The following is a 248,164-nucleotide window of genomic DNA, read 5'->3' as shown; positions in this document are numbered from 1 at the left end:
TAAGTAGCTAGGCATGGTGTCACACGCCCATAATCCAAGCTACTCGGGATTCTGAGGTGGAAGGATCACTTGAGCCCACAGAGGTTCTGGTGAGCTAAGATCACATCACTGTATTCCAGCTTGGGTGACAGAGCAAGACTCTGTCTCAAAAAAAAAAAAAAAAAAAAAAGTGAAACCTGATTCCTCAACTTATTTTAACATTTCATATATTAAAAAAAAAGTTTTACGTGAACAAAAGCAAACAATAAAAAGAGTAGCAATTCAACTTTTTGCAAGAAGCTGCATAATACATGCTATGAGGGGTCTGACTGCCTATTTAGCACCTCTGTGCATAGTTTTTTATTTTTTTAAGCTTTTTATTTTTTCAGAGAATCTTCGTTCACTCTGATGTGTGTAGTTCTTAATTTAGTTGCTTCATCCATTGATCTTAAGAAAGTAACTCTGTACCAGTTGGCTATCCAAGTTATTCTTTTAATCACTTTAATTCACCCCTACAAATAAAATGATTTTGTTTTTTGAAAATTAAAATCTAAAAGTGTCTTAAAATTTACTTTTTGGGCCAAGTGTAGTGGCTCACACCTATAATCCCAGCACTTTTGGAGGCTAAGGCCGGAGGATGGCCAGGAGCTCAAGACCAGCCTGGGAGCAAAGAGACCCCCCAACTCTATAAAAAAAAAACTTCTTTGTTTTATTTTTATATATAATAAATACTTATGATTCAATTTGTTTAAAAAGTCTGAAAATATTATGATCCCTCTTCTACAGTTTTCATCAAAAATGGTACTCAGATGTTCCATGTGAAACTGACATGACTGTAGAAAATTAGCAAAATAATAATTAAAGCTTTTTTTAAAGCATAGTGGCTCACACCTATAATTCCAGTACTCTGGGAGGCTGAGGCAGGAGAATGTCTTGGGTTCAGGAGTTTAAGACCAGCCTGGGCAACATAGCAAGACCCCATCTCTACCAAAAATTTTAAAAATTAGCATGGCGTGATCGTGCACACCTGTGGTCCCTGCTACTTGGGAGGCTGAAGTGGGTGAATCACTTGAGCCCAAAAGATTGTGCCACTGCACTCCAGCCTGGGTGATAGAGCAAGACCCTATCTCAAAGAAAAAAAAAACTTTTTAAAAAAGTTTAAAAAAAACTCTTTTGCCAAAATTACAAATAAAGCTATCAACAGAAAATTGCTTGTCATTTTCAAATTTGAGACAAACTATGAGGTATGTACTAAGAGATTATATTAAGATCAAGGCTGAATTAACACTGAGGCTGAGTTTCCCACCTTATTGTACCAGAGTAATGTGTATTTCAAATGCGCTTTTGGTATAAACTGTGTAATAAATATGCTTTTTATGCACCAATAGAGTCTGGCATTAATATTTTTCTGTAAAGACTTATAAGGTTATTTCAGTGCATGTACCACTAGAAGTCTGCTATTCTTTTTTTTTTTCTTTTTTCTTTTTTTTTGAGACAGAGTCTCACTCTGTTGCCCAGGCTGGAGTGCAGTGGCGCAATCTTGGCTCACTGCAACCTTCACCTCCCAGGTTCAAGCAGTTCTCCTGCCTCAGCCTCCCAAGTAGCTGGGACTACAGGCACAAGCTGCCACACCCAGCTAATTTTTTTGTATTTTGTTAGAGACGGGGTTTCACCTTGTTGCCCAGGCTGGTCGCGAACTCCGGAGCTCCGGCAGTCTGCCCGCCACGGCCTCCCCAAGTGCTGGGATTACAGGTATGAGCCATCGCACCTGGCCTGTTCTTACTAATAATTTTTCTTTTTCTTTTTTTTTTTTTTTTTGAGACAAGAGTTTGGCTCTTGTTGCCCAGGCTGGAGTGCAACAGTGCAATCTCAGCTCACTGCAACCTCTGCCTCCTGGGTTCAAGTGATTCTCCTGCCTCAGCCTCCCAAGTAGCTGGGATTACAGACACCTGCCACCACACCTGGCTAATTTTTTTTTTTTTTTTAGTAGAGATGGGGTTTCTGCATGTTGGTCAGGTGGGCCTCAAACTCCTGACCTCAGGTGATCCACCCACCTTGGCCTCCCAAAGTGCTGGAATTACAGGCATGAGCCACCATGCCTGGCCTATTTTTCTCTTTAAGAATTAAATTTACCTTGTATATTTAGCTGTCATAAAAGTTGTTTTTCTATTAAAAATGTAAAATTTAAAAAACAATGTCTCTAAGGTGTTGTTCTTGACAATATGTATACCAACAGTCCCCTCTATATTATATATATATGTATTTTTATATCTCTCTATTTAGTTAATAGAAAAATATCAGAAACCCAGAAACTTCATTTTTCATTAGTCAAGCATAAATCTATTGAATAAAAATTTGAGCCCATCCACGTCAACATAGTGAGACTGCATCTCTATGAAAAATAAAAAAATTGGGGCCTGGCACGGTGGCTCATGCCTGTAATCCCAGCACTTTGGGAGGCCAAGGCGGGCAGATCACCTGAGGACGGGAGTTTGAGACCAGCCTGACCAACATAGAGAAACCCTGTCTCTACTAAAAATACAATATTAGCTGGGTGTGGTGGTGCATGCCTGTAATCCCAGCTACTCGGGAGGCTGAGACAGGAGAATCGCTTGAACCTGGGAGGTGGAGGTTGCAGTGAGCTGAGATCACACCACTGCACTCCAGTCTGGGAAACAGTATGAAATTCTGTCTCAAAAAAAAAAAAAAAAAAAAAAAAAAAAGGTGGGGGGTGGTGGCTCAAGCCTGTAATTGGGAGGCTGAGGTGGGCAGATCAGCCAGGATCAGGAGTTCAAGACCAGCCTGGCCAACATGGTGAAACCCCGTATCTACTAAAAATACAAAAATTAGCTTGGCGTGGTGGTACACGCCTATAATCCCAGCTACTTGGGAGGCTAAGGCAGGGGAATTGCTTAAACCCGGGAGGCAGAGGCTACAGTGAGCCAAGATTGCTCTCCACTGCACTCCAGCTTGGGTGCAGAGCGAGACTCTGTCTCAAAAAAAAAAAAAAAAAAGAATAAAGCGTATCTTGCTCGGTAGACAACATATAGTTGAATTTTCCTTTTTTAACCCAGTCTGACAGTTTCAGCTTTTTGATTGGATTAACCATTCTTTTTTTTTTTTTTTTTTTTTTTTTGAGATGGAGTCTTACTCTGTCACCCAGGCTGGAGTGCAGTGGTGCAATCTTGGCTCCTGGCATCCTCCGCCTCCTGGGTTCAAGTGATTCTCCTGCCTTAGCCTTCATAGCTGGGACCACAGGTGTGCACCACTATGCCCAGCTAATTTTTGTATTTTTTGTATTTTTGGGTAGGGACGGGGTTTTGTCTTGTTGGCAGGCTGGTCTCAAACTCCTGATCTCAAGTGATCCGCCCACTTCGGGTTCCCAAAGTGCTGAGATTATTGGCATCTGCGAAGACACCTAGCCTCCATTCACTTTTTTTGGCCAGTGGCGGTGGGGGGAATTGGGGGAGGGTTGCAGTTTCACTCTGTTGCCCGGTCTGGAGTGCAGTGGTACAATCTCAGATTAACGCAACCTCCACCTCCCAGATTCAAGTGATTCTCCTGCCTCTGCCTCCCAAGTAGCTAGGATTACAAGTCTGCAGCAACATGTCTGGCTAATTTTTGTATTTTTAGTAGGGACAGGGTCTCACCATGTTGGCCAGGCTGGTCTCAAACTCCTGACCTCAGGTGATACGCCTGCCTCGGCCTCCCAAAGTGCTGCGATTACAGGCGTGAGCCACTGCGCCCAGCCCCATTCACATTTAATGTTATTATTGATATGGCTGGATTTGTGTTTGCCAGCTTACTTTTCTTTTGCCTCGTGTTTTTTTTTTCCCTTTATTTCTCCCTTACTGCTTTCTTGTTCTATTTTTTTTTTTTTTTTAAGATCAGAACGCACCTGTAGGTCTATTGCTTTCTTCTGTGTTAAGTGAATATTATACTTTCTTTTCTTTTTTGTTTTTGAGACAGAGTCTTGCTCTGTCACCCAGGGTGGAGTGCAGTGGCACGATCTTGGCTCACTGCAACCTCTGCCTCCCAGATTCAAGCAATCCTCCAGCCTCAGCCTCCCGAGTAGCTGGGACTACAGGTGCCTGCCACCACACATGGCTAATTTTTATATTTTTACTAGAGATGGGGGTTTCACCATGTTTTCCAGGCTGGTCTTGAATTCCTGACCTTGCGATCCACCTGCCTTGGCCTCCCAAAGTGCTGGGATTGCAGGCGTGAGCCTCCACACCCGGCCAGATATTATATTGTCTTAATTTCAAGAGACAGTGTCTCACTCTGTCTTTGGGGCTAGGCTGCAGTGGTGTGATCATAGCTCACTGCAGCCTTGAACTCCTGGGCTCAACAGATCCTCTGGCCTTAGCCTCAGAGTAGCTGGGACTATAGGCATGTACCACCACACTCAGCTAACTTCTAAAATTTTTTTGTAGAAACAAGGTCTCACTCAAATACAGGTCTTAAACTCATGGCCTCAAGCGATCCTCCTGACTCAGCCTCCCAAAGTGTTGGGACTACTGGTGTGAGCCACCACGCCCAGCCCAAAAGAATATTTTCTAATTTAATGTTTTAATTTCTTTAATGATTTTTATCACTATTTTTAATCTTTTTTTAAATCATTAATTTTTGAGGGGTTTTTTAGTGTTTGCTTTAGGGTTTCCATATACACCTTATTTGTGTTTGGTGGTTTTCCATATACATCTTAATTTATCAGAATCAGATTGAGATTTATATTAGCTTAATTTCAGTAATATATGGAATTTTTAATTTTAAACTCAAGTTATGAATAAAATTTAGTTTTTTGTCAATATATTAATAAAACATGTTTGGATTAAAGATGTTAAATTGGAATCTTCAGTTTTGATAAACCTGATTGGAAGAATAAAATAGCTTGTCTATGATAAGCAGCGGTTGCTCTAAATGTGGTAGAATAAATCAATTCAAAAGTTTCTTGTTTTTTTTTTTTTTCAGGCTGGGTATGGTGGCTCACACCTGTAATTCCACCCTTTTGGGAGGCCAAGGCAGGTGGATCAATTGAGCGAGGAGTTCAAGACCAGTTTGGGCAATGTGGCGAAACCCTATCTCTACCAAAAATACAAAAACAAAACAAAACAAAAACCAGGCATGGTGTGTGCACCTGTAGTCCCATCTATTTGGGAGGCTGAGGTGGGAGGATCAATTGAGGCGGGATGTCACGAGGCTTCAAGCCATGATTGCACACTGCACTCCAGCCTGGGCAATAGAGGGAGACCCTACCTCACAAAAAAAAAAAAAAAAAAAAAGAATACCACAACATTTTGTTAACCCTGAAAACATCCATGGCATTATGACAATATCACAGTTGAAGAATGAACATTACTTAGCAAATTTTGCAAGATAATACTTTTTTAATTTTTTGAGCCGGGGGTCTCACTCTGTCACCCAGGCTGGAGTGCAGTGGCATGATCACAGCTCACTTTAACCAAGAACTCCTGGGCTCAAGTGATCCTCTTGCCTCAGCCTCCTAAGTAGCTAGGACTATAGTTGTATGCCACTGTGACTGGCTAATTTTAAACTTTTTTTTTTTTTTTTTTGTAGTGACGAGGTCTTGCTATGTTGCTCAGTCTGGTCTTGAACTTCTGGCATCAAGCATTCCTCCTGTCTTAGTCTCCCAAGATGCTGGGATTACAAGTATGAGCCACTGTGCCCAGCCACAAAGGAATAATTTTGATACCATTAAAATAGTGTTGGGCTAGGCACGGTGGCTCATGCCTGTAATCCCAGCACTTTGAGAGGCCAGGGTAGGCAGATCACGAGGTCAGGCGTTCAAGACTAGCCTGGCCAACATGGTGAAACCCCGTCTCTACTAAAACTACAAAAATTAGCTGGGCGTGTGGCGTGCATCTGTAATCACAGCTAGTCGGGAGGCTGAGGCAGGAGAACTGCCTGAAGCCAGGAGGTGGAGGTTGTAGTGAGTAGAGATTGTGCCACCGCACTCCAGTCTGGGTGACAGAGCAAGACTCCGTCTCAAAAAAAAAAAAAAAATTAAGTTTCTTTAAAACACTCTCTTACAACTTTAGGTTAAGCTCTGGGATGTCATGTTTTTATGAATTGCAATGTCAATAATTTTTCTTCCAACATCTCTTAAGGAGGATTAGATTGCTAGGTCGAGAGTGGGAGCAAGGGTTACACTTCTGTTCCTGAGAGGTATGAACAGGTACGGCACGTAAGGGAAATACAGTGTTCCATCAGTGGCTCTTTATACAAAAGATCAGGAGGACAGGAATTGAGGTTAACGGAACAGTTGAGAGGAAATCCTAAGGGAAAAGCACAAGTAACATATAAGCCATGAACTTGGCTCACTGCAACTTCTACCTCCCGGGCTCAAGCCATCCTCCCACCTCAGCCTCCGAGTAGCTGGGACCACAGGCACATACTACCATGCCTACACCTTTACCTATACCCTTCTACAAAAATTACTAAGACAAAGCTTAAAGACTAGCTTTTTAGCACATCTGGAATGTGCAGAATTCATTAAATATCGAGTTGAATTAAAGGGAAGTCATATTTTATGCTGGTTACATGCTCACCTTGGAAGAGAAATGAGGCTCTCATTGGGTCAAAGTAGAATACAAGAGCCAAGAGCAGCTCTAGACCTCTGCCTGTACGTTAGGGAAAAAACACCTTTTTTGAGCAACAGGAAAAGGCCATCTTTTCTCAATAAAGATTAGGATAAGTCGGGTGCAGTGGCTCACATCAGCACTTCAGGAGGCTGAGGTGGGTGGATCACTTGAGGTCAGGAGTTGGAGAGCAGCCTGGCTAAAATGGTGAAACCCTGCTTTACCTAAAATACAAAAGTTAGCTGGGCATGGTGGCGGGCACCTGTAATCCCAGCTACTCAGGAGGCTGAGGCAGGAGAATCACTTGAACCTGGGAGGCAGACGGTTGCAGTGAGCAGAGATTGCACCACTGCACTCCAGTCTGAGCGACAGAGCAAGACCCTGTATTAAAAAAAAAAAAAAAAAAAAAAAAAAAAAAAAATCAGGACAAATTAGCCAAGCACAACGGTTCAAACGTGTAATCCCAGCACTTTGGGAGGCCAAGGTGGGAGGATACCTTGAGCCCAAGAATTTGAGACCAGCTTGGGCAGCAGACTGACACCCTTTCTCTAGAAAAAAAAATTTTTTGAGACAGAGTCTGACTCTGTCACCCAGGCTGGAGAGCAATGGCATGATCTTGGCTCACTGCGATCTCCGCCTCCCAGGTTCAAGCGATCTCTTGCCTCAGCCTCCTGAGTAGCTGGGACTACAGGCACATGCCGCCATGCCTGGCTAATTTTTGTATTTTTAGTAGAGATGGGGTTTCACCGTGTTAACCAGGATGGTCTCCATCTCCTGGCCTCGTGATCCACTCTTCTCAGCCTCCCAAAGTGCTGGGATTATAGGCGTGAGCCACCACGCCCAGCCTACAAAAAGTTTTTAAAAATTATTGGGGTGTGGTGGCACATCCCTGTAGTCCCAGCCTACTCAGGAGGCTGAAGCGGGAGGATTCTTTTTTTCTTTTGAGATGGAATTTCGCTCTGGTTGCCCAGGCTGGAGTGCAATGGCAAGATCTCAGCTCACTGCAACCTCTGACCCTCTGGGTTCAAGAAATTCTCCTGCCTAAGCCTCCCGGGTAGCTGGGATTACAGGCATGCGCCACCACGCCTAGCTAATTTTGTATTTTTAGTAGAGATGGGGTTTCTCCATGTTGGTCAGGCTGGTCTTGAACTCCCGACCTCAGGTGATCTGCCTGCCTCAGCCTCCCAAAATGCTGTGATTACAGGCGTGAGCCACTGTGCCCGGCTGGGAGGATTCTTTTGAGCACAGGAGTCAGAGGTTACAGCGAGCTATGATTACACCACTGCACTCCATCAAGCCTGGGCAACAGAGTGAGACTCTGTCTCTTCACACACACACACACACTCAGGAAAAATTAAATAGAGGCTTGAAAAAATATTTTCGCATTGTCTCATCAGCAAAGTGTGATTCAGTCTGAAAATTTTTAATTTACACAACACAAATCTCTGGTTAAGATTTTATCGAGAATTCTCCATTTTTAAGCAATTATTGTCAAACATCAAACTTTGCTACAAAACAAAGATAATTTTGTGTCCGGTTGTGGTGCTTACACCTGCAATCCCAGCACTTTGGGAGGATGAGGTGGGTGGATTACCTGAGCTCAGGAGTTCCAGACCAGCCTGGGCATCTTGGTGAAACCCTGTCTCTTTTTTGTCTCTGCAAAAAGGTACAACAGTTAGCCAGGTATGGTGGTGTGCACCTGTGGTCCCAGCTACTTGGAAGGTTGAGGTGGGAGGATTGCTTGAACCTAGGAGGTGGAGGTTGCAGTGAACTGAGATCATTCCACTGCACTCAAGCCTTGGCCTCAAGCGACTGTCTCAAAGAATAGATATTTTTGGGCCTTATTTTGTTTTTAATTTCCCACTGGAATTAAGGAGTAAGCTACTGCTTGTCCTAACATTTGAAATCTGATCAGAATTATGTAATATGGCTATAAAAGAGTATTTGGAAAGTTCGTGTTACAGGAAATATATTTGAATTATCAAAGGCCAACTAGCAGTAATTTGGGTAAGTCACTTAACCTTTGCAGGCTCCAATTTCCATAAGCATAAAATAGTGGCTTGGCCTAAAATTCATATTTATGAAGTCTTTTTGAAGACAAATCTTAACTAGTTGAAGCTAATAATTACACTTATATTCAGATCAGAACGTCATACATCTATGATGGTTTAAAAATAATTATCTTGGGCCAGGCGCGGTGGCTCAAGCCTGTAATCCCAGCACTTTGGGAGTCCGAGACGGGTGGATCACGAGGTCAGGAGATCGAGACCATCCTGGCTAACACGGTGAAACCCCGTCTCTACTAAAAACTACAAAAAGCTAGCCGGGCGAGGTGGCGGGCGCCTGTAGTCCCAGCTACTCGGGAGGCTGAGGCAGGAGAATGGCGTGAACCCGGGAGGCGGAGCTTGCAGTGAGCTGAGATCGGGCCACTGCACTCCAGCCCGGGTGACAGAGCAAGACTCCGTCTCAAAAAAAATAAAATAAAATAAAATAAATAAATAAATAATACAAATAAAAAAAATTATCTTAAAGGAGAATCACATTAAGTAGGTGAAACATGATTATTGCTTAGCCTAGTATTTTCCAAGGTCTCTCATGAACCCACTGATACACTATTGTTAATACATTTTATCTCAATCCTCTACTTTCCCTCAAAACATTTTTCTTCTTTTTTTTTTTTTTTTTGAGATAAGGTCTCACTGTATCGCCCAGGCTGGAGTGCAGTGGCATGATCTCAGGTCACTGCAGCCTCTGCCTCCTGGGTTCAAGTGATTCTTGTGCCTCAGCCTTCTGAGCAGCTGAGATTATAGGTGTGCACCACCACACCTGACTAATTTTTTGTATTTTTGGTAGAGATGGATTTTCGTCACATTGCCCAGGCTGGTCTCAAACTTGTGAGTTCAAATGATGCTCCCGCCTCAGCCTACCACAGTGCTGGGATTACAGGTGTGAGTCCCCACGGCCAGGCTCAGGACTTTATTCTCGCTGTGTGAGTGTACACGGACATTGTAATGTAGGAGAAAGAGCTGAGCTGGTCAGGAGGCTTGAGTTCCAGTCCCACCGGTTTCATTTACTGCTTCTGCATTTTGTCCTATGACTGTATTTTCTCCTCTGTAAGACAGAAATAATATCTGACCCTTCAAGTTGTGTAACTGAAGAGCACACTTTGAAAGTATGAAATATCACTATAGATGTATAAGGTGCTATAATTGTAGGCAATGAAAATTTAGGTTACAACATTGAAAAATATGCTGTGTTTTTTTTTTTTCCCTTTCTGGTGCACTTTTCTAGGTGAATGTGCCCCTTAGGAGCACCTGTCCAGAAGTGTCTGGGAAAAGCTTGGGCTGCACAGTGATGGTGCTCCCTGGAAGACTCAGAGCAGCGCGGCCAGTACTTCCAGAGTATGAAGCATGAAGTACATTTATTCTACAAGAATAAGTAAATATAAAAAAAGTCAAGGATTCCATTTTTAATAAATAACAAAATCAACAAAAACAAAATCATATTCAGAGTAACATGTCGGACTTCACAGCACTTTGAAAAAGACATTTAAATGTTGATTTGAGTTGTTCAGACATTTTAAATGTGAAGTCACAGAGTAAAAATACAATCAATGACTGAAATTGGCAACAAAATATCCTGAACATAAATGCATTTGGATCTTTGGATTTTTTTTTTTCTCTTTGAGATGGAGTCTCACTCTGTCACCCAGGCTGGAGTGCAGTGGTACAATCTTGGCTCACCTCAATCTCCACTTCCTGGGTTCAAGCGATTCTCCTGCCTCAGCCTCCTGAGTAGCTGGGATTACAGGCATGCAACACCATGCCTGGCTAATTTTCTTTGCATTTTTAGTAGAGATGAGGTTTCACCATGTTGGCCAGGCTGGTCTCGAACTCCTGGCCTCAAGTGATCTGCCTGCGTTGGCTTCCCAAAGTCCTGGGATTGCAGGCATGAGCCACTGCGCCTGGCCCCAAATCTGAATTTGAATTGAAAATGAGAAAATGGGACGGTGCTGTTATTCCACAGGGCTGCTTGAACTCCACTGAGAAGGTATTAACTGCTGGTAGCCTTTGAGTGGTCAGCAGTCACTTTCAGAGTGTTGTGATGATGGATAACACTAAGGCTTATCAATTTTTTTTCTTCTTTTTTGAGACAAGGTTTTGCTCTTGTCGCCCAGGTTGGGGGTGCAGTGGTGTAATCTCGGCTCACTGCACTCTATGCCTCCCAGGTTCAAGTGATTCTCCTGCCTCAGCCTCCCAAGTAGCTGTGATTACAGGTGCCTGCCACCATGCCCAGCTAATTTTTGTATTTTTAGTAGAGATGGGTTTTTGCCATGTTGGCCAGGCTGGTCTTGAACTCCTGACCTCGGGTGATCTGCCTGCCTCGGCCTCCCACAGTGCTGGGATTACAGGCATGAGCCACCACGCCTGGCCAGCTTATCAAAACTTTAAGGAGTACTGAAAATCATTTAGAAGTTAGTAAGTTATGGTCTTTATACAAAAAAGAGTCAAGCGTTCATGTTGTATAACTAAACTTAGAAGACTGCTAGGATTTTAAAGATTTTCCTTTATTTTGTGTAGAGAAAGAACATCACACAATATTCTACTTGTCATCTTTCCTCAACTTAATTACATATATGCTCACACAGGCAAAATATTTAAGTATATCATAGCCATGAATTGTTGTTACTTGACCAAAAAAAAAAAAAAAAAAAAAAGCCCTTCTGTTGAATATAACTGTCCTGTGATACAGTGCAGTAATGACTCCCTCTCAAAATGTGTATATATGTAAAAAATCATCACTCAAGGAAAATCTCAGTGTTGCAAATTTGTTTTTAAGAATGCATCTTTTGGCCGGGCACAGTGGCTCACATCTGTAATCCCAGCACTTTTGGAGGCTGAGGCAGGTGGACTACTGAGGTCAGGAGTTTGAGACCAGCCTGGCCAACATGGTGAAACCCTGTCTTTACTAAAAACACAAAAATTAGCCAGGCATGGTAGCGTGTGCCTGTAATCCTAGCTACTCCAGAGGCCGAGGCATGAGAATCATCTCAACCCAAGAGGCGGAGGTTGCAGTGAGCTGAAATCACAGCACAGACCCTAGCCTGGGTGACCAAGTGAGACTCTGTCTCAATCAAAAAAAAAAAGAGAAACTGCATCTTTTTCCATTGATTAGAGGGATGACTAAAAAAATAAGAATGCATCTTCTAAAAGATAAAGTTCAGATTCCTTTACTCACTTCCTCCTTCCCTGTATTGTTGTCTTCAAGATTTATTTATTGCCCTATGCCAGGATTAGCAGGTTAATGGCTCATAGATTCCCTAGCTTATTAACCCATTTATCTTGTTTACTGGTGGGAAAGGCAAAGATAATGTTTTTGGCTGTAGTTGTCGAAGTGCAATGGGCAGCAGTATCCCATAAGGCCAGAAGGTGGTAGTGTTGTCCATAAAAGTAGACCATTTTTTTCCCTGGATTGTTCAAAATATTTTAAACCAGTCTGTATTTTCAAAATTCACACGGGATACACTTCTGAAATAGCAAAATAGGGGAATGTTCGTCTGTTTTTAATCAAGAGGACAGAGATATATTTATATATATATAGTGTCACACATAAGGAATTATATGTTTACCTCTCCGGGCTTTGGCAGGCATAGATACTGCATTGTTACAAATGAGATTATGAACCTATAATTAAGTGATACTACTTTAAGGGGTTGTTTTGTATTTCTCGTACTGAAATATAATAAATTGCCTGGGGAACTTTCTTCCCTCTTTCAATTTATTTTTTATTTATTTATTTACTTTTGAGACTGACTCTCGCTCTGTCCCCTAGGCTGGAGTGCAGTGGTGTGATCTCGGCTCACTGTAACCTCCATCTCCCAGGTTCCAGCGATTCTCCTGCCTCACCCTCCCGCGTAGCTGGGATTACAAGCGTGTGTCACCACACCCGGCTAATTTTCTTTGTAATTTTAGTAGAGACAGGGTTTCACCATGTTGTCCAGGCTGGTCTCGAACTCCTGACCTCAGTGATCGGCCCGCCTCAGCCTCCCAAAGTGTTAGGATTACAGGCCAAAACCACCGCGCACGGCCCTCTTTCAATTTCTTAATCTTTTTCGTCCTGTTGCTTTTCTCCCTCCTCCCCATCCCAGCTGTATGTAAGATGGTATCTTATTTTCACAGACGGTTGTAATTTAAATAGACTGTTGTAGTTTCTACTGCAAGACACAACTGTTGAAAGCGTGATTTCTAACATTTTACATAAAACTGCTGTAAAAGGTTTACAGGAACTTAATACACATTGCCTATTTGGTTGATGCTTTCAGCACTCTGCAGGGCTTTCACACAGGGCTAGCCTCGGTGGAATTTTATCGATTAAATTCATCTACCAATGGGTGATTAATAATTATCCGTTTTATTGCATATTTAATAGGTGGAGGGGGCGGAATTCTTTATTTCTATGGCTAATTGCCCTCAGTTCAATTTTACCACTGTGATACTCATTCCACACGCTCTGATGAGTGTGGTACTTGAGACATTACCTTAGTGAGGGAAGGGACGAATGTTACAAATGAATCCGGAAGGACGCTGAAACTAACACCTGCAAATTATGTACGACATGTTTATATTCCAGGCCCTGGTTTAGCTTTTGGGAGACGTCAGTGAGGAAAACCCGTGAAGATCCCCATCCTTATGGTGCTTACCCTGAAGTTGGGAGTGGAGAGGGAGGTATTCAACCAGCAAGAAATCGGAATACGCGCAGAGCGGCCGCGGGGTCGGGGAAACTGCGGGAGGCTTTCAGGGCTCAGGGCCGGCGGGCAGGCTTCAGCGGGCCTGCATTTTCTTAGGCATCCGCTTCAGGCGGGTTCAAGTTCTCAACCAGACCTTCGGCCATCCAGCGCCTAGGGAACGTCAATGCGGGTGACTTCTCCCGCTGTGCAGGGCGGTGACCCGCGTTGGCGCGCTCAGTTCCCTGCCAGAGTTGGCTGGGGGCTTCCGTGATAACTGCGACCCCCTCTTGCCCCTGCGCCCTCCGACCGCGCGTGCGACCCCGGCCCCGCGTGTCCCCCACGCCCCACCACCCTGCACGCCCTACCCGCCCGCGCGTCCCCGCCGGACCGTGCGTCGCCGCCCTCACCATCGCGCCCCCAGCCGTGTGTCCCTTGCGACCGGGCCCCCGACCGCGCGTCACCACCTGCGACTCTACGAGCCCTGCGGGTCGCGGCCCACGAGAGACCGTGCGGCCATCTCGCCTCGAGGCCAGGCCGTCCTGCCTGGTCCTCACCTCCAGAGCGTGCATCCCCCGGCCCGTGCGGCCCCCTGAGGGGCGGGCGCTGGGCGGCGCCGGACTGCGCGAGGCGAGGCGGGGCGGGGCGCCGGACGCCATCGCGTCGCTACCGGCCGGCGGCGGTCTGCTCCGGACTGCAGCCGTGTCCTCGCCGCCCTCCTCTCGCCCACGCCTCCCGGGCACTCGCCTGGTACCGGCGGCGGCGGCGCGCGCGGCCGCGTTGGGCGGTGGCGGTTCCGGGGATGGTGAGGCGGCGGCGCGCGGAGACGATGCTCCGGGGCTGAGGAGACGCCGGCACACGGCGCGACTGCCGAGCGCAGCGCCCACCCGCGGGATGGCTCAGGCGGCCGGCCCGGCGGGCGGCGGGGAGCCGCGGGCTGAGGCGGTGGGCGGCGAGGGGCCGCGAGAGCCCGAGGCAGCCGACGGCGCGGCCGGGGGCTCGCAGGACGCGCTGAGCCTGGAGGAGATCCTGCGGCTCTACAACCAGCCCATCAACGAGGAGCAGGCGTGGGCCGTGTGCTACCAGTGCTGCGGCTCCCTGCGCGCCGCCGCCCGCCGCCGCCAGCCCCGCCGCCGTGTGCGCTCGGCCGCGCAGATCCGCGTCTGGAGGGACGGCGCCGTCACCCTGGCGCCCGCGGCCGACGACGCGGGAGAGCCGCCCCCCGTTGCGGGTGAGGCCGCCGGGCCCCTTTCCCTCGTAGTCCTTGGAACGCCCCCAGCTGGGCCGCCTTACCCTCAGCGTCCCCGGCCCTTCTGCCCCCTCCGCCCCGTTTGCCACGGGATACCCCCGGGAGGATCCGGCCGGGACCCGCAGGGGAGGGCGGCGTCAGGCCGTGGCGGGCCGGGGCCCCTCGGAGGTCAGAGCCTCGTGGCGGGCGGCGGCGCAGATCCGCTGTGCGGAGGGCGTTGGGGCGGCCCTGGGTGGGCCTGGGCCTGCGGGCCGCGGGGCGCTCGTCATTGTGCAGTCCGCGCGACAGCTGCCCGCGGCGCGTTTGGGAGCGGTGGGCTGGGCCCTGCTCCTGGCCAGCGGCCTGTGCGCCTCACGCCGTGTTTGCTGACGCACGGCCGGGTTCGCGGGGTGGGGAGGGCATCGCAGGCTCTACGTGGGGGCTCCGCGCGGATGCCGCTGTCGGGAACTCCGCACTCCTCACGGGAAGCTGGCAGTAGTCCACGTTAGACAGCCTTTCCTCGGTTCAGAAATGTACAGATGACTCTGAACCCTGAGGAGAATTCTGCTATTTGGGGAGAAATGGAAAAATAGATAAGTAATGATTTTTGGCTCTTGGACGTTAGAAAATACGATTACGTTCCTGTATGTGAAAATTGGTTGTGATGAAAAACAGGTTTGTAAAGCAAAAACTTGACAGGATGTCCGGATACAAAGAGAAAATGGGCCTTAGTTACGTCATTGTCTAATGCAAATTTTTCAGGATTATGACCTAAACAGTAATTTATAGCCAGGGTTTACTCAGATGCTCATTGAAGAGGAGGAGGAGGTTGAGGAAAGGTTTCTCTCAGCAGTTTTTTTCTAATTCATTCTTTTGAGAGGCAAGTCTATTAAAAACATAGAAAAACAATCTACCCTCACTTTTAGAAAGTTGATGGAAATGTCAAAATGTTGAAGGTGAAAGATGTAATTTCGAATTAATAAAATGACATTTAATGAAAACCCTTGTCTAACTTGATTAAAACAATGTTCCAGGTTATACTTATTCTTTCAGTTCCGCCAGAACATGTTTTTAATCTTTTGTTTTTTAGTGTCAGGTAAACACATTTTTATTTACATGCTTTTATCTTTTATTTTTTAGCATCAGGTAAACAAGTTTTTATTTAAAGCCATCTTTTTTTTTTTCTTTTGAGACGGAGTCTGGCTCTGTCGCCCAGGCTGGAGTGCAGTGGCCGGATCTCAGCTCACTGCAAGCTCCGCCTCCCGGGTTCACACCATTCTCCTGCCTCAGCCTCCCGAGTAGCTGGGACTACAGGCGCCGCCACCTCGCCCGGCTAGTTTTTTGTATTTTTAGTAGAGACGGGGTTTCACCGTGTTAGCCAGGATGGTCTCGATCTCCTGACCTCGTGATCCGCCCGTCTCGGCCTCCCAAGGTGCTGGGATTACAGGCTTGAGCCACCGCGCCCGGCCTAAAGCCATCTTTTTAATTATTCTTTTGAAACTATTTCAAATAGTTTTTTGTTTATTTGATTGGCTTATTGCTTTTAAACCTGGACTTAATCTTAGTGGGAAATACTTGCAATTATAATTTATAGTGTATTAATTGGTACAAAAAGATACATTTATAAAATACAGCAATGTCTGCCAGGTGCAGTGGCTCATGCCTGTAATCCCAGCACTTTGGGACGCTGAGGCAGGTGGATCACCTGAGGGTCAGGAGTTCGAGACCAGCCTGGCCAACATGGTGAAACCATGTTTCTACAAAAAATACAAAAATTAGCCAGGCGTGGTGGTGTGCCTGCCCCTGAAATACCAGCTATTCGGGAGGCTGAGGCGCGAGAATTGCTTGAACCTGGGAGGTGGAGGGTGCAGTGAGCGGAGATTGCACTACTGCACTCCCGCCTGGGTGACAGAGTGAGACCCCGTCAAAAAAGTAAAAATAAATAAATAAATAAATAAATAAATAAATAAATAAATAAAATACAGCAGTATCGTGCCTTGGGATTTAGCTGTTTCCAGAGGAAAAATGGTTGTGTGCAGCCTGCTTTGGAAGCAGCATTGGTAGTGGTGATTTCCAGAGAGAACAAGCCCCCAGTTTACATTGTCTTGTCACTGAAACTTAATCCCAAAATAGTGTAGTTTTGTTGTCAAAGATAGATTCTCGTGGGTGGGTTTTTTGTTTTTTTGTTTTTTGGTCTGAACCATATGTTGAAATGGATTATTTTTTACATCACTAGTGTGAGTGATAACATGTTGATCTCAGTGTAATAAACTGCGTTTATGGAGAAAATAGTGAGTGGAGTTGTTCTCCACAATTCGTAATAGGTTTATAATTCTCTTTCTCAGTTCTGCTCCTGACCTGCGCGACCAGTTATGGAGAAGCCTCATCAAAGTTGCTGATAGAGACTTGAGCGTTTTCTGTTGACTAAAATTATGTAGAAGTTCATACTAAAATATTAGTTTATTTCCTCATGGGATTTAAGAATAGTTGCATGGCTCAGGAGGATACACAGTCTTCTGAAGATGTTATCTTGATTCTTAAACTTGATGAATAATTTGGTGGTGTGCACACTTAAAAATTCTCTCCTTCCTTCCTTCCTTCCTTCCTTCCTTCCTTCCTTCCTTCCTTCCTTCCTTCCTTCCTTCCTTTCTTTCTTTCTTTCTATCTTTCTTTCTTTTTCTCTCTTTCTTTTCTTTTTCTTTTCTTTCTTTTTTTTTTTTGACAGGGTCTTGCTGTATTGCCCAGGCTGCTGAAGGCTGGAGTGCGGTGGTGTAGTCATAGCTCATTGCAGCCTGGAACTCCTGGGCTTACGTGATCCAACTGCCTTGGCCTCCCAAAGTGCTGGCGTTACAGATGTAATCCACCTTGCCCAATCTCTCTTTTTCTTTTTTTTTTTTTTTTTTTTTTTTTTGAGATGGAGTCTCCCTCTGTCGCTCAGGCTGAAGTGCAGTGGCGCAATCTCGGCTCACTGCAATCTCTGCCTCCCAGGTTCAAGCGATTCTCCTGCCTCAGCCTCCCAAGTACCTGGGACTACAGGCATGCACTACCATGCCCAGCTAATTTTTGTATTTTTAGTAGAGACGGGGTTTCACCATGTTGGCCAGGATGGTGTTGATCTCTTGACGTCATGATCTTCCTGCCTCGGCCTCCCAAAGTGCTGGGATTGTAGGCATGAGCCACCACGCCTGACTTCTTTTTTCTCTTTTTAAGGAACGTTTGTATTCATGAGACTTCCATTGTAGGAACGAGTTGGGGAAAATAAGTTAAAAACTTTTTTTTCTTTTTTTTTTGAGATGGAGTCTCGCTCAGTCGCCCAGGCTGGAGTGCGGTGGTGCGATCTTGGCTCACTGCAAGCTTGCAAGCTCTGCCTCCTGGGTTCACGCCATTCTCCTGCCTCAGTCTCCAGAGTAGCTGGGACTAAAGACGCCTGCCACCACACCTGGCTGATTTTTTTGTATTTTTAGTGGAGACGGGATTTCACCGTGTTAGCCAGGATGATCTCGATCTCCTGACCTCGTGGTCCGCCCATCTCGGCCTCCCAAAGTGCTGGGATTACAGGCATGAACCACCGTGCCCGGCCAAAATTTTTTTTTTTTTGAGCACTTCTTTTTTTTTCTTTTGAGATGGAGTCTCACTCTGTTTTCCAGGCTGGAGTGCAGTGGTATGGTCTCGGCTCACTGCAACCTCTGCCTCCAGGGTTCAAGCAATTCTCTTGCCTCAGCCTCCCAAGTAGCTGGGATTATAGTTGTGTACCACCATGCCCGGCTAATTTTTGTATTTTTAGTAGAGATGGGTTTTCACCGTGTTGGCTGGGCTGGTCTCGAACTCCTGACCTCAGGTGATCCACCCGCCTCAGCTTCCCACAGTGCTGGGATTACAGAATTGAGCCACTGTGCTGACCACACTTTATTTTTCGTTGTATTTATCATGATTATATGTAGTTAGCAATCTGCAACATTTATGTTTTCACATCCATTGATTTCTTTTTTTTTTTTTTCTCTTTTTGTTTTGAGACGGAGTTTTGCTCTTGTTGCCCAGGCTGGAGTGCAATGGTGCAATCTCGGCTCACCGCCACTTCTGCCTCCCAGGTTCAAGCAGTTCTCCTGCCTCAGCCTCCCGAGTAGCTGGGATTACAGACATGCGCTATGACGCCTGGCTAATTTTGTATTTTTAGTAGAAACGGGGTTTCCCCATGTTGCCCAGGCTGGTCACAAACTTCCTACCTCAGTGATCCACCAGCCTCGGCCTCCCAAAGTTCTGTGATTACAGGCGCAAGGCCCTGCGCCCAGCCTGATATATTTTCTAAATGGACGTTTAGGGAAGTTAAGTGATTAGTAACTCTTTGAATCAAATCTCCGTCTTTTAGTCTCTAGGCTTTGTAGTGTTGTGGAATGAAGCCTTTGGTTTGAGTTTGTATTGTGATTCTTCCCCTTAGATAAGTGACAGTGAGTAAGTTCCCCAATCCCCCTGAGTCTAGCCTTCTGTGTAAAATCAGAATGTATGGTTGTTTTCACCGGGTTGGGGCATAAGTGAGGATAATACATGTCAAGTGGCAAGACTTGCTGTATAGCAGGTACTCAGTAGGTTTGAGTTTCCTTCCTCCCCTAACCCTGTGGACCTTTCTCACCACCATACTGTCTCTAGTCCATCTGTTTTATGTTTTTACCAAGAGTTGGGGTAAATGTCAAGGTCAGAGTTTCTTAACTTTGGCACTGTTGGCATTTTTGGCTGAATAATTCTTTGTTGTGGTGGCTGTCCTGTGCAGCATCCGTGATTTGATCTCTTAACACTGGATGCCAGTAAGCCCCTCCCCTGCAAATTGTGACTTTAAAAAAGTCTCTATCCATTGCCAAATGTTCCGTAGGGTGCAAAATCGTCCCCGTTGAGAACCACTGCTCTAGCAGATGGCGCCCAGGATTGCGTTCAGGGTGGAGAAATGGATTCTTGCTGTAATCCTCCAGTGAGTGAATCCTTCTGCAGGCCATTGTCACTCTGTTGTTGAGCTGAATGAGTCCTGCTGGTTCTTGCCAGTACCAGCAGTATCACTCCATTTAGTCCTTTTAGAATAAATAGTACTTCATAGGCTTTACTGACTTTTTGGGGGACTGAATGTAGTAGTAATTGATTTTAAATCTTTTTTACTTTTAACAGTATTGATACATCTGAGAAGGGTTAGATTCAGTTTGAATGAAATAAATAGAAATACGCTGTAAGAAAAATAGAAAAATGTTGAAAGGTGTCAGAGGCATGGAAATGAGACCAATGAAGAAAAAAAAATGAAGAATTAGTAAGTTTATTTAGCATTCAGGTAAAACTTTGAGCCGTATTGCTAGCATGGTCATAAAAGCAGTGGGATATGGGACACAGGGAGATAAATTCAAGAAAAAGGAAAGGCTAGCTTTTTAGAGGATCTCTTGAAAGTAAAAATGATTAAATTATGTATAACGTCTTGAAATGAGCAGTATGGTTAAGATGTATTTCTGTGATGACAGGAGGATAGATTGCTTAGAATCAAGAGAGTTTATGATTCTTGTTAGGTGGCTTAACATTTTATTTTCTGCAGTGTTTATGTAGTCGTAATAAGACTTTGTTGTTTGGGAAAATTTATTAGGTACAAGTTGATGAAGTTTTAACTTTCACACCCTTAATTAAGGGGTTAAAGACACGCAGGCTCTTCGTGTACTCATAAGTATACCTGACTGGCAATTAGAGTACATTTTGGTATACAGGGTCTTTAGAAAGTAGTGACTGATGCAATTTAGGTTATAGTCTACATCTTCACATGGTTAAAAAGCATTTGCTTTTCTGGAATGCCACAAAGAATTATTTAATAGCAGTGGTATTAGAGATTAGAATCGTGTGTGGTCTCATAGTCTTTGAGGACTTAAATACCCATCTGACAACAATCATTTATTTTAAATTTTGCTTTCAAAATTTTTGATGTACCTTTAGTTTAGATGTATAAAGCATAATTTAAAAATTATGGCCATATGTTGATTTAAAATAATCTTAAGGTTGGTGGAAGGTTTTCCTGAAAGGAACAATGAATGCTTGTGTGCATACTAATAAAGGGATCCCTTGAGAATGGTTTCTTGGTATAGGGAACATTCAGGCTTTGTTTGGGTTTTGAAAAGAGGATATGATCAGTCAAGCTTCTCAGCAAGGTTCATGCTAATTTGGAGGGGAAGACGGTCTTGGAATAAAATCCTGTTTGATTTTAAAGAGAGAATATTTGTGGGAAAAGATTGAAATAGTGAAAAAATGTTTTTCTTTTTTTTTTTTTTGAGACAGAGTCTCATTCTGTCGCCCAGGCTGGAGTGCAGTGGCGCAATCTCGGCTCACTGCAGCCTCCACTTCCTGGGTTCAAGCGATTCTCCTGCCTCAGCCTCCAGAGTAGCTGGGACTACAGGCACGTGCCACCACACCTGGCTAATTTTTGTATTTTTAGTAGACACAGGGTTTCACCACGTTGGCCAGGATGGTTTCCATCTCCTGACCTTGTGATCCGCCCACCTCAGCCTCCCAAAGTGCTGGGATTACAGGCGTGAGCCACCGCACCCAGCAAAAAAATGTTTAAAAACATTTTTTTTTGGTCCGCTTTTTCTGTATTTCTTGTGTTCCCATCCTGATCATTAAAGGAAAGGAATATATGAAGTATATGCGTAGGTTTCCAGAGTAGGTAGTGGGGGTGAATGGTAGAATTAGAGATTGATGAAATGCCTTATCAGTTACAGTAAGATAAAAATTATTCTCTTTGAATAATAAGTTCAAATATGTCAAGTTAATTCAATCTAACAAATATACTTTGAGTTCCTACTATGTACAAGTGATGTTCTAGTTTTACCTGGGTGATGTAAGGGTAAATAGTTCTAGGATTATAGAAGAGAAAATAAAACAAACACAGTGGTAAATATACCATGAATAGTATATTTACACAGGCCCCTTGTAAGTGTGTGGGAGGAGCCTTAACAGTATGTTTAGATGTTCATTTGCAAAATTAAGATTTTAGCTGTAATTGGATAAGACTGCTATCCCCCCCCCTTTTTTTTTTTGAGGCAAGGTCTCGCTCTGTCACCCAGGCTGGAGGGCAGTGGCTTGATCGGCTCACTGCAACTTTGACCTCCCAGATTCAAGCAATCCTCCCACCTCAGCTTCCCGAGTAGCTGGGACTACAGGCGTGTGTTACCATGCCTGGGTAAGTTTTTTTTTTGTTGTTTTTTTGAGACGGAGGCTGGCTCTGTCACCAGGCTGGAGTGCAGTGGCGCAATCTCAGCTCACTACAACCTCTGCCTCCCAGGTTCAAGCGATTCTCCTGCCTCAGCCTCCCGAGTAGCTGGTACTACAGGCACGTGCCACCACACCAAGCTAATTTTTTGTATTTTTGGTAGGGACGCAGTTTCACCATATTAGCCAGGATGGTCTCAAACTCCTGACTTTGTGATCTGCCCGCCTCAGCCTCCCAAAGTGCTGGGATTCCAGGCGTAAGCCACCGCACCTGGCCCATGCCTGGGTAATTTTTATATAGTTCTTTAGAGACAGGGATTTTGCGGCCGGGCGCGGTGGCTCACGCCTGTAATCCCAGCACTTTGGGAGGCCGAGACGGGCGGATCACGAGGTCAGGAGATCGAGACCATCCTGGCTAACACCGTGAAACCCGGTCTCTACTAAAAATACAAAAACTAGCTGGGTGAGGTGGCGGCGCCTGTAGTCCCAGCTACTCGGGAGGCTGAGGCAGGAGAATGGCGTAAACCCGGGAGAGGGAGCTTGCAGTGAGCTGAGATCCGGCCACTGCACTCCAGCCTGGGCGACAGAGCGAGACTCCGTCTCAAAAAAAAAAAAAAAAGAGAGACAGGGATTTTGCCATGTTGCCCAGGTTTGTCTGGAACTTCTGGGCTCAAGTGATTTGCCCACCTTGGCCTACCAAAGTGCTAGAATTGCAGGTGTGAGCCACCGTGCCTGGCCTGCTGTCACTTTTGTTTGTTTGTTTATTTTGAGACAGAGTCTCACTTTGTCGCCCAGGCTGGAGTGCAGTGGCACGATGTTGGGTCACTGCAACCTACACCTCCCAGGTTCAAGCAATTCTTATACCTCAGCCTCCTGAATAGCTGGGATTGCATGCACATGCCACTGAGCCTGGCTAATTTTTGTATTTTTAGTAGAGACGAGGTTTTACCATATTGGCCACGCTGGTCTCAAAGTCTTGGGCTCGTATCTGCCTGCCTTGGTCTCCCAAAGTGTTGGGATTACAGGCGTGAGCCACCAAGCCTGGCCTGCTGTCACTTTTGGTTCCAATTTACCATGTAATATATTTCCATTTCTGTTGGGTCGTAAGAGAGGGGTCACAGGAGTTTTGGAGAGAAATTTTGGAATAAATGCATTTGTGGTTTTATATCTGTGTTTCTACTTTTGCAGGGGGAAACAGTAGAAAGAATTTAGTCATCTACAGATATTAGTCCTCAAGTAAGTTAGGACTCTTAGGAAACCATTGGCCTCACTAAGAGTTTTGACTAAACTTTAGAAGAAAGAAATCATTGAGCTATCAAGGACTATATGTTGATAAGAGATGATGAGTTGCATTCTGCTTGTTATTTATGGAAGGTCAGATTCACTCTCCTGCGTCATTGGTCCTATAAAATAACAGCAGTTCTCATCCTCCTTTGGTAACAGTGTCATTAGAGCTGTATATATTTCCCTTTTAGTTCTTGTTGGCTAAGTAGAAAAAAGGAAAATATCTTCTTTCAGATATTTGTTTAAAACTATGAAGGAAATATTGTGTTACCAAATGTGGTGGGAATGTTTAGTGAATTTATTTATTTTTTTTTTATTTTTAAGAGCCAGGGTCTTTCTCTGTCAGAGCTCAGGCTGGAGTGCAGTGGTATGATGATAGCTCACTGCAGTACCCAGCTCCTGGGTTCAAGCAGTCTTCTTCCTACCTTATCCTCCCAAGTAACTGGGACCACAGGTGTGTGCTGCCACTTCTGGCTAATTTTTTTTTTTTTGGTAGAGAAAAATGTTGCCCAGACTGCTCTTGAACTCCTGACCTCAAATGATCCACCTGCTTCAGTCTCACGAAGTGCTGAAACTGCAGGTGCGAGCCACTGTGCCTGACCAAACTTTTTATTTTAGGATAATTTTAGAGTTACAGAAAAGTTGAAAAGATAATACAGCTAATTCTTATTTGCCCGTCACCCAGTTCCCCTAATGTTAACATCTTATATTATTGTGGTATATTTGTCAAAACTGAAAAAGCAACATTGATGCATTGCCATTAACTAAACTCCAGACTTCATTTGGGTTTCCCCAGTTTTTCTATTAATGCCCTTTCTGTTTCTTTCTTTTTTTCTTTTCTTCTTTTTTTTTTTTTTTGAGACGGAGTTTTGGTCTTGTTGTCTAGGCTGGAGTGCAATGGCGCCATCTTGGGTTGCCACAACCTCTACCTCCTGGGTTCAAGGGATTCTCCTACCTCAGCCTCCTGAGTAGCTCAGATTACAGGCGCCAGCCACCACACCTGGCTAATTTTGTATTTTTAGTAGTTTCTCCATGTTGGTCAGGCTGGTCTCAAACTCCTGACCTCAGGTGATCCGCCCGCCTCGGCCTCCCAAAGTGCTGGCGTGAGCCACCGCACCGGGCCTTAGTGTCCTTTTTCTATTGCAGAAATCCCATCCGAGATACCGTATTGCATTTAGTCATCATGTCTCCTTAGTTTCTTCTGGTTTGTGACAGTTTGTCATGACCTTGACAGTCTTGGCGAGTACTGGTCAGCGGTTTTGTCAAATGTCCCTCCATTTGGACTTGCCTGATACTTTTATGGCTAGACTGGGTTGTAGTTTTGGGGGAAGAATACCAGCGAGGTGAAGGGCTCCCCTGATCACATCGTGTTGGGGCACATGATAAACTGTGACATCAGTGGTTACGATAACCTGGACACTTGATTAAGACAGTGTTAGGTTTCTCCACTAAAAAGTTACTATTTTTACTTTTTTTTAATATGTTGTTTTTTAGAAAGGAGTCATTAATTCCAGCCTGCATTCAAGGATGGGGCCAGGTAATTAAACCACTTCCTGGAGACATGAAGATCTTCTTAAAGTTATTTTGAATTCTGAGAAGAAGATTTGTGACTTCTCCTCCATTTTCTTATGTATTCAGTCATTTGTTTATATCAGTCTGGATTGACATACATTTTGTACTTTGGTTGTTTTGTTACTCAGATTGTTCCCGCCGTGGCCACCATTGGGTGCTCCTTAGGCTTGGCTCCCATGTTCCTTTGATATGCAGCCCTCCCTCTGTCTGGTGGAGCACGCCCTTGCTTTCTGGCACTACAAGATGTTTCAGGGCTCGTCTTATATATTTTCTGCCCCATCCCTAGAGTCATCCATATTTCCAGGGAGCTCTTGTTTCTTTTATTGGAGAATGTTGTTTAGAAACCATGATCTTAGCACTGGGTATGCTTGTTGCTTACTGTTTTGTTTTTATTTATTTTTTAAAGTTGTAGTCTTGCTCTGTTGCCCAGGTGGGAGTGCAGTGATGTGATCACAGCTCTTTGTAAGTTTGAACTTCTGGGTACAAGTGATCCTTCCACCTCAGCCTCCTGAGTAGCTGGGACTATAAATGCACAACACCACTCCTGGCTAATTGTTTTGTTTGTTTTTTCTAGAGACAGGGTCTCTCACTATATTGCCCAGGCTGGTCTTGAACCCCGTTCAAGTGGTCTTCCTGCCTCAGCTTCCCAAAGTGCTGGGATTACAGGTGTGATCCACTGCGCCTGCCCTGTTTTTAATATAGAAGAAGAAATGTTAAAGAATTTAGTTTTGATTTTCAAACTCCAGATGGATATTTGGGTTTCAGATATCAACTTACTGGATAGTAGGAATAATACCACTATGAACATTGCTGCTTGTGTCTTTTGGTGAACAAATATAGTGTTTTTGTTGAGTATGTGTCTAAAAGTGCAATTGCTAATTCGTGACATGTGGTCAACAGAAGTAGGTATTGCCAGAAATTTTCCAAAGTGATTGTATCTCACAGACTTTTAAAATTAAAACCAATATGAAACATTAGTATAAATTTATTTATTTATTTATTTATTTATTTATTTATTTTTTTTGAGGCAGAGTCTCGCTCTGTCGCCCGGACTGGAGTGCAATGGCCGGATCTCAGCTCACTGCAAGCTCCGCCTCCCGGGTTTACGCCATTCTGCCTCAGCCTCCCGAGTAGCTGGGACTACAGGCGCCCGCCACTTCGCCCGGCTAGTTTTTGTATTTTTAGTAGAGATGGGGTTTCACCGTGTTAGCCAGGATGGTCTCGATCTCCTGACCTCGTGATCCGCCCATCTCGGCCTCCCAAAGTGCTGGGATTACAGGCTTGAGCCACCGCGCCCGGCCACATTAGTATAAATTTAAAGAGGATTTGATTAGGGTTAGGTATATGGAGGAGTTATATTCCTAATAATACCAAACTGCTGGCTTCTGAAAACCGTGACTCTTAGGTGTTTTTATACTAATTGTGCTAATGCTTTTTTTTTTTTTTTTTTTTTTTTTTTTTATGAGTCAGAGTTTTGCTCTTGTTGCCCAGGCTGGAGGGCAATCCTGCGATCTTGGCTCACTGCAGCCTCCACCTCCCGGGTTCAAGTGATTCTCCTGCCTCAGCCTCCGTGGTAGCTGAGATTACAGGCATGCACTACCACGCCTGGCTGATTTTGTATTTTTAGTAGAGACGGAGTTTCACCATGTTGATCAGGCTGGTCTCAAACTCCAGACTTCGAGTGATACACCCCCCTCTGCCTCCCAAAGTGCTGGGATTACAGGTGTCAACCACTGTGCCGGGCCTAATGCATTTTTAAAAATTGAGTCTATGGTCTTTTTCTGTCATATTTCCCATTTTCTCTCCCATCCCTTAATTTAGTTAGAAGTTAAGTTCCTATCTAATATACTCCTTTAATATCTTGTATTTTGGAGAGAGAAAAATATAAATACAGATAATTGATGGGTAGTGCTAGAATGTCACTAACAATCCCCATAGGTTGCCTGGTCCCAGGGTTTGTTCATGTCTTCCTGGATTTTTAGTGGAAATACCATATTAGAGCTATTTCCATTACATGATTTCATGTATTCATTTCACCAATATTTGAGCGCCTTCTGAGTGCACTGGGCCAGATGTTGACGATACCAAGAGGCATAAAGTGCACTCAGACCTTCAAGAAGCTCGTAGATGCAGAAACTAACACAGTACCTACCGTGCAGTAATTCTAAAATAGTGAAGATGTGCAGAAAAACCATGAGAGCCCAGAGAACAGAGTGGCTGACCCTGCCTGGTGACGGTAGGTGAGTGTTACAGAGGAGATCTGGTTTCTGGAGGTCTCCAGGATGGGGCTGTAGCATAAAAGGAAGGCTATGTGAGGCAGAAGCAGCAGCAATTGGAAAGGCTTGGATATGCAGAGGACGTTATATGGTGCTCAGAGAGCAGCAGTACATGGATGGCAAGTGCGACATTTGTGCTGCCACCCACTTTCGCATGCCGAAAGCAGATAACTGCTAATCAGTTACCGCATTTTTTGCTGCCGAATGTATAAGCAGCCTTAAGAGTTCTCAACAGGATGCTTCAGGTGGCCACTACCAATTACTTGGAGTTGGCACGTGAGGTTAAACCTGTTTGTCTTCTTTGTAGTGGGTGTTCACTGTGCCTGGAGCAGAGGATGTGTGTGGGAGTGGGGGGAGTGAGAAGGGCTGGAAAGGCACGTTGGCTGGGATCAGATGATGAAGGACTTTTTACCAGCCACATGGTCGAGTGTGTATTTATAGTCTGTACAGGCAGTGTAGAGCCATGGAAGGGTTTTAAGCAGGAAAATGATGTAAGCAGATTACTCTTTTTAGAAAGATAAATGTAGGGGCTTTGTAGATGTATTGAATTGGGTAAAATGGAGGGCAAAGACACCAGTAGGCATTTTATACTTATCTTTAGATCTTTGTAGCCTTTAAGTTGCTAAACCAGTTAGGAGTGTTATGGCTGTTCAAGCAGGAGATGATGGGGGTCTGAATTAGGGCAGTAGAAATGGAGAGAAAGAATCAGATTGAGAGTGATTTAGGAAATAGGACAGGGTATAGCTCTTCCACTTTTTATGTGTGGGTGAGAAAGAGGAAGGATTGTTCAAAGGCTCTGACTTCTTGCCTGGGTGCTTGGGTGACAGGGTAGGCAGGAGGGGCAAGTTAGGATGGGAAGATAGATGATGATTTATACTTGTTGGAAATTAAATTGGCCTGGAAAATATTTTATCCTGTGGAGTCATGTTGATTCCCACCACGTTCCTTTGCTGCCTTGCAGATAATTGCAAATCAGCTAATTGAATATCACACCATAACATGGAGAGAACTAAGAGCTGGCTACAGAAGATGCGGTTTTGATTCTTTTGGCTCTGATGCTTACTGTTGAATAGTTATAACCTCAGGGAAGCCATTTAACTGTTTCTGATGCTGATACTCTCTTATTTTTTTTTTCTCTTGTATTCTTTTTTTTGTGTTTGTGGAGACCAGGTTTTGTCATGTTCCCCAGGCTGGTCTTGAACTCCTGGGCTCAAGCCATCTACCTGCCTTGGCCTCCCAAAGTACTGGGATTACAGGCGTGAGCCACGATGCCCGGCTGCTCTCTTTCTTTATTTGTAAAATGGAAGTAATATTTGTCCAGTCCTTCTCATGAAATTGTTATGAGACTCAAATGAGGAAATATATGTGGGGGCATTTTGTTATCTTGTGTGTGCTGCACAAATACATTTTTACTGAGCCATTGCTATCCTTTGTAAAAAGATGAATACTTCCAAATTATTTGAGTCAAGATTGATAAAGAACTTCTAAAACAATATTAAATACATGTTTGGAAGTCTATAAAATGATTCTTGAGGTTGAAAAAATTTGAAATGTGGGTGTCCATAATGTGATTAGACCTTTGTTGTCTCAGGTGCTCCACCAGATTTTTAGAATGGACTATGGAGGGTTACTTGCAGAATATCAGGGAAAGGTAATTAGTGCTTGACCACAGTTTACATTTTTTAATGATTTCCATATATTTTATATTATCTTGAATTTGGTTTTTTCCTCCTTTTACCACTTTCTGACTTGTTTGATACTCATTTATTGATCATTTAATTTAGCTCCTTTCAATCCTTTGGGGAGTGTAGGAGGGCTTATTTATGTAAATAATAAAACAATGTAACTATAACTTTCCCTATAAACTCTTGGAACAAATTTCATCTGAGACCTGTAAGGTAAGCCATAGTTTAGATGAAATTTTTGAACCGTTCTATTGCCTGACGTGTATAAACTTAAATGTTTTTGATGGGAAATTGTTAAGTTCCTTAAATTCGTGATAGTTGCCCCCTAACCCTGACCTTTTTTTTTTTTTTTGAGATGGAATTTCCCTCTGTCACCTAGGCTGGAGTGCAGTGGCTCACTCTCAGCTCACTGCAACCTCCGCCTCCTGTGTTCAAGTGATACTCCCTCCTCAGCTGAGGCTGTGGAGGCCTCTCACTACAGGCATGTGCCACCATGCCCAGCTAATTTTTGTTTTCTTTTTTGGTAGAGACAGGGTTTCTACATGTTGACCAGGCTGGTCTCAAACTCCTGACCTCAAATGATTCGCCCCCACTCAGCCGTCCAAAGTGCTGGGATTATAGGCCTGAGTTACAGTGCTCAGCTTGACCTTCTTTAATTAATGATCTTTTCATTATATTTTTATTTAAAGAATAGTACTTTATTCATAAGTATAATAAAAATGTGTAACTTACAAAACTCATTACAAAAAGATATTTCTTGACTATATATATATAGTATATGTAGTAAAGGTTAAATAGCTGAAAATGTTTATAGTGAAGGTTAAATAGCTAAAAATGGCAAAGTGCAGTCTATGTCAAGGCTACGTTGTTTTTATAGTTTTTACATCAGATCTCCCAAATCTTGACAGAGGGAAGGTAGCACATTTGAGTAAATGGATATGAATGGTAGAGCTGTGATATATCTAAAGGGAGTTAGGGCGTGGAAGACAGAGGTTCTTGGGATGCCTCTCTGCAGGGCTCTTGTTGGCTAGTTGTCTTGTACTCGATCGGATGCCACAGGAGGACAGGAGATTCTAAAGAGAATGGATACAGATGTGTGTATGAGATGCGTGAAAACCAGAACTGTTCGATTGATAGAGAATACTAGAACATTTGGGATTGTCACCTGCTACAACTCTGTTTATGATTACGCCTGTAATCCCAGCACTTTGGGAGGCTGAGGCGGGTGGATCACGAGGTCAAGAGATCGAGACCATCCTGGCTAACACGGTGAAACCCCATCTCTGCTAAAAATACAAAACTTAGCTGGGCTGTGGTGGCGGGTGCCTGTAGTCCCAGCTGCTTGCGGGGCTGAGGCAGGAGAATCTCTTGAACCCTGGAGGCGGAGGTTGCAGTGAGTCGAGATGGAGCCACTGCACTCGAGCCTGGTGACAGAGCAAGACTCTATCTCAAAAAAAAAAAAGAAATTCAGGTATGATTAGGCTGTGGAAATTTTTTTATTGCTAAATTTCAGCCTGTTAACTTCAAAACTATGAGGTTTTTTTCCCTAGTAATAACACAAAAATTGTCCCAGAAGCTTATTTAATATACTCCTTTCTTATAAAGGTATTACAGTTCTTGAACGGTTGTTGTTGATCAGTTTTGGTCAAATGTTTGAGAATATTAGTTTTGAAAACATGCAGCATGTTCAGGATGTTGTTTGTCCATCCATGAGCAGATCCTGTTCCACTTCCAAATTATTTCATGAACCCTCTCCCTTTCACCCTCCTTACTGCCATCGCTCTGCCTGGCTGCCCCCGTGGAGTGCTGCAGGACAGTGATAGTAGCCTCCTTGCTGGCCTTGAGCTTTCCATCTGGTTCTCTCCACTACATTCTTCACGTTACAGCAAGACTGACCTGGAACTACCTGGACTCAGCTGACCCTCTTGCCTAGTATCCTTCAGTAGCTTCCCATTTTCTTTAAAATCAAATCTGAACTCCTCATACTATCCTTACAAGCCTGTGTGATCTGCCCCCTGCCTGTCTAAACACAGTTTATGTTAGTCATCCACCAAACACTTCCAGGGCCTGTCACACGCCACCTCCTGCTTCCGGAACAGGTTCTTCCTCCCACCCCTGCAGTTGGTTCTACCCAGCTTCAAGTTCTCTGTTTCAATACCATTTTTTGGAGGAATCTTACCTGGCCACCCCAAATGGGGTCATTTCTGTTACTCTCTCCCCCTTTTGGATCCATTTATCACTAGTTGTATTTTGTTTGATTGCTTTTTTTGGGCTGTGTTCAATAGAATGTAAGCCTATGAGGCAAGAACTGTGTTTACTATGTTTACTATGTTTTACTATGTTTACTATGACAGTATGTCATCAGTGCTTATGAGTAGTACTTAGTAGGTGCTGAATAAATATTTACTGAACAATCGAAGGTAGGCGAGGTATGCTGGCAGGAGGGCAGGGTGTGTTCATTGGTCTCTCTCAGTTTTAGCATGAAAAAGAACATAATTTCACGTGGTTAGAGGGACTGAAACATTGTCTAGAATTTGGTCACATAGTAAAAAGCTGGAGAATAATTCTGAGAACCATTGATCTTAAAAGTTCCAGAGATTCTATTTTTTTTTGGTAGGTAGTTTGCCTTTTGCTTATTCAGCTAATTTGAATCATATTGATAATATGACTGCATGATAATTCAGCCATATGCTGAGGTTTCTACTTTAAAGATAAGTAGCTACCTTAATTTGAAAGTATTATTTTCATTCTCGCTGAGCAGACCCGTGGTGAAATGATCTGATTATCAATATTTAAGATGTATAATGTCTGCTGAAGATGACAGTGTTGTCTTAGTTATGAATTCTTTATAACAGACATTTTATATCAGGGCTAGTTTGTTTCTTAAAGCCATTCTGTATCAGTTTATAGGAAGGCATAGGCTTTTCTGTTTCCTGGGACATAAGGGGACTCGTCTAATAATTTTTTTTTTTTTTTTTTTAAACACAGTGTCTGGCTCTGTTGCCCAGGCTGGAGGACAGTGGTGCCATCTCGGCTCATTGCCCACCTCTTGGGCTTAAGCCATTCTCCCACCTCAGCCCTTCTTGCTTTTTTCCTTTCTTTTTCTTTTTCTTTTGAGACGGAGTCTTGTTCTGTCGCCCAGGCTGGAAGTGCAGTGGTGCGATCTCTGCTCATTGCAACCTCTGCTTCCTGGGTTCAAGCAATTCTCTGCCTCAGTCTCCCAAGTAGCTGGGCTTATAGGTGCCCGCCGCCATGCACGGCTAATTTTTGTAGTTTTAGTAGAGACAGGGTTTCACCATGTTGGCCAGGCTGGTCTTGAAGTCCTGACCTCTGTAATCCGCCTGCCTCGTCCTCCCCAAAGTGCTGGGATTACAGGCATGAGTCACCACGCCTGGCCGAATTTCAGTAACCTAAGATAATGGTAGCCTTAAAAAGGCTTCAGATGATTAAATATGGTAAATTAGATCCTTCAAACAACGAATTTATTAGGATGTGTTTAATTAGAAGGCTAGAGTAACTGTGATGATGTAAAAGAAAATATCTGAAGTAGTATTTAAACATTAAGTTTTGAAAATACTTCAACATTATCAAAAAAGTACTTAGAGGAAGAGAAATTATTCTGCTTCATCTCAAAAAAAAAAAAAAAAAAAAAAGAGAAATTCTGGGTGAAGTCATAGGATTTGTAAATTTTAGAGGGATTCATTCCTTAGGTCTGGTGCAGTAGAACAGAAGTGGCCAACCTTTGAAGAAAGACTCAAAACTTGTCAAGTGTAAATACCTTGATGCTATACTGGTAGTTTCTAATTGAAGAAGGTGTTGTGAAATTGAGGAATGCGGCCGGGCGCGGTGGCTCAGGCCTGTAATCCCAGCACTTTGGAAGGCCGAGGTGGGTGAATCAGGAGGTCAGGAGATCAAGACCATTCTGGTTAACACAGTGAAACCCCGTCTCTACTAAAAATACAAAAAAATTAGCTGGGTGTGGTGGCAGGCACCTGTAGTCCCAGCTACTTGGGAGGCTGAGCCTCCGCCAGGAGGCAGAGCTTGCAGTGAGCCGAGATCATGCTACTGCACTCCAGAGCGAGACTCTGTCTCAAATAAAAAAAAAAAAAAAAAAAAAATGGAGGAATGCTTTTCCTCATTCCTCAGAAACAGTAGAAACAGTAGTTAGCCTGGACAGTACCCTGCAGTCCCTGTCAATCCCAACAGCCACTGGAAGTGGGAATGGAGATATATTAGTCCCTTCTTGCATTGCTATAAAGAACTACCTGCGACTAGGTAATTTATAAAGAAAAGAGGTTTAATTGGCTCACTGTTCTGCACGCTGTACAGGAAGCATGGCTGAGGAGGCCTCAGAAAACTTACAATCATGGCAAAAGGCGAAGGGGAAGCCAGCACGTCCTGGATGGCTGGAGCAGGAGGAAGAGAGAGGGAAAGAGGGGGTGCTACAGACTTTGAAACAACCAGATCTCATGATAACTCACTATCACAGGACAGCACTAGGGGGATGGTGCTACATCATTAGAAACCATCCTCATGATCTAATCACTTCCCACCAGGCCCCACCTCCAACATTGAGAATTACAATGGAACATGAGATTTGGGTGGGGACATAGAACCAAACCATATCAAGAGGATTAGAGTAAGAAAACCACACCAACGTACATGAGGAGGAATCAGGAGCCTTAGATTCTGCTCTTCACTCTGTCACCAACTCCGTGTCATTATGTGCAAGTCATTTGACTCCTTGAGCTCTCAGATTACTCATCTGTTTTTAATTAATTAATTAATGGTTTCTGAGGCAAGGCCTTGTTCTGTCACTCATTCTCGAGTGCCGTGGCACTATCACAGCTCACTGCAGCCTGGACCTCCTGGGCTCAAGTGATCCTCCTTCCTCAGCTTCCTGAGTAGCTATGACTACAGGCTTGTGCCAACATGCCTGGCTAATTTTTTATTTTTGATAGAAACTGGGTCTCACTGTGTTACCCAGGCTGGTCTCAAACTCCTGAGCTCAAATAGTCCTCCCACCTCAGCCTCCCAAAGTGCTGGGATTACAGGCACAAGACACCACACCCGGCCAGATGACTCACCTATAAAATGAATGGATTGTGCAAGTTCATTTCCAAGATTCCTTTAAGCTCCGATGTCATGTGATTGGGAGTTTTGGATTCCTAGGTTAGCTTTTGAGCAGGAATTTGGATGGCATAGCTGTGTAGATGGTCAAATACTTTGTTCTTACAGCCTTTTCATATTACCGTGAGTTACTCACCAGTTCAAATTGAATGACCAGGAGCTGTTGCATTCTCACAAAAAGTTTTAGCACTTTTACAGCATTTTCAGTTTTATAATGCAGGTCATTGAAAACAATCTTATTTTATAGACTCTTGTGCCCCTTTGACACCCCTCTGTCATTCTTTTTAAGCACTTTATTATTTTCTGATATAAAAAGATGTTCCAGGCTTGTCTTGTAATTTCCCTGTCCCAGCCCTGAAGTCAGCCGATTGATTTCCCAAGGAATGCTGATTCTGTTGAGGGGGAATGGGCTTGGTGTGCCCCATGGGCTTCTCCCACTTTTGGTGGGCAGAGTTAGGAAATGTTTTGAAGTTGTGTAATACCTCTAGTTACAGTTTGCCACCACAGAGCTCCTTTTCTTCTCCTCACCTTAGGTTTGTATGTTCCTTCTCCCATAGTGTAAGTCATGACTCCCAGCAATATCAGTGTATTTACTCATGTGCTCATTGCTGCAATACATTAAAATAGTTTCAGAATTTTATACTACCAACAAGAAACGAACTATGAAAAATTTTAGATTTCTTTGTAATTCTCTTTATCTTCAGAATATATCCTAATGAAGATGTAAACTCATCTTCTCCGTTTTTTTTTTTTTGAGACGGAGTCTCACTCTTGTCGCCCAGGCTGGAGTGCAGTGGCGCGATCTCGGCTCACTGCAAGCTCTGCCTCCCAGGTTCACGCCATTCTCCTGCCTCAGCCTCCCAAGTAGCTGAGACTATAGGCACCCGCTACCACGCCCGGCTAATTTTTTGTATTTTTAATAGAGATGGGGGGTTTCACTGTGTTAGCCAGGCTGGTCTTGATCTCCTGACCTCATGATCTGCCCGCCTCGGCCTCCCGAAGTGCTGGGATTGCAGGCAGGAGCCACCGCACTCGGCCAACTCGTATTCTTGAAGAGGCCACTCTGTTCCCGTTTGCCTGAGTGCTCCTCTCTTCCTCCCTCCCTCTCTTCCCCGCTGTGCAGAGTAGGCTCTCAGAAAATGTTTACTGAAAGACAGTCTTTACCCTTCCTTGAGCTGTTTCTGTCCCGTAGTACTTTGTTGAGTAAAGTTAATTTCCAATTTTATGGGAGTTAGGTCTACTTAACTACCAAAAGCATTCATGGTCTGAACAAACAATCATATGTGTAAATAAATAAAATACATGTTATAAATCACTATTGAATATGGAGTTTTACATGACGATAAATAAATATATAAGTACAATAACAGTCTTACACTTATCAAACCCTATTATATAAACCCTTAGATAGTAAGCTCATTTTATATATATGTTCATGTAGTCTTTATTGCTTATATATAATTTTTAATTTAATTCATAGAACCTTAGGCCCCTTATTTTCTGGTCTCCATTTCAGCCAGGGTTTCTCATTAGGATCATTAAGAGATAAGGAGTCGTGGTTTGTCTTCTTTTATTTTTTCATTTTTGGTTTTTTCAACCAACTCATTTCAAATAAATTGTAGTTTCAATTTTATTTTTTATTTTAAGAATTGGGAGGCATACAAAAGCTGTTGTTTGTGATTTTTCTTTTGTGATGTCATAATAGATTCTAAGGGGTTCAAATTCTAGTTAAGCACTAAAAAAATAACAAGGCTGATAGCATAACCACTGTGGGCTAGGTGTGAGGGTAAACACTGGGGAGAGGAAGAAGTGGGAGGGTAGTATTGGGTGGAGGGAAAGGTATAGAGCTAAATGCATATTTGAATTTAGGTCAGTGAAATCTAAGTGTATTCTGAGGAAATTAAATTTTCTAGTACTGACCGGGCATGGTGACTCACACCTGTAATCCCAGCACTTTGGGAGGCCAAGGCAAGCAGATCACTTGAGGTCAGGAGTTCGAGACCAGCCTGGCCAACATGGCGAAACCCCATCTCTACTAAAAATACAAAAATTAGCGGGGCATGGTGGCGGTTGCCTGTAGTCCCAGCTACTCAGGAGGCCGAGGTGGGAGAATTGCTTGAACCCGGGAGTGGGAGGTTGCAGTGAGTCAAAATCACGCCACTACACTCTAGCCTGGGTGACAAGAGTGAGACTCCATCTCAAAAAAAAAAAAAAAAAAGCAGTTTTCTAGTACCCAGTATAATTGTGTTATTTGTTCTTTTTGTTAAAACTATTTAATAAGTGATTCCTTAAAATAGCTGTTTTTGTTTAAAAAGTATGTTTTAGTCAGCGACATTGACAGAAATATATTATTTGTTCATGTTCTTTGGTATTATGTATCAGTGATGGAGAAAAATACTAATGTTGGTGCAGCCAAATATTGTTCAGTTCTCATTATTCTTTAGGTGAACCTCTGTTGGAAAAAGTACTAAATTAATTGTATGGTTTTGCCTAATCATGTATTAAAGAAAAACAGTCATATATTAAAGAAAATATAAGTTTAAACATTATTCCTTTGATGGAAATGATCACTGTATCTTTAAACTGGAAATGTATTTGGAGAAAAGCCTAGGAGTCTTGTAAGATTTCCCAAGGCATACTTAAAATACCTTTAAAGTGTTTTAAGGTGTTTCTTAAAAGAAAGCAAGACTTTCAAATGTTTTTATTTGATTGATTTATATATCTGTATGAAATATGTATATATGTCTTAGATTTTATTACAGTTAACCATTTTTTTCTCACTTTTTTCTTTGTTATTTTTTAATGGGCCTATTTAAACTTAAATCTCTAACTAGGACCTTCAGGGATATTTGGTCATTCTAGCCTCTTTCATTTGCATAGATATTCTCATAGACATAATAAAACCATAGCCAGAGAATCTCAAATGTTTTTATCAATGATTTGAAAAAAGCTGAAATCCTTTGAAAGTAATCCTTTTCATTTTTATTACAGGTAAATTGGGATATTCACAATGTATGGAAACAGAGGTAAGTGAAATACTCAAATATTTCTTAGTAAAGCAACTTTGCAATCCTGTTTAGACTAACTTGAGTAGTGAACTATCTCACTATAGGTTCTTGGTCTTCTGATAAGATTTCTTTTTTTTTTTTTTTTTTTTTTTTGAGATGGAGCTTTGCTCTTGTTGCCCAAGATCGTGCAATGGTGCGACCGTGGCTCACTATAACCTTCACCTCCTGGATTCAAGCGATTCTCCCACCTCAACCTTCTGAGTAGCTGGGATTATAGGTGCCCACCACCACGCCCAGCTAATTTTTGTATTTTTAGTAGAGATGGGGTTTTACCATGTTGGCCAGGCTGGTCTCGAACTCCTGACCTCCGGTGATCCACCTGCCTCAGCCTCCCAAAGTGGTGGGATTACAGGCGTGAGTCACCGCACCCGGCCCTGATAAGATATTTTGAGAGCAGGTGTGTATTTCCTGGGTTTAGGAAGAGTAAAATGTGAAGAAAAATTAGTTGCCTTGTCCATATTTTTATAACGTCAGGTTGTGTTATAAAGAATAGCTTAGTTATCATTTTAAAATTTAACCGTATGATTATTTGCAGAATTGAGTTAGCTAAGATCCAGAGCCCTTAGTAATTTCAGTTTTTTTTTCATAATTCAGTGCAGTGTGTCATATAATAAATACAGCATTTAAATGTGTTAGACTCCATTGGAGCTGCTTTAATTTAAGAAAAAATAGGGACTTGGAAACAATGTTTTAGTATGATGAATAATAAATTTGGTGTTTTGTTATTTATACAAGTAGGTTATTATTTTTTAATAATTTAATTTCATTCAAATTTCTGATTGTGAAATTTAAGGGGTTTCTATGTGTTTGTTGTAGGGATTTCAAGCATGATACTGAAATACCAGGTCAGCATATATGTGTGGTGTTCTTTTCAGTAGCAGTTTCATCATCCTTAGATGAATGTTTTGTTAGTGGCAGTGCCCAAATAAAGGATTTAAGAAGTTGTATTTCAAATTTTATAATGCATCTACATATTGATCTAGGTTTTAGTAAGTTTTAATTGTTGTTTTAAATGAAATGTAGGCTTCCCAAGGGATTATATGGTATAATAGAGAAACAAAAGTAATTTATCCCTTTTTTTTGCATTAATTTTTGTATTTTCTTTTTTTCTTTGAGACAGAGCCTTGCTCTGTCTCCCAGGCTGGAGTGCAGTGGCACAATCTTGGCTCACTGCAACCTCCACCTCCCCGGTTCAAGTGATTCTTCTGCTTTAGCCTCCCGAGTAGCTGGGACTACAGGTGCATGCCACCATCCCGGCTAGTTTTTGTATTTTCAGTAGAGACGGGGTTTCACCATGTTGTCCAGGCTAGTCTCAGACTCCTGGTCTCAGGTGATCTACCATTACAGGCGTGAGCCACTGCACTCAGCCCATTTTTGTATTTTCTATTCAACTTTGAAAGGAGGGACAATTTTTTCCAAATTAGATCTAAAAAGGCAAGAACTTAATATTTTTATATTGGTAGAATTTTTGATATACTATTCAACATGACACAAAGGGGTGGGATTTGATTTGAGTCAGAAGAGATAAGTTTTGTGGTTTTGGGGTATGTATTTTTCTAGCTATGCAATTTTGAGTAAGTAATTTTTTCTTCCAGAACTTTGTCTTTCTTATCTATAAAATGTTAATGGTGGCCAGGCGCGGTGGCTCACGCCTGTAATCCCAGCACTTTGGGAGGCCAAGATGGGCGGATCACAAGGTCGGGAGATCGAGACCATCCTGGCTAGCATGGTGAAACTCCGTCTCTACTAAAAATACAAAAAAAAAAAAAAAAAAAAAAAATTAGCCAACGGTGGTGGCAGGCACCTGTAGTCCCAGCTACTCGGTAGGCTAAGGCAGGAGAATGTCATGAATCCGGGAGGTGGAGCTTGCGCCATTGCACTCCAGCCTGGGTGACAGAGCGAGATTCTGTCTCAGAAAAAAAAAAAAAAGTTAACGGTAATTTGTATTAACCTCATAGCTTATGAAATTTTTAAAGAGATACTGTATATTAAAATGTTTCATAAACCTGAAAGACACTACTGTGAATTAAGATGATACAAATATAGTCAGCATTCATCTGTGTTTAAGTAATGAAATATGAAAATTTTACATGCAAGGCACAGTTATCTCATTATTATTTTATTATATTGTCATAAAATCCACATGATCTTAACATTAGTTTAGTACTCACTTTGTAAAGACCCATTCATTCATTTTATCTCCTAATTGACAGCCCTTACAATTTGTTCCATAACATAGGTCACCAAAAGAATTGGAATCTAACTAAATAGAACTCTTTCAGAATTAAAAAAAATAATAATTATTATTTGAAGAGGACAAAACACAAGGAAACAAAAATTTCAATCTGATATTGATTTAATTCAGAAAAATAGGTTCAGGGTATTTTCTAGGGATAACAGTGGTTACCAGTGGGGAGGAAATTGGGATTGTGGATGGTCATTTATCCATATTGTTTGATTAAAAAAAAATAAGAGTATCTGTGTATTACTTTGGTAATTAAGATAGCAAAAAACAGAGTGGTGAGGCGGTAGAGGCAGTGGGAACTACTTTTTTTTTTAGAAGTTTGGTGACATGAGAGAAGGAAGAAAACAGCATAAGGAGGAAGTTTTCTGTTGTGTTTTAGGTTAGAGACAATGGTCCATTTGGCGGTGGTGGTGTGAGGGAGCCTGGAGAGCATGAGCCAGGTTCAAGCGTGGTTATCTAATGAAGCAGACCCAGGAACACGTGGGAGACGATGGTTGTCTGGAGTAGCAGGAACTTGTGGGAGACGATGGTTGTCTGGAGTAGTGCTGCTCAGAACCAAGACTGGTCTAGGGCTCTGTGGTCTCTGAGACCCTGTCAGGGGATCTGCAAGGTCAAAACTGTTTTCATAGTACTACTAGGATATCATTTGCCTTTATGCTTTCATTCTCTTAAGAGCGTATCATGGAGTTTTTGGAGGCCATATGACTGCATGAGGAAGACTGTCTGAATGACTGCAGAAGCAGATGAGATCCAGCTTTTTTTTTTTTTTTTTTTTTTTTTTTGGAGACAGGGTCTTGCTCTGTCACCCAGGCTGGAGTGCAGTGCCATGATACCGGCTCACTGTAGCCTCAACTTCTTAGGTTCAAGTCATCCTCCCACCTCAGCCCTCTGAGTAGGTGGGACTGCAGCTGCATGTCACCATGCCTGACTGGTTTTTTATTTTTTACTTTATTTTTTGAGACAGAGTCTCGCTCTGTCGCCCAGACTGGAGTGCAGTGGCGCGATCTCCGCTCACTACAACCTCCGCCTCCTGGGTTCAAGCGATTCTCCTACCTCAGCCTCCCGAGTAGCTGAGACTACAGACATGTGCCATGATGCCTGGCTAATTTTTGTATTTTTAGTAGAGACAGGGTTTCGCCATGCTGGCCAGGCTGGTTTCGAACCCCTGACCTTGTCATCTGCCTGCCTCGGCCTCCTAAAGTGTTGGGATTATAAGCGTAAGCCACTGTGCCCAGCCTGTTTTTTTTATTTTTAGTTTTGTTTTTTGTAGAGATAGGGTTTTGCTATGTTGCCCGGGCTGGTCTCCAACTCCTGAGCTCAAGCAATCCTCATGCCTTGGCCTCTCATAATGTTGGGATTGTATATGTGAGACACTTTTTCCAGCCTCTCTGGCTGTCTTTCATTGAGCCTGACATTAAAAGGTTTTGTAAGATGTAAAAAATTCCACCCTTCTAATTTTTTTTTTTTTTTTTTTTTTTTTGAGATGGAATCTCGTTCTGTCGCCCAGGCTGGAGTGCAGTGGCATGATCCTGGCTCACTGCAAGCTCCGCCGCCTCCCGGGTTCCTGCCATTCTCCTGCCTCAGCCTCCCGAGAAGCTGGGACTACAGGCGCCCGCCACCACGCCCGGCTAATTTTTTTGTATTTTTAGTAGAGACGGGGTTTCACCATGTTCGCCAGGATGGTCTCGATCTCCTGACCTCATGATCTGCCCGCCTCGGCCTCCCAAAGTGTTGGGATTACAGGCGTGAGCCACCGTGCCTGGCCTCTAATTTTTTAATGTAGTTTTTTTTTTCCTCCATGAAATGTTATTAACATTTAATGGGCTTAAATTAATTAATACATATTTTAAACATTTTTTGGTTTTAATTTCTAATACAGTAAATATTGATAGATTATAGCCCACATTAAAAAAAAAAGCTCTTTGGGCTCCTCTAATATCTTAGTGTGTAGAGAGATTCTAAAACCAAAATTTAAAGGTTTGAGAGCTGTGGTATAAGAGCACAGATGGCAGAGGTACTTCTTCCTGAGAAACAGAATCAGGAGGTGGGAGGAAAGTAGAGTCCTGGGGTAGGCAGCAAGAAGCTCAGGCATCCTTGCCATATGGGTTTAAGCCTCTTTTTGTCAGCAAGAAGGCAGGCTCATTGCTGAGACTGAGGTTACACTGGGTCACAAAGGGGACTGACTGCTAGAGCCTCTGTTGGCTCTTAAATTGTTTTTCTATTGAGCAAAGCAAATTGTTTTTTTACTTCTGCCACGCCCTCTGTAAACCCCTCACCGAACTCTTGCATAAGCTGCCTGAAGGATGGGGCTGGCTGCCATTCTGGGGCAGCCGGTTCAGCCTTTCTGAATTCAGAGAGGCCTTGTTTGGTGGCCCTTGTGCCCAGGCTCAGCTCATGGGGCCTCCCTTTCCTTCTCTGCCTCCAATTCTCTATTGAGGGTGGATAGTTGAAAAAATTATTATTATTTTTTGAGACAGAGTCTCGCTCTTGCTCAGGCTGGAGTGCAGTGCAGTGGCACAATCTCAGCTCACTGCAACCTCTGCCTCCCAGGTTCAAGCGATTCTCCTGCCTCAGCCTCCTGAGTAGCTGGGATTACAGGCATGCGCCACCACACCCGGCTAATTTTTGTATTTTTAGCAGAGATGGAGTTTTGCCATGTTGGCCAGTCTGGTCTCGAACTCGGGACTTCAGGTGATCTGCCCACCTCAGCCTCCAAAGTGCTGGGATTGCAGGCATGAGCCACTGTGCCCGCCACAAAAAGTATTTACAGTTTGTTTAGCATCAAGCCTAGCTTTATATGTGCAGCATATTGTGTGTGATTCCTGGTTGAGAAGTGTAAGGTTTCCTGGGAGTAAGAAGGAAGTTCTTAAGCAAGGCTTACAGACGCCCAGGGAAAACAAAATCCCTTTATCTCTCTGGGGTTTTAGGACTCTCATCAATTCACATAATTGAAATAGAGAGCATCAATTGTTCAACTGTTTTTTATTTTAATAGTTTTTGTAGTACATAAAAATCATATTATGAATTATTTTGTAGTTTTACTTATAACTTTTTTAGCACTTTTACTGTATTCATAAAAATTAAAAATTATGAGTTCTGAGAAAGCAGTGAAATAATATATAGGTATTTGATTAACTTTTATGTGATCTTTTACCTCAAGCTAATGTTTCTCAAAGTCTAGTGTTTTACCTTATTTCTTACTGTTTGGAAAATGTTTTAATATACTTGATTATACTAAATATTTTCCAGTATTTGAACTCATTAAGGGAAATCTTTCATATGATTTGTTTTAAATGACATGCAATTTTTTTTTACTTTAATAGGCAATTTAATTTTTCCCTATAACTTTTCTATTTTTTGAAGGTATAATTTACATACAGTAAAATTTATCTTTTTATTTAATTCTTTGAGTTTTGACAAGCATATTTTGTTGTTAACTATCCCTTACAATCAAGTTTTGTCACCCCCTTAATGTCCCCCATGCCACTTTGTAGTTAGCCCTGCCCCTCCTTCCAGCCCCTGGCAGCCACTGATCTGTATGTTGTCCTTACAGTTTTGGGAAGGACGTGTAATTTAAACAGCGTGTGACCCGTATTTCTCCCTTCCTAGTAGTGGCTCACAGCTCAGACTACTAATTTATAAACTCTTGAGTGACTAACCTTTACTCGTGAGCACTTGCCTATAAAGGAAAGCAGTTCAGACCCAGATTTAAGGGTAGCTTTTATTCCAGTTTTACAAATTTTTCCTACTGCCATTGTTTAAGTAGTTTTGTAGATGATACTCTTACTTTTGAAGAAAATTGCTAAATATTTGAAAATACTAAAACAGAACTGATTTGAATTTCCATGTATTTTAATTGAGGCTTTTACATTAGTTTTTTTTTCAGCTTTCCAAATTTCATCACATTCTTGTCTCCTATTAATCACCACTAATTATTTAGCACTCAGAGGCCCTTTTCCTTTAACAGGAAAGAAGGTTAAATGAATAACTGGAACAATCCTGTTCCCTTGGGGGATTAACTGTATTTTAAGTGGAATAGGTTAAAGTATTATATAAAGTTAAATGAACTTTTATCGTTACTTTAATCTTGATAGAACTGGTTTGTAAAAATTGTACCATAGAATCATTTAAACTTTAGTGAGGGAAATGATTAAAAAGACTCATGTTCACATCTTAGAAACAAAGTTCTTATATACTGGGCGTAAGTACCTATTCTGTGTTTCATTCCCACATGCATCTTTAAGAAATATTTTACAGCTTACTCATTCCTATACACCAATAACAGACAAACACAGAGCCAAATCATGAGTGAACTTGCATTCATAATTGCTACAAAGAGAATAAAATACCTAGGAATCCAACTTACAAGGGATGTAAAGGACCTCTTCAAGGAGAACTACAAACCATTGCTCAACGAAATAAAAGAGGACACAAACAAATGGAAGAACATTCCATGCTTATGGATAGGAAGAATCAGTATCATGAAAATGCCCATACTGCCCAAGGTAATTTATAGATTCAGTACCATCTCAAGCTACCTGATTTGAATTCAATGACTGTCTTCACCAATGACTGTCTTCACAGAATTGGAAAAAACTACTTTAAAGTTCATATGGAACCAAAAAAGAGCCCGCATCGCGAAGACAATCCTAAGCAAAAAGAACAAAACTGGAGGCATCACACTACCTGACTTCAGACTATACTACAAGGCTACAGTAACCAAAACAGCATGGTACTGCTACCAAAACAGAGATATAGACCAATGGAACAGAATAGAGGCTTCAGAAATAACACCACACATCTACAACCATCTGATCTTTGACAAACCTGACAAAAACAAGAAATGGGGAAAGGATTCCCTATTTAATAAATGGTGCTGGGAAAACTGGCTAGCCATGTGTAGAAAGCTGAAACTAGATCTCTTGCTTATACTTTATACAAAAATTAATTCAAAAGGGATTAAAGACTAAAATGTTAGACCTAAAGCTATAAAAACCCTCAAAGAAAACCTAGGCAATACTATTCAGGACATAGGCATGGGGATGGACTTCATGACTCAGACACCAAAGGCCATGGCAACAAAAGCCAAAATAGACAAATGGAATCTAATTAAACCAAAGAGCTTCTGCACGGCAAAAGAAACTACCGTCAGAGTGAGCAGGCAACCTACAGAATGAGAAAAGATTTTTGCTATCTACCCATCTGACAGAGGGCTAATATCCAGAACCTACAAAGAACTCAAATTTACAAGAAAAAAAAACCCCATCAAAAAGTAGGCAAAGGATATGAACAGACACTTCTCAAAAGAAGACATTTATGTAGGCAACAGACACATTAGAAAATGCTCGTCATCACTGATCATCAGAGAAATGCAAATCAAAACCACTATGAGACACCATCTCATGCCAGTTAGAATGGCGATCGTTAAAAATTCAGGAAACAGCAGATGCTGGAGAGGATGTGGAGAAATAGGAACGCTTTTACACTGTTGGTGGGAGTGTAAATTAGTTCAAACATTGTGGAAGACAGTGTGGCGATTCCTCAAGCATCTAGAACTAGAAATACCCTTTGACACAGTGATCCCATTACTGGGTATATACCCAAAGGATTATAAATCATGCTACTATAAAGACACATGCATACATGTTTACGGCGGCACTCTTCACAATAGCAGACTTGGAACCAACCCAAATGTCCATCAATGATAGACTGGATTAAGAAAATGTGGCACATACACACCATGCAATACTATGCAGCCATAAAAAAGGATGAGTTCATGTCCTTTGCAGGGACATGGATGAAGCTGGAAACCATCATTCTGAGCAAACGATCACAAGAACAGAAAACCAAACACTGCATGTTCTCACTCATAGGTGGGAATTGAACAATGAGATCACTTGGACACAGGGCGGGGATCATCACACACTGGAGCCTGTCGGGGGGGTGGGGGCCTGGGGGAGGGATAGCATTAGGAGAAATACCTAATGTAAATGATGAATTAATGGGTGCAGCAAACCAACATGGCGCATGTATACATATGTAACAAACCTGCACATTGTGCACATGTACCCTAGAACTTAAAGTACAATAAAAAAAAAAAATTTTACAATTAGAAGAGTGTTCCTCTGTCCGCTTCTGAAGCAAAAGAATGTTTAGTTTGAATTAAGAGGCATTAATTACTCTCAGTTGTAATATTTTGTTTTATTTATGTAAATAACAAAAGAGTTCAGGCCTGTTACAATCTTTCTAAATTAAAAATGATTATTCTCTGGACAAAAAAAAAAAAAAGTTTACAGCTTACTATATGCTAAGTACTGTTACAGACATTAATTAATCATCACAACAAATGTATGAAGTAGATCCTATTATTTGCATTTTAGGGATGAGAGCTAAGTATAGAGAGGTTAAGTAATTTGCCCAAGCCGACATAGCCAGAAAGTTGCAGAACCACTTATCTCTTTACTTTTCGTATATTTGTCTTTCCTTTATTCAGCCTATATCTGCAATGTAAAGTATCTACATAATGCTGATGGTTAATTTAGTGCCTCATTTGGAATCATGAGATGCCTTTGTATCTCCTTATGTGCCCCTTAACTGCAGCTACTTCAGTTGTTGGCATTTTGTAGCCAACGAATATAGTCCTGTTAGATGTAACCTGCGCAGAAGTGTAAATGCAGTCCACGAACCTTCAACCTCTTAGGTGAGGACAGGGTCTGTACTGTAGGAACTTGTGAAGTAGTCTGATTCCAAATTACTCAAAATGATTCAAGAATTGTTCTATATAGTTGAACCTCCTGGGAAGTCAAATCTGCTTTAGGAGACCCAGAGATCTTGAGATGAGCCAAAATATGTATCATAGTTAGTATCTTGGACTTCATTCTGGTTATGTTACAGGTTTTGACCCAAACAAGGCTGTACCAATTTTTAGTGTTTTCTGAGCATCCTAAAATAAACTACTAAAGGCTGTACATGGGGTTTGCCGCTTTTTACTGAGTATAACATTTTAAAATGTCTTTTTTGTCTTTAGCTAAATCAGCACACTACCCGTAATTGATTCCACCCTCTGGCTCATTTAGGTGACAATTAGATGTGTATTGCCTCTTTTTTGGGGGGCGGTGAGGGGGGTGCGGGGAAGGGAATCTTGCTCTGTTGTCCAGGCTGGAGTGCAGTGGTGTGATCTCAGCTCACTATAACTTCTGCCTCCTGGGTTCAAGTGATGCTCCTGAGTAGCTGGGATTACAGGCAACTGCCACCATGCCCAGCTAATTTTTGTATTTTTAGTAGAGACGGGGTTTCACTGTGTTGGCCAGGCTGGTCTCAAACTCCTGACTTCAGGTGATCTGCCTGCCTTGGTCTCCCAAAGTGCTGGGCTTATAGGCGTGAGCCACCGTGCCCCACCCTGTATTTTCTTCCATTCTGTGGATTTTCTTTTCTTTTTTTTTTTTTTTTTTTTGAGACAGAGTCTCGCTCTGTCGCCCGGGCTGGACTGCAGTGGCTGGATCTCAGCTCACTGCAAGCTCCGCCTCCCGGGTTTACGCCATTCTCCTGCCTCAGCCTCCCGAGTAGCTGGGACTACAGGCGCCTGCCACCTCGCCCGGCTAGTTTTTTGTATTTTTTAGTGGAGACTGGGTTTCACCGTGTTAGCCAGGATGGTCTCGATCTCCTGACCTCGTGATCCACCCGTCTCGGCCTCCCAAAGTGTTGGGATTGCAGGCTTGAGCCACAGTGCCCGGCCCATTCTGTGGATTTTCATTCCAGTTTCTTGATGGTGTCCTTTAAAGCATGAAGTTTATTTCAATCAAGTCCAGTGTATTTGTTTTTTATTTTATTGCTTGTGGGTTTTGGTGCCATATCTAAAAATCCATTGCCAAATCCAAGATCATGAAGATTTATACCTGTTTTCATTTGAGAGTTTTATAGTTTTGGCTCTTACATTTAGGTCTTTGATGCATTTCAGTTAATTTTTGTATATGGTGTGAGGAAAGGGTCTAACTTCATACTTTTATGTGTGAATATCTAATAGACACATCACCATTTCTTGAAGATATATTTTACCTGTTGGTAAAATATAATTTTACCATTTAGATCCATTTTATAGGTTGTAACAACACTTAATAAAATTATCAAAATTCCCTTTTAAACATTCTTCAACTTCCTCATCTCTTATGGCTGCTCTGGAACCTTCTACCCCTACCTGCAAGTAAAACCTCACCCTGGTGGTATCACTCTGGTTGAAAATCAATTGATCATAGATGTATGGGTTTATTTCTGGACTGTCGGTTCTATCCTATTGCGTCAGTGCCATGCTGTCTTGATTACTCTTGCTTTTTAATAAGTTTTGAAATTGGTGTGAGTCCCCCAGCTTTGTTGTTCTTTTTGAAGATTGTTTGTTTTGGCTCTTCTAGGTCCTTTGCATTGTCATATGAATTTTAGAATTAGCTCAAGTTCTGACAAAGAAACCAACTGGGATTCTCATAGTGATTGCCTTGAATCTATAAATAGATTTGGTTTTTATTGCATTTAATAGTGCTAAGCCTTAGATCCATGAACATGGGATGTCTTCCCATTTATTTAGGTCTTCGTTAACTCCAAAAAAAGGGAAATTCCCCCCTTTTTTTGAGAACAGGCTTTCTTATGTTGCCTAGGCAGGTCTTGAACTCCCGGGCTCAAGGTGTCCTCCTTTCTCTGCCTCCCTAAGTGCTGGAGTTACAGGTATGAGCCACTGCACTCAGCTGATTTTTGTTTATTCATCGTGTATCCTGCTGCCTTGCTGAATTCATTTATTAATTTTAATGTCTTTTTAGTAGATTCCTTAGGATTTTCTTTTTACAAGATTAGGTCATCTGTGAATAGAGATACCATTACTTGTTCCAATTTGGGTGCCTTTTCATTTTCTTGCTTTTTCGTTTTTCGGAGACGGAGTCTTGCTCTGTTGCCCAGGCTGGAGCGCAGTGCCGCAGTCTCGGCTTACCACAGCCTCCGCATCCTGGGTTCAAGAGATTCTCCTGCCTCAGCCTCTTGAGTAGCTGGGACTACAGGCGCACACCACTGCACCTGGCTAATTTTTGTGTTCTTAGTAGAGACAGGGTTTCGCTGTGTTGGCCAGGCTGGTCTTGAGCTCCTGACCCCGTGATCTACCCACCTCAGCCCCCAAAGTGCTGGGATTACAGGCGTGAGCCACTGTGCCCGGCTCTCTTTCTGTTTATTGTTATTTTTTATTTGTTTATTTTTAATTCTTATTTATTTTTTGAGACGGAGTCTCGCTCTGTCGTCCAGGCTGGAGTGCAGTGGTGCGATCTCGGCTCACTGCAAGCTCCACCTCCCGGGTTCACACCATTCTCCTGCCTCAGCCTCCCGAGTAGCTGGGACTACAGGCGCCTGCCACCACGCCCAGCTAATTTTTTGTATTTTCAGTAGAGATGGGGTTTCACTGTGTTAGCCCGGATGGTCTCAATCTCCTGACTTCATGATCTGCCTGTCTCGGCCTCCCAAAGTGCTAGGATTACAGGCATGAGCCACCGTGCCCGGCTCTCTTGCTATTTGTTTTTAAAAATTGTTTTTGTGGACCTGGTGTGGTGGCTCACGTCTATAATCCCAGTACTTTGGGAGGCTGAGGCGCGTGGATCACCTGAGGTCAGGAGTTCAAGTGGAAGTTGGAGAACAGCCTGACTGACATGGAGAAACCCCCTCTCTACTAAGAATACAAAATTAGCTGGCGTAGTGGCAGGCGCCTGTAATCCCAGCTACTTAGGAGGCTGAGGCAGGAGAATGGCTTGAACCTGGGAGGCGGAGGTCGTGGTGAGCCGAGATCGCACCATTGCACTCCAGCCTGGGCAACAAGAGCAAAACTCCATCTCGGGGGGAAAAAGAAATGGTTTTTGTGGGGCTCAGAGCTGGAGGGTGGAATAGATTCTCCCGAAGCGTTTAAATAATTTATTTCAAATGTATTATATGAGAGAATGTTTAAATATTTGAATGTTAAATACCAGTCTTACAAGAGAATGTTTATATAATTTATATTTCAAGTGGAAATATTTTTGCGTGGGTGTTGAAAAACAGTTTTTTTTTTGTGTTGAAACCAACTTTTCGGTTTGGCCCATGGTAACTGAATTTGGAGCTGTTTTTGTTTCCCCTTAGGATAATTTTCTCTTTAGAAGAGCAGCATTCTAGAATATAAGGTTAAAAAGTATAGATAGCTTTCAAACTAGTTGACTGATTTTAGCTGTTGAACTTCCCTGTTTTTATTTCTAGAGGTTTCATTTGACATAACTGTTTATTTTTCTTCAGCAACAGAAAGTTCATGAGATAGTTTATAGGTAGTAGCCTTGGCATCTGTGGGTAATTAATAAGTACCTTATAGTGGCTGGGCACAGTGGCTCATGCCTGTAATCCCAGAACTTTGGGAGGCTGAGGGGGGCACATCACAAGATCAGGAGATCGAGACCTGGCTAACACGGTGAAACCCTGTCTCTACTAAAAATACAAAAGTTAGCCAGGTGCGGTGGCGGATGCCTGTAGTCCCAGCTACTCGGGAGGCTGGGCTTGAACCCGGGAGGCAGAGGTTGCAGTGAGCCGAGATTGCTCCACTGCACTCCAGTCTGGGCGACAGAGCGAGACTCCCGTCTCAAAAAAAAAAAAAAAAGTACCTTATAGTTTGAACTTGTTATCTAGGGGGAAATTCTCATGGATAAATAGGAACTCTTAGGAAAATAAAGAGTTGTAAAAGGAAGATGGAACTACAGGTAAAAATATAAATTTTTTTTCATCATTTGTTGAGGACTTGCTATTTATAGACCCTCTACTAAGCGTAGGCAACACAGTTCTGTCTTCTAAATTTTCAGTTTTGCTAGAGTATTACCATGCTAAAATGAATAAAAAGAAGCCAGACGCGGTGTTTCATGTCTGTAACTCCAGAACTTTGGGAGGCTGAGGCTGGTGGATCACTTGAGGTCAGGAGTTTGAGACCAGCCTGGCCACCATGGTGAAACCCCGTCTCTACTAAAAGTATAAAAAATTAGCCGGGAGACTGGGTGTGGTGGCTCACGCCTGTAATCCTAGCACTTTGGGAGGCCGAGGTAGCAGATCACCTGAGGTCAGGAGTTCAAGACCAGCCTTGCCAAAATGGCGAAACCCTGTCTCTACTAAAAATACAAAAATTAGCCAGGCTTGGTGGCAGGTGCCTATAATCCCAGCCACTGGGGAGACTGAGGCAGGAGAATAACTTGAACCCGGGGGGCAGAGGTTGCAGTGAGCTGAGATTGCACCCTTGCACTCCAGCCTGGACGAAAAAGTGAAACTCTGTCTCCAAAAAAAAAAAAAAGTGCTGGGCGTGGTGGTTGGTGTGTATCATCCTAGCTACTTGGGAGGCTGAGACAGGAGAATTGCTTGAACCCAGGAGGTGGAGGTTGCAGTGATCTGAGATCATACCACTGCACTCCAGCCTGGGTGACAGAGCGGTGGTTGCAGTGATCTGAGATTGCACCACTGCACTCCAGCCTGGGCGACAGAGCAAGACCCCGTTTCAGAAAAAAAAAGGTTGAGCAAGGTAGCTCATGCCTGTAATCCCAGCACTTTGGGAGGCCGAGGCCGGAGGATCACTTGTGGTCAGGAGTCCGAGACCAGCCTGGCCAACATAGTGAAACCCCGTCTCTACTAAAAATACAAAAGTTAGCTGGGCGTGGTGGTGGGCGCCTGTAATCCCAGCTACTCGGGAGGCTGAGGCAGGAGAATCGCTTGAACCCAGGAGGTGGAGACTGCAGTGAGCTGAGATTGCACCACTGCACTCCAGCCTGGGCGACAGAGTGAGACTCTATCTAAAAAATAATAATAATAAAATAAATAAAATGAATACAAAAAATTTTTGGTTTACCGGTAATCTTAATGAAACATAACACATGAATGTTAACACATTGTTGAATAAGATGACAGAACCTGAGCTTGTTTGATTAAACTGCTCTCTTGCCTGGCTTTTCTCTCTTCTTGTAATTTATGAATTCAAACATTGGGTCAATTATGAGGCAAGGCTCCACCTTCGCACTACACTGCCTATAAGTAAGCACAGTATAGCAATAAAAAATATCAAAGGATCTTAGTAGATCCATTTTATAGGTTGTAACAACACTTAATAAAATTATCAAAATTCCCTTTTAAACATTCTTCAACTTCCTCATCTCTTATGGCTGCTCTGGAACCTTCTGCCTTCTACCTACCTACAAGTAAAACCTCAACACCCTGCACTGGGTCACACCACCCACTTCCCTGGATCCTGGCCTGTCTTTTATCCTGCCTTCTCTCTGCCCTTTGCTTTTCCATTTCAGCTGATATCTGGATTCTCCACTCCAGATGGAGTCCAGGATTGGGTGGCTTATGGCCTTCTTTTTCCTTTTCCTTTCCTCTCTTCACCTGATCCCAGGGCTTTCTTTTCATTTTCTCCATTCTACACCACAAGCAAACTTCAGTAATGACTACCAGATATCTCTGGAAGAGGCCACTGTTATTTTTACAGAGGATGTGACTTTACCTTGGGAAGGGAAGAGGGAAGAATGCTTAGTGGGTAGGAGTTGGCAAAGGAATTGAAGGAGATTGTGAGACTGCCTTAAAATTTCTGTTCAAAGAGCTTGTTAATACCTCTATTCCTGGAAAAAAACAAAGAGCTTGTTAAGTTTTCTGTTTTAAAATACTTTGTTCTGGAGGGGACACAGGCCATTTGAAGAATGGAAGATTGAGAGAATTCTGCAACTCATGACAAGCTGTAAAAGGTTGCTAAGGAGATTCTTATGAGAAGGAGTAGTATTTAAATGATCTGTAACTAAACTCTGACTTCTAAAGGCAGGAAATGAAAGGAGGGTACTCTTTTTCTTCCTTTAACATTTTAGAAAGCAAGCAAGAGCAAGAATTTTCTTTTTCTTAAAACACAGAAAGAATTTGGTTTGTGTACAATTAATTTGGCATTAGCATATTTTTTAACATTTTATTGAAGTATAGAACACTGAGAAAGTATCCAGATCATTAAGTTATAGCTTGATGAATTTTTACAAGTGATACTGTTACATTTTAATGTCATTTAAACATACCAAATTTCTTGTCTTTGAAAAATGTAATCTTAAAATTTGGGATTTTTTTTTTTTCTTTTTTGTGGAGATGGAGTCTTGCTCTATCACCCAGAGTAGAGTTTGGTGGTGAGATCTTGGCTCACTGCAACCTCCACCTCCCTGGTTCAATCGATTCTATATATATATATATACACACACATACATACATATATATATATATTTTTTTTTCTCTTTTTTTGAGACAGTGTTTCACTCTTGTTGCCCAAGCTGTGCAATGGCACAATCTCGGCTCACTGCAACCTCTGCCTCCTGAGTTCAAGCAATTCTCTTGCCTCAGCCTCCTGAGTAGCTGGGATTACAGGTATACGCCACCACACCCAGCTAATTTTTTGTATTTTTGGTAGAAACGGGGTTTCACCATGTTAGCCAGGCTGGTCTTGAACTCCTGACCTCAGGTGGTCTGCCCGCCTCGGCTTCCCAAAATGCTGGGATTGCAGGTATCACCCACTGTGCCCGACCAATTTTTTGTATTTTTTTTTTTTTTTTTTTTGAGACGGAGTCTCACTGTGTCGCCCAGGCTGGAGTGCAGTGGCGCGATCTCGGCTCACTGCAAGCTCCGCCTCCCGGGTTTATGCCATTCTGCTGCCTCAGCCTCCGAGTAGCTGGGACTACAGGCGCCGCCACCACGCCCGGCTAATTTTTTGTATTTTTAGTAGAGACGGAGTTTCACCCTGTTAGCCAGGATGGTCTCGATCTCCTGACCTCGTGATCCGCCCGTCTCGGCCTCCCAAAGTGCTGGGATTACAGGCGTGAGCCACCGCGCCCGGCCAATTTTTTGTATTTTTAATAGAGTTGGGGTTTCACCATGTTACCCAGCCTGGTCTCGCACTCCTGAGCTCAGGCAATCCGTCCGCCTCGGCCTCCCAAAGTGGGAGGATTACAGGCCTGAACCACTGGGCCTGGCCATAAAATTTTGGATTTTATGTGAAGATCAAAGTGAAAATTTCAAAGCAATACAGCTATTTTATTTAGTTTCTGTCTTTTTTTTCTTTTTTCTTTTTTTTTTCCCAAGATGGAGTCTTGCTCTTGTTGCCCAGACTGAAGTGTAATGGCGCGATCTCAGCTCACTGCAACCTCTGCCTCATGGGTTCAGTTGATTCTCCTGCCTCAGCCTCCTAAATAGCTGGGATTACAGGCGCCCACTACCATGCCCAGCTAATTTTCTTGTATTTTTAGTAGAGATGGGGTTTCACCATGTTGGCCAGGCTGGTCTTGAACTCCTCACCTCAGATGATCTGCCCGCCTTGGCCTCCCAAAGTTCTGGGATTACAGGCGTGAGCCACTGCGTCTGGCCTAGTTTCTGGTTTTAATTGCATATTGCATTCCCTTCCCTTTCCCAGTCTCCTGCTTATTAAAATAAAAACCAGGGAAAGAGTTTCGTGCAGGGAGGAAGGAGCCATTTTGTTTGGAACTGATCTAGAACTGCACTGTCTGGTAAAAATACAGGGGGAGCCATAGACATAATTTGAAATTTTCTAGTAGATAGATTAAATAAGTAAAAAGAAAAAGGTAAAATCAACTTTCATTTTATATATATATATCTTTTTTTTTCCAGTTTTTATTTATTTATTTTTAGAGATGGGGTTTCACTGTTGCCTAGGCTAGAGTGCAATAATACAATCATAGCTCACTGCAGTCTCCACCTTCTGGGCTCAAGCAGTCCTCCTGCCTCAGCCTCCTAGCTGGCTGGGACTACAGGCGTGTACTACCACATCCAGCTAATTGTTTTTTTGTTTTTTGTAGAGTTAGAGTCTTGCTTTGTTGTTCTGGCCGGTCTTGAACTCTTGGCCTCAAGCAGTCCTCCCACCTTGGCCTCCCAAAGTGTTGGGATTGCAGTGTGTGAGCCACTGTGCTTGCCCTCATAATATATTTTATCTAACCCAGTGTATCTAAACCACTATCACATCGAATGTAACAGATACGAAAATTATTATTATTGTTGTTTTTGAGACAAGAGTCTCACTCTGTCGTCCAGGCTGGAGTGTAGTGGCACAATCTTGGTTCACTGTAACCTCTGCCTCCTAGGTTTAAGCGGTTCTCATGCTTGTGTAGCTGGGATTGCAGGCGCATGCCACCTCGCCCAGCTAATTTTTGTATTTTTAGTAGAGATGGGCTTTCACCGTGTTGGCCATCCTGGTCTCGAACTCCTGACCTGAAGTGATCCTCCCACCTTGGCCTTACAAAGTGCTGGGATTACAGGTGTGAGCCACCGTGCCCGGCCAGATACGGAAATTATTAATGAGCTTTTTTATTTTCTCTTTTTCTTATGAAGTCTTTCAAACCTGGTGTGTATTTTGTGCTTCTGCACTTCTCAGTTCAGGCTAGCCACATGTCAAGTGTTCTGTAGCTACATTTGGCTAAAGGAGTAGAGAGAAGGAATAGAACTATTTAAGAAATGAGATGTTTGAAGGGACAAGAGAAGTTTTGGTCTTGAATTGTCTTAAAAAATTATGAGGCTTAGTGGGGAGTCAGGAGCAGCATGTCGAGGGATCTGGTTAAAAGCTAGTCAGAGTAGATGAATATTCTCACAAACATGCAGTAGATTCCAGGCAGACACAGGGAGAAAGATTTATGAGAATAACGCTGCTTACGAAGAAAATAGATTTCAGTGGCTGTTAGTCAGAGACTTGGTTACTAAGTCCTTGAAGAAGCAGTTGAAGACAAGACTTTAAAAAACAAAAGTTTATTGCACACATGCTGTGTCCAGGCTCTCATCTAGGATGTAGGATACATCAGTGAACACAACAGATAAAAATCTCAGCCCTCAAGTGTTTGTAATATAGTGGGTGGAGACACAATAGATAGGATAAATAAGTGAACTGTAGTACATTAAAAGGTTCTGAGTGCTATGGAAAGTAAAGTAGGACCCTGTGATGGAGAGCGTAATGGTGGTAGTGATGGTGGTGGGTTTGCAGTTTTTAACAAGGTGGTTGAAGTACACTTCCCAAAGTGGTTATAGATTAACAAGGTCTTGAAGGAGATAAGGAAAAAAGTATTGAGATATCTGGGGGAAGAGCATTTCAGACAGAGGGATCAGTATTGGCAGGCCCGGAGGTGGGCATGCACCTGCAGTGGCGAAGAGGTCAGCTCAGTTAGAGGCAGGTGAGTTAGGGGATGTAGTCAGGGGAGGAATGGGGTAGCAGATCACAAAAGAAGTGCTTCTCAAACTTTAATATGCATACAAATTTCCTAGAGATCTTGTTAAATTTAGATTCTGATTTGGTAAATCTTGAGTTGGGTCAGAGATAACAAACCCTCAGGTGACGGTGAAGTTTCTGGTCCTGGGACCACAGTTTGATTAGTAAGGATATGGGGCCTTAAGGGAATGTAAGACTATGTAAATATGAAACTAGTTGAAATCACTAAGGGAATGAGGGTAGATAGAGAAGTGGAAAGAGCTAAGGGCTGAGCCCTGGTGCACTCCAGCATTAAGAGGATGGCGAGACAGGAGGAGCCAGCAAAGAAGCCTAAGAAGGAGTGGCCACAAAGTCAGAAGGAAACCCATAGGGCACGTGAATGGAAATGAATTTCAGTCAACATCAGTCAGTATAGTTTTCTGTGTTTTCTCCAGGTAGCCAAGTAAAGTGTTTCATGGAGGAAGAAGTGATCAACTGTGTGAAATTTTGCTTGATGGGTCAAGTAAGAGGAAAACTAAGAATTGATGATTGAGTTTGACAACTTAGCGGTTATTGACAAGCAGGTTGCTGGGTAGTATGAGGGCGAAACCCCTGTTGGAGTGGGTTTCAAAGAGAAGAGAGGAGAGAAATCAGAGACAGTGAATAAATAAAAGTTACTGAGACATTTTCCTGTAAAGGGTGGGTATGTTAGATATCTATTGCTACATAACAAATTAAGCTGGGTACCGTGGCTCATGCTTGTAATCTCAGCACTTCGTGAGGCTGAGGCAGGAGGATCACTTGAGCCTGGGAAGTTGCTGCAGTGAGCCATAATCGTGCCGTTGCACTCCAGCCTCTGCAACAGAGCAAGACCCTGTCTCAAAAAACAAAAAATAAACCTTAGAGTCACTTAAAATAACAAAGATTTACTATTTCAGTTTCTGTGTGTCAGGAATTCAGGAGTGGCTTAGCTGGGTGATTCTGGCTCAGTGTTTTGTGAAGTTTTAGTCAATTTATTGACCAGGGCTGCAGTCATCTGAACGCTTGACCTGGGCTGGAGGACTCATTTCTGAGATGACTCACTTCGTCTGACTGTTGGCAGGAGGCCTCAGTTTCTCACTCACTATACAGGCTTCTTCTCCATAGGAGCGCTTAAGTATCCTCCTAACAAGACAGCCAGCTTCTTTCAGAGAGGAAGATCCAAGATTATATATAGAGAAGCTAGCATGTATGGAAGTTACATTCCGTTACTTCTGTATTCTGTTGATCACATGGACACAATGTGGGAGGGGACTTCCTAAGAACCTGAATACCAAGAGGGTGCGGGCCATTAGGAGCTTTCATGGAGGCTGGCTAACCCAGAGAGCAGGAGATTTGAGGGTACCTGGAGAGGAAAATGGGACCCTGGCGAGTATTTTTGTTTTTAATTGATGGAAATAATAACATATTTGTTTGTTGCACCAATAACCATCCAGTATAGAAGGGGAGATTATTGATGCAGAATGGAGAGTATTGTTGGAGAGTTGTCATTGCTTTGGTGAGAGGGGATATGATGTGGAGCATAAGTGAAGGAATGGGTACTTGGCTTTGCACAGGATGAGGGCAGTTCACTTAGAGTGGCAGGAGGGAAGACAGTACGTGTGTCAAAAGATGCTGCGAGGGGCTGAGATGGGGTGGTGGGAGGTTTGGGGATGTTCTCTTTCGGTTACTTCAGTTTTCTCAGTGAAATGGAAAGCAAGGTCATTGAGAATGAGGATGGGAGAAGAGGTGTCAGGTTTCAGGAGGGAAGAAGAGAAGTTATAGTCACCAGGGACAGTGGGAGAGTGAGTGGGCCAAGGAAATGCAGGGTTTTGGGGGGAACATTAATGACCCACCCAAGATTCAGGGCCATACATTTAAGGCAAGACCAGTCAGTGTAGTTTTCTGTGTTTTACTCTAGCCACATTCAGCTGTACAAATGCAGGTGGGGAGTCAGTGAAGAGGTGAATTTAACCAGTGTGTGGTTTATCCAAATGAGTACAAAGAGAGAAAAGGCAAGGGATTGAAGGGCAAATTCTTACAATGTTTAAATAACATTGAATCTGTGAGGAGCAAGAAGTACCTCCTCCCAGCTCGAGGTTCAGCAGCCTGAGAACTGTGACAGAAAGAACGGCGAGGAGCAGCATTGACCCTGGGGAGATTCAGGTTTAGGCTGGAGCGAAAAGGTAGAGGAGTGGCCTTCAGAGAAGTTAAAGATCTAGGGAACCGTTACTTCTGGAGGGTACACCGGAAGCCTCTCGAGAAGTGGGGAAGGGTGGGCAGTAGGCATAGAAGAGTAGGGGGCAGAAGAGGCATAGCCTTCTGGGAGATGGGCAGTGAGAGCCTCTGGCTTCTGTACTGATTTATGTCAGTGAGGACACAAGATAAAATGATATTAGCCCTGGTTCTGATAGGTGCTCAGATAGGGTGGTGAGGCTTTGGATGCTGGAGAGCAGGGAGAGTGGAGCTTCCTTTTGACTCTTGCAGACAGAAGTACCCAGAAATAGGTCTCAGATCGTTGAGACGGGAACAGATTCTACCTAGCTTATAGAAAGAGAAGACTGAAGCCAGCCTTTCTTACCAGAGTAACGAAAGGGAGAAACGGCTAGGAAAACGAAGACAAATGTTACTACTTGAATTTGGTTGCTGGTAAACTGGCTCTCAAAAACCCCACAAACACAAATTTCTCTGATACAAGTACTCCCACCTTGCCAGTTTCAGGCTGTCAGAGGTTTCATCAACCAGCTTGTAAGATTCCTGAATATTGGACAACTTGACTCTCAATAGTCCTTGATATGAGCTCTCTAGCACACCACACACTTTATTGCAGACTCTATTTTCGTTAAAATATTTGTGTACCATTTGGGTGCTTTAGAGCAGGGGTCTGCAATCCCCGGGCCACAGACCAGTACAGACACAGCCTGTTAGGAAGGTGAGTGGCGGTTGAGTGAGCATTACCACCTGAGCTCTGCCTTCTGTCAGATCAGCAGTGGCATTAGATTCTCACAGAAGCTCGAATGCTATTGTGAACTGTGCATGTGAGATATCCAGGTTGCATGCTCGTTATGAGAATATGATGCCTGATGGTCTGAGGTGGGACAGTTTCATCCTGAAAACCATCCCTACACCCCACCCCTATTTGTGGAAAAATTGTCTTCCCTGTAACCGTCCCTAGTGCCAGAAAGATTGGGGACTGCTGCTTTGGAGTTCTACTTGTAATCCTCAATTTTGCTTCTTTGTAACTCTTTACCTTGTGGAACCTCAGTTTCTTTGTAAACGGAGGGTATTAGCACCTGTTCCTTGGGCTGTTGTAAGGATTAGAGAATAAGTAGAACAAGAGTTCCTGGAATGGCAGATACTATTGATATTATCATTGCTGTCACCTTAATGTAAAGCTTTATTACAAAGGAACTCAGTTACCAGAGGATAATACCTGTATTTTCATATGCAAAGGCTGGAGTGGAGATTGGAGTTTAACTTTTTAGAGAGCAGTCGGGTAACACGTGTCACACGTCTAAGAGCATGGGTTTAATTTAGTAATTTTACTTCTGGGACCTTTTCCAAAGAAAATAACCAAGAATACGTGGGAAAATGAAGCAAGAAGATACTTGTTTACAGCTTTGTTTATAAGAGAGGAAAGGTGGAATCTACCTAAATGTCTAAGTATTGTGCAACAAAAGACTTTACCTTACTAGAAACAAATGGATAGAATGGAATTTATTATGTGGAATAATGGTTCATTGTAGTATAAAATAGGTTACAAAAAAGTAGGTACTGAATGATCCAATTGTATTAAGAATGCAAAGAATATGATCTGAAGAACAAAAATAAGTGATTGTATTAACAATTACTAGTGATTGCCTCATAAAATTGAAAAAAATTTTTTTGGGTACATAGTAGGTGGATATATTTATGGAGTATGTGAGATATTTTGATACAGGCATGCCATGTGTGATAATCACATTCGGGTGTGGGGGTAGCCATCACCTCAACACATTTCTCTGTGTTACAAACATTCCCAGGTAAGTTTTTAAGTTTTCTTTTAGATTGCTTGTATTTTCTGAGATTATAATGAATGTGACTTGCTTTTGTAATAAGAAAACAAGAGACTGTGTGTGTGTGTGTGTGTAGACTGTGTGTGTAGACTCTCTGTGTGTGTGTGTGTGTGTGTGTGTGTAGTGCTGTGAAGTAGAAAACCCGAAAGGTGGAGACATACATTTAGCTTTCTCATTAGTCATGAATGACTGTGTAACTGTCTGTTCCATTCTGTTGTCAAAACCCACGCCCAGTCCCATGACTGTAAGGGTACATGAAGGCCAAGGGAGGCATAGAACCAAGCTCATTGCCTTAGGAACCTGGCAGCAACTCAAGAACTATGGTTTTGTTGATTCCCATAACTTTGAGTCTGTTTAGGGATCTCAATAATTTTTAGCTAGGAGAGAAAATCAAACTAGAATTGAGATAGAAACTGTCTATTGAAGGTCGCTCAAAAGAAAAACATGTAAGATATAAGGGAAATTTAGCAGTTACAGGTCCTTCTAAAAAAATGAACTGCTATTTCTTTTAAAGCCTTTCTATGAATATTGGTGACTTAGCACGATGCATTTTCAAAAAAACAGGACCTTGTGATTGTCACAAGTTCCTCAAGAAATTAGAAACCAGGAAATTTACTCTTGTGTAAAACAGTCTGTGAGTCACAGTTAAACAAGCATAGTAATGAAGCTGTCAGATTCAGTGCTATTCTTACATCAGATGACTTCTCAGATAATTGAAATATTTTCTGAAATTTGTTTACCTTAGCTAAGTAGAAAGCAAGTTGTATGTCCTTAACAAAATTATATTTTAGTCCATTGTTCAGCAGGTATGAGAGTAAGTCAGCTGTTTAATTATGTATATAATACAAATAAAAGGGAGCATTAACATTGTTAATTTAAAAATCTGACTGGGTGCGATGGTTCAGGCCTGTAATCCCAGCACATTGGGAGGTTGAGGTGGACGGATCACTTGAGGCCAGGAGTTTGAGACCAGTGTGGCCAACATGGCGAAACCTGGTCTCTACCAAAAATATAAACATTAGCCGGGCATGGTGGTGCATGCCCGTAATCCCAACTACTCAGGAGGCTGAGGCAGAAGGATCGCTTGAACCTGGGAGGTGGAGGTTGCAGTGAGCTGCACTCCAGTCTGAGTGACAGAGTGAGACCCTGTCTCAAAAAAAAAAAAAAAAAAAAAAAAAGTCAGATAATTAAAGAGAGAAAATAATTTACTGGTTTTAGGAAAGTGAGCAGCCTTAGAAACAAAGACCAGGAGAGTAAACCTGAGTTATTAGACACCTTCCCCTTTTCCTTTTTCTGTGTTTCTTTTCCATTCTTCTTCTGTATCCTCTTTACCTCTCTTTTTTCTTCTTTCTTTATTCTTTTCCTTCTTTGTACAAAGAGAGAACCTAACGTGCCAGACAGTTGTTTTAGGCAGTGGGGGTATGTCAGTAAACAAAAGTGACAAAACCTCTGCTTGCATAAATTTTACATTCTAGTACTAACAGATAATATATAAGTAAATGTATATAAAATACTCTATGGTGTTAAGTGCTGTGAAGAAAAATAAAGGAGGGTAAGGGATAGAGTATAATCGGGCAGGGGGTGGGGTGGACAGAGAGAAGGTGGTTCATTTCAATTCCATTTTTCAATTTTGTTTCAAACTGAAGGCCTCTCATTAGAGGTGACATTTGAGCAGATATCTGAGTGATATGAGGGAGTAAGCCAGGCAGAAGAAGCAGCAAGCACAAAGGCCCCGCTATGGGAAGATGCCTAGGTGGACCAAGAACGTGAAGGAGGCCAGTATGGCTAGGGGAGGTGTGGTGGTGAGCGAAGGAGGCCGAGCAGCAGGGAGCTAGGTCATCTAGGGCCCTGTTGGCTACAGTAAGCTCTCTGAGTGAATTCGGAAACCTTTGGAGAAGTTTATTACAGCAGCTAGTAGTACTCTAATACAGATATTCATGTTTATTTGTGATCATTATGTATTTAATTCCCTTGTATCTAGGAGTAATTCAAGTAGCAGGTAATATGACTATGTTATTACATATAGGTTGCATTTCAATAATCAGTAGTGCATGTGGTAATTTTTTAAAAACCACATTTCTGAGATTTTCTCTTATTGCTGGCCTGCTTGGATAATTAATTTTGTCTTCTAGAATTTGCTAGCAAATAAGTAAGGTGAAAAGGATTTGTTTTATTTTTATTATTATTATTTTTTTGAGACAGAGTCTTGCTCTGTTGCCAGGCTGGAGTGCAGTGACAGGATCTCAGCTCACTGCAACCTCCGCCTCCCGGGTTCAAGCGATTCCTCCTGAGTAGCTCGGACTACAGGTGCACGCCACCATGCCTGGCTAATTTTTTTTTATTTTAGTAGAGACAGGGTTTCACCATGTTGGCCGGGATGGTCTCAATCTCCTGACCTCATGATCCACCCACCTTGGCCTCCCAAAGTGCTGGGGATTACAGGGCGTGAGCCACTGCGCCCGGCCCTTTATTTTAAAATGATGATAAAAAATTGATCATCTTACTCATTTAAGTTTATAGTTCAGTAGTGTTAAATATATCGTTGTGAAACATATCTCCAGAACCTTTTCATTTTGCAAAACTGAAACTCTACCTACTATATGACAACTCCCCTTTTCCTTTTCCCCAACAGCCACCATTCTCCTTTCAGCCTCTGTGCATTTGACCAGTTACTCATAGAAGTGGAATCACCAGTATCTGTCCTCTTGTGACTGCTTATTTCGTTTAGCATAATGTCCTCGAGGTTAAACCATCCAGTAGCGTGTTAGAGCTTCTTTCTTTTTACAGACTGGGTCATATTTTGTTGTGTATAAACATCACATTTTGTTTATCCATTCATCTGTTTGGTGGACAACTGGTTGCTTCTGCCTGTTGGCCATTGTGAATACTGATGCTGTGAACTTAAGTGTGCACCCACTAGAGAGTTTTGAACAGATTGACAGGATGTGATCTGATTTATGTCCAAAAATGTTCACTCTGCCCCTTCCCTTCCCTCACTAAGTGAAACTTGGTATTTTTTTCTGCTGTGTTTCTAGTGCTCACAAACAGTGTCTTGCACCTAGTGGTCACGCAGATATTTGAAGAAATGAATGACAGAACTAAACACAGTGAGGCAAACTCCGGAGGCCATTGTGTCAACTCAGATATATATTAGGGCAGTGGGCCTTTACTATTTGCGGATCATAGACCTCACTGAAAATTTGATGAAAAATATAGAACTTTCCTCTGGAAAAAAACAGTTTTTTTCTCCTTGACGCTCTCAATACAGAATACTTCTGTGATTTCTGCTCACCAAGAAGTGTGTGGGGATTCCTCCCCACCAGCAGCCACTTCTCTGGTGGATTCTTTAGCGGGCACCAGCTGCGTGTCCTCGAGTTCAGTTCCACTCTGATGCGCTCTTGCTGGAGAGAGCATCAGACCCCACAGGGTGAGGGCTCAGCCTCACATGACTGACCCCCACTTAGAGCACCAGTCGCAAGTAATAGGTTCTCACCTATGCCTCTGAGCCATCTGCTCTAAATTGGGGTTCTGCCTACTCCATACTCTGATTTGACTGATTTGCTAGAGTGGCTCTCAGAACTCAGGGAAACACTTAGGTTTATTGCTTTATTATAAAGAATACTACAAAGGGTACAGGTGAGGAGATGAAGAGATGCATGGGAAAAACACATGGGAAGGAGTGTGGAGCTCCGGTGTCTCCTGTATCTGGGTCCTATATCTGGATTCCTACCTCCTGGCTGCTTCTGGATACAGAAACAGGGAGACCAGGCTCACCACCTGCCGGGAGCCCCCACGTGTTCAGCTCTCTGGAAGCTCCCCAAACCCAGTCCCTTTGGGTTTTTAGGGAAGCTTCATTATGTTGGAATGACTGCATAAATCATTGACTACTGGTGTTTGGCCAGGCGCTGTGGCTCACACCTGTAATCCCAGCACTTTGGGAGGCTGAGGCAGGCAGATCACAAGGTCAGGAGTTCGAGAACAGCCTGGCCAATATGGTGAAACCCTTTCTCTACTAAAAATACAAAAATTAGCCAGGCGTGGTGTCGAGCACCTGAAGTCCCAGCTACTTGGGAGGCTGAAGCAGGAGAATTGCTTGAACCCAGGAGGCGGAGGTTGCAGTGAGCCGAGATTGCACCACTGCACTGCAGCCTGGGCAGTAGAGCAAGACTCTGTCTCAAAAAAAGAAAAAAATGGCTGCTGGTGATCAACTCAGACGTCAGCCTATCTCCCCTCTTTGGAGGTTGGGGTCGGGGCTGAAAGTCCCAGTCCTCTAATCATGCCTTCATCTTTCTAGTGACCAGCCCTATCCTGAAGCTACCTAGGGGTGGTCCAGCCTTCAATCGTTAGTATACAAAAAGACACCCATCACTTTGGACATTCCAAGGATTCTCGGAGTTTTATGCCAGGAAATAGGGATGAAGATCAAATATATATTTCAAAATATCACAGTTCCCCAGAAAAGGAAACACACAGTTACAGACGGGTCAAGTTAAGATTTTTTGACTTGATGGAGCAGAAGTGATCCATACTTAGTGGGAACTAAACTTTGAGTACCCATACAACCCTGTTGTATTCAATAAATTATGTAAAATGTTCAACACTTTTATCATAAAATAGGCTTTGTGTTAGATGATTTTGCTCAACCATGGGCTAACTTCAGTGTTCTGAACCGGTTTAAAGTAGGCCAGGCTAAGCTATGATGTTTTGTAGGTTATGTGTATTAGATGCATTTTCACTATATGGTAATTTCAATGAGCTTATTAGGATGTAACTCTGTCATAAGTCAAGCAGCATCTGTATAATAAAATGTTTACCTACTAATCAATGGGTCCTTTACCTGATATCCATAGAAGGACTTCATACATAACTAGGCCATTGACTGTTCTTATGGGTGGATTGGAGTATTCATCCTACAGCGATATTAGAGATATAGATCCAGTCCCTGAGCAGGCAGTGTTGCTTCCTACAAATTGTAATCTGCACAGCCTCACAATTTTCATCAGCCTTGTTTCACAGTTGGAAAGGTTTGCCCCAGCCTTCCAGCCTTACACAGTAGACCTGATTCCATGTCTCCTATATCTGGGTTCCTACCTCCTGGCTGCTTCTGGATACAGAAACAGGGAGACCATGGCTTCAGCCCTTTTATTATACTGCAGCATTTTTCTGTTCTGTTCCTGAGCCACAGAGTTATTGATCTCTAAAGTGGCTATATGTCAAAAACACTTAAAAATTCATATCTGACATGTTTCTGGATTGTGTTTAGTGTCGGGTGACAATCTCAATGGGTGAACTCTCGGCACCCTGGGACTGCGCAGCCTCTCCTTGCTGGCTACTCACTAAGCCAGTATATGAATTGATAGAATAAAAATTAAAAATGAACATCAAGCATTTGGGATCATTGCTTGGAAAAGATTTCTTGTGCCAAAAGGCTCAAGTGAAACCTTTTGAGTATACATTTCAGAGTTCTGAAGCAGAATGAAACTACAACTGATCTGTTTTTTACTACCATTTCCTTCCTAGAGAAAGGAAGGAATTTTTATCTGATCTCTGATGTTGCTGTCTGTTAGGATGCTTTCAACTATAAGCAAAAAAAAAGTAACTCAGCCCTTTATGTGTATATGTGTGTGTGTGTGTCTGTATATTTATATAAACATATGTGCACACGTGCAGACATGCACACACACTGTGAAAGGGCCTGGAAGCAGTGGCACCCCAGTCACCCAAGTGAGCACATCTAGTCACCCACGTCTTTGTTTCTAAATAGCCTTCCCAGCTACCAGTAACCAGGGCTCCCCAGGGAAGTAGCTGATTCCAGGGTTGGGGCAGGGGAAGGACTAGATGAGGCCAAATCATCTTGTTGTGCCAGGTATAAGGAAGCAGGCAAAGCATGAGGAGGTGGTGCAGCCATGCCATGGACTACCATCTGCAATAAAAAGGAACAAAATACTGATACAGCCACATGGATGAACCTCGAAAACAGGCATTGTGAAAAAATCCAGAGACAAAGGCCACATTATGTGATTTCATTTATATGAAATGTCCAGAAAAGGCAAAACTGTAGAGACAGAAAGTACATGAGTGATTTCATGGAGCTGGGGGTCAGAAGGGGAGTGACTGCAAATGGGCATGAATTTTCTTTCTGGAGTGATAAATTCAAATTCTAAAATTATGTGGTGGTGATGGTTGCATACTTTTATAAATTCACTGAAAATCATTAAATAATTGTACATTTTGAATCAGCAAATTTTAGGGTAAGTAAATTATACCTCAATAAAGCAGTTTTTTTTTGTTTGTTTGTTTGTTTTAAATGGAGTCTTGCTTTATCGCCCAGGCTGGAGTGTCGTGGTGCCATCTCAGCTCACTGCAACCTCCACCTCCTAGGTTCAAGTGAATCTCCTGCCTCAGCCTACCAAGTAGCTTGGATTACAGGTGCCCACCACCATGCCTGACTATTTTTTTAATTTTTTTTTTAGTAGAGACGGGGTTTTGCCCTGTTGGCTGGACTGGTCTCGAACCTTAAGTGATCTGCCTGCCTCGGCCTCCCAAAGTGCTGGGATTACAGGCATGAGCCACCGCGCCCAGCCAATAAAGCAGTTTTTAAAAGTTATGGGAGAGGTCACAAGGACTCAGGAGTCAGCTTGCAGGACCGCCCACTGATTAAATCTAGAAATACTTGAGCATCAGGATAACTAATGGTAATGGGCAAGGCACAGTAGCTCTCGCCGGTAACCTCAGTTCTTTGGGAGTCCGAGGCAGGTGGATTGCTTGAGCCCAGGAGTTTGAGACCAGCCTGGGCAATGTAGTGAGACCTCGTCTTTACAAAAACACAAAAATTAGTTGGGTGTGGTTGCATACACCTGTGGTCCTTGTACTCTGGAGGCTGAGTTAGGAGGAATACTTTTGAGTCCAGGAGGTCAAGGCTGCAGTTCATTGAAATGGCACCACTGCACTCCAGCCTGAGTGACAGAGCAAGACCCTACCTCAGAGAAAAAAAAGAATAATGATAATGGATTAAATTAGTTACTGAATAAAATAAAACTGATAAAATAATACAACCCACAAGCCCCTTTAAATACATGAATAAATAGGGAGAAAGGAAAGTTCTTCCTTACAGTGCCAACTCACAAATATAGAATGAGTGACGATGGATGGAATGTTTTTCTTTTTCAATCATCATAGTAATAGCTGACTTAGGTAAAAATCATCAATGATTATTAAAACTAGTCAATGAAGGTTTCATGAGGACCGTGATCTTAACAGTTTCAAAAGAGTTCACCATTAAATGCCTGTTGATTTCAAAGGCAAAAATAGTATACCAGAGTAATCTAGCAGGACCACCTTAAGTGACTGAACTAGTTTTGTATTGCTGTGTAACATTACCACACATTTAGAAGCTTAAAAAAGCCATACATTTATTATCTCACAGTTTCTGTTAGTCAAGAGTCTGACCTGCCTTGGCTGGGTCCTCTATTCAGGGTCTCCTAAGATGCTAATTCAGGTGTCAGCTGGGACTGCGTCATCTGGAGGCTTAGTCTGGGAAGGATTCACTTCCTGCTCATATGCTTGTGGCCACATTCAGCTCCTTGTGATGGTGCGACTGATGGCTTCATTTTTTTGCTGGCCATTGGCTGGAGAATGCCCTCAGCACATGAGACTATCTATCTGATGGCTTCATTTTTTTTGCTGGCCATTGGCTGGAGAATGCCCTCAGCACATAAGACTATCTGCAGTTCCTTTGCCATGTGGGTTCCCAACATGGCCATTTGCTCCCTCACAGCCAGCAAAGGAGAGGAGATGCCAGCAAGATGGAAGCTGTCTTATGTAATATAATCATATATTTGTAATAGTGAACATCCCGTCACCTTTGCTGTATTCTATGGGTTAGAAGCACTTCACAGGTCCCACCTAGACTCAAAGGGAGGAGTCACACAGGGCATGAACACCAGGAGGTGGCAATGACACGGGAATCAGAGTCTGTCTGCCACAGTGATAAAAGTTGACATCACCAGTATTAGGACAGACCATACCATGTGCCTCCTGACTCACCGAAAGGGGCATGTATCTCTGCCAGGTATCTCTGCCAAGTGTGCATAACCTGCAGAAACGTGAGACAAACCAAATAGCTGAGGGGCCATGTACCTGGCCTGTGTTCTTCCAGTGTCGTCGTAATGAAAGACAAAGGCTGAACTGTTCTGGATTAAAGGAGACTAAAGAGGGACGTGGTGGCTCACACCTGTAATCCCAGCACTTTGGGAGGTCGAGGTGGGAGGGTCACTTGAGGATAGGAGTTTGAGACCAGCCTAGGCAACATAGCGAGATGCCATCTCTATAAAATTTTTTTAAAAAATTAGCCGGCTGTAGTGGGGCGTACCTGTAGTCCTAGCTATTCAGGAGGTGGGAGAATCACTTGAGCCTGGGAATTCAAGGTTACAGTGAGCTATGGTTGTGCCACTGCCCTCCAGCCTAGCTGACAGAATGAGACTCTGTCTCAAAAAAAAAGAAAAGACTAAAGAGATAAGACAACAAATGCAGTGGATGAGCCTGGGTTAGGAAGGATAGTACAAAGAGCATGTTTGGGGGACAGTTGAAATTTGAATATAGACTGTGGATTAGATGTTAAATTTCCTGATATTTAAAATTATATCATGGTCATCTAAGACATGCCCTTATTTTTAGGTATTTGGAGAAGAGATGGGCATAACGTTTGTAACTTACTTTCCAGCGGTTTGTGAGAGAAAATGTGAATAAAGAAAATGGGGTAAAATGTTACTACCGATAAATCTGGTCAAAGGATATACAGGAATTCCTGACAATTTCTGTATATTTTTGAGGATTTTCTATAAGTTTAAAATTATATCAAAATAAAAAAATACTAAAAAACTTAAAGTGACATGAAAATTGGCTCAGAAGCTAGAACTCCAGAGGGGTGGGCTTCAGAGTTGGCTTTATTTAGCAGCTCCACAGTCTGATCAAATGCTCAGGTTCTTGTTGTCTTTCCGTCTTCTAGCCCTCAGTGTGTGCTTCATCCAGCAGCCACTTCCTCTTGAGGTTTTAGGTGATTGCCGGTGACAATCAGGGCTGCACGCATTCCCACTGAGCCAGTCGATATCCTTATGTTTTCAGTCATTTTAATTCCTGACACTTTTCTGTAAGTTTTAAATGATATCGAAGGTAAGGACCTGTTAGAAAAGTCTCGACAACAGTCCAAGGAAGTCATTAAAATGGGTTTTATTGATAATATTTAAACTTTTCTTAAATTGGTAGTTAATTTTGTCTGATGAAGTTTCATTGTTATTAGGAAAAAAAAAAACACAGTGTAAGCAGTTGCATATGCTAAAAATATGTTAGGACAGATACTGCCATAGAGCCAGTTGTTATAGAAGCATAGTTTCTACTGTATAGTCATTAAAATGTAGTTTGGCCTTTTATGTGACCCCTAAAGGTAATCTTAGAATTCAAAATATTGTTTTTAATAAAGAACGAGGAATTTAGGGAGTGTTCTTGAAAGAATCATTTCTTCTGACAGAATTAAAAAAGAAGTTTAGATTTGAGATATCTTATAATAATTGTACATTTCTAATTTAGTTTAAAAATAAATGTGTATAGGAAGAAGTAATTATATCTAAGTATAAGAAAAATATTAGGAGTAAATGATTCTCTTACATCATACATCTCGAAATTTTGAAATGTCAAAGATTATGTGCCCTCTAGTTGGTGATTCAAGCTAGTCTCTTGTATAAAAATCCAAAGCATGTGAACTCTGCCGCCTCTGCACATGCATCCCTGGCCAATGCAGTCCCAGCTGTTTGCTCACCCACACCTTCGCTGTAGTTTTCCTCAGTTTTGTATCTAGACATGAGTGGATGGTGGTGAGCTGGGGCAGTCCAGGGGCCTACACACCCAGCTATGCAGTCATGTGGGCATCTGTGCCATTTGATTCCACTCCTCTTCCTCCAGCCTGCATATTTCATTATGCCCCAGGAAAGTGGAGCAAAGAAGTTAAGCAGCTATTTTAGGTAGTTGGGCAGCTCTAAAAAACAGTGGAGACCATATCTACTTCTACTTGTTTTTTTGAATACTCTTAGTACAAGAGAAACCAGCAGTTGAGGCTGTTAGTATTTAATTCTCAGGAAATTATTACTATGCAGCAAATTATTTCTTCTTCCAAAAATTTCTTTGAAGCAGTTGAACTATTCTGGGGCGCTGAGATGAAACCATTCATTGGCAAATTTTAAAAAAAGTGGCAGGCCCAGAGATACAGTTAAAATACAGTCTCCCTGATAGTTGCTGGTATGAGTTAGGCACAGGAAAGCTGTTCTGGTTCAGACCTATTTGGTGGCCTCTTCAATACTTGCCCATACGGAATAAAGAAACGCCCCTCTCCCACCAGGCTTTCCTTCCGTGTGTGTGCCCTGGAGACCCTCTAGCTTTCCTTCAGGCCTGCTGCCCTCCACAGGCCCAGAAAAGTCTGGCCAGAATGGCAGAATAGGGGATCACTTTCAACTTTGGGGTTATAAACAAGCTATTAATGGATTATTGAGAGTGATTCTCTCTCTCTCTCTTTCTGTGTGTGTGTGTATGTGTGTGTGTGTGTGTGTGTGTGTGTATGTGTGTGTGTGTATGTGTGTGTGTGTGTGTGTCTGTGTGTGTGTGTATGTGTGTGTCTGTGTGTGTGTGTGTGTGTGTATGTGTGTGTCTGTGTGTGTCTGTGTGTGTGTGTGTGTCTGTGTGTGTGTGTCTGTGTGTGTGTGTGTCTGTGTGTCTGTGTGTGTGTGTGTGTGTATGTGTGTGTCTGTGTGTTTGTGTGTGTGTGTCTGTGTGTGTGTGTCTGTGTGTGTGTGTGTGTGTGTGTGTAGAGAGAGCGAGAGAGAGACACTAGAGGGAAGTTGGAAATAGAAAACCGTGAATAGAGGTTTTCAGGTAAGATAATGAAAGGGTGCTTAGGTTATAAAAGAGCACAGGAAGAGGAGAAGGCATTTGTCGAGAGATGTGATGATTGGCTGAATAAAAGTAACAGGGCAGTGGTGATTGGAGCAGGCTTTTGAACGGGTTACTCATTCTTAAGGTGCAGGAGGAAACAGGAAGGGGGTTAGCAGGACAGTGCAGGGCTACAGCTGAGGCATTAAGTTCTATCTACAGTGACTTCTTGAGGAACATGTAATGAATTAAGGTAAATTACAAATGTTGAATTTCCCAGCTGTATTTTGTCAGTTGATAGTCATTTCTTAAAAATTAATTTTATTTATAATTGATATGTAATATACACATTCATTTTAAATATTAGGATTAACCATAAAACAATATTTAAAAAATTAGGTCCAATGCCGTAATCACTGTAATATATGGAATTTTATATGAGCCACAGATTTCTCCTTCTAAGGAAATTTCACAGTGAGGATCTTGTGTGGGTAATTACAATTACTTATGTGGCCTACACCATCAAAATGTTTCTCATCCCCCTTTCAACTTTGTGGGAAAAAATAATTTTTTCCTGATTTTCTCTATAATAGAGGTTTAAATACTCAAAGTGACCAGATTGATATTTTATATTTGATTGTTCCTACTCTATTTAAAAGAAAATTGGAACTAGAATGGTGAAAAAGAAAATTAAATGTCTATGAAATGACAGGCAAAATAAGGGTAGGAAATTAAAGCAAATGTTTCAAGAGTTGGTGAAGAGTTGTTAAGAAGAAAGTAGAGGGGGAAGTTAATTGTTTTGATTCATTTGACACATGAAACGAGCAGACTCTAGTCTTCATTCTTGGCTTTTATTTTGCCCTTCATTTTGGTTTCCTTTCACTAGAAGATGGATACTATATATGGCTTCCTCTTTACTAGCTATTTCACTTGACTTAAAAACTGCATTCGTATACAGTCAGACTTGGTTGCAGATCTGCCCTTGACAACCTAGAGTGCTAAAGAACAGGAGTAGACCATCTGATAATGTGTCTCTTGGTCTGGCCATTGTGTAATTCCTATAATAGGCTCCTTGTAGAGCAGGTTTAGTACATCAATACTGCATTGTAAATCTAGTTTGTATAATTAGTGTAGTGTCTCTTCCAATCCCCCCTCCTCCCTTTTTTTCTTGTGGCAAATAGGTCAAGGTGATGTGGGATAAACTGTGACGTTCTAAATACACCTAGATACCTGTGTGTTAAATAGCAGCTTCTGAAATGCTGGAGGTCTCTGTCCTCAGTGCTTCCGTAGTACTTTGTGATATCTCCGTTAACAGTTACCTCACCACATCACACACTGTACGTATATGTATTTGTCTATTCCACTTGGCTGTGAGCCCTTTGAGGGCAAGGACTATGCCTCATTTATTTTTGTATCTGTATTTTGGTGCCTGATAAAAAATAGGTACTCAATAAAGTTTAGTTGGATAATTGTCTAAAAAACACAGATACAACTTTAGATGTCTGCTATTTGCCAGAACTTCTGGTAGATGAGCCACACGTATAGTTTTCTTTTAATAGCACTTGGTCCTATGAGAAGTTCTGTAAACTCCTTTGGATTGTTTATACAGGTGACCCTGAACACGTGGGGGTTAGGGTCGCAGACCCTCCTGTGCAGTCAAAAATCTGAGTATAACACATTTGACTCTCTCAAACAAGTTTTGATTGGAAGCCTTACGGGTAACATAAACAGTTAACACATGTTTTATATGTATTATATCCTGTATTATTATTATTATTATTATTATTATTGACAGGGTCTGGCTCTGTTCCCCTGGCTGGAGTACAGTGGCACAATCATAGCTCACTGCAGGCTCGACTTCCTGGGCTCAGGTGATCCTCCCACCTCAGCCTCCCAAGTAGCTGGGACTATAGGCACCCACCACCATGCCCAGCACATTTTTGTTTTGTTTTGTGTTGGTAGAGACGGGGTCTCACTCTTTTGCCCAGGCTGGTCTTGAACTCCTGGGTTCAAGCAGGTATCCCACATCGGCCTCCCAAAGTGCTGGGATTGCAGGCATGAGCCACCACACCCAGACCTGTATTTTTAAAGTAAGCTAGAGCAAAGAAAATGTTATTAAGAACCTCATAAGGAAAATATATTTACTATTCATTAAGTGGAGATTGATCATCATCTCCAGATGAAGACCAGATCAAGATGAGGTCTTCATCCTCATCTTCACATTGAATAGTCTGAGGAAGAGGAGGGATTGATCTTGCTCAGGGGTGTCAGTGGCTGAAGAGGTGGAGTAGGTGGAAGAGGAGGCAGGAGAGACAGGCAAAACACTCAGAGTAATTTTTATTGAAAACAAAATACGTGTATAAGTGGCCCATGCAGTTTGAACCTGTGCTGTTCCAGGGTCAACCATACTAGTTTTTATCATAGGAGGGAAACATTAGAAAATAAAGATAAACAAAAGAAAAAGAAAAATCACTTGCAACCCCATTCCCCAACAATAATAGCTGTCGTTAGCATTTTATATTCTTCTAATCTTTTTTTCTTATGGACATGTATGTGGTTTTCCTAAGAATTATATCACATGTGGACATAGTGGTTTGTAACCTAATTTTTCACCTACCTAGCTTAGTGCAGGAACAGATTATCAGTAAAGACTTGTTTTAATGAACATTTTCTGTGTTATCAAATATATTTCAACATCATTTTTAACGATTGCTTAATATTCCATTGTACGGACATTATTATTTAACTGAGCCCCCATTGCTTAATAGGCTGTTTATTTATTCATTTAACATAGTTGGTTTGATCACACATATCTCTGGTTCATCCCTTTCCCCTCCCGGTCTTGGATATATTTAAGGCTTTGAAAGCTTCATCTGCTCTTTAGCTTCTAGGTGTTTGCAGTACTGTTCCTTTTGCCCATAGCACGTTTCCTACTTTGCGTAGCTAATGCATATTTGTTAAAGCCTGGGCTTATTTTTTCTTCTTGGATCGTTTCCCGGACTATATTAGTTGTCCTTCCAATGTGCCTCATAGGTAGCCTTTTGTACTAATTCCTAGGGAAAAACTCAGTCAGCTTTATTTTAATTGCATGCCTTCTTCTTTGTTTTGTTTTGTTTTGTTTTGTGATGGAGTTTCGCTCTTGTTGCCCAGGCTGGAGTGCAATGGCGCGCAATCTCGGCTCACCGCAAGCTCCGCCTCCCGGGTTCAAGCGATTCTTCTGCCGCAGCCTCCCAAGTAGCTGGGATTGATTACAGACATGCGCCACCACACCCGGCTAATTTTTTTTTGTATTTTTGGTAGAGACGGGGTTTCTCCATGTTGGTCAGGCTGGTCTTGAACTCCTGACTTTGGGTGATCCGCCTGCCTTGGCCTCCCAAAGAGCTGGGATTACAGGCGTGAGCCACCGTGCCTGGCCAGCTGCATACGCTTAAGAAAGTGTATCTCCCACTGAACCATAAAATTCTTCAGGAGAGAACCTACGCCTTGTTTCCCTTGTATTTCCCAGCCCTGTGCAATGCTGGGTATATAGCGGGAATTTAGTAAATTTAGATTTAGATTTATATATATCAAAGAAATCGAATGCATGAAACATTTCCTGGTCTTCAGCGTGGATCATTAAATGGTGACCTTTAACAGTCTCATCTTTTTTATCAGATAAGCATAGTAACAACAACATTTATTTGTAAAGTGCTTTATAGAACATAAAATGTTTAAAAATTATTGTTTCATATTGGCAAGGAAACGAATTCTTAGTGAATTTATGCTGCATTATCAAGTGAATTGGTCTGCTATTTAAATTCCTTAATTTATGGATAGTTAAGTGATAATGTTAGTAATTCTTATATCTGTGTGGTCTTAAATTTTTAAGTAGAGACAGTTAATAGGTTATATTTTTAATTTATATTTCAAGCCTCTCTTAAGCAATAATTAGGCATCAACTCTGGTGAGGGTTTTGTAACCATAGTTTAAACCAATTTAAAACCATAGCATGAAGCTAAAAGCTTTTATTTTTATTTTGTAACAAGAAGAGTAATCTACAACAAAGACTTAGGGACCAGAGAACCTAACAGTAACACTAGACAGTAAAACCACTTAGCTAGGTGTGGTGGCGTGGGCCTGTAGTCCCAGCCACTGGGGAGGCTGAGGTGGAAGAATTGTTTGAAGCCAGGAGTTGGAGGCCATCCTGGGCAAGATAGACTCTGTCTCTAAAAAATAAAGGAAAAAAACAACTGGATTAGTCTTAGGAGGTAGAAGTTAATTATCCACAGCTCTCTATATTGTCAGTAAGTGACAAGTATCCTTTCTTTTCCTTGGACGTGGCACACATGGGGGTGAGGGTGGGGTGGTTGTCACAGTCACCTAAGGAGCTTTTTCAGATGCTTTGTCCTCTCCCTAACTCTGCAGTTGTTGCCATTGTGGTGATATTGAATGATAATCAGTTATATTAAGATAGAGACAGGGTTTGCAAGATTATTATTAACTGGAACTCCTTAACCTGAAAAGCCAGTAGTGACACAGAGGACAGAGAGTCTGCAGACCAGGGCTGTAGTTTACCATGGGTGAGCTACGTGAATTCAAACAGGTCACTTAGCCTCTCTTCACCTTCACCTTCCTTCACTTCTTTTTTATAACACAAAGGGATTGGATTAGATGATCTATAAACCCACATTTATAAATCTTCTTGTTTTTGATGCACAAACATAGAAAAAGAATTTTGCTCTTTGAAGAAGAAATGAAAAATGTGAATGAAAAATGTGATTATAACTTTGTCTAAAATGTGATATTACATTAGTTTAACAGATATTAACTATTATAATACACTTTAAAAGCCCTTCAAATGAGTCTTCAGCTAAGTAAAATACCAACAATTTCTTTATTATCTCAGAAAAAAGAAAATCCTGGTGAACTCTTTTTTTCTTCTTGAGACTCAAACTCAAATCCAGGACAGTGATCTCATCTGGTTTCATTGTTTTAAATCTTATCTCTGTGCTGATGACTTACAACTCGGTATCTCCCCTGAATTATTTACTTCTCTGAAGTTGACTGCCAACATACTGGTCCACTTAGATATCAATGGAATATCTCGAAGTTAAAGTTAATTCCTGATTTTTTCCCCCCAAACCTATTCTTGATTTTTTTTTTTTTCCTTTTTGAGATGGAGTCTCACTCTTGTCACCCAGGCTGGAGTGCAGTGGCTCAATCTCGACTCACTGCAAGCTCCGCCTGCCGGGTTCACGCCATTCTCCTGCCTCAGCCTCCCGAGTAGCTGGGACTACAGGCGCCGCCACCACACCCAGCTAATTTTTTGTATTTTTTAGTAGAGGCGGGGTTTCACCGTGTTAGCCAGGATGGTCCCGACCTCATGATCTGCTGGCCTCGGCCTCTCGAAATGCTGGGATTACAGGCGTGAGCCACCGCGCCCAGCCTATTCTTGATGTTTTCTATATCTGACCAAGCCAGAAACCTTGGGGTTGCCTTTGATTCTTAATACCTAACAGTCAATCTATTAGCAAAAGTGTTTGGTTGTACTTTGAAACTGTAGCCGGAAACTGCCTGTTTCTCATCAGCACTCCTTCCTACTGCTCTTACTGCACTAGAGCTATTCTCAGTCAGGAGCCAGAGGCAACCAGTTTTTGTCATGTCATGCCATGTGTCACTCCTCTACTCACCTGCAGTGGCTCCCCCTCCTCTTCAGTGTAAAAGTCACAGCCCTTCCAGTGGTCAGCAAGGCCCTGTGTGACCCCGGTGCTCCGTTACTTCTTATTTCATGCTCTCTCTTGTTCGCTTCCTTCAGACACACTATTTGCCTTGCTATTTTCATAGCATTCCAGGCACACTCCCTTCTCAGGGCCTTTGCACTGGCAGTTCCTTCTGCCTGAAACTCTCTTTCCCCAAATGGTTGCATACTTAGCCTCTCACCTCCTTCGGTTCTGCTCCTGTGTAACCATCTGATGTGAAGGCTACACTGAACTAATGTGCTATTTAAAACTGCAGACTACTGCCACAGCCACCTCTGCATGTGATGTTATTTTCTTCCATCGCATTTAGTGCCTTCTAATGTACTGTAATTTATTAATCTTATTTATTGCCTCTCTCCCTCTTCTAGAATGTATGCTTTGGAGGTCAGAGACTTTCTCATATGTAAAAATAGTGAGGAAGAAATGATAATAAATGACTATATATTATTTATAGATACTATTTTGGCTAAGTACTACCTCAGTGAATTTGATTACGGCCAAAGAAATCATGACAGTTGCATAACCCATTTTGCAAACTATACACAATAACATATGCACGTGGGAAGTCCTGGACTCAAGAAAAGGTGCCTCTCCCGCCAGCCTTCCTGCCCAGGAGCCTGTAGTGCTCCTGCTCCACTTGAGAGTGGCTTCCTGGGGGTCTTCATGCCTGTGTCTTCTCACTGCTGCTCTTCACGTCTGGCCCTCAAGGCCTCCACAGTGCTGATGCTGCCGTGCTGCTGCTCAGGGCTCAGGGGTTATAAGGTGGACATGAGGTTCAGGACACTTTAATACTCTATTTTCAATTTAAATAGTCCATTGTGGCCCAATATTGGAACATCTTATAACTTTCTCTCTTTTTGTTTTTTTCCTTTGGCTTTCTTCTTTAGGCCAGAAATCTTTTTCTGTGGGAAAAATTAAAGTTTTCATATTGCATTGAAAGGGAACTTCGGGACACAACTCATTCAGAAATTAGGAGATGTGGCCGGGCGCAGTGGCTCATGCCTGTAATCCCAACACTTTGGGAGGCCAAGGCAGGTGGATCACCTGAGGGCAGGAGTTTGAGACCAGCCTGGCCAACATGGTGAAACCCTTTCTCTACTAAAAATACAAAAAAAGAGAACCAGGCCTGGTGGCACATGCCTATAATCTCAGATACTCAGGAGGCTAAGGCAGGCGCATCACTTGAACTTAGGAGGCAGAGGTTGCAATGAGCCGAGACTGCGCTATCGCACTCCAGCCGGGCGACAAGAGTGAAACTCCGTCTCAAAAAAAAAAAAAAAAACAAAATTAGGAGATGGCATTTTAGGATGACTTTTCAGTTACTGCATAGGGAAAATGTTACTAGAAGAGGCAAGGTTAAAATATTCTTGTATCCCAGCTAGTCCTGAAAATATATTTATTATATATCTAAGCCTTTAAAAATTGCAAACCTCTGTTCTTATCAATATAAATTTGTTTTATAAAAATACAGTTTGTATGAACAGACAGTGGATATCATTGTTGAATTAAACTATGCTGTAGCAAAGAATAAGTTAATTCTTAAAAACATTTGGACCCTGCTTCCCTGTTTTGACATAGATAAAATGAGTAATGAGGCAGTGGCTGTCATTGAATTAAAGGCAGTGGATGTCATTGAATTAGAACCAGAAGGAACTGGCAGTTGGGCGTTAGCTAGCGTCCTTGCCCCGGTTCTTCTCAGGTTGGGCTTTTTTGTTTTTTCAGCTTGGCACAGAAGATTTTTTTAGAAGTGATGAAATGTAAACCACTCAGAACAGGCTTGTTCTACCTAAGAGCACCTTTTATCTAAGGGCACCTGGTACTGAGGGAAAGCATTTTATGTATCCTGGCAATTTTTGTGCCTTCTCTTTCCTGTTGATGATACTTGCGTGTTTGAGGAAAGATCATAGAGTATGCCTGCTTTCTCCACTGGACACCCTGGAAGAGTGGGCAGCCTTCAGACCTCCTCCCTTGGTACCTGGGTGGTGGTCCAGGGTCAGGGTCTCCTCCTTCACTTGCTCTGTCTTTAGCTCTGTTGCCTTTTACTTTATATGAATGGAGCTCTATAGTGGCCAACTTCATGGGCGATGGAGAAAGACCTGGGTTTGAGTTCTGGCTCTGTTGCTTACTTACTTTCTACTTACTTTACCTAATCTTAGTTTCTTCATCTCTGAAATTGGGTACAGAGGTGTTAATATGCATAATACCTATTTAATACTATTGTATGAGAAATAATTCACGTTAATAATACGTGCACAGGACCTTGCACATAGAAGCTCAGTAGATGTCAGCTAGTAGGAAAATTACCTTTAAGCTGCCTTGAAAAATTCTTTCTATCTCTGTATGTATCTGTATGAATAACTACCCATGACCTCTCCTAGGTTCTGAGAATACAAGAGTGACCAAAACAGACATGTCTCTGACCACACGGAATCCAAGTGGGAAAGATGTTTGTGCCTTGAGAGTTGTCAATTATTGGAAGAAAACTTCTGACTATATCTAAAGTAGGAAAAGAAATTTAAATTGAAGCAGGGGTAAAGTATTAAAGGCTTAATAAAAGAACCCTGAAGTTAAAAGAAAAAGATTTAGGAAAATCTATGTAGTTTTCCAGAGTTTTTAATAGAAGCTGACATATTTGTCCGTAAGGACAATTAATAGGTCAGCACTAGCAATGTAAGAAAGGGAGTAGTAAGAAATAAGGTCTGTGAAGTAGACTGGAGCAAGTCCACGGAGGTTTTTTTTAAAGTGAGACAAGGAGAGCATTTGTGAACTGGAAAGTGAAGTCAGTAGTTTTCCAGTACAGAAGAGATAACCTTTGGTGGCAGAACCAGAATTTAACAACTGGTTTTGAAAGAAACAATATTTGGTTTAAAAAATATAAACCTCTACTATTTAAACATGTAATGATAACCATATTTATATTTTGGCAGCCTATTTAATATCAGTAAATAACATGTGAAAGCTACTGTTAACTGTAGTACATTTTTATACTGCAGTAAGACTTATTATAGTGAATAGATGACATTGATATATTTACCTGGAAAAATTGTAATGCAGTTTTTTTAACCTAATGTACTTTTTAAAAAACTTAAAATTAGGCAATTTAGAAACAACTAAATATCTATCAACTGATGAATGGATGAATAAAATGTGATATAGCCATACAACAGAATATTATTGGACAATAAAAAGATATGAAGTACTGATACATCAACATGCTAAGTTGTAGAAGCCAGTCACAAAAGACCACATATTATATTATTGCATTATATGACATGCCCAGAATAGGCAAATCTGTAGAGCTAGAAAGTAGATTAATGGTTGCCTAGGGCTGAGGGGAGGGAGTACGGTTGGAGAAAAATGGGGAGTGACTGCTAAGGGGTATGGGTTTCTTCTGGGATGATGAAAATGATCTAAAATTACTTGTGATCATGAATGTACAACTCTGCGTGTATTAAAAAGTATTAAAATGGGTACTTAGGGTGCATTGTATGGTGATTGTATCTTAAGGAAGCTCTGCAGAGTTTTTTGATTAAGCAATTTGAAAGAATTCTTAATTTCAAGAAACAGAAGGGGTGGAATATATCCTTTATATTGAGCTCTGTTCTCTCTAATGCCTAAATCAGTGGGTAGGAAGAATCAGTGTAGTTGTTAGACCAGTAGTTCTCAGTATGTGTCACTTGCGGAGCTGCTAAAAATGTGGAGTACCAGATCCTCCCTCTATGGTTTCTAACTAACGCGCACCTGGATGAATCTATGGTGTCTAATTCCGCAGGCCTGTGAAGGGGGTTGGGGGCGGATTTCTAACGCGCACCTGGATGAATCTATGGTGTCTAATTCCGCAGGCCTGTGACGGGGGTTGGGGCGGTTTCTAACGCGCACCTGGATGAATCTATGGTGTCTAATTCCGCAGGCCTGTGAAGGGGGTTGGGACGGTTTCTAACGCGCACCTGGATGAATCAGCTGTTTTGTTTCAAAAACTGAGAACCTCTCTGGATTCTCTTAGAATACGCTCCTGCGGCAACTGATCCAGCCTTTATTTTCATTCTCTTGCTTTGGCTACCTTGTCAGTGCTAAAATACATATTTAGCAGTATATTTAGAGCTTGAAATTACATGAGAATCACTCTGGCATTGTCTTATTCAGAGCAGGTAGCTGATGCTGGAGAGGTTAAGTTTTTTTCTTGAGTCTCAAATTTATGAAATTAGGGAAGTGGAATCCAGGTTTAAGTCAGCTTGTGCCCAGTCCAGTACGCTTTCCACTTCATCACACCGTCTGTCAGAATTTTATTCTGTGTGTAATAATCCCTTACCACTCCTTGACCTCCACAGGAGTAGGTGCCACCTACTTTTTGGTATCTCTGCCTGTTCATTGGCTGTGTGACTTTGAGCAAATTATGTAGCCTCTTCATGCTTCAGTTTCTTTATCAGAAGGAGATAGGGTAAGAATCATACCTGCTTGATAGAATTACTGCAAGGATTTACAATAAAATACAATAACATACAAGTGAAGTGCTTGACACAGGTAAGTGCTGGCACATAGTACATGCTCAGTGAATGTCAACTTATTTCTAGTAATAGACTGTTTCAGATACTTGCTTTCTTTCAGTGTCTAGAGTCATGAAATATTTTTAAAAGGACAGTTAAAGTAAGTGTTTTCTCAAAAAACCTACATTATAATTTTCCTGCAGGGGCTCAAAGGCGAATTTAGAGCAGTGAGTTTCAAATTTGTTCAGAGCTTAAAGTTACCATGCTTGAGTTTCCAGACACATGATTATCTGTCTTATAAATGAAAAACAGTTTTACTAGTAGAGAATGACTTTATTGGGCTTATATAATATAAATTCACTATAAGCGTACACATCCATAAAAAAGCTATATAGAAGTAACCCTAATAAACTTGTAAATGGATGTTATTTTTAATTTGCATATTGTTTGTTTCATCATTTGCCAGTAAAAGTATAGCAGCTGCCATGACTGAGAGAATATTTAGAGAGAATTGTCTCATTAGTTTAAGTATTTAGGTGACTTGAGAAAAGCTATTACTCTTAGACCTTAGTGGTCTGATGCTTCATTCCAGCCTATGGAATACCATGGTAATCTGACAGCTTGGTTTGAGAGCCATTGTTTTATGGGCAAAGGAACCAATGTAGAGATGGGACAAACCAAACTATTTATGGCAGTAACAGTTTTAGGCTTATTGTTTTAGGATTATGGTGGCAAAATAACTCAGTTGTGAAATGTGATTTTTACATTTTTTTGTAATTTAAAATGTATGAAAGAGGCCAGATATGGTAGCTCATGCCTGCAATCCCAGCACTTTGGGAGGCGGAGGTGGGAGGATTGCTTGAGGCTAGGAGTTTGAGACCAGCCTGGGTAACATAATGAGACCCTGTCTTTATTTTTAAAATTTTAAAAATTAGCAGGACGTAATGGCACACACCTGCAGCCACAGCTACTTGGGAGGCTGAAGGGGGAGGATCACTTGAGCCCAGGAGTTTGAGGTTAAAGTGAGCTATGATTATGCCATTACACTACAGCCTGGGTGACAGAGCAAGACCTTGTCTCTAAATACATACATATATACATATATATATAAAACAAATGTATGAAAGTAATATAGAAACAAATTCACACAATATAGAAACAAAATGTTTGCCCAGCTCTTCTGGTCCCACTTGCCAGAGGTAACTGTTAACAATTTATGTATTCTCCTAGACAAATATATATGTATATGGGTTTATTATTTATGTATTTTATTTTTATATAAACGTTTTCATGCATGGTTTGCTTAGCATTTTGCAACGTACCTTTTTTAATCCGAATACATATTGAGCATCTTTTTACATGTTAGTACACATAGAGCTACCCCATTGTGTTTAGTAGCATACTAACATTTTTTAAAGCTAACAGTTTGCTAGACACTGTTGTAAGCTCTTTTCGTGTATCATTTAATGTTGACAAGAACCTTATGAAGCAGGTACAGTTGTTATCCTCATTATACAGACACACTAACAGCTATAGAGAGAGAAACTTTCTCAAAATCATGCAGCATGTGAGTACTAGAGCCTAGATGTGACCACAGGCAGCTGATTTCAGAGACTGCCTTGACATGACATTGTGACATCTCTTAAATTATTGCCACTGTTGAAAGCCTTTTGTCTGCTGGGATCCTACCTATATGTTTCTCGGCCTTTCCTGTCATGAAGTTTTTTGGTTTCTCAATTCCTTAACTTTTGGTCTTCTAATTAAAAATAATGCTTAACCTTTGAAAGATGAAATGTCGTAATATTCTGTATGTCATAGAAAAGTATATGTGTATGTGTAAATGTTCCATTTGGCTTATTCATATTATTCAGACAGTCTTCATCCAGTTTTTTTGGTCTGATTTATAAGTTTTATTGGGAGGAGGTATTGTTTTAAAAAAATTATTTATTGTCCCGGCATGGTGGCTCACGCCTGTAATTCCAGCACTTTGGGAAGCCGAGGCAGGTGGATCACGAGGTCAAGAGTTCGAGACCAGCCTGACCAACATGGTGAAACCTCATCTCTACTAAAAATACAAAATGTAGCCGGGCATGGTGGTGCATGCCTGTAATCCCAGCTACTCAGGAGGCTGAGGCAGGAGAATCACTTGAACCCAGGAGGTGGAGGTTGCAGTGAGCTGAGATTGCGCCTCTGCACTCCAGCCTAGGTGACAGGGTAAGACTCCGTCTCAAAAAAAAAAAAAAAAAATTATTTATTTTTAATTTAGAGACAGGGCCTTGCTATGTTGCCCAGACTGGACTCAAACGCTTAGGCTTAGGTGATCTTCCCATCTCAGCCACCAAGTAGCTAGGAGTACAAGTGCATGACACTATACCTGGCTAATTTGAGGGGAGATGTTCATAATTTTCCTATTGTGACTATGGATTTATTATTTTCACCTTGTAATTCTGACTGCCAGTTTTAGGTAAAATTTTCAAGTTTACATTTTGAGACTATATTATTTGGTATAGGCAAGTTCATAATCATTATTTTTTGAAATACTTCTTTTGGTTCTTTTAATACTATTTTTCTTAAATTCATTTTTCTTCTTTTTTTTTTTTTCTTGAGATGGAGTTTTGCTCTGTTACCCAGGCTGGAGTGCAGTGGCACCATCTCTCCTCACTGCAACCTCTGCTTCCCAGGTTCAAGAGATTCTCCTGCCTCAGCCTCCCAAGTTGCTGGGACTACAGATGTGCACCACCATGCCCGGCTAATTTTTGTATTTTTAGTAGAGATGGGGTTTCACCATGTTGGCCAGGCTGGTCTCAAACTCCTGACCTCAAATGATCCGTCTGCCTCGACCTCCCAAAGTGCTTGGAATATAGGCGTGAGCCACTGTGCCTGGCCCATTTTTCTTTTTGATATTTCTTCTGATTTGTGTTTTCCTGGCATGTATTATATGTTTCCACCCTTTTATATTAACCTTTCTGTGTCTTGTTTTAAGTCTATTTTTAATGAACAGTATGTTACTAGATTATCTCTTCTGTATCTCATTTAAGAGTCTGTCTTTTAATAAGCATGTTTTACCAGTTTTTTTTAATTTTATTTTTTGTTTTATTTTATTTTATTTTTTTTGAGACAGGGTCTCTCGCTGTCACCTAAGCTGAAGTGATCCTCCCATCTCAGCCTTTCAAGTAGTGAGGACTACAGGTGTGCACCACCACACCCAGCTAATTTTTTTTTTTTTTTTATTTTGTAGAGATGGGGTTTTGCCATTTTGCTCAGGCTGATCTTGAACTCCTGGGCTCAAGCAATCCGTTCACCTCAGCCTCCCAAAAGTGCTAGGATTACAAGCATGAGCTACCTCGCCTGGCCTCCTTCTTCTTCTTCCTCTTCCTCTTCCTCTTCCTCTTCTTCTTCTTTCTTCTTTCTTCTTCTTTCTTCTTTCTTCTTCTTTCTTCTTCATTTTTTTTTTTTTTTTGAGATGGAGTCTCGCTGTGTCGCCCAGGCTGGAGTGCAGTAGCACGATCTCAGCCCTCTGCAAGCTCCGCCTCCCGGGTTCACGCCATTCTCCTGCCTCAGCCTCCCGAGTAGCTGGGACTACAGGTGCCCACCACCACGCCCGGCTGATTTTTTGTATATTAGTAGAAACGGGGTTTCACCATGTTGGCCAGGATGGTCTCGATCTCCTGACCTCGTGATTGTGAGCCACCTGCCTCGGCCTCCCAAAGTGCTGGGATTACAGGCGTGAGCCACTGCGCCCAGCCTTTGTTTGTTTTTGGAGACAGAGTCTCGCTCTGTCACCAGGCTGGAGTGTAGTGGTGCAATATCGGCTCACTGCAGCCTCCACCTCCCGAGTTCAAGTGATTCTCCTGCATCAACCTCCTGAGTAGCTGGGACTACGGGCACTTGCCACCACACCCAGCTAATTTTTGTATTTTTAGTAGAGACGGGGTTTCACCAGATTGGCCAGGATGGTCTCGATCTCTTGACCTCATGATCCGCCTGCCTTGGCCTCCCAAAGTGCTGGGATTACAGGTTTGCGCCACCATACCCAGCCTTTTTCTTCTTTAAATATAAGAGATCATCGTCTGTTGCCCATGTGTGGTCTCGAACTCCTGGGCTTAAGCAATCCTCCTGTGTCTGCCTCTCAGAGTGGTGGGATTACAGGTGTGAGTCACCACACCTGGCCCCTATGTACATTTATTATGATTTCTGATATATTTGGACTGTATAATTATATAGTAATCTAGATACAGTAATCTATTTATCTACTTGATATAGGGCCATGGTTCCCCTAAAGCAGGGAAACATACCACAGTTTAGCTTTATTTTTATGTATTTTTTTAAGTTGGAGATAGCTGGTCATTATCATTTGGGTGACATCAGAGCAGCAATATTAAATTTTTCCTTTTCTCAAATACTAATTTCTACTTTTTTTCATCTGCTCTACAAGAGACAGTTTTCTGAACATGCCTCTCTGCCTTTTCATTAACCATGTAAATAACTGGAAATAACCAAAGGGGATTGAAGCATAGAATGACTGGTTGAACTACAGACCTTGGGCTTTTCCTGTTTTCTAAGACACTGATTCTCTTAGTTGAAATTTACCATGGTTTATAGTTTATGAAACTGACTGGCATACAAAGGACTCAATTTGGATTTTGGTCTACTGTGTTGTACCCATGATGTTTTGTTTGAGTTAAGTCATCTGTGGAGTTAGGAAATTCATTTGCCTTTAAGGAGCAAACTTTATGGGAATGTGAACCTTTTAGGGTTGCAGACAGTTGTTAATGAAACCTATGATTGAAAAAGTAGTTCATCGGCCGGGCGCGGTGGCTCAAGCCTGTAATCCCAGCACTTTGGGAGGCCGAGACGGGCGGATCACGAGGTCAGGAGATCGAGACCATCCTGGCTAACACGGTGAAACCCCATCTCTACTAAAAAAAAAAAAATACAAAAAACTAGCCGCCGGGCGAGGTGGCGGGCGCCTGTAGTCCCAGCTACTCGGGTGGCTGAGGCAGGAGAATGGCGTAAACCCGGGAGGCAGAGCTTGCAGTGAGCTGAGATCCGGCCACTGCACTCCAGGCCGGGCGACAGAGCGAGACTCCGTCTCAAAAAAAAAAAAAAGAAAAAGTAGTTCTTCAAGTTCCTTGTCTGTGTTCCTGAAACTAAGCATTTTAGAACAACAGTCTCTCCTAATGATTTTTTTTTTTTAAACAGTCTCATTCTGTTGCCCAGGCTGGAGTGCAGTGGTGTGATCCTGGCTCACTGCAACCTCCGCCTCCTGGATTCAAGCGATTCTCATGCCTCAGCCAGCCACTGGGATTACAGGTGTGTGCCACCATGCCCGGCTAATTTTTGTATTTTTAGTAGAGATAGGGTTTTGCCATGTTGGCCAGGCTGGTCTCAAACTCCTGACCTCAGGTGATCCACCCTCCTTGACCTCCCAAAGTGCTGGGATTACAGGCATGAGCCACTACGCCTGGACTGTCATAATTAATTTTGATTCGGTAGGTATAGTTAAGGAAAAATGTTAGCAGGAATGATATTCTTCAGATTTAATCAGGATAGAGTATAAATAGTGTGGCTTTTTTACTTCTAAAAGTTTCATCTTTTAATCTTGGTTTTTTTAACCTTTTAGTGCCTTGTTTTTACTGTTTTCAAAATCGAAATTATACATTGTATAGAGTGAAACCTTAATTAATGGTTACTAATCAAGTGCTGTAAGCAACTTAGATGAAAGTCACTTTAGTTCAAAGTACTATAGTAATATTTTAAATAAGCAGTTTGAGAACTTTCTGTGGAAATGACTAACACAGGATTATTGACTTAAATGCCGTGATTGCTTTGCGCTCTTTTGATGAGGTGGGGTGTGTTTGTTCCCCTTTCTTGGGGCTTGCCGGTCTCACCTGTGAGATTCTCAAGTCCTTTTCTATCATTACTTGGCCTGGAAACTCAATAAAGTGTTTGCTTACTTTAGTAGTTCAGTGGGTATTAAATAGAGCACCTGTCGTGTAAGGCAGTGTGCTGGGAAAAGGCAGGCCTAGTGATGCATACTCTCCACCCATGAGGATAAGTGGAATCATGTGGCAATAAGAAAAGGGAAGTTTTTTCCCTTAGAAAACATCTCCAGTATTGAGGGACAGGCTGGGGTCGTCCGCACCACACCAGGAGTAACTATACTGCTTTCTCTCCCACTGGAGAAAGCATTTGTCGAACTCCTAAACCCAAGCAATCCACCTGCCTCCCAAGTGTTGGGATTACAGGAGTGAGCCACCACCATGCCTGGCCCTGAAGACAGTGCTTCTGCGCGTGACTGAGAGTTATGAGGAAATTCTTTGCTGTGGTGTAGTTCATTTTTAAAAAAGCAGTGAAGTGTTTTAGCAAGAGAGGGACGTGATAAAATTGACATTTAAAAGAGAATACATTACTAGGCCAGGTGTGGTGGCTCACACCTGTAATCCCAGCACTCTGGGAGGCCGAGGCAGGTGGATCACCTGAGGTCAGGAGTTTAAGACCAGTCTGGCCAACATGGCAAAACCCCATCTCTACTAAAAATGCAAAAATTAGCTAGGCATGGTGGCACACACCTGTAACCCCAGCTACTTGGGAGGCTGAGGCAGGAGAATCGCTTGAACCTGGGAGGTAGAGATTGCAGTGAGCACCACTGCACTCCAGCCTACGTGACAGAGTGAGACTCCATCTCCAAAAGAAAAAAAAAAAAAGAGCCCAGGCGCGGTGGCTCAAGCCTGTAATCCCAGCACTTTGGGAGGCCGAGACGGGCGGATCACGAGGTCAGGAGATTGAGACCATCCTGGCTAACACGGTGAAACCCCGTCTCTACTAAAAAACAACAACAACAACTAGCTGGGCAAGGTGGCGGGTGCCTGTCGTCCCAGCTACTCGGGAGGCTGAGGCAGGAGAATGGCGTGAACCCGGGAGGCGGAGCTTGCAGTGAGCTGAGATCCGGCCACTGCACTCCAGCCTGGGCGACAGAGCAAGACTCCGTCTCAAAAAAAAAAATACAAAATAAAAAGAGAGAATACATTATTAGATGGCTAGGATACTATTCAAACCTTTTCTCTCCAACCTTCCAATGCCCTCTTCTTCTTTCTCAATCTCATTGATGTTTTTTCACTCAAGAAAATAGAAGCAACCTGAAGAGAACCTTCACGCGGTCCCGCGGCCAAGCCCGCCTGCCTCTGAGCCAGATACCTTCTCAAGGACGTTGCTTCTGAAATGACCGGAAGGAACTGTTTCTATCCCGTTTCCGCTTCCTCTTAGCGTGTTTTCACCAAGACCCACTCTGTGAAAACATCTCTTGTCAAGACCATCAAGCTAGACAGCAAGAAAATGAGAAGAATGTAGAATCAAGAGGAGAAAGTATTCAAAAATAAGATGAAGTCACCTGTGTCCAATTCTGGTGACAGGTGGTTTCAAGACTTGATGATTCAAGCAAACTGGCCTATGCTCAGGGCTCGAAACAGAGTGAAGTGGTAGAGTGAAGGACAGTGATAGAGTGAAGGACAGTGATTGATAGAGTGAAGGACAGTGATAGAGTGAAGGACAGTGATAGAGTGAAGGTCAGTGATAGAGTGAAGGACAGTGATTGATAGAGTGAAGGACAGTGGTAGAGTGAAGGACAGTGGTAGAGTGAAGGACAGTGATAGACTGAAGGTCAGTGATAGACTGAAGGTCAGTGATAGACTGAAGGTCAGTGATAGAGTGAAGGACAGTGGTAGAGTGAAGGACAGTGATTGATAGAGTGAAGGACAGTGATTGATAGAGTGAAGGACAGTGGTAGAGTGAAGGACAGTGGTAGAGTGAAGGACAGTGGTAGAGTGAAGGACAGTGATTGATAGAGTGAAGGACAGTGATTGATAGAGTGAAGGACAGTGGTAGAGTGAAGGACAGTGATAGACTGAAGGTCAGTGATAGAGTGAAGGACAGTGGTAGAGTGAAGGACAGTGATTGATAGAGTGAAGGACAGTGATTGATAGAGTGAAGGACAGTGATAGAGTGAAGGACAGTGATAGACTGAAGGTCAGTGATAGAGTGAAGGACAGTGGTAGAGTGAAGGACAGTGATTGATAGAGTGAAGGACAGTGATTGATAGAGTGAAGGACAGTGGTAGAGTGAAGGACAGTGGTAGAGTGAAGGACAGTGGTAGAGTGAAGGACAGTGGTAGAGTGAAGGACAGTGATAGAGTGAAGGACAGTGGTAGAGTGAAGGACAGTGGTAGAGTGAAGGACAGTGGTAGAGTGAAGGACAGTGGTAGAGTGAAGGACAGTGGTAGAGTGAAGGACAGTGGTAGAGTGAAGGACAGTGGTAGAGTGAAGGACAGTGGTAGAGTGAAGGACAGTGATAGAGTGAAGGACAGTGATAGACTGAAGGTCAGTGATAGACTGAAGGTCAGTGATAGAGTGAAGGACAGTGGTAGAGTGAAGGACAGTGATTGATAGAGTGAAGGACAGTGATTGATAGAGTGAAGGACAGTGATAGAGTGAAGGACAGTGATTGATAGAGTGAAGGACAGTGGTAGAGTGAAGGACAGTGATTGATAGAGTGAAGGACAGTGATTGATAGAGTGAAGGACAGTGATAGAGTGAAGGACAGTGATTGATAGAGTGAAGGACAGTGATTGATAGAGTGAAGGACAGTGATAGAGTGAAGGACAGTGGTAGAGTGAAGGACAGTGGTAGAGTGAAGGACAGTGGTAGAGTGAAGGACAGTGGTAGAGTGAAGGACAGTGATAGAGTGAAGGACAGTGGTAGAGTGAAGGACAGTGATTGATAGAGTGAAGGACAGTGATTGATAGAGTGAAGGACAGTGGTAGAGTGAAGGACAGTGATTGATAGAGTGAAGGACAGTGATTGATAGAGTGAAGGACAGTGATAGAGTGAAGGACAGTGATTGATAGAGTGAAGGACAGTGGTAGAGTGAAGGACAGTGGTAGAGTGAAGGACAGTGGTAGAGTGAAGGACAGTGGTAGAGTGAAGGACAGTGGTAGAGTGAAGGACAGTGATAGAGTGAAGGACAGTGGTAGAGTGAAGGACAGTGGTAGAGTGAAGGACAGTGATTGATAGAGTGAAGGACAGTGATTGATAGAGTGAAGGACAGTGATAGAGTGAAGGACAGTGATAGAGTGAAGGACAGTGGTAGAGTGAAGGACAGTGATTGATAGAGTGAAGGACAGTGATTGATAGAGTGAAGGACAGTGGTAGAGTGAAGGACAGTGATTGATAGAGTGAAGGACAGTGATTGATAGAGTGAAGGACAGTGATAGAGTGAAGGACAGTGATTGATAGAGTGAAGGACAGTGGTAGAGTGAAGGACAGTGGTAGAGTGAAGGACAGTGGTAGAGTGAAGGACAGTGGTAGAGTGAAGGACAGTGATAGAGTGAAGGACAGTGATTGATAGAGTGAAGGACAGTGGTAGAGTGAAGGACAGTGGTAGAGTGAAGGACAGTGGTAGAGTGAAGGACAGTGGTAGAGTGAAGGACAGTGGTAGAGTGAAGGACAGTGATAGAGTGAAGGACAGTGGTAGAGTGAAGGACAGTGATAGAGTGAAGGACAGTGGTAGAGTGAAGGACAGTGGTAGAGTGAAGGACAGTGATTGATAGAGTGAAGGACAGTGATTGATAGAGTGAAGGACAGTGATAGAGTGAAGGACAGTGATTGATAGAGTGAAGGACAGTGATAGAGTGAAGGACAGTGGTAGAGTGAAGGACAGTGGTAGAGTGAAGGACAGTGGTAATTCCAAAGCAGTTCTAGTTCTGATGCAAGAGTAGAGAGAGAACTTGATTCCTGGGACCTTTATTTTGTTTTGGAAATTTTCATAACCCCGGCAAGTAAGGGGAATCATAACCTTTGTCAATGTTGCTGCATGGTAATGCTCCCCAAGAAATTGTAGCAGCCTCTATATGTTTGTGATAAAATACATATAACAGTCACCATTTTTACAATCTTGATTGTACAGTTCAGTGGCATTTGCTATGTAACCATTGCCACTGTTTCCCAAACTTTCTCATCATTCCAAATTGAAACTCTGTATTCATTCAGTAGTAACTTCCAGTCCCCTTTCCTCCTCTCCCGCTGCTAACCTTAAATCAGTCTACTTTCTGCTTCTCTGAATTTCCCTGTTCTGGATAGTTCATGTAAGTGGAATCATATAATAATTGCCTTTTAGTGTCTAGCTTCTTTCACTTAGCACATTTTTAAGGTTCATCCATGTTGTAGCATGTAACAAATTTCATTCCTTTTAAAGGCTGAGTAATATTGCATTGTGCGCACAGCCCCACAGGTTTTAAAGTAGGCTTTATTACTAGTCAGTAGTGTGTGTGTGTGTGTGTGTGTGTGTGTGTGTGTGTGTGTAAACTTTTTCCTCTCAGTGGAAAACTCCTGTCTTGTTCATAGCTTGGTTCAGATTTGATTGTCTTTGATGGTTTGGGGTTTTTTTTTTTTTCCTCCCCTTCTCTTAAAAGCCTTTAAGGCCTAACTTTAAAAAAAAAAATTCAAAAGGACCCGTTTCCAAAATTGTATGTTTCTGCAAAGCAAGCCAGTCAAGTTCCTGTGATGATTGCTGAGGTTTTGCAGAGGCAGTTGATTATCGCCGCAAATTTTCTTTACTTTTGTTGAAGTACAGTTTACTCTGAGGCTTACTTATAGGAAAAAAGTCAAAACCTCTGTGGTTCTTCAACTGTAACATTTGCATAAGCAGAACTCCACATATTTATAGCCTGTGTATTTCTTTTAGTATTTGAATTCTGTATTTTCTTACTGTCTTAGTCTGTTTGGGCTGCTATGACGGAATACCATAGACTGGGTGACCGAAGAGTAAGAGATTGATCCAGGGCTGCACATTGGATAGTGGGTAGAGTCTCCGCTCATGATTACTAGTCTGGTAAGCTGTTCACAGTGGAAGTACTTGTTCAGTTTTTTAAAAAATCCACCTTGAAGTATAATTTAAATATAATAAAATGCTGATAATGTAAATGTACAGTTTGATGAGTATGTAATCACTGCTCCAATCTTTTCATCACCCCAGAAAGTTTCCTGTGCAGTCAGTCCCCCAGCTCCAACTTCATATAAACTGAACTGTACAGAACGTGTTTTTTGTGCTGACTTTTCTTGCTAGCAGTGTTTTTGAGATTCATCTGTGTTGAGTGTACAGTAATAGTGTCCCTTTGTATTACTGGCTATTATTCCATTGTGTCAATATATTGCGATTTGTTTATCCATTCCTCTGTTGATGAACAGTTGGGTTAGTTACAGTTTTGGGTGATTGCTGCTATAAGCATTTAGGTATGAGTCTTTTTATGGATATATGCTTCTTATTTTTCTAGGGTAAACAGGAATGTAATTGGTGGGTCATATGGTAAATGTATGTTTGAGTTTTGTAAGAAACTCCTAAACAACTTTACAGAATGGTTGCATGGTTTTGTATTCACAGCAGCAGTGTACATGTTCTAGTTTTCCACATCTTCACCAATACTTATTATTGTCAGTCTTTTTAATTTTAGTCATTCTAGAGGATGTAAAATGGCATCTCATTCTAATGTGCTTTTCCCTGATGACTAGTGAGGTATAGCATTTATTCACATGCTTATCAGTCATTTGTATATCTTCTTTTTGTAAGGTATATGTTGATATCTTTTGCCTACTTTTTATTGGATTGTTTATCTTATTGAGTTCTGTTTTTTAAAAAGTACATTCTAGACTCAAGTTCTTGATAAGATAAATATACATATATGTAAAATAGATATTTTGCCCAGCATGTGACTTGTCTTTTTATTGCTATTACTGTCTTTTGAAGAACCAAGTTTTAATTTTGATCAATTCTAATTTGTCAACTTTTTATGTTTAGTGTTTTTATGTATCTTGTGTAAGAAGTATTTGTCTACCTCATTGACAGTGACTATGTAGAAATAGAAAACATATAAAAATCTGCATGACACTACTAGTGTCATGCAGATTTTCTCCTTTTTTTCTAGAATATTCCTAGATTTAGCTTTTATATTTTGATATATGATCCATTTAAAAATAATTTTTGTATATGGTATGAGGCAGGGGTCTGGGTTATTCATTTTTCAGATATATATCCAGTTGTTTCAGCACCATTTGTTGAATGATATCCTTTCCCCATTGAACTACCTTGGTACTTTCATTAAAAATCCATTTATCATGTAAATGTGGGACTATGGATTCCCAGTTTTTCTGTTGACCCTTAGGCCAGGCCAGTATTAAACAGTGTTGATTACTGTAACTTTACTGTAAGTCTTTTTTTTTTTTTTTTTTTTTTGAGACGTAGTCTCACTCTGTTGCCTAGGCTGCAGTACAGTGGCACGATCTCGGCCCACTGCAACTTCCACCTCCCAGGTTTGAGTGATTCTTCTGCCTCAGCCTCCTGAGTAGGTGGAACTACAGGCACATGCCACCACACCCGGGTAATTTTTTGTATTTTTAGTAGAGACGGGGTTTCACCATGTTAGCCAGGATGATCTCAATCTCCTGACCTTGTGATCTGCTCGCCTTGGCCTCCCAAAATACTGGAATTACAGGCGTGAGCCACCGTGCCCGGTCTTTTTTTTTCTTTTTTGAGATGGAGTCTCCCTCTGTTGCCCAGGCTGGAGTGCAGTGGCACAATCTCGGCTCACTGCAGTCTCCGCCTTCTGGGTTCAAGTGATTCTCCTGCCTCGGCCTCCCAAAGTGCTGGGATTACAGGCACCTGCCACCACACCTTGCTAATTTTCGTATTTTAGGTAGAGACGGGATTTTGCTGTGTCTACCAGGCTGGTCTCGAGCAACCCCCACCTCAGCCTCACAAAGTGCTAGGATTACAGAGGTGAGCCACCATGCCTGGTGATTGTAAGTCTTAAAATTAGGTAGTGTAAGTCATCCAGCTTTGTTATTCCTTTCCAAAATTGTTCTGGCTATTCTAGATAATTTGCATTTCCATACACTTTTTTTTTTTTTTTTTTTTTTTTTTTTTTTTGAGGCGAGTCTCACTCTATCTCCCAGGCTGGAGTGCAGTGGCACGATCTCGGCTCACTGCAACCTCAGCCTCCTGGGTTCAAGTGATTCTCTTGCCTCAGTCTCCTGAGTAGCTGGGATTACAGGCATGCGCCACCATGCCTGGCTAATTTTGTGTTTTTAGTAGAGACGAGGTTTCTCGATGTTGGTCAGGCTGTTCTCGAACTCCTGACCTCAGGTGATCCGCCCACCTCGGCCTCCCAAAGTGCTGGGATTACAGGCATGAGCCACCGTGTCTGGCCTCCATATACATTTTAAAATCAGTTTTTCAGTTTCTCTAAAAATCTTAACTAGGACTTTAAGATTGCATTGACTTTAAGTCAGGTTGGAAAGAGCTAACGTTGTTAACAGTATTAGTCTTTCAATCCGTAAATTTGGTATATTTCTCCATTTACTTAGACCTCTACTTTCTTTCAGCAATGTGTAGTTTTCAGTGTTAGGATATTGCAAGTTGTTGTAGGCAGGAGTAACTCTTATGCAGATGCGAGTACATATGCCTATTTACCACTTAAAAAAGGCAGCAAAAGCATATCTAAACTTTAGGGAAAGGCCAGGCTCAGTAGTTCATGCCTGTAATACCAGCACTTTGGGAAATCCCTTGAGACCAGCCTGGGTAACATAGCAAGACCCCATCACTATAAAAAAAATACAAAAATTAGCTGGGCCTGGTTGTGTGCATCTGTAGTCCCAGCTATTCAGGAGGTTGAGGCAGGAGGATTGCTTAAACTCAGGGATTTGAGGTTATAGTGAGCTATGATCATGCTACTGCACTCTACCCTGGGCAACAGAGTGAGACCCTATGTCTAAATAAATAAATAATTACTAGGGGAAGATTTTTCTTTTTGAGAAGTGACTAGCTTTTTATTTTAATTTTTTTATTCTTTTTTACTCTTTTTGTTCACTGAGTCATAACTAGCCATTTTTGAGGATCTAGTTTGTCAGACTGAAGTCATGAATAATTGCTGTATCACTGTCAATAACTTCGATCCCTGTCTTTCTATCATTTTCAAATTTTTCCTCTCTACCTTCTTTTCATCACCATTCAAAACATGCTTAAAACTCTGGTCTTAAAAGACAGACTAGAAAACACCTACCTCTGCCCTGTCTTATCTCCAGCTACTGCCATGTATTTTCTGCTTTTCTTCATAGAATTTTCTGAGACTGGTGTGTACAAGTTTCTGTTTACTCACCCAGATTGCCCTTGCCAAAGTCTCCAATGACCTCCACCTCACTGAATCCAGTGGACGTGTGCTACAGTTCCTCTTCTTACTCACATTCAGTACACATGACGATGCCTTTCTTCTTGAAATATTTTCTTTCTTTGGTTTTTGTGATACCACAGTTTTTGGATTTCATCCTTTTCTCCCTTTCCCAACCCTGTTGCTCCTTTACACTCCGATCTCTTGGTTTGTCATCCTCTGGCCAGCCACTGAATGTTTAGTTCTTCTGTCTGCATTCTCTCCTTAGGCTGTCTCATACACTCTGCGACTTCACTAACCAGTGATACGCCAGGGAATCGCACCGTATGTTCCTAGCCCGTGGCTTACCTTTGCCACCCACACAGCTGCCTGTCTAGTGTCTGTGATTATATTTCCCACGGTTATTTAACTTGCCATCTTTCTCATCCAAACTGTTTTTCCTCCAGTTTTCCATATCAGTAAATTCTACCACTATCCCTACTAGCCCAAGCTAGAAACCCGGGAATCATTTTTTTTTTCTGCCTACATTTAATGCATTGTGAAGTCCTGTCTATTCTACCTCCTAAAGACTCTTTCTCTATCTACCTCCTATTGTTAGCCATCCCAGGAAACCATCAGCCCTATGTTTGACTCTACTGCAATAGCCTCCTGTTTGATCTTCCTGCATGTGCTCTAGCCCATTTCTAATCCATTCTCCAACACTGTATTTTTTAAGCCACATTACCTGTATATATTTTTTTAAATTAATACTTTATTTTTTTAGAGCAGTTTTAGGTTTACAGAAAAATTGCTCAGAAAGTACAGAGAATTCTCACATAATCTTAAGTCACTTTCTCCTGTTATTAATATCTTGCATTAATGCAGTACAATTGATGAACCAATACTGATATATTAAAAATTAAAAGTCGGCTGGACGTGTTGGCTCACACCTGTAATCCTAGCACTTTGGGAGGCTGAGGTGGGCAGATCATGAGGTCAGGAGATGAAGACTATCCTGGCTAACACAGTGACACCCTGTCTCTACTAAAAATACAAAAAATTAGTCGGGCGTGGTGGCGGGCGCCTGTAGTCCCGGCTACTCGGGAGACTGAGGCAGGAGAATTGCGTGAACCCGGGAGGTGGAGCTTGCAGTGAGCCGAGATTGCGCCACTGCACTCTAGCCTGGGCGACAGAGCAAGAATCCGTGTCAAAGGAAAAAAAAAAGAAAAATTAAAAGTCGATAGTACATAAGGGTTCACTTTTTATGTTTTACATTCTATGGGTTTTGACAGATATATGATTACACATGTCCATCATTACTGTTATATAGATAGCTCATTTCTTTTTTATCTTTGAATATTACTCCATTATCTGGATTTACCACAGTTTGTTTACCCATTCACCTATTGAGGAAGATCTTGGTTGCTTCTAAGTGTGACTATAAACATTCATCTGCAGGTTTTTGTATGGACATAGTTTAAACTTATTTGGGTAAATACCAAGAAGCACATTTGCCAGATCATTTGGTAATGATGTGTTTAGTTTTGTAAGAAACTGCTAAATTGTCCCCCAATTTTGCATTCCCGAGAGTTTCTGTTGCTCCACATCCTTGCTAGCATTTGGTATTATCAGTATTTTATATTTTAGTCACTCTCAGAGGGGTGTAGTAGTATCTCGTGATTTGCAGTTCCTCATTGGCATATGATGTAGAGCATGTTTTCATATGCTTATTTGCCATCTGTATATCTTCTTTGGTGTGGTGTACATTCACATTCTTTGCCTATTATATAATTGGGTTGTTTTCTCACTGGATTTTAATAATTCTTTGTATATTTTGGATACCAGTTCTTCATTAGATATGTGTTCTGCAGATATTTTCTTCCAGTCTGTGACTTGGTCATTTTATTCTCTGAAAAATGTCTTTAATAAAGTCCAGCTTGGTCAGTTCTTTCTTTCATGGGTTGTGTTTTGATGTTGTATCTAAAACATCATTGTCAAACCCAATGCTGCCTGTCTTCTAGGAGTTTTATATTTTCGGATTTTATATTTAGTTCTATCATCCCTTTTGAGTTAATTTTTGTGAAAGGTTTAAGGTCCATGTCTAGATTCATATTTTTGCTTGTGCACGTACAGTTGTTCCAGAACCATTTGATGAAAAGACAATCTTGGCTTCATTTTGTATTGCTTTTGCTCCTTTGTGAAAGATCAGTTGACTCTATTTGTGTGAGTGCATTTCTCGGCTCTGTACTCTGTCCCATTGATCTATTTTATCATTTCTTTTGCCAGTACCACAGTGTATCTTCTATGTAAAAAAATTTTTTTAACAATTTTTTTTTTGTTTGTTTTCGAGACAGGGTCTCATTCTGTTACCCTGGCTGGAGTGCAGTGGTGCCAACATGGCTCACTGCAGTTTTTTCTGGGCTCAAGCTATCCTCTTGCCTCAACCTCCCAAATAGCTGGGACGCAGGTGCATGCCCCCACGCCTGAGTAATTTTTTAATTCTGTGTAGAGACAGGCTGGGTGTGGTGGCTCATGTCTGTAATCCTAGCACTGTGTGAGGCTGAGGCAAGAGGATCAGTTAAGGCCAGGTGTTTGGGACAGTTTGGGCAACATAGTGAGACCCTGTCTCTTAAAAAAAAAAATGAGGTGAGATCATCTTGGTCCACAAAACACATCAGTATCCTGTATTACTTTTATTTGAAAAAGACCCATATCCTTGAGATAGCCTGTTTGAGACCCTATATGATTGTGTAATTGACCCCCCAACTCCCAACTACTGGTCTAGCTTCATCCTCGCTCTTCCTGTAGTCATTAGGATTTTTCGCAGTCATTCCATGTTCTTCTTGACCTCTGGTCCTTCATACTCAGTATTTCCTGTTTCTGGAACTCTGCTGTAACCCCTTCTGCTCCTGTGTAACTCCTACTTGTCTTTCAGGTGTCTGTTTAAACTTTACTCTCTTAGTGAGGGCTTCCGTGACCCCAGACTAGGTTGTAATTCCCTGTTATATGCTCCCATGGCACCTTCTCATTATTGTAATGTTTAAATTGGTTATATGAGTCAGTTTATTATCTGTTCTCCCCAAGTCAAAAGCTCTGTGAAGGCCATAGACCTCCTCTGTTTTCTTCATTGCTGTATCTCCATTGCCACATACACTTTGCTCTTAGGAAATGTCTGTTGACTGAATTAGTGAAGGGAATTATGCACAGTGGACATTAGCTAGGTTAATAGAAAATTATGCTTTTGAGGGATAGCGTTATTAGATGTGGGATTACAATAGTATTTAGAGATTGTGACAAAGTATTTTATTAAAGCTTTATAGTATTTTTGTGAACACAGTGGAAAAATGTGAGATCATTTTATGAAGTTAGGTTGCAATCAGTGTCAGCATGGGGAAAAATGTCTCTGGTGTTCTGGGCTTCTTAGTTGGGACTTATCTTTAAATCAATTTTCTAAAGGCGCAGAATGCATACCCAGACTGGCCAGTTTTGGTCTGGGAGTAATGGAGAATGTGTTAGGTGGCAGACTCTAGATTTTACATGATTCTACCAAGCTAAAATGATTGTTCAAAATAAATAGGGGTCGGGCGTGGTGGCTCACACCTGTAATCCTAGCACTTTGGGAGGCTGAGGCAGGCGGATCACTTCAGGTCAAGAGTTTGAGACCAGCCTGGCCAATATAGTGAAACCCCACCTCTACTAAACATACAGAAATTAGCTGAGCACAGTGGATGGCACCTGTAATGCTACCTACTCAGGAGGCTGAGGCAGGAGAATTGCTTGAACCCGGGAGGCGGAGGTTGCGGTGAGCCGAGAACGTGCAACTGCATTTCGGTCTGGGCGACAAAGTGAGGCTCCATCTCAAAAAAAAAAAATTAATAAATAAATAGGATAAGATAGGTTTGAGATACATTTATGTAACCTTTTACCAGGTCTGAAAAACATCTTTCACAGGCTAAAAAAAAAGAAACACACACTAAAGGAGAAATATGCTTAACTATTATGATGTGTGTGACTTGGCCATTATGGTTGACTGTAAACCCAAAGGGTTGGTAATTTAATGAGCTTGCCAGAAATCTGAATACTGAACTGGGTGTATTTATGTGGTGTGGAACAAGGAAAGTCCTCATTTGGTGTGTTCCCTGATGATTATACAACACATGGAATAGGATTTAATTCTTGAAGCCACCTTTTAGACCAAGAATGGCAGAGTAGGAGATGTCCAGGTGTGCAGCTCTGTGGGAGAGAATTCTGGATATGGAATTCCATAAGTAAGGAGGACTCCAGCCTGGCTTTGTTACATATTAACTGCCTCAGTTTTCTCATGTTTAAAATGAGAAAAATTAATGTCTGCTTCCTAGGATGATTGTAATGTATAGAGGAAAACATACTCCTAAAGTGCTCTACAGATATAAGGAAATCACAGTATTTGATTGACAAGGAGACTTGAAGAAACTTTTCTGGTTTTCGTTGTAAAATTTTTAAGCTGGAAAAGAGGGGATTTTGGTAATGAAGCTTGACGACAAAGGCAGTAGCAGCTGCTTTTTGTTAGATGAGGACTGAAAGGCCTGGGCGCCGTGCTCAGCAACCTTGATATTTGATATAGGTCATCTCCATTTCAGCAGATTTGACATTTAAGACTCACGCTATCTATTGCTATTTACACATGTTAAAGAAAAATCTTAAAGCACATACTCCATGTAGAGCAAAGTGTTGCATTCTAGCAAATACCAAGAAGAATCATACTTGATCATGCCAGCAAAGGAGACAAATATGGACTCCAATACTTTTAGGAAGTCAAAATCAGCACAAAGAGGGGCTGGATGAAGGGGAATAACACGGTGACGGGAAGACTTGGTTATGGGATGGGTGGTGGGTGCTCTGCACGAAGCATTGGTGTTAGTGTGTGTGCTACTATTCAACAGTGAGGCTGCCCTCAGTGGTCGGACCTGGCAGCTAGAGAACAAGCAGTTCTACCTGTGTGTCTGTTGACCCCACACAGGATAAACAAGTAGATATGACATTGTAGTAGCCTTACATTTTAGAATATGTGGTTTTATTGAGTACCCTCTTTTCTTCTACCCCATATCAATTGGTTGGGCTTTAAAACCACTTGTTCCATTTAGCTCTAAAACTTTACACTGTAATTCATGTTCATTTTAACGAATGTCAGAGGCTCCGGAAATGTCCAAGGGGGTGGGGGGGCTGGTGCTACTCTGACAGGACATGAGCAACGGTTTTCCATCAGCCTCGAGACTAGTATAGTATGTAATAAGTATGTATCTATGCAAAGTCACCTGTCCAGGTACTCTTATGTTTCAGTCATTTTTCTGGTAGTCCCCCCTTGTCTCCAGTTCAAGACAGTGTCTGAAGAACTAGGTATATGCTTCTCTGGCAAAATATTAGACATTCCCTCAATGAAAGTGACGAGTCAGCTGGTGCACATGCCAGTGTAATAATGCCAAGTCTTTTTTTGCCTGTGTTTCTTTTTTTTTTTTTTTTTTTTTTTTTTGAGACAGAGTCTCGCTCTGTTGCCCAGGCAGGAGTGCAGTGGCCAATCTCAGCTTACTGCAAGCTCCGCCTCCCAGATTCACGCCATTCTCCTGCCTCAGCCTCCCAAGTAGCTGGGACTACAGGTGCCCGCCACCATACCCAGCTAATTTTTTTGTATTTTTTTAGTAGAGACAGGGTTTCACCATGTTAGCCAGGATGGTCTCGATCTCCTGACTTCGTAATCCACCCACCTTGGCCTCCCAAAGTGCTGGGATTACAGACGTGAGCCACCACACCTGGCCATGTTATGCCTGTATTTCTAAGAGTATGGGTTAATTTTAGAACTACTTTCTGGCTCAGGTTTAAGTTAGGAAAGGTGAGTAGATTTGGGACATTTAACCAGACCAGATATCCTTGGGCTAGCAGTTCCTCCAGGATGTTTCAGAGCTGTTCAGGCTGGATCACCACTACAGTGATCTGCTGGAATGACAAAGATGGAAGTAACAGGTATTTCTCCTATGTTCATAAGTTTCATATCTAACTTTAAACCATATATATCTGAGAGGAAAGAATTTATATCTTGGCTCATGCATTCATTAACTTTTGAGTCCTTACTGTTTATAAAATAATATGGAGATATAAAGAGGAATTACAGAAGGATTTTGCCTTCAAGGAGCTTAGTCTTGTTGGAGAATTAAGATAGGTATATAATTAGCCATAATCCAAAGTAACAAGTGAAATGTACCACATAAACATGCAAATTAACATCATGAAGATTCTGAAGAAAAAAATAGTTGTTTTGATTAATTCATAGAGATTGTGATGTGATGGTAGAATCAGGGATACTAAGGCATCATAGAGGAGATTCTTTAGAGAAAGGGGATGGAAAGATGAGTAGAGTTGGACATAGAAAATGCAGGAGAAAGGCTATGCAGAAAATAGGAATGATACTGAACAGTGGCCTAGAGACGAGAAAGTGTAGAGCATATAAAGGAAAGAGTAAGAAATCAGTGTAGCTGGACAGCAGCATACATGAGTGATGATGAAATTAGGTTGCAAAGGTAACTTTGTAGTAAGATGAGAAAAATGATTGGCACGTACGAGTGGATTTGTCGTTTAAAACCTACGTTCCCCCCGTGGGAAGGTCCAGAAACCACTTTCACCATAACTGTGAAAAATAAATTAGTAAGGGGAACCCCAGCATCCTTGAAGTACTCCGATCACTCTTCTACGTATGCCAGACCTTATAGTGGGAACTCTGGTCACTGAATTGGGAAACCTAAATGCAATGGAAATAATTGGATCCCAGGGCGGCCGGAGCCAAATGGTGGCCCTCAGTCACCAAAGGCAAGGCAGACATGATTACCATAATGAACAGCAGAGTTAAAGCAGCAGTCATAATAGTCCAACTCACAAAGACCAGTGGCTTTGGTTATTTGATCATGGCATTCCTAGAAGTAAAATGGGAAACGTACTAAATTGTTACTTGATTTGTATAAGCAGGAAAGTTACAGGTTAAGTAAACAAAACTCAAACTTGATTAATAAAAACAGAGAGTCATGACCCTCAGTCAGTTCCCATACTTGAGCCATTTCCAGACCCAGAACCCATTGAATGTAGGGAGGTTGAATTCCCTTAAGGAAGGATCCTGGTACGATACCAAAAATTTATATTTTGTTAATCCTTCCCCAAAGGACGTAGGGCTTTTTACCAGTGTAACTGCATATTGGGGAAAAAGAAGTAATCAGACCTTTTAGGGATGGCTGGACACTGAGTCTGAACTGATACTGATTCCAGGATACCCAAAATATCACTGTGATCCACCAGTTAAGAGTAATATTATGTGGGCTATTCTGGGTCCTTTGCCTTTTTATATAAACTTTAGAATTAGTTTAATATCTGCAAAATAATTTGCTGAAATTTGGATTGCATTGAATCTGTAGATCAAGCTGGAAAGAACTGACATCTTGACAATGAGTCTTCCTGTCCATGAATATGGAATGTCTCTCCGTCTTTAGTTCTTTCATTTTGTTGATCAGTATTTTGTATTTTTCCTTATACAGATCTTGTGTGTATTTTGTTAGATTTACACCTCAGTATTTTATTTTGGGGGGTGCTCATGTAAGTGGTATTATATTTTTAATTTCAAATTCTACTTGTTCATTGCTGGTATGTATTAAAATGACTGACTTTTGTATATTAACCTTGAATCCTGCAACCTTGGTATAATTGCTTATTAGTTCCAGGGGGATTTTGTTCATTCTTTTGCCCAATGCCCACTGTAACCACTACCTGGCTACTGTCTATGTTTCCCCAAGGCACTGTGGCTCTACAATCAGCCGGTAGCAAAGCCAGCCAGGCTTTTGTCCTTCCCCCAGACCCCAGGTAGGTCTAGAGATGCTGTCTGGTCACTAGAGACTGGAGTCAGAAACTTTAGAAATCTACCTACTGTTCTGCCTGGTATTCTGCTCTACTGTGGCTGAGCTAGCACTCAAACCATGGGACACAGTCCTTCCTACTCCTCCCTCGCCTCTTCCACGGGAAGAGGAGCCTCACCCCATGGCCACCACCAAGGCCCATGGGGAGTACTGCCAGGCTACTGCTTATATTCATTGAGGGCCCAAGGCCTTGTCAGCCAATTTTTAGTGAATGCTGCCAGGCCCTGGGACTCACCCTTCAGGGCAGTGGGCTCTCCTCTGGCCCAGGGCACATCCGGAAATGCTGTCCTAGAGCCAGTCCTCTTACTGGGAGCCGCAAGAGCCCACTTGGTGCTCTGCCCCACGGTGGCCAAGCTGGTACCTAAGTTGCAAGACAAAGCCCCTTTGACTTTTCCCTCTGCTTTAGTCCAGCACAGGAAGTCTTTCACCGTAGCCACCACAGCTGGGAAGGGGCTGGGTCTCACCTGAAGCCACCTCATCCTGTAGTCTCACCCACGGCCCGTGGCATACCACCCGGGTATTGCTGCTGATTATTCAGGGCCCAAGGACTGGTTAGTCAGCAAGTGATGAATCCTGCCAAGACTGGGTCCTCCTGTTCAAGGCAGCAGGTTCCCTTCTGCCCCAGGGTATACCTAGAAATCCATTAGCTAGGGCCTGGAATGGGGGTCTCATGACTCTGCCTGGTGTTCTTGTAGCAGGAAGAGCCGCAGACAAAACCGAATTAAAGAAGGAAGGGGTTTATTCCACCAGGAGCATCGGTAAGACTTCCTGTCTCAAGAGCCGAGCTCCCCGAGTAAGCAATTCCTGTCCTTTTTAAGGGCTCACAACTCTAAGGGGGTCTGTGTGAGAGGGTCATGATCGATTGAGCAAGCAGGGGGTATGTGACTGGGGGTTGCATACACTGGTAGTTAGAAGGCAACAGAATAGGACAGGGATCTTCACAGTGCTTTTTTAATGCAAATAGCCTATTAGGTCAGGGGTTGATCTTTAACTACCAGGCCCAGGGTGTGGCGCCGGGCCATCTGCTTGTGGATTTCATTTCTGCCTTTTAGTTTTCACTTTTTCTTTCTTTGGAGGCAGAAATTGGGCATAAGACAATATGAGGGGTGGTTTCTGTCTTACTGTGGCTGAAGCTGGTATCCTGTATGCAAGACATAGTCCTCTTTATTCTTCCCTCTCCTCTCTTCGAGTGGAAAAAAGGGGCCTCTTTCGGAGCTGCGGACTGTGCTGCCTGGCGTTGGGAGAGGGGTAGTGCAAGCACTCTTTTAGCCGTCCTGGCTGGTGTCTCAGTAGGTCACGTACCACACAAGTCCACTGGCTCTGAGCCCAGCTCAGCACCAGGACTTGCCAGGAGTTGCAGTCCTTGTGGCTTAGAGTGCCTTTCAAGTTCGTTTAGAGCCAGCCCCAGGGCACTTAAGCTCGCATTGGTAAGGCTTGCCAGAATTCAAGTTCCCACTACTGGGATAGGCGTTTGAGCGATTCCTCTCTGGCTAGGGCTGGTCTAAATGTTCGCTTTGTAAGTGGGCATTGGCCTCAGCCCGATTTACTTTCCCCTGTGACAGGACAACACTGAATTCGGTGCAAAGTCTCATAATTGCTGTGCTTTTCTTCTCCCAAGCACATAGATTCTCTCTCTGCAGCCCATGGCCGAGGCCAGGAGGTGGGGGAGGGGTGGCGTCAGCAATTCAAGACTGTCTTTCCTACCCTCTTTGGTGCATCTTTCAGTGATCTGAAGTTAAAACCTGGTACTGATTTCTGGTTCTTATGAAGGTGCCTTTTTTGTGATAGTTGTTAAATTTGGTGTTCCTGCAGAGCTGATGATCAATAAAGCCATCTATTCTCTCCCAACCCAGATTTTTTTTTTTTTTTTTCTGAGATGGAGTCTCAAATGGAGTCTGAGATGTCGTCCAGGCTGGAGTGCAGTGGCGTGATCTTTGCTCACTGCAAGCTGCGCCTCCTGGGTTCACGCCATTCTCCCGCCTCAGCCTCCCAAGTAGCTGGGACTATAGGCGCCCCTCACAACGCCTGGCTAATTTTGTGTTTGTATTTTTAGTAGAGACGGGGTTTCACCGTGTTAGCCAGGATGGTCTCAATCTCCTGACCGCGTGATCCGCCCGCCTCGGCCTCCCGAAGTGCTGGGATTACAGGCGTGAGCCACCACGCCTGGCCACAACCCAGACTTTTAAGAATAAAATTCTATAACTTTTTGAAAAGATTGCTACTAAATATTTTATTTTATATGTACAAAAAGGAACTCAGAAGTAGATGTATTACTGTTATAAAGCAACTTATCAATTTAATTATGAGATATTTGTTTAGTATCTGCTATGAACCAAACTACTGTGTAACACACTGTGAACAAAACAGACAAGATCCAGGGCCTCCTGGAACTGACATTTTAGTGGAGAACGTAGACCATAAACAAACATTATGGTTTGAGGTGCTTATTACTTATTCACATGGAAGTATTCAGTAGACCATATGATATATTGCCTGCATCCCAGAGATGAACTGTAGATTAGTAATGTAAGTTAAGGAAAGATCAGAATACATATTGCATTTATAGCATTGGCTATGTATAAGATCACTTTGCAAGAGATTGTGGAAGCAAGTAGAGTGCATGAGCTCTGAAGAACTCCATCAATTAAAGAGTTGCAGGAGGAAGGATCTATAGACAGATTGAGAAGTAGTTGCTGAGAGAAAATCTAGAATCCAGAGTGTTTAGAATGGAAGAAGTGAGTCAGTTGTGTTGGATGCTATTAAGCAGTCATTTAGGATGAGGATGGATTAAACTTGGTACATAGAGATTGTGACTTTAGTATTAGTGTTTCAGTGGTTTCAGAAGGAAAGACGTTAGATGGAAATGAATTAAACAGTGAATGGAAGGAGAGAAAGGAGAGATGGGCTCATTACAGATAGTGGCTCATGTCTGTAATCCTAGCACTTTGGGAGACCAAGGCAGGAGGATTGCTTGAGCCCAGGGGTTCAAAACTAGTCCGAGTAACATAGTAAGACCCCATCTCTGCAAAAAATTTAAAAATTAGCCAGATGTGGTGGCATACACCAGTAGTCCCAGCTACTCAGGAGGCAGAGACTGCAGTGAGCCATGATCGTACCATTGCACTCTAGCCTGGGTGACAGAGTGAGATCCTGTCTCTCTAGAAAAAAAAAAGAAGAAATAACAACTCTTGAGAAAAACAAGCACTACATAAACTGCTGCCTTACCTTCATGATTCTATACAAACGAATAGCTGAGATTTTTCTCTTTTCATCTTCATCTTCCAGGCCTTCTTCTGCAGCCTCATGAGATCATCATTGCTACCATGAGCATTGCTGCCGCCCTTTCGGGAGGTTTGCTTGTAAAGGGAGCACAGAAGTGAGATTGCACTGGAGGGTATGAGGGGTTAGGACAGTGGGGTTGACCTTTACACTGGAATGGAAAACCTACTCCTCCACTGTGAAAGGAAGGAAGGGCAAATAAGTATAGATTCCTGTAAGTCTGTACATTTGAAAGTGGGAAAATGATTGTTTTATTTGGAGCTGAGCCCTAGAGAGGCAGAAGAGTGTTGGATTAAAGAGAAAGATGATATAAAATGAATTCTTGAAGAATGGATCCACTCCTGTAGGCAAAGTAACTGAGTAGAGAAAAGAGCATGCTTGCTGGGTGATTCTTGGGTCTTTGCTATGGTTGGAAGCCATTGCTGGTTTTGATATTTGCAATGGTTTTGTGATTTTTCTCCCCCCACCTCTAGAGGGAGGGATAGGGTTATATAAGAGGGTTTTCCCCCCTCCCTAGGAAGAAGGGTAGGGTTGGCTGGGCACAGTAGCTCACGCATGTAATGCCAGCACTCTGGGAGGCCAAGGCCGGGTGGATCATGAGGTCAGGAGATCCAGACCATTCTGGCCAATGTGGTGAAACCCCGTCTCTACAAAAATACAAAAAAGTGCCCCGGCATGGTGGTGCACACCTGTACTGCCAGCTACTCAAGAGGCTGAGTCAAGGGAATCGCTTGAACCCAGGAGGTGGAGATTGCAGTGAGCTGAGATCGCGCCACTGCACTCCAGCCTGGCGACAGAGCGAGACTCTGTCTCAAAAAACAACAACAACAACAACAACAACAAAAACATACAAAAAAAAGCAAAACAGAAAAAGAAGGATAGGGTTATATAGATGGTTAGAGTCATCCAATCATGTAAAACTCAGTTAATTGTGATTTCTCACTGGGAATAATTGCAACAAGACCTTCTCAGCCTTAAAAAATTATATACGGAATGTAATCTAACTTTTTTGTTTCTGAGACTATCATTAGTGGGACGCTCTGATTGTTAAAGTGACTGCTCTAGGTTCAGTTTAACAAGTTTTTTCCTAATGCACACCACAGTGTTAGGCTCTGCCATCTTTGAAAGTTAAAATCCTTGCCCTAAGCAGCACCTGCCTGTGGTGAGAAGGGTACATGCTGTGAGAGCAGTGTGTACCCTGTGCCAGGGAAGCACTGAAATGGTGCCTTCTCCTGAACAGGCTGGTGGACAAATTTGGGGTTGTCCTGGGACCCTGCCAGGAGGGATGACTAAAGAGTCAATTGCCTTGGAACTTAGAACATCCATTGTTTAAATTCATTTTTGTAGTAGAAAATAGTGCATGGTGGCTCATTCCTATAATCCTAGTACTTTGAGAGGCCAAGGGAGGCCGATTGCTTAAGTCCAGGAGTTCGAGACCAGCTTGGACAACATGGTGAAACCCTGTCTCTAAAAAAATTAACAAAAAAAATTAGCCAGGCCTTGTGGTGTGTACCTGTTTTCTCAGCTACTAGGGAGTCTGAGGTGGGAGGATCACCTCAGCCCAAGGAGGTTGAAGCTGCAGTGAGCCGTAATTGTACCACTGCACTCCAGCCCAGGTGACAGTGAGACCTTGTCTCAAAAGAAGGAAAAATAATAATGATAAAGAAAATAAAAGAATGGCTACAGTGCCAGGTCAGACCGTAAAAACCAGTGAAAATATTACATATTTTCAGTAAGAAATATTTTTAAACAGTATTGTTTAAACATTTAGAAGTTAAGAATTTTTAAGCATGATACTCATTTTGAATGCTAGTATTGAGAAAATATTATTTCATTGGTAAAGTAGATTTCAGATTTTGTAGAGAATTTTTGAATTTTTGTAGAGAATTTTGAATGAGTGAGTGCTTTTAAGGGCTACAGTCATTGATTCTCTTATGTTTAACTTGTTAGAAACTTCTGACTTTAGTTTTTATTTGTGATGCACTTTTTAAAAAATGTAGTAAGTATTACCAGCTATAAATGAAATAATGAAAATCAACGATTTTATGTATTTATTTTGGGAGTAACTGATGAACATTGGAAAAGAGTGGGCTGAAGGAAGGAGAGGGCAGTGAGAACATTATTGAGTCCCTGTAATAAGCCAGATATTGTACCAGGTACTTCCATGCATAGCCTTAACAGAATCTTAGTAAATGTAGGTATCATTGACATCCCCATTTAACAGATGAGAAAAGTCATCACTAAAATGATTTGCCCTGAGGCAGCTGGCTAGTGGTAAAAGTCAGGATTTAATTTTAATTCTTTGGCTTCATTGCCTGTTGTTGTTGTTGTTGTTGTTGTTGTTGTTGTTGTTGTTGTTATAGAGTTTTGCTCGGTCACCCAGGCTGAAGTGCAGTGGTGCAGTGTTGGCTCACTGCAACCTCCGCTTCCCAAGGTTCAAGCGATTCTCCTGCCTCAGCCTTCCAAGAAACTGGGATTACCGGCACACGCCATCACGCTAATTTTTGTATTTTTAGTAGGGATGGGCCATGTTGGCCAGGCTGATCTCAAGCTTCTGACCTCAAGTGATCCACCCGCCTCAGCCTCCCAAAGTGCTGGGATTACAGGCGTGAGCCACCGTGCTGGCTGCCAGTGTTCTTTAGAGAGAGAGCAAGAGTGAGAGAGAGAGAGAGAGAAAATTAAAAGGTTTTATATGTGATTTTTTTGTTTAATAGCAGAAAGGCAGTATTGAGAAATAAAGTGGGATTGCCTGCATTGGCCAAAGTCTGGAGCAGTTGTCAAGGTGGTATGCAACAGTGGTGTATCTACTGTTGATACATGAGATCCATTTGCCCGGTAGTAATATTGATGGAGGTGGGTGGTAGGGAGGAATATCTGTGAGCTACCTTGAAAATTCAGGATTTGCAAAAGGTCTCTCATTTGTTTGCATCGTCTGAGAGAGATGTGTTTTCAGTGATTGAATGGAACTGGGGAAGTGTGTGTATATGGATATAATAGATTTTTGTTGTTGTTCAGGCTTAAGTTAATTGCTACCCATAACTGAGTTGTCAGTCTTTCAGATACTTGGGATGTCTGTGAATCTCTAAATAGATAAACATTGGCATAAGAGTTCTGAGAGGATATATTTTTTGATAACTATATCTGTTCTCAAATACCTTTTGGACATGTGGAAAATCAACTCGGTTAATATTTTATATATGAATGGCAAATACAGATTTTTAACACAAAGTATAAATCTAAGAGAATATGAAAAGGGTTTGTGTATGTGTTGTATGTTGGTTTGAGGGAAAAAAAATCATACTAAACATTTTATGCCTCACAGTTAGTCCTAGAAAGCTCTTCAGTCATCTCCACTAACCACTTTTTTAAATGTTCCCAGGTCATTGAATCTTTGGGAATTATCATTTATAAAGCACTGGACTATGGTTTGAAGGAAAATGAAGAAAGGGAACTAAGCCCTCCGCTAGAGCAGCTCATCGACCGCATGGCCAACACGGTGGAAGCTGACGGCAGCAATGACGAGGGCTATGAGGCTGCAGAAGAAGGCCCGGAAGATGAAGAGGATGAAAAGAGGAAAATCTCAGCTATTCGGTCGTATAGAGATGTCATGAAGGTAAGGCAGCATTTTATGCAGTGCTTGTTTTTTTTCAGGAGTTACTATTTCTTCTTTTTTTGTCCCCCTGGAGAGATGGTCTCACTCTGTCGCCCAGGCTAGAGTGCAGTGATGTGATGATGGCTCACTGCAGCCTCTGCCTCGTGAGTAGCTGGGACTACAGGTGTATGCCACTACACTTGGCTCATTTTTAAATTTTTTGCAGAGATGGGGTCTTGCTGTGTTGCTCAGGTTGGTTTTGAAACCCTGGGCTCAAGTGATCCTCCTGCTGTGGCCTCCCAGAGTATTGGGATTACAGAAATGAGCCACTGTGTCCAGACCGTTATTTTTTAAAACTTGAATGGTTGACACATATCTGTATTTATTTAAAAATAATAAAGAAAGAAGAGTGATTCAGCATTTAATAATAGTTCCCAGACTTGTCAGCAGCCTGAACATGGACATTTGTGATTGAATCATAACTCAAGAAACCGCCTTTAGATATTATATGCCCCTTATCATTACATATCACGTGTCCGCATGACTGGGCATTATGTCTTCAGTTGACCTCTGTATTGCCTTTTTTCTAGAGTAAATAACAACTGTGATCCACTTACTTCCATGAAGATTTTGCATCTCAAGTATAACAACTGATTGTTTTAGGTTTTCTTGACTTACCTAGTGGTATTTATATGTAATGAAGCAAGTTTGGTTGGTTGTACTTAATTTCTCTCTTTTAAATTTTGCTGTGTACTTGAAGGTCATCATTTCTACCATGCCAAATGTGCAGAGATTAACATCAAACATATTTGTCAAATTAGCCATAAAAGCGTTCTGTTTTCAGTTACTTATATATGATATTTGCTAGGTTTTACACTTATATATGATATATAAACTTATATATGATATTTACTAGGTTTTATAAGCAGTGTCAATCTCTTATTTTCCAGCTTTTCATAAAGTGTTTCAGAGACAGGACTATAGAGGCACTGTGACAATGGTAGTTTTCAAGTGTGCTGAGTGCCCCTGTTCCTTAGGCCTCCTTCGATGGTACAACTCTCAAAGACTCTGGAAAGAACCATACAAGTTATTATTCTTATGAAATTCAGATATATTATTTTGTTCTTTTAAGATGTGTAGTGCTTCTCATTTTAAATCAACAGGCTAACACATAAATTACATACATATAATACACAAACAAATAGAAATTTGATGTGTTTTATTTATTTTATGTTTTCTAGACGTTAAGGTTTATTTTTTAAAAACATGTAAACACACTTAAAGGCCAGTTAAACTTTCTGCAGACCACAAATGACCTGCTTGTTCTGTGGAAGACCATTGATAAATAGTGATTGAAAACATGAAGAGTAAAATGTTTTACATTAAGAAACAAAACCGGCCGGGCACGGTGGCTCAAGCCTGTAATCCCAGCACTTTGGGAGGCCGAGACGGGCGGATCACGAGGTCAGGAGATCGAGACCATCCTGGCTAACCCGGTGAAACCCCGTCTCTACTAAAAAATACAAAAAACTAGCTGGGCGAGGTGGCGGGCGCCTGTAGTCCCAGCTACTCGGGAGGCTGAGGCAGGAGAATGGCGTGAACCCGAAAGGCGGAGCTTGCAGTGAGCTGAGATCCGGCCACTGCACTCCAGTTTGGGCTACAGAGCGAAAGTCCGTCTCAAAAAAAAAAAGAAGCAAAACCACTCATACATCTGAAAGTGAGCTAACAGTATTTTGGTGGTGTGTGTGTTGGCGGAAGTATGCATAAGAAGTGGTGAAAGAGGAAAGGAACACCCACCTAACCAACTAGATCCGTAAAATCAGCCTTGGCACCAGTAATGTAATATGTCATAGCCAGATTGCTGTCTTAAACTACAGGTTTGGAAGATGAGGTTCAGAGAGTAATTGCAATTTTAAAATTCTTATTCAATGACATTAAATATCTTAACTTATAAAAAATTATTGGACATTTAGAAGTTTGAATGGACACCTTTTATTTTTTAATTTGAGCTACTGTGGTTCCCTAACTTATTGCTATCGTTATATGAAAAATGAATAGTTAAAAGGGTACTTACAAAGACAGGTTATTGGCTTGGCATGGTAGTTCACACCTGTAATCCCAGCATTTTGGGAGGCCGAGGCAGGTAGATCACTTGAGGCCAGGAGTTCAAGACCAGCTGGCCAACATGGGGAAACCCATGTTGTCTCTACTAAAAAAAAAGTACAAAATTAATCAGGTGTGGTGGCATGTACCTGTAGTCCCAGCTAGTCAGGAGGCTGAGGCATGAGAATCTGTTGAAGCTGGGAGGTGGAGGTTGCATTAAGCCGAGAGCGCACCACTGCACTCCAGCCTGGGTGACAGAGCGAGGCTCTGTCTCAAAAAAAAAAAAAAAAAAAAAAAAAAAAAATTTTAAAGGTTTTATAGATTGAAAGAAAACTGAAGATTACCGATTCTATTAGAAATTTTATTGGAGAATATCACAACCTTACCTGTTGTTTCTTGGTTTCCATGCTAATCAAAACTGACCCATAAAATTCTCCACATCTGTAACTGTTCTGAATGTTCCATGTAGCTGAATGAGAAGAAAAATAATTACTAAAACATTTTACAAGTAAATGGACATTTTAAAATACTATAAAACCCATGATTCCTCATCATATAGTGCAGATATGAGTTTGTGGTTTGGTTAGCAGGTTGAAAACCTCAATTCATAAATTGACTCGTTGTTTACTTTATTGGAAGAGAAGACAAGAATTGTCTGAAGAATTGTAACTCTCCTTGTTTGAAGTAGAAATGTGAAACTAAGTTTGATTGATACAAATAATGCGATGTTTAAGAACTTGAAACAATTTGTTTTCAATTCTTAGCAAGCAAGATCCTCTTTAATGTGTAACTTTTGTCCAGGATAGTCTTTTATTCCAACTAATCTATTAATTTGTTATGTTTTAGTATGGTACATTGTAGTTGAAAAGTGCCTTTATATCCCCCTTCTATTACTGGAGCGTTATGATAACACTGTGAGGTAGATTGGGCAGGCATTCCAATGCCCATTTCACAGAGTCAGTCAGGGGAAGAGTAATGTTAGAGTGGAATGCTAGCTTCAGAGTTCTAACATTAAATCTAGAATTATTTATCCAGTATAATGTCTCAACAATAAAGGTAAAATATCAGCCAGGATGGATCACTTGAGCCCAGGAGGTTGAGGCTGCAGTGGGCAGTAATGGTGCTGTGGCACTCAAGCCTGGGTGTTACAGTGAGATCTTTTTTTGTTTTGTTTTGTTCTGTTTTGTTTCTAAAAAAAAAAAAAAAAAAAGGCAAAATATCTTCTCTGACAAACACAGAAAATTTGTCACCAGCAGACCTTGACTAAAGGCAATGCTAAAGAGTATACATCAGGCAGAAGGCAGTCCATGTCTGGTAGAAATTAGGAGATGCAGAAGATTTGAAGAGCAAAGAAAATTAAACATGGGCCGGACATGGTGGCTCACACCTGTAATCCCAGAACTTTGGGAGGCCGAGGCAGGTGGATCACTTGAAGTCAGGAGTTCACGACCAGCCTGGCCAACATAGTGAAACCCCATCTCTACTAAAAATACAAAAAATTAGCTGGGCGTGGTGGCGCATGCCTGAAAGCCCAGCTACTTGGGAGGCTGAGGCAGGAGAATGGCTTGAACCTGGGAGGCAGAGGTTGCAGTGAGCCAAGATTGTGCCCCTGCGCTCCAGCCTGGGCGATAGAGCAAGACTCCATCTCAAAAAAAAAAAAAAAAAAGAAACATGAAAACAAATCTAAATGAATATTAACAGCAAAAAATAATAATAATGTCTTACATGATGTAGAATATATTTAGAATTAAAATATGTAACAGTAGCACAAAATTGTGTGGGAGTAAGTGGAGTTAGTGTTCTAAGACCTCGGCATTGACTGGGAAGAGGTTAAAGCACTAATTTATTAGTGCTAACCTTTATTAGGAAAGCCACTAAAAATAAATAAAAGAATTTGTAAATGTCAGGCCAATAGGGAAGTGGGCAGGTGAAGCTAATAAAATTACTGGTAATCCAAAAGAAGAGATGGAAAGAATTGAAAAGGAATATAGAACAGGGAAAACAAGTAGAAGATGGTAATTGGACACCGAAATATATTGGTAATTACATTAAATGTGAATATTCTAAATGTATACTGTTCAATACAGTAGTTACTAGCCACATGTGACTGTTAGTCACTTGAAATGTGTTTCGTCTGAATTGACACGGACTGAGAGTACAAAATTTATGCTGGATTCCAAACGCTTGGTACCGAAAAAAGGATGTAAAATGCCTCGTTGACCGGGTGCGGTGGCTCATGCCTATAATCCCAGCACTTTGGGAGGCTGAGGTGGGCAGATCATTTGAGATCAGGAGTTAGAGACCTGACCACCATGGTGAAACCCCGTCTATACTAAAAAGACAAAAACCTTAGCCAGGCATGGTGGTGCACGCCTGTAATTGCAGCTACTTGGGAGGCTGGGGCAGGAGAATCACTTGAACTTGGGAGGCAGAGGTTGCAGTGAGCCACGATCACGCCAGTGCACTCCAGCCTGGGCAACAGAGTAAGACTCCGTCTTGAAAAAAAAAAAAAAAGAAAGCCTCATTAATAATTTTTGTATTGGCTATAATTTGAAGTATTACAATAATATATATTATTGGATTAACTAAAATCTATAATCAAAGTTAATTTCACTTGTTTCTTTTTACTTTTTTTGATGTGGCTACTAGAAAATTTAAAACTACATACACGGTTCACACTGTATTTCTGAGGATTGTACTAGCCTAACTAATACTCTAATTTTTAAAAGACACAGATTTTTATACTGCATTAAAAATACAAAATCCAGTCATATGTTGTTTACAGAGTAGACACTATAAATAGGACATAGAAAGCTTGAGTAAAAGAGTGGACGAATACAACATTCTAACCAAAAGAAAAGTATCACAGTTACTATTTTAATATAAAATGGACCTAAAAGCAGAAAGCATTACTAGAGATAAAAAAGGATGCTTACTTATAAAAAGTTCAATTCACTAAGGAGAAATAGCATTCATAAATTTATGTGCACCTAATAACATAGCCTATAACGGTAGCATTGAACAACATTCAAACAAATAAATCAAAACTCAAAGGGAAAGTAGACAAATTTACAACCATAGTGGGAGGTTTTACATACCTCTCTTCGTATCAGTACAAATATAGAATGTTTAGACAATGAGAATAACAAACCTGACTTAACATTAATAGGACATGCCACCAGACACTGCAGTTTACACATTTTTTTCAGGTATAAATGGAACAATTAAAAATTTCTCGCCGGGCGCGGTGGCTCAAGCCTGTAATCCCAGCACTTTGGGAGGCCGAGACGGGCGGATCATGAGGTCAGGAGATCGAGACCATCCTGGCTAATACTGATGAAACCCCGTCTCTACTAAAAAATACAAAAAACTAGCCGGGCGACGAGGCGGGCGCCTGTAGTCCCAGCTACTCGGGAGGCTGAGACAGGAGAATGGCGTGAACCCGGGAGGCGGAGCTTGCAGTGAGCTGAGAGCCGGCCACTGCACTCCAGCCTGGGCGGCAGAGCAAGACTCCGTCTCAAAAAAAAAATAAAAAAATAAAAAATAAATAAATAAATAAAAATTTCTCCATATTCTAGGCCTTAAAGCAAGTCTTAACAAATTTCAAAGGGTTAAAATTACATAGGAAATGTTCTGTTACCATAGTGGAATTAAGCCAGATATGAATAATAAAAAGATTTTATTATTTCCACATATACTTGGAAATTAAGAAACTGCTTTTAAATGCCCGAAGAGTCAAAGAAGAAATCACAATGGAGATAAACTGAATAACGAATGCCTGGATGCAGACTAGGCTCAGTGGCTCATGCCTATAATCCCAGCACTTTGGGAGGCCAAGGCAGGTAGATCGCTTGAGGCTAAAAGCAAATATGCTGCATAAAGGGGTGATGCACATCCCGGGCAGGACAGTGCAGGACAGTGTGAGATTTCAGCATGCAACTCAGAACAGCATATAATTTAAAGCTTAGGATTTATTTGTTTCTGGAATTTTCCATTTAATATTTTCGGACGCAGTTGACCACAGGTAAATGAAGCCATGGAGAGTGAAACTGTACATTAGGAGGAACTACTGTACTTTAAATCCTAATAATTGCTAAGAAGAAAATGCAGAATGCAGTGATTAAAAAGTAACAGAGAGGCCAGGTGCAGTGGTTCACACTTGTAATCCCAGCACTTTTTGAGGCCGAGGTGGACAGATCACCTGAGGTCAGGAGTTTGAGGCCAGCCTGGCCAACATGGTGAAACTCTGTCTCTACTAAAAATACAAAAAATAGTCGGGCATAGTGGTGTGAGCCTGTAATCCCAGCTACTTGGGAGGCTGAGGCAGGAGAATCGCTTGAACCTGGGAAGTGGAGGTTGCAGTGAGCCAAGATCACGCCACTTCACTCCAGCCTGGGCAACAAGAGTGAAACCCCATTTCAAAAAAAAAGTAACAGAGAAATTAGAGGTGAGTAGTGCATCTAGAAAGGACAAACGGGGAAGACATTCTAAGCAGGTGACATTGAAATCAACACCTGGAGGGTGAAGAATCAGCAAAAAGATTGGTGTGTTTTAAAGAAACAAGTCTAGGATTACCAAAACAAAGTGGAAAGAAGAGCCACAAATGGGATTTGAGAGGCAGGTGTGAACTATAGATGATGAAGGACTTGAGGAACACAGAAGAGTTTGGGATTTAAGTTCAGTGGGAGTCACTGGCCCTCCCGTGCCTGGGATATTCTTTCCTTAGGTCTGTGCTTGGCTCACTCCAATCTTCCTTGAGCTCTCTGCTCTGGTGCCACCTACTGACCAGTCTTTCCAGATTATCGCCCCTCCCCACCACTGGCCTCATTTTCTACCTCTCACCTGCTTTCTCTCTCTCTCTCTCTCTCTCTTTCTTTTTCTTTCTTTCTTTTCTCTCTTCTCTTTCCTCTCTCTCTCTCTCTCTCTCTCTCTCTCTCTCTCTCAGTGCAGTAACGTGATGGCGTGATCTCGGCTCACTGTAGCCTCCACCTCCCAGGTTCAAGCAATTCTCCTGCCTCAGCCTCCCGAGTAGCTGGGATTACAGGCACCCGCCACCACGTCCAGCTAATTTTTGTATTTTTGGTAGACACGGGGTTTCACTATGTTGGCCAGGCTGGCCTCAAACTCCTGACCTCAGGTGATCCACTCACTTCAGCCTCCCAAAGTGCTGAGATTGCAGGCGTGAGCCACCACATCTGGCCTATTTTTCTTAATAGTAGCTGTTATTCCCAACGTGTGTGTGTATGTGTATGTTTAAGGGTCTGAGACACCCATTACTAGTTTTGAGAGGAACAGGACATTGACTTGCTCAATACTGTATTAGTCCTTTTTCACACTGCTGATAAAGACATAACCTGAAAACGGGAAGAAAATATAGGTTTAATGGACTCACAGTTCCACGTGGCTAAGGAGGCCTCATAATCATGGCGGAAGTCAAGGAGGAGCAAGTCACATCTTACATGGATGGCAGCAGGCCAAAAAAGAGCTTGTGCGGGGAAACTCCCCCTTGTGAAACCATCAGATCTCATGAGACTTATTCACTGTGGGGAGAACAGCACGGGGAAGACCTGCCCCCATGATTCAGTTACCTCCTACCAGGTCCCTCCTACAACACGTGGGAATTCAAGATAGATTTGGGTGGGGACACAGCCAAACCATATCAAATGCTGTGTCTTCTTTCTGCCACAGTGCCTGGTACGTAGTCCGCACTTGGTGAGTATTGTTTGAATCAATGATTGAATGCTTTTAAGCAGGGGATGAACATAATCCAAATTACATTTATAAAAGATTTTGCCTGTCAAGTGGAGAAGAACCGTGTAGATGTGTGAGAGAGGAAGTTAGGAGTCCTCTAATGAAAGAAAATGGTGGCTGTGACTGTGATGATGGTGGAGGAGATGGAGAAAAGTAGAGAGCTGTCAGGTGGTATATTTTGAAGGTAGAAACAACAAGACTTACTGATGGATTGGATATGAGTGGTATGGGAATAAAGAATAATCAAGGATGACTGTCAGCTGGGCATGGTGCCGCACACCTGTAATCCCAGCTACTCAGGAGGCTGAGGCAGGAGTATTGCCCGAGCCCAAGAGTTCAAGACCAACTTGGGCAACATAGCAAGACCCTATATTAATGGGGGCAAAAAAGGATGACTTTTAGAGTTGTTTGAGCTGTCTTTGTGACTTCTGAGTGGAAATGCTAAGTACATGGCCATACGTTTTTAGCATAAAGGGCTGGCCTGGAATAGGAATTGAGGAGTTATCAGCCTACAGGTGGCATTTAAAGCCATTAGACTAGACAAGGGCAGCTACAGTAAGCAGAGGATCCCCAAAGATCCAAGACTGAGCCTCCAAAAACCTCAGCATTTCAGTGTAATTTAGAAGTCCATACGTAGAGCAAAGAGGAGAGACAGATTTATATAACAGGTTACATAAACCAGTCCTCTCTTTTTTTTTTTTTTTTTTTTTGAGACGGAGTCTCGCTCTGTCGCCCAGGCTGGAGTGCAGTGGCGCAATCTCGGCTCACTGCAAGCTCCACCTCCCGGGTTTACGCCATTCTCCTGCCTCAGCCTCCCGGTAGCTGGGACTACAGGCGCCGCCACCTCGCCCGGCTCGTTTTTTGTATTTTTTAGTAGAGACGGGGTTTCACCGTGTAGACCAGGATGGTCTCGATCTCCTGACCTCGTGATCCACCTGTCTCGGCCTCCCAAAGTGCTGGGATTACAGGCTTGAGCCACCGCGCCCGGCCAGTCCTCTCTTTTTAGAGATAAATGGAAACCCAGCAATGTTAAATAACTTGTCCAAGGTCATATAATCTAATTTTGTCCCCCTAACCCCTGATGTCCCTTTTTTGTAACTACAAAAATGATTTTGTTGCATGCTTACTGTATACCATGCTCTATGCTTTAAGTACTTTAAGAACATTATTCTCTTTAATATAAAGATAATTACATTTATTTTAGGGTAGAATGGAAAAGAACTCGGGCTCCAAAGTCAGACTACCTGGTTTCGGTTCCATTTCTGCCATTGACTAGCTGTCTAACCTTGGGCAAATTACTTACCTGGTCTAAATCTCAGTTTCCTGATCTCTAAATTGGGTTTTTGTAAGGGACCCCTTGCAATTCCATATGAATTTTAGGATCAGCCTTTTCATTTCTTAAAGAAAGGCTGTTGGGATTTTGTTAGGGATTGCATTCAATCTGTTGATCACTTTGGGTAATGTTGTTGCCTTCACCACATTGTCTCCCAACGTATGAATACAAGATGTCTTTCTGTTTATTTAGGTGTTCTTTAACTTCTTTTACAATATTTTGTACTCTTCAGTGTATAAGTCTTACACCTCCTTAGCAAAATTCCTTAGCAAAATTTTCTTAGCAAATTCCTTAGCAAAATTCCTTCCAATTGATGCAACTGTAAATGGAATGATTTTCTTGACCTCATCTTGTTCTCTGGCCGTGTGTAGAAATACAACTGATTTTGTTTGTTAATCATGTATTCTGCAACTGCTGAAATTGCTTACTAACTCTAGTAATATCACTTTAGATTTTCTATGTGTAGGATTGTCATATGCATTTTAAAAAGCATTTTTTAGACCTAGCTATTACCTTTACACCAGTGTTTTTAAAGTTGCGTTTTACAATCAGTGAATGGGTTGTGAAATCCCAATAGTGAATGTGCAAGTTTTGTTTTGTGAAGCTTTTGTATGTATAGCATGCACATATGCATGCATTTGTGTATAATATGTAAATATATATAAATTTATTTCTTACTGTGGATAGCGTTTGAAAACTTTGAAACCCAGTGGCTTTATGCCATTTCATTATGTAACTGGAATATAAGATTAGGGTAAGTTACATAAGGTAAAGCCTTAGTAGTTGTATTTCATTACCTTGAATGGCAATTCTGTATTGCAAGATGTTTTCTAAATACAAAACTAATTGAGCAAAAGCTATACTGTTTATTAGTGGCTCTGTGAGCAATAAACTTGTGAGATTTCTGCTTTTCATGCTTCTGGATAAATCAGTTTTTAGCTGTTTTTGATACTGTGAAGAAGGTTTCCTATTCATACTAGAGATATTTTCTTGAGAACGTATTTTATGAAAGATAGTGATCCAACTATTAGATTGTATAAGATGCTTACTATACATGAAAACAAAAAGCCACATTATTAAGCATATTACAAACTACAAAGATGTCATTTATTCTTTAATTAATAGAAATTATTAAAAATAAGATGTATATTTTTAGTTATTGTATTAGTATCCAGTTTACTGACTGTAGTAAGAAATTAAGAGAACTTATAGCTTGTTAGTGCAAATGAAGTACTTTAAAATGTAATGATTGTACGTGGATACAAATTATTTTATAGAAAGATAAAATTATTCCTGTGTATGGGACTCTTAATAGGATGTCTTTCCAGTCTGATACACTAAATGGTGTTTGATTTTTCTAAATTGCTTTGCATGATATTAAGTTGCACCTTTTACCCACAAGTCGTTGTATGGGGATTATTATGAAGTGTGTACGGTAAAGGACATTAGGGCTGTAGGCAGCACCCGTGGCCTTACGTTGCCCTCTGCCCTCTTTCCTCCACTCCCCATCTACTGATGAGGCAGCTTCCCTGAGGTCCACGTTTTGTTGACGTTCTTTTTTTTAACTATGTTACAAAATTGAACATGTGTTGGAATGAGCCTGGCTTCAGAACCCAGTAGGGACTGCCTGTGTTTGAATTCTTCTCCCTCATGGTAACCGTGTGACGATGGACAGACAAGTCATGTGACTCCTCTTAGCCTCAGTTTCTTTTTCCATAAAATGATAATTCAGCATTACATTGAAGAGTAAATGGTATTGTGTTGGATATATGACATGTCAAATACTGTAGCTGGCATGATAATTGCTTAATAAATGGTAACTGTTTAAAAACTGGAGCCATCATCAGTACACAGTAAATGGTGGTTCCCTTTCTGTTCCCAAACAAAACTTTTACATATGTCCTATCATTTTCAAATAAAAGCTAATTCTAGTAAACTCATCTGTGCTGTTGGGTCTGTTAGTTAGTGGACCACTTTTTCCCATGTAATTGTGTAGACTTTACGATGGTCTTGTGGTACATGAAGCCCTGGATGATGGGAATTGCCTGGCTATCTAATATGAAAATACAGATGTGGGGGCTGTGTCTGTTTTTTTGTTTTTTGTTTTTTTTCTGAGATGGAGTCTCACTCTGTCACCCATGCTGGAGTGCAGTGGCGTGATCTCTGCTCACTGCAACCTCCGCCTCCCAGGTTCAAGCGATTCTCCTGCCTCAGCTTCCTGAGTGGCTAGGATTACAGGCATGTGCCACCACGCCCAGCTAATTTTTATATTTTTAGTAGAGACAGGGTTTCAGCATGTTGGTCAGGCTAGTCTCAAACTCTTGACCTCATGATCCATCTGCTTTGGCCTCCTAAAGTGCTGGGATTACAGGCATGAACCACTGCGCTCTGCTCGTGTCTGTTTTTAGGTACAAAAAGAAAACCCAAATATTAACGAAGCACCATTTTTATTTTCCCCTTCTGTAGTTGTGTGCTGCTCATCTCCCTACTGAATCAGATGCACCAAATCATTATCAGGCAGTATGTCGTGCACTGTTTGCAGAAACAATGGAGCTCCATACATTTCTGACCAAAATTAAGAGTGCAAAGGAGGTGAGTACTACTGCTTTGATATTTATTGGCATTGTTTGATTGGCTTGGCATGCATTTGATATTTATTGGAAGAGAAACCTAAATTTTCAACATTGTCCACGCTATTGTTTTAAAAGATTTATTACCATCCTTTAGATGAGTGCTGAAAGTCATTTAGGAAAGAAGCAACTTAGGTAAAATTAAATCTATTCTTTTAAAATGTCAGCAGTGTGAACCATTTAAGAAACAGATTTTCATACAGATTCCTTGCAAATGGAAATAAATGTTACTGAACTAGTTCAGTCCATTCCCATGTGACTTGCTTTCCACCCCCCTTTCTCTTCTGTCCATTCTGAAACATGTTAGGACCTCTTCCAGAAAGGGAGAAAGGCTCAGAAAAGAGGTGACACTCACATCTGATCATTTGTTTTATTTATTATTTATTTATAAGGTGAGTCACCATGTGTTACATAGGTGGTTGTGAAGATTCAGTGAGACCTTATGTAAAATAGCACAGCATCTGGCAGAAAGTGAGAGCTCAGTATATGTTAGGTAATGGATATCTGTATTAGTCAGGGTTGTCCAGAGAGAGCCAGTGGGATATATAGATATACAGGTATGTGAAAGGGGCCAGGTGCAGGCTCATGCCTGTAATCCCAGCTACTTGGGAGGCTCAGACAGGAGGATCACTTGAGGCCAGGAGTTCAAGATATATGAGAGGGAGTTTATTAGGGGAATTGGCTCATGTCATTATGGAGGCTGAGAAGTCCCATGACAGACTGTCTGCAAGCTGGAGACCCTGGTATTCCAACAGCGCAGCTCAGTCCAAGTCCAAAGACCAAGGGTAGGAGAAGGAAAGTCTATCCCAGCACCAGGAGAGAGAGAGGCCAATTTTCCTTCCTCTGTTTTTATTCTGTCCAGAGCCCCAGCCAAATGGATGGTGTCCACCTAAACTGAGGGCAGCACTTAGTCCACTCAGACTCACACACTAGTATCCTCTGGAAACACACTCACCTAAATACATACCTAAACAGTGCTTTACCAGTTCTCTAAGTATTCTTTCATTCAGTCAAGTTGACACCTAAAATTTACCATCACAGCGCCCTTTCTTTTATAACTAACCTATAGGGTTTATAAGAAGCACTAGGCTAAAACTTACCATGACCCACAGTTTGGGGAAGAACACATGCTGGATGTGTAAGCAAGAAAGGAAAAACTAAACTATTTGCCCAATAAGATGTACTTAGCCCTGGTAATAAGTAGGTGATGGATGTCTCAGGCAGATCACCCGTAATAAATCACCCTTAAATAGATCCGTTGTATGTATATGAAGAAGAGCTCTAAGCATCCCTCCTCTGCTCTAGCTAGGGTACTGCTTATAGTCTATCTTTTTATGATAGGGCAATGAAAAACTTTGCCTTTTTCTTGTTTTAATTTTATTAAATTGGATCAAGGAGGAAAGTTGTCAACAGAGTAGAAAAAAGGTGAATTATATGTTAAGAATAAATGTGTGTGTGTGTGTGTGTGTGTGTAATGGATTAGCTGTTCTCCTTGAGCAGAACCAGAGGAATATGAAAAGTGGGAAGTGGGATCTGATTAAAAGCTTCAAAGTGAACATCCAAAGGCATATCCTCAACTAGGTTTTCTCAAATAGTAGAAAAGATTACTTTTTAAGGCTGTCATTACCTTTCCCAGCTTGTTAAGACTGAGATTGCTTTCCCCAGAGCATTATTTTTAGAGTGTACGTGTACGATCCTGTGGGGTTAATAGAGGAAATTAAATGAGCTCTTAAAGTCCTTCCAACACTGGCATTCTTAGAAACTGTTTCTGAGCTTAAATAGAACAATATTAGTATTTTTACTACTCTACTGCGGTGAGCATTTAAAAAATGTTTGCTCTTGATCCGTTTGCAGTTCCAAAGCGTGGTGATTGGATATTCACACTTGTGTGTGAGATGTTCCTTTTTCTAGACATTGTTATGTCAGCACATTACTCATCTGATGTAAAAAAATATATATTTTTTTGCTCTTGATTAAAATTTTGCTTTGCCAGATACGCAAACACACTTTCAAAAAGAGGTTCAAACATTATTAAAGTTTATTTAAATAAAAAGCTGACAGGTGGAGTAAAACTGCTGTGTGGCAGCGCCTGCAGAAACTGGCCAGGCTGACCGGGGTTGGGCCCTCACAGCTGGTTGGAATTCCAGCCACGTCTCTCACCCTGTCACCACCCCAAGGCTAGGACTTTATAGGCATTAGTTCCATCCTGTTTGCATATCTCCTTCTCTGTTTCTACTCTGTTGATCTCCGTATCACCCTTTCCCAGTATTCTCTGGAAACTACACTCCATTTTGAAAAGAGTCCCCTCAGGCCCTAAGGGTAGTGCTTTCTCTTGCTTTCCTCCTGTGGGAAGCTGGTCTTTCCTCTACATCTCCCTGTTTTGATTGGGGTGGGTTTGCTAATATTCTGTCTCTCCCCTGCTGCCTGCCAGTAATCAGCCTTCATCCTCATTGAAACACCCTTCTTCCTTTGAAGCTCCTGTCATCACTTCTCTCATTTTGAGTGATTTCCTAGACAAAGCGAGCACATAAATTGCCTATCAACACTAAGGTTTCAGGAATGTAAGTTTCTTTTACCTCTACAATGTATAAGGTTTTCTTGAAATGATAGAACATCTTTATACATGTTAGTTTGTGTATGTAAATGGTTTCAACCTTTTCTCAAAAATACTGTTTTCACACTAAAAAATACTATTCGTTAATTTGATTTTTTTCTGAAGATCTCAAAATACTTTAAAAGTATTTTAAGACTCACTCTTTATACCTATGAGTTAGTGTGTACCAAGTGGAATTTTTGAAACAATAGACTCTGATTCAACAAAATTAAAAATTGGTTATCAACAATGTTTCAAACTACCTTATATCTTATATAAGATACCTTATATCTTACACCTTATATATGTGTGTGCATGAATGCATATAAATTGGGGTGGAAGCATAGTGTCAGAACATTTGAGCTCAGTTGCTGATAATGTATCTGATTTGATAGTCCAAAAGTGCTTTAATTATACTAAATTTCTTATATGCCAAATTGGCAATTTATTAAAATATAAAATCTACCATCTGTTTTCCAATGTTGTGCTTGTTCTGTAAAGTGTTAAGTGCGTTTACTGAACCTGGCTGCTTTATAAAGCACAGCGCCTGGTTCATCATCTATTTATTTTGAAAGCAAATTTGTTTATATTCTAATCCCTTTCATGGTGTGATGATTTTCTTCTTAAACAACCAATGAGCTCCTTTAAGGTTATTCTTTGAATGATAAAGATTTGGGTAGGCCTGCTGTTACTTTGTCTCTTAAGCAATGTGATATCCTTGAAAGTAAGTACACATTACTGTGTCTCCTAAGCAATTGGATATCCTTGTAAGTTAAGTATAGCTGGAGGCACTGTCGAAGCAATCCATTGAGTGCATCAGGTTGTATGAAAGAAGAGCCACCCTGCCCTGCTGCCAGTGACACCACCATATTCCAGAGCCATACTGCAGGGGTAGCTGGTGAGCCTGTGCTGTGCAGAGGGGGCAGTTACAATTGTAAAATTTTTTGTTGGAGAAAATGAAATTGTATTAATGGTAGTATCCTTTAACCTATTTGTGGTCCAGGTAATTTTCTGATCATCAGTCCCCAGTTTTGTTATTGTTACATAAAATTATTTATCATTACCTAAAACTTAAACCCTGCTTCTTTACTGTGTTATATTCATACAGCTCCTTTATAAAATGCCTTCTCTTCCTTACTCCATTTGATTCTTGTAACAATTCTGTGACTCTTTGTAAATTAGTAAACTAAGGCTTTGAGAGATTAGAGATGCACATAGAAGTAAGTTCTCAGTGCTGCTAACAGCATTTTCATCCTCATCACACCCTTCAGTCCAGCAAAGGTGTTCCACTACATGGAAGTTACTGCTGTTTTCCTCTAAGAGTGTCACATAAAATACGCTGTTAGATGAAGCTAAAGAGAGAGTTCCAAAGAAAATGGAGATAGATACTTTGATGTAGGTTTCTGAGCAGTCTTGGAGAGAGAATATGTGAGTGAGAGAGACTGATATTTGGCTTTGGAGAGAAGAGGGTTTATGAGGGAATGCGTGGGCACGCACATGCTGGTGTTAGGGGTTGATGGTCCTGCATATGCACATAAATGGGATGGGGGGGTACCATGTAAAGTTCAGGTATGAAATAAGAGGGAGGCCAGGCACGATGGCTCATGCCTGTAATCGCAGCACTCTGGGAGCCCAAGGCAGGAGGATCACTTGAAGCCAGGAGTTCAAGACCAGCATGGCCAGCAAGGCAAGACCTCATCTATTAACTAACTAACTAAATAACTAAATAAATAAATAAAGAGGGAGATGTGAAATGGGAAAAGATAGAGTATCATAGAAGTGTCAAAGACTGAGATAAAATAATTTTAAGACTAGAAAGTCAGTTGATTTTTTTCTGATACATTCCTAGCATGGTCTAGCCATCATTGCTTCCATGTTGAGAGTGTGCAGTATGCTCGCCAAATTCTCCAGTAATACATTGTTTCATAGTGGCAGTATAATGATATTATAGTAGGAACTTGATGTATCATAGAAGTACACTGGTTTAGAAGAATTTTTTGAAAGCTTTCTTTAAAGCAAATAACTCATTTTTAAATTTATTTCATAATTTGAAATATTCATATTAACACTGATCTTTTTTAAAATCCCCTTTATTGGTGAATCATACCATTCATTATTCATGTAACTTCTTAAAATCAAACAGCATTTGCAAGATTTCTGTTTCCTCATCTTTAAAAATGTGGAGGAAGGCCTGGCGCTCAGTGGCTCAATTCTGTAATCCCAGCACTTTGAGAGGCCGAGGCCAGGTGTTTGAGACCAGCCTGAGCAGCATAGCAAGATCCTAAAATCCTGGAATCCTAGCTGCTTGGGAGGCGGAGACAGGAAGATCTTTTGAGCCCGGGAGTTTAAGGCTGCAGTGAGCTATGATCTCACAACTGTGCTCCCGCCTTAGTAATAGAGTGAGACCCTGTATCTAAAAACATAAAAATGGGGGAGGGGGCAAGACATGTTAAGCTTCCGTCTAGTCTTAAAATTTTATGCAGAAAATACAATTTGTGTGACTAATTTTTTTGTTCTATTTATTCAACAAGCTTTTCCTCATTTTTGTTATTAGTCTTATAGTGTAGTCTTATAGTGTAGATAAATATAGTCTTATTTATCTGTATACAGATAAATAAGTCCTTTCCTGGTAAAATTTTCTATGAAATTATTGTATACTGTTTTATTTTATATGTTAAATTTGAGATAGATCTTACAGAAAAGCAGTTCAGTGTTGTAGATAAATTAATCAAAATTGAGGATGCTGTAGGCCTTTTAAAAACACAAATTTAACTTTTTAAAATTGGTAAGCTAGCTATAACATTCAATACTGACATTACTACTATATTGATGTCAGTATAGGCTAAAAATAAAATAATTTTCACAATCTACTGGTAGAAAATCCTTGTACAGAATAAATTCCTGATACAATAACATTAGTCATCAGTGAATGAACAGTGAAAATAATTGCGCATTGTATAGTATGTGTTCATGATATCGCAGCAAGAACTTTATAAGGCATGTAAAATAGATTTTTAATGTCCTAATTTCTTTTCTCTAGATTATGTACTCAAAGTGATGAAAATTTTCTCTCCTTGCACTTTCTTGTATCATTCATACACATAAACATCACCCAGACTAAGGTGGAATATTTCAAACATTTTGATCTTTGAGAGATAAGATGTCTAATATAGTTAACTCATCTTGGATTTCTTCAGCAATAGGCTCTACAGGTGTGGATTGTCATTTCTGATTATCTGATTATAACGATCTTTGCACTCATCTCAAGTGTGGCTGTACCTGTGGTGCTTAATTAGTTTCTTCACATATTAAATGCTTCTTTTTTTTTTTTTTTTGAGACAGAGTCTCGCTCTGTCGCCCAAACCGTAGTGCAGTGGCCAGATCTCGGCTCACTGCAAGCTCCGCCTTTCGGGTTCACGCCATTCTCCTGCCTCAGCCTCCCGAGTAGCTGGGACTACAGGCGCCCGCCACCTCGCCCAGCTAGTTTTTTGTATTTTTTAATAGAGACGGGGTTTCACCAGGTTAGCCAGGATGGTCTCGATCTCCTGACCTTGTGATCCGCCCGTCTCGGCCTCCCAAAGTGCTGGGATTACAGGCTTGAGCCACCGCGCCTGGCCTAAATGCTTCTTATAAGTGTTGTCTTCACTGACCCTTTCAAGTATGATTTTTCACTCACACCCTTCATACCTCAGCTGAAAGGACATCTCCTGAGGCCACCCCAGACACCTTTATATATTCAGCACACACTGCCTTTTTTTTTTTTTGAGACAGAGTCTCTCTCTGTCACCCAGGCTGGAGTGCAGTGCTGCAATCTCAGCTCACTGCAAGCTCCGCCTCCTGGGTTCATGCCATTCTCCTGCCTCAGCCTCCGAGTAGCTGGGACTACAGGCGCCCGCCACCTCGCCCAGCTAGTTTTTTGTATTTTTTAATAGAGACGGGGTTTCACCAGGTTAGCCAGGATGGTCTCGATCTCCTGACCTTGTGATCCGCCCGTCTCGGCCTCCCAAAGTGCTGGGATTACAGGCTTGAGCCACCGCGCCTGGCCTAAATGCTTCTTATAAGTGTTGTCTTCATTGACCCTTTCAAGTATGATTTTTCACTCACACCCTTCATACCTCAGCTGGAAGGACATCTCCTGAGGCCACCCCAGACACCTTTATATATTCAGCACACACTGCCTTTTTTTTTTTTTTTTTTTTTTTTTGAGACAGAGTCTCTCTCTGTCACCCAGGCTGTAGTGCAGTGCTGCAATCTCAGTTCACTGCAAGCTCCGCCTCCCGGGTTCATGCCATTCTCCTGCCTCAGCCTCCCGAGTAGCTGGGACTACAGGCGCCCGCCACCTCGCCCAGCTAGTTTTTTGTATTTTTTAATAGAGACGGGGTTTCACCAGGTTAGCCAGGATGGTCTCGATCTCCTGACCTTGTGATCTGCCCGTCTCGGCCTCCCAAAGTGCTGGGATTACAGGCTTGAGCCACCGCGCCTGGCCTAAATGCTTCTTATAAGTGTTGTCTTCATTGACCCTTTCAAGTATGATTTTTCACTCACACCCTTCATACCTCAGCTGGAAGGACATCTCCTGAGGCCACCCCAGACACCTTTATATATTCAGCACACACTGCCTTTTTTTTTTTTTGCGACAGAGTCTCTCTCTGTCACCCAGGCTGGAGTGCAGTGGCCGGATCTCAGCTCACTGTAAGCTCTGCCTCCCGGGTTCCCGCCATTCTCCTGCCTCAGCCTCCCGAGTAGCTGGGACTACAGGCGGCCGCCACCACGCCCGGCTAGTTTTTTGTAGTTTTTAGTAGAGACGGGGTTTCACCGTGTTAGCCAGGATGGTCTCGATCTCCTGACCTCGTGATCTGCCCGTCTCGGCCTCCCAAAGTGCTGGGATTACAGGCTTGAGCCACCGCGCCGGGCCTCACCAGTGTTCTTAATGGCGTCTAGAATGGTAAATCCTTTCCAGAAAGTTTTCGATGTGCTTTGCCCAAACCCATCAGAGGAATCACTGTCTATGACCACTATAGCCTTACAAAATGTAGTTCTTAAATAAGACTTGCAAGTAAAAATTATTCCTTGATCCATGGGCTGTACAATAGATGTTGTGTTAGCAGGCATGAAAAACAACATTAATCTTGTATATTTCCATCAGAGCTTTTGGGTGACCAAATGCATTGTCAGTGAGTGGTAATATTTTGAAAGAAATCTTTTTTGCCGTAAACAGATGTGCTGTCATCCGGTCTTTGTTGTTCCGTTTGTAGAGCACAGGCAGAGTAGAGTTAACATAATTATTTAGGGCCCTAAGATTTTCAGAATGGTAAATTAGCATTGATTTCAACTTCATCACCCACGTTGGCCCCTAACAAGAGAGTCACCCTGTTCTTTGAAGCTTTGAAGCCAAGCATTGATTTCTCTCTAGCTATGAAAGTCCCAGATGGCATCTTCTTCCAATATTAAATTGTTTTATCTGCATTGAAAATATGTTGTTTAAGGTAGCTACCTTCATCAGTTAACTACATCTTCTGGATAACTTACTGCAGCTTCTACATTCAGCCCTTGCTGCTTCACCTTGTACTTTTATCGCGTGGTGACAGCTCTTTCTCTTAAACCTAATGAACCCATCTCTGCTAGCTTCAAAGTTTGCTCCTGCAGCTTCTTCACCTTTTTCAGCCTTTATAGAATTGAAGAGTTTGGGCCCTGCTTAGGATTAGGTTTTGGTTTAAGGGAATGTTGTGGCTGGTTTGATCTTCTACCAGACCACTAAAACTTTCTATCTGGAATTAAAGCTGTTTTGCCTTCTTATCGTTCGTGTTCACTGGAGTAGCACTTTTAATTTCCTTTAAGAGCTTGTCCTTGCATTCACAACTTGGCTGTTTGGTGCAAGGAGCCTAGCTTTCAGCCCATCTTTGCTTTTGACATCCTTCCTCACCAAACTTAATTATTTCTAGCTTTTGATTTAAAGTGAGAGACTTGTGACTCTTCCTTTCACTTGAACACATAAAGGCCATTGTGGGGTTATTAGTTGGTCTAATTAAATTATCATTGTGTCTCACGGAATAGGGAGGCCCCAGGAGAGGGAGAGAAATGGGGGAATGGCTAGTGAGTGCAACAGTCAGAACACACATTTATCAATTAGGTTTGTTGTCTTATATGGACACTATCATGAGCACCCCAAAGCAATGACAGTAGTAACATCAAAGATCACTCCTCACAGGTCTCCATAACAGATTTAATTTAAAAAACATGAAATATTATGAGAATTACCAAAATGTGACAGAAAGACATGTAGTGAGCCCATGCTGTAGGAAAAATGGCACCAACAGATTTGTCGAACTCAGGGTTGCTGCAAACCTTCAATTTGTAAAAGCACAGTCTTTTGCCAGGCGTGGGGTGGCTCACATCTGTAATCCCAGCACTTTGGGAGGCTAAGGCGGGCAGATCACTTGAGGTCAGGAGTTTGACACCAGCCTAGCTGACATGGTGAAACCCCATCTCTACTAATACTGCAAAAATTAGCCAGGTGTGGTGGTGCGCACCTATAATCCCAGCTACTCGGGAGGCTGAAGCACAAGAATTCCTTGAACCTGGGAGGCAGAGGTTGCATTGAGCTGAGATCACGTGCCGCTGCACCCCACCTGGGCAACAGAGTAAAACTATGTCAAAAAAAAAAAAAAAAAAAAAAAAAAACCCGCAGTATCTGCTATGTACAACAAAGCGAAAGGCAGTTAAAATGAGGTATGACTGTACATATATTATTTCAGTTAGCCCTATGCAAGAAATCATAACTTGATGAAATTACTGAGTTCAGTTTATCTTAAATAAAACTAAAAAATATTTTACCTAAAATGAAAAATTACATACATGTATATAAAGTATCTTCTGTTGCTGGGGGAGAAACAGTGTTTTTTAAATTGACCAGGCTGTTATGAATTGGTTTTTGTCTGTTTTTAAAATTTTATAGCCACACTTTATAGTCTGTAAATTGGTTGAAAAATCAAATGTAAGTATTTCCCACCCCCTAATCTTTTATCAAGCCAGTAGCCAAATCCACCGGTGTCATAGGGCCAATTGCACGTTAACTAACTCACACTGAGACACCTGTTTGTGACATGGTTTCTGCTTATTTTCTGCTTGAATAGGCTTGCAAAGACAAAGCCCCAAGACGTCTGTCTCATTCACAGATTGAAGGGTATTTTAATCAGCTTTCTCATATTCCTTGCCTATTCCTCGGCTCATGCCAACACCTCCAGTAATAAAATTCTGGCATTTAAGTTGGCTGGAAGTTTCTTTCTAGACCTAAAATAGGTTTCTATCCCTCCAAGTGCTGAACATACCACTTTTTGACAGAAAATCCACTACCAGATGTCTTTTTGTAAGTGTGCCATGTGTTCATTTTAATGAGATCATTCAGCATTTGTAATGTTCAGGGTCCTTGCTGCTGTCTGTCTTTTTTCTGTTTGATTTGTTAGTTTTGTTGTGAGTGTTGGTAATATGCCGTGCACTGGTCTCATCAGTGAGGAGTAAATCTCTCTCTTCCCTCCCTGTCATTGCTCTTAGCGCTGCTCTCCCTGTTAGAAGGTTTCACAAGAATACTTTACTGAAAGCTCGTGGAAGAACTCTGCCACCTTTCAGATCCTGCAGCTTTTAAAACTTCATTTATTTTTAACAAAAAATTTCACATGGTTCAAAACCCAGGAGGTATAAAAATATTACATTAAATTGTACCCTTCTATTTCTGTCTCCTACCCACACTCTCCCTATATACGCAACAAATATTAAGTTCTTTTTTATCTTTGCAGAGAGATTTTATGTATAACAAGTGCGTATCAGTATTTTCTTCCTCTTTTCACTTTTAAACTTTCCTTTTTTATTTAATTATATGTCTTAGAGATAATTTCATATCAGTAAATAGTTTTCACATCTGTAGGCCTTTATAATCTGTTTTGTGGATATGCTGTAATGAGTTTAACCAGTCCTATGTTGACAGCTATTAAGTAATTTCTATTCTTTTGCTATTACAAACAGTGGTGTCATGGATAATTTTTAACCTATTTTTCGTGAGTGTGAGCATAACTGTAGGGTAAATTCCTAGAAGTAGACTTGCTGAGTCAAAGGAAATGTGCATTTATAATTTTTATAAAGTATTACAATACTGGCCTTCATAGAGGTTTACTAGTTGATACTGTCCTTAGCAGTGTGTGAGGATGTCTGTTCTCCTGCGTCTTCACTATGTGTTTTCACAGTGATAATTGAACGTTAGTATCTTAACAGTTTTAATTGGCGTTTTTCCTATTATAAATGAGATCAGATATCTTTTCATATACTGAAGAATCATTTGTCAATTGCTTGTTCGTTTCCTTTGTCCATTTTTCTGATGAGTCGTTGGTCTTACTAATTTGTCTTTACTAGGAAACTAACTCTTTGTGATATAATTTGTAAATATTGTCGGTGATATTTTAATGGTGATTTTTACCATCATCACTGCATTTCTATAGGTGTGAAGAGCTGATGAGTGTAAAAACAGAAAAGGCGGATGTGTATCAGGAGATAATGTCAGTGCAGCTATGTAGAGCAGAGACGTTCGTTAGAGAGAGAGCGCGTGCACGTGTGCGAACATACGTGTATAGGTACAAAAAATACTGGAAGAATAGAGGAATTCTAGGAATTCTTTCCTAGAACCTAGAAATGAATTGCTTTCATTTTTATGACTTTATCTATAGTTTTTCTAATTTCTGTAATTAACCATATAAATTCGAATTAAGTAGTACAGAATATCGGTTTATAGTTTATCTTAACATTTTACATTTTTTATTCAATAAAATGCTCTTGGCTTTTTTCATAATTGCTGTAGTTGTTATTTGGCCACCATTCACCAACCCCTCAGGGAGGAGAAGCGTGATATATCTTTAAGAATGCGCCATAAAGCTTGACACAAACATAAATCATATTCTTTAGTACTTAGCCATTAACTCTGCATGGGAGACTTCCATTTTTCAGAACAACTGCTACAACTTTTTACTGGGTTTTTGTACCCTAATTTCTGAAATATTAATTTGGGACTAGTCAATATGATAAAATATTTTTTCCCTCTTTTCAGATAAAATATATTTGAATTAAGAAGTCATAGCTCATAAGCTGCATGACTGATATTCGTTTTTTAATTTATTATAGACAATATTGTGAAATAATGTCAGTCGTGAAATGTATTTAATATTCTTTATGTAAGTATTTCTTTGGTTTTTTTGTTTTGTTTTTGTTTTTGTTTTGAGACAGGGTCTGGCTCTGTCATCTATGCTGAGATAATCTCATGCAGTGGTACAATCTCAACTTACTGCAACCTCTGCCTCCCGGCCTCAAGCAATCCTCCCACCTCAGCCTCCAAGTAGTTGGGACTACAGGCATGAGCCACTGTGCCTAGCAGGAATTTGTTGCTTTGCTTTGCTTTGCTTTGCTTTTTTCTCTCCTCTCCTCTCCTCTCCTCTCCTCTCCTCTCCTCTCCTCTCCTCTCCTCTCCTCTCCTCTCCTCTCCTCTCCTCTCCTCTCCTCTCCTCCTCCCCTCCCCTCCCCTCCCCTCCCCTGCCCTCCCCTGCCCTCCCCTGCCCTCCCCTGCCCTCCCCTCCCCTCCCCTGCCCTCCCCTCCCCTCCCCTGCCCTCCCCTCTTTTCTTTTCTTTCTTTTTTTTTTTTGGAGACTGGGTCTTGCTCTTTTGCCCAGACTGGAATGCGGTGATGCAGTCACAGCTCACTGCACTCCCAGCACCCAGGTTCTGGGAGTCCTTCTGCCTCATCCTCCCAAAGTGCTGGGATTAAAGTTGTGAGCCATCATACCTGGCCTGCATTAACATATTTTAACTGAGTTATTACAAATGTTTGTTGCCCACTGTGGTGGCTCATGCCTATAATTCCACCACTTTGGGAGTCTAAGACGGGCGGACCACTGAGCCCAGGAGTTCAAGACCAGCCTGGTCAACATGCAAAACCCTGTCTCTACTAAAAGTACAAAAATTAGCCGAGTGTGTTGGTACATGCCTGTAGTCCCTGCTACTCAGGAGGCTGAGGTGAAAGGATGGCTTGAGCCCAGGAAGTTGAGATTGCAGTGAGCCATGATCACACCATTGCAGCAGCTTGGTCAACAGAGTGAGACTCGGTCTCAATTAATTAAAAATTTGTTCAAGGAATTTTTGAAATATATTCCTTATTATAATACATTTTAAAATTTCTAACTGAAAACATGTACACATGGCATAGGGAATTAAGAAAGTTTAAATGGTGGAAATGGTGATCATTAAAATGCTGTCATAAAAATACTTTATTATATTATTTTAATATGTGAACATATATGTGAATAAGAAGGATTTAATTAGTAAAGGGGTACTTATATGTGAGCTGATGTTAAACCTGCATTTGACATACTTCTGATTCACAGAGTGGATTTTGTTTAAGTTGCCAGGAACTGAAAATGTTGGCATAGAGCAGTTCTAATTGCCAGCTTGAGAATGGTCATGTCAGAAATGGGAAGCATAATTGCCATGTGGGTTCTCCCAGTTAGAACTTTCTCACCATATCTCAAGCACAGGTTGACATCTGTTATTACATTTCTGCAAGCAAAAAAAAAAAAAAAAATCATTCAGAAGCTAAAGTATAATTGGCAGAAGCTTGAATCTAAAACAAGAAAAATCTGTACTTTCAGAGAGCTCATTTGTTTTTGCTGCTAACTAGAAAAATTGAGCTTTCTAGCCACATATTTGATCAAGCTTGTTTGATTACAGTATTTATAGATTCTAAGCTATCTACACCGATTTATTGCTGAATCAGGATTTTGATTTGATGAAGAGGCTGAGGAGAGGTATCATTTTGTGAAACACATTCACTTAGAATAAAACATTTTTGTGATGGAGTAAAAGTATTCACAATCCAATCCTCATAGATATTCACTGACTTACAATAACTAATACCTGCGGAATGTTCAGTATGGTCTGAGCTGAATGCTGTGTTTCATCTGTATTCTGGTGTATTTCTTCTATAAAATCCAAACGATAGCTATTATTATTTGCACTTTAATATATGAGAAAATCAAACAGGATCACAGCAATTAAAAAATTTGCCCAAAGTCACGTAGCTGGAAAGTATCTGAGCTACTACAGTTTGTGCTACTGTTCAGAAAAACAAAGAAATGTGAAATTCTTGGACCATTTAAATTACCTTCAATGTTATAAAGAACAAACAGATCGTTTTTCTTAGTGGCAAAGAGTGAGGGATTTGATCAGCACAAATAAAGGTGGAGATGTAGGCAGGCCTAACAGTGACATCCTCCTGACTAGATTTAGTCAGGGATGTGTTGGAGAATAGTAAAAATTAAGGTTGGGTGGAAAAGGGGCCCTGTTTTGGTGGGCACTGAAGCAAAAGAGTTTGGATTGAATATATTTTGCTGCTTCTCACACTATTCTACCAAAGTACCCCTAAGACATAAAAGCATGAACTCATATTTGTAGACTATGAGGACATATTAAATCATAACTTTCAGTTGCAAATGACAGAAACCCACTCAAATAAGCATGGGCAGAGTAGGGGAGAGATATATTGGCTCACGTAATCGGGAAGTCTAAGGGTACAGCTAGTTTTAGGCATAGTTGGATCCAGAATCTCAAAAACTGTCATTAGGGCTGGCATGCTCCCTCCCTTCCCTCTCCAGCCCTTTCCAGGACAGTCTCTTACTACCGTCTACAGCCCTATTCTCACACTCTACCAATTTAGCAACTCTAGCAGGAAATCTTTTCTGTTAATTAGGGCAAAAAAGTCTTAGAGGAAGATTTGGGATCATATACCCACTTAGTAACCAGTCACAGTGGCCAGAAGATAGGCTGTGCTGGCTGGTCTGGGTCATGTTCTTAAGCTTGTAAATAGGAGGTGAGGTACTGGGTCAGCTCTGCTCAAACCGTATGGGATGCGTTTCTCAACAGAAGGATCTTTATCAGAGGAAGGAGCAGGAAGGGTTTCTTGACAAAATGAATGCTGTCCACTGAAGGATATATAATCTAGTACAAGTTAAAATGTCTTTGAAATAGTGGATTTTACCTTTGAAATTAATGTAAGTTTTGTCTGAGATGTCTGTTGTAATATTTTTTTAATGTTCCATGCTGTGGATTAAGTTCCCCTAGGATTTCCTTGGGGGACTCCTAGGGGTAAAATTTGAATTCAGGAGGTTTTACTGGGCATGCTTTTGGGAACACCTATAAGGGGTAAGGAAAGCAGGATTGAGCAGAGGGAAATGTTGAAATGTGATGCAGATGCAGCAGAGGCCTCAGCCGATCCCACAGGAAGCTCAGCAGCTGGGAGTGGTTCTTCAGAGATGTCCCAGATTGAAGCAAGGAGGCCTGATCTGTGTACTTCCTCACAGACCAGTGACTGGATGCGGGTTACTCTAGGGAGGATGTAACTTTGACAAAGCAGCTTCCTTTGGCCAAGGGCGGTTCCTGAGGAGGGTTAAGTAGTGAGCCTTTAGCAGACATCTCTAGCCACTAGTGGAAGAGCACGCTGTTCCTGAAACAGAGGGCAGCTTACTGCAGCTTTCATTACATTAATTCCAGGAAAATGTGTCGTGTTTGTGTGTTGTTTTATTAATATTTTGTTTTATTTTATTTTTTTGAGACAGGGTTTCTCTCTGTTGCCCAGGTGGGAGTGCAGTGGTGTGATCTTAGCTCACTTGTAGCCGCAACCTCCCAGGCTGAAGTGATTCTCCCACCTCAGCCTCCTGAGTAGCTGAGACTACAAGCAAGCACCATCATGCCTGGCTAATTTTTTGGTTTTTTGGAGAGATACGGTCTTACTATGTTGCCCAGGTTGGTCTTCACGTCCTGGCCTCAAGCAGTCCTCCTGCCTCAGCTTCCCCAAATATAGGGATCATAGGCGTGAGTCACTGCACCTGGTCTGGGATTAAAAAAAAAAAAAAAAACTCACACATACAAAAAACAGTATAGGCTTATAAAGATGAGTTTATTCATGATTTCAGCTTTTTTCATATTTTTATGGTTTATAAGCTCCTGGGTAAACAGTAATACAGTTTATTTTATTCATCCACCTATTGACTGAATGAGACACTTAAATGTAATGTGAGCCTGGGTTGAAGATTTATTTTCCTAAAATGCAGAGCGTGTGTTTGTGTGTGGCAGAGAAGATACTTCTCCCCAGCTTCCCTAGGGGATTCCGAATTTCGAGGAGAGCATAGATTTTTCTCTGAATATTACTCCCTCTTACTGAGCTTCCTCTTATTAAAGTTGGCCTGGTAAGGGCTATTAAATAGGTTTAAGTATTTAAACATGCATGGTTGAAAGTGTCTTAGTCTGCTTAATGAAGAAATATTTAGTAAGCACCTATTCTGTGCAAGGCACTATTTTGGAGATTTGTGAATCCCATCAGTGAACAAAATACAAAAAAAAAAAAAAAAAAAAAAAAAAATCCTTCTTTCCTAAAGTCTGAATCCAGCAGGAGGTGGTAGACTATAAACATATGAAATAAATCCATCCTATAGACCACTAAAAGGTAGGAGGAGATACGGGAAAAGAGGTAGGCTAGAGTAATTGCTAGTAGCTGGGGAGGGGGCTTGGAATTTGGTCAAGATAGACCCCGTTGAGAAGGTGACGTTTGCGCAAGTGTGTAACAGATGTGAGGTGATTCAATCTGGATATTTGAGATGTAAAGCATTCTAGGAAGAAGGTGGCAGCTAGTGTAAATACCCTAAGGCTGTAGTGGGAAGAAATAGTAGGAGATGAGGTAAGGTGTGGTGACTCAAGCCTATAATCCGAGTACTTTGGGAGGCTGAGGCAGGGGGATCGCAAGCCAAGGAGTTTGACACCAGCCCAGGCAATATAGTGAAACCCTATCTGAAGAAAATACAAAAATTATCCAGCCATAGGGGTGCATACCTGTAGTCTCAGTTACTTGGGATGCTAAACTGGGAGGATTACCGGAGCCCCAGGAATTTGAGGCTGCAATGAACTGTAATTGCATCAGTGCACTCCAGCCTGAACAACAGAGGAAGACCTTGTCTCTAAAAATAAATAAATAAATAAGTTTTTAAAATTAATATTTCAGACCAGGAATGGTGGCTCATGCCTGTTATCCCAGCTCTTTGGGAGGCCGAGGCGGGCAGATCACCTGAGGTCTGGAGTTCGAGACAAGCCTGACCAGCATGGAGAAACCCTGTCTGCACTAAAAATACAAAATTAGCTAGGCGTGATGGTGCATGTCTGTACTCCCAGCTACTCAGGAGGCTGAGGCAGGAGAATCAGTTGAACCGGGAGGTAGAAGTTGTAGTGAGCCGAGATTGCACCATTGCACACCAGCCTGGGCAACAAGAGCAAAACTCCATCTCAAATAAATAAATTAAATTAATAAATAAATAAATAATTCAAGTTAAGTATTCATTATTTTCATATCAGTCAAGCTAGATTTCAAACAGTGCATTTAAACAGTCTTGATCAATGTGGGGGTTAGGGGAAAATTTTTTACAAACTCAGTTTTAGTGCAAGCAGGCACATAGCTCAGCAAAAAGTAAATATATTAGGGTTGAATTACTGTAAGTAGAATTGGTGTACCATAAACTTAGAATTAATATGTGAATATATTTTAGCAACCAAGATTTTCTTAAAGTTGCAAGTGTTGAATTGATGCAGTTTGAGGCATTTTTATCAATTAAAATTTACTTATCAAATTACTTGATAAATACATATTGAACATCAGCAAGTGCCAGTGCTGATGTGGCCTCTGAAGATGGGGTTCTGCCTCATGAAGTCTAGAGGGAAGGCACTAATATGTATAAAATTACAATGTTGATAAGAGCTATAGAGGTATAATGGTGCTATAAAATTTTAAAATAGGAGGATTTTGACGTACTCAGGGAGGAAGGGAAGTCTTCTCTGAAGAATCGGTGATTCTGTTGAGTCTGATATCTGAAGGAAGAATGAAAGTAGACAATAACAGAGACCAGCCATGGGGTGAGGAGAGGAGAGCATCCGGGATCAGATTGCTTTAGAAGCCCAGGCAAAATATGATGGTGTTTAGAGTAAGGAACTTGTAGTAGAGATGAAAAGAAGAGAGCTTACGTTAAAAAAAAAAAAAAAAAAAAAAAAAAAAAAAAAAAAAAGTTGGGTTGGCAAGACCTGAGCAATCTCAGTCCATCCTCAGTAAAATGGATCCTCAGGGTTCCATTTTAATTGGCTCTAGAGTTTACAAAGCAATAGATTCTATACTGTTTCCTTCACTGACACTTGAATATATGTCTTATCTGAAGATATGTGTTAGGAATTTTAATTTGAGAAGGTAAGTTAATGAAATTTTTATGCCTGTTTTATTTTAACCTGTAGAATCTTAAGAAGATTCAAGAAATGGAAAAGAGTGATGAATCTAGCACAGACTTGGAAGAGCTGAAAAACGCTGACTGGGTAAGAGCTGGAAATGCTTTCTGATGTGTTTACTGTCTAAGAAATAGTATATATATATATATATTTTTTTTTTTGAGACAGGGTCTCATTCTGTTGCTCAAGCTGCAGTGCGATGGTGCAGTCTCGGCTCACTGCAACCCCCGCCTCCCGGGTACTGCAGCCCCCGCCTCCTGGGTTCAAGTGATTCTCCTGCCTCAGCCTCCCAAGTAGCTGAGACTTCAGGCATGTACCACCACGCCTGGCTAATTTTGTATTTTTAGAAGAGATAGGGTTTCACCATGTTGGCCAGGCTGGTCTCAAACTCCTGACCTCATGGGATCCTCCCACTTTGGCCTCCCAAAGTGCTGGGATTACAGGCATGAGCCACTGTGCCCAGCCTGTATAATGTTTTTTTAAAAATGCTACTTATTGGCCAGGCATGGTAGCTCACACCTGTAATCCCAGCACTTGGGGAGGCCAAGGCAGGAAGATTGCTGGAGCTTAGGAATTCAAGACTAGCCTGAACAACATAGTGAGACCCTATCACTAAAATGGGAGGATTTTTATTATTATTAAAAATGGTAATAATAAAAAAATTAACCAGGCTGGTGACATGTGCCTGTGGTCCCAGCTACTTGGGAGACTGAGTTAGAAGGATCACTTGAGCCCAGGAGGTTGAGGCTGAGGTTAACTATGATCACACCACTGCCCTCCAGCCTGGTCAACAGAGTGAGACCCTCTCAAAAAAAATTAAAAATGCTCTTTATTAAGGACTGTAGTATGAATTGATATATAAATATGAATGCTTAGTCTTACATTTGAGGAAATATCTATTCCCCATTTTAAAAAGCTTTCTGGTTTTATTAAAACCACCCCCAATGTCTCTGAGAGTTTTAGTGTTTTAAAAGATCAATATTTCTATTTATGTTAATACCTTAACACAGTGGTCCCCAACCTTTTTGGTACCAGAGACTGGTTTTGTGGAAGACAATTTCAAGGATTGGGGGTGGAGGGGTGGTTTCAAGATGAAACTGTTCCACCTCAGATCATCAGGCATTAGATTCTCATAAGGAGCATACAGCCTAGATCCCTCACGTGTGCAGTTCACAATAGGGTTTGTGCTCCTTTGAGAATCTAATGCCACTGCTGATCTTACAGGAGACAGAGCTCAGGCATAATGCTTGCTCATCCACCACTCGCTGTGCAGCTCAGTTCCTGACAGGCCACAGACCAGTACCAGTCAGTGGACTGGGGGTTGCAAACCCCTGCCTTAACATATTCTTATATATAAAGTTTAAGCTATGTTTTCAGGATTAAGTGTGAAACTAACGGCGTTGTACATTTATTTATCCAGTGAACAGTTATCTGGATGAGGACCCTGGGAATGCAGAATAAACAATATGGAGTCTCTCTCCCAGTAAAACTCAGTCCTAAACAGAAGACAGATTTGTAAAACAGATAATGTGGTTTATTCACGTGACATACTTTGAGTATCTACAGTTTTTCAGGCATAGTACTAAATCCTAGTGACTCCAAAAATCTCTGCTCTCATATAAACTTAGAGTTGGTAGGCATGACAGCCGTGGGGACAGAACAGTGAATGTTGCAGAGTGTGTTAGATTGTGGAAGTCCAAGGCCAGGCATGGTGGCTCACGCCTGTAATCCCAGCACTTTGGGAGGCTGAGGTGGGCGGATCACTTGAGGTCAGGAGTTCGAGACAAGCCTAGCCAACGTGGCCAGCCATGTCTACTAAAAAAGACAAAAATTAGCCGGGCATGGTGGTGCGCACCTGTAATCCCACCTACTTGGGAGGCTGAAACAGGAGAATAGCTTGAACTTGGAGGGGGAGGTTGAGGTGAGCTGAGATCGTACCACTGCACTCCAGCCTGGGCGACAGAGGGAGACTCCGTCTCAAAAAACAAAAAAGATTGTTGAAGTCCAGGTATCAGGAGGAAGGCACATTTTAGGATTCTGACTTTTTAGGTTAAGAATGCCAGATAAATCATGCCACTATCATATGAATGGGTTGCTTTTGACCTAATAGGTTTTAATTGTTTGTCACATTATTTTCTAACTGTTGTATTGAGATACGATAGATATACAGTAAGCTGCACATATGTAAAATGCGTAACTTAATAAATTTTGGCATATGTTTTGTACATATATATATATTCACCCGTGAAACCATCACCACAATCAAAATAATGAGCCTATTTATCACACCCAACGTTTCTTCATACCTTTTTATAATCCTACCTCCTGCCTCCCTCCTCCCCAGTTTCCAGGCAAGTAGTCGTGTGCTTTCTGTGACTATAGATTAGTTTGCACTTTCTAGAATTTTATATAAATGTAATCATATGGTATGTACTGTTTTGGGGGTTTAGTTTTATTTTTTTAGATGGAGTCTCTCTCTGTCGCCCAGGCTGGAGTGCAGTGGCGTAATCTCGGCTCATTGCAACCTCCACCATTTGGGTTCAAACAATTCTCCTGCCTCAGCCTCCTGAGTAGCTGGGACTACAGGTGCACACCACCACGCCCAGCTAATTTTTGTATTTTTAGTAGAGACGGGGTTTCACCATGTTGGTCAGGCTGGTGTCGTACTCCTGACCCGTGATGCACCCACCTTGGCCTCCCAAAGTGCTGGGATTACAGGCGTGAGCCTCCGCTCCCAGCTGGTATGTACTGGTTTTGGTTTGGCTTCTCTCACTCTTCATAACTGTTTTGAGATTTCATCCGTGTTGTCTGTATCCATAGAGTATTGAGAAGTATTCCATTGTGTGGATGTATCGCAGTTTATTCATCTGTTGCTGGTCATTGGGGTTGTTTCTTGTTTGCAATATTCTTAATTTATTGATAGATATCTTCAATCTATTTGGAACTTTCAAGACAAAACAAAAAATACTTGCCTACGTTGTCTTAAAAGCTGGTATTATTTGTCATTTTAGAATAAAATTGATTATTGATTTTCCTTTATGTAGAATACTTGGATAGTGTCGTTCTAGGTGTATATCGTCTTGGCCAATAAATTTTAAATTGGTTTTCCAGTCGTTGAAACCAGATAAATAACTTCCAGTGTTCAGAAGTTAGCAAACAGCTAGTATCAACTTAAAGTAAAAATTTAATTTCTTACTGTAAGCCACCTTCATTTGAAAACTAGTGTCATCCCTGACAAGAGAAGCACTAACTCCAGAGGGAGTTATATTTGGGTAGATCACCAACTTCCTCCTCACAAGACCACTAAGTGAATTACCTAGAAAGATTAGAATGAAAAGAGCAAAGAGTTGAGAGAGAATTAGAATGTCTTTAGTAGCAGATTCTAGTTTCAGAATCTTCCTAATGGGATAAGGGATAAATGATAATCTCCAGGAATGCATATGATGACAGTTATCTGTTATTTTATATAATAACTGCGACTTTAATTTCTGAAAAGTAGTATGTAAGATTTTTTAACTAAACAATTATACACACAAAACCGACTACATAACAAAGTATGGGCCAGGTATAGTGGCTCATGCCTATAATCTCAGCACTTTGGGAGGCCAAGGCGGGTGAATCACTTGAGGTCAGGAGTTCAACACCAGCCTGGCCAACATGACGAAACCTGTGTCTACTGAAAATACAAAAAATTAGCTTGGTGTAGTGGCAGGCGCCTGTAATCCCAGCTACTCAGGAGACTGAGTCTTTGCAAGAGAAACACTTGAACCCAGGAGGCATAAATTACAGTGAGCCAAGATCACACCATTGCACTCCAACATGGGGCGACAAGAGCAAGACTCCATCTCAAAACAAAAACAAAAAAGAACAAAGTGTGTTTGAATCCTTTTATAAATTATAGCAAAAACTTCTAATGTGGGTAACTGTCCCCTGTCCCCTAATTTAAAGCCCAAAGGGAGACTTTTAAAAGATGAGACAATATTTGGACTGCATCTTAAAGGAATGAGTAAGAGAAGTGTGGAAATTGGGACAAAAGCATTCCCAAGAGAGAAATACGGATATTTTAGGGATATTATTTTAGAATATCTTTAATGGCAGAATCAAAGAATCTTTTTAAATATGAATATTTTAGGAGGTATCTAATGGTACACCATAAGTACCTCAAATCCTTTTTGGAATAAGAGGATGGGAAAGGGTACGCTTTTTATATTTTTTGGTAGTTTATCATTGTCCAAACCCAACTTTTTTTTTTTTAATTATGAATCATTATTGAGGATGTTTTGAGAAATTTAATCAGTTATTTTACATAGAAGATTCTTATGAAATATATCACTTGATTTTACAGTAAATAGATTTAAGTAACTATTATGTCAATTTTTTTTTTTTTGAGATGGAATCTCACTCTGTCGTCAGGCTGGAGTGCAGTGGCGCTATCTCGGCTCATTACAACCTCCGCCTCCCAGGTTCAAGCGATTCTTCTGCCTCAGCCTCCTGAGTAGCTGGCACATGCCACCACACCTGGCTAATTTTTTGTATTTTTAGTAGAGATGGGGTTTCACCGTGTTAGCCAGGATGGTCTTAATCTCCTGACCTCATGATCCGCCCGCCTCAGCCTCCCAAAGTGCTGGGATGAGCCACTGCGCTCAGCCATGTCACTTGTTAATTTTAACGAGTTACAGGTTTTTAGCTAAATATTGTGATGGACTTCACTCAGGTAGAGACTTTGGCACATTATAGGCAGGAGAACAAAAGACTTAAAGTATAATAAGATAAATATAAATAGATTTTGTATTATTTTATGTTTTTTATTTTATTTTATTTATTTACTTATTTATTTGAGACAGAGTCTCACTCTGTTGCCCAGGCTGAAGTGCAGTGGTGCCATCTGGGCTCACTGCAACCTCTACCTCCTGGGTTCAGGCAGTTCTCCTGCCTCAGCCTCCTGAGTGGCTGCGATTATAGGCACACACCACCACACCCAGCTATTTTTTGTACTTTTAGTAGAGACAGTTTCACCATATTGGTCAGGCCGATCTCGAACTCCTGACCTCAGGTGATCCACCTGCCTTGGCCTCCCAAAGTGCTGGGATTACAGGCGTGACCCATTGCACCCAGCCTTTTTTAGTATTTTCTATGTACAGAGCACCATCCACTGATTCTGATATTCTCAACAAGTAATAAAGTACCACTTCTTTTATTGATAAGGAAACTACGGCTCAGAAAGGTGCAGCAACTTGCTCCATGTCAAATAGCTGGCAAGTGGCTGTATGTCAGTCAGCTGTGGTCACAGTAATACTGTGTAACTAACCACTACAAAATCACAGCCGCATAAAGCAAAAGCACTTACTAGCTCATGGGTCTCCAGATCCCCTATGGTAGCTCCACTTTACAGGTATCTCATCTATCCTGGGACCACAGACTAACCCAGGCTTGACATTCTCATGGCCACAATAGAAACACAAGGGACAAGCCCATTGTACATACGCTTTTGAAGCCCTTGGTCTTATCACACCCACCACTGTTCCAGTGGCCAAGCAAATCATATAGCCAAACCCAAAGTCAGGGTGTGGGAAATATCATCTCCTTTAGTGAGCAGAGTCACATAACAGCATAGACGCAGGAAAGCATGAAGAACCTGAGCCCTTAGTGAAGCCTACCACAGTGGTGGAGCTTAGGTTTAAAGCCATGTGCCTTAGCAGGTAGAGCCTGTGGATTCTCTACTTTCTTTCCACCCGTCTTTTAGTACCCAAAATCTAATTTTTAAAATAGTTTTTGGTTGGTTTACTTGTTGTTTTGTAATCCAGGCTCTTCATTTATTCTGTATGACTAACTGTTTAGAAGAAACTAGTACTTTTATTCGTTGATGTCTCTCTATCCTTGGTTCTTTCAGGCACGATTCTGGGTACAGGTGATGAGGGATTTGAGGAATGGGGTAAAACTCAAGAAGGTCCAAGAGCGACAGTACAACCCTTTGCCCATTGAATATCAGCTCACCCCTTATGAGATGCTAATGGATGACATTCGCTGCAAAAGATACACCTTGCGAAAAGTGATGGTAAGTAACCAAACTGTCAGGCGGGGCGTGGTACCTCACTCCTGTAATCCCAGCATTTTGGGAGGTCGAGGTGGGTGGATCACCTGAGGTCAGGAGTTCAAGACCAGCCTGACCAACATGGTGAATCCCCGTCTCTACCAAAAAATACAAAAATTAGTTGGGCGTGGTGGTGCACGCCTGTAGTTCCAGCTACTTGGGAGGCTGAGGCAGGAGAATTGCTGGATCCCAGAAGGTGGAGGTTGCAGCGACCCAAGATCGAGCCACTGCACTCCAGCCTGGGCGACAGAGTGAGACCCTGTCTCAGAAAAGAAAAACAAAAAACTATTAATGGACTCAAATGGTTATTCATCCATAATTGCATTTGTTGAAAATAATTTTAATATTAAATTTTAAAAATTTATTTATTTTTATACAAGTAATACTTGATCATTGTAGAAAATTTGGAAAGCATATTAAGCTTAAAGAAGGAAAGTTACGAACATATAATTCCATAACCCAGAGAGAAATTTTGTTAACATGTTGATCAATAACCTTTAGCCTTGTTTCTATGCACTTTATTTGGGCATACTGAGTTCATATAGAATGTTTTGTTTTATTACTGGTTGTTTTGCTTAACATATCGTGATTATTTTTTCCATGTCATTATATATTCAACATTATTTCTAAATGGCTGTATCTTTTCTAGCTTATAGCTATTCTGGAGTTTATTAAACAAATCACCTTGTGTCCCTTTATAAGCAACATATCTTGGGTATCCTTGTATGTAAGTCTTTTTAAATGTCCACCATGAAATCCTTAAGTTCCTAGATGTGGAACATCTAGTTCATTAGCAAATTCTGACAGCTCTCCCTTTAAAATATATCCTGATTCTGACCACTTCTCTCCATCTCCACTTGAGAGATTTTTTTTTTTTTTTTGAGACAGGGTCTTGCTCTGTCACCCAGGCTAAAGTGCAGTGGCACGATCTCAGCTTCATTGTAGCCTCAACTTCCCAGGTTCCAGTGATCCTCCCACCTCAGCCTCCTGAGTAGCTGGGACCACAGGTGTGTGCCACCACACCCAGCTAGTGTTTTTTGTATTTTTTGTAGAGACAGAGTTTCGCCATGTTGCCCAAGCTGGTCTCAAATTCCTGACTGAGCTCAAGTAATCCACCTGCCTCCGCCTCCCAAAGTGCTGGGATTATAGGCATGAGCCATGGCACGTGGCCAAAATATCTTCTATTCCAAGCCACCATCATCTCTAATTCATCAGACTGTGACAGTAACCTCTAAGTGGCCTTCCTGCTTTCACCCTTGCCCCTTTCAATCTGTTTTTCCCAAAAACAACCAAGTAGGCTTCTTAAGTAAAAAATATGGTCATGTCATTGCTCTACTCAGAACCTTCCACTGGCTTTTCATCACACTTGGAAGAAATTCCATGTCCTTACCGTGGCTGGCACAGCCCACACGGCTGGATCCAGGTTACCTCTCAGACCTCATCTTCTGCTGTGCTTCCCTGCAGGGTTCTTCTTGTTAGCCACCCTGGTCTCTGCCAGTGTCTCAGCAGTGCCTAGTGTGCTCCTGTAACACAGCCTTTGCCTTGGATATTCCTTCTGTCAGGAACTCTGCTCTCCCACGTAGCCACATAATTTGCCTCTTTACTTTTCAGGCCTGTGCTCAAGTTTTCCCTCATTGGAAAAGTCTTCTCCATCTCTTTACTCTCGTGTTTCACTAGCAGACATTGCCATATATTTCCAGATTTATTGTCTGTCTCCCTCACAAAGACAAGAACTTAGTTATTCTCACTGTTTATCCCCTTTGACAAGAACATGGGCCTGACATGCAACCAAATACTGAATACTGTGCTCAATAAATAGTTATGGGATGGATTAATGAATTCTATCCACATTTTTTAGGAAATTTAATCAAAGTTATTTTATGTTAGAAGGTTCTTATGAAACATCACTTGGTTTTTTGTTTTTTATTTTTGAGACAGTCTCACTCTTTTTGCCCAGGCTGAAGTGCGGTGGCGTGACCTTGGCTCACTGCAACCTCCGCCTCCCAGGTTCAAGTGATTCTCGTGCCTCAGCCTCCCAAGTAGCTGGGATTACAGGCACGTACAACCATGCCTGGCTAATTTTTGTATTTTTAGTAGAGAAGGGACTTCACCATGTTGCCCAGGCTGGTCTCAAACTCCTGACCTTAGGTGATCTGCCCACCTCGGCCTCCCAAAGTGCTGGGATTATAGGCATGAGCCACCATGCGCAGCCATGTCATTTGGTTTGATAGTTAAGTGGCTATTTGAGCTGCTCGTTAATTTTAATAAGCTAAACATTTCAACTAAATATTATATTTATTTACTTTTCATCAAATCTGATTTACAGATGAGAAAACTGAAATTTAAAGATGCTCAGTAGTAACTTTCCAAGTTCAGACAGCTGGTTACAAGGTACAGCTGAGGGTCAGCCTCATTCTCTCTGACCCCAGTGCTCTGTGCTATGTACATATTCCCCAGTTGCCCTCAGAAATACTGTGATGATGATTATTTATAACAGAATAGTTTTGCCCGTTGCTTCACATCCTTGTACAAATGGGTGTCCTTTGTGGCTGACCAATTTGACTGAAAGAAAATACTCTTTCATTTTTAACATCTACATTTATTTCATGCTTTTAAACATTTAAAAATCTGTGCTAGCTGTTTGTATTTGTTAATTTTATTTTAATTTAACAAATATTTGTTAAGGACTTTTTATGTGCTAGACCTTATTCTGACTCTGGAAGGATGTATTACAGTCTCTGTTCTCTGAAAGCTTCCAGTATTTTGGGAGCCACTGATAACCTGTAGGGAAGCAACTAAGTAGGGGGAAAAAACCCCAACATACACAAAGACCAGGAAACATGAGAACAACAAAAACAACTTGCCATCATTAGAGGACAGAACAGAATGCAGGAAACTGGAAAGGTGAGAAGAAAAGATGACTCAGGACAGAACCCATGCGGCCTTGGGCTGAAGTAGAGGAATCTGGCAGAGTGAAGACCGACAAGGCATAGCCAGAGAGAAGGCTGGAAAGACAGGGGAGGTGGAGGCGCAGCTGCAAAGAGCAGGTGGTGTTTCAGAGAGGTCGGATGAGCACTGTGAAATGGTTAACAGATTTAGCAACGTAGAAATTGTTTGATCCTTTTATTAAAGTAAGAGAAACCAGGTTTTATGGTAGTAAGTGAAGCAATGGTGACAGTGAGCAAACAGTATGAGTTTCTTTTTTTTTTTTTTTTCTTTTTTTTTTTGAGACGGAGTCGGAGCGCAGTGGCCGGATCTCAGCTCAAAGCAAGCTCCGCCTCCCGGGTTCACGCCATTCTCCTGCCTCAGCCTCGGGAGTAGCTGGGACTACAGGCGCCCAACACCTCGCCTGGCTAGTTTTTTGTATTTTTTAGTAGAGACGGGGTTTCACCGTATTAGCCAGAATGGTCTCCATCTCCTGACCTCGTGATCCGCCTGTGTCGGCCTCCCAAAGTGCTGGGATTACAGGCTTGAGCCACCGCGCCCGGCAAGTTTCTTTTAAGCAGTGTTTAAAAGAAGATGAAAGATAGCATCTGGAGGAACACACAGGGCATTTTCTTTTTTTTTCTTTTTCTTTTTTTTTTTGAGACGGAGTCTCGCTCTGTCGCCCAGGCTGGAGTGCAATGGTGTGATCTTTGCTCACTGCAACCTCCGCCTCCTGGGTTCAAGTCATTCTGCTGCCTCAGCCTCCTGAGAAGCTGGGATTACGGGTGCCTGCCACCACGCCCAGCTACTTTTTGTATTTTTAGCAGAGACGAGGTTTCACCAGGTTGGCCACGCTGGTCTTGAACTCCTGATCTCAGGTGATCCACCCACCTCAGCCTCCCAAAGTGCTGGGATTACAGGCGTGAGCCACCGCACCCACCAACACGGGGTATTTCCTGGTATGTGTGTGCCGTGGCTTGCGTACCCAGCCCCCTATTAATAGATATTTGGTGGTTTCCAGTTTTCATTGTTTTAATCCGTATTATGATGAACATCCAAATGCAAACATCTTACTCAGTTATCCCTGTGGCTTAAATTTTTATTGGTGAGATGAATAGATCAAATATAATGCACATTTTATTGCTTTTTTATAATGTATGTTTTAAATTTTAGTACTTCATATTTTGCAAAATTTCTCTCCAGAAGGGTTGTACCAATTTACATTTTTACTAGTTTTGCAAGACCATTCCTACTGCCAATACTGGGTAATGTTATCTTTCTCAAAAGTGTGTACTTATTTGAACTTTGTCCTCTCTGATAGGGGGAGCACCTCATGTTAATCTCAGTTGATTTTCCTCCTTATCCAAAGGAATTGTTCAAAAATTCATATCATTGTTAAAATAAGTCCTAGTAGATCATTAACATTTCTGTTTATCATTAATGTATTTTACGTGCCATCTTTGATATTGCTAAATCTGTCTTGCTTTTTGTTTTTCTTAGTTTTTAGCAGTTTTACACTGCAAGAGTCTTCCTTTTTATCAGAGGAAATATTTGTGCTGAATAGTAGTCAACCTGTTTGATACTAAGAATTATAGATTCCTTTCGAAGTTGCTGATTTAACAGTTCTCAGCTAGTCTGGGAATCTGTATGTTACAAGCACCCTAGATGAGGCTTAGGGAAGTAATGGTGTGTGATAGACAGAATGACAAAGAACTGTGCATCCAAAATGGAAAATATTTGCTAGCATAAATAATTATATTTCTCCTGTGGTAAATAAAAGACATTTATTGATTGATTGGATAGGGCCTCATTCTATTGCCTGGGCTGGAGTGCAGTGGCATGATCACGGCTCACCACAGCCTTAACCTCCCCAGCTCAAGCAATCCACCCATCTCAGCTTCCTGAGTAGCTGGGACTACAAGTGTGCACCACCACGCATGGCAGTTTCTTTTAATTTTGTAGAGGCAGGGTCTTGCTATGTTGCCCAGACTGGTCTTGAACTCCTGGGCTCGAGCAGTCCTCTCGCCTCAGCCTTCCAAAGTGCTAGGATTATAGGCATGAGCCACCACACCTGGCCTAAAAGGCTTTTAAAATAAGTCTGGGCCAGGCACAAGGGCTCACGCCTGTAATCCCAACACTTTGGGAGGCCAAGGCGGGTGGAACACACCATCAAGAGATTGAGACCATCCTGGCCAACATGGTGAAACCCCGTCTCTATTAAAAATACAAAAAGTGCTGGGTATGGTGGCGCGTGCCTGTAGTCCCAGCTACTCAGGAGGCTGAGGCAAGAGAATTGCCTGAACCCAGGAGGCAGCGGTTGCAGTTAGCTGAGATCGCGCCACTATACTCCAGCCTGACGACAGAGTGACAAACAAAAAAAGTCTGACTTTTTTCTTCCAGTTTTCCTTTTTATTATGTATTTTTTAAATTGAGATAAAATTCACATAATTTCATCACCCCAAAGGGAAACCCTGTACCCATGAAGCATCACTCCCATTCTTCTCTCCCCTTATACCCTGGTAACCACAAATACTCTTTCTGTCTCTGTGAACTTACCTGTTCTAGATGTTTCCTGCATATTGCCGCCTCATAGATGACCTTTGGTATCTGGCTTTGACTTAGCGTAATGTTTCAAGGGTCATTCATATTACAGCGTGCTGAGGTACTTTGCTCCTTTTTTTTTTTTTTTTTTTTTTTTTTTGAGACGGAGTTTCACTCTTGCTGCCCAGGCTGGAGTGCAATGGCGTGATCTCAGCTCACTGCAACCTCCACCTCCCCGGTTCAAGCCATTCCCCTGCCTCCACCTCCCAAGTAGCTGGGATTACAGGCATGCACCACCACACCCAGCTAATTTTGTATTTTTAGTAGAGATGGGGTTTCTCCATGTTGGTCAGGCTGGTCTTGAACTCCCGACCTCAGGTGATCTGCCCTTCTTGGCCTCCCAAAGTGCTGGGATTACAGGCGTGAGCCACCGTGCCCAGCAAGGTACTTTACTCCTTCTTATGGCTCTACAGATATATCATATTTTGTTTATTCATGACCCAAATGTACATTTGGGTTCTTTCGAATCGGATTCTTTCATTTTCACTAGCATGAATGGTGCTGCAGTGTATAGTAGTGTACACATTTTTGTTTGAATACCTGTTTTCAGTTATTTGGAGTATGTACCTGGGAATGGAGTGGCTGGATCATATAGTAATTCTATGTTTGGCTTATTGAGAAACTACCAAACTGTGTTCCACAGCAATTGCACCAATTAATATTCCCACTAGCAATGTATGAGGGGCCCACTTTCTCCCATCCTTGCCAGCACTTGCTATTGTTCACTTTGTTTTTAAGTATGACTCCCCTAACAGTGTGATACGATATCTCATTGTGGTTTTTTTTTTTTTTTTTTTTTTTTTGAGGCGGAGTCTCGCTCTGTCGCCCGGACTGGAGTGCAGTGGCCGGATCTCAGTTCACTGCAAGCTCCGCCTTCCGGGTTTACTCCGTTCTCCTGCCTCAGCCTCCCGAGTAGCTGGGACTACAGGCGCCTGCCACCTCGCCCGGCTAGTTTTTGTATTTTTAGTAGAGTCGGGGTTTCACTGTGTTAGCCAGAATGGTCTCGATCTCCTGACCTCGTGATCCGCCCGTCTCGGCCTCCCAAACTCATTGTGGTTTTGATTTGCATTTCCCTGATGACTTACAATGTCATACATGTTTTCATGTGCTTGTGGACCACTTGTATATCTTTGGAGAAATGTCTGTTCAGATTTTGAATTCATTTCTTAAAATTTTAATTTAAATTTGGGTGTACATGTGCCTGTTTGTTACATAGGTATATTACATGCTGGTGGAGATTGGGTTTCTAGCGTACCCATCACCTAAGTAGTGAACATTGTACATGATAGGTGACTTTTCAACCCTGACCCCCCTCCCAACCTCCCCACTTTTGGAGTTCTCCAGTGTCTACTATTTCCATCCTTGCGTCCATATGTACCCATTATTAGCTTCCACTTATAAGTGAGAACATGCAGTATTTGGTTTTCTGTTTCTAAGTTAGCTCACTTAGGATAATGGCCTTCAGCTCCATCCATGTTGCTGCAAGGGACATGATTTCATTCTTTATTTAAGGCTGTGTTGTACTCATGTTTTAGTTGGATTGTTTGTATTTTTGCTGTTAAGTTGTAAGAGTTATTTATATATTCTGGATAGTGGACCCCTGACAGATACATAATTTGCAAGTATAGAAAAACACCCATTCTGTAGACTGTCTTTTCACTCTCTTGATAGTGTCCTTTGATGCACAAAAGGTTTTAATTTTGCTGAAATACCATTTATCTATTTTTCCTTCTGTTGCTTGTGATTTTGGTGTCATATCTAAGAATTCATTACCAAATCCAGTTCATGAAGATTTTCCCTTATGTTGTCACCTGAGACACTTATAAATCGTTTTAGCTCTTATATTTAGGTCTTTGATCAGTTTTTTTAATTTATATATATGGTGTGAGGTAAGGGTCAAACATTGTTCTCTGTCAGAATTCCAATGACAATTTTTTTTTTGGCAGAAATGGAAAAATTGATTCTAAAATTCTTACAGAGTCTCAAGGAATTCCAAATAAAACAATCTTGAAAAAGAAAAAGTTGGTGGGCTTGCACATCCCCATTTTACAACTTACAGCAAAGCTGTAGTAGTCAAAACAGTGTAGGATATAAAAACGGAATTCATTGTACAAAAACTCATACACCTATGTTCAATCCATTTACGACAAGGGTGCTGAGATCGTTAAATAGAGAAAGAATAGGTCTTTTCACCAATTGATATTGGGACAACTAGGTATCAACATACAATGAAGATTGTTTGGCCCTAACCTCACACTTCTTGAAATTTCATTAGGGGACTAATATCAATCACTAAACTGTAAGTTGGTTTTGTAAATTATTAGCTGTGGTCTTATGTCATCATTAATGGTTCTCTTTCATTTAAGATAAAAATAAAAGGCCAGACACAATGGTTCATGCCTGCAATCCAACACTTTGTGGGAGGCCAAGGCAGGAAGATTGCTTGAGCCCAGGAGTTTGAGAGTAGCCTGGGCAACTTAGTGAGACCCCATCTCCATGTAAATAAATAAATAAATAGCCAGGGTGCAGTCGCTCACACCAATAATCCCAACACTGGGAGGCCAAGTGCTGGGATCGCTTGAGCCTAAACATTCAAGGCCAGCTTAGGCAACATAGACCCCCATCTCTACAAATAATTAAAAACTAGCTGGGGATGGTGGTTCACACCTGTAGTCCCAGCTACTCAGGAGGCTGAGGTGGAGGGATCACTTGAACCCGGGAGGTCAAGACAGCTGTGATCACGCCACTGCACTCCAACCTGGGTGATAGAACAAGACCATGTTGCAGAAAAAAGAAAATTATTTCAGAAACAAGATTGAGTACAGGGTAGACATTTTGAATTTTTCGAAGGAGATCATTTTATGTATTAAAATTTTTTTGTTGGGCCAGGCGCCCTGACTCACGCCTGAAATTGCAACACTTTGGGAGGCTGAGATGAGCAGATCACCTGAGGTCAGGACCAGCCTGGCTGACTTGGTGAAACCCTGTCTCTACTGAGTAAAATACAAAAAAGCTTTTTGTTTGTTTCAGGCATTGTTGCTCAAAAATAATACCAAGTTTCTGTAACTGGTCTTATTTACTTAAGCATCTACTATTTGTGTTCATCCAGGAATCATTTCTGATTTCACTTCAGAGAGCTTGTTTTCTTATATAGGAAAATAATTTCACTGACCCAGCAGCAGAATGGTTTTCACACAACCACTTCTCCTTATACAGGTTTAGCATCACAAACCTGAACATCTGAAGTGCCCCAGCAGACTTTCTGGGGGCCAGTATGATACCCAAAAGACATTCTCATTGGAACCTTTCAGATTTTTTGATAAGTATAATGTAAATATTCAAAAATCTGAAACACTGTAGTCCCAAGCATTTGGATAAGGGAGCTTCCTCCACCCGTACTGACTTAGGTCCATAATGGCCTGCTGCCTCCCTCAGGAGCACTGTCCCACATCTGTAACTGGGACCCAAGATACAGCTTCTGACTACCGAGGAGACTGCAGTTAATATGCTTGTTTTGGGAAAGGAACATATAGCCTTGGCCTCGGTTAATCCATTCTTGTTCCTGCTCTTAGGATACAAAGAAAGCATGTGAAAATTAGCCAGAAAGATACATGTTATTCAGGAATAGACTAGTGAGTAATATAAAAGCCTGATTAAATTGTTTTATAAAATAAGGGCTTTTTAAAAATCTACATAATATGAAATCCACAAGTAGTGGGTGGTGCCATGTTAGGCCACTGGTTCTACTTCTCGGTCACCCTCCTTAAACTAGCAGTCATATGCCTGGCTTGGCTCAAGCAGCAGCAGTTATTCCTGAAGCTTGCTCTGGGCCGTCTTGCCCTCATTCAGGGTTGGGGGAGAGGGAGGACCAGCACAGGGAGGAAGAGGAGAGTGGATGTTGAGTAGACCCCAGCAGGCTTGTCACACACTCTGAACTCAATATGGTGGTCACGTCTGGGGAAGGGACTGGGCATGGGAGTGACCATTGAGGTTCTATTTTGTTCAAACAAGACCAGGAAACAAATAGGACAAACTGGTCATGACTGTGCCTTCTAAGTGGTCAGAATGAGAATTTAAGTTGTTACTTATTGTGGGTTTCCTGGGTTTAAAAAAAAATTCTAAAAAAAATTGTTTTTAACACATTGCTTTAAAAAGAGAGGACATTCGAGTACAATCAGAGTCAGACTGGTCCTCCACAATAGCTCTTCTACTTAAAAATTTTGTGGATGCAGGGAGATATCCTCTGCTCTGCGCTTGAGTTTTATTTACAAAGTGTGAATCTTATCCCTGGTTTTTTTGTATTACCCAGGTTTTTGTGGGGTGTTTTTGTTGTTATTGTTTGGTTTTTTTGTTTTGTTTTTGTTTTTTGAGACGGAGTCTCGCTCTGTTGCCTAGGCTGGAGCACAATAGTGTAATCTTGGCTCACAGCAACCTCTTCCTCCTGGGTTCAAGCTATTCTCCTGCCTCAGCTTCCCAAGTAGCTGGGATTACAGGTGCCTGCTACTATGCCCAGCTAATTTTTGTATTTTTAGTAGAGACAGGGTTTCACCATGTTGGCCAGGCTGGGCTCAAACTCCTGACCTCAGGCGATCCACCTGCCTCGGCCTCCCAAAGTGTTGGGATTACAGGCGTGAGCCACTGTGCCCGGCCTACCTACATTTTTTTACAAGGAGGAAAATAAGAGGTAAAAAGTTTTATTAATCATAAAATACTTAATAAGTTCAAGTATTATTTATTCCTTTTACATTCATAATTTTAGAAACTTTTTGTTGAAATTTCCCAAAGTGATAGAATTAAAGTAAACTTGGATTTTCTTCAGTTTCACAGTTTTTCCTCTGAATCACTCAGCCATTTACTCCCCACTCTATTGATTTGAAATGTATCCTTGATAATTACACACACTAATTTTGTGGCATACTTGAGATAACAGCTATACCCAGAAATTCATGAGAGTCTTATACAGTCACATGAATCTTCTACTTTTTGTCTCCTTTTAGGTGAATGGTGATATTCCTCCTCGGTTAAAAAAGAGTGCTCATGAAATCATCCTCGACTTCATCAGATCCAGACCTCCTTTAAATCCAGTATGTAATTCGACATAGTTCTCTAGATTGGAGATACCATAATGAATTATTCTACTCTAGGGTGTCATCTCTAGAACTCAGCTTTCCTAGGTGGTTTTTCCTCTGAGCATTTTACTCTAAAGATGAAGCCCAGCTGTAAATTATATTCTTTTTCTTTTTGAGACAGTCTCACTGTGTTACCCAGGCAGAGTGGTCATGGTAGGATGGTAGGTCATGGTAGAGTAGAAGGACCTTGGACCATATGAACCTGGACTTGAACACTGGCTCCACAATTTAGCAGCCACATGTCTCTGAGGAAGCTCATCAGCCTCCCAGGACCTTTATTTTCTCAGTTATAAAATGAAGATAGTAACAATCTAAGAAGGTTATGGTGGGTTACTAAAAAATGTTAGTTTTAAAAACAGTAAAGTGGGATGTTCACAGCACTTTGGGAGGTGGCTCACACCTGTAATCCCAGCACTTTGGAAGGCCAGGATGGGAAGATTGCTTGGGTCCAGGAATTCAAAACCAGCCTGGGCAACATAGAGAGACCCTGTCTCTACAAAGAAATTAAAGGAAAAAAAACTAGCTGTGTGCAGTGGCACACACCTGTTGTCCCAGCTACTCAGGAGGCTGAGGTAGAAGGATCACTTGAGCATAGGAGGTCAAGACCACGGTAAGCCATGATTGTGCCACTGCACTCCAGCCTGGGCAATAGAGTGAGACCCCTTCTATAAGCATAAAATAGAATTTGAGCGGCCGGGCGCGGTGGCTCACGCCTGTAATCCCAGCACTTTGGGAGGCCGAGGCGGGCGGAACACGAGGTCAGGAGATTGAGACCATCCTGGCGAACACGGTGAAACCCCGTCTCTACTAAAAATACAAAAAGTTAGCCAGGCGAGGTGGCGGGCACCTGTAGTCCCAGCTACTCGAGAGGCTAAGGCAGGAGCATGGCCTGAACCCGGGAGGCGGAGCTTGCGGTGAGCTGAGATTGCACCACTGCACTCCAGCCTGGGTGACAGAGCCAGACTCTGTCTCAAAACAATAAAAATAAATAAAAATAAAATAAAATTTGAGTATGTATAACCAAATCACTCTGATATCCAATAAGCTCCCTATTGCTTTAGGAACCTTAATATTTAATGACTTGAAAGTAGTCTTTTATCAAGCAGTGTTTCAATCAATGAAATGTAGTTTATAATACTGTACTGTATGACTGGACTTCAGTAAAAATTACGTAATTACTCAAGTCTTTAGCCATTTTTCTTACTTTCAAGGTCTCAGCCAGAAAACTGAAACCAACTCCACCACGGCCACGGAGCCTCCATGAAAGAATATTAGAAGAAATTAAAGCAGAAAGAAAGCTGCGGCCTGTTTCACCAGAGGAGATTAGACGTAGCAGATTAGGTGAGTCCACTGCTTCCTGTACTCAGTCTAGAGTCATCCCCTGGGAAAAGGATCTTTTCCAGCCCCATGAAAGTAAAGAGTTCTCATTCCTTGTTCATTTGTCTGTATCTCACTCACTCGTTCTCACTCTCACTCTCTCACATACATACCCCCTCACACTTACTTGAAATTGATAGGGTGGGAAATCCTTCCCCCTCTCTAATACTGAACTATTATGAGAACATCATGCCATAATTGAAAGGGCTCTGCCTGTCTCTAGACTGAGGTTTTAGCAAAGTTTCTTTACCTGTCTGAGCATCATTTTCTTCATTGGCAGAAGCGGGATAAAAATTCCTCTTAACCTACATTATGACTTTTATGTAAGAATTAAATAGGATTATGGTAAAAATACTTTATAAATTGTATTGCGTATACAAAGATAAGGTATTATATTTTAGAAATATAGATGATAGAGACATAGTTTTACCTTATGTTTATTATGGGTTTAAAGTTACGGTATTATGTCATGAAAGCATGTTATTACCTGATATCACTTAACTTATTTCTAAACTTCCTTTATAGTTATTATTTTTTATTTTTTAGTGTATGCTATAAGCACATATTGATTTTGATTTATAGAAAGGCCGTATTATAAGATGTTTGTACACATTTTTGTTTATACGACTGTCTTTCCGTTTGTAAGACTAAAAATGCCCAAAGAATCCAGAGAAACTGCCTTTCGGAAAACAGTCTATAGTGATACCTTAACAGGAAAGGATCTGGTTCTGTGACTCCCACTCTGCTAGTTTTCTCCTCTGATCTCTTCTGCCTCTTTCAGACTCTTGGACTTTCAAGTTTCTATCCTGGGTTCTGTTCTCCCTGAGCAACCATACCCTCTTCCATGGTTTTTGTTTCTGACTACCTTCCAGCTCACAGTCTACATTGCAGGTCTCTAAAAATTCAGACTCATACGTCCCGCTGTCTGCTAGATAGAGCCTTCTCATATCCTACAAGCAAGACAAACCCAACATGTCCACAAGTGAACTCATCCTGTCTGTCCCCAAACCATCTCATTTTGTTTTCCCAATGTAGAAACCTTAACATAATCTTTGACTCTTACCTGATGGCCAACTCCTGTTGATTTTACTTCCTCTGGATCTTTTTAATCTTCCACTCTTCTCAACCCAGCAGCCACTATCCTAGCCGAGGCTGTCATCTGTCGCAGCAGCCCTGACTCTCCTCTTGCTTCCAGTCTTGAACTCTTCCACCACTCCATGTTGATTTTCCTTGTTTAATCCTGGCCCTTCTGTTTTGTGACCTTTGTGATGACAGCGCCCATGTCTGTCTTGTTCGATGTTGTGTCCATAGTACAGCACTGGACTGTACAGAGTACTCTCATGGGTTGAAATAATTAAATGTACTTTCTGGTGACAAAGCTTCAGAGTGGATCACTTGAGCCCAGGAGATCAAGGCTGTAGTGAGCTGTGATTGTACCACTCCACTCTAGCCTGGGTGACAGCAAGATTCCATGGACAGAAAGAAAAACGAAAGAAATCAGTTGACTATGGCCGGGCACGGTGGCTCAAGCCTGTAATCCCAGCACTTTGGGAGGCCGAGACGGGCGGATCACGAGGTCAGGAGATCGAGACCATCCTGGTCTACACAGTGAAACCCCGTCTCTACTAAAAAATACAAAAAACTAGCCGGGCGAGGTGGCGGCGTCTGTAGTCCCAGCTACTCCGGAGGCTGAGGCAGGAGAATGACATGAACCTGGGAGGCGGAGCTTGCAGTGAGCTGAGATCCGGTCACTGGACTCCAGCCCGGGAGACAGCGAGACTCCGCCTCAAAAAAAAAAAAAAAAAAAAAGAAATCAGTTGACTGTATATATGTGGGTTCATTTCTGGACTCTGTTCTGTTCCATTGTTGTTTGCCAGTACCATGCTGTTTTTATTATTGTAACTTTGTAACATATTGTAAGATCAGAAAGTGTGATGTCTCCGGCTTTGTTATTCTTTCTCAAGGTTGATTGGCTCTTCATTGTCTTTTGTGGTTCCATGGGAATTTTATTCATTGTCTTTTGTGGTTCCATGGGAATTTTAGGATTATCTTCTGTTTCTGTAAAAAATACCATTAGGATTTTCATGGGGACTCTGTTGGATCTGTATGTAGCTTTGGGTAGTATTCCCATGTTAACAGTAAGTCTTTCAATTCGTGAACATTATTCTTCCATTTATTTCTGTCTTGTAGTTTTTGTGTGTAAATCTTCTACCTCCTTTATTAAATTTACTCCTAGATATTTTATTCTTTTTGGTGGTGGTGTCAATGGGATTGTTTTTCTAATCTCCTTGATAGTTTGTTGTTAGAGATAGAAAACTCCATAAAATTTTTTTTCAATACACTACCTATAAGATCATGTCATCTGCAAACAGGGATACTTTTATTACTTTCATTCCAGTTGGATGCCTTTTATTTCTTTTTTTGCCTAATTGCTCTGGCTAGAACTACCAGTACTATGTTGAATATAGAAGTGGTCATCCTTGCCTTGTTCCTGATTTTAGAGGAAAAGCTTTCAGTTTTCCCCTGTTGAGTGTGATGTTAGCTGTCAGCTTTACATATGTGGCCTTTATTATGTTAAGGTAATTTCCTTCTATTCCTAATTTGTTGAGTGTTTTTATTATGAAAAGGTGTTGAATTTTGTCACATGCTTTCTCTGCATTTGAAATGATCATGTGATTTTTATTCTTTATTCTGTTACGGTGGTATATCATGTTAATTGATTTTCAGGTCTTAAGCTATCCTTGCATCCCAGGGATAAATCCCACTTGGTCATAATGTATGATCCTTTTATGGTGCTGATGGATTCAGTTGGCTAGTATTTTCTTCCGAATTTTGAATCTATATTCGTTAAGGATTTTAGCCTGTACTTTTGGGGCTTTTGGCCTCGTAAAACAAAATTAGAAATGTTCTCTCGGCCGGGCGCGGTGGCTCAAGCCTGTGATCCCAGCACTTTGGGAGGCCGAGACGGGCGGATCACGGGGTCAGGAGATCGAGACCATCCTGGCTAACACGGTGAAACCCCGTCTCTACCAAAAAATACAAAAAACCAGTTGGTCGAGGTGGTGGCGTCTGTAGTCCCAGCTACTCAGGAGGCTGAGGCAGGAGAATGGCGTGAACCCGGGAGGCGGAGCTTGCAGTGAGCTGAGATTCGGCCACTGCACTCCAGCCTGGGAGGCAGACCGAGACTCCATCTCAAAAAAAAAAAGTGTTCTCTCATCTTCAGTGTTTTGAAAGAGCTTGAGAGGGATTGGCATTAATTCTTCATTCAATATTTGGTAGAATTCACCAGTGAATCCTTCTGGTCCTGGGCCTCTGCTGGGGAGCTTTTTGATTAGTGATTCAATCTCTCATAGCAAGCCTTTGTCACATACATATTCTTCAGTTTCACTTTTTAAAATTATATTTAGTTGCTAATGGAAACCCTACTTTAGAATAATTAAATATCATTGTTATGTTAAGTATGTCTTTATTTTAACCTTGACAGTTGGTATTTCACAACAACCAGAATTGAGCTGTTATAGAAAGATACTGTTCTGTAAGAGTGTTACTTCTAGAGTTCTGAGTTCAAATTGATATTAAACCCTCATTGTAAAGTAAGGGATTGGGGTCATTTTTTCCTACGGAGCTACATTGGTTCTTACTATACGGTTTTGCTTTGGGGAATTCAGTTATGATAATATCGGCAGAATTAACTTGAAGAAAAGTTTCCCTAAATATTTGTATCACTTTTCCCCTACATGTAATTGCAAGTAGGAGCTCGCTGCAGCAATGGCAAAAATGTCTGAATGTTTAAAGAAGAAAATGTTACCCATAATTACAACAGCCAGAGGCATCCACTGTGAATTTACTTGTGCATTACAAAATGAGGATGAAAACTGTATATACCGTACTCTGTTCTCTGCATCTAATGTTTTATTTGGCACGACCATCTTCCTATGTCATTAAATATGACTCCAAATATGATTTATAAGGTTGTGATCTCCTAACAGATGGCTAACTTGGGTTTTATTTACCTATTTTCCTGATTCGGGGGCTTTTTCCATTTTTTCCTATTAAGTCTGAAATTACTATTGTTGTACATCAGTCTTTGTTCATGTCTCTGATTATTTTCTTTCTTCTAAACATCTTAATTGACATCCTCAATTTTTATTCTCTCTTTGGTATAGAGATTGGAAAATATATAAATGTCATCTCCCAAGAAATAATTGCATCCCCTTCTTAACACAGTAGTCAACCTTATTTCAAAAGATATATTCATGTGCTAGAGAAAAAAAGAGCAGAATAAGAAGATACTAGAGAAGATGGAAGAGTGCTGTGACAATATGTAATATTGTATTTGCTTTACATAATTAGGAAAATCTAGAGTAGGTAATATAGGAGTTTAGAAGCACAGGTTTTTGAATGGTGAGTGGAAGATTTTTTTTTCTTTTTAGAAAAGTTTTCTGAGATAAGTTCGAGGAAGATTATTTTTGTCAACACAAAATCCCTAACCAATTTCCTGTGAGATAACTAAAACGCAGTAAAATGCCTGTTTAAAACATACATCCTAACTTACACATTTGGATAAAGATATTCAGTGAGGCATTGCTTTGGCTTCAGCAGTTTTGGAGAATATGGGAAGTCCTGGTAGATTTCGTTTTTGGAATGGAAAACAAAGACTATGCTTTGTTGGAGAGAAAGGGAAGAATGGTCAGTGGAGGTCTGAAGTCCTATGCTTCAGTGTCTGGTGTGGTGGTTTCCGAACAATCCTAGGAAGGCTGTGAGCCTGGGTCACAGGAAAGATGTTCTCTCTTTGATGCATTATTCTCAAGGTACTGGTAAGAGCTTTGAACTGCAGTGAAAATAGATGTTCCTCACTGTCCTGAATCATCACATCTCTGCAATAACCTTTTTAACAGCTTTTATTGAGCTATATGGCATTTATATACCATAAAATTCACTCATTTAAAGTATACAATTTAATGGTTATTATATGCAATACATTTTAAAAGTAGAGTGCTTCAACAGGAAATACATAATAATTTCATTTTTAAGAAATGATGGCTGGGCACAGTGGCTCACGCCTGTAATCCCAGCATTTTGGGAGGCCAAGGTGGGCGGATCGTGAGGTCAGAGTTCGAGACCATCCTGGCCAACATGATGAAAAACCCCATCTCTACTAAAAAAACAACAATTAGCTGGGCCTGGTGGCAGGCACCTGTAATCCCAGCTACTCAGGAGACTGAGGCAGGAGAATCGCTTGAAGGCTGTAGTGAGCTGAGACTGCACCACTGCAGCCACTGCACTCCAGCCTGGCAATAGAGTGAGACTCTGTCTCAAAAAAAAAACAAAAGATAATGACAGTAGTCTTCTTTTATCTGAGGGGGAGATATATTCCAAGACCCCAAGTGGATGCTTGAAACCATGGATAGTACCAAACTCTGTATATGCTGTTTTTTCCTTTACATGCATACCTATGAAAAAGTTTATTTTATAAAATAGACTCAGTAAGAGATTCACAATTACCAATAATAAAATAGAAAAAGTAATATTCAGGAAACATGCAATTTAAAACTTATTAACTGGCCGGGCATGATGGCTTACGTCTGTAATTGCAACATTTTGGGAGGCCGAGGCATGTAGATCAGCTGAGACTAGGAGTTCGAGACCAGCCTGGCCAATATGGAAAAACCCTGTCTCTACCAAAAATACAAAAATTAGCCGGGCATGGTGGTGGGCGCCTGTAATCCCAGCTACCCAGGAGGCTAAGGCACAAGAATCGCTTGAACCTGGGAGGCGGAGGTTGCGGTGAACTGAGATCACACCACCGCCCTCCAGCCTTGGCAACAGAGCGAGACTCCATTTCAAAATAAATAAATAAATCTTATGAATTATTTCTGGGATTTTTCATTTGATATTTTTGGATCATGAGTAACTGAAACCATGGAAAGTGAAACTACGATAAGGAAGGACTACTATATTCAGTTTTTACTATGTGTCAAGCACTATTCTAAGCACCCTTTTTACATGAAATTATTTAATCTTTATAACAATTCCATAAGACAGGATTATTCTCATTTTACAGTTGAAGTAACTACAGCACAGAGAGGTTAAGTAACTTGCCTGGTGTCACACTCCCAGTAAGTGGCAGAGCTGAGGTTCAAACTCGGGCAGTCTGACTGTCCTTCAACTACTAGGTTATACGGCCTACAGTAGATAGTTTATTGACACATAGTGGTGATGCTGCTGAGCTAGCTGAACTGAGAATTTTTTATAAATTGTTTCGCCTTTATTCCGAGAGCCAAATTTTCATCCTGACATAAATTATTGAAGGATAAATTTACTCTGAAATTTTAAAGATGTTATATGTTCCCCAAAATCATGTTTTAAAACAAGACTTTTTAAAAACATCTATATTTAAGTCAGAAATCCTATTCTGTGATTATTTAAAATGTTTGTATTTTTATCATGCTTTCATTTTTAACTTGTTTTTTAAAAAGTTACTTTTTCCCTTTATTGTTCCTCCATTTCAAGTCTTAGTGATGTAATTGAAACTAAGACTCTTGCATGGTTTTAATGTATTTGAGATGTTCATTCACTAGTTTCTGCCTTAGAGTCTGACATGTAGCCACTGAGGGTCTTCATTAATCTGTTCCCTTTTTTGTCCTCCTTGTATATTCCTAACAGCTGAATTATTTTCTTTTTATTGTTTGTTTTCTTTTTTTCAGCAATGCGGCCACTTAGCATGTCTTACAGTTTTGACTTGTCAGGTAAAAAAAAACAAAAACGCTTTTACACCTGACGTGGCTTTTGTGGTTTCTGTGAAATACATTTCATTCATCTGCTTGTTCAAACATGTTAAAAAAGAAAATGGAAAGGCTTCTTCTAAGCCATGGTCAGTAAAATAAAACATTCTGCTTATTTGAAAGCAATATATGTAAAAAAGATACAAGACTACAGTAAATCTGTTTTCTCCCAAGCAATTTTGGAAGAACCATCATGCCATACTCATGGTTCTAGAAAATGGTGCCCATCTTATGGTGGCTGTCACTGCCCAGGCTCTTCTAGAGCAATGAGGTTAAAGCCTATAGCAGACCTTTGCCCTAAGAGAACAGAAAAAACTTTGTAGAAACAAAATTCTGATGCATCTACTTCCTGTTCTCTAAAGCATTCAGTTATTTAAGTAACTAAACTTAAAATGGTTATCTACTTCAGATGACAGCACCTCAGTTGATGGGCAAGAACTGTCTTTTGTGTCTTTGTGCTCAGTGGATACAGCCTAATCATGAATGACTTTGAATCATGATTACGAGTATAAAAATACAGGCCGGGCGCGGTGGCTCACACCTGTAATCTCAGCACTTTGGGAGGCCGAGGTGGGCAGATCATGAGGTCAGGAGTTTGAGACCATCCTGGCTAACATGGTAGAACCCCGTCTCAACTAAAAATACAAAAAAATTAGCCGGGTGTGGTGGCATGCGCCTGTAGTCCTAGCTACTTGGGAGGCTGAGGCAGGAGAATTGCTTGAAGCTGGGAAGCGGAGGTTGCAGTGAGCCAAGATCACATCACTGAACTCCAGCCTGGGCAACAGAGTGAGACTGTCTCCAAAAAAAAAATAAAAGAGTATAAAAATACAAGAGCATTGTAATGGCTTTGGTTGTAATATATAATTATGTGCCTCAGATTTGTAGTGCAAGTTTAGACCTTTCTGTTAAACAGAGATTAATAGTGAAATGACTAAATTTGGTCTATAAAATCAACTCTTTTTAAATTAAAACTTTAAATATATATGAGTGAATTTTCTTTATTTATTTATTTTAGGAAGTAGAGACAAGGTTTCACCATGTTGCCCAGGCTGCTCTCGAACCCCTGGGCTTAAGCAGTTCACCAACTGGCCTCCCAAAGTGCTAGGAATACAGGCGTAAGCCACCTCACCCAGCCAGTTGAATTTTCAAAGCCAACTTAATCCCAATAAAATATTTTGCAAGTTAGAGTTTTTAATTTTGGAAGCTACTGTTTTAAGTATAAAATGAGATGAGATGTTGGCACAAATATTTTCTTTCAGGATTTTCTTTTCAATGCCATTGAATGCCTCAAGATACAAAGAATTGTTGGCATACCTTACTTACAAATTAATGTTTAAAGAGTTCTAGTATATTCTGTATATGAATATGTATTGAGTATCTTCCAGCTACAAAGCTAGTTTCCAACGGTTTTTAAATCTTCTGCTTATTTGTGTAGGTATGAGACGTGACTATAGTATTTTACACTCAGTTACCATTTTTGACTGACCACAGAAGAGCTTTTTCTTTTTTCTTTATTCACTTGGAATTTTTAGTTTTTCAGCCATTTGCAAAGTGACCTTGTAAAAAATTTGGTCTGGAAAATAAATGCAGAAACATAGTAATGTATATGTCACTACTAATCCCCAAAAGTTGGCAATACATTACAGATACTCTATACATTACAGATACTCTATCTTTTTTGAGTATCTACAAAAGATCCTTCTATTAGTTGGACCACAATAAGGAAGGGAGTGGTTGGCTGCCTAAACACATTGGCCATTAGTTCATCTAAATTAGGCACATTGCTGATGTTGACAACATGCTCACACACCTCATGTATAGGTATGTAGTGTGTTCTGTGTTCTTGCAGCCTGTATGATGGGTTCTGTTTGGAAAGAAAATTTTTGGTACTTAAATTTCTTAGTGTAAAAGGGTAGCAGAGAATTTTTATTTGGTTTCACTGCTTATCATTTGCTGTAATTTATTTCATGTCTTCGTGTACTTTGTGATTTCCTAATGCTTCTTTCTTGATTTCTTGTGCTGCTTTTATGTTTTTCATGTTGCATTTTAACTATTAATTAAAATTTCCCGAATTATAAATAGAAAAGATTGATTCATTTTTCTAACTTAAATGCAAAGATTGGAGTGCATTTTCTGGGTTAGAAAATGAACAAACTAGTGAGAAACATTGTAAACATACAGTGTAGATGATAACCCTGAACTTAAGTACAAGATAATGAAGTATATGCTACTGCTTAAGTATATCTTAGAAATATTAATTATTAGTGAAAATCTTAATCTATTCAACATCACTTATGGTAAGTATAACTTGTTTTTCCTATACAAATATTAAGTATATAATTTATATGTCAGTCACATTTCCTCACACTAAATAAGGCAGTAGACACATATTTAATATCATGGGTATGCATTTTAGGTTCTAAACCTAAGGTATGTGATTTCTAAAGCCATATCTAAATATTTCACCTCTTAAATATTTTGCTTACATATAAATATCACCAGTTTTTTTTTAAGAAATGCCATCTTATGTACAAGAAATACAAAGCCTATCCAAGTGTTTCGCTTTTCTCATTTGATACATTAAAGTAAAAATGGTAATTTATTCATTTAAACAGAAAAATATAGTAATCAAACTTCTTAAAAATACATTTTCTGGGCACAGTGGCTCACGTCTAGAATCCCAGCACTTTGGGAGGGTAAGGTGGGAGGTTTGCTTAAGCCCAGGAGTTATTAAGACCAGTCTGGACAACATGGCAAAACCCTGTCTCTACACACACACACAAAAATACTAAAAAATTAGCTAGGCGTGGTGGCACACACCTGTAGTCCCAGCTACTTGGGAGGCTGAGGTGGGAGGATTGCCTGAACCCAAGAGGTCAAGGCTGCAGTGAGCCATTGGAGTACAGATTGTGCCACTGTACTCCAACCTGGGCAACAGAATGAGACCCTGTCTAAAAAAAAATGAAGTTCAATTAAGTCTTTTGCAGATCTGTGGTGTGAGATAAAATCATTCAGTGTTTAGATCATCTTGAAACCTGGCTGTGACATAACCCATTTTTTATTAATTCAGTTTTTCTCAAAGCTTTGAATTTAATACAGATGTTTTCTTTCACTACTCTCAGACAGTTAGCTAAAATGACAATTATCAATCTCATAGCACAGGGTTCAGGCAATTAGAGAGCTATTAGACAATTTCTCAAATCCCCTGCATTGAGAATGAACTGAACTCAGGGCAGTCACTGTCATTTGACAGCATTCCCTAAACTTCAGTTCATATACCATCTTTATAATTTTCTGCCAGCCTTAAGTGTCACCAGTACTATTAAAAATTTTTAATCTGTCATAAACAACTTTAAACATTTCTTAAACAATAAAATCATGGATCTTAAAATACAGTTTTTTTTTCTGCAGCAAAAAAATAGAATTTTTTTTTCCATCACATTAAAATAAATATGGGCTGGGTGCAGTGGCTAACGCCTGTGATCCCAGCACTTTGGGAGGCTGAGGCGGGAGGATCACGAGGTCAGGAGATCGAGACCATCCTGGCCAACATGGTGAAATCCTGACTCTACTAAAAATACAAAAAAGTTAGCTGGGCGTGGTGGCGCGTGCCTGTAGTCCCAGCTACTTGGGAGGCTGAGGCAGGAGAATCGCTTGAACCCAGGAGGCGGAGGTTACAGTGAGCCGAGATTGCGCCACTGCACTCCAGCCTGGTGACAGAGCAAGACTGTCTCAAATAAATAAATAAATAACTGCCAAAACTATATGAGTGTTCCTCTGTGCAGTGGTATGCATGCAGTGCTATTCTTAGGGAAACTCTGGCTTTGTCGATTGGAAATGTGGGGCCAGTGTGGAAAGCTGGTTGTGTTTCTCTTATTATGATAACTCTAATGATACTAATTAGAAAGTGACCTGCTGCCAGGTGAACGGCGGGAGCCTCTGTGAGTACATGGCTAGGAAAGGTGGAAGGGTGTGCGTTTGAAATACTTGTGCTTTCTCTTAGAAAATTCCTACAAAATGTCAACAATTCTATTTCTCATTATTATAGAAGAAGATTAGAAGATTCCTACAAAATACCAACAATTCTATTTTTCATATCTCCTTATTGAAATATTTATTTTAAGATTTTTACATTTATAATTTGTATAAAACCTTGCTGCTTTTTTCCTTTTGTCCCTTTCAGCACTCCCCACCACCATCACTATTCTTTATTTGTTCTAGCTATGTAATGCCTGGGAAGGTAACAATAAAATAAATGCATATGTTGTCAAGTTCTCGATTAAAAATTTTATGTAAAAAGATAATTAATGGACAGCTGTTCTTCCTTCTTTCCTTTCCCCCTCCCTTCTCTTTCCCTTTTTTCTTTTTCTTTTCCTTCCATTATTTCTAGCTTGTTCAAACACTTCAAAAATAAGCAGAAATCATAAATATTAAATAGGATATGTATCATTTGTAATAAGAAATAATTTACATGGTTCTTATAAATAATGTCAGGGAAAGCTGCACTAGAACACACCTGTATACACATGTGTCCTGGAGCTCCACCTCTCATACTTAAGGTGTGTCAATATTACTTGCTTGGGGAGAAATATCCTACTATAAACAGCACATTCTTGGGGCGGGGGTTGTTCTTTTTTTTGAGACACAGTCTCGCTTTGATTCTCCTGCCTCAGCCTCTTGAGTAGCTGGGATTACAGGCGTCCACCACCACTCCCGGCTAATTTTTGTATTTTTAGTGGAGATGGGGTTTCACCATGTTGGTCAGGCTGGTCTCAAACTCCTGACCTCAATTGATCCCCCTGCCTCGGCCTCCCAAAGTGCTGGGATTACAGGCTTGAGCCACCATGCCGGGCCACATTCTTGTGTTTATAGTAACCTCATTTACAGTGCTTTCCCCTCTAAAAGAGCATCAGTCAGTCTTGTTCACTTTAGTACTTAGCATGCCCTTTGCCCCATTTACGGCAGCCTCGCAGACTGTCCACATGCAAAGAGCAGTCGAGTGTGCTGGTCTATAAATTGCATCATGCAATAACTGCTCTTTTTCACTTCTAAATACACTGATTTTATAGTTATTAATTTAGCCCATTTTTAACCTTCATTTGAAATACTGAAGAAAAGTAGTTCCATTTGCCTTCGAGGATTCCAGGCTATGGTACCAAAAAGCAGGCCATCAGAGTCAGTACTGAGAAAGACTCATAGATCAGCTGTGGCATGACACTATAGTGCCACTCTGGCCGAATCCATCTGAGCCTTAGCTTATTTATTCGCCAATAGAGTTAAATCAGTATGAATAATTGCTAACATTTATTGTTCACTGCCTGTACTAGGCACAGAATTTTATATACAATTATTAACCTGTTTAATGCTCACAACAAGCCTGCCTCTGTTAATATCCTCATTTTACAGACGAAAGGAGAGCAGATAGCAGTAGAGACCCAAACCATCCCCATCACACCATACTGTAGACTGCTTCATTATCTGTCATTTGTCGTATTGCCTTCTCATCCAAATTTGAGCTCTTAGTAATATAAATCAGACACATCAGAGGAAATGTATCCCAGACTTTTTGTGTTCACATTAAATATGTTTATATGAATATAGATTATTAGCCATTTTTGTTTTTAAACCAAAACATTTTCAGATCTTACAGCCATGTGTCTGGTCAGGCTTTGTGTGTGTCCTGTCTTCATCCATGTATCACTAGATCCTTAGAGGCTGTGAAGTAAACTAGCTTCTCTCAGCCCCAGTTTCTTCATCTGGAAAATAAACAGGTTGGAGTCAGTTATCAGTTTTAACTCTAAATTCTCATCTACAAGTATGAATATGTAATTATTCATTTTAAAGTTTCCTTTAATTGAATTTGACAGTTAATATCCAACCAGAAAAAGTTTTCTGTACATAGGCAAGGTGTTACTGAATCAAGCCTCTGTGTTTTTGTGTGAAATGCTGTGTTGCCTGGTATGGTTCCAGCACAGATAACCTGTCTTGGCTCAAGAAAAGGTCAGCTTTTGCTTTTTTACCAGATGTAACTACCCCTGAATCTACAAAGAATCTGATGGAGTCATCTATGGTAAATGGAGGTTTGACATCACAAACAAAAGAAAACGGGTTACGTACTGCACAGCAGGTGCCTGCACAGCGGAGGAAGCTCCTCAGAGCCCCAACTCTGGCCGAACTGGACAGCTCGGAGTCTGAGGTAAGGCCCAGTTCACACAGCTGGACTCCAAGATGAGGGTGCTTAATGCTCTCTGACCCAGTTTACTGATTATCTGGCTTCGGTTGTTGCTTAATCTCTTCTCATTTTTCAACCAATAAAGCTAGGATTAAAATTAATTTGATTTGCAGGAAATTAAATAGTAGATTACTTTCTGTTATTAGTAAAGACCAATATAGTGGCTGTAATTTATAGAAGACTAAAATTTTTGTCGGGCATGTTGGCTCATATCTATAATCCCAGCACTTTGGTAGGCCAAGGCAGGAGTATCACTGAGCCCAGGAGTTTGAGACCAGCCTGGGCAACATAGCAAGACCGTGTCTCTATAAAAAATTTGAAAATTAGCCATGTGCAGTAGCACATACCTCTGGTCCCAGCTAGTTGGGAGGCTAAGGCAGGAGGATTCCCTGAGCCCAGGAGTTCGAGTCTGCGGTGAGCTGTGATTGTGCCACTGCGTTCCAACCTGGGCAACAGAGTGAGACTCTGTCTCAAGAAACAAAAAAAGAAAAAGAAAAAAATATATATATATACACACACACACACACACATATACAGTCTTAAATTGTAAGTGGGGTTAAAACAAGTCAACAGTTTTCCAACTTATATTACCTTAGTATCTTCCCATTTGTTTGGGGAACAAAAAAATAAAGTTAAGAAAAACATTTTGCATAGATTCTTCTCCCTCTAAAATCCACACACTCATACTTAGGACTGTTCTTTTTGTAATCATAATACCAACAGATAAAATTCCAAAAAAGAAAATTCTAATAGTATTCTCCAGATTTCATCTTCCACCTACTGCCCTTTGTGGAGAGGGAAAGATATCATATCCTTCCTGATGTCAACATCCACCTACATGTTAATGCTTCCCACACCCATCTCAGGTTCCTATCTGCAGTATCAGTATTGTATACATCATTGCCTGCTGGGTCTCCACTGCCCCCTCCTCAAAATCAACTTAGGTAAAATGACATTCTCTTCTTCCCTCCCTTCTCCCTCACCCACTTGCCAAATCACACACACACACCCTAGCTACATATGCATGCACACACACACACACATACACACCCTAGCTACACATGTACACACACACATCCTAGCTACACACTCACATACATACGCATCCTAGCTTCACGCACACAGCCTAGCTACGCACGCACATGCACACACATACACCCTAGCTTCATACACACTTCCCCTAGCTGCACATGCGTGCGTGCACACACACACACCCCAGCCACGCACATCCCCCAGCTTCACACAAACCCTAGCTACACACATGCACATACACACACCTGCATGCATGCACACACCCCCCCTAGTTTCTCATCTTCTGCTTGCTATCCTAGTTGCTGGCTCCATCCAAGGTGGAATCTGAGGAATTATTCTTTAATTCTCCTCTCATTGGTCTCCACCCCATTCTAAGCAATACCAATAATAATTTTGCTACTGAAGGTTTTTCAAATATCAATAACTAAGAAATATTCGTATTACCAACGTCAGTTGGTCTCTCTCTCTTACTGTCTCTTCAGTCTATCTGACTTTTCTTCTTGGCTCCCTAAATTCCATCTTGCACTCACTGCTCTTTGTAACTCCTGCTTAAAACCTTTGGAAGGCTCCCTGGCACGTACAGAATAAAATTTACATCCCCTGATCACATGCCTGCAGACACCTATGACCTAATGTCACACCTTCCCTGCCTCTGGTTTATGCCTCAGCCACGCGCAGCCATTCACTCTTCCCGCACAGCCCATCGGTGCTCAGCGTGGTGCTTAGCCGTGTCTGCGGTCTCCCCTCATGTCCTTGTCAGAGTCAGCATGGCCTCGCTTTGTCTTAGGAAGTCTCCCAGATACCGCTAGCCTGCCAGGACCCCTTCTTTGTGATTCTGTCATAACCCGTTCATCCCTCTGTTTCGCTGGAACAGTTAACACCCTGTCATGTAATTATTCACTTATTTCTCTGTCCCACCAGAGTACATGTTCCCTCAGAGGAGGAACCATGATAAATTTACTTTATATCTCCAGTTTCTAACACCCAGTAGACACTAAAATATTTAGATAAATTCATACTAACCTGTAAGAACAGCGATTTACATTTTAAAAGCATCTAGCTCAAATATCTAGACAGAGCTCCAATTCGGGAGCCACTCCCACGTGTGGCTATTTAAATTTAAATTATAGGCCGGGCGCGGTGGCTCAAGCCTGTAATCCCAGCACTTTGGGAGGCCGAGACGGGTGGATCACGAGGTCAGGAGATCAAGACCATCCTGGCTAACACCGTGAAACCCCATCTCTACTAAAAAATACAAAAAAAAACTAGACGGGCGAGGTGGCGGGCGCCTGTAGTCCCAGCTACTCGGGAGGCCTGAGGCAGGAGAATGGTGTGAACCCGGGAGGCGGAGCTTGCAGTGAGCTGAGATCCGGCCACTGCACTCCAGCCTGGGCGACAGAGCGAGACTCCGTCTCAAAAAAAAAAAACAAAAAACAAAACAAATTTAAGTTATAGTAAAATTAAATAAATGAAGAACTCAGTTTCTCAGTCATGGCACTCAGGGGCCCGGGAACCTCTGTGACCATGGCTACACAGATCACAGTCCCTTCACAGAGTTTGGCTGGGTGGCACCAATCTGCAGCTGCCAGGAACCACCTTCCTGCACCCCACAGGCCTACTTTTAACTCCTTTTCTAGTCCTCTTCCATCACCTCATGAGGCATGACCACACAGCAAGGCATGATCAGATAAATTTGCAGCCTCTGTAACCTTCTTTGTGGTCTTCTTTTTGAAGATAAAGTGGTAATGCCCCAAATCCACATCTTGAGACGATTTGCTAGGCATGCTATTCTTAATCAAAGAGAGGCCGTTTTCATCAGTTAGATTATGAAGCAAGCGATAAATTGCCGAAAAGAGAAATGTGAGATCTGGATTCCAGCTACCTCTGACTTTTGTCACTAGCTACTGGTTTAAACCTGGATGAATCATAGTTCTTAAGTCAGTGGTAGTAGAAATCTCAAAGATTTATGGAGCAGAGTGAATGATCTTAGACAAGGGTATGGAAATAAGCATATTCCTCCTTTCCTCTTCAATCTAAAATTGATATTTTTAAGTATAAGAAAAGAGCAAAGGTATTAAATGTGGGAATGTCTTATGTTCCTTTTTAAATATATATATAATTCCTTTTTGATATACATTATATATATTTAGAAGTTTTTAAATTCATATATATGTATGTATGTGTGTGTGTGTGTGTGTGTGTGTATATATATATATATATTTTTTTTTTTTTTTTTTGAGACAGAGCCTCGCTCTGCCCCCCAGTCTGGAGCACAGTGGTCCAATCTTTGCTCACTGCAACCTCGACCTCCCAGGTTCAAGCGATTCTCCTGTCTCAGCCTCCTGAGTAACTGGGATTCTAGGTGCCTGCCACCATGCCCAACTAATTTTTTTATATTTTTATTAGAGATGGAGTTTCACCATGTTGGCCAGGCTGGTCTCAAACTCCTGACCTTAAGTGATCCACCTGCCTCAGCCTCCCAAAGTGCTGGGATTACAGGCGTGAGCCACCACGCCCAGCCAAAAACTTCTAAATGATACCCAAATGTTAACATTTAGAAAACACAGATAAACCGAAGTGTTTATTTTTAATCAGCTGTTTCAAGTTTGGGGTTTGTATTAATCAAAGTTTTAATAAACTTTCTATTGATGAGACAGTAGTTCTCTTTAACCGTGGTAGACGAATTGTGTTTATTCTAAAACACTCTATTAACATTAGCTGATTTCAGATCATCAAATGGTTAAAGCCAGCTCAGAAGAAGGTCTATTGTAAAGCCATTTAATGAACTGACATTTATATGACATGAGTGAACACCTGGAAACTCAAACTGTGTTTCCTTACAGTGTGAATTAGTAAAGAACAGTTCTCCGTGTTGCACCTGCCCTGGGCCCACTCAGGGTGTATGGACTGGGTGCTGGAATGGACACTTGACCTTGTCAGCCACCAGCGTATTCTCCCTCTGATGAGAGGAGCTGATTCTGTGATCTCTAGGTCTCTTCCAGTTCCAAAACTTGGTAGCTCCAGAAGCGTGAAACTGGAAAAGATGCTGAGGAATTCTATCTATTCCTAAACCAAGATTGACTTACCTGTGGTCATATTTGCTGTCTTACAAATGGCCACAAATACAGAGACTGTTAAATACATCCCATGTCACATTGCAGGGGTTTTTTCGTTCACATCTTACAGTAATTTTTTGTTCCCTACTTTTTAGTGCATTTTAAAACTCTTCTCCTATTCTTTTCACCAACTTTTTTTTTTCCAGTACTACTCCATTTTTTCCAGTCAAATATTTATTGAATGCCTTCAGTAAGTACTAAAAGTAGAAACAGAAATATGATGGTCTTTGCCCTCCTGTTGTTTATAATTTAAATAGAATATAAAAAAAAATACCTAAGAATCATTCCAAGTGCTTAGTGAGCACAGTGTCTTCCAGACACTGTCTTAGTCTGTGTAGAGTGTGACTGGACACTACAGAAGTCGAGAGACTGCAGAGGTCAGTTCAGTCAGTGAGTAAACACCACAGGGGCTGAAAAGGCTGGAGAAGCCACATGGAAGAGCAGTAGGACTTAGGTTTTAGAATGAGTATAAAAGACGGCAGAGGGCTTTCCATTTTGTTGTGGGATGTGAACCGGGCTGTGCCACAGCATGTTGATGTATTTCTCCCGTGCCTTCCCAAGAGCGGAGATGCAGTCTTACTCAAACCTCTGCTCCTTACTGCATGTCTGGCATCTGGTGACTCTGCTGACTTGTCTAGTGAGTTCTGGCTGACGTTGCAGCATGAGCAAAGACCAAGTGAAGACTCAGGGCTGTAGAGAACAAATAAAGGGCAGTCTCGAAAAAGGTTGACTTTATTCTTTTTTTCTTGCCTCTCAGTTGTATCACCTGTTTCCCCATTTTCCCTCTCCTCCTCAGATTTAATGACTGGCTTCCAAACATGGTTTTTTTGGGATTTTTTTGAGATGGAGCCTCACTCCATCGCCAAGGCTGGAATGCAGCAGAGCGACCTCAGCTCACTGCAACCTCCGCCTCCTGGGTTCAAGCAATTCTCCTGCTTCAGCCTCCCAAATAGCTGGGATTACAGGGGCCCACCACCACACTCGGCTAATTTTTGTATTATTAGTAGAGACAGGGTTTCACCATGTTGGCCAGACTGGTCTCAAACTTCTGACCTCAGGTGATCTGCCCACCTCAGCCTCCCAAAGTGCTGGGATTACAAGCGTGAGCCACTGCACCTGGGCCCAAACATGTTTTTAAGTGCCAAAACTTTTTCTTCACACAAGACTTACACAGAAGTACAGTGTCAATCAGCTAGAAATGGAGATGGAGACTAGAGCCTTCCCCACTCACCACCTCCCATCCTTCTCATCCTTCAGAGCCTCCTGAAGGCCTCATAGAGCAATGTGAAATTTCTTTTCCATTCCAAGAGGGAGTGGCCCACTACTGAGTTAGTATTCAGCTGGTACTGAACTCACCAGTGGAGTCCACCTGCCTCTGCTGCCCTTTGCATGAGCCTCTTTGCCCACCCTCTGTAACGAAATCCACAAAACAATTGAAGGAGAGACCAGAATTTCCCCTTGAGGAGGAAGCAGTGACACTTCCAACTACATACTGAACACTTTATTCACCCCTGATATAGGAAATGCTGTCATGTGTATGTAAATTTCACCTGTTAACTTATCAGGACTCATTCTAGCAGTGGTTTTTTTTTTTTTTTTTTTTTTTTTTTGGTTTGTTTTACATTTTAACAAATGCTTTCTAGCCACCAAAATACCTACTATATGGTAAACTCTGTATATATATGATCTTATTTAATCTTCCTTTCCATAGAGACTCTATATTCTTTTAAGAGATACCTTCCACCATTCCAGGATATCACCTGTGCTCCCCTGCAGAGTTTTCATTTGATGACATTGTCCACCAGAAATTTCTTACCACCCATTGTTGTCTTTGGGGTTTAAGTTAAATGTGGGTCCAAATTATCACATAGAGCAGTTTACTGTTTAACCCCAATTTAGTTCTGAATTGCTTTGTAATCAGCTAATATATTATTGTAGATCAAATACTCATGAAATTAGAATTATGCTAATTTACATTATCAATTACAAACTCAACTGTTTTATATAAAAAGAAAAAACTCCTTAATTATTTTAAGAACAAAGACACAGACTTGCTTTTTAATTAACAAAATATGAGCAATTTCCATTTGATTAAATGTCCTTTTCCATCATGATGCCTGATAGCTGTGTGGTATTCCACAGTAATAACCTACTGTATTTTATTTACTCAGTCCTCTATTTTTTAACATGTAGGCTGTTTCCAGTTTTCTACCATTATTAAGAGCAACATTATTGTGAACATTATGTTTTCACTTTCATTTTCCAGTTTTCTACCATTATTGAGGGCAATACTATGTAAACATTGTGACATTTTTGCTTTCGTTTCTCAATTTTTTTTTTTTTTTTTTTTTGCCAGAACCGAATTTTCTGAGTGAAAGAATGCACATTTGTGTAGCTTTTGATACATATTGCTAAGTGCCTTAAAGAAAGCTGTAAGAGCCAGGTGGGTGGCTCACAGCTGTAATCCCAGCACTCTGGGAGGCCAAGCCAGTCAGATAGCTCGAGATCAGGAGTTTGAGGCCAGCCTGAGCAACATAGCAAGACCCTCATCTCTACAAAAAAAAATTGGCTGGGCATGGTGACTCACGCCTATAATCCCAGTACTTTAGGAGGCCGAGGTGAGTGGATCACTTGAGTTCAGGAGTTTGAGACCAGCCTGGCCAACATGGCAAAACCCTATCTCTACCAAAAATACAGAAAATAGCCAGGCTTTGTGGTGCATTCCTGTAATGCCAGCTACTCGGGAGGCTGAGGCAGGAGAATTACTTGAACCTGGGAGGTGGATGTTGCAGTGAGCCGAGATCACACCACTGCACTGCAGCCTGAGTGACAGAGTGAGACTTTTTGGTGTACACCTGTAGTCCCAGTTACTGGAAGGCTGAGGCAGGAGGATCACTTGAGCCCAGGAGTTCAAGGCTGTGGTGAGCTATAATCATTGCCACTGCACTTCAGCCTGGGTGACAGAGCAAGTCCCTTGAAAAAAAAAAAAAAAAAAGACCAGCCACAGTTGCTCACACCTGTAATCCCAGCACTTTGGGAGGCTAAGGCAGGTGGATCACGTGAGCCCAGGAGTTCAGGACCAGCCTGGGCGACATGGCAAAACCTCATTTTTACTAAAAATACAAGAACTGAGTCTGGCATGGTAGCACATCCCTGTAATCGCAGCTACTTGCGAGGCTGAGGTGGGAGGATCACCTAACCCCAGGAGGTCAAGGCTGCAGTGAGCTGTGTTTGTACCGCTACACTCTAGCCTGGGTGGTAGAGTAAGACCCTGTCTCAAAAAAAAAAACACTGGGCATGGTGTCGCTATAATGGTGGTTTTGTGTTGAGCTAACCCTGTGTTAGACTTTCACTGTTGCTGGGGTTTTTGTTGTTTGCGTTTATTATAGAGACAGGGGTGTTGAACTCCCAGTCTCAAGCATTCCTCTTGCCTTGGCCTCCCAAAGTGCTAGGATTACAGGCATGAGCCACCATGCCCAGTCTATGTTAGACTTTAGAAATAAATCAGTTTGTCTTCACAAAGACCATAGATAGCAGCTATGATCCTTGTATAAAAGATAAGAAAACTGGCCATGCGTGATGACTCACACCTATAATCCCAGCACTTTGGGAGGCCAAGGCGGGTATATCACTTGAGGTCAGGAGTTCAAGACTAGCCTGGCCAACATGGCAAAACTCCATCTCTACTAAAAAGACAAAAATTAGCCCGGTGTGGTGGTGTACACCTGTAATTCCAGCTACTCAGGAGGCTGAGGCATGGGAATAACTTGAACTCCAGAGGCGGAGATTGCAATGAGCCAAGATTGTCAAGATTGTGTCATTGCACTCCAGCAGGGGTGACAGAGCAAGACTGTCTCCAAAAAAAAAGAAGAAGAAGAAGAAGAAGATAAGAAAATAGACACATGAAATGGTTGTCTACGTTCAAAGAGTTAGTAAATGATAAAGTTAGATTTGAAACCCAAGTCTGTCTAACTCTGAAGTCCATGTGTCTCATGAACTTGCTAGTGTTCTCACGGCACATGAGAATGCCTTAACTGAAGAGAAGAACAAAGGTTGGGCGTGGTGGCTCCCGCCTGTAATCCCAGCACTGGGAGGCCGAGGCGGATAGATCACTTGAGGCCAGAAGTTCAAGACCGGCCTGGCCAACGTAGTGAAACCCCATCTCTACTAAAAATACAAAAATCAGCTAGGCGTGGTGGTGCATGGTTGTAATCCCAGCTATTTGGGAGGCTGAGACAAGAGAATCGCTTGAAGAGCAAGAGTCTAGTGTCAAAAAACAAAACACAGCAAAAAACAGTATTTTTTTTTAACTGGAAGGGGCCTTAGAAATTTTGTTCAGCATCATTACTTTCCAGTGAGAAAAGTGAGCCCCTAGCCAGGAAGAAACTAAGTTAGAAAAGCCACACAGTGTTTTAGTCACAGATCCCCTATTAAATTGGACCCCTCACACCCACATCTTGCTTCCATTACTGTTTTTTCAGTTCCCAGAAACCTAACTTCAGTGTTTCTTGTTGTCTTTAATAACCTCTGCTAGCCTGTCTTGGTAACTTTTTTTTTTTTTTACTGAAATATGAGTTTTGATTGTAGCCATATCAAAGCTTCCAGTAGGAAAGCTAAGCAGAGGAGCTGTGTCTGAGCCCTCCTTGAACCTCTTTTCAGGAGGAGGAAGATTTCCATTCCTGTTAAGTGAGTTAGGTGCCCAGACTGGCCCCTGAGACTATACTCTGGCAGTATTCGGCACCAGTGGGCCCTGGAGCAAAGCAGCAGTGCAGGAGGCTTTCCTGCAGCCACGGTTCTGAGCTCGAGAAGCCCTAACTCCATGAGGATCAGCCAGTCACTGGGATCAGATGAAAAACAAGATTTCGGGAAGCAGGCCAGGCAGTAGAAGAGACTGATACTCTAGAGATGTCGGAGACCCATCAGAATTCCCCAGATAAACAAAAAGTGATTAGGCAGTGGGAACAGACACGAGAGGCTACACAGCAAACAGGAGCCTGTACACGCACATGGATGTACCCACGCATATGCCCACATGTGTGTGCACACACACCCTTCTCTCAGGAGACCTGACCTTCAGAAGTTCCCTGGCTGGCCTTATGAGCGTCTAAGTTACCCGAGATAGACTAGCACAAGTTAGTGTGATTCCTCCGGGGCAAGAACTAATCCCGGAGAAGATTCCTTTTAAGCAATCAGAAAATTGTGTGCAGCTGCCTGTTGTGGGTATTCAGGGACAGTGGACCCTTAACACTTCTGGGGAAGCAACGTAAAATTTAAAACAACTCCTTCTATCTGTAACATTTCAGTATATTCTATGTGCATTGGGTAATCAAGGTACATCAGATTCTAATGTCAACCCTTAGTTATTTCCTTTTTGCAAAACATTTTTAAAAAATTAATATACTGGCCACACATGGTGGCCAATATGAGATTATGCCTGTAATCCTAGTACTTTCAGAGGCCAAGGTGGGAAGATCATTGGGGCTAGGAGTTCGAGACCAGCCTGGGCAACATAGCGAGACCCCCGTCTCTACAACAAATGTTTCTTAAAAGTTAGCTGGGCGTGGTGGCACGTCTGTAGTCCTAGCTACTTGGGAGGTTGAGATGGGAGGATCATTTGAGCTCTGGAGGTCCAGGCTGCAGTGAGCCGTGATTGCACCACTGCACTCCAGCCTGGGCAACAGAGTGAGACCCTGTCTCTGATTAACTAGTTAATTAATGAACATAATAACTGAATATATTATGTGTTTTTCTTGTGTTATTTTTAAATCTTGAGTATATGCTTTTTAAATAGAGAATGTGCCCTCTGAGTGCCAAAATCTAGTGCTCCAAGTGTGCCCCTTTCTTCCTTTGGCCTCAGTTGCATCTATAAGAGTCTCATGAGATCTCATAAAGTGTATATGTGTATATATATATATATAATATATAATATAATACTACATATCTATAGAGAGAGAGATATAAAGAGTAAGAGTGAAATAAAAGTATTCAGCATTATTAGGTTTTTAAAAAATCAGAATGTGGCTGGGCGTGGTGACTCACATCTGTAATCCCGGCACTTTGGGAGGCCGAGGAGGGAGGATCACTTGAGGTCAGGAGTTTGAGACCAGGCTGGCGAACATGGCAAAACCCCATCTCTACTAAAAATATATAATTTAGCCAGGCATGGTGGCGCTTGCCAATAATCCCAGCCACTCTGGAGGCTGAGGCAGGAGAATCGCTTGAACCCAGGAGGCAGAAATTGCAGTGATCTGAGATCACGCCACTGCACTCCAGCCTGGGTGAATGAGCAAGACTCAGTCTCACAATAATAATAAATAAAAAGATTTTAAAAATCAAAATGTTACCTTTAAATTCACCTAAACTGAAATTTTAATTCCCCTAGAACCATATCTACAAATTTTTAGTGTTACTTTAAAAGGGAGATTCAGGGCCGGGCGCGGTGGCTCAAGCCTGTAATCCCAGCACTTTGGGAGGCCGAGACGGGCGGATCACGAGGTCAGGAGATCGAGACCATCCTGGCTAACACTGTGAAACCCCGTCTCTACTAAAAAATACAAAAAACTAGCCGGGCGAGGTGGCGGGCGCCTGTAGTCCCAGCTACTCGGGAGGCTGAGGCAGGAGAATGGCGTAAACCCGGGAGGCGGAGCTTGCAGTGAGCTGAGATCCGGCCACTGCACTCCAGCCCGGGCGACAGAGCGAGACTCCGTCTCAAAAAAATAAAAAATAAAAAAAAAATAAAAGGGAGATTCAGGAAAGACTTTCTTAGACTTATTTTCGAGACAGGGTCTTGCTCTGTCACTCAGGCTACAGTGCAGTGGTGCGAACACAGCTCATTGAAGCCTCGACCTCTTGGGCTTAAGGGATCCCATCCCCCTGCCTCAGTCTCCCAAGTAGCTAGGACCATAGGTGTGCACCACCACACCTGGCTATTTTTTTCTTACTAATTTTTGTAGAGACGGACCCTCACCATGTTGCTTAGGCTAGTCTCAAACTCCCGGGCTTAAGCGATCCTCTGGCCTCAGCCTCCCAAAGTGCTGGGATGCAGGTGTGAGCTACCGTGCCTGGCAGGAAAGACACTTAGTTTCTATTTACATTTTTGACCTGGAGAGGACTATAAAGAACATTCCACCCAACAATTTTCTAGATAAAAAAGATTCTGAGAAATGCTGAGTTATGCACCCAGGTTCTTCTGATTGATTAGAGTGAAACTGGCTCATTTGGGCATAGTGAAGCCTCTAAGTTGCTTTGCTTCTTCAAAGGACTTTCAGGACCATCAAACATTGAGTAGTCATTTTAAAGATCAGATGCAGTGGTGGAAAAATCCAGCTTTGAGGTTTTATAGGATTTCACTGAGAATAAAGTCTGAACGAGAGAAAAGAGCCGCTTCCAGCAAAGCTTCTCTGCACTGCTCTTCTTGTTTTGGAGGTCAATATGTACCTAAAAAGGACGTGAAATATAAACGAAACATGAGAGGGCTGCATCACGTGTACAGCTAGATGCTGGTGTTCTTTGAGCTGAGAGAAGTGTGGCCAGTGCTGGACTGCAGTTGTGTGCTCCAGCTCCACCACTTCAGATACAGATACTTATGCTTTCTCATGTTTTCAGTTTTCTTTAGAATTTTAACATTTGTGGTCATAAAATTATTGATCTTTTTAATTTGCTTATAAAAGGCTTCATTCTGACCATTTTGCTTATTTATAGCGCCATTTTTTCTCAGAGATAGTTTTCTTACAGAATTAAGTGTGATATTTTCATTATACAGAATTTAACTGGTTTCCATCCTGGAGTAAAGAAACATGATCTAATTCTCCCTTAACACTAACAAAGGTAACAACATGTAAAATTAGACTTTAAAAATATTTCTTTTTTTTTTTTTTCTTTTGAGACGGAGTTTCACTCTTCTTGCCCAGGCTGGAGTACAGTGGCATGATCTCGGCTCGCCGCAGCCTCTACCTCCCGGGTTCAAGTGATTCTCCTGCCTCAGCCTCCCGAGTAGCTGGGATTACTGGCACATGCCACCACGCCCAGCTTATTTTGTATTTTTAGTAGAGACAAGAATTTCTCCATGTTGGTCAGGCTGGTCTCGAACTCCTGACCTCATGATCCGCCTGCCTCAGCCTCCCAAAGTGTTGGGATTACAGGCGTGAGCCACCGCACCCAGCTGACTTCAAAAATATTTCTAGCGAAGGTGAGCTGAAGCGTGTGAGGCACAGGGATAGTTTCTGCTGTTTTAATCAAGGTAGCAGATAATTATTTGGGAAATACTGCATATGACTCCTTTGTTCCTTTTCCTAAGAGATACTCTCTGCTTTTATTTCCTTCTGATCTTCTGTAAACAGAAAAAGATTGTTCTAATTGCATGCTAGCTTTTTTGAAGATTAGTGTGACTGACTACATCCTATCTGGGATAGAGGCTTTGCTTACAGTGCTTGATTTGGTCTTCATGATAAGTCCCAAAAGTGTGGAGGTCACTATTTAAACCTTTTTGGAGTTTTTTGGTTTTTGTTTTTTGAGACAGAGTCTCGCTCTGTCGCCCCGGCTGGAGTGTAGTGGGGTGATCCTGGCTCACTGCAACCTCCGCCTCCGAGTTCAAGTGATTCTCATGCCTCAGCCTCCCAAGGAGCTGGGATTACAGGCGCCTGTTACCATCCAGCTAATTTTTGTATTTTCAGTAGAGACAGGGTTTCACCGTGTTGGCCAGGCTGGTCCTGACCTCAAGTCATCTGCCTGCCTTGGCCTCCCAAAGTGCTGGGATTACAGATGTGAGCCACCGCGCCCAGCCTAGCCCTTTTTTGTTTGAACTATGTGGTTTACGTGGGCTTTTTTTCTCCCTGTTCTTTAACCAGACATATTGTATTGTAGCTTACTTGAAACTAATGCTTTCAGCAGTAGGTTTTACGTGAGGCCAGTTTTTGGTGAACAGCTAATTCTTAAAAGTTACTTTATGCTGGGCTTAATAACCTAGGTGATGGGTTGATGGGTGCAGCAAACCACCATGGCACACATTTACCTATGTAACAAACCTGCACATCCTGCACATGTATCCTAGAACTTAAAAAAAAAAAAAATTTTTTTTAAATTAAAAAAGTTAAGTCATTTTAGCTAAGAACATCTAAAATCTTTCACATAGTTTATCTCACATAGTCATGAGTGAAGGTATTTGCCTAATTTTCTTCCTTTTGTATTTAAAAATATCTATAGGCTGGGCATGGTGGATCATGCCTGTAATCCCAGCACTTTGGGAGGCCGAGGTGGGTGGATCACGAGGTCAGGAGTTCAAGACCAGCCTGACCAACATGGTGAAATGCCATCTCTACCAAAAAAATTACAAAAATTAGCCAGGCGTGGTGGCACTCACCTATAATCCCAGTTAGGAGGCTGAGGCAGGAGAATTGCTTGAACCCAGGAGGCGGAGGTTGCAGTGAACTGAGATCGCGCTACTGCACTCCAGCCTGGGCGACAGAGTAAGACTCCGTCTCAAAAAAAATATATATATATATCTATAGACACTAAGTAGAAATTACAAGTAAATGTTTATCTCACATAGTATTTAGTAAATATTTCAGAAATAAATATTATACTTCATTTGTGTTTAGTCTAAAACAAGTCAGGATCTCTTCTCTCTGGTAATAGGAATGTTACTTTTATTTGGCACAATGTAGGCATTTTTCTTTTTCTTTTTCTTTTTCTTTTCTTTTTCTGGGACAGAGTCTTGCTCTATCACCCAGGCTGGAGTGCACTGGTGCGATATCAGCTCACTACAACCTCTGCCTCCCCAGGTCAAGCGATTCTCCTGCCTCAGCCTCCCAAGTAGCTGGTACTACAGGCATATGCCACTACGCCCAGCTCATTTTTGTATTTTTAGTAGAGATGAGGTTTCACCATGCTGGCCAGGCTGATCTCGAACTCCTGACCTCATGATCTGCCCGTCTCGGCCTCCCAAAGTGCTGGGATTACAGGTGCGAGCCACGATAGCTGGCCCACAACGTAGACGTATTTCTAGACTCATAGGACATTTCATGAGATGTTTATGTGTTTCATCCATTCATTCAGCAAACACTCATTACATCCTAAGTGATGGGTTTGGTACTGGACATACATCAGTGAACAAGACAGACCCGGCATCTGCTCCTATGAGGCTCACAGTGTATTACTTTTATAAATGTATTAAACGTTTCCCTAATAATATTACCACTGTTTTATTATGTGCCAGGTAATGTGGTAAGCATTTTGAATGCATTGCCTCATTTAATCTTTCTAATAACCCTATGGAAAAAGTGATATTAAATACCCTCTTTCACAATGATGAAACTAAGATAAGAAACATGCTCCGGCCAGGGGCAGCGGCTCACACCTGTTACCCCAGCACTTGGAGAGGCTGAGGTGGGAGGATCGCTTGAGCTCAAGGCCAGCTGGGCAACATAGGAAGACCCTGTCTCTACAAAAAATGTAAAAATTAGCTGGGTGTGGAAGTGCACACCTGTGATCCGGGATTCTGGGGCCTGAGATGGGAGGATCACTTGGGCCCAGAAGGTGGGAGCTGCAGTGAGCCAAGATCACACCACTGCCTGCAGCCAGAGCAACAGAGTGAGACCCTGTCTCCAAAAAACCAGAAAGAAGCATGCTCAGTTTCACATCACTCTAATCAGGGCAGAGCCAAGGCACAAACCCAGACCTGTCTTGTTTTAAAACCCCTTCTAGTTTGTCTTCTGCTTGCCTTGAACCTTTGACATAATTTGGTGCCTCATGTTAAAATAACCGTTTAATAATAAAATGTTATTAAATAGCATGAGAGCACAAATGTCTAAGAAATCAGTTTCTCCACCTGTGTTTTGCTCAGGAAGAAACCCTGCACAAGTCGACCAGCAGCAGCAGCGTGTCTCCCTCTTTCCCTGAAGAGCCAGTCCTGGAGGCCGTGTCCACAAGGAAGAGTGAGTAGTTGTGTTGCTAAGAACTGTAGCCGGTTATCTTATTACAAAACACACTTGACCTGGAGCAGAGATCCCAGAGTGCCCTGTGCTCATTTGGGGTAGAAAGAACTAACCCAGGCGTTTCACTGATCGGGAGATGAAATACTGATTTTCCAAGTGTGGCATCACACCAGACCTCGGGAACTTATGACAGAGCAGGCGCATTTGTGTTTATGAACAGTAGTCATGGGAAATAGTATAAATCAGTTGTGTGTGTAGTGTTCTGTTCTGTTTTGTTTTAGATAGATTACCTCCTTGGCTAAATTTAAACCGGAAGCCGAAAACAACCATATTTATTACCATTCCACCTACCACCCACACACACCCATCTCCGAAAACCTGTGTAGGTAGTGAAAACACCTTTGTAACTCTTTAGGAGATAGATTCTGAACACAGATATCTAAAGTTAAGGGATTTCTAAAGGCTTTTAATAATCCTTTTCATTTATAAGAACATTATGAAGTATTAATATTATATATTGGCTTGATTTCTCATACACAAAAATTCTTTAAGTAGTATTTTTATTATTTACACAGATTATATCAAAAACAGTGGGTGCTGACTAGTTATCCACAACTGGTATTTGGCCAGACCCATTAAATATTATAGGGACCCAGCTGAATCTCATAATGGATTTCTGTATCTTTGCTTGACTGTGGAAATTATATCTGTGTTTTCCTGTAGTGGTTTCTCTTGGTGGGACAGTCTAAATAGATGGATCCTATGTAACTTTGTGTTGACTCTCACTCTTCACACCCACTACATTGAAGCAGCTCTACTTTGTAGACAGAGTAGGAAGAAGCACTAAATAAAACTCTGGCACCATAATTTATTTCTAATGTTCTCCTTATGTTTTCAAAATGTGAATCCAGAACCATTCAGACACGAAAGCATTCTCCTTTTAAACACTATCTTAAAATATTACTAGACAGAGAAGGACAATGGTACAATATTAATATCAAAGCTGAAGCTTCCTTTTTCTGTTTAAATATGGTTTAATTTAAACCTAAGGACAAAATGTCTTGGTAAACATGTAGAAAGAAGGGTTTTCCTTGTTTTGTCTTTAAAGAGTAGAATGTAAAAAAAGGGTACACTTGAGAATTTTGGTATGATTTGGGAATCTTTCTGGCCACACCTAATATTTTTCCTTTTTTCTTGCTATTTCTGTAGCAAGTTTACTTTGCAAAGATTCTTCTGTAACAGCCCTCAGAGTCTGCTCCTAAGGATTACCATTACCATCTTAAAATATCTATCCAATGAAATAAATAACTCATCTTTGAATACAGTGTTTGTCACAAATGTCAACAGGCTTTGTGTTAGAAAATTCACATTTTTTAATTTCATTTGGTTAAATCTTTAGAGCCTCCCAAATTCCTACCCATATCATCAACACCCCAGCCAGAGAGACGGCAGCCGCCCCAGAGACGACATTCCATTGAAAAGGAAACGCCTACTAACGTGAGGCAGTTCCTGCCGCCTTCCAGGCAGAGTTCCCGCTCTCTTGTAAGTACCGGAAAGACTTCGTAGTAGCTTAGGGGTCAGCTAGAAGACCTAGAAGAATCCTTAGCTTTCTTACGAAGATGATAAGGGGAAAAAAACTTGCGAAAGTTAGAATGAACTTTGAATAATTTGCTTAATAGCTAAAGAAAACAAAACAGCCGGGCATGGTGGCTCATGCCTATAATCCTAACACTTTGGGAGGCCAAGGTGGGAGGATTGCTTGACTCCAGGAGTTCGAGACCAGCCTGAGCAACATTGTGAGATCCTGTCCCTGCAAAAATAATAATAATAATGTGTGGTAGTGCACACCTGTGGTCCCAGGTGCTGGAGAGGATGAGGTGAGAGGATCACTTGTGTCCAGGAGGTTAAGGCTGTAGTGAGCTATGATCGCACCACTGCACTCTAGCCTGGGCAACAGAGTGACACCTTCTCCACACTCTATCCATAACTTAAATGAAACTTGACCAGTGTTTGTTCATTTTGAGCTCTTTTTTTTTTTTCTCAAGAAAATTTATCAATGGTTTGAAGTATGGATTATTATTAGAGAAATGCTTTCTTTCTTTTAAAGGCTTTTAACCCATTTAAAAATTGTTAAAAATTGACCCAAAAAACTCTTACAAAGTGACTATAGTAGATGATCTCATTGAGGCAGAAGTACAAAGCGAGGGAGAATTTTGATCCCTTAATAACTACTATACATTGTTTTCTAGTATGTTTTGTGATATTTGGGGCCAGTGGTGTTATTTTGGTTGAACTGGCCAACAGTTTTTGCTGTTTTCCAGAGACTTACAGGCTCTTCTAGTGGGTGCTCATTTCTCACCACAGTGGGCAGCACACAAGGGTCTGCCAGGAGGAATTAAGAGATCTCCCGGCCAGTGGAGGTCTCCAGAGACTCTTCTGTAGCCCCACTTGGCTTCTGAAGTATTTGTAGGCAAGATGCACAGCTGTAATTAATATTCTACCCACAGTCAAATATCTAATGTGTTTTCAAATATTAATGAATGAAAAATAATAGAATATATTGAATACATAAGTCCATTTTTTTAAGGCTGTGACGAATTATTAGAGTTTCAATTAAAGTAGTAACAGATGGGAGATAATGCGGTTATTGTGAAGACAAGGATTTTGAACAGAGCTTAGAAGGTGAATATTTGATCATTCATCTCTATTCCAAAACAGTGCAGTTAAAGAACTAATGATTTTATGGCCATTCCTGATAGGATTCTTCTAGCTCCGGAATAATCACTAAAACACAGCTATTTGATTAACTATAGCCTTGTCAGTGATTTACCAACAGGAAAACAGAAAGATTCAAACTAAAAAAATCTAAAGACTTGTTTTCATGTAATAGGTTGTTGCTTTTACCAAAATATACAGCTATTATCACAACTTTAAAATACGTAAGAGGGGCCAGGCACAGTGGCTTACACCTGTAATCACAGCACTTTGGGAGGCTGAGGGAGGAGAATCGCCTGAGGCCAGAAGTTTGAGACCAGCCTGGGCAACTTAAGAAACCCCTGTCTCTAAAAATTTTTAATTAAAAACTTAGTTAGATGTGGTGGTGCCTGCCCATAATCCCAGCTACTCAGGATGCTGCAGAGGGAGGATCCCTTGAGCCTAGGAGTTTGATGCCACAGTGAACTAAGAATGTGCCACTCCATTCCAGCATAGGTGACAGATATGTGTATATGTGTGTATATTTGTGTGTGTATATATATACATACATATACACACACACACACACATATATATATAGGTAAGAGGGAACTTGTGGTTTTTTTCCATAAGTCTAATCATTAGGGTATTCTCTTCTTCACTCAGCTTTTCCTAGAAGTCAGTCTGTCATTCAGCTGGGAACTGGCCTTTATGTGATCATAGAATGTCATTATTGAGGTTAGACTTAAAGTTTAAAATTGTCAATGTAAAGGAACTATCAGATTAGCTATAAAGTAGTTTCAGCTTATAATAGAAATTATGCTAAGACCTTCAGCTGACACCAAAGGCCAATGAACGTGTCTGTTTCCTGCTAAAGCAGAGCTCTTAGTGCGTGCTCGGTCAGGCTGTGCACTGTTTTTTTGTGGAGCAGGAAGGAGAGCACAATAAACTAACTTGCAATCACTGAGGAAGGTCTCAGCGAGCAGGCAGTGGGAGAGCCCCTCTGGTCAGCACTCAACAGTGGTCAGATTGAGGGCAGGGAGCAGAGTCCACGCAGGCCTCCGAGCACCAGCGGAGACTAAACGAAATGATCTTTCTTGCTAATAGCTTATCTTGGGAAATCCATAAAATCATACCTTGTAGTAACGCCCTGTAGCTTGGTAAGTATTTTTATAAGTGTAATTAATTTTAAAATGTAGCTGCATTTTAGAAAACAAAGAATCATTTTGTATTTGTAACTCCTTAACTGAAAATGGCAGGAATGTTTTTATTGTTGATAATTTATTTATTTATTTTTTTGAGATGGAGTTTTGCTCTTGTTGCCCAGACTGGAGTGCAATGGCGCGATCTTGGCTCAACACAACCTCCACCTCCCGGGTTCAAGCCATTCTCCTGCCTCAGCCTCCTGAGTAGTTAGGATTGCAGACATGTGCCACCACACCCAGCTAATTTTGTATTTTTAGTAGAGACGGGGTTTCTCCATGTTGGTCAGGCTGATCTCTAACTTGTGACCTCAGGTGATCCACCCACCTCGGCCTCCCAAAGTACTGGGATTACAGGCATGAGCCACTGCACCTGGTGATAATTTTTATTTTTATTGTATCTTCCTCCCTTTTCTTGTGATGTTTAAAATATTTTTTTTTCATCATTTGGTCAAATAACTGAGGGTAAGTACCCATCCAGGGCAGGCGCAAGTGGCTGCCTGGCACATGTCCCCATGCTTTCTTGGGCACAGTAACGAGTTGCCTCTGTCCTTTGTCACAACAACCCCCACTGAGGAAACTCAGTGTTCACAGGACCCTAAATTAGATAAAAATCCTTGCTGTGTGAACGCTGAGATTCTCCAGGAAGGACTTCGTGGTTTCATCACTGATTTATACGTGTGGATGCAGATGTTGGCATGGACCGTACCATCCTCATGGTGGTTTTTGTTCTGTTTTCCTTTTGTGATCTGTAATCACTGTGTGTAGGTCACTTGTGTTCAGCATTATTTTCTCCTTTTCTTTTCCCCCTGCCATTTTCTTTTTCCCTTATCTGTTGTTCAGGTTCCTAGGATAACCAGTGTATGGCCAAGGACGCCTTTTCGACCACTTTTTTCTACCATACAAACAGCTTCTCTGCTCAGCTCTCATCCTTTTGAAGCAGCCATGTTTGGGGTAGCAGGGGCTATGTATTATCTGTGTGAGAGAGCTTTTACCAGCAGGTGGAAATCCTCAAAGGTTGGCCTCTTTCTGCTGGGTCTGGGATTATTTCATTCTCTGTATCTCTGACGGTGACACCTCAACTGTTGCGCTCTCTGAGAATTAACCGCTTAGATGGCACTTTGCTTCCAATCATTGATTCCACTCTTGTGCAGGATGCACCGATCATGCTGTGGTCTCCGTTGAGAGGGAAATACCTAGGGAAGGACAACAAACTCGAAATGCAGCATCTGATGAGAGGGACCTGTGGGTGTTTGCCTCCTCGGGGGACCTAATCGTAGAGCAGAGTCAGTGCTGCCACCTTTCTCCTGTGCAGCCGGCACTCTGAGCCCGTGGGGTGCATTCCTCCTAGGGCTCCCCCCACCATCAGAGGAGTATTTGCTCACTCATTCCATGGGCAGAGCAGCCTCCTGCCAGGCCAGGTAGCCACGGTGGATTCCACCCACCCACAGACACCTGCACAACCAGGGCGTGGGCTCAGGAAGCCTGTGTGCTCCCAGCACCTGTCATGAAGCTGTGTTTTGACAAGCAGGGTGTGCGTTACTTCTCTGCAGAGAGAAACTTCAAGTTTCCTTTTTATTGATGTAGCTACTTTAAATAATTCTGCATTATATTACTGTTTTTTGAGGTTTTTTACATATCATTACTTGCACCTTCACATTTCTAAGTGAAATAAAAAGCTCTAGGACCATATTGAAGCCTCTTGTGGCACCAGGCAGCAGGTGCTCAGGGCAGCCTTTGTGCCACAGTAGGCAGGGCCCGGCTCTCCAAAGCCCTGGGTTTACTAACCTTGTCCTTGACAGATGACCCTGCAGCTGGTTTCTTTGTTACTCTTTCTAGTCATCTTGATATGGAAAGGAGACTCAGTGTAAATAAGACGTAACACATTCCTTTCTCTGATCTTTGTTATGAAATGCAAGAAAAACCTCTGTCCTTTTGCCTGTTTTAGATATGCCCTTGGGCAGCGTGTGTTCAGGTGCCAAGGTGGGTTTTTAACTCCTGTCACTGCTGCCTCTGCTGAAGACCTGCTGGCATTTGATTATCAATTCTCCCCATGCAGAGATATCTCAACACTAAGGCCATATACCACTTAGGCAGAGAAAGAATATCACTTTCAGTTTTGTTTGTTTGTTTGTTTTTGGGTTTTTTTGAGACGGAGTCTCACTCTGTCACCCAGGCTGGAGTGCAGTGGAACGATCTCGGCTCACTGCAGGCTCTGCCTCCTGGGTTCACACCATTCTCGTGCCTCAGCCTCCTGAGTAGCTGGGACTACAGGCACCTGCCACCATGCCTGGCTAATTTTTTTTGTATTTTTAGTAGAGACGGGGTTTCACCATGTTAGCCAGGATGGTCTCGATCTCCTGACCTTGTGATCTGCCCACCTTGGCCTTCCAGGGTGCCGGGATTACAGGCATGAGCCACCGTGCCTGGCCTTCACTTTGAGTTTTATAGTTGATTAAGAAGAGTAAACTTAACAGTTGCTGTTTTTATTTAAATTTGCCTCTCTTTGGTTTATTAAAAACTCAAAAAGCAATGGTTATTTTTGTTAATTTTCAAATACTGGTTAATTTATTAGGTTTTTACTAATCATGAACACTGTATAAAAGATGACTACTTCGCTGGGCATGGTGACTCATGCCTGTAATCCCAGCACTTTGGGAGGCCGAGGCGGCCGGATCATGAGGTCAAGAGATCGAGACCATGGTAAAACCCCGTCTCTACTAAAGAGAAAAAAATTAGCTGGGCGAGGTGGCGGGCGCCTGTAGTCCCAGCTACTCGGGAGGCTGAGGCAGGAGAATGGCGTGAACCCGGGAGGCGGAGCTTGCAGGGAGCCGAGATCGCGCCACTGCACTCCAGCCTGGGCGACAGAGTGAGACTCCATCTCGAAAAGAAAAAAAAAAAATGAGTATTCCCATTTCTCTCTGTGGCACAATAACCAAAATTTTACATTATGCTGCCTAATCTCCATGCTGCCTAACGACCCCTTTTGAATGGTAAAATATAGCCAGAATAATCATCAAAAAAACTCAACAATTTTAGTGACATGCATAGAAGTAAGTTTAAAGTCTTGGAGCACATTGTTATCTTCATTAAAGCTCTCTAACATTTAGCTTCCCTTTCCTGAATCTGGGAGTCCCATTGACACATGGGCAAGCAAGGGAACTAGAATTGTGCTAGTGTGGTTCTTCCCCGGCCACATCTGGCCACTCAGATGGGCCGAACACTTGCTGTGGGAGCCACAGGCAGTGCCGTGGTGGGGAAGGGCTCCCGCTCTCGCTGGGGCCTTAAGTGGCTTCCACACTCCAGAGTGCTAGTAGCTCTGCGAGGTCTGTGGAAGTTTAATTTGGCTTTGGAGATGTCAAATTAATATTTTTGTAAACTGAAAAAAATAAAACTATTTTAGTAACTATTAATCATTTTCTTTTATGTTGCATTAAAGTTTTGTTGTCCTTGGGAAGGCTCCAAGATTAAAACATTAGCATTTGACCAGATGGAAATTATTTCACTAAAGGGTAGTCTACTTGGAATTTTTTTAAAAAGAACAAAAAAACAAACACAAATCTACTATTTTTAAATTATATCATGATGGCCGGGCACGGTTGCTCACACCTGTGATCCCAGCACTTTGGGAGACTGAGGCTGGTGGATCACTTGAGGACAGGAGCTCGAGACCAGCCTGGCCAACATGGCCAGGTGTGGTGGTGGACACCTTAATCCCAGCTACTCAGGAGGCTGAGGCACGAGAGTCACTTGACCCCGGTAGGCAGAGGTTGCGGTGAGCCAAGATCATGCCACTGTACTCCAGCCTGGGTGACAGAGCGAGACCTTGTCTCAAAACAAAACAAAAACAATTACATACCGTGAAGTACTGGATTTTCATGTGGGTCAGTGAGTTGAAAGTGTGCTTTACTGAGCCCTTTTGTGACTCAAGACTGAAGAGAGGGAGGTGCAAGCTGCCTAGTTGGTTGCGCCATGCTGGCGTATCCCTACAAATGAAAAAAAGTCCATCTGCCTGAAGGGTTTACAGCCCAATTATCCATGTTATAAAGTCAGTTAAGCTGGTACCATTTGCTGCCTTCCTAGCACACACAATAACAAATCTGGCTATCTGGTTATTTGCTACATAATAAATCTAGTAGTGTTTACCTGGTTATGTGCTAGATTCCCACATTATTTTGTTGCAGCATAGCCATTTTGTCATGTAGTTAGCCATCAGAAGGTATACCCTACTCATACTGATCACCAATGAATAAAAATAATAGCAAAACTTCTGAAATACATTAAAAGCTGAGAAATGCCATCATTTGGATGTATTCAGCCAACACTACTTACTTAGTACACAGTTTTAATGGCCTAACCCTCAAAAATTCAGTTTATTGTTCCCACTTAACACTACTCTTTTTCTGAGAGTGGAGCAAAACAGAGTAGGTATCAGGCAGGCACGCTGATTTAATTCTGTCATCTCTGAAAGTAGTTCCTGTTGAAAGAGAAAACTGTGATCGTTGATTTTTTAAATGAGTATTTTAGGCACCCTAGAGCAAAGGATACAATCTTTCTGAATAAACTCACCCCCCTGTTCTCTTATACTAATAAGCTCCTCATCTTAAAAATTCAATTGCAGGATTTTTCTGAAAGCATTTTTAAGCAAATGTAATCTTAAGTTCACTTGAACAGAGATGGTTTTGTATTGATTTTTAGTAAGAAGCAGTAGTTCTTCAGACTACTTTTTTAAGTAAAATGCTAATGTTTGACAAGTTTGTAACCTAGATTGAGTTTTGTTTTTCTCTGATTGAAAGACAGAACTGATTGTTAAAACTCCATAAACTGACTGCATTCATGGTCATGTGCTTTCTCACTGGCGTGTTGGATTCCAGACTGCCTGTGAGCGATGCTGTGTGTGTGTGGGAGTGAATTATAATGTGTTTGTGCTGAGAACATTCAGTTTCAGTGTCACTGCACCACAATGGCCCCTTGCAGCCTGGCAGGGTCCGAATGCACAAGACTGTTCTGTCTTTCTCTGAGATCCACCAATCAAGTGCGGGGCCGGCTGGGGAGCGGATGGGTGTGAGGCTCTTATTCAGTGAGATCAGTTACATCAACATCTTCCGCAGCTGCTTGTAGGGAAACCATTAACACAAGACCGGCAACATAAATATTTATTACGAAATTCTTTTACATTCCTCTAGTCTTTCCAGTGCTGACTCTACATTTAGCAGTTGTTGAAAGTAACAACAAATCTAGAGAACTGTGGCGCAGCCTGGAGAGATTGCCTTTTGGGTATAAACGCTCCAGTAGTTTCGTGTTCCAGTTCCACTCGTACCATTAGGATTTGTAAAGTTGTGCTGATGTAACTGATCACTAAATAATGCTTGTCAGTAAAAATTACTAACCACCTTCTTTTGGCTATTCTGGGTACCACGAACGAGTTTTAAAAACAGGGCCAGGCTGGGCGTGGTGGCTTACCCCTGTAACCCCAGCACTTTGGGAGGCCGAAGTGGGCAGATCACTTGAGCCCAGGAGTTCAAGACCAGCCTGGGCAACATGGTGAAACCCCATCTCTGCCAAAAATACAAAAAAATTAGCTGGGCATGGTGTCATGCACCTGTAGTCCCAGATACTTGGGAGGCTGAGGTGAGAGGATCACTTGAGCCCAGGAAGTCAAGACTGCAGTGACCCACGATCGCGCCACTGCCCTCCAGCCTGGGTGACAGAATGAGACCCTGTTGTAAAAAAAAAAAAAAGGACCAGTGTAGATTTGCTTTTTATCTACTGGTATATAATATACAACACAACACTAAGTAATGTCTTTTTCATAAGCATAGAAGAAAACTGACCACAAAATTGGTTTAGAATAAAATTTTTTTTCAGTATTTCAAGCCCTGCTTGAAATATTTCAGTACAGCCCTGCTTAATGGAATAGAGCTACTTGAGTCAAAATACCTGAGCAAATGTGAGGAACTGTCATTTATTGGACATTTCAGTAGATCACTTGGTCCCCAAATGTTTTCTGCCATCTTTAGTCTTAGGGTAATTAGAAATGATGTGGTCCCCAGAGGGAGCCAGCTCTGTCCCAGTGGTCATTGGGAAACCTCTTTTCTTCTCTGAAGCTACTAATCAGGTGTCTGATCTGAAGGGAAATTTTGCACTTCCAGAACAGGGGGTAGGAATCTCTTACTCATGTGACATTTTGAATTTCAGGAGGAATTCTGCTACCCAGTGGAATGCCTCGCTCTTACTGTGGAAGAAGTGATGCATATTCGCCAGGTCCTGGTGAAGGCAGAGCTGGAAAAATATCAACAGTATAAAGACATCTACACCGCCTTGAAAAAAGGAAAGGTAGTGCTGTTTAAAGTTGATTGATGAGAAGAGTAAAAGAATGGCCAGTCCCATGCATGGTCTCCTGGGAGAGTTACCTGCTGGCACAGACTGGGAGGGGATTTGGGATGTGTGATGTCCATGTCCTAGTAGACTGTACCTGTGCTGCCTCATTCACAAGAGGGGGCATGTTCGTTTCTCCCTTAGAAATAAAAACTGGAAGATTTTCAAGCAACCAGAACAAATAACAATATGTCTTCATAAAACCATGTGTGTGGCCGGGCATGGTGGCTCACGCCTGTAATCCCAGCACTTTGGGAGGCTGAGGTGGGCAGATCACGAGGTCAGGAGATCAAGACCATCCTGGCCAACATGGTGAAACCCCGTCTCTACTAAAAATACAAAAATTAGCTGGGTGTGGTGCTGTGTGCCTGTAGTCCCTACTCGGGAGACTGAGGCAGGAGAATCACTTGAACCCAGGAGGTGGAGGTTGCAGTCAGCCAAGACACCACTGCACTCCAGCCTGACAACATAGTGAGACTCCGTCTCAAAAAAAAAAAAGTCATGTGAGCATTTAGTCATTATGCTTTTAAAGGATCTGTAAAGAAAATATATCTAAGAAGGCCAGCGCAGTGGCTCACACCTATAATCCTGGCACTTTGGGAGGCCGAGGTGGGTGGATCATGAGATCAGGAGATCGAGAGACCATCCTGGCTAACACGGTGAAATCCCGTCTCTACTAAAAATACAAAAAAACTAGCCGGGTGAGGTGGCGGCGCCTATAGTCCCAGCTACTCGGGAGGCTGAGGCAGGAGAATGGTGTGAACCCGGGAGGCAGAGCTTGCAGTGAGCCGAGATGGCATCACTGCACTCCAGCCTGGGCAAAACAGCAAGACTCTGTCTCAAAAAAAAAGAAAGAAAATGTATCTGAGAATCAGAGGAGGGTTTCAGAACCTTCTGCAGATTCCTTCCATGATGAGGAGACACTTAAGAGCTGTGGCCTTTTATTATCTTTTGAAATAGAATTCTAATTAAATACAGAGCCACATTGTCAGCATCACAGAGCCAGCTGTTTTAAACAGCATTTCTGAATTCTCTTCCTCCTCTTGTCTGTTCCACATCCCCCATAATAGAGATGTAAATCATATTCAAACGTGGATATTAGGAAATTTGCTGTTGGCAATGTTTCTTTTTTCCTCTTAAACTTGTATTTTTTAGCTCTGCTTTTGTTGCCGAACCAGGAGGTTTTCCTTCTTCACTTGGTCTTATACCTGTCAGTTCTGTAAGAGGTAAGGTATTTTGTAACTGATGAAAAGATAAATGTAACAGTCGTAAGAGAAATACCAATTACCTTCCTTATGTCACCATCTTTCTACACAGGAGTAAAGTTAGAAATGACTCATTCTGCGACGTTACATTGTGGTATCCTTGTAGGTTAGGACTACTGATTTCTCAAGAGAGTGAGCCAAATATTTATTTGATATTGAACCTAGAAATGTTTCTCTGTATGTTACTTCTTTTACGTAACTAAGATCATTCTAATAATCTGTCATGTTTGAACAGAAAAAAATAAGATGTGATTATCATATGATCCCTGGATAGACAAATAAGAAAATTCCAAACAGATGTAAGTTGATCCTTTATAGGAGACAGTGTAAGAGTTAAGTTCTGTAGATTATCTTTTTGGCAATTTGCAGTGTGTCAATTCTAATAGAAGGGAAAGTTTTGCAGTTTATTGTAGAAACTTACAACTGTACTGCCATAGGCTTCTCTGACTCCCAGCTGTATCCCCTGTATCACGCCAAGTAACATTTGTGATTTTGTGTACAGGCCGGTGTGCTCACAGTGTTGCAAAAAGGTAAGCTAAGCTTGGTCCATTTATACCTGTGCTGGTTTTAGTGACTTCCTCTGAATTTAACAGTACTGCTCATTGTCAGCTTTATTTGGGATAACAGATGCGGCTGCCCTCCAAGCCATACTCCACTCTTCCTATCTTTTCATTGGGACCTTCTGCTCTGCAAAGAGGCGAAAGTATGAGGTCAGAAAAACCCTCCGCTGCTCATCATCGACCACTGCGGAGCATTGCCAGGTGAGCAAGGGGCCTGGGTTGTCAAATCATCTTTTGCAAAAGAAGAGTTCTCCTTTCGAGGACTGTGGTGCGGTGTTAGGGTTTTGGTTGGTTGGTTGGTTGGTTGGTCGGTTGGTTGGTTTTTTTTTTTTTTTTTTTGAGACGGAGTCTCGCTCTGTCGCCCAGGCTGGAGTGCGGTGGCCGGATCTCAGCTCACTGCAAGCTCCGCCTCCCGGGTTCACGCCATTCTCCTGCCTCAGCCACCCGAGTAGCTGGGACTGCAGGCGCCCGCCACCTCGCCCGGCTAGTTTTTTGTATTTTTAGTAGAGACGGGGTTTCACGGTGTTAGCCAGGATGGTCTCGATCTCCTGACCTCGTGATCCGCCCGTCTCGGCCTCCCAAAGTGCTGGGATTACAGACTTGAGCCACCGCTTCCGGCCGGTTGGTTGGTTTTAATACAGTTTTACACACAAATCTCCAAAACTTCCCCAAAGGTAACTTTTCAAGGAATAATGGCTAGCTACTTGAAAGATACTTTCATCACAGAGTTTATAAGTTTATATTTTTTTCTACTTTAGAAAAAACTATTTTACTGTGTCCTATAAGAGTCATCTTTAAAACTGACCTTGTTTTCAGTGGAGTTGGAAATTGGAATGTAATAGTCTCATCCTTCTTTCCTCCTTGTATAGTTTTGAAAGGAATCTGTTTAAATCCTGTTTACAATGTTCTGCCATAGCTTTGACTGACTTTATTATTATTCTAAAGGCAGAAATAAAGTTTTATGCCAAAGGCGGATAATTTAAAAGAAAAAATATCACCTGAGTATCAGTCCTTTTGCATTTAGTGCAGGGTAAGTTCAGTGTTGGGCCTTAAGAAAGATGGAAGGGGCCGGGCGTGGTGGCTCAAGCCTGTAATCCCAGCACTTTGGGAGGCTGAGACGGGCGGATCACTAGGTCAGGAGATCGAGACCATCCTGGCTAACATGGTGAAACCCCGTCTCTACTAAAAAATACAAAAAACTAGCTGGGCGAGGTGGCGGGCGCCTGTAGTCCCAGCTACTCGGGAGGCTGAGGCAGGAGAATGGCATAAACCCGGGAGGCGGAGCTTGCAGTGAGCTGAGATCCGGCCACTGCACTCCAGCCTGGGCGACAGAGCGAGACTCCGTCTCAAAAAAAAAAAAAAAAAAGAAAGATGGAAGGAGGTAGGCCAGCTCAAGCTTCAAGCTGGCAGGGCCAAGAGGCTGGGCTTTGATGTACCAACCACATGTCATGGCTCTGTGGACAGCGAGGCGAGGAAGCTGTGAGCCCAGCATGAACCTTGTGCCTGAAACGTCTGCCTCTGTGCTTGGGCTCCCTCCTCTGAGACCTCTGGGTGTGAACTGACAGTGAACTCAAGGCAGTGCACATAACAGCTGCTGCAGATTTCCATACTTACTCTGAACCTACTATAGACTCCCTGTTTATATCCTGTTTGGTTTAGTTAAAGTAGTAAATAAGGCCGGGCGCGGTGGCTCATGCCTGTAATCCCAGCACTTTGGGAGGCCGAGGCGGGTGGATCACAAGGTCAGGAGATCGAGGCCATCCTGGCTAACACGGTGAAACCCCATCTCTACTAAAAATACAAAAAAATTAGCCGGGTGTGGTGGCGGGCACCTGTGGTCCCAGCTACTCAGGAGGCTGAGGCAGGAGAATGGTGTGAACCTGGGAGGCGGAGCTTGCAGTGAGCCGGGATCGTGCCTGGGTGACAGAGCCTGGGTGACAGAGCGAGACTCCGTCTCAAAAAAAAAATAATAGTAAATAGGTAGATGATTCCTGGATATCTCAGACATTCCTGGAAACATTTGTTATGATGTTGGTCTGGTTAACTCCATCTCCTTGGAATCCCAATAAATAATTGCCCAAATACAGGGAATTGTTGGGGAGGGAGAGGCTTGTTTGATAAATACATAAATGATGAGAAAACTGGTCAAAAGATAGTTTTTTAGGATGTGTCATGGGATTAAGAGAAATTTACTTGAATTTCCTATAGTCTGACCTGCCATCTACTGTTAGCTAATGTTCACTGGGAATCAGTTGAATACCCTGTTTTCCAAGAATTCTAGAAAGGTGGTTAAGAGTTTTTAGTATTTTTTTTTTCAGATAAACAGTTTCTTTATTCATCCTCCTCCTCCTCCTCCTCTTCTTCCTTTTCATCTTCTTCATCGTCATCTTCCTCTTCCACCCTTTTCTGGGCAACTTTAGCAGGACGCTTTTCTCCATCAAACTTTCCTTTCGAATTATAGTCAGAAACATCCTTCTCACACTTTTCCTTCAGCTTTGCCGCCTTAGTGGTGTAAGGCTGCTTTTCACTGTCATTTAAGTTCTTCCACATCTCACCCAGCTTTTTTGCCACGTCTCCAGTAGAGATGCCGGAGTGTATGAATTTGATCTTGGGGTGGAATTCCGAATAGAGCAGGAAGAATCCAGATGGTGGCCTTTTCAGGGCATTAGGATCCTCCTTCTTGCCTCCCTTAGCTGGTCCATAATCCTTCGTTTCCCAATGGTACTGTACTTTATCCACCTTTGCCATTTCATCAAATTTAGACTTCTCTTTCCCAGACGTTGTCTTCCACCTTTCAGAGCACTTGGAAAAGTCTGCAAAATTGACTGAGACCTCTGGGCTTTTCTTAACGTTCTTCTCTGCACGTCTGCACAAAGCAGGCATCTTGCCCTTTGATTTCTTGGGGTCACCTTTAGCCATCCTGACTGTATTGTGCGATAGTCTGGGCAGCGCCTTTTTTTTTTTTTTTTTTTTTTGAGACGGAGTCTCGCTCTGTCACCCAGGCTGGAGTGCAATGGTGCTATCTCGGCTGACTGCAAGCCCCGCCTCCTGGGTTCACGCCATACTCCTGTCTCAGCCTCCTGTGTAGCTGAGACTACAGGCGTCTGCCACCTCGCCTGGCAAATTTTGTTTTGTATATTTAGTAGAGACGGGGTTTCACCCTGTTAGCCAGGATGGTCTCCATCTCCTGACCTCGTGATCCACCTGCCTGGGCCTCCCAAAGTGCTGGAATTACAGGCATGAGCCACTGCACCCGGCCTGGGCAACGCCTATCTTATAAGACATGTTTCCTGCTTTCGTCTTTCTTTCTTTCTTTTCTTTTCTTTCTTTTTCTTTTTTTTTTTTTTTTTTTTTTTTTGGAGACAGTTTCGCTTTTCTCACCCTGGCTGGAGTGCAGTGGTGCCATCTTGGCTCACTACAACCTCCACCTCCCAGGTTCAAGCGATTCTCCTGCCTCAGCCTCCCAAGTAGTGGGGATTACGGGGCCTGCCACCATGCCCAGCTAATTTTTTTTTTTTTTTTTTTTTTTTTTTTAAATAGAGACTGGGTTTCGCCATGTTAGCCAGGCTGGCCTCAAACTCTTGACCTCAGGTGATCCGCCTGCCTTGGCCTCCCAAAGTGCTGGGATTACAGGTGTGAGCCACCACACCTGGCCTCCTACTTTCTTTTCTAAGTAATATTTTTTAGCCTTGTCTCCAATAAGAAATTTTTTTAGAAGGACATATAATTAAATCACTCATCCATTCCATGATGTTTTGACAACAAATTTACTTTTTTTTACACATATTTTCTTCTTATTGCAGGAGATCTGTAAGTAACAATGCTGGGCTTCTGTTTGGTTTTCTATTGTTTTTACCCCAGGTTCTCCTCAAAATCTAAGTCTATGGACAAATCAGATGAGGAACTCCAGTTTCCCAAAGAGTTGATGGAGGACTGGAGCACCATGGAGGTGTGTGTGGACTGCAAGAAGTTCATTTCGGAAATCATCAGTTCAAGCCGGCGCAGTCTGGTGTTGGCCAACAAACGGGCCCGATTGAAAAGGAAAACGCAGTCTTTCTATATGTCCCCACCAGGCCCCTCGGAGTACTGCCCTTCGGAGAGGACGATCAGTGAGATCTGAGCCTCGTGCCTTTCAGCTGCTTTTGTGCTTAGAGTCAGCGTCCGTGTGCGAGAACACTGAGCCGGGCTGGCTCCCCTTTCTGTGGTTTTATTTAACGGGCTTGAATTTGCATTAGATCAGATTTTTGCTGCATCACATTGTTCCACATACTGAATGCTGTGTTCATATCAATTGATGAAATGTGACAGGTCCGCCAATTGCTCGTTTGCACTGAGTGAGGACAACAGTTTGAAACTTACTTTTGTGTGTGTGTGGCTTTGGGAGCCAGTAATTACTTCCTTAGTTCAGTTCTTTACTGTTCCTCGAATAATCTCCTGACTAAGGCAAAAAAATCAGAAAAGCTTCTCCTGTGAGAATCAGCCTAACAGAGACGCCGATGTCAGCACAGCCCTAAGCAGTAAGTCATATTGGCATTTCCACGTGACCGTGTTTCTATCCCGTGTACAGAGAGATCCAGAGCCCTACACTCCAGGACTTGGGGGCTCACCGCACAGAACCTAGAAGCACCTGCTGACACTCTCCAACTGATTTTTAAATTATTGTTGCTTGGAGATAAAAATTACATAAGGGACTTTATGCCTGCATTCTAGTGCAAAACATCTGAAGAGCTGTACACCCACAAGGGTGACTGTTTTCCCTGAGTGGCCGTGTTGTCCCCGTGCCCTGGATCAGTGTCTCCTGAGTGGATGACAGGTCTTCATTCCTCCCTATCTTGAATGTATTATGGTTACTGATAGTTTTATAATGGAGGTCTAAGAATTGAAGTTTTGTGGGAGTTTCAGGACAAAGGGAGGCTAAAAGTTTGTGAAGAAGTTGAGCATATTTTGGTTACCTCTGAGAAGGGTTGTGACAGTGTACAGTGGCAGCTGTTGGCCACGCTGCAGAAATGAGCTGGAGCTCATGCGTTTTCAGCTACGTTTTTCATCACTTTATAGTACATCCATCTTGAGTAAATTAAGCCACAATTTGGTACCTAGGGTCTCAAAAACAAATTTATTTTTATAAATGAATTTTAAAAGAAAAAATATCTACTTCTTTTAAAGTTAGAAGAAAAGTAACCTGCCGACAGGCAACATTTTTGGGGTGCTTTCTGCACTAGTTTTCCTTGTAAATGATTTGAGTAGGTTGGGTTTCTGACGAAAGTAGACTGGAGGGTAGCATTGTATGCCTCAAATGTCTCAGTGTGTTTGACTCATACCATGGGCTATACTTTATTATTCCGGTATGCTTACAAATGACCGACCAATCAAATTGCCATTAAAGTTTGGAAAATCTGTTACTGCACATGCACAATAATTTCCAGAAAGCCGTAGGACATGTCTGCAGTCAGCACCAGGACAGCACCGTGTCATGAAAGGCATGGCGGCTGCATTTCATACCACATCAAATACAGTAACATTTCTCTACTAAATTAACAGCAATACCTCAAAACTGCTCTGGTAGTAGTTTTTAATGGGTTGAAATTTACAGTTTAGTAAATGGCTTAAAATTACTTATGAAATAAACTTTACCAGTTGACTAAAATAATGCATGTTAACAGTTGGTCTGTATTTGCATGTAAAAGTGGGCCACCAGAGAACCCTCATTGATTACTTAATTTAAGTGTTTAAATTATTTTAAAGACTCCTGTTTAAGAGCTTTAAGAATTGTACTGGGTGAATCTCATTTATAAAACTTCCTAAGAGCCTATCTGAACTCTATACTCCAGACAGTTAGGTGGGAGTAGAAATCTGCCCCCTTTGATGACCCCAGGCTTGAGTTTTTAAAATGACTACCCAGAAGGGCACAAGGGGGAGGAAGTAGTATTTGTATATGTATATAAATACGCACCTAGGAGAATGTGCTTTTTAAAATAATTACTACTGTTTTTATTAAAACATAAGAAACTACACCCCCAAAATAAGACTTTGATTCACATTCACAAAGCAAACATCTAGTAAATGTTTTTCACTTCACTTTATGATACTGTATTGGATGATTTGGGCATTACAGTCACCTCTTACCACAGCGTAGAACATCCATTCTTCAACAGCATTAACAGAGTTTGCCAAGTGCGTTAAAGAGGTCACAGGGAGGGTACGTTCATATGAAACAATCTGCAGAAAGGGCACATGGCACAAAGTTGTAGAAATCCAATTACGATCATTTTTTGTTGCCAAAACAAAGTCTTACATTTAACCCCCCTTCGTACCATCCCCCCAACACGTCACCTAAGCTAGATATTTTCCATAGGGTAATTCACTAAGAACTTGTGGAGCTTGGTTTTAAAATCCTTAGCCTAGTCTGACTTTAGGCATAGCTTCCAGTTCTCCCTTCCTTGTCCTGGTTTCTTGTTCAGCTTTTACTTCTAATCCAACAACAAAAGAGATGTCTGGCTGGTCTCAGCTAGAGTCTGATGTGTCTTAGAGCATGTGTGCATTTCTGAACCATCATCCCTGCTCTCCTCTCAGCTCCCTCCAGGCCTGAGCACCGGTTCCTTTTGTCCCGTACGTCATAAAGTCACACTATTGGGAAACCTGTGCTTCCCTCTCCATGGCTTAACTCCCTGTCAGTGTCAGAGTGTGTAAGAATGCTTGTAAATATTGTAATATACTTACTAATATTTGAAAGATATTCATTCAGTGGACAGTGGGAATTAACTCCCAAGGCGAGTGAAAAGAAATGATCGACATGTACATTGATTTAACAATCTTATTAGATTTTAATTCTTAAGTATTTCAAATGAAACCAGAAAGTGGTTATGTAGGAGGCTTAAAATGATCTTATGTCTAAGGAGATTCTGTTATTAGCACCATGAACTCGTACTATGAAATTTTTAAGCCTTTTATTTTTCTAACTATATTAATATAGGACTGGATTTTAGGCATCATAGAGGAAACACAAAAGTTGTTGCTGTTTGCTAAAGCAATATAGCAGAAAATTCGTACATGCAAAACTGTTGAAGGACCACAGAGAAATGTGTACTACTGACGGGGCTTTTACTAGGCTTCCTGCGTGTGTAAAAGTCGAGGTATTGCTGGCATTCAGGGTGACATGATGGTACTAAATGTTTTCCATTCAAGTCTTCTATTTTAAAATTTAGGGAAAAATAAAATGGCTTTCCATCATACGTTCTGTGTTGAGTTCCTATTGTAAGACGGTGATGCCTTTTGTTAACTTGCTGTCAGAAATCATCTCGATTGGGAATACAGGGTACTTTTATCAGCAGCCTGTGAAGAAATACAGTCTAGGCTGGGCGTGGTAGCTCAGTAATCCCAGCACTTTGGGAGGCCGACGCAGATGGATCATCTGAGGTCAGGAGTTCAAGCAATTCTCGTGCCTCAGCCTCCAGAGTAGCTGGGATTACAGGTGCCTGCCACCACACCCAGCTAATTTTTGTATTTTTGTACATGGTGGCCAACATAATGAAACCCCATCTCTACTAAAAATACAGAATTTAGCCGGGCATGGTGGTGTGCTTCTGTAATCCCAGCTACTGGGGAGGCTAAGGCATGAGAATCGCTTGAACCCGGAAGGTGGAGGTTGCAGTGAGCTGAGATCATGCCACTGTACTCCAGCCTGGGCAACAGAGCAAGACTCCCCCTCAAAAAAAAAGAAATACAGTCTACGAGGACCGCACTGGAAAAATTAACCACCATAGTGACAAGCCACCACAAGTGACAAGCAGCCGTGAGTTAGGAGAGTATGTAAAGAGTACTTAACATTTTATTATGTGTCACAAATACGGAGACAAATCCTGTGGGGGATGGATGAAGCTTTCTTTCACAGCTTCCTGGAGGCATAATTGATAAAGCAGAAAAGCCTGCGCAGCTCAATAAGCAGTAAGTCATGTTGGCATTCCCACGTGACCGTGTTTCTATCCCGTGTAAAGAGACATCCAGAGCCCTACACGCCAGGACCTGGGGGCTCACCGCACAGAACCTAGAAGCACCTGCTGACACTCTGATTTTTAAATTATTGTTGCTTGGAAATAAAAATTACATTAAGGAACTTTATGCCTGCATTCTAGTGCAAAGCATCTGAAGAGCTGCACACCCACAAGGGTGACTATTTCCCCAGCCATGCACAGGCATGTCCCACCGCATCATGTGTGGCTTGGTGGCGCTTCACAGGGGCTGCATTTTTACAGTTTGCGGCAGCCCTGCCGCTGGCAAGTCAGTCGGCAGCGTTGTTTCCAACAGCTTGTGCGCACTTTGTGTCCCTGCATCACATTTTGGTAACTCTCCCAACATTTCAAGCTTTTTCATTATTACTGTATCTTTTATGGTGATCTGTGGTCTTTGATGTCACTATTGTAATTGTTTTGGGGAGCCATGAACTGGGCCCATATAAGATGGCAAACTTAATCGGTAAATGTTGTGTGTGTTCCGACCGTTCCCCATCTCTCTCCCTCTCCTCAGACTCCCCAATCCCTGAGAAACAATATTGAAATGAGGCCAGTAACCCTACAGTACAGTGGCTTCTAAGTGTTGAGTGAAAGAAAGAGTTGAGTCTCTCATTTTAAATCTAAAGCTAGAAATGATTATGCTTAGTGAGGCAGGCATTCAAAGCTGAGATGGGCCCAACGCTAGGCCTCTTGCACCAAACAGCCAAGCTGTGAATGCAAAGAAAAAGTTACTGAAGGAAATTAACAAGTGCCACTCCAGTGAACACTAATGATAAGAAAGCAAGCTGTGTGTGGTGCATGCCTGTAGTCCCAGCTCTTCAGGAGGCTGATGCAGGAGGATTGCTTGAGCCCCAGGAGTTTGAGGCCGCAGTGAGCTATGTCACACCACTGGATTCTGTTCTGGGTGACAGAGTGAGACTCCATCTCTTAAAAAAAAAATGATAAGAAAGCAAAACAGCCTTATTTCCTGATACGGAGAATGTTTGAATGATCTGGATAAAGAACCACATTTTGAGAATGTTTGAGTGGTCTGGACAAAGAGCAGCCACATTTCCTTAAGCCACATCGAATCCAAAGCAAGGCCCTAACTCACTTCAATTCTTTGAAGGCTGAGAGAGGTAAGGAGGCTGCAGAAGAAAATCTGAAAGCTAACAGAGGTTGGTTCATGAAGTTTAAGGAAAGAAGCCATCTCCGTAACATAAAGTACAAGGTAAAGCAGTAAGTGCTGATGGAGAAGCTGCAGCAAGTTCTTCAGAAGATCTAGCTATGATCTTGAAGAAGGTGACTACACGACACATTTGCAATGCAGATGAAACAGAAGGTGCCGTGTAGAACTTTCATAGCTACAGAACAGTCAATGCCGGGCTTCCGGGCTTCAAAGGCGGACATTCTTGTTAGAGACTAATGCAGCTGGTGACCTTAAGTTGAAGCCAGTGCTCATTTACCATTTGGAAAATCCTAAGGCCCTTGAGTCTGAAGTTAAATCTACTCTGCCTGTACCCTACCAATGACTAACAAAGCCTTGACAGATGACAGCAGATCTGTTTACAGCAAGGTTTACTGAATGTTTTAAGCCTACTGTTGAGACCTACTGCTCAGAAAAAAAGATTGCTTTCAAAATATTACTGCTCATTGACAAATGCATCTGGTCACCCAAGAGTTCTGATGGAGATGTACAAGGAGATTATTGTTGTTTTCATGCCTGCTAACGCAACATCCATTCTGTAGCCCATGGATCAAGGAGTAATTTTTACTTTTATTTAAGAAATACACTTCATCAGGCTTTAGCTGTCACAGGCAGTGGTTCCTCTGACGGATCTGGGCAAAGCATATTGAAAACCCTCAGGAAAGGATTCACCATTCTAGACGCCATTAAAAACATTGGCGATTCATGGAAGGAGGTCAAAATGCAACATCAACAGGAGTTTGGAAGAAGTTCATTCCAAGACTCCAGTAGAGGAAGTAACTGCAGACGGGGTGGAAGTAGCAAGTGAACTAGAATTAGACCATGTAGCCTGAGGATGTGACTGAATTACTGCAGTCTCATGAGAAAACGTAAATTACTGAGGCATTGGTTCTTGTGAACGAGCAATGTGGGTTTTTTAGAGGAAATTGCCGGTGTAGATGCTGTGAACATTGTTGAAACGATCAAAGATTTAGAGTCGTGCATACTTAGTTGATAAAGCAGCGCCAGGGTTTGAGAAGATTAACTCAGATCTTGGAAGTCATTCTACTGTGGGTAACCTGTTATCAAACACCATTGCATGCTACAGAGAAATTTTTCATGAAAGGAAAAATGCAGTTGACACCGCAAACTTCATTGTTTTGTAAAATGTGTCCCTCAACGGACACACTCCTAAAATACGAGCAGAACGTTCTTGTGTTTTTATGTTAACTAAGAATGCATGGTTTACCTTCCAAGTATCTTACACATTACATAATGTTGAGTTTTATATTAATCCATTTACATAAGCTCTTCCCTCAGCTGCCAGACATTTTTAGGAGCCCCTTCCTCTGAAGTTACTCTGTGATACGTGTGTGTCAAGATACTTGTGTGTATGTGTCCAACTCATAATCCACATGTCCAGTGACTAAGTCCAAGTCAAAATCTTTGACTCCTGCTTCCTGTATTGAAGATACACAAAGAATTTGGATACCATAAGTGGGAAAAGCTTTGAGTAACACATATTTAACTTTTTTCTTACCAGCTCCAGTTGAGGAAAAGATGTACAGTTGTAAATCACAGTCTACAGTTTCATGAAGAAAACTACCTTTAGAAAAGGACTTGATTACACACGTGAGTTATTTAAAGACTCCTTGGCCAGACATGGTGGCACATGCTTGTAATCCCAGCATTCTGGAGGCCAAGGCGAGTGGATCAGGAGTTTGAGACCAGCCTGCCCAACATGGTGAAACCCCATCTCTACTAAAAATACAAAAAGGTAGCCTGGCGTGGGGGTGGGCGCCTGTAATTCCAGTTATGCAGGAGGCTGAGGCAGGAGAATCGCTTGAACCTGGGAGGCAGAGGTTACAGTGAGCTGAGATTATGCCACTGCCCTCCAGCCTGGGCAACAAGAGAGAAACCCAGTCTCAAATAAAGACTCCTGATATAGCTGCAGAATGTGCATGTGCTCACACCATGCACACGCACACACACATTCATTATAGCTTATAATAAAGGGTATGGTGCTTCCCTCCTGTTAGCCAAAGGCATGTGAATGTGAAACCTCTCCCTTTGCCCACCCAAAAAAGTTTAAGAGCTAAGACCTGCTTAATATAAAACCCAGCCGGGCACAGTGGCTCATGCCTGTAATCTCAGCACTTTGGGAGGCCAAGGTGAGAGGACTGCTTGAGTCCAAGAGTTCAAAACCAGCCTTGGCAACATGGTAAGACCCCCATCTCAAAAAAAAACAAGCCTCTGCCTACACAAATCAAATGTTCTGATGCAGGCTGGGCGTGGTGCCTCACGCCTGTAATCCCAGCACTCTGGGAGACTGAGGCGGGTAGATCACTTGAGGTCAGGAGTTCAAGACCAACCTGGCCAACATGACGAAACGCCATCTCTACTAAAAATACAAAAATTAGCTGGGCATGGTGGCACGCACCTGTAGTCCTAACTACTCAGGAAGCTAAGGCAGGAGAATCGCTTGAACCTGGGAGGCAGAGGTTCCTGTGAGCCGAGATTGCGCCACTGTACTCCAGCCTGGGTGGAAAAAACTTCAGATGCAGTTACCTGGAGGACTGAATTTTCACTATTCCAGCTCATCCTGTTAACATACACGTGGTGTCTAATATGTTAGCCATTGCTGTGCAGGGCACTGCAGCTGTGCTCCTGATACTGGTGGCTGCCTCGGAGCCCGTCTGATGGAAGCAGTGACAGCAAGCGTTCCAGAACTGACAGGACAGGGCTCCGGAAATGTGGCGCATCTGGAAGCTTATGCCCTCAGGGCTTGAGAGCGGAAGAAACATCTGCATGTTTGACACAGCCTAGTGTTCAGGTCTCTTTTGGCACCAAGAGGGTCAGACGCTGTGAGTCCTGTGCTGGGAATGGCTGCAGCTGCTGCAGTGAGGCAGGTTGTCTGTGGATTGAGGGGAAGCGGCTCCCTTGACGCTTGCCCGTCTTGTGCGCATTCTTCTTTGCTTTGGGACTCCCTTCTGACTATAGCAATCATCTGTTGTCCCTGATCTGCCTCCATCCCTAACCCCCTTCCCTAGGGTGACAGCAGAGAACTTCACATCCCAATTTCTCCCAGCAGCAAGAGTTTGTGAGAGTAAAAAGCCAACGACGAGGATTTCTGCAGCTCTAACCTGAACCTCAGGCTCCTGAGCAGACACTGTGTGGAACCTCCAGGGAAGCGTGTGGAAGAGAAGGGAGGGATGGCCCACATCCGCACAGGAGAGCCTTCCCAGCAATGCAGCTTCTACAGAAAAACAGTCACTCCTTTTTTTTTTTTTTTTTTTTTTTGAGACGGAGTTTTGCTCTTTTGTTGCCCAGGCTGGAGTGCAATGGCACAATCTCGGCTCACTGCAACTTCCGCCCCTCTGGGTTCAAATGATTCTCCTGCCTCAGCCTCCTGAGTAGCTGGGGACTACGGGCACCTGCCACCACGCCCAGCTAATTTTGTATAAAGAGACGGGGTTTCTCATGTTGGTCAGGCTGGTCTCAAACTCCCGACCTCAGGTGATTTGCCCGCCTCAGCCTCCCAAAGTGCTGGGAATACAGGTGTGAGCCACCATGCCCCCCAGTCACTTCTTTTTCTAAGAGACAGGGTCTCACTCTCACCAAGGCTGGAGTGCAGTGGTGCAAAGCTGCTCACGGAAGCCTTGGGCTCCTGGGCTCAAGCGATCCTCCCACATCAGCCTCCTAAGGAGCTGAGACTACAAGTGCATGCCACCACGCCTGGCGAACTTTAAAAAAAAAAAAATGAAGCGACAGGGGTCTCCCTATGTTGCCCAGGCTGGTCTGGAACTCCTGAGCTCAAGCGATCCGCCCACTTCAGCCTCCCAAAGTGCTGGAATACAGGTGTGAGCCATCATGCCCGGCCACTTTCTGTGTCTGTTTTTTGGGGTTTTTTTTTTTTTTTTTTTTTAGATGGAGTCTCGCTGTCACCCAGGCTGGAGTGCAGTGGCACAATCTGGGTTCACTGCACCCTCCACCTCCTAGGTTCAAGTGATTCCCCTGCTTCAGCCTTCTGAGTAGCTGCGACTACAGGCACCTACCACCAATGCCCAGCTAATTTTTGTATTTTTACTAGAGATGGGGTTTTGCCATATTGGCCAGGCTGGTCTTGAACTCCTGAGCTCAAGTGATCTGCCCACCTCGGCCTCCCAAAGTGCTGGGATTACAGGCATGAGCTACTGCGCTAGGCCTTAAAGTGATAAAACTTTCATCTTAAACATCTCAAAGGGAAAAGCAGTCTAAAAACTCAGCTTGACTACCAAGGGGAACATGAGTTGAGATAAGAAGCCACTAGGGGGGCATCCACCACAATCTCAAGGTTGCCGCAGAAGGCAGATGCACAGAATGTCGGCTTGGACCAGGGGCTCTGGGTGTGACTGGCTGGACACTGCTCTAGGTGCAGCAGCGGCAGTGACGGTGCCTCTGCTCCAAAGTACTCAACTAGCAAAAAGGCTTTTTCAGGATCCAGAACCTTTTGTCCTGATGACTGAACAAAACGAGTCTGTAATTAGCAAAGTAGATTATTTCTCAGCAATACCTAGTTTTCAAGTACCTGGAATGGTTCTGACTAAACTGTGCTCCAGCATGGCAACAGAACAGCTACCTAACACTGGGACAGCTCCTGAGCGTTTATGAATTTGTCTCTTCGATTTTAAAGCAAGGGTGTGCCGGGCGCAGTGGCTCACACCTGTAATCCCAGCACTTTGGGAGGCCGAGGAGGGCAGATCACCTAAGGTCAGGAGTTCGAGACCAGCCTGACCAACATGGAGAAACCGTTTCCACTAAAAATACAAAATTAGCCGGGCGTGGTGGTGCATGCCTATAATCCCAGCTTCTGGGGAGGCTGAGGCAGGAGAATCGCTTGAGTCCAGGAGGCAGAGGTTATGGTGAGCTGAGATCGTACCATTGAACTCCAGCCTGGGCAACAAGAGTGAAACTCCGTCTCAAAAATAAATAAATAAATGAAATAAAGCAAGAATGTTAGACTAGGTGTTCTCTAAAGTCACCTTCAACCAGGAGAGAGATTCAGGGTAATGCGTGAAACAACCAGTACTACACAGGCATCAATAAGTAAAACCACTTGAAGCCTGAGCCAGTGTGACTTGAGAAACAGCGTGTAATCCAAGCCAGCCCTTCACTAAAGTGAAGTGTGAAGTGACTGAATATTATGAATATTACATGAAAGCAAGAAAAGTGCAAAATGTGCTGCACTTATTCGAAACTGGAGGCAAAGGCAAATTCAGTTTTACTAGTTGCTATAAAGAACCTGGCTCCCCATCTCTCAAAATTAAAAAGAAAAACTTCAGAAAGATGAGTTGACTATTTTAAAAAGGGACACAGCCCCTTATTTCAGCTGTTGGGTGTTAGTACCAGTGGTTCATCTCTGGATCCTGTTGGAGGGAAAGACCTTATCTGCCTTGGCCATAGCAGGTACCTGGCGTTTTTGTTCCCACAGCATAGCGTGCGCTTCCTATTGGAGCTGTAAAGAGAAGCCGGTGACTGTCGGGTGTGCGCACACAGCAGGCTCTTCTCCTCCACTTGGCGTTGTGGCAACACTAGTTGCGCTAAAAGGAAACACAAGTAAAGACAACTCTTGTTCTCCAACTTGATCAAGGATAGTGAGCACCGCTGCAGGGAGTCCCTGAGATATGCACCTCCCATGTATATAAATGAGATCCCAGCAGGGAGACTTCTCTCTCTGGCCCTCAGTGCCAAAGGCTCCATCGCTGCCTGAACTCCTCACTCAATTTGATCTCTATGGCCAGCTTTTATGTAGAGCTGATTAAGACACATGGCCACCCTTTGGCAGGAATCGCCCACAGTCTCTCAGCTGACAGGCTGTCTCAACTCTGTTTAAATGTGTCTAGGACAAAGCAGAGCTGATTCTCCACAAAGTTCCAACTTTGAATAGGTCAAAGAGTTGGGAGCTGTGCCCTCATGTCACTTCCTCCCATTGCTGACTCGCTGGAGCTGCCCACGGGGCTCTGGAGAGTACGCCTGCTCCCCCTGCCAAGTGGCTCCCTCACATCACCTCTTCCTGCCCACTCCTCCCTGCAGCACGTCCCACTACTTACGCCTTCTGCATTTTATTTTGTCCATTGTACCACCTAACATTCTACTACATGGTTCCATGAACACAGGCATCTGTCAGATTGCTTCACTTGCCGTCCCCAGCTTCTGAAAATAATTCCTGGCATGTAACGGGTGCTTAATAACTGTGGAGGGAATTACTGACTGAATGAGCAGGCTTACTGCAGACATGAGAATAAGTGATAAATACAAAGATGGAACCATCAAGATGTCTTCAACTGACATGGTGTGTTAACTGTGCAGTTCAACAGATAAATGCAACATACAGCCCCATGTCTTTAAGTCAGGAGCACAATTCTAAGTCAACAAATTACTGCAGCCCTAGAACAGCTCATTAGAGAAGGCCAAGTCAGGAGCTCATGCTGTGAGCATGGTTGATTTATGCCAGTCTGGGCTTTCTACTTCCCGCTTGAAAACGCCACTTGTCACACAATCCTCTTGGCTCTACCCACCACTAGAACCCAAGGCGGGTGACCTGCACAGCCCTGCCTCCCAACCTGGCTTTTCCCATTAGCAAACTGATGTGCAGAAGAACAGGGATCCTGAAGACCTGGCATCAAAGCTGCTTTATGAATGCAAAGGGATTTATTAGTACAGAGCTTGTACTCATTAATTTTTTACTACTTGCCTCTTTTGAGTGTGGTAGTTAACTCTTAAGAGTAATCATACGGCTGGGCGCAGTGGCTCACGCCTGTAATCCTAGCACTTTGGGAGGCTGAGGCGGACGGATCACAAGGTCAGGAGATCGCGACTACCCTGGCCAACATGGTGAAACCCCATTTCTACTAAAAATACAAAAAATAACTGGGCATGGTGGCAGGCGCCTGTAATCCCAGCTACTCGGGAGGCTGAGGCAGGAGAATCGTTTGAACACAGGAGGCGGAAGTTGCAGTGAGCTGAGATCGCGACGTTGGACTCCAGCCTGGGCAACAAGGCAAGACTCCATCTCAAAAAAATAAATAGGCCAGGCACGGTGGCTCACGCCTGTAATCCCAGCACTTTGGGAGGCCGAGGCAGGCGGATCACGAGGTCAGGAGAGCGAGACCATCCTGGCTAACACAGTGAAGCCCCGTCTCTACTAAAAATACAAAAAAAAATTAGCCGGGCGTGGTGGTGGACGACTGTAGTCCCAGCTACTCGGGAGGTTGAGGCAGGAGAATGGCATGAACCCGGGAGGCGGAGCTTGCAGTGAGCCAAGACCGTGCCACTGCACTCCAGCCTGGGTGACAGAGCAAGACTCCATCTCAAAAAAATAAAAATAAAAATAAAATAAAATAAAATGCTCAACATCACTATCATCAGAGAAATGCACATTAAAACCGCAATGAGACGCCATCTCAAGGTAGTCAGAATGGCTATCATTGAAAAGTCAAGGCCGGGTGTGGAGGCTCACACCTGTAATCCCAGCACTTTGGGAGGCCAAGGTGGGCGGATCATGAGGTCAGGAGTTCAAGGCTAGCCTGACCAACACAGAGAAACCCTGTCTCTACTAAAAAAAATACAAAAAAATCAGCCAGGTGTGGTGGTGCATGCCTGTAATCCCAGCTACTCAGGAGGCCGAGACAGGAGAATAGCTTGAACCCAGGAGGTGGAGGTTCTGGTGAGCTGAGATTGCACCATTGCACTCCAGCCTGGGCAACAAGAGTGAAACTCCGTCTCAAAAAAAAAAAAAAAAAAAAAAAGTCAAAAAAATCAGAGATATTGACAAGGATGTGGAGCAGAGGGAATGCTTATATACTGTGGGTTGGAATGCAAATTACTACATCCTCTGTGGAAAACAGTATGGAGTTTTCTGGTTTCTTTTGTTTTAGTTTTTTTGAGACAGGGTCTCACTGTCTTGCCCAGGCTGGAGTGCAGTGGTTTGATCATGGTTCATGACAGCCTCGAACTCCTGGGATCAGATGATCCTTCCACTTCAGCCTCCTGAGTAGCTGGGACTACAGACACACATCACCATACAATGCAGAAGGTATAAGCAGTGGGACGTGTTGCAGGGAGGAGTGGGAAGGAAGGGGTGATGTGAGGGAGCCACTTGGCAGGGGGAGCAGGCGTGCTCTGCAGAGCCCCATGGGCAGCACCAGTGAGTCAGCAATGGGAGGAAGTGACATGAGGGCACAACTGTCTCTCTGGCTAATTTTTGATCCAGCAATCCCACTTCTGAATATCTACACAAAGGAAAATAAATCATAAAAATACCTGCAGTTTTGTTTATTGCAGCACTATTCACAATGGCAGAGACATAATCAACCTGAATGTACATCAGTGGACGAGTGGCTAAAGAACGTGGTATATGCCCATTGGAAGACTCCGAGGGTGAGAGGGAGGTGAGGGGTGAGAAATTACTTAATGTGTAATGTACACTATTTGGGTGATGGGTACACTAAAAGCCCAGACTCCACTACGTGATAAATCCATGTATCAAAACTGCATTTGGCCAGGCGCCGTGGCTCACACCTATAATCCCAACACTTTGGGAGGCCAAGGCCAGGCAGATCACCTGAGGTCAGGAGTTCTAGACCAGCCTGGCCAACATGGTGAAACTCCATCTCTACTAAAACTACAAAAATTAGCCTGACATGGTGGCGGACACCTGTAATCCCAGCTACTTGGGAGACTGAGGCAGGAGAATCGCTTGAACCTGGGAGGTAGAGGTTGCAGTGAGCCAAGATCATGCCACTGCCCTCCAGCCTGGATGACAGAGTGAGACTCCATCTCAAAACAAGAGAAAACAAAAACAAAAAACTGCGTTTGTACCCCTTAAATTTAAACAAAAATGAGTGTTAAAGTTTGATTAACGATTTTATACCAGTTAGGCTGAAGTAAATATTAAACTTTCAAATGTGTCATATTATTTGGCAAATAATAAAATAAGGAAAAATATGAAAATAAACTTTACGATATTATTCTATGCTTATGTTACTATTAATACATAGTTTTAGAAACTGTGTTTCAGTAGCTGACCACTGCCGGTTTTCCAGGGCTTACTGTCCAGCAAGCATCCTGCTCAGCATCCCCTTCTCTCCTCCCACCCTCACCTCTCACACAGTTGCTATTAACGGCCTCTTTTACAGATGCAAAACTTGGGAATAATAAGGTGGTCATTTGCTTAAGGTGAAACCGCTAGCGTGGCATCCAGCTGACGCTGCAGCTGCCCTCCAGCCGCCTTCGGGCAGCTCTGACTCCAGGCGGTTCTCCAGTCACCAAAGCCCTTAGAGAAGACCCAGGACCGGCCAGGTGCAGGTGGCTCAAGCCTGTCATCCCAGCACTTTGGGAGGCCGAGACGGGCGGATCACGAGGTCAGGAGATCGAGACCATCCTGGCTAACACAGTGAAACCCCGTCTCTACTAAAAAATATAAAAAACTAGCCAGGCGAGGTGGCGGCGCCTGTAGTCCCAGCTACTCGGGAGGCTGAGGCAGGAGAATGGCGGGAACCCGGGAGGCGGAGCTTGCAGTGAGCTGAGATCCGGCCACTGCACTCCAGCCTGGGTGACAGAGCGAGACTCCGTCTCAAAAAAAAAAAAAAAAAGAGAAGACCCAGGACCGTGAGCACAAAGCAGGACACCGGCCCTGGCGCGGAAGAACTTTGAGCCCAGGCTGGTCAAATACATATGCGAATAGTTTAAAAAAACAGTTGAAGGCAACATAAATCTCTAGGAACGATGGTGGGCTGTGGCGCTGTGGGCGGGCGCCGGCCAGGGGCAGCTCCGCAGAGCTGAGGTTGGGCTCGGAGGGGCCACCGCCGCCCGCCTGCATCAGTCACCCCTGCCGCTGCCTCGGCCTTGCTTTTGACCTTTTTCAGAAAGGGACGAGAATCCTCCCTAGCTTTTTTTTCTTTCTTTTTTTTTTTTTTTTTTTTTTTTTTTTTTTTTTTGCGGAGTCTCGCTCTGTCGCCCGGGCTGGAGTGAGCGGCGCCATCTCGGCTCACCGCAAGCTCCGCCTCCCGGGTTCCCGCCATTCTCCTGCCTCAGCCTCCCGAGTAGCTGGGACTACAGGTGCCCGCCACCTCGCCCGGCTACTTTTTGTACTTTTTTTAGTAGAGACGGGGTTTCACCGTGTTAGCCAGGATGGTCTCGATCTCCTGACCTCGGGATCCGCCCGCCTCGGCCTCCCAAAGTGCTGGGATTAAGGCGTGAGCCACCGCGCCCGGCCCCCTCCGTAGCTTTCTAATCAAGGGACATTATGGCAGGAATATTTCTGGAGCAGTGTAAGAAGTGGGACAGCATGAGAGCGAGGCCAGAGGGAAGGTGACTGTGCAGACAAGTAGGAGGCGATGCGTTCACCGCCTGAGTAACAGACGGTCATGAGCATTTGTCATCTCGCGGGTTTGGTGCGTCAGGCCCTCGGGAGCAGCTCTGGCAGGGATCCCGGCCTGGGCCTCCCACGAGGTGGCAGTGGAGATGGCAGCGGGACCCGCAGCCTCCGGGGACTGCACCCGGCTGGAGGATGGCGTCCGCGGTGGCCCCTCCAGGGTCCTCCGAGCCTGGCCGAGGGACCACGTGCGGGCCGGCGGGGCTCGGGCCACGCATCTCCGGACTAACCCCCCTCAGCCCCCAGGCCCCGCGGCCCGGCCTCTGCAGCGGGCACGCGACACGCGGGCGAGGTCACGGACTGGCAACGCCAGGGACGAGTACGCGGGGCAGAGCGGGGCAGGGAAACCCAGCACTCAGCCAAGACGCTGGAGGAAGGTGCGCTGTCCAAACAGCCCCAAGGAAAAGGTAGGAGGAAGACGTCGGCCGGGGACGCGGGCCTGTGTTTGGGAAATGGGAGCAGCACTCATTAGAAACGGGGGAGGACAGCGGTGTGGCGGGAGGGGCAAGCCCGTTTCTGTCTGTTCACGCCAGACGCAGGGGCGCCTCTAGGAGAGGCTGCGACCCCGAGAGGTGGCACACACCTGTGGTCCCAGCATTTGGGGACAAGGCTGAGGTGTAAGGATGGCTTGAGCCCGGGAGTTTGAGACCAGCCTAGGCAACGTAGTGAGACGCCTCTTTAAAAAAAAAATACTGGCCGGGCGCGGTGGCTCACGCCTTACTCCCAGCACTTTGGGAGGCCGAGACGGGCGGATCACGAGGTCAGGAGATCGAGACCATCCTGGCTAACAGGTGAAACCCCGTCTCTACTAAAAAATACAAAAAACTAGCCGGGCGCGGCGGCGGCGCCTGTAGCCCCAGCTCCTCGGGAGGCTGAGGCAGGAGAATGGCGGGAACCCGGGAGGCGGAGCTTGCAGGGCGCCAAGATGGCGCCGCTCACTCCAGCCTGGGCCACAGAGCGAGACTCCGCCCCAAAAAAAAAAAAAAAATCCGGTGTGGCGGCGCGCGCCTGTGGTCTCAGCTACCCTTGAGGCTGAAGCGGAAGGATGACCTGATCCCAGGAGGCGGAGGCCGCGCTACTGCTCTCCAGAGCGAAACTCTGTCTCAAAAAAAACCAAAGACAGGCCGAGAGGCAGCGAGGACACTGCCGTCCATTCCTGCCGGCGAGAGTCCCGGACCGCGCACGAGCGGCACCGGGTGTCCTCAGGGCCACGGCCCGCGGGCTTCGATGGGAGCAATAGGCCGCCCGAGGGGGCGTTTCTCCCAGTGCGGGGCGCGGTGCCCCCCAGACATCGCTGGGCCGCGGAGGCCAAGCCCTGCGCGGTTTTCCCAAACGAGCTCCCTGCTGCCTCTTCAGACCACACTCACCTCCGTGCAGACGCGCGTGTCGCGGACACAGCCGCATGTCCGCCCTGAGTGCCTTTCTGGCCAGCGGGGCAGGGCGGCCTCTGGCTGCCGTTCAGTCGCGGCTGGAGCCGCCTGTCTCCTCTTCCCCTTCTCACCACTGCGCTTGACTCCTTTTCAAAACAAAGAATGCACCTATTTCCAACCAACACAGAAGTTAGGAAGACGAACAACTTCACACTAATTAAAATCAACTGCTGGCCGGGCGCGGTGGCTCAAGCCTGTAATCCCAGCACTTTGGGAGGCCGAGACGGGCGGATCACGAGGTCAGGAGATCAAGACCATCCTGGCTCACACGGTGAAACCCCGTCTCTACTAAAAATACAAAAAAAAAAAACTAGCCGGGCGACCTGGCGGGCGCCTGTAGTCCCAGCTACTCGGGAGGCTGAGGCAGGAGAATGGCGTGAACCCGGGAGGCGGAGCTTGCAGTGAGCTGAGATCCGGCCACTGCACTCCAGCCTGGGCGACAGAGCGAGACTCCGTCTCAAAAAAAAAAAAAAAAAAAAAAAAAAAAAAAAAAAAAAATAAAAATAAAATAAAATCAACTGCTACTACTTCCTCGGTTTAAGAACTGACCACCTCAAGAAAAGCTTCTTAAAATGTATACATAGTGCAGGGCATAGAATAACCACAACGCACGCAGGTGCTTGTTTTTACCCCACTTTGGTCACCAAAGGTTTGAAGTGGCTGGAGTCTGACATTTACAACTGTCTTCGCCTGAAACATGTGATCGCACCCCCAAAACATGCAGGGACCTCTGCGTGCCCCAGCCAGTGTCCGACCCTTTCTCTCCAACTCTGCCTCAGGGACGGTTTCCGGATCCCACGTTTCCTTGTTTCCGTCTAGAGCAGAACCACCAGGTTGACAAGTTCTAGACCATTCCCACTGGGACATTACCGAGCTGCTGCGGGAGCAAGAGGGGCGGCTCAAGGGCGCCGCGTCCCGGGGAGGGCGGCACAGGGACCGCGCACCAGCACCCTGGCCAGAGGCCCCGCTGCCTTCGGGACTAGGGAGGCAGGGGCCGCACAGCGCCACTCAAGATGACGCTGCTTAAACGCAGAAAAAGACAGACACGAAACGGCTTATCCAGCATGAGCCTATCTGTGTTTAATAAAGGAAGGGAAGAGAACGGCCACACACACACTTTCATAAGCACAGAAAACTTCTGGCAGGCTTTGCGAAAAAGCCGACTGGCAGCGCGGGAGTCCTTTACCCTCCAGCGGACTCCAGACTCCTGTACTTGTTTTTTAACCACAAGCATGGGTTGCTTTTATATACACTTTTAAATTAATGTTGTTTTAAACAACTTTGATTTAAATATGGTGGGAAAAAGAACTTTGGCGTTGTCCCTGCAACACAAAACTGTAAGGAGAAAAAGAGGAACTCAAACCTCGGATGCTATGAGGGATCCAAGGCCTCCAGCCCCAGCAGGTGAGGCTGGCCAGCAGCGAGGCGGGGCCTCCAGCCTGGGCGCAGGATGTCCCCAGGGCAGGGGCAGGCTGGAGGGGACTGGCACAGCCTGCAGAAAAGGCCCGGAGACCCCTGGACCCCAGCCCTCTCCCCGCGTGAGGAGCCCCGTCAGGAGAGGCTTAGCCACTCGAGGAAAGGCATTTGGGGGCCAAGAAGAAAGCCATGGCCTCAGGCCCCGTAAGCCCCACAGAGCCCGCCGGAGGCCAGCAAAGGCGGGGGTGGGGGGAAAGGCCGGAGGGCGGCACACCCGCCAGCGTCTGTGGACGTGCCTGAGTGGAGGACAGCGCGGGGGGGCGGGGACGGCACGGGCCACCTGCAGGGAGAGACGGGCCTGGGCCACCATGGCAGGCAGGGCGATGGGCGCCACCCCTAAGGGACATGGGCGAGGGCCTCGCGCCCTCCATCCACGCAGACGGCGGCGGCGGGGCTGGCTGGGGCTGCTCCCTGTTGCACGCTCATGAGGGGAGGGACGTCCAGTCCCGGGGTCACCTGCGACCCGCGATGAGTCCAGCCCGATCCTCCTCCCCGGCCCTGCGCGCCCTCGCAGCCAGACGCGCTCTTCCGTCCCGTCCTCGCTTGTCCTCTCCTCACCTCCTCACCTGCTTCTTTCCTTTCTTCTGGGAAGCATCTGCGGAGACACCGGGGTCAGCTCGCAGAGAGGCAGAGGGCGCACCATACACCACACTCAAGACACAAACCACACTCATGACACACACCGCACACACATCACACACATGCATATCTTACACACATGCACACACACATACACATCACACACACACACACATGCACATCCTACAGGCATGCACACATCACCCACAGCACACACAGCACACAATACACATCACACGCACCACACATACACATCACATAACACAGCACACACAAATCACACATATGCACATCATACAAACATGCACACGACACATACCACACACATATACATATCACATAAACAGAGCACACACACACCACACATATACACATCACAGCACACACTTCACACCACACACACCCCACATACCACACACACATATATACACATCACACGTACCCCACACCTATGCACATCACACACAGCATACACACACACCACACACACACACCACATATATACACACAACACACATAGTACACACAGCACATGCACATGACACACACAGCATACACACACACCACATACACTTATATACATACCATGCATAGCACACTCCACACACCACACTCACCACACACACATATATACTCACCACACAGCACACACCACACACCACACAGACACAGGCCGCCAGACAAAGGAGCTCCCTACCGGCGCTGAACCCAGGGTGCGGCCACGAAGGAGGCGAGGCCCAAGGCCGCCCCCGGCTTGGGTTCAAGGAGAGCAAAGCTTGGCTTCAGTGACTCCGGCAAAATAGCACAAAGTTCTTAAGGATCCCCGGAGCCACACACGCGGGGGACAGATGGGAACAGATGGGGATGAGCGGCCCAGAGCAGCGCAGTGCAGCCTCTGGTGGGAGGCGCATCCTCCCCGGGGAGCAGGCCCTGGTGGCCGCTGGTCATCAGGGCAAGGCGCCTAGAAGTCCAGCCACTGACAGCCCAGGACGCCAAGCAATGTTCGTGAAGCTCAAGGAGACATCAGAAAAGGCTTTCACTGCTCAAAGGAAATGGCCTTGGAACCTAGATCCTGCCACAAAGCAAGGAATGAAATAGAAAGAAGATGAACCCAGTGATTCTGGGTCACCGTGGAAAACTAAGGAGCTCTGGGCTGGAGAGCCACCAGCAGCTGCATCTTTCCGGCGTCCCCTCACCATGTGCACCATGCACACGGGTCACAAGAGGCTGCAAGGCCCCCCGGGTGAGTGAATACTGTACTCACCACCATTTATCACAAGCACAGGCGCAGGCCTCCTTAGCTCACAGCACTTTCAGAGTGCTCAATTATCCACTCGATAGCCGCCCACCCCTGCAACACAGAAAGGTTTCAGCACTGAGTGGGCCGTCCCGCCTCCCGCTGTAGACTGCAAGGGACAAGTCCACGGGCTAAACTGCAGAAGGGAGGCACTGCAGCTACAAGGAGACACAGCAGTGACCTTTCCAAGTGATCTGCACACAGGCAGGCAGCTCCTCCAGCTCAGAAAGGGGAAGGAAAACAGTGCCTCAGAGTCACTGCTGTGTCAGCAAACCAGCGCCCCGCTTAGCTCAATACAGCAAGTCCTGTCCCTCACCTCCCAAATCCCAGGGCTGAGGCTGCCCCAGGAGGCCAGGAAAGCCCAGGGCGACACCTCCACACACCCCCAACCCCATCCCCTGCCCTTGCCCTCAGGCCGCTCCGCTGTTTCTAGGCCCAACACCTCTCCCCACCGTGCTAGGGGAAGCAGTGATTCTCTCCTAAGCCTTCAACACAACCCCTGATAAAGTGAAATAAAGGAAAGCCAATTTGTCCTCACTGAGTTTACCCCAAGTTTTTCACATAAAAGGTCTAAGGTAGCTGTGGCCTCGCTGAATATTCCTTCCTCTTATACTATTTTGTTTGGCAAACATTTAGGGCTTCTGCCCTAAACCAAGCACTGGAAACGATGGATGAGACCCGGTCTCCTTCCTCCGGCGTGGACAAAGCTCTCCCGCTTTGACCTTCACGGCCCTGCTTCCTCTGAGCTGAGCTAAGCTGCTCAGATCTCTACTTCTCACATCTGGAGTCCACAGAATGAGACAGACAGGCTCTTCTGTTGGTGATGAGACTTAAACGCGAGCCATGAATGGGTTTCCACTGGTTGGCGAGTTGAGCATGGAAGGACATTGGAAAGGGAAGTAGAGCCTTAGGAATCACCCACTGATCCCGAAAATGAAGACTCACTTCTGACCCCCAAAAAGGGGGGAAGAGAAAGAGGGAGGGGCACGGGGGACAGACAAAGGGAAGACATGAGCTTGTCAGGTGGGCCCAGGTGAAAAGCAAAGGCCCTGCTCTGGCAAGTGGCATCCTTTAAATGTGAGGAACATCTTCCTCCCAAACATTCAAGCTCTTTCCATCAACTCTGCTGGAGGGGAGGGCGACCCGGACTTCTAGAACGATCTCTGTCTCCATTCCAGTGCCCGGGACGCAAAGGGAGTGCCATGGATGGCCTCCTGGGATCCATCCTTTCTCCTCTCACCTCCACAAAGCTCACTGCCAAATCCTGCCAGAGAGGAGCTGTGAAGATGGCGGCAGGCCCCACGGAAGCATCACCGCTGGACAGGTTCAGCCACAGCCACGTAATGCCCATCAAATGGGAAACTACTCTAAGTCCTGAATAGCCTACCTGACACTGTTAACATCTGATATCTCTGATGCTGTGGGTTAGTTTGCTTTGGCAACTGAGCTTATGACATTTGGGCTCTTTGAAGTGGTGGCTGCCTTGGCTGGGTTTACGCTCCGGGTTTACCCCATGCTTTCTCTACTGAGAAGAGTAACTTTATGGCTCCCTTGGCTTTCACAGATGCACTTCCCTCAGACCTGGGTCAGCCTTTCCCTATCCGAGTTTTGAAATGCTGTAGCATTATGAGCTCAGCACAAATGGAGAGCCCCAGCACTCTGGATTTTATTTATTTATCTATTTATTTATTATTTTTTATTATTTTTTTTAGACAGAGTCTCATTCTGTTACCCAGACTGGAGTGCAGTGGTGGCTTAGCTCACTGCAACCTCCGCCTCATGGCTCCAAGCAATTCTCACGTCTCAGACTCCTGAGTAGCTGGGACTATAGAGGTGTGCCATCACGCACAGCTAACTGTTGTATTTTTAGTAGAGACGGGGTTTCGGCAGATTGGTCAGGCTGGTCTTGAATTCCTAGCCTCAAGCGGTCCACCTGTGTTGGCCTCCCAAAGTGCTTGGATTACAGACATGAGCCAACATGTCCAGCCAGGAAGACTTATGAGACTAAAAATGTCATCTTCTTAATCTGGCACTTAACAACTACAGCACACGCAGGACTTCTAGGATTGAGGTACATACCTTCTTTGCATTGGAAGATATCGTGTTGGCCATTAAACTTTCCAAATAACTACCGAGGCTAATCCCCTTCACGGTGATGATGGCTTCTTGTGTGAGCACGGTCCTGCAAAAGAGCAAGAAGAAAAGGGGCTGACCAGCCCTGAGAGGGAGGAGGGTCTGCCCTGCCCTCACCCTTGGCATTCAATGTGTCAGTCCCACAGGAGATGACTCACATTTCTGGGTTCTCTGGATGAGGTGTGTACACCAACCTCTCATTAACTGACACCAAATTTGTGAGTGTGATCTTAAAAAGAAAAAAAGTTTAGATTGTATTTCTCTTGCATTTCTTCCGAAACCGCCTGCCCATACTCTTCCATCCCAAAATTAGCACTTGGTGGGGTCAGAACAGAAGAAACTTTTAGGCATAGGAGATACGACCACTTTAAGTCCTAGTAAACCATGGCTTTGCTGTTCCTTCTGGCAACTGTCATCTGTCTTCTTCCCGTGTCCCACTCCACACGTGAGCAGGGCTCTGGCCTTCAAGGTACAGTCAAGCTGCCAAAACTATCAGAAGTTGTATTATGGAAAAGGACAAAAAGTCCTGTGTGTTCATATAAGTGAGAGAAAGCTTTTCACGCACCCACGGCAGCCCACGGAGCACTGTCTCCCAGGACTGGATGAGACAGACTCTGAATCTACAGAGAGACTGCAGGGTTCTTTTCTCCTCCAGTACCACTTCCTATAAACAGACTAACTCCTTATGAATATTTATACTTTCTTTTTTTTTTTTTTTTTTTTTTTTTGAGATGGAGTGTCACTCTGTCGCCCAGGCTGGAGTGCAATGGCACGATCTGGGCTCACTGCAAGCTCTGCCTCCCGGGTTCACACCATTCTCCTGCCTCAGCCTCCTGAGTAGCTGGGACTACAGGCACCCACCACCATGCCTGGCTAATTTTTTGTATTTTTAGTAGAGATGGGGTTTCACCATGTTAGCCAAGATAGTCTTGATCTCCTGACCTCTCGATCCGCCCACCTCAGCCTCCCAAAGTGCTGGGATTATAGGCGTGAGTCACTGAGTCCGGCCTTTATTTTCTTTTTCTTTTTTTCTCTTATTTTTTTGAGATGGAGACTCGCTCTGTCACCAGGCTGGAGGGCAGTGGCATGATCTGTGCTCACTGCAACCTCCACCTCCCAGGTTGAAGTGATTCCCCTGCCTCAGCCTCCTGAGTAGCTGGGATTACAGGCGTGTGCTACCACGCCCAAGTAAGTTTTTTTTTGTATTTTAGTAGAGACAGGGTTTCATCATGTTGGTCAGGATGGTCTCAATCTCCTGACCTCATCATCTGCCTGCCTCACCCTCCGAAAGTGTTGGGATTACAGGTGTGAGCCACCACACCTGGCCTCTTTTTTTATTTTTTGAGATGGAGTCTTGCTCTGTCACCCAGGCTGGAGTGCAGTGATGCAATCTCAGCTCATTGCAAACTCTGCCTCCCCAGTTCATGCCATTCTCCTGCCTCAGCCTCCCGAGCAGCTGGGACTACAGGCGCCCGCCACCACGCCCGGCTAATTTTTTTTCATATTTTTAGTAGAGACGGGGTTTCACTGTGTTAGCCAGGATGGTCTTGATCTCCTGACCTCGTGATCCGCCCGCCTTGGCCTCCCAAAGTGCTGGGATTATAGGCGTGAGCCACCGCGCCCAGTCTACATTTTCTATCAAAAGCAGTGTAAACACTGGAGCTCTAGAGCCACGCTAACAGAATTTTCTGTGGTAACAGTAATGTCCTATGCATGCTATCTGATGTGGTAGCCACAAACACATGCAGCTAATGCACCCTTGAAATGTGGCTCACGTGACTAAGGAATGGAATTTTTAATTTAATTTTATCCTAATTAGCTTAATTCTTTTTTTTTTTCAGATGGAGTTTCACTCTTGTTGCACAGGCTGGAGTGCAATAGTGCGATCTATTTATAGTAGAGATGGGGTTTCGCCATGTTGGGCAGGCTGATCTCGAACTCCTGACCTCAGAGAAGTCAGGTGAGCTACCCGCCTCGGCCTCCCAAAGTGCTGGGATTACAGGCATGAGCCACCGGGCCGGCCATAAATAGCTTAAAATTAAATAGCCACGTTTCTGGTGGCTGCCACACTGGACAACAGAGCTCTAGAATTGCTTCATTGTTTAACCCAATTCACCCTCTTCTTGAAACATCACTTCTGATAAAAGACCATGTTTTAAAAAGTTTAAGCAGTGAAAAGCAAATTAACCTTTCGGTAGTGATACTCATTTTTTTCAGATATCTCTCACTGAATCCCTCCCCCAGCCTCACTGTCCCAGTGCGAATGGTTAGTAGGAAATCTCTCTCCCACTGAGTACCAGGTTATCAAGAGTCTCATGGGTATGGGCATTTCATTCTACAGAAATATCTAACAATATCAATTACAAATTAAACTCTGATCAGCTGTGGTCATTTTATGTGCAATATTTTATGCAAGTCATTGTGTTGCATAAACCTTACTTCTCTGAGGTTTGTTCTTTTCTTTTTTATACGAGAAATGTGAGACTCAGAAAATGCAAATAGCATCCCCGAGCCATCGGGCCATCCAGCGACGGCTTCAGGATGCAAGCACGTGGCTTGCTCCAAACCCCGTTTCCTTTCCATCAGACTTCACTGGAGCATAAACTCTTCCTTTTTACATACAACTGAGTTTTCTGGAAGTGTAAGGTGGAATTTCATAAGTAAATACTGATTTTGGGAGCAGAGAGAACAGAATACATAAACTGTGAGGAATAGCCAGGGGGCCCCAACAGGCTCCTGTGACTTCGTGCAGCCTGGGACAAGGAGCCAGTAGGACCAGGGACACTGGCAGAGGTCCGGGTAGTACACTAAGGAGCTCGGCTCTATCCTGCAGGTGGCTCAGAGCCTCATCTCAGCACACAGGGACGCACCCACTGCCTTCTACAGAAGGTGCTCCCAGCTGGGCAGAGTGTGGCTGGCCGACAGCACCAAGCATCCTGGCAGGCTACTCCTATGGCCGCCTGAGAAGCTCATAGGAGCTCCCGAGCCCATCGGGTTGGGCAGGGGAGCTGCGGGACCCAGAGCAGCTCCACTTTGTTTCAAACACTGGGCCTCCCACAAGATGCTGACAAGATGGGGAGCTGCCCAGGCACCAGTTCAGGTACTTGCATATGGCCACCTGGATGACCTGCTCTTCAGCCCTGTCCCTACCCCACTGTGCCCACCAGCCCTGCCTGCCCCTGGGCCCAGGTCACTCCTCCCTCACTGCAGCACTGCTGGCTGCACCTTCAGCTTTAGGCCGGACACTCCAGGGCCTGCTGTGCAGGGTCTGCATACTCGGGATATGCAAAGCAAGCTTACCTCTCTCTTCTCACACCTGCCCCGATGGGCCACCATTCAGCCTGGCACCTAACCAGACAGTGGAGCTGCACCATGAGCCTCCCGTTCCTCACTCCCCATGTCTCGCCCCAGGCAGCCTCTGCTACCTCTCACCTGGACAATTACCTGCCCGGACTACTGGTCTCCCTGGCTCAGGTCCCAATATGCCCCCCCGCCCTCTCTCCACAAGCCTGCCAAGGCATTCTTCCCAACACACAGCCAGGCTACCTCACCTTCCTGCAACAAACTCTCAGCACCTCCTTCTTACCACAAAAACGACCTCCAGCTCCTCTGCCTCTTCTGTGGTCTCGTCCCTGCCCCTCTCCAGCCTCCTCCCTCCCATACCACCTTCCCCTCTTAGTCTCCAATGCCATCTGTTTGTGGCTCTCTAAGGTTCAAGGGCACCCACTGCCAGTGTGTGTGGAGAAGCCCTGCCAGGCTCCCTGTCACCTACCTTCACATAGCCACTTAGGGGGGCTCCTGCTCGCTGCCACCTACACAGGTAGTTAGATGCCGACCGTGGGATGACAGAGCCAGTCAGGAGGGAATATCTTTTAATCCTTGCATCCCCCATCCCTAGCACTGTGCTGGGTACCGGGCAGGCACTTGATACTGTTGGCAGAACCAGTAAATGAGTGGTGGCTAGAGCCAACCGTGGCACTGGGGACAGACAAGCGAGGCCAGATGAGGGCACGGCTGACTTCACCCACCATAGCCCATTTCTATATTTGCTGAAAATAAGGATTATTTTATGAAATAAATAATTTTCCTAGCCCATGCATGTTCCCCAACATGTTCTTTGCATTAGCATTAGACCAATATACATTTTTTAATTGAGAGAAGTGAGAGAGGAATGAAAGGGGGAAGTAGCTTTAAAAATGCCTGTTGGGGCAGGGAGCAGTGGCTCCCAGCACTCTGGGAGGCCAAGGGAGGCAGATCACGAGGTCAGGAGTTCGAGACCAGCCTGACCAACATGGTGAAACCCCATCTCTATTAAAAATACAAAAATTAGCCGGGTGTGGTGGCGCGCGGCTGTAATCCCAGCTACTCAGGAGGCTGAGGCAGGAGAATCGTTTGAAACCAGGGGCAGAGGTTGCAGTGAGCTGAGATCGCTTTACTGCACTCCAGCCTGGGTGACAGGGCGAGAGTCCGTTTCGGAAAAAAAAAAAAAAAATGCCTGTTGGTGGTGCACACCTGTAGTCCCAGCTACTTGGGAGGGTGAGACAGGAAAATCGCTTGAACCCATGAGGTGGAGGTTGTAGGGAGCTGAGAGCCACTGCACTCCAGCCTAAGTGAGAGAGACTCTGTCTCAAAAAAAAAAAAAAAAAAAAAAAAAAAAAAAAAAAAAAAAAAAAAGAAAGAAAGAAAAGAAAAGAAAAAAGCAGGTTGGGAGGCATCACTTGAGACCAGGAGTTCGAGACCAGCCTGGGCAACAGCAAGATCCCATCTCTATAAAAAATTTTAAAAAACAGTAGCCAGGGATGGTGGCACATGCCTGTGGTCCCAGCTATCTGGGAAGCTGAGGCAGGAGGATCACTTGAGCCCAGGAGTGTGAGGCTGCATTGAGCTATTGACCACACCACTGCACTCCAGCCTGGGTGACAGGGCAAGACCCAATCTTTAAAAAAACAAAAACGTCTGCTGGTTGTCAAGACAGTGGTTATCCTGTGAGGGGTGCCCAAGGGGTCTCGGGGGCTGGTCAAATTCTGTTGCTTGACCTGCCTGCTAGTTAAGAGGTGTGTTCTTTGTGACAATTTATCATTATGTGCATTTTTCTATATACTTTTTTTTTTTTTTTTTTTGAGACGGAGTCTGGCTCTGTCGCCCAGGCTGGAGTGCAGTGGTGCGATTTCGGCTCACTGCAAGCTCCGCCTCCCGGGTTCACGCCATTCTCCTGTCTCAGCCTCCTGAGTAGCTGGGACTACAGGCACCCGCCACCGCGCCCGCCTAATTTTTTGTATTTTTAGTAGCGACGGGGTTTCACCGTGGTCTCCATCTCTTGACCTTGTGATCCGCCCGCCTCGGCCTCCCAAAGTGCTGGGATTACAGGCGTGAGCCACTGCGCCCGGCCCTATATACTTATTATACTTGAATAAAAAGATAAACTGCTAAATAAATTCAGCCTATTAAAAATATCAACACCTAGACCAAAGGTGGGCTGGAAATAGAATTAAACGAAGGCCTTACGCGCCACCACCTAGACACACTGAGCCCCTTTCTCATCTGAGGCCATTGCTTACATTGGTGGAACAAAGTTCCATTTTCTTTTCCACTGGATCCACCACAGAATGTTCTTGGATGTATGTCAAAGTCCTACTGGTTCCCAAAATCTAAAAAACAAAGCAAAACTAGCATAGTGGAACGTTACAAATACTACTTCATATCGCCACCGAATACCACTGCATTTACTAATTAGTTCACTATTCAAGAAATGGTATCATGGGATGCAGCAAGGGACAGAGACAAAACCCCTGTGTCCAGGGTGCTTCTGCTCCAGCAGGTGAGCCACTGAGCAAAGAAATGAATTCCAACAGAGTGGAGCGTCCGGCAGCACTATGCTCTCGGCAAAATACAACAGGCTGCGGGCAGTGGAGCCAGGAGGCCCCTCTGCCGGGTGGGGTCTGGGTACAGCCCCAAAGAGGAAGGTGCCACCATAGTGCTGGGGTGGAGGTGTTGGGCTGGGGGCGGCAGGTGCAGACCCTGCAGCAGGAGCTGGGCTGACTGAGGGGCCTGCGCCAGGCCAGGGTGTGGACCGCAGGTGGAGGCGAGATCCGGGCGCCGGGTTGGGGTGAGCCGTGCTCAGATTCGCATTTCCAGTGACCTCCCTGGCTCTGAGGAAGAGGCCGCGGGGGGCCTAACCCCGGTGCCTGAGGATGCGGCTGGGCTTTAGAGGCGATGAAGCCAGAGGAGGGGAGTGTGGTGGTGCTAATCCAGCACGCTCGGGCCCTTTGGGAGAGCAGATGGGGATGCCAGACGCCAGGCGCCTGGCAAAGCCTCCCGCGCCCCCCCATCTCAAGGAAGACCCCCTTACCGATCCCCCACCCCACGCCCCCCGATCTCAAAGAAGACACCCTCACCGGCCCCGTACCCCAGGCCCCCTGATCTCGAGGAAAACCCTCCCACTGCCCCCCTACTCCGAGCCCCCTGATCCCGGGAAAGGCCCCCCGCCACCCTCCCACCAGGATGTCAGCCAGAGCAGCAGACGGACCGATGAGGGGAGGAGGGACTTGGGGGAAGGCGGGGGCGGGGGCGAGGGCGGGGGCAGGGGCGGGAGTGGGCGGGTCGGGCGCGTTCGGAGCCGCAGCCCCGCCCCCGCTCACCGCTCTCACGAGGCCGGGCAGCCCCCACTCGGTGCTGAGCAGGCGCAGGCTGTGCAGGCGGCCGCGGCCGTCCACGCGGCGCTGCAGCACGTCCACGCCCAGCACGCTGGGGTTCATCGGGTTCGGGTACTTGCGCATGGCCGCCTGGATGACCGTGTCCCACGGGTGGCTGCGGGGAGAGCACAGGCGGCGGTGAGCGAGCGCCGGGGCCGGGCCGGGGCCGCAGGGTAGAGGGGAGGGAGGCCAGAGCCGCCGCCAGGCCTGCGTCTAGTCTCCTCACTTTAATGAAAGGCTCATCCGACAAACCTGAGGAGTCGCCCGACCGCTGGCTCAGCACCTGCACGCCTCAGCACCGAGCAGCCCCTTGGCTTTTGTTTGTCTGAGACAGGGTCTCACCCGGTCGCCCAGCAGGCAGGAGAGAAGTGGTGCCATCAGGGTCGCTGCAGACTCAACCTCCCAGGCTCAAGTGAACCTCCTGCCTCAGCCTCCCCTTGCCCACCTCCGGTAGCTGGGACTAGGACTACAGGCGTGTGCCACCACACCCGAATAACTTTTTAAATCTTTTTTTTTTTTTTTTTGAGACGGAGTCTTGCTCTACCGCCCAGGCTGGAGTGCAGTGGCGCGAAATGGACTCACTGCAACCTCCGCCTCCCGCGTTCAAGTGATTCTTCTGCCTCAGCCTCCCCAGTAGCTGAGATTACAGGCGCCCACCACCACACCTGACTAATATTTTATTTTTAGTGGAGGCGGATTTCCCCATGTTGGCCAGGCTGGTCTGGAACTCCTGACCTCACGTGATCCACCTGCCTCTGACTCCCAAAGTGCTGTGATTACAGGCATAAGCCACGACGCCTGGCCACCTTTTTTTTTTTTTTTGAGACGGGGTCTTGCTGTGTCACCCAGGCTGTGGAGTGCAATGGCACTCTCTCGGCTCACTGCAACCTCCGCCTCCCGGGTACAAGCGATTCTCCTGCCTCAGCCTCCCTAGTAGCTGGGACTACGGGTGCTCACCACCACACCCAGCTAATTTTTTTGTATTTTTGGTAGAGACAGGATTTCACTATGTTGGCCAGGCTTGTCTCAAACTGCTGACCTCGTGATCCGCCCGCCTCAGCCTCCCAAAGTGCTAGGATTACGGGCGTGAGCCACTGTGCCCGGCCCAACTTTTTATTTAAAAAAATTTTTTAGGTCTCATTATGTTGCCAGGTTGGTGTTGAACTCAAGGCCTCAAGCAATCCTCCTGCCTTGGCCTCCCAAAGTGCTGGAATTACAGGCATGAGCCATCACACTCAGCCTCCCTTGTATTTCCTGCCATCAGAATGGTTGCAAGTTACCCATTGCTTTCCAGAGCTCTGCACTTGTGATGACCCCCCCCCCCCCCACCCCCCCCCCCCCCACCCCCCCTCCCCCGGCAGGGGTCAGATACACGTCTGATGGGAGCCAAGTGAGGAGCCACCACACCTGTTCAGCATGGACCTTCCCCCGCACTGCTGAGGGGTTGCTAGCAAGTCACTTCATCACCCTAATTGTCCTAATCCGCCCTTTCTTCAGGGTGTGCTCTCTCCCAGGAAGCCTCTGAGCCTCCTGCAAGGACATTCTCTGACAAGATTATTATTTCTTCAGAGGTGCCCAGAGAGGTTCGTCCAGCATATGTGTAGACACAGCCCAGAGGCAAGCCCGGATGTGTGCACACACATATGCACCATCACATTCACACGTGTGCACACATGCATGCAGACACATACATGCACATGCACACATATCTTCACTCTGTCGCCCAGGCTGGAGTGCAGTGGCGCAATCTCGGCTCACTGCAAGCTCTGCCTCCTGGGTTCACGCCATTCTCCTGCCTCAGCCTCCCAAGTAGCTGGGACTACAGGTGCCTCTCACCAAACCCGGCTAATTTTTTGTACTTTTAGTAGAGACAGGGTTCCACCATGTTAGCCAGGATGGTCTCAATCTTCTGACCTCGTGATCCGCCTGCCTTGGCCTCCCAAAGTGCTGGGATTACAGGCGTGAGTCACCGCGACCACCCTACCATCCACTTTTTATAACTGCTGATAAACATCTTCCTATATCTTGAAGCCATTTTCAGAAACAGGATTACAAATGGCTGCACACTAGGTCATCTTCTGGCTATGTGAATTTCACCAGTCCTCTATGGTGGGTTATGTTATGTAGATTGCTTCCACTTTTACACGATAAATTATAACAGTAGAGAACATGTATGTACATTAGTCTTTCACCATATCTAATTCTTCCTTAGGAGAAGGTTCTAGAAATGAAATCTCCAAATAAAATATGAAAGATTATGAGGATACTGAAGTTTTTTGTTCCATATTTGAGGTCATTTTTTAATATAACTGAGTGATCATTAATTTACTTTACCCTCATCCCTCATCAAACTCTTGTCCTAGATGAAAGTCAGCAGCAGGGCCCAGATGAGAACCAGGTCTCGCAGCTCCCTAACCTGTTCTTTCTATTACATTCGGTGGCCTCTAAATTGTCAGGGCCTGGCCTGGAATCCTCTCTCAACAACAGAACGCTTATGTTCAGCTTTTCAAACCACGCAATTGTGTCACTCAGTTGACACATTCCACTGGCAACATAAAGAGAAGAAAGGGGTGAAGAAGCCAAGACTGGATGGTCCTGATCACTCTAGGAATTCAGTCGGAGCGGAGCCCTTTCGTCTCTCTGAGGTTTAGGCAAGAACTGTCAGGGACATGGTAGACCCCAGATCTACGTAAGGAAAGAGAATCGAGAGATACATGAGAAGCAGAAAGGGCCCCAGTCGCCCAGGAGAGCCTCCTCAATGAATAATCTGAAGGCTTCTCAGTTAAGTCCCTTAGACTTGTTCCCATAGAAATCATTACTTTAAGCAGAATAGGCTATGCCTTCTAACATTAAGCTTAAAATAATCTAAACATTGAGAGATTTTTGCATTAAGCTTATCTCAAATAATGCTTCTTTCATATAGAATTCTTGCATCATAGGGCTGGGTGCAGTGGCTCATGCCTATAATCCCAGCACTGTGGGAGGCCGAGGCAGGCAGATCACTTGAGGTTAGGAGTTCAAGACCAGCCTGGCCAACATGGGGAAACCCCATCTCTAAGAAAAATAAAAAATTAGCCAGGCATGGTGGCAGGGCGCCTGTAATCCCAGCTACTTGGGAGGCTGAAGCAGGATAATTGCTTGAACCCGGGAGGTGGAGGTTGCAGTGAGCCAAGACCACCCCACTGTACCCCAGTCTGAGCAACAAAGCAAGGCTCCAACTCAAAAAAAAAAAAAAAAAAAAACAAAAACTTGCATCTTTCTGGCTGATGATTTAAACTAAATACAATCTGCTTAATATATACACATAATAAATAATTTTACTAATTACAGCAGGATGCCCACACAAGTTAATACATATATCAACAGAACAATGGAGGAAAATGATAAACATAGTATCTCAACATCTCTAAAATGATAAAGTCTAAGCACAGCCAGTCAATAGCGCACACCTTGGCTAAAGAAAATAGCCTTGGCCGGGCGCAGTGGCTCACGCCTGTAATCCCAGCACTTTGGGAGGCCAAGGCGGGCGGATCACAAGGTCGGGAGATTGAGACCATCCTGGCTAACACAGTGAAACCCCATCTCTACTAAAAAAATACAAAAAATTAGCCGGGCATGGTGGTGGGCGCCTGTAGTCCCAGCTACTCGGGAGGCTGAGGCAGGAGAATGGCGTGAACCCGGGAGGCGGAGCTTGCAGTGAGCCGAGATCGCACCACTGCACTCCAGCCTGGGCGACTGAGTGAGACTCCGTGTCAAAAAAAAAGAAGAAAATAGCCTTGTCTGGGCATGGTGGCTCATGCCCGTAAATCCCAGTACTTGGGGAGGCTGAGGCAGGAAGATTGCTTGATGCCAGGAGTTCAAGCCCAGCCTGGGCAATATAGTAAGACCCCCTCATCACCACAAAAAATAAAACATTAACCAAGCATGGTGGCACGCCCCTGTGGTACTAGTTATTTGGGAGGCTGAGGCTGAGGCAGGAGGATCACCTGAGACCGGAGGTCAAGGCTGCAATAAGCCATGATTGCACCACTGCACTCCAGCCTGGGTGACAGAGCAAATCCCTGTCTAAAAAAAAAACAAACAACAACAAGAACAACAAAACAGAACAAAAATAGGCTGACATGCTTTCAATGGGCAAAAATAGACAAGTCTGGCAATGCTGAGTACTGGAAAGCGTATAGGAAATAGGAAAACAGGAAGTGCTGCTGGTGGACACAAACTGGCACAGGCACTAATGGGAGCAGTTTACCCAGAGAAGCTGAAAATGGACACTCCGCCCCTGCTGAAATCAGTCAGGGTTCTCAGCTGCCTGGTTTAACGCAGAAGAGGAATGTGCTGAAGTTTATTTTCAAGAGGAGCAGAGAACTGCCCACTCAGGGATCCCCAACCAGGCGGCAGAAGCCTCCTCTGCTGCTGTCATGGAGACCTCTGGGGAATCCTGTCCCCCAAGGCCAAGAGGCCTCTGCTGCCACCCAGCCCCACATACACAGGAGTCCTAACACTCCGACACCGACGCCACGCATGTGGTGGGTCTGCCTGCGGCTAAGGGATGCTGGTCTCCGTGCTGGGGACTGGAAAGGAGTGACAAAGGACTCTCTTAAGCACCAACAGTGTCGGGAAGATGGAGGAGGAGGAAATTACAAGATGTCTGGGATTTGCCTAAAATAACCCAGGGGAAGGACCAGTGGCTGGGGACACAGAGGACCCCAGACTGGCTGCCTGAGGGTAACTGTTAACCTGGGGGTGGCACCGGCTCTCAGTATTCTAGTCCCTCCATGTTTGCATAGTTCTGAAATTTCCATAGTAAAAAATTTGTCTTAAAAAGATTTAAGGCCAGGCACGGTGGCTCACGCCTGTAATCCCAGCACTTTGGGAGGCTGAGGCAGATGGATCACTTGAAGACAGGAGTTCTAGAACAGCCTGGCCGACATGGTAAAACCCCATCTCTACGAAAAATACAAAAATTAGCTGAGCGTGATGGAGCATGCCTATAGTCCCAGCTACTTAGGAGCCCGAGGCAGGAGAATCACTTGAACCTGGGAGGCAGAGGTTGCTGTGAGCCAAGATCACACCACTGCACTCCAGCCTAGGCGACAGAGTGAGACCCTGTCTCAAAACAAAACAAAACAAAAACAAAAAGATTTAGGCAGGCCAAGTGTGTTGGCTTATGCCTGTAACCCCAACATTTTGGGAGGCCAAGGCAGGAAGTTCACTTGAGACCAGGAGTTCAAGACCAGCCTGCACAACAGAGGAAGATCCCTATGTCAACAAAAAATACCAAAGGTGTTTTTTGGTGGCAAAAACCACCAAATGGTGGCACACAACTGTAGTCCCAGCTACTCCAGAGCCTGAGATGGGAGGATCACTTAAGCCAAAGAGTTTGAGGCTGCAGTAAGTCATGATTGTGCTACTGCACTCCAGCTTAGGCAACAGAGCAAGACCATCTCTAAAAAAAAGAAAGAAAAAAGATGTAGGCAGCCAAAAACAAGATAAAGAGCCTACTATACCCCACCACCAAGTGACCCAAGGCCTCCATCAGCTGCTCCCTAGCGTGTGGGCCACACACGCTGGGGGCTCCAAGACCTTTTCCGGCCACAACTGTTGTCACAGTGCTACTGAGACATGACTGGCCTTTTTTGGTGGGGGGGGGGGAGGGGAGGAGGACCGAGTCTCACTCTGTTGCCCAGGCTGAAGTGCAGTGGGTGTGATCTTGACTCACTGCAACCTCCACCTCCCAGGTTCAAACAATTCTTGTGCCTCACCTTCCCGAGTAGCTGGGACTACAGGCATGAGCCACCATACCCAGCTAATTTTTGTATTTTTAGTAGAGATGGGGTTTCATCATGTTGACTAGGCTGGTCTCAAACTCCTGACCTCAGGTGATCCACCCACCGCGGCCTCCCAACGTGCTGGGATTACAGGCATGAGACCCCGCGTCCAGCCAATGACTGGCCTTTGTTGCTGTATTGACATTTGCACTGATTCTGCAAAAGCAATGAAGGCACAGAGCCAGTGTCTTCCCAGCAGCGAGGCAGGGCTCCTGACGGCATGTGGCCGCCGCAGTTCTCACTGCTGTGCACTCAGGAAACGATGCCAGTTTCTCTTAGGGACATCTGTCATTACATGGCCAAGTGATTAATTTTATGACTGCTTGACCCCTGAGTACTCTCCTCTTTGATAATCTGTGTGAGGGAACAGAAGTGCACCAGAAGCACCTCTGCTGCTGCGGCCCAAGTCCCTCGACTATGGGGGGTCTGGGAGCGCCGGCACCTGTTCACTGTGAGTGAGAGTCCCTGTCTCTCTGCTGCTTTCCACTCACTGCCTGCCTCTTGTTCTTGAAAGAGCAATCAACAGAAAGAAGAATAAACAGATAAACTTTGCTTATTCAGACTTGGGGATCTGATTTCTTGAATGTTAACAAAGTAAGCCTGTGCTTCAAGGAAGACAACTGATAGCATTTGCCGCCAAAGACAACATTTGAGCTTTAAAGTGATAATTTGGCCAGGCATGGTGGCTCACGCCTGTAATCCCAGCACTTTGGGAGGCCAAGGCAGGTGGATCGCCTGAGGTTAGGAGTTCGAGACCAGCCTGGCCAACATGGCAAAACCCCTTCTCTACTAAAAATACAAAAATTAGCAGGCCGTGGTGGGAGGCGCCTGTAATCCCAGCTATTTGGGAGGCTGAGGCAGGTGAATTGCTTGAATCTGGGAGGCAGAAGTTGCCGTGAACTGACATCATGCCACTGCACTCCAGCCTGGGTGACAGAGTGAGACTCTGTCTAGAAAAAAAATAAATAAAGTGATAATTGAAATTTCAGAAAACTTGTATCTGCTGCCAGGAGCTGGATGACTGCCCCATGCTACAAACTCAGTGGAGGCCTATATTCCAAACGATTCCAAGTCATACTTGTGTTAAAGACTCATTTATATACAGGACAGGCCAATGGGTTTGTTGTTGTGGTTGTTGTTTTAAGAGATGGTATGGTCTGTCACTGCAGCCTCAAACTCCTGGGGTCAAGCAATCCTCCTGCCTCAGCCTCCTGAACAGCTGGGACTACAGGCACAAGCCACCACACCTGGCTGATTTTTGTATGTATTTTTTGTAGAGGCAGGGTCTACTATGTTGCCCAGTCTGGTCTCAAACTCCTAAGCTCAAGCGATCCCCCCACCTAGGCCTCAGAGCTCAATACTCTATTCATTATAGTTTCAGATTTTATATTCCAACTTAGTGTTAAGAAGCTACCGTTTGTTTTGTCATAGTAGGAAAGAATAGTCATAATTACTTAAAAAGACTACTAAGATACTCCTACCTTTTCCAGCTGCGTATTTGTGTGAGGCTGGGTTTATCCATACACTTCAACCAAAACTATATATTGCCAAACACAGACTGCAGAAGCAGATATGAGAATCAAGTTATCTCCTATTAAGCCAGATACTGTAGATATTAGTAAAAACAGAAACAACGGCCAGGCACGGTGGCTCATGCCTGTAATCCCAGCACTTTGGGAGGCCGAAGCGGGTGGATCACGAGGTCAGGAGATAGAGACCATCCTGGCTAACACGGTGAAACCCTGTCTCTATTAAAAAATACAAAATATGGGCCAGGCGCGGTGGCTCAAGCCTGTATTCCCAGCACTTTGGGAGGCCGAGACGGGCGGATCACGAGGTCAGGAGATCAATACCATCCTGGCTAACGCGGTGAAACCCCGTCTCTACTAAAAAAATACAAAAAACTAGCCGGGCGTGGGGGCGGGCTCCTGTAGTCCCAGCTCCTCGGGAGGCTGAGGCAGGAGAATGGCGTGAACCCGGGAGGCGGAGTTTGCAGTGAGCTGGGGTCCGGCCACTGCACCCCAGCCTGGGCGACAGAGCAACACTCCGTCTCAAAAAAAAAAAAAAAACAAAAAATGAGCCAGGCGTGATGGCAGGCGTCTGTAGTCCCAGCTACTCAGGAGGCTGAGGCAGGGGAATGGCGTGAACCCAGGAGGCGAAGCTTGCAGTGAGCTGAGATCACGCCACTGCACTCCAGCCTGGGCGACAGAGTGAGACTCTGTCTCAAAAAAAAAAAAAAAAAAAAAAAAAGAAACAGCACGACTCCTTTCACTAATTTTTGGGAAATACGGTTTTTTATTCAGAAACATTATGTTAATACAATAGGGTTTATTATTATTAAATTTAATGAATTAACTCTTTCAATTTCTCATTTTTAATTTCTAATATGGTAAATCCTAACAGATATAACCCATATAAGCAAAACTGTTTGGGGTTTTGCTAAGTCAGCAGGTCCTGAGGCTGAAGAGCTTGAAATCCACGGGTCTAAGTGGGCCCTTGATTGAGTGGGAAATAGACACACGGCTGGTCACTGCAGTTCGATCTGTAATAAGGGGAAAACTTAATGCCCTTCAATAAGAAAAAGAATAAATGGTGGCACATTCATACAGCTATTAAAATCTATATCTACATATATTTACATAGGCATCTAGAGACATCTCATATGGATGGATTTTCGAAAAACAATAGGGCTAGGCGCGGTGGCTCACGCCTGTAATCCTAGCACTTTGGGAGGCCCAGGTGGGTGGATCACTTGAGGTCAGGAGTTCGAGACCAGTCTGGCCAAAATGGCGAAACCCTGTCTCTACTACAAATATAAAAATTAGCTGGGCGTGGTAGCAGGTGCTTGTAATCCCAGCTACTCGGGAGACTGAGGCAGGAGAACTGCCTGAACCTGGGAGGCAGAGGTTGCAGTGAATCGAGATCCTGCCACTGCACTCCAGCCTGGGTGACAGTGTGAGACTCCACTTCAAAAGAAAAAAGAAGACAATATGACACATGTGATAATGACACATGCATATACACAGATGCAGTAAAGTGAACCTCTGGAACATAGACCTCCTCAGAAGGATGCCCACCAAACTCAATCCTCATGGCTACCTGCTGGGAGGGAAACACAGCGGAACAGCAGTGGGGAGGGGAAAGAGCAGGGTTCAATTCACCTGTAATGTTCAATTTCTCTTCCTTGCTCCTGGCTGGAAGCCAAGCCTGCTTAAAAATGACTCCCCGTGCCCCAAAGCCCGTCCTGCCCTGAGACGAGCATGGCCAGACATTCCTGGCAGCTGTAAGAATCAAAGGTGTGTGCAGCCTTGAACTCTGCTGGAAATCTATCTGTGATGGGCTTTGTTACTGACTGTTTTGTTATAGGTGTGCCTGAAACCTCATTCAATTCTGGGAGGAAAACCTTTTCTTTTTTTGAGACAGAGTCTTGCTCTGTCACCCAGACTGGAGTGCAATGGTGCAATATCAGCTCACTGCAACCCGCGCCTCCCGGGTTCAAGCAATTCTCCTGCCTCAGCCTCCTGAGTAGCTGGGTTTACAGGTGCGTGCCACTATGCCCGGCTAATTTTTGAATTTTTAGTAGAGACAAGGTTTCACCATGTTGGTCATGCTAGTCTTGAACTCCTGACCTCGTGATCCGCACACCTCAGCCTCCCAAAGTGCTGGCATTACAAGCGAGAGCCACTGTGCCTGGCCTTTTTTTTTTTTTTTTTTGAGACGAAGTTTCGCTCCTGTTGCCCAGGCTGGAGTGCAATGGCGCGATCTTGGCTTACTACAACCTCCGCCTCCCAGGTTGAAGCAATTCTGCTGCCTCAGCCTCCCGAGTAGCTGGGATCACAGGCATGCACCACCACACCCGGCTAATTTTGTATTTTTAGTAGAGACGGGGCTTCTCCATGTTAAGGCTGGTCTCGAACTCTTGACCTCAGGTGATTTACCCACCTCGGCCTCACAAAGTGCTGGGATTACAGGTGTGAGCCACTGCGCCCGGCAAGGGAGGAAGACATTTTAAACTCTGTTCATGTTTAAATGTCCCTTTCTATACTATGGTCGTATATTTTTAATTATATTTAAACTACTTTCTCCCCTGTCTAGGTAACACACATGTTAATCCATGGGCTTTCAGTGGGCTGTTTTTGTCCGAGTGTTTACACTGCTGTCTGCTGTGAGTGATCTCAGGGCCTGCAGAGTTTCTTCTCGATGTGGACACAGGAAGAAAACTTGGTAAGATCAAAAGTGTGCCTAATTATTTCTTCATTTCAAAAGTACTATAATCTCAGCACTTCAGGAGGCCAAGGTGGGTGGATCACTTGAGGTCAGGAGTTCGAGACTACCCTGGCCAATATGGTGAAACCCCGTCTCTACTAAAAATACAAAAAATTCACCAGGCGTGGTGGCGCCCGCCTGTGGTCCCAGCTACTTGGGAAGCTGAGGCACAAGAATTGCTTGAACCCAAGAGGCAGAGGTGGTGGTGAGCCAAGATCGCACCACTGCACTCCAGTCTGGGCGACAGGGCAAGATTCTGCCTTGAAAAAAAAAAGTAAATTAATTTCCAATCAAATGCTCACCTAACAGTAAAACAAACATTTTTTTAAAATATAGAAAGAAAAAGAAAGGTCTGTAATCCTCAAAGGAAAAGAAATCAGGGATTTCAATGGACGAAACAAGGGAAAGCTACACAGTAAGTCCAGCCAGGAAGCCAGACTTCTAATTTGTACTGTCATCTGGATGCTGTGCCACCTCATAGTACCACATCATTCATAACCCGTCCAGCCACAGGCCAATGACAGCATTCTCAGCCAGCCACATTCCACATTTGTCAGGCTTCATTACAGCCCTTTGCTTTTAAGTTCAAAAGTCTATGGCGGAGAATTAGCACCTAGTCCACAGCAGCTCCAGGGATGACCAGGATTCCTTTGGTGGATAGCTGCCCCCGTCCTGGAAGGGCATCTGATCTCCATGTGAGATTCCTCACCCCTTCTGAGTACCTGCTAAGCGCCAGGCCCTGGGGGTGCCAGGAATACAAAATGAATGCCGGGAGAAATGAAATACTGATACTCTACCACATGGTGACCCTCAAGAAGATCATGGGAGGTGAAAGCAGCCAGACACAAAACACCCCACATTGCAGGATGACATTTACATGCAACGTCCCAACAAGGCAAATTCATAGAAACAGAAAACAGATTCCTGGTTGCCTGGGGCAGGGGTGAAAATGGGGTAAAATGGGAAGCTAATGCCCACGGGGCACCTCTGTAGGAGGATGGAAGTGTTCTAAGACAGGACTTGTGTGTGTGATGGTTGCACTTAGTCAAACTTGATGAATTATACACTTAAAATGTGTATAATTTTATGGTATATAAAGTGTACTTCAGTAAACCTTAAAAAATAAATGGGAGTTAGCAGCTGCAACAATTTTCAAAAGCATCAACTGTGATTTTTCACAGCTGGCTGTTCATTTGTGGTTGTCCACAGACAGTTAACAAAGCTCTAGGGCAGACCCCAGCCATTCCATGAGAAAACTGAGCCCCAACCGCCTGGGCACCCCTGGTATGCAATGACCTAACTGTCCACAGCATCCAGATGGCTCAGTGATGCCCCATCCTTGTTGCTGAAGGAACCCTACTTGAGAAACACTGCAGGCCACACAAAAAATTAGATCCCATCAAATCTAAAGACTTCATGAAAAATAATTTCAGAGGTTTTGAAACCACTCGATATATTTTTATTATAATTTTACATGTTTAAAGTCAGGCCAGGCAAAGTGGCTCACACCTATAATCCCAGCACTTTGGGAGGCCGAGGCGGGTGGATCACCTGAGGTCAAGAGTTCGAGACCAGCCTGGCCAACATGGCAAAACCCCATCTCTACTAAAAATACAAAAATTAGCCGGGCCTGATGGCCCATGCCTGTAGTCCCTGCTACTCAGGAGGCTGAGGAAGGAAAATCACTTGAACCCGAGATGGGGAGGTTACAGTGAGCCAAGATCATCGCACCACTGCACTCCAGCCTGGGTGACAGAGCGAGACGGTCTCAAAAAAATAAAAAAATAGTCAAAGGATGACAATTTCCTTCCACGCAGTACTTTTTTTCCCCAAAAAACTGCTTAATGCTTAAGTGAGGTCAGATAGTTTAAAAATCTTTATTGCTGTAAATAAATATTAAAGAATAATTTCAGTGTGTCATAGATCACTGACTTAAGAAGATACCACTTAGGAGGGCACCTTTTTCTTTTTATTTGCACAATTTTATGGAGTATACGTGCAATTTCGTTACATGCATAGATTTCGTAGTAATCAGGTCAGAGCTCCTAGGGTATGCACTACCCGGGAAGGTGCCTTGCACCCATTAACCAATTTCTCATTATCCTCCCTGTTCCCACCCGCTCACCCTTCAGAGTCTCCATCGTCTGATGTTCACTCTACATCCATGTGAACACATTCTTACGCACCCACTTAGGAGTGAGAACACGCGATACTTGTCTTTCTGGGTCTGGCTTCACTTAAGAAAATGACCTCTACTTCCATCCGTGTGCCGGGGCGGGGGCACTTTTAAACAGTTCGGGGTTTTCCACGCTGGTTTGGAGGCCTTCCGTGCCTACAAGTGAGTTCAGGGCCAGGGTCCCCCAAATGCCTTCTTCCCCTTCAGCTTTCTCTAGAGCTCACAGCCCGCCGTGGGCCCTCAGTGAAACGCGCGTAAGATTTATGACAATCTCAGCAAACGCGCCAGCTTGCAGGCCTCTCCCCTGCCCGGCTCCCGACCCAAAGGAGAGCAGCGAGCGCCAGGCCTCCCCGCCCCCTCCCCCGGCTCCGGCCGCCCCAGCCCCCGCCGTCCCCGCTCCGGCCGCCTCGCTCCGGCTGCCCCCGCCCTGGCCGTGGACCACCAGCGGGGCCTCTCTGCCTGCAGCCAGGCCCCTGCGCACGCCGGGGGAGAGGCCGGACCGGGCGCAGCGCCTCGCCCAGACCGCGGTCCCGGGGAAGGGCGCGTGCCCCTCTCCCGGACGCCGAGGTCGCGGTCTGGGAACCGCCGGCGCAGGGCGGGGAATTCCGCGAGGCCCGCTGTGAGGTCCGGCCTTTCCCGGACCGCTCCAGACGGGCTCGGGCGCAGGAGCCGGCGTCCGGGCGGCCCCACCGCGGCCTTCAGCCTGGCCTCACCCAAACACGTGCTCCGAGCTCCAGATCTTCATTGCCGCAGGGCGCGGGATCTGGGATCCGGGCCGGGTGCTCCTGCCCGCGCAGCTCCCGGCGCGGCGTGGGCGGGGCCTCGATGGGCGGGGCGCTCTTGGGTACCGCCCACCCCGTCTGGTGGCGGGGCCGGCTGCGGCGGCTAAAAATAGCTCTGCGGGCGCAGCTGTGGCGCTGCCCCAGACCTGCGCTGCTACCCGGAGGTTCGCGGTGCGCGCTTGCTGCAGATGCGGCGGGCGTAGGCGGCGACGCTCGTCCCTATTCCCACTGTCCAAATCCTCCCAAGGCCCTGTCCAGCTACGCCGGTTTCTACTGTCGGGGACGTGTGACGAAAAACGAACCTGTCAACCCTCAAAACTTCACTGCAGTTTGGGTCTTGAACAAACATTAAACCAGCATGTGATGTGCATCACAAGCAATCTGCAAATAGGTTGCAAAGACAAAAATCTCAGCCTGTATCAAACAGCCGGGAGGATGCCACCTACCCCACACATGCTCCCGAGGTAAACGAGACAACCCTCCGGGGGAGGGGACTCCACTGCACCATTTGTCACAGAGTTCATCTTAAATTCGCCTGATGATGGAGTAGCCATTAGTAAATGCAGTGGCCGTTTGCGTTTGCTGATTGCCTTTATCCAAAGGAAAAATGAATTTTTCGTATCTTTATGACAGGAGGTAGGTTTACAATTTGAAGTCAGATGCTCTCTGGTAGCTGGGCTCCTACCCTCCCACGGAACTGGGAGACGGGGACGACATTTCAAAGAGAGGACTCTCAAGTCCTTGAGAAAATACATTCTTGAGTTGTAAAACTGGGGGGGAAATATTTAGCTTTAAAAAAATTTATGTATATCTCAAAAATAATTTGTGATTACAAGTTTTCTAAAGCAAATCCTCTAAGGAAAAAGAGTCTCCCTTTGCACCAGGATAAACTCCTTTATAGCTTTGTAAAGTACCCTGCACTGCCGCAAACGAAGTTCAAGTGCAAGGAAGTGACATGCTTGTTCTGAGAAGAGGGTACTCTTCTCCAGGATGAGATGGGGCGAGAGGACAGGGCTCTTGTCTGAGTCGGCTGTGTCCCAGCTTAGAGCAGCGCCTGGCGTCCCCAGGGACGTCTGTGGCTGTGGGGCCAGCTCTCCGGGAGATGCTGACACTAAAGGAGACCCCTCCCCGTCCTAGGTGCACTGGCCTCAGGCTACCTGAGCTATGGTGATTCCTGCACACGCCCTCACCTTCTTCATCCCAGGCACTGGCTCAGTTTCCTCACCCAGAGAGCCCTGCTCCGTGCTGGTCCTGGAGGCATCCTCCTGGGAGGAGAGCAGAATACACAAGGCCCAGAAGCCGGAGGCTGGACCGTAGGGTCCTGTGGCAAATGGCAAGAGTTGAGGCCAGAAAGGGAGACAGGAGCCACAGCTCATGGCACAAGTTGTCACGTGAATTATAAAAGGCTTTATCATTCATGGTGAGCTCAGACAGATTTGAGAATTTGAGATTTGTGAGGCAAAACCGTTTAACTCAAGCTAGATCCAGGAAGTAGGCTTGGCCGTCTGTGGGAGGCCAAAGTCAGGTGGAGATGAAGATGGCGAAGCTGGAAAGGGCCTACTTTCTGGGAAGGCTTCTGGCCTCCTCCCCACCTCGGGTTTACAGGTGACTACTGGATGCCATGGAGCTGTTCTCTGCCACAGCACCTATCACAATGCTGTGTATACTTCTGTCCCCTGAGGAAGTGTCTTTGTTCGACTTTGTTGTGGGGGACACTCGTGTTTTTCATCTTTGTATTCCCAGTGCCTGGAAAATATTAGGGACTTGAAAACTTTTTTTTTTTTTCTTTTCTTTTCTTTTTTTTTTTTTTTTTTTGAGACAGAGTCTCACTCTGTCACCCAGGCTGGAGTGCAATGGTGCGATCTCGGGTCACTGCAACCTCCGCCTCCAGGGTGCAAGCGATTCCCTTGCCTCAGCCTCCCGAGTAGCTGGGATTACAGGCAAGCACCACCATGCCAGGCTAATTTTTGTATTTTTGGTAGAGATGGGGTTTTACCATGTTGGTCAGGCTGGTCTCACACTCCTGACCTCGTGATCCACTCTCCTCGGCCTGGCATTACAGGCGTGAGCCACCATGCCTGGCCTTGTTTCTCTCTCTCTCTTTTTTTTTTTTTTTTTGAGACGGAGTCTCGCTCTGTGGCCCAAGCTGGAGTGCAGTGGCCGGATCTCAGCTCACTGCAAGCTCCGCCTCCCGGGTTCACGCCATTCTCCTGCCTCAGCCTCCCGAGTAGCTGGGACTACAAGCGCCCGCCACCTCGCCCAGCTAGTTTTTTGTACTTTTTAGTAGAGACGGGGTTTCACCGTGTTAGCCAGGATGGTCTCGATCTCCTGACCTTGTGATCCACCCGCCTCAGCCTCCCAAAGTGCTGGGATTACAGGCTTGAGCCACCGCGCCCGCCCTTTTTTCTCTTTTTAAGAGGCAGGGTTAGCCGGATGTGGTGGCTCATGCCTATAATCCCAACACTTTGGGAGGCCGAGGAGGGAGGATCACTTGAGGTCAGGAGTTCGAGAACAGCCTGGCCAACATTGTGAAACCCCATCTCCTACTAAAAATACAAAAATTAGCCGGGTGTGGTGGTGCATGCCTGTAATCCCGGCTACTCGGGAGGCTGAGGCATGAGAATCGCTTGAACCCAGAAGGCAGAGGTTGCAGTGAGTCGAGATCATGCCACTGCACTCCAGTCTGGGTGACGGAGCAAGACTCTGTCTCAAAAAAAAAAAAAAAAAAAAAGAAGAGACAGGGTCTCACTCTGTCACCCAGGCTGGAGTGTAGTCATGTGATCATAGCTCACTGCAGCCTCAACCTCCAGGCCTCAAGTGATCCTCCCTCCTCAGCCTCCCAAGTAGCTGGGACTACAGGCACTATGCCCAGTTAATAAAAACCAAATATATTGTAGAGACAGGGTCTTGCTATGTTGCCCAGGCTGGTCTTGAACTCCTGGGCTCAAGCAATTCTCCTGCCTTGGCCTCCCAAAGTGCTGGGACTACAGGTGGCAGCCACGGCGCCAGCCAGACAACTGTTTTTTGAATGAACGGGAATGACTTGCTCCTACTGCCTTTTTATTGTTTTTCCTTTGGAGGATTTTCCAGTAAAAACAAGAAAACCTGCCAGACAAATTCAAAAAGAACTGTACCACTTCCACCTGGCTTTTGAGAAGAGAATGGGCAGTGTGGGAACAGGCAGAGGTGTCCTTCCAACCTGGGCTGCATAATAATGGATAACCCGAGGAGTTCTGGCAAGCCCTGGTGCTTGGAAGCAGCCGTAGGGACTTTCCTTCCACTGGACTACAGTGTGGCCTGGGCATTAGGCTTTGAGAAGCTCCCTGGGGATTCCGGAATGCAGTGAAGGTTGGAAACCAGGGAGTAGAGGGAGTGGGGACAGGCAGGGAGGGCAGGCAAGAAGCTGTTGCCCTAGATAAGAAAGACATGGGCACCTGCCCAGAGCAGTAGGACGAAGCCTGCCCAGAACAGTAGGACGAAACCTGCTCAGAATTAAGGTGCTTATAGTCAACAGGGTTCAGGGAGAAGGAAAAGAAGCACACCCCACCCCCTTTCCTCTTTGTCTGTCACCTGCTCCTCTCCGGCACCCCTCCACTTATGGGGTCTGGCAGGTTGGCTTGCTGTCTCCCTCTCCATGCCCTTGCCACCTTGTGCCATAATTCCGGGTGATGTCAATATCCTCAAGAATGACCCACCCAGAGGCCTGTGGTCCCTGGGCCTTCCTGTCATTTTTTTTTTTTTTTTTTTTTTTTGAGATGGAGCCTCACTCTGTCACCCAGGCTGGAGTGCAGTGGCACGATATCGGCTCACTGCAACCTCCACCTCCCAGGTTCAAGTGATTCTCTGCCTCAGCCTCCTAAGTAGCTGGGATTACAGGTGCCCACCACCACGCACAGCTAATTTTTATATTTTTAGTAGAAATGGAGTTTCACCATGTTGGCCAGGATGGTCTTGAACTCCTGACCTCAGGTGATCCGCTCACCTTGGCCTCCCAAAGTGCTGGGATTACAGGCGTGAGCCACTGCGCCTGGCCTCTTGCTCACATTTTGAACTCTTTCACCTCAAAAATCTCAAACTCCAGTATCCCACTCTGAGGACCTTCTTCTTCCCTAACAGAACCTTGACTTTGTGGTGGTACCCATCTCATACTCAGTGCCTCAGGGAAGCCGCCCCCTTGCTGCAAGGCTGCCTTGTGGTCTGAGGGTCTGAGGTTCATTTAGGAGCCTTCATGTGACCCAGCACAGGCCTGGGAGACATGAGGGTGTCTGCTGAGAGACTGCCAGGAAAAAGGTCCTTGGTCCAAAGCACAAGTCTTTTTCATTGGTTAGCTTCTGGAACTAGTGTGGCCATCTCAATGCCAACAGGAGGGTAAAAGTCACCAGCAAGAAAGAAAATGTAAA

General features: G+C 43.3%; 3 protein-coding genes, 2 non-coding genes and 1 pseudogene across 12 annotated transcripts; 2 read left to right on the top strand and 4 right to left on the bottom strand.

Moving 5' to 3' along the window:
• Positions 1-13,032: 13,032 nt before the first annotated feature.
• Positions 13,033-14,956, bottom strand: LOC115895531 (translation initiation factor IF-2-like). The gene is made up of 5 exons (XM_030926180.1): positions 14,925-14,956; positions 14,651-14,798; positions 14,286-14,568; positions 13,716-14,203; positions 13,033-13,479 (listed from the first exon to the last, which is right to left on the bottom strand). The coding sequence occupies exons 1-5, from the start codon at positions 14,954-14,956 to the stop codon at positions 13,453-13,455; spliced, it is 978 nt and encodes a 325-aa protein (XP_030782040.1). The 3' UTR covers positions 13,033-13,452.
• Positions 13,961-204,747, top strand: SPIRE1 (spire type actin nucleation factor 1). 3 transcript variants are annotated; one of them, XM_010375650.2, is made up of 17 exons: positions 13,961-14,536; positions 36,696-36,730; positions 109,235-109,468; positions 121,101-121,226; positions 139,212-139,289; positions 145,093-145,257; positions 155,817-155,903; positions 157,160-157,289; positions 170,134-170,306; positions 185,331-185,421; positions 186,821-186,963; positions 190,161-190,334; positions 195,516-195,653; positions 196,851-196,921; positions 197,463-197,490; positions 197,588-197,721; positions 201,382-204,747. In XM_010375650.2, exons 1-17 carry the CDS (start codon positions 14,200-14,202, stop codon positions 201,638-201,640), a joined length of 2,403 nt encoding a protein of 800 aa, XP_010373952.2. In that variant the 5' UTR covers positions 13,961-14,199; the 3' UTR covers positions 201,641-204,747. The 3 variants fall into 3 exon arrangements, with proteins under 3 accessions (XP_010373952.2, XP_010373980.2, XP_030781838.1); XM_010375678.2 differs by lacking the exon at positions 190,161-190,334; XM_030925978.1 differs by lacking the exons at positions 13,961-14,536; positions 36,696-36,730 and adding an exon at positions 91,268-91,341.
• On the top strand, positions 123,107-123,208 carry LOC115895580. Its single transcript, XR_004055770.1, has one exon. It is a non-coding gene; the product is annotated as a small nucleolar RNA U13 (small nucleolar RNA).
• Positions 199,635-200,439, bottom strand: LOC104671978 (annotated as a pseudogene).
• PRELID3A (PRELI domain containing 3A) lies at positions 203,558-243,795 on the bottom strand. Of its 6 annotated transcripts, none has more exons than XM_030925987.1 (7): positions 243,696-243,795; positions 230,659-230,827; positions 229,579-229,668; positions 224,179-224,249; positions 223,967-224,069; positions 221,855-221,941; positions 220,284-220,606 (listed from the first exon to the last, which is right to left on the bottom strand). In XM_030925987.1, the coding sequence occupies exons 1-6, from the start codon at positions 243,725-243,727 to the stop codon at positions 221,888-221,890; spliced, it is 519 nt and encodes a 172-aa protein (XP_030781847.1). In that variant the 5' UTR covers positions 243,728-243,795; the 3' UTR covers positions 220,284-220,606; positions 221,855-221,887. The 6 variants fall into 6 exon arrangements, 5 of the variants coding, with proteins under 5 accessions (XP_030781843.1, XP_030781847.1, XP_030781844.1 ...); XM_030925984.1 differs by lacking the exon at positions 243,696-243,795 and adding an exon at positions 241,420-241,637; XR_004055688.1 differs by lacking the exon at positions 243,696-243,795 and adding an exon at positions 241,420-241,639 and having other exon boundaries at positions 220,418-220,606; positions 221,288-221,941.
• A 3,046-nt stretch (positions 243,796-246,841) lies between these two features.
• Positions 246,842-246,903, bottom strand: LOC115895553. The gene has a single exon (XR_004055749.1). It is a non-coding gene; the product is annotated as a U7 small nuclear RNA (small nuclear RNA).
• Positions 246,904-248,164: the final 1,261 nt, after the last annotated feature.

This window comes from Rhinopithecus roxellana, chromosome 21 (assembly GCF_007565055.1).
Source record: "Rhinopithecus roxellana isolate Shanxi Qingling chromosome 21, ASM756505v1, whole genome shotgun sequence".
Lineage (NCBI taxonomy): Eukaryota > Metazoa > Chordata > Mammalia > Primates > Cercopithecidae > Rhinopithecus > Rhinopithecus roxellana.
This window is presented reverse-complemented; position numbering and strand designations above follow the sequence as displayed.

Excerpts from the sequence above, each read along its gene's own strand:
- SPIRE1 (XM_010375650.2), top strand. The coding sequence starts at position 14,200 with ATGGCTCAGGCGGCCGGCCCGGCGGGCGGCGGGGAGCCGCGGGCTGAG. Across the intron at positions 185,422-186,820 it reads GGCCGTGTCCACAAGGAAGA|AGCCTCCCAAATTCCTACCC; the intron begins GTGAGTAGTTGT and ends TTAAATCTTTAG. Across the intron at positions 196,922-197,462 it reads ACCTGTCAGTTCTGTAAGAG|GCCGGTGTGCTCACAGTGTT; the intron begins GTAAGGTATTTT and ends TTTTGTGTACAG.
- PRELID3A (XM_030925983.1), bottom strand. The coding sequence starts at position 241,490 with ATGCCCTTCCAGGACGGGGGCAGCTATCCACCAAAGGAATCCTGGTCA. Across the intron at positions 230,828-241,419 it reads CTGGAGCTGCTGTGGACTAG|CCACCCGTGGGACACGGTCA; the intron begins GTGCTAATTCTC and ends CTCTCCCCGCAG. Across the intron at positions 224,070-224,178 it reads CATCCAGAGAACCCAGAAAT|GACCGTGCTCACACAAGAAG; the intron begins GTGAGTCATCTC and ends GCTCTTTTGCAG.
- LOC115895531 (XM_030926180.1), bottom strand. The coding sequence starts at position 14,956 with ATGCCCTCCCCACCCCGCGAACCCGGCCGTGC. Across the intron at positions 14,569-14,650 it reads CCGGCCGGATCCTCCCGGGG|GACTACGAGGGAAAGGGGCC; the intron begins GTATCCCGTGGC and ends GGGCGTTCCAAG. Across the intron at positions 13,480-13,715 it reads ACACGGCTGGGGGCGCGATG|GCGCTGGATGGCCGAAGGTC; the intron begins GTGAGGGCGGCG and ends GACGTTCCCTAG.